Here is a 244,119-nt window from a genome sequence, read left to right as displayed (position 1 = left end):
AACCCGCAGGACTGGGCATTCTCCCTTGAGCCAGGAAATCCTGCATTGCTCAATATTGACGCATTTTTTCAAGCGCTCGGATTGCTGTATGACGAGCCTAATTCTGTGGATCAGGCAGAAAAAACTTTGCTGGCTCTGTGTCAGGGTCAGGAAGCAGCAGAAGTATACTGCCAGAAATTTTGAAAGTGGTCTGTGCTCACAAAATGGAATGAGTATGCCCTGGCAGCGATTTTCAGAAAGGGTCTTTCTGAAGCCCTTAAAGGGCACCTGTCACCTCGTTTTTTCAGTATGAGATAAAAATACTGTTAAATAGGGCCTGAGCTGTGCATTACAATAGTGTATTTTGTGGACCCCGATTCCCCACCTATTCTGCCGAAATACGTTACCAAAGTAGTCGTTTTCGCCTGTCAATCAGGCTGGTCTTGTCAAAAGGGCGTGGTGTCTTCCCCCAGATCTTGCTTAGTTTTCCGTTGGTGGCGTAGTGGTGTGCGCATGCCCAAGGTCCCAAATCCACGTCACAGGGAGTGAAAAGATCGCGATGTGCTGTATTTCATTGGTGATCGGTGGGCGCGGCCATCTTCCTTTGGCCGCGCGTGCGCAAAAGCGGCGCTCTGCTGGCCGCGGCTTCAGGAAAATGGCCGCGGGATGCCGCTCGTGCGCAGATGGAGATCGCGGCGGCCATTTTCCTGAAGCAGAGATGCGAACTCTGGTGCCCTTTAAAGATGTTATGGTGGGGTTTCCTACGCCTGCTGGTCTGAATGAGTCAATGTCTTTGGCCATTCAGATTGATCGGCGCTTGCGCGAGCGTAAGGTGGTGCACCATATGGCAGTGTCCTCTGAGCAGAGTCCTGAGCCTATGCAATGTGATAGGATTTTGACTAGAGCAGAAAGGCAGAAATTCAGACGTCAGAATGGCCTGTGTTTTTACTGTGGTGATTCTGCTCATGCTATTTCTGATTGCCCTAAGCGTACTAAGAGGGTCCCTAGGTCTGTTACTATTGGTACTGTACAGCCTAAATTTCTCTTGTCCGTTACCCTGATTTGCTCATTGTCGTCCTTTTCTGTTATGGCGTTTGTGGATTCTGGCGCTGCCCTGAACCTAATGGACTTAGAATTTGCCATGCGCTGTGGTTTTTCCTTGGAGCCTTTGCAGAGCCCTATTCCCTTAAGGGGGATTGACGCTACGCCATTGGCCAAGAATAAACCTCAGTACTGGACACAGTTAAAGGGAACCTATCACCCCGTTTTTTTCGGTATGAGATAAAAATACTGTTAAATATGGCCTGAGCTGTGCATTACAATAGTGTAGTTTGTGGACCCCGATTCCCCACCTATGCTGCCGAAATACGTTACCAAAGTAGTCATTTTCGCCTGTCAATCAGGCTGGTCAGGTCGGATGGGCGTGGCTTCTTCCCCCAGATATTGCGTAGTTTTCCGTTGGTGGCGTAGTGGTGTGCGCATGTCCAACGTCCCCAATCCTGCACGGGGGGGTGAAAATAGCAGCGATGTCCGTTATTCCATTGGTGGTCGGTGGGCGCGGCCATCTTGCTTTGGCCGCGCGTGCGCAGAAGCGGCGCTCTGCTGGCCGCGGCTTCAGGAAAATGGCCGCGGGATGCCGCGCGTGCGCAGATGGAGATCGCGGCGGCCATTTTCCTGAAGCCGCGGCCAGCAGAGCGCCGCTTCTGCGCACGCGCGGCCAAAGGAAGATGGCCGCGCCCACCGACCACCAATGGAATAACGGACATCGCTGCTATTTTCACCCCCCCGTGCAGGATTGGGGACCTTGGACATGCGCACACCACTACGCCACCAACGGAAAACTACGCAATATCTGGGGGAAGAAGCCACGCCCATCCGACCTGACCAGCCTGATTGACAGGCGAAAATGACTACTTTGGTAACGTATTTCGGCAGCATAGGTGGGGAATCGGGGTCCACAAACTACACTATTGTAATGCACAGCTCAGGCCATATTTAACAGTATTTTTATCTCATACCGAAAAAAACGGGGTGATAGGTTCCCTTTAACCATGTACATGGCTCCAGCACATCAGGAAAATATTCCCTTTTTGGTGTTGCATAATTTGCATGATGTTGTTGTGCTGGGTTTTCCATGGTTACAGGTACATAATCCAGTGCTGGATTGGAGATCTATGTCTGTAACTGGTTGGGGTTGTCAGGGGATACATAGTGATATTCCTTTGATGTCCATTTCCTCGTCCCCTTCTTCTGAAGTTCCTGAGTTTCTGTCGGATTTCCAGGATATATTTGATGAGCCCAAGTCCAGTTCCCTGCCTCCTCATAGGGACTGCGATTGTGCCATTAATTTGATTCCTGGCTGTAAGTTCCCTAAGGGCCGACTTTTCAATCTGTCTGTGCCAGAGCATGCCGCTATGCGGAGTTATGTAAAGGAGTCCTTGGAGAAGGGACATATTCGCCTGTCTTCGTCACCGTTGGGAGCTGGATTTTTTTTTGTTGCCAAGAAGGATGGCTCCTTGAGACCCTGTATAGATTATCGCCTTCTCAATAAGATCACTGTCAAATTCCAGTACCCTTTACCTTTACTTTCTGATTTGTTTGCTCGGATTAGGGGTGCCAGTTGGTTTACTAAAATCGACCTTCGAGGGGCGTATAATCTCGTGCGTATTAAACAAGGTGATGAATGGAAAACAGCATTTAATACGCCCGAAGGCAGGGCCGGACTGGGACTAAAATTCAGCCCTGGCATTTGAAGTCACACAGGCCCACTTGTCGCATGGTGACTGTATAATATCTTTGTACACTTGTAGGCTACAAGAAGTGAGGGGAGTGTAACACGACTATGTAACATATAATTACAGCTGTATCCAGCATTACAGCTCAGTCCCCATAGAATGTAATACAGCACAGCCCCCATAGACTATAATACAGCACAGCCCCCATAGACTATAATACAGCACAGCCCCCATAGAATGTAAAACAGCACAGCCCCCATAGAATGTAATACAGCACAGCCCCCATAGAATGTAATACAGCACAGCCCCCATAGAATGTAATACAGCACAGCCCCCATAGAATGTAATACAGCACAGCCCCCATAGAATGTAATACAGCACAGCCCCCATAGAATGTAATGCAGCCAGCCCCATAGAATGTAATACAGCACAGCCCCCATAGAATGTAATACAGCACAGCCCCCATAGAATGTAATGCAGCCAGCCCCATAGAATGTAATACAGAACAGCCCCATAGAATTTAATGCAGCACAGTCCCCATAGAATGTAATGCAGCACAGCCCCCATAGAATGTAATACAGCACAGCCCCCATAGAATGTAATACAGCACAGCCCCCATAGAATGTAATACAGCACAGCCCCCATAGAATGCAATACAGCACAGCCCCCATAGAATGTAATGCAGCCAGCCCCATAGAATGTAATACAGAACAGCCCCATAGAATTTAATGCAGCACAGTCCCCATAGAATGTAATGCAGCACAGCCCCCATAGAATGTAATGCAGCCAGCCCCATAGAATGTAATACAGCACAGCCCCATAGAATGTAATACAGCACAGCCCCATAGAATATAATGCAGCACAGCCCCATAGAATATAATGCAGCACAGCCCCATACAATATAATGCAGCACAGCCACCATACAATGTAATACAGCCAGCCCCATAGAATATAATGCAGCACAGGCCCATAGAATGGAATGCAGCCAGCCCCATAGAATATAATGCAGCACAGGCCCATGGAATGGAATGCAGCCAGCCCCATAGAATATAATGCAGCACAGGCCCATGGAATGGAATGCAGCCAGCCCCCATAGAATGTAATGCAGGCAGCCACCATACAATATAATGCAGCACAGCCCCCATAGAATGTAATGCAGGCAGCCCCCATAGAATGTAATGCAGGCAGCCCCCATAGAATGTAATGCAGCACAGCCCCCATAGAATGTAATGCAGCACAGCCCCATAGAATGTAATGCAGCACAGCCCCATAGAATGTAATGCAGCACAGCCCCATAGAATATAATGCAGCACAGGCCCATAGAATGGAATGCAGCCAGCCCCATAGAATATAATGCAGCACAGGCCCATGGAATGGAATGCAGCCAGCCCCATAGAATATAATGCAGCACAGGCCCATGGAATGGAATGCAGCCAGCCCCCATAGAATGTAATGCAGGCAGACACCATACAATATAATGCAGCACAGCCCCCATAGAATGTAATGCAGGCAGGCAGCCCCCATAGAATGTAATGCAGGCAGGCAGCCCCCATAGAATGTAATGCAGGCAGGCAGCCCCCATAGAATGTAATGAAGGCAGGCAGCCCCCATAGAATGTAATGCAGGCAGGCAGCCCCCATAGAATGTTATGCAGGCAGGCAGCCCCCATAGAATGTAATGCAGGCAGGCAGCCCCCATAGAATGTAATGCAGGCAGGCAGCCCCCATAGAATGTAATTCAGGCAGGCAGCCCCCATAGAATGTAATGCAGGCAGGCAGCCCCCATAGAATGTAATGCAGGCAGGCAGCCCCCATAGAATGTAATGCAGGCAGGCAGCCCCCATAGAATGTAATGCAGGCAGGCAGCCCCCATAGAATGTAATGCAGGCAGGCAGCCCCCATAGAATGTAATGCAGGCAGGCAGCCCCCATAGAAAGTAATGCAGGCAGGCAGTCCCCCCCAATAGCTCCACAATCCAGTCATCACTCATTGATAAAAAAAAACAAACACTCTACTCACCTCTCTCCTCGTGTCCCGCGCTGCTCTGGCTCTGGTCTCAGCAGGCGCAGTCTGCCCGCCCGGTCACACAGCAGGTGCGCGATGACATGACGTCATCGCGCACCCGCAGTGTCAGCGGCAGGCAGAGCGGGGAATGATGGGAGAGGGGGTGTCAGCAGACGCTCTCTCCTCCATCATTGCATTCAACTGTACCGGCGTCTATGACGCCGGTATAGTTGAATGCGGGGCCGGGAGTGTGCCGCGACAGCGTGGGGAGTGTGCCGACAGCGGCACATTCGAGCGGCCCACTACTGCCATCGGCCCTTCTGGCATTTGCCAGAACTGCCCTATGGCCAGTCCGGCCCTGCCCGAAGGCCATTTTGAATATCTTGTGATGCCATTCGGGCTCTCTAATGCTCCATCGGTATTTCAGTCTTTTATGCATGATATCTTCCGGAATTATCTGGATAAATTCATGATTGTGTATTTGGATGATATTTTGGTTTTCTCCGATGATTGGGAGTCTCATGTGAAGCAGGTTAGGATGGTATTTCAGGTCCTTCGTGCTAATGCGTTGTTTGTGAAGGGGTCTAAGTGCCTCTTTGGAGTTCAGAAGGTTTCTTTTTTGGGTTTCATTTTTTCTCCCTCTGCTATTGAAATGGACCCTGTTAAAGTCCAGGCCATTCATGATTGGACTCAACCTACATCTGTAAAGAGCCTTCAGAAATTTTTGGGCTTTGCCAATTTTTATCGCCGCTTTATTGCTAATTTTTCTAGTGTGGTGAAGCCTCTGACCGATTTGACGAGGAAGGGTGCTGATGTGATGAATTGGTCCTCTGCGGCTGTTGAGGCCTTTCAGGAGCTTAAACGTCGTTTTAATTCTGCCCTTGTGTTGCGTCAGCCAAATGTTTCTCTCCCTTTTCAGGTTGAGGTTGATGCTTCTGAGATTGGGGCAGGGGCCGTTTTGTCTCAGAGAAATTCTGATGGCTCTTTGATGAAACCATGTGCTTTCTTCTCCAGAAAGTTTTCGCCTGCTGAGCGTAATTATGATGTCGGCAATCGGGAGTTGTTGGCTATGAAGTGGGCATTTGAGGAGTGGTGACATTGGCTTGAGGGAGCCAAGCATCGCGTGGTGGTCTTGACTGATCATAATCTGATTTACCTCGAGTCTGCTAAGAGTTAAATCCTAGACAAGCTCGGTGGTCTCTGTTTTTCTCACGTTTTGATTTTGTGGTCTCGTATATTCCGGGATCTAAGAATGTGAAGGCTGATGCCCTTTCTAGGAGTTTTTTGCCTGATTCTCCGGGAGTTCTTGAGCCGGCTGGGATCCTCAAGGAGGGGGTGATTCTTTCTGCCATCTCCCCTGATTTGCGGTGGGTACTTCAGGAGTTTCAGGCTGATAAACCTGACCGCTGTCCTGTGGGGAAACTGTTTGTTCCTGATAGATGGACTAGCAGGGTAATTTCTGAGGTTCATTGTTCGGTGTTGGCTGGTCACCCTGGGATTTTCGGTACCAGAGATTTGGTGGCTAGGTCCTTTTGGTGGCATTCCTTGTCGCGAGATGTGCGTTCATTTGTGCAGTCCTGTGGGACTTGTGCTCGGGCTAAGCCTTGCTGTTCCCGTGCCAGTGGGTTGCTTTTGCCTTTGCCTATTCCTGAGAGGCCCTGGATGCATATTTCCATGGATTTTATTTCTGATCTTCCTGTTTCTCAGAAGATGTCTGTCATCTGGGTGGTTTGTGACCGGTTTTCTAAGATGGTCCATTTGGTACCGTTGCCTAAGTTGCCTTCCTCCTCTGATTTGGTTCCATTATTTTTTCAGCATGTGGTTCGTTTGCATGGTATTCCGGAGTATATTGTGTCTGACAGAGGTTCCCAGTTCGTTTCTAGGTTTTGGCGGTCCTTTTGTGCTAGAATGGGCATTGATTTGTCTTTTTCTTCAGCATTCCATCCTCAGACAAGTGGCCAGACGGAGCGAACCAATCAGACCTTGGAAACCTATTTCAGATGCTTCGTGTCTGCTGATCAGGATGATTGGGTGACCTTTTTGCTGTTGGCCGAGTTTGCCCTTAATAATCGGGCTAGTTCGGCTACCTTGGTTTCGCCTTTCTTTTGTAATTTTGGTTTTCATCCTCGTTTTTCTTCGGGGCAGCTTGAGCTTTCTGACTGTCCTGGTGTGGATTCTGTGGTGGACAGGTTGCAGCAAATTTGGACTCATGTGGTGGACAATTTGACGTTGTCTCAGGAAAAGGCTCAACGTTTTGCTAACCGTCGTCGGTGTGTTGGTCCCCGGCTTCGTGTTGGGGATTTGGTTTGGTTGTCTTCTCGTCATGTTCCTATGAAGGTTTCTTCCCCTAAGTTCAAGCCTCGCTTTATTGGGCCTTATAAGATTTCTGAAATTATCAATCCGGTGTCTTTTCGTTTGGCCCTTCCAGCTTCCTTTTCCATTCATAATGTGTTCCATAGATCCTTGTTGCGGAGATATGTGGTACCTATGGTTCCCTCCATTGATCCTCCTGCTCCGGTGTTGGTTGAGGGGGAATTGGAATATGTGGTGGAGAAGATTTTGGATTCTCGTTTTTCGAGGTGGAAGCTTCAGTATCTGGTCAAGTGGAGGGGTTATGGCCAGGAGGATAATTCTTGGGTTGTTGCCTCCGATGTTCATGCTGCCGATTTGGTTCGTGCTTTCCATTTGGCTCATCCTGATCGGCCTGGGAGCTCTGGTGAGGGTTCGGTGACCTCTCCTCAAGGGGGGGTACTGTTGTGAATTCAGTTCTGAAGCTCCCTCCTGTGGTTGCTAATGGTATTTTTGTGAGTTCTGCCCTTGGGCTCCCTCTGGTGGTTTCGAGTGGAACTGCTGCTCCTTTAGGTAGCTGTGGCAGCTGCCTTCACTAATCGCCTTGCGTGGGTTTGTTATTTAAACCTGCTCTGGGCTTTAGTTCATGCCAGCTGTCAATGTTCTTGGTTGGATTTGGTTCTCTCCTTGGATTTCTCATATGGCCTGTCCTTGTCAGCAAAAGATAAGTTTTTGCTAGTTTTTGTTTGTCCATTTTCCTGGACTCTATTGCTCTGCAAATATTTCTCTTTTTGTCCAGCTTGTCATTATGTCATATTCAGGCTAGCTGGAAGCTCTGGGAAGCAGATTTGCACCTCCACACCGTGAGTCGGTGTGGAGTTCATTTTTGTAAACTCTGCGTGGATTTTGTAGTTTTTAATACTGACCGCACAGTATCCTTTTCTCTCTGACTATCAAGTTTAGTATTGGCCTCCTTTGCTGAAATCTGATTTCATTTCTGTGTACATCATTTCTCTCTTCACTCACAGTCAATATTTGTGGGGGCTGTCTTTCCTTTTGGGGTTTTCTCTGAGGCAAGATAGCTTTCTATTTCCTTCTTTAGGGGTAGTTAGTTCTTAGGCTGTGAAGAGGTGTCTAGGGAGAGTCAGGAACATCCCACGGCTATTACTAGTGTTGTTGTTAGGATTAGGGACTGCGGTCAGTAGAGATACCACCTTCTCAGAGCTCGTCCCATGTTGCGTTTTAGCCACCAGGTCATATCAGTGTGGCCTCTTAACCACCAGGTCATAACAGCTCCCTTGGTTGCCCTCACCAAGAAGGGGGCAAATCCCAAGTTGTGGTCGGAGGAGGTCTCCAAGGCTTTTTTCTCGATGAAGTCACACTTCGCTAGCGCTCCTATCCTACATCGCCCTGATGTAGATAGGCCATTTATTATGGAGGTGGATGCCTCATCCGTTGGTGCTGGAGCAGTCCTCTTCCAAAAGGATGCTCAAGGTCGGAAGCATCCTTGCTTCTTCTTCTCTAAGACCTTTTCACCAGCGGAGTGGAATTATTCCATCGGGGACAGGGAGTTGCTAGCTATGAAGTTGGCTTTCTCAGAGTGGAGACATCTTCTGGAGGGAGCTCGCTTTCCCTTTCAGGTGTTCACAGACCACAAGAACTTGGTGTATTTACAGACAGCCCAGCGGCTAAATTCTCGTCAGGCTAGATGGTCCCTGTTCTTCTCCCGGTTCCATTTCACCCTCCATTTTCTTTCCGGGGAGAAGAACGTTCGTGCCGATGCTCTCTCTCGCTCTGTAGTGTCATCAGAGGAGGAGGATGAGCCTCGGCTTATTGTCCCTTCAGAGAGCCTGAGAACTGTGGGTCCAGTTTCGCTACAGTCTGTGCCCCAGGCAAGACTTTCTTTCCATCTAATCTGCGACCGGAGGTTCTCTCTTGGGCTCACTAGTCCAGGGTGGGTGGACATTTTGGGACCAAGAGGAAATCTGAGCTCTTGGCGAGGACGTACTGGTGGCCGCATATGGCTTGTGACGTCACAGACTATGTTCGGGCGTGTGTCTCCTGCGCCAAGAACAAGTCTCCTCGGCAACGACCAGCTGGGTTGCTTTACCCCCTGCCGGTGGCGGACAGGCCCTGGGAGATGGTTGGGATGGACTTTGTGGTGGGCTTACCCAAGTCTCGTAGCTGCACCATTATCTGGGTGATCACCAACCATTTCTCCAAAATAGTGCACTTGGTGCCTCTTCCACGGCTACCTTCTGCACGGGCTCTGGCTGCATTGTTCATCAAACATATCTTTCGCCTACACGGTATGCCGGACAAAATTGTCAGTGACCGGGGTCCCCAGTTTGCGTCTCGATTCTGGAGAGAGCTTTGTCGTCTACTCAGTATTGAGTTGAATCTCTCTTCGGCATATCATCCCGAGACGAATGGGTTGGTAGAGAGGGCCTACCAGACCCTGGTCACATATTTACGACATTTTGTTTTTGCCAGGCAGGATGACTGGGCATCCTTGCTACCGTGGGCAGAGTTTGCGCTTAACAACGCCATAGCCGACTCCACTGGTCAGACTCCATTCCTCCTAAATTACGGGCCAGCATCCGCGTGTCCCTGTGCCTATGTCTTCCGCTGACTCCAGGGTGGCAGACTGGGCTGTGGAGGCACGGGACATTTGGGACCGCACTCAGGATGCTACTCAGGCCTCCAAGGAGAGAATGAGGTCCTCCGCCGATGCTCATCGGCACCCCGCTCCGACCTTTGCTCCTAGCGACTTAGTGTGGCTCTCCGTCCATAACATCAGGCTGCGTGTTGAGTCCACTAAGTTTGCACCTCGCTACTTGGGTCCCTTCAAGGTCCTCGAACATGTGAACTCTGTGGTCTACCGTCTGGCCCTTCCTCCACGCCTGGGTATCACCGACACCTTTCATGTGTCCCTCTTGAAGCCCGTATATATGTCCCGGTTTTCCGAGTCATCTGCCGGGACATCGGGTTCGTCTACGGACGATTACGAGGTGAACGCTATTTTGGGGTGCAAGGTGGTACGTGGCAAAAAATTCTATTTGGTGGATTGGAAGGGTTATGGCCCAGAGGACAGGTCCTGGGAGCCTGCTGAACACATTCGAGCTCCACAGCTCATTGCTGCCTTCGAGCGTAGCGAGGTCCAAGGAGGGGGGGTAATGTTAGGTGTCGAGTTCCCGCCTCTGCACAGGGGGAATCTCGAACCATCTCCGCTGCGGTCTCTGTTGTGAATTTGGTTTCTGGGCTCCCCCGGTGGTTTCTGGTGGTACTGCACTTATGTGCTTCATCTCCTCTGTTCACCTGTTTCCATCAGGATGTGGGAGTTGTCTATTTAGCCTTGCTCCTCAGTCATTTCTATTCCGGCCAACAATGTTACCAGAAGCCTTTCTGTTGCATGTTCCTGCTCCTAGACTACTATCAGCTAAGTTGGACTTTGAGTCCTAAGTTTGTTTTGCATTTTTGTTCCAGTTCTCTGTGTTTGAATTTTTCTGAGGCTGGAAGCTCTTGTGAGCTGAAATTGCCACTCTGGTGTCATGAGTTGATATTAGAGTCTTAAAGTAATTTCAGGATGGTGTTTTGAAAGGGTTTTTCAGCTGACTGTGTAGTTCCCTTTTCTGTCTTCCTACTATCTAGTAAGCGGACCTCAATTTGCTAAACCTATCTTCATACTTCGTATGTCAATTTCCTCTAAAATCACCGACATTATATGTGGGGGCTACTGTCTGCCTTTTGGGGAAAATTTCTCTAGAGGTAAGCCAGGTCTGTATTTTCCTCTGCTAGGGTCAGTCAGTTCTCCGGCTGGCGCTGGGCGTCTAGGGATAAAACGTAGGCACGCTACCCGGCCACTGTTAGTTGTGCGGTAGGTTTAGCTCACAGTCAGCTCGAGTTCCCATCTTCCAAGAGCTAGTCCTTTGTATGCTTTACTACGGTCTCTTGCCATTGAGAACCATGACAGTTTGGCCGGCCAAGGGTTAAAATAATTGGCAGAAGAAAGGAGAGAAAAGAAGTCTGCAGAGAATTTTTTTTTTTTTTTTTCCCTGAGTTTGCTCATTAGTTGATTCACTAGCATCTCTGCTTACTGCAGCCTTCGTCTCTCTCTCCTTCTAATCCTTGAATGGTTCTGATTTCACCTGATTAATATGGATCTTCAGAGTTTAGCTACAGGTTTGGATAATCTCGCTGGGAAGGTTCAAAGTTTACAGGATTTTGTTATTCATGCTCCTATATCTGAACCTAGAATTCCTTTACCTGAATTTTTCTCCGGGGATAGATCTCGCTTCCAGAATTTCAAACATAATTGTAAATTATTTTTGTCTCTGAGATCTCGCTCCGCTGGAGATCCTGCACAGCAGGTCAGGATTGTAATTTCCTTACTCCGGGGCGACCCTCAGGACTGGGCATTTGCTTTGACACCAGGGGATCCTGCGTTGCTCAATGTGGATGCGTTTTTCCTGGCTTTGGGGCTGCTTTATGAGGAACCTCATTTAGAGATTCAGGCTGAAAAAGCCTTAATGGCCCTGTCTCAAGGGCAAGATGAGGCTGAAATATACTGCCAAAAATTTCGTAAGTGGTCTGTGCTTACTCAGTGGAATGAGTGCGCCCTGGCGGCGAATTTCAGAGAGGCTCTCTCTGATGCCATTAAGGATGTTATGGTGGGGTTCCCTGTGCCTACAGGTCTGAATGAGTCCATGACAATGGCCATTCAGATTGATCGGCGTTTGCGGGAGCGCAAACCTGTGCACCATTTGGCGGTGTCTACTGAGAAGGCGCCAGAGATTATGCAATGTGATAGAATTCTGTCCAGAAGCGAACGACAGAATTTTAGGCGAAAAAATGGGTTATGCTTCTATTGTGGTGATTCAACTCATGTTATATCAGCATGCTCTAAACGTACTAAGAAGGTTGATAAGTCTGTTTCAATTGGCACTTTACAGTCTAAGTTTATTCTGTCTGTGACCCTGATTTGCTCTTTATCGTCTATTACCGCGGACGCCTATGTCGACTCTGGCGCCGCTTTGAGTCTTATGGATTGGTCCTTTGCCAAACGCTGTGGGTTTGATTTAGAGCCTCTGGAAGTTTCTATACCTCTGAAGGGTATTGACTCCACGCCATTGGCTAGTAATAAACCACAATACTGGACACAAGTAACTATGCGTATTAATCCGGATCACCAGGAGATTATTCGCTTCCTTGTGTTGTATAATCTACATGATGTGTTGGTGCTTGGATTGCCATGGCTGCAATCTCATAACCCAGTCCTCGACTGGAAAGCAATGTCTGTGTTAAGCTGGGGATGTCAGGGGACTCATGGGGACGTACCTTTGGTTTCCATTTCGTCATCTATTCCCTCTGAGATTCCGGAATTTTTATCTGATTATCGTGACGTTTTTGAGGAGCCTAAAATTGGTTCACTACCTCCGCACAGAGAGTGCGATTGTACTATAGATCTGATTCCGGGCAGTAAGTTTCCAAAGGGTCGTTTATTTAATCTATCTGTGCCTGAACATGCTGCTATGCGGGAATATATTAAGGAGTCCTTGGAAAAGGGACATATTCGTCCTTCGTCATCTCCCTTAGGAGCCGATTTTTTCTTTGTATCTAAAAAAGATGGCTCTTTGAGGCCGTGTATTGATTATCGGCTTTTGAATAAAATCACGGTTAAATATCAGTATCCTTTGCCACTGCTTACTGATTTGTTTGCTCGAATAAAGGGGGCCAAGTGGTTCTCTAAGATTGATCTTCGTGGGGCGTATAATTTAGTGCGAATTAAGCAGGGGGATGAGTGGAAAACCGCATTTAATACGCCTGAGGGCCATTTTGAGTATTTAGTAATGCCTTTTGGTCTTTCAAATGCCCCTTCAGTCTTTCAGTCCTTTATGCATGACATTTTCCGTGAATATTTGGATAAATTTTTGATTGTGTATCTGGATGATATTTTGATTTTTTCGGATGACTGGGACTCTCATGTCCAACAGGTCAGGAGGGTTTTTCAGGTTTTGCGCTCTAATTCCTTGTGTGTAAAGGGTTCTAAGTGCGTTTTTGGGGTTCAAAAGATTTCGTTTTTGGGGTACATTTTTTCCCCCTCTTCCATTGAGATGGACCCTGTCAAGGTTCAGGCTATTTGTGATTGGACGCAACCCTCTTCTCTTAAGAGCCTTCAGAAGTTTTTGGGCTTTGCTAATTTTTATCGTCGATTTATAACTGGTTTTTCTGATGTCGCTAAACCGTTGATTGATTTGACTAAGAAGGGTGCTGATGTTGCTGAATGGTCCCCTGCGGCTGTGGAGGCCTTTCGGGAGCTTAAGCGCCGCTTTTCTTCCGCCCCTGTATTGCGTCAGCCTGATGTTACTCTTCCTTTTCAGGTTGAGGTCGACGCTTCAGAAATCGGAGCTGGGGCGGTTTTGTCGCAGAAAAGTTCCGACTGCTCCGTGATGAGGCCTTGTGCGTTCTTTTCTCGTAAGTTTTCGCCCGCTGAGCGAAATTATGATATTGGTAATCGGGAGCTCTTGGCTATGAAGTGGGCTTTTGAGGAGTGGCGTCATTGGCTTGAGGGGGCTAGACATCAGGTGGTGGTATTGACCGACCACAAGAATTTGATTTATCTTGAGTCCGCCAGGCGCCTGAATCCTAGACAGGCGCGCTGGTCGTTATTTTTCTCTCGGTTTAATTTTGTGGTTTCTTACCTACCGGGTTCTAAAAATGTGAAGGCGGATGCCCTTTCTAGGAGTTTTGAGCCTGATTCCCCTGGTAATTCTGAACCTACAGGTATCCTTAAGGATGGAGTGATATTATCTGCTGTTTCCCCAGATTTGCGACGGGTCTTGCAGGAGTTTCAGGCGGATAGACCTGATCGTTGCCCGCCTGGTAGATTGTTTGTTCCTGATGATTGGACCAGTAGAGTCATCTCGGAGGTCCATTCTTCTGCGTTAGCAGGTCATCCTGGAATCTTTGGTACCAGGGATTTGGTGGCTAGGTCCTTCTGGTGGCCTTCCCTGTCGCGAGATGTGCGAGGTTTTGTGCAGTCTTGTGATGTTTGTGCTCGGGCCAAGCCTTGTTGTTCTCGGGCTAGTGGATTGTTGTTATCCTTGCCTATTCCGAAGAGGCCTTGGACTCACATCTCCATGGATTTTATTTCTGATCTCCCTGTTTCTCAGAAGATGTCTGTCATCTGGGTGGTGTGTGACCGTTTTTCTAAGATGGTCCATTTGGTTCCCTTGCCTAAATTGCCTTCCTCATCCGAGCTGGTTCCTCTGTTTTTTCAAAATGTGGTGCGCTTGCATGGTATTCCGGAGAATATCGTTTCTGACAGAGGAACCCAATTTGTGTCTAGATTTTGGCGAGCGTTCTGTGCTAGGATGGGCATTGATTTGTCTTTTTCGTCTGCTTTCCACCCTCAGACTAATGGCCAGACCGAGTGAACTAATCAGACCTTGGAGACTTATTTGAGGTGTTTTGTGTCTGCGGATCAGGATGATTGGGTTGCCTTTTTGCCCTTGGCGGAGTTTGCCCTCAATAATCGGGCTAGTTCTGCCACCTTGGTTTCTCCTTTCTTCTGTAATTCGGGGTTTCATCCTCGTTTCTCTTCCGGTCAGGTAGAGTCTTCGGATTGTCCTGGAGTGAATGCTGTGGTGGAGAGGTTGCATCAGATTTGGGGGCATGTGGTGGACAATTTGAAGTTGTCCCAGGAGAAGACTCAGCATTTTGCCAACCGCCGTCGTCGTGTTGGTCCTCATCTTTGTGTTGGGGACTTGGTGTGGTTATCTTCTCGTTTTGTCCCTATGAAGGTTTCTTCTCCTAAGTTTAAGCCTCGGTTCATCGGCCCGTACAAGATATTGGAGATTCTTAACCCTGTGTCCTTTCGTTTGGACCTTCCTGCATCTTTTTCTATTCATAATGTCTTCCATCGGTCATTGTTGCGCAGGTATGAGGTACCGGTTGTGCCTTCCGTTGAGCCTCCTGCTCCGGTGTTGGTTGAGGGTGAGTTGGAGTACGTTGTCGAGAAGATCTTGGACTCCCGTGTTTCCAGACGGAGACTTCAGTATCTGGTCAAGTGGAAGGGCTACGGTCAGGAGGATAACTCTTGGGTGACAGCCTCTGATGTTCATGCCTCCGATTTGGTCCGTGCCTTTCATAGGGCTCATCCTGATCGCCCTGGTGGTTCTGGTGAGGGTTCGGTGCCCCCTCCTTGAGGGGGGGGTACTGTTGTGAATTTGGTTTCTGGGCTCCCCCGGTGGTTTCTGGTGGTACTGCACTTATGTGCTTCATCTCCTCTGTTCACCTGTTTCCATCAGGATGTGGGAGTTGTCTATTTAGCCTTGCTCCTCAGTCATTTCTATTCCGGCCAACAATGTTACCAGAAGCCTTTCTGTTGCATGTTCCTGCTCCTAGACTACTATCAGCTAAGTTGGACTTTGAGTCCTAAGTTTGTTTTGCATTTTTGTTCCAGTTCTCTGTGTTTGAATTTTTCTGAGGCTGGAAGCTCTTGTGAGCTGAAATTGCCACTCTGGTGTCATGAGTTGATATTAGAGTCTTAAAGTAATTTCAGGATGGTGTTTTGAAAGGGTTTTCAGCTGACTGTGTAGTTCCCTTTTCTGTCTTCCTACTATCTAGTAAGCGGACCTCAATTTGCTAAACCTATCTTCATACTTCGTATGTCAATTTCCTCTAAAATCACCGACATTATATGTGGGGGCTACTGTCTGCCTTTTGGGGAAAATTTCTCTAGAGGTAAGCCAGGTCTGTATTTTCCTCTGCTAGGGTCAGTCAGTTCTCCGGCTGGCGCTGGGCGTCTAGGGATAAAACGTAGGCACGCTACCCGGCCACTGTTAGTTGTGCGGTAGGTTTAGCTCACAGTCAGCTCGAGTTCCCATCTTCCAAGAGCTAGTCCTTTGTATGCTTTACTACGGTCTCTTGCCATTGAGAACCATGACAGGTCTCCCATTCTTCTCCAGCCGCAGTGGAGTCTGCTCAGCGGAGACGTCGGTCCCAGCGTCTTGCTCAGTCTCACTCTGTGCATAGGGTTACTGCTGCTTTTCCAGCTTCTGCCATTGAAGCCAGTGCTGGGCAGCGGCGAGCAAACGCTTTTGGGACTAAATCCTGCTTTTCCCCTTCTGAGCATGCCCAGGGCAAGATCTCCCATTGGAGATCGAGAGTCACATACTCAGATACTTAAGCAGATCCCATTGGTCCTCCAGGAAGGTCCTGAAGGTGCTCAACTTCTGTGGCAGCCTCCCATTGGTCCTTCTGGGAAAGTCCTGTACATGCTGCAGCTATAAAAAGTTTTAGAGAAATAGGAGAAAACTAGGAGTATATAGGTAACAAATACTTTATTAATACATATATAATTTACATGTTAATACATCAATGCAAGATATACAAAAGATACAATAAAATACCAGGATGGTAAAAAAGATGGGTGAGAATCCCCCGGTGTGCACGAACTATGGGGCCAGCATGCAAATATATAGTGGTAAAGGCCTACTGCTGTACATGCAGGTAAAGCTGTGTATAAAGAGAGCCAAGACGGCATAGAGTAACGGATAAATATAAGCTGCTCTTACCACTGCAAGGCACCAAGGAGGAGCACACCGGGTGGGATCCACAGGCACAGTGTTGTGAATTTGGATTCTGGGCTCCCCCGGTGGCCGCTTGTGGAATTGGACTTGTCATCCTCTTTCCTGTTTCACCTGGTTCCATCAGTAGTGGGTGTCGCTATTTAAGCTCATTTCTCTGGTGGTTTCTTGCCGGTCAACAATGTTATCTGATGCCTCTCAGTGCTTGTTCCTGCTTCTAGACTACTACTAGATAAGTTGGACTTTTGTCCATGTTTTGTTTTGCCTATTTGTTCCAGTTCACAGCTGAAGTTTTGTTACTGTGTCTGGAAAGCTCTCGTTGATCAGGGATTGCTACTCTGGCGTTATGAGTTAATGCCAGAGTTTAAGGTAATCTCTGGATGGTGTTTTGTTAGTGTTTTTCTGCTGACCATGAAAGTATACTATCTGTCTTCTGCTATCTAGTAAGCGGACCTCAAATTTGCTAAGACTATTTTCCTGCTGCGTTTGTTGTTTCATCTGAACTCACCGTCATTATATGTGGGGGGCTACTGTCTTCTTTGGAATATTTCTCTAGAGGTGAGCCAGGTCTTATATTTCCCTCTGCTAGCTATTTAGGTCTTAGGCCAGAGCTGGGCATCTAGCGATAAATAGGAAATGCTACCTGGCTATTTCTAGTTGCGCGGCAGGCTTAGTTCATGGTCAGTATAGTTCCATCTTCCGAGAGCTTGTCCCTCTATAGGCTTGCTATGATCTCTGCCTGCAGAGATCATGACAGTTTGACCGGCCAATAAAGTGTTAAAGACCCAGGTTGAGAAAGGAGAGTTATAAGAAGTCTGCTGGAATTTTTTTTTTTTTTTTTCCTCCAGTCTGCCTTGCTGCAGTCTTTTTTCTCTCTCTCCTCCTAATCTCTGTATGGCTCTGTGTGCACCTGACAATAATGGATCTCCAGAGTGTAACTGCGGGTTTGAATAATCTCATCACGAAAGTACAAAATTTACAAGATTTTGTGGTACATGCTCCGGTATCTGAGCCGAGAATTCCTTTGCCGGAGTTCTTCACAGGGAATAGAGCTAACTTCCAGAATTTCCGAAATAATTGTAAGCTTTATTTGTCCCTGAAGTCTCGTTCAGCTGGAGACCCTGCTCAGCAGGTTAGGATTGTGATTTCCTTGCTCAGGGGTGACCCTCAAGATTGGGCCTTCTCATTGCCAGCAGGGGATCCTGCGTTACGCGATGTGGATGCGTTTTTTCTGGCCTTGGGCTTGCTTTATGAGGAACCTCATTTGGAACTTCAGGCAGAAAAAACTTTGATGGCACTATCTCAGGGGCAAGACGAAGCTGAAGTTTTCTGCCAAAAATTCCGTAAATGGTCTGTGCTTACTCAGTGGAATGAGTGCGCCTTGGCGGCAACTTTCAGAGAAGGTCTCTCTGATGCCGTTAAGGATGTTATGGTGGGGTTCCCTGTGCCTGCAGGTCTGAATGAGTCCATGACAATGGCTATTCAGATTGATAGGCGTCTGCGGGAGCGCAAACCGGTGCACCATCTGGCGGTGTCTATGGAAAAGACGCCAGAAAGTATGCAGTGTGATAGAATTCTGTCCAGGAGCGAGCGACAGAATTTTAGACGGAAGAATGGATTGTGTTTCTATTGTGGGGATTCTACTCATGTTATATCAGCATGCTCTAGGCGTACAAAGAAGCTTGATAAGTCTGTTTCCATTGGCACCATTCAGTCTAAGTTTATTTTGTCTGTAACCCTGATTTGCTCTTTGTCATCCATTGCCACGGACGCCTATGTTGACTCTGGCGCCGCTCTGAGTCTTATGGATTGGTCCTTTGCCAATCGTTGTGGTTTTGATTTAGAGCCTTTGGAGACTCTTATTCCTCTGAAGGGGATTGACTCCACCCCATTGGCTAATAATAAACCACAATACTGGACACAAGTAACCATGCGTATCAATCCGGATCACCAGGAGATTATTCGTTTCCTGGTGCTGTATAATTTACATGACGATTTGGTACTGGGATTGCCATGGTTGCAGTCTCACAACCCAGTCTTGGACTGGAGAGCAATGTCTGTGTTGAGCTGGGGATGTAAGGGTATTCATGGGGACTTACCTTTGGTTTCTATTTCGTCGTCCATTCCCTCTGAAGTCCCTGAGTTCCTCTCTGATTATCAAGACGTCTTTGACGAACCCAAGCTTGGGTCGTTACCTCCGCACCGTGAGTGCGATTGTGCCATAGATTTGATACCGGGTTGTAAATATCCCAAGGGTCGTTTGTTTAATCTGTCTGTGCCGGAACATGCTGCTATGCGGGAATATATAAAGGAGTCTTTGGAAAAGGGACATATTCGTCCATCTTCTTCTCCCTTGGGAGCTGGGTTTTTCTTTGTCTCAAAAAAAGACGGCTCTTTGAGACCATGTATTGATTATCGGCTTCTGAATAAGATCACTGTTAAGTATCAATACCCATTGCCATTGCTTACTGATTTGTTTGCTCGTATAGAGGGTGCTAAGTGGTTCTCTAAAATTGATCTTCGTGGGGCGTATAATTTGGTGCGGATCAGGCAGGGGGATGAGTGGAAGACCGCATTTAATACGCCCGAGGGCCACTTTGAGTATTTGGTCATGCCTTTTGGTCTTTCTAATGCCCCTTCAGTTTTCCAGTCTTTTATGCATGATATTTTCCGCGATTTTCTGGATAGATTTATGATAATATATCTGGATGATATTCTGATTTTTTCTGATGACTGGGACTCTCATGTCCAGCAGGTCAGGAGAGTTTTTCAGGTTCTGCGGTCTAATTCTTTATGTGTGAAGGGGTCTAAGTGCGTTTTTGGGGTCCAGAAAATTTCCTTTTTGGGGTATATTTTTTCTCCCTCTTCCATTGAGATGGATCCCGTCAAGGTGCAAGCTATTTGTGACTGGACTCAGCCCTCCTCTCTTAAGGGTCTTCAGAGATTTTTGGGCTTTGCCAACTTTTACCGCCGATTTATTGCTGGTTTTTCGGATGTCGTTAAACCACTGACTGATTTGACCAGACAAGGCGCTGATGTTGCTAATTGGTCCCCTCATGCTGTAGAGGCCTTTCAGGAGCTTAAGCGCCGTTTTGCCTCTGCCCCTGTGTTGCGTCAGCCTGATGTGAATCTGCCTTTTCAGGTTGAGGTTGACGCTTCGGAGATCGGAGCTGGGGCAGTGTTGTCGCAGAAAGGTTCCGACTGCTCCGTCATTAGGCCTTGTGCCTTCTTTTCTCGCAAATTTTCGCCCGCAGAGCGGAATTATGATGTTGGGAATCGGGAGCTTTTGGCCATGAAGTGGGCGTTTGAGGAGTGGCGCCATTGGCTCGAGGGGGCTAGGCATCAGGTGGTGGTATTGACTGACCACAAAAATTTGATTTATCTTGAGACTGCCAGACGCCTGAATCCTAGACAGGCGCGCTGGTCTTTATTTTTTTTCTCGCTTTAATTTTGTGGTGTCATACCTACCGGGTTCTAAGAATGTTAAGGCAGATGCCCTTTCTAGGAGTTTTGACCCGGACTCTCCTGGTAATTCTGAACCCACAGGTATCCTTAGGGAGGGAGTAATTTTGTCGGCCGTTTCTCCTGATCTGCGGCGGTCCTTGCAAGAGTTTCAGGCGGATAGACCGGATCGTTGTCCGCCTGATAGACTGTTTGTTCCGGATGATTGGACCAGCAGAGTCATCTCTGAGGTACATTCTTCTGCATTGGCAGGTCATCCCGGAATTTTTGGTACCAGGGATTTGGTGGCAAGATCCTTCTGGTGGCCTTCCCTGTCACGAGATGTGCGAGTCTTTGTGCAGTCATGTGACGTTTGTGCTCGGGCCAAGTCTTGTAGTTCTCGGGCTAGCGGACTGCTGTTGCCCTTGCCTATTCCTAAGAGGCCTTGGACACACATCTCGATGGATTTTATTTCAGATCTGCCTGTTTCCCAGAAGATGTCTGTCATCTGGGTGGTCTGTGACCGTTTCTCTAAAATGGTCCATTTGGTTCCTCTGCCCAAGTTGCCTTCTTCTTCTGAGTTGGTTCCTCTGTTTTTTCAGAATGTTGTCCGATTGCACGGTATTCCTGAGAATATTGTTTCTGACAGAGGTACCCAATTTGTGTCTAGATTTTGGCGGGCATTCTGTGCTAGGATGGGCATAGATTTGTCTTTTTCATCTGCTTTTCACCCTCAGACTAATGGCCAGACCGAGCGGACTAATCAGACCCTGGAGACATATCTGAGGTGTTTTGTCTCTGCTGACCAGGATGATTGGGTTGCTTTTTTGCCATTGGCAGAGTTCGCCCTCAATAATCGGGCCAGCTCTTCCACCTTAGTGTCCCCGTTTTTCTGTAATTCGGGGTTTCACCCTCGATTTTCCTCCGGTCAGGTGGAATCCTCGGATTGTCCTGGAGTGGATGCGGTGGTGGAGAGATTGCATCACATCTGGGGGCAGGTTATGGACAATTTGAAGTTGTCCCAGGAGAAGACTCAGCGTTTTGCCAACCGTCATCGTCGTGTTGGTTCTCGGCTTTGTGTTGGAGATTTGGTGTGGTTGTCTTCTCGTTTTGTCCCTATGAGGGTCTCTTCTCCTAAGTTTAAACCTCGGTTCATCGGCCCTTATAGAATATTGGAGATTCTTAATCCTGTTTCTTTCCGTTTGGACCTCCCTGCGTCCTTTTCCATTCATAACGTTTTTCATCGGTCGTTATTGCGCAGGTATGAGGTACCTGTGGTACCTTCGGTTGAGCCTCCTGCTCCGGTGTTGGTTGAGGGTGAGTTGGAGTACGTTGTGGAGAAAATTTTGGACTCTCGTGTTTCCAGACGGAGACTCCAGTATCTGGTCAACTGGAAGGGTTACGGCCAGGAGGATAATTCGTGGGTCAATGCATCTGATGTTCATGCTTCTGATCTTGTTCGTGCCTTCCATAGGGCTCATCCTGGTCGCCCTGGTGGATCTGGTGAGGGTTCGGTGCCCCCTCCTTGAGGGGGGGGTACTGTTGTGAATTTGGATTCTGGGCTCCCCCGGTGGCCGCTTGTGGAATTGGACTTGTCATCCTCTTTCCTGTTTCACCTGGTTCCATCAGTAGTGGGTGTCGCTATTTAAGCTCATTTCTCTGGTGGTTTCTTGCCGGTCAACAATGTTATCTGATGCCTCTCAGTGCTTGTTCCTGCTTCTAGACTACTACTAGATAAGTTGGACTTTTGTCCATGTTTTGTTTTGCCTATTTGTTCCAGTTCACAGCTGAAGTTTTGTTACTGTGTCTGGAAAGCTCTCGTTGATCAGGGATTGCTACTCTGGCGTTATGAGTTAATGCCAGAGTTTAAGGTAATCTCTGGATGGTGTTTTGTTAGTGTTTTTCTGCTGACCATGAAAGTATACTATCTGTCTTCTGCTATCTAGTAAGCGGACCTCAAATTTGCTAAGACTATTTTCCTGCTGCGTTTGTTGTTTCATCTGAACTCACCGTCATTATATGTGGGGGGCTACTGTCTTCTTTGGAATATTTCTCTAGAGGTGAGCCAGGTCTTATATTTCCCTCTGCTAGCTATTTAGGTCTTAGGCCAGAGCTGGGCATCTAGCGATAAATAGGAAATGCTACCTGGCTATTTCTAGTTGCGCGGCAGGCTTAGTTCATGGTCAGTATAGTTCCATCTTCCGAGAGCTTGTCCCTCTATAGGCTTGCTATGATCTCTGCCTGCAGAGATCATGACAGCACAGTCTCCGACGCGCGTTTCGCCCACGGATTATGTTGCTTTTTCAAGGGGAGATGCCCCCGAGCGTGTCTACCATCTTTAAATAATGCCAGCCAATGGCCATGTGACCGGTCACCAGTCAGGCAACAGCCAATGAGCGCCGGGTATACCGGCGCATGCGCACGCTGCACGCCGAGCCCAATGCCGTAGAGGGCGTCATGCATCACGGGCGCGCCAGGGAGTGTAACCCAAGGCTCACGCGCGAGGCAGAGAAGATGCCGCCGCAGCAGAGGACGAGGAGGGAAGCGGCGCATGCGCACTCCCGCGGTCAGTAACCATGGTGCGAGAAACTTCACAGATAGAGTACCGCTATGAGGTGAATGGACACTCAATACCAATACAGCAAAAGAAAACCAATAATATGCAAGTCAGTGTCTCCCCAGCCCCAGCCAAAATGACAACAGTGTAAACTATCAAGAGTGCGGGAGTGCGCATGCGCCGCTTCCCTCCTCGTCCTCTGCTGCGGCGGCGTCTTCTCTGCCTCGCGCGTGCGCCTTGGGTTACACTCCCTGGCGCGCCCGTGATGCATGACGCCCTCTACGGCATTGGGCCCCCGCCATTTCAAGCTTTTCCACAATTGTGATGCGAGGACCCTTCAGGTCAGGGGTATCGAGAGCATCCACCTTGGAGTCAGAGGGGGCAACTATAAAAAGGTCCTTGCCCAGCGCGAGGCTGGTTGGATTGTCCGGGTGGACACCATGACACCTAAGGGATTGAATGAGTCCCTAAGTTTCTCCTCTTTCCTTTGAATAATACCCTAGGGGCATCAGGTATTTCATACACTGTAGTCCCCTATATATGTGTATATCATTCTAGATAATATGATGTTTCTCCTGTTTATATCATCTTTTGCCCTCCATATCATCTTCCCCCTTGGGTGGGTCTCCAGTTGGGGTCCTCTTATTGTCATTTTAATTGGTTTTAAATTTTTGTTACTAATGTCTATTTTTTGTGTTATATTTTCCTCAATTTTAACCTATTGATGTCCGAGCGTCTTGGCATCTCTTCATACTTACATCATCGCTGGCCATAGCAGAACTCCTCTCACTGTTCCGCAGCCTCCATCTACCTACAGCAAAGTGGATGATTCGATCCTCCAGCTCTTTAATCTTGATAGTTTACACTGTTGTCATTTTGGCTGGGGCTGGGGAGACACTGACTTGCATATTATTGGTTTTCTTTTGCTGTATTGGTATTGAGTGTCCATTCACCTCATAGCGGTACTCTATCTGTGAAGTTTCTCGCACCATGGTTACTGACCGCGGGAGTGCGCATGCGCCGCTTCCCTCCTCGTCCTCTGCTGCAGCGGCGTCTTCTCTGCCTCGCGCGTGCGCCTTGGGTTACACTCCCTGGCGCGCCCGTGATGCATGACGCCCTCTACGGCATTGGGCTCGGCGTGCAGCGTGCGCATGCGCCGGTATACCCGGCGCTCATTGGCTGTTGCCTGACTGGTGACCGGTCACATGGCCATTGGCTGGCATTATTTAAAGATGGTAGACACGCTCGGGGGCATCTCCCCTTGAAAAAGCAACATAATCCGTGGGCGAAACGCGCGTCGGGGACTGTGCCTGTGGATCCCACCCGGTGTGCTCCTCCTTGGTGCCTTGCAGTGGTAAGAGCAGCTTATATTTATCCGTTACTCTATGCCGTCTTGGCTCTCTATATACACAGCTTTACCTGCATGTACAGCAGTAGGCCTTTACCACTATATATTTGCATGCTGGCCCCATAGTTCGTGCACACCGGGGGATTCTCACCCATCTTTTTTACCATCCTGGTATTTTATTGTATCTTTTGTATATCTTGCATTGATGTATTAACATGTAAATTATATATGTATTAATAAAGTATTTGTTACCTATATACTCCTAGTTTTCTCCTATTTCTATGATTCTCATGGAGTTGGTTCTTTTTGGTGAGGGGTTATTTGGCACTATTTAGCGCTAGTATCTCCCCCTCAGTATCTAGTATGTTGCCTGGTTTTGGTATCAGCTATAAAAAGTTTGCATGACCGCACGGCCATGCGCTAGTGTAAACTTGGAAACGTGTGTGTTGATGTGTGAAAGTCGTTCATTAATTATCCCCTCCCTTGTGTATGATTGCTCACGTAAGGTGGATGATTGCTATCTAGCGCCCGACTTAGCCATCAGCACGTAACACACAAAATAGCGTCTATTGCTGTGACCGCCAGTGCGGCGCCGTGCGCTTTCACAGCGCTTTCCTGACCCAAGCCTGGGTGGTTAGTGGCATCCGCCAGTGCAGCACCGCACACACTCTCGTGCATCTTTATTAATATTATTTCTTTCACTCTGACACCCCAGTTGCGGTGTCGCGCGCAAGAGGTCTATATGAACTCAAATCCTGTGTCTTGGGATTGAGTTCTGAGACTCCTTGCTTGCGCTCTTGGTTGGGTACTGCGGCCCTGTGACGCAACAGGGTTCGCTTCCTTCACACAGGGTGAAGTTAACCCGTGTGTGTATCCACATTGTACCGCCATATAGTCCGTCATTACTTAGCAGCAGGTTCCATCTCTGCACGGTGGACCCCGGGCTGCGAACGCACCTTACTCTATCTCTCTAATTATTTGATGTTTTCCGTTAGCCCTAACAATATGCACACGGTGCGGATTTGGCTGCGGATTCGTAGCAGTTTTCCATCACGTTTACAGTACCATGTAAACCTATGGAAAACCAAATCCGCTGTGCCCATGGTGCAGAAAATACCGCGCGGAAACACTGCGTTGTATTTTCCGCAGCATGTCAATTCTTTGTGCAGATTCTTCAGCGTTTTATACCTGTTCCTCAATAGGAATCAGCAGGTGAAATCCGCACAAAAAACACTGGAAATCCACGGTAAATCCGCAGGTAAAACGCAGTGCCTTTTACCTGCGGATTTTTCAAAAACGGTTCGGAAAAATCCTCACACGAATCCGCAACGTAGGCTAGAGTTGGAATTAGAGTTAGGGTTGGAATTAGGGTTAGCGTTGGAAATAGGGTTAAGATTAGGGTTAGGGGTGTGTTGGGTTTAGGGTTAGGCTTGTGGTTAGAGTTATGGTTAGGGTTGGCATTAGGGTTAGGGGTGTGTTGGGGTTAGGGTTGTGGTTAGGGTTGGGATTAGAGTTACGGGTGTGTTGGGGTTAGGGTTGTGGTTAGGGGTGTGTTGGGGTTAGGGTTGTGATTAGGTTTATGGTTAGAGTTGGGATTAGGGTTAGGGGTGTGTTGGGGTTAGTGTTTGAGTTAGAATTGAGGAGTTTCCACTGTTTAGGCACATCAGGGGTCTCCAAACGCGACATGGCGCCACCATTGATTCCAGCCAATCTTGCTTTCAAAAAGTCAAATGGTGCTCCCTCCCTTCCGAGCCCCGAAGTGTGTCCAAACAGTGGTTTACCCAAACATATGGGGTATCAGCGTACTCAGAAAAAATTGCACAACAACTTTGGGGGTCTAATTTCTCCTGTTACTCTTGAGAAAATAAAAAAATGGGGGCTAAAAATTATTTTTTGTGGGAAAAAATTATTTTTTATTTTTACGGCTCTGCGTTATAAAATTCTGTGAAGCACTTGGGGGTTCAAAGTGCTCACCACACATCTAGATAAGTTCCTTGGGGGGTGTCTAGTTTCCAAAATGGGTCACTTGTGGGGCGTTTCTACTGTTTAGGTACATCAGGGGCTCTGCAAACGTAACATGACGCCCGCCAACCATTCCATTAAAGTCTGCATTCCAAAACGTCACTACGTCCCTTCTGAGCCCCGACGTATGCCCAAACAGTGGTTCCCCCCCACATATGGGATATCATCGCACTCAGGAAAAACTGGACAACAACTTTTGGGCTCCAATTTCTCCTGTTACCCTTGTGAAAATCAAAAATTGCAGGCTAAAGAATTATTTTTGAGGAAAGAAAAATGATTTTTTATTTTCATGGCTCTGCGTTATAAACTTCTGTGAAGCACTTGGGGGTTCAAGGTGCTCACCACACATCTAGATACGTTCCTTGGGGGGTCTAGTTTCCAAAATGGGGTCACTTGTGGGGGGTTTCTACTGTTTAGGCACATCAGGGGCTCTGCAAATGTAACATGACGCCCGCAGACCATTCCATTAAAGTCTGCATTCCAAAACGTCACTACTTCCCTTCTGAGCCCCGACATATGCCCAAACAGTGGTTCCTCCCACATATGGGGTATTAGCGTACTCAGGACAAACTGGACAACAACTTTTGGGGTCCAATTTCTCCTGTTACCCTTGTGAAAATAAAACATTGCGGGCTAAAAAATCATTTTGAGGAAGGAAAAATGATTTTTTATTTTCACTGGGTTTTAAGTGGTCACCGCACATCTAGATTAGTTCCTTGGGAGGTCTAGTCTCCAAAATGGGGTCACTTGTGGGGGAGCTCCAATATTTAGGCACACAGAGGCTCTCCAAACGCGACATGGTGTCCACTAACGATTGGAGCTAATTTTTCATTCAAAAAGTCAAATGGCGCTCCTTCCCTTTCCGAGCCCTGCAGTGTGCCCAAACAGTGGTTTACCCCCACATGTGAGGTATCGGTGTAGTCAGGAGAAATTGTCCAACAAATTTTAGAATCCATTTTATTCTGTTGCCCATGTGAAAATGAAAAAATTTAGGCTAAAATAAATTTTTTGTGAAAAAAAAGTACTTTTTCATTTTTACGGATCAATTTGTGAATCACCTGGGGGTTCAAAGTGCTCACTATGCATCTAGATAAGTTCCTTGGGGGGTCTAGTTTCCAAAATGGGGTCACTTGTGGGGGAGGTCCAATCTTTAGGCACACAGGGGCTCTCCAAACGCGACATGGTGTCCGCTAAAGATTGGAGCCAATTTTTCATTCAAAAAGTCAAATGGCGCTCCTTCCCTTCCGAGCCCTGTCGTGCGCCCAAACAGTGGTTCCCCCCACATATGGGGTATCGGCGTACTCAAGACAAATTGTACAATAACTTTCGGGGTCCAGTTTCTCCTTGGGAAAATAAAAAAATTGCTGCTAAAAGATCATTTTTGTGACTAAAAAGTTAAATGTTCATTTTTTCCCTCCATGTTGCTTCTGCTGCTGTGAAGCACCAGAAGGGTTAATAAACTTCTTGAATGTGGTTTTGAGCACCTTGAGGGGTGCAGTTTTTACAATGGTGTCACTTTTGGGTATTTTCAGCCATATAGACCCCTCAAATTGACTTCAAATGTGAGGTGGTCTCTAAAAAAAAAGGGTTTGTAAATTTTGTTGTAAAAATGAGAAATCGCTGGTCAAATTTTAACCCTTATAACTTCCTAGCAAAAAAAATTTTGTTTCCAAAATTGTGCTGATGTAAAGTAGACATGTGGGTAATGTTATTTATTAACTATTTTGTGTCACATAACTCTATGGTTTAACAGAATAAAAATTCAAAATTTGAAAATTGCGAATTTTTCTAAATTTTAGCCAAATATCCATTTTTTCACAAATAAACGCAAAAATTATCGACCTAAATTTACCACTAACATGAAGCCCAATATGTCACGAAAAAACAATCTCGGAACCGCTAGGATCCGTTGAAGCGTTCCTGAGTTATTACCTCATATAGGGACACTGGTCAGAATTGCAAACAAATGGCCAGGTCATTAAGGTCAAAATAGGCTGGGTCATGAAGGGGTTAAATTTTAAAAATGACAAAAAGGAAAATGGGCCGATTCAAAAGCTTAGCCATCCTGCATGGTTAGTACCGAGTAGCACCCCCCTTTTGAAGCTATCACAACTTGACAACTTGCTAATGCTTTTTCTAGCCAGACGAGAGTCTTTCAATTCTTGTTTGAGAGGTTTTAATCCATTCTTCCTTGGAAAATTCTTCCAGTTCTGTGAGATTCCTGGGTCGTTTTGCATGCACTGCTATTTTGAGGTCTAGCCACAAATTTCCGATGATGTTCAGATCAGGGGACTGTGAGGGCCATTGTAAAACCTTCAGCTTGCGCCATTTGAGGTAGTCTATTGTGGATTTTGACATGTGTTTAGGATCCTTATCCATTTGTAGAAGTCATTTTCTTTTCAACTTCAGCTTTTTTACAGATGGTGTTATGTTTGCATCAAGAATTTGTTGATATTTCATTGAATCCATTCTGCCCTCTACCTGTGAAATGTTCTCCTTACCTTTGGCTGCAACACAACCCCAAAGTATGATTGATCCACCGCCTTAATGGTTGGTGAGATGTTCTTTCCTGAAATCCTATGTCCTTTTTTCTCCACACATACCTTAATTGTGGCCAAAGAGTTCTATAAGAGTTCTATTTTAACCTCATTGGTCCACATGACTTGTTTACAAAATGCATCAGGCTTGTTTAGATGTTCTTTTGCATACTTCTGATGCTGATTTTTATGGTAGGGACGCAGGAGAGGTTTTCTTCTGATGATTCTTCCATGAAGGCCATATTTGTGCAGGTGTCTCTGAACTGTAGAACAATGTACCACAACTTCAGAATCTGCTAAATCTTTCAGAAGGTCTTATGCAGTCAATAGGGGTTCTAATTTGCTTCTCTAGCAATCCTACCAGCAGCTCTCACTGAAATTTTGCTTGGTCATCCAGACCTTATCTTGACCTTCACTGTTCCTGTTAATTGCCATTTCTTAATTACATTTCAAACTGAGGAAAGGCAGCTTGAAAACACTGCTTTTTTCTTATAGCTTTCTCCTGCTTTGTGGGCCTCAACCATTTCCATTATCAGAGTGCTAGGCAGTTGTTAGAGGATGCTGGGTTTTTATAGAGTTGGGAAATTTGCATCACCTGGCCTTTCCTAACAATGACAGTGAACAATCCATAACCCTAACAGGCCAATTAAGGTCTGAAACCTTGAGCAAAGTTATCTTGAGTAATCTCCAAAGGTGTTCAAACCTTTGCATCTGCCCATTTTCCTTTTTCTAATTTTCAAAATGTAAAAAATGGGAATATGTATTTTTTTGCCTAAAATACAATGTGTCATCTTTAACTTTAGGCCTTGTAGAGATCATTTAATCTTCAATTCGCTTAACTGTTTACAATAACAGTAATTTTGAGCAGGGTGCCCAAACTTTTCCATGCCACTGTATATATCACATTGGCTAAAGCTAATATCATCTACACCCACCATAAGGGTCTAGATGTGGTCATTACTTCTTTACTTTCATATGTGTTATCTTCAAGTTTTGTTTTTGTTAGGAGTCACAAGAAATGCTTGTGACTCCTAATCTAAATACGCAAAGTCAGACTCCATTTTGCAAGCAGGAGAATAGACATAGTCCCGACCAAAATGGAATTAAGATAGATAAATCCTGCTCTCACAATTCCTTTCTCTTGTAGGAGTGGGTGAATGTTCCAGCCGAAGTACATGCTTACAGACTCCCCCATATTTATTCTCCTCCTGTAATAGAAGAAGCCATATTTCCTACACCACGTTACCAGATTCTCCGGATCAACCTGCCTGTCACACCATCTTATGCACACGCAAGCCACAACAAGCAAGGATACTATACGGGTGCCACATTCATGTGCTGATCAGAGTTAGCATCCAACAGTTGGTCATAGCACTTGCCATCTTTATCACAGGGTGCAGTCCAGCAACAGGTCTTGTCTGTGTGGCTTATATTTTGAAACAATGCCCCGAACACCGGGTACAAGGCTGCAAACAAGTACCGCAATGGCCACCAGAACTATAATGTACACGCTATGTTACTAAGAAGGGATCCACATTTACCAAGCATGTGTTCTACCCACTTACTGAGGGGGTTACCAATACCTGAGTTTTCAGCTAATTTGTTGGACAGGGCATCGATTCCTCTCAGGGCTTTACTTATGCTACCATCGGGAGCAGTGTTGTTTGGAATAAAGGTACAGCATGACGCCCCAACCATCTTACAGACCCCTCCCCTCTCTGCTATGATGAAAGGTTATTGTTGAAGTGGCACCAACTGTTCAGCTATCCCCGGAATGCATCCCTACTAAAAATAACAAATCTCTGTTGGTTACAGTAGATATAATTTATCCAGTTCACATTTTTATTCACTATAACAATGGAGAATAGTGATTCAAATCTCACTGTTACTTGATTTCTGACTTTGAAACTGTTTTGTACTCCTCTTGGAGCTCCAATACAGTCAATGTACATGTGAGGGTCGAAAGAAGTAGGACTACTGGTGTCACGCTTGTGCCTCTGCTTTTCCATTGCACATTCATGGAGCCTGTCTGTATTAGCAGCCACAATCTAGAATGGCATCAGGAATTTAACAATAGCACATGTACCTTCACATGCCCCTGACAGCACTGGCTAAAGGTCACCATTTCCACACATCCACCACAAGTCAGCCCTAGTTACCATCTGATTCAGGAGGGCATGGCCTTGTACCAAGTTAGTAGTGGTGTTGTGACTGCAGTGTGAGGAACTTAATTGCTTTAGGTCAATGGCAACCATTAAACTCTGGAAACATGTAATTCCCGGGATAGGGGCTAACTCCATTGGCTTTTACATATTTAGGGTTTATGGGGGTGATATAACTGCCGGAGCAGATTACTCTCCAATGTATTTTCTCCCTCTGTAGCTGAAATAAGCAGGAGAAAGCAGCGGGGTTTGCATGGTTGCTTATAGGGAAGGACAACGTGCCTAGATGAGGTCTAGCTAAGGCGCAGACTATCTACTGTTATTCATTGCTAGTGTAGTGTATTTTATCCATTGTAACCAATGGTCTCAGAGTATCCCGCTTCCTTGAATAGTTTATCATAGGTTAGTCACACTAGGAATTAATCTTTGGAAGTACTGGGTTGCGAGGTCTCAGTTTTATTTAGGATAGGTCAGTCTCTGTATATATTTGTGGAGTGTCTGGATCCCCATATGAGCAAAGTGACATGAAATCACTTAGGCTACGTTCACATTTGCGTTGTGCGCCGCAGCGTCGGCGCCGCAGCGCACAACGCAAACAAAAACGCAGCAAAACGCATGCTAAAACGCTGCGTTTTGCGCCGCATGCGTCCTTTTTGGCCGAAAGTTGGACGCAAAAAAAATGCAACTTGAAGCGTTTCTTGCGTCCAACGCTTGCGGCCATGCGGCGCAAAACGCAGCACAACGCATGTCCATGCGCCCCCATGTTAAATATAGGGGCGCATGACGCATGCGGCGCCGCTGCGGCGCCCGACGCTGCGGCGCTGACCGCAAATGTGAACGTAGCCTTAGCAATACACTGAATGTTGAGGCAGGAATGGCAATAGGGGTTCCCAAAACTGGAAATATTTTTCAGATATTCACACTGCAGTAATATAGTTTGGAACCACTGCTGTAGTTTTCATATAGTAATAGTCACTGCTTATTAAAAGGCTGATAAATAGTTTTCTAGACATTGTATTTTCATCAGCCATACTCAACAACAATGAGCTATACATTTCCCGTTAGTGCATTTGCAGAGATTCCTTCACTACAGGTTTCTGTGGGAACACACTGCACAAGCTGGTTATCTGTGAGGCTCTGGTGACATCTAGATGTTCCCAAAGATCCCTTAGTCAATGGTGTTCTCTAAATGGCAGGTGGACGTATAAATATAGACTAAGAGAGAGCAAGATCAGCAGCTGCAGGCTGTTTTCGTGCTATGGAGCAGTCTGTGATGTAACACATAGTGTATGTTGGCACAAACAGGCTGCATGTGAAAAAGACTCCCTTCCCTGCTGTGCTCATCAGGCTTGTCTCAAGGGACTCTTCACTGCTTCTTGAGAAGACACCATTACAGCAACAAGCAGCTGGGACTGTACCAATTGTGGTCTTCACAATCCTTCATCAGACACGCTCATTGAGGACATATACCAGGTTGGTCACATCTCCATACCCATGAATATTTTAAGAACTTGCATATGATCTTATGTAATCATTTACCAGGAAATTATGTTTGTACTTCTTGAACTTTGTACTCATTGTATATTTTTATTTTTATTATTATCTGTAACATATTTATAGGACTTATTTAATGACGGCAATATTTTATACTACTTAGCATTACTAAATCTACTGGTAGTATAGCTTATCTTAAGACAAAGCTCTTATGTCAGTTGAAGGGCATTATGGAAGAACTTAGGTGAGTTTTAGGCTCTAAAACATCTGCAATAACTCAATATAATTTCCCAAATGTGTCTTGAACATAAATTAACTACAACTATAATAAGTATTTTACGCTAATGAGAAGACCATACACGTTGGTCTATGGTAAAAAGTAGATAATAATTCCTTTGTCAGACTATAACCTTCAAGGGGTCAACATGACCTTTCTACAGTAGGCACTTTTTTTTCAATTGCAATTTAATATCTGTAATACAAAAGACAAACAAATCAAGTAGAACTTTCCAGTTTTTCATGTATGTCTGGTGTGAGGAACCTCAGGCCCACCGGTTGTTTACAGCCCTTGATGACCTTTTATCCTACCCTCCTGGGCAGATTCCTGGGGGCCGACAGCTGTATTGTGACGGCCGCCATCCCTTTAATTTCTTCTTGCTCTGTGAGCACAAGCTCGCAATATTCGCTACTGAATGCTGAGGCACATGCAAGGAAAGATTATATATTGACACCAGTGCCACCATTAGGATGTACTTTGTGGGCGGAATTTGTTCGGCCCCCGAAGGATGGTATAAATGTCCAAATGTCCCTTGGCAGAAAACAGATTCCCCACTCCCGTGTGCCCGTTACTCGAGATTTCCGAGCATGCTTGGATGTTCTCCGAGTATCTTGGGCATCATCTTAGATTATGTTTGAGTCGCTGCAGCTGCATGATTTGTGGCTGCTAGACAGCCTGAATACATGTGGGGATTCCCTAGCAAACAGGCAATCCCTGCATGTGTTCAGGTTGTCTAACAGCCGCAAATCATGCAGCTGCGGCGACTCAAACATAATGCAGGATGCAGATACAGTTGAAAGTGCGATATCTGGCTGGGTAGGAGCCCGGTGCCGGAGCTAGCATCGGGCCCAATAGCGGCCAGCGGCCACATGATCTACCTCTATTAGCTGTATGAAACTGGTCATGATCCAGGGTCTACTATCCTAAGGTGTGCTAAATTCCTTAAGAGGCACATGTCAGTTTTCTGACATAAAGTGCTTGATGAATTTTCCCCATAGTCTTTCCTCTAGCCTCCACCCTAATTCCAGATATAACATGCCTACAACAATTGCACCAACTGCACAAAAACTCTTTACATTATTTTCTGCATAACTATAAAGTGTCTTAACTGCTAAACCAAAGTTAATTGTATTTTTCAGGAGGAAAGAAATTAGAAGATGACTGTCACCTACTCCAGTAAAGTGGCAAATGCCACATTCTTTGGGTTTCATCGACTTCTGCTTAAGTGGAGAGGTAGCATTTACAAGTTGCTCTACAGAGAATTCCTTCTCTTCATCAGTTTATATACAACATTGAGTGTCATATACAGGTATACATTGCTTCTTTCTTACAATTACTTGTGTACTGTACATATTGTATATACAGTATGTATGTATGTATATTTTTCAACCGGAATGAATTTTGCATTGTACTGAAAGAGCCTTTTATGGAAATTTGTTCTACCATTGTCATTTGCATGGTATTCTAGACAAGACACTACATGCCAATAGTCTTATTTCCTGCATGGACTCATTATTAAAATGATTATATTTCATTGATATACACAAACATTAGAGTTTTAGTCATGTATGTGTCCTATATGTGGTGAATTTGTGAATGCATTGGATTCTAAATGGAAATATTTTCAGATCTTCAAACACAAATTGCATCTGAGTTCTACATTTATTGTGTTCACCGTGAAATGCACCCAACATATATGTTAAATATACTGTAACAAAAACACTCCGGGATCGCCTTTGCTGGGGTCAAAGGTCACGTGGTTTGTGCATTAAACTCTGAGGCGACAGCAGGTTTCCAAGTAGACTGACCTCATGTCAGGTTTATTAAAGTGAAAGCAAATACAGAAAACAAAACATAAAAATAAATCCTTGCCTGTCCGGCGCTAACTATACAAATACGTTCCTATCTAACAACTGGGGGGGCTTCTCCCACCCAGCTAACATTACACAGGTCACGAGCACAGCTCTCACTCACGTTTGCCTCACACAGACAGGCATTCTGTGTGCCCCAGGCTGACGCCTGATTCCTCCAGCTGGTCATCTTTTAAACCTGCACTTATTAACCCATGAGTATGCTGAAGACACTGAGCAGCCTAACTCACATAGGACAGATATCTAGACGAGATATACCTGCCCCCAACTACCAGACCGACATGACTCTTACATATCCCCCCCCCCTGCTCAGACCACTCCGGTCGAGCAAGGACACCCCCGAAACAGTGCACTCGGGATAGGGCATCGGCGTTTCCCATCTGCGCCCCTGGGCGATGCTCTACTGTGAAAGAGTAAGCCTGCAGGGCAAGGAACCAGCGAGTTACCCTACTATTACGGTCCTTGTGGAGGTGCATCCACTTGAGAGGGGCATGGTCCGTGACCAGCTTAAACTTCCTACCTGCCAGGTAATACTTGAGGGAGTCGAGAGCCCATTTAATGGCTAGACACTCTTTTTCAACCACGGCATACCTCTGCTCATGTACATTTAATTTCCGGCTGAGGTAGAGGACCGGGTGTTCCACTCCGTCCTTCACCTGGGAAAGTACAGCTCCGATACCAGTATCAGAGGCATCAGTTTGCACCACAAACTCGCTGCTGAAATCGGGAGTCACTAGTACGGGCTGAGAGCACAAAGCCCGTTTCAGGCTGTGGAAGGCCTCTTCGGCCGCTGAAGTCCACTTTACCATGACGGAATCCTTCCCTTTGGTAAGATCCGTCAAGGGGGTGGCAATGGCTGCAAAGTTGGGTATGAACCGGCGATAATAGCCGGCAATCCCCAGGAACGCTTGAACTTGTTTCTTGTTCACTGGCTGCGGCCAGCTCTGAATAGCCTGTATTTTGTCGATCTGGGGCTTAATCACTCCTCTGCCTATCACGTAGCCCAAATATCGGGCTTCTTCAAGCCCGATGTGACATTTCTTGGGGTTTGCAGTTAAGCCTGCTTCTCGCAGGTCATCAATCACCGCCTGTACTTTCTGGAGGTGAGTCCCCCAGTCCATGCTGTAAATTACGATGTCATCGAGGTAGGCAGAAGCGTACTGCCTGTGGGGCCTCAAGACTCGATCCATCAGTCTCTGGAACGTTGCTGGTGCTCCGAGAAGTCCAAATGGCATGTAGATATACTGGAACAGACCTTCCGGTGTAGCAAATGCCGTCTTTTCACTGGCCGCCTCGGCCAGAGGGATCTGCCAGTACCCCTTTGTTAGATCCAGGGTCGTAATGTATCGGGCTTTACCAAGCCGGTCGATCAACTCATCGACCCGGGGCATAGGATACGCATCAAATTTAGAAGCCGCATTCAGTTTCCTAAAGTCATTACAAAATCTTATGGAGCCATCCGGCTTGGGTATCAACACGATTGGACTGGACCAAGTGCTGTGCGACTCCTCAATGACTCCTAAGTCCAACATTGCCCTCACTTCCCGGGAGACGGCTTCACGGCGGGCTTCCGGAATCCGGTAAGGCTTCACATGGACTGTGACCCCGGGTTCTGTGACGATCTCATGTTTCACCAGCTTAGTCTGGCCAGGTTTTTCCGCGAAAAACTGTTGGTTCTGTAACAAAAACTGCTTAACCTCAGATTTTTGTCGTTCAGAGAGAGTCTCGGCAATCTGCACCTCCGGTATGGTAGGTGAGCAAACCGGACGGGGCAGATCCGCTGTTAGGGCAGCGCGGTCTTTCCAGGGTTTTATCAGATTCACATGATAAATCTGCTCTGGTTTTCTCTTACCAGGCTGGTGCACTTTATAGTTCACTTCTCCAACTCGTTCCATGACCTCAAAGGGGCCCTGCCATTTTGCCAGAAATTTACTATCCACCGTAGGGATTAGGCTCAACACCCTATCCCCGGGTGCAAACGTACGGACCTTGGCGCCTCTATCATAACTTTGCCTCTGGGCTCCCTGGGCCTGTAACATATGTTCCCTAACAAGGGGCATGACAGCAGCAATCCGGTCCTGCATTTGCGTTACATGGTCTATCACCGTTTTAAAGAGAGTGACTTGACCTTCCCAGGTTTCTTTTGCGATGTCCAACAGTCCACGGGGACGACGGGCATATAATAGCTCGAAAGGCGAGAATCCTGTGGAAGACTGGGGAACTTCCCTAATGGCAAACAGCAAATAGGGTAACAAGTAATCCCAGTTCTTCCCATCTTTGTCTATCGCCTTCCGGAGCATCTGTTTTAAGTTTTTATTGAACCGCTCAACCAGGCCATCTGTTTGAGGGTGATAGACAGACGTACGCAACTGGTCTATTTGTAAGAGCCTGCAGAGCTCCTTCATCAACCTTGACATAAAGGGAGTCCCCTGGTCAGTGAGTATCTGTTTTGGAATTCCCACCCGACTAAACACTTGTACCAACTCTTTGGCGATCGTTTTGGTAGCAGTGTTACGCAAAGGGATGGCTTCGGGGTAACGAGTAGCATAGTCCATGATGACGAGGATATGTTGATGCCCACGTGCGGACCGGGGAAGGGGCCCAACCAAATCCATCCCAATTCTCTCAAACGGGACCCCAATAATAGGGAGGGGTACCAAAGGGCTACAGAACCGAGGTTTAGGTGCCGAGATGTGGCACTCTGGACAGGACTCACAATAGTTACGCACATCATTGTGTATTCCGGGCCACACAAAACAATGCAATATCCTTTCTGTGGTTTTTTGTACCCCCAGATGTCCCCCCATTATATGTCCGTGGGCCAGGTCCAGTACCTTCCGCCGATAAGGTTTGGGTATCACTAACTGTTGCACAGTGTCTTCCCCTTTTTTTTCTACCTGGTAGAGTAAATCATTCTCAAGAACCATGTACGGGTACGCTAGCCTAGTGTCAGGTTCTACGGGTACGCTATCTATCACTTTTACATTTTTCCTAGCCTGAGTCAGGGTAGGATCTTTCATTTGTTCGCTGTGAAAGTCATCCAACTGAACTCCCAAATCGGGTAGGCAGGGTGCTGGATGGCTGTCTGCCTCCGCCTCTCGCTGAGTTTCCTCAGTTTCCCCCGCCATAACTGAGAAGGGGAACTGAAGGTTAGATTCAATAACCTCCCCAGCAACATCTTCCTGTGGGGTCTCGTCTAGGAACTCGGGACCTCCAGATGGCATGGGGGAAGATTCACGGTTACAGCTACCGTGAAGGAGCAACTGATTCTCCCACAACTGCCAGAAATGAGGAAAATCCCTGCCCAGGATTATATCATGTAACAATGCGGGAACGAGTCCCACTTTGTGTTGCACAGACCCATAGGGAGTGGAGATACATATGACTGCTGTATGATATGAGCAGGTGTCACCATGCACACACGTTACAGAAAATTTATCAGACGGACCAGATGGAAGTGCCACCCGACTGGCTTTCACCAGAGTCACCACACTTCCAGAGTCTAGCAATGCCACAACATTTTTCCCATCTACAGACAATTCACGCAGGTGTTTCGCTGTATCATTTTGACCCGCATTCACACTTACTAGCCGTGTAACCAAAGACATGCGTTTCTTAGAGTCCGTAACGTCGCACTGCATGGGTTCAGTGGTAACAGGACAGTTTGCAGAAACATGGCCCTTCTCATGGCAACGGAAACACCTAACAGGTCCCCTATTGAAACCAGAGTCCGACACCCTTGATCTCGGGGTGCGAGCAGTCCCGTGTTCCTCCCCCACAATTTTTGGCAATTTTCCTTCCCCCGCAGTCCCTGGAACAGTCTTACCGGTTCCACGAGGAGGAGGTACAGTTCGGGTAGTAGCGGTATCATCAGGAAGTCCTTCCACCACGAAATAACGCTCCACCAAGTCCACCAATTGATCCGCTGTCGCGGGATTTCCTTGGCTCACCCACTTTTTCAGCGCCGGTGGTAGTACTCTCAGGTACTTGTCCAGAACGATCCGCTGGATTATCTCCGGAGTTGTCAGTACCTCGGGTTGCAGCCATTTCTTTATCAAGTAGATCAGGTCGAACATCTGCGATTGCGGCGGTTTATCTGGCTGATAGGTCCACTGATGTACCCTCTGTGCACGGACAGCCGTCGTCACACCCAGCCGGGCCAGGACCTCAACTTTCAGCCTCTCAAAGTCCTGAGCGACTTCCGGGTCCAGGTCATGGTAAGCTTTTTGGGCCTCACCGGAGAGAAACGGAGCAATTAGATCGGCCCATCGTTCCTTCGGCCACTTCTCTCTCAACGCTGTCCGCTCAAACGTTGTCAGGTACGCCTCGACGTCATCTTCTGCGGTCAGCTTTTGCCAGTACCGACTCACATGGATTCTCCTGGACTCTGCTTCCGGGTTAGCCTCAGGTATGCTCACCAAGCGCTGCGCCACCTGTTGGAGAAGCTGGCGGTCTGCAGTCGTCACGTCCACCAACTCCTTCAGCTGTGCGGCCATCAAGCGGTTAGCTTCCTGCTGTACGGCAGCGGACTGTACTAGGGCTTTCACCACGTCTTCCATACTGTCGCCTGTGCCACGGAGTGCCCGCGTTCTCCACCACAATGTAACAAAAACACTCCGGGATCGCCTTTGCTGGGGTCAAAGGTCACGTGGTTTGTGCATTAAACTCTGAGGCGACAGCAGGTTTCCAACTAGACTGACCTCAGGTCAGGTTTATTAAAGTGAAAGCAAATACAGAAAACAAAACATAAAAATAAATCCTTGCCTGTCCGGCGCTAACTATACAAATACGTTCCTATCTAACAACTGGGGGGCTTCTCCCACCCAGCTAACATTACACAGGTCACGAGCACAGCTCTCACTCACGTTTGCCTCACACAGACAGGCATTCTGTGTGCCCCAGGCTGACGCCTGATTCCTCCAGCTGGTCATCTTTTAAACCTGCACTTATTAACCCATGAGTATGCTGAAGACACTGAGCAGCCTAACTCACATAGGACAGATATCTAGGCGAGATATACCTGCCCCCAACTACCAGACCGACATGACTCTTACAATACCCATAGGGCATCATTTACCGGACAGAGGCCAAAGACCGTGATTGTGGATATTGGTTTTCAAATATATAGAATTTATGTCTTTATAGCAAGCAGACCTTAGTTGGTCTTATGCAGAGTTCCAAATCCGACCCCAACTTTAATGTCCAAGATTAAAAACAAATATGAGACCTATTCAACATCAGTTTGACACTGAATTCTGGTGTAAAATTGTCTAAAAATGTAACAATGTATGTCACAAAGGAAGCATAAATAATGAAGGAAATGTACTCCAGTCCTGAAAGTCCTTCCCCAATGAATTTGGCTCATCATACTGTAGCAGACCATTCATTAAGACTAATCTTGATGATTCGGCCCATATTAGTTTAGTGTTAAGTGATTTTTCTTTTTAATATATGTATTGCAATGACACATTCCCATAAAAGGCCAGGCCACACATTGCAGTTTAGCACAGCCTTTTCTTGCATTGGAAACTAAATCTTGGAGGGAGGACATATGTAGTTAGACTGGATTTGGGCCTGCCAGAGAAAGTGACTGTGACACCATTCTTGTATCCATACACAAAAAGTACTAATGTCTGATTTTTCAATAGCATCATTAATGTTGTTTTTATCATTACTTATGCGAACACATGACTAGTAAGATCAAATAGATTATTTCCTAATAATCTCATCATAAGAAATAATTCCTAGTAGCAACTTTAGCTGCAAAATCAGCTCCAAAAGGGGTTGTCTTCTACTGAATCATTCTTTCTCATCCCTTGGCCCACTGGACGATAATTCATGTACTTTGGCCAGTCTATCCTTGCATATGGCAAAAAGGAAAGTACCTTTTCTTTAATTTAATGCATCCCTGGTCCAACCAAGATAGACATAGTTAAAACTGCTCTGTGTCAATCAGGTCATAGAGGAATTTTATATATGTATCACTATTGTTCCAGAGAGCATTGCAGTACGGGAGGGCAGCTTAGCTAAGCCATTAGACATGTGCCAATCAACAACCTGGTGTCCGATTCACAAAGCCAATTGTAAATACAGTGTTGGATTTTTATATATATATTAGATGGTGGCCCGATTCTAACGCATCGGGTATTCTAGAATCTGTATGTAGTTTATTTATGAAGATTTAAGAATAATGCAATGAATACACCGGATTCGGCCGGCTGGGCATGACCAATCAGCGAACTGTGGTTCAAATCCCGTGCCAATTCGCGGCCAGACTGCACCTGTCGCTGATTGATTGGTCGCGCCCGGCCGGACAACAGACAAACAGACGGAAGTGGACCTTAGACGATTATATATATACTAGATGGTAGCCTGATTCTAACGCAACGGGTATTCTAGAATATGTATGAAATTTATTTATGAAGATTTTAGAATAATACATTGAATACACAGGATTCGGCTGGCCGCGACCAAATAGCGAAGCGTGATTCAAATCCTGCGCCAACTTGCAGCCGGACTGCGCCTGTCGCTGATTGTTCGCGGCCGGCCATGTAGTATATAACAGGCCACGTAGTATATTGCACAGCCACTTAGTATATTGCACAGCCATGTAGTATGTAGCACAGCCACATAGTATATAGCACAGCCCACGGAGTATATAGCACAGCCACGTAGTATATAAAACAGCCCACGGAGTGTATAGCGCAGCCACGTAGTATATAGCACAGCCCACGGAGTGTATAACAGCCCACATAGCATATAACACAGCCACGTAGTTTATAACAGCCCACGTAGCATATAACACAGCTCACGTAGTATATTACACAGCCCACGTAGTGTATAACACAGCCCACGTAGTGTATAACACAGCCCACATAGTGTATAACGCAGCCCACGTAGTGTATAACACAGGCCACGTAGTGTATAACACAGGTCACGTAGTATATAACACAGGCCACCTAGTGTATACCACAGGCCACGTAGTGTATAGCACAGCCCAAGTAGTATATTGCACAGCCCACGTAGTACATTGCACAGCCCATGTAGTATATTGCACAGCCCACATAGTATATTGCACAGCCCACGCAGTACATTGCACAGCCCACATAGTACATTGCACAGCCCACGTAGTATATTGCACAGACCACGTAGTATATAGCAGCCCACGTATTATATTGCACAGCCCACGTATTACATTGCACAGCCCACGTATTATATTGCACAGCCCACGTAGTATATTGCACAGCCCACGCAGTACATTGCACAGCCCACGTAGTATATTGCACAGCCCACGTAGTATATTGCACAGCCCACGTAGTATATTGCACAGCCCACGTATTATATTGCACAGCCCACGTATTATATTGCAGAGCCCACGTATTATATTGCAGAGCCCACTTAGTATATAGCACAGCCCATGCAGTATATAGCACAGCCCACGCAGTATATAGCACAGCCCACGTGGTATATAGCACAGCCCACGCAGTATATAGCACAGCCCACGTATTATATTGCACAGCCCACGTATTGTATTGCACAGCCCACATAGTATATAGCACAGCCCACGCAGTATATTGCACAGCCCACGCATTATATTGCACAGCCCACGTATTATATTGCACAGCCCACGTATTATATTGCACAGCCCACCTAGTATATTGCACAGCCCACATAGTATAAAGCACAGCCCACGCATTATATTGCAGAGCCCACGTATTATATTGCAGAGCCCACTTAGTATATAGCACAGCCCATGCAGTATATTGCACAGCCCATGTATTATATTGCACAGCCCACGTAGTATATTGCACAGCCCACGTATTATATTGCACAGCCCACGTATTATATTGCACAGCCCACGTATTGTATTGCACAGCCCACATAGTATATAGCACAGCCCACGCAGTATATTGCACAGCCCACGCATTATATTGCACAGCCCACGTATTATATTGCACAGCCCACGTATTATATTGCACAGCCCACCTAGTATATTGCACAGCCCACATAGTATAAAGCACAGCCCACGCATTATATAGCACAGCCCACGTAGTATATTGCACAGCCCACATAGTATATTGCACAGCCCACGTAGTATATTGCACAGCCCACATAGTATATTGCACAGCCCACGTATTATATTGCACAGCCCACGTATTATATTGCACAGCCCACGTAGTATATTGCACAGCCCACGTAGTATATTGCACAGCCCACGTAGTATATTGCACAGCCCACAGAGTATATTGCACAGCCCACGTATTATATTGCACAGCCCATGTAGTATATTGCACAGCCCACGTAGTATATGGCACAGCCAACGCAGTATTATAGCAATGTGGGCATCATATCCCTGTTAAAAAAAAAAAAAAAAAAGAATTAAAATAAAAAATAGTTAGATACTCACCTTCCGTTGGCCCCGCATCCAGGCGAAGCGGTTACCGACGCGCCGGTGACCGCTCCATGCATTGCGGTCTCGTGAGATGATGACGTAGCGGTCTCGCGAGACCGCTACGTCATCATCTCGCGAGACCGCAATGCATGGAGCGGTCACTGGAGCGTCGCGAGGAGCGGGGAAGGCCTGTTCCTGATCCGGGAGCCGACGGACGGTGAGTATATAACGATTTTTTATTTTTTTAAATTATTTTTAACATTAGATCTTTTAACTATTGATGCCGCATAGGCAGCATCAATAGTTAAAAGTTGGTCAAACAGAGCTAATAGCAGCGGTAACGGATTGCATTACACCACGGCATAACACGGTCCGTTACCGCTGCCATTAACCCTGTGTGAGCGCTGACTGGAGGGGATTATGGAGCGGGCACTGACTGCGGGGAGGAAGGAGAGGCCATATTGCCGCCGGACTGTGCCCGTCGCTGATTGGTCGTGGGAGTTTTGCTACGACCAATCAGCGACTTGGATTTCCATGACAGACAGAGGCCGCGACCAATGAATATCCGTGACAGAAAGACAGACAGACAGATGGAAGTGACCCTTAGACAATTATATAGTAGATTATTTTAACTGGTATGGACATCCATTAAGCAGTATGGCAGTGTGTAGGGAAACAAGTGGACGTCGGACGTTTCACGCTTGGATAGCGTTTCTACAGGTCCAATTGGATTTCCGTATTACTCACGGAAAAATACAATTCAGATGAACCGCCGACAGATACACTCACTATAATGAGGCAGATGGAGACACTTTGGACTCCGTTTGGCATCTTTTATGGTGGTATTCATCTTTTAAAATTTGTGGTGGTGCACACTTGTTAACTAATAAAACGCCTAAAATGATGGGACACCGTCGGAACGGAGACTGGGTGGAGTCGAAAGTGACAATATCTGCCCATTATTGTTAGTAGTTCCATCTGTGGTTTCGTCTGAATCGCGGTTTTGGGGAAATTACTTGGTACCCCCTACATGCTCAGCGTAGAGCACAGGATAAAGGTGAACCGATCCTTATTTTTATTTTTACACAGATCACCATGTGGTATAAGTTGTAAGACTGCTTTATTCTTCGGGACGGTGCAGGGCCGGCATCACCACCGGGTGCACCAGGGCACGTGCTGGGGCCCTGAGCAAGTGAGGGGCCCACTCACCATTGGGGAAACTAGCTCTGGGGCTTTTGAGTTGGGGGGGGCTGGCACCAGGGCCCTCCCCGTACTTTAACCTGTTTGAAATACTTATGGTATCTTTCGGACTATAACATGCACTGGACCGTGAGACACACCCCAAATTTTCAGAATGAAAATAGGGAAAAAAAATCAATGTGTCAAATGGGAGTCTGTCTTACAGTCCGAATTCAGCTTACCGGGGGGGATCGGCAATGCTGGTAAAGCGTGGTCCCAGGCTGGTGCCGTGGCCTCCAGGAAATCTCATCCGCGGCAGGTGCAGCGGTGGTGCTCTGTGGTCCGGGGGGCTCCGAAAGCATTTTTTGAAACCTCGTTGCCGAGATCTCAATCTGAGCATGCACCGCCCCCGGCGGTCATTTTCCCGAAGGATGTGCGGGGGTCTCCAGGCTTTCACAAAATGCCGGTGGAGCCCCCCCGCACCACAGAGCACAACCGCCGAACCTGCCGCACCAGCCTGGAAAGGGAGTGTGATCGTCGGATTGGGACCGCCGCAGAATTGTCTGACTCCTGCCGCCTCCTCAGTATTTGTAAGTAAATTGCGACTATAAATTGCACCCCCATTTTCCCCAAAAAAATTTTGGGAAAAAATGCGTCTTGTAGTCCGAAAAATTCGGTACCTCTCCTCGTTCCACGCTGGCCGCAGGTCCGATCTCTTCTGACTCTGACATCTCAGGGCAGATGGCGCGATGACGTCACTACAGTGCGTCCACTGTGCTGAACAGCTCAGAGCCAGAATAGGCTAAAGACACTGGAGCTGATGAGAACGGAGCTGCAGCCAACAGGGAACAAGGAGAGGTAAGCTTTTGATCATTTATTTTTTATGTATGGAGCCCATTCTGTGTGCAGTATTATATGTGGCCTTTTATTCTGTATGCAGCGTTATATGGGGTCCATAATTCTGTATGGAGCATTAAATGAGACCCAGTATTCTATACGGAACAGTATATGGGGCCCATTACTCTGTATAGAGCATCATATGGTGTTCATTATTCTGTATGGAGCATTATATGGGGCCAAGTATTATGTATGGAGCACTAGAATAGGACTGAAATTCAGCCCTGGCATTTGAAATCACTCAGACCCATATTGTCCTTTTTCCTAAGCACCAGATGGGGATAAATTACTAATATTACCCTGCCTGGAGGAAATCAAGATTTACTACAAGACTAATACTTGTAATAATACTAGTAATATTGCTATATAAGATTAAAGAATTTTAATATAAAAATTATAGCTTTGCAATATGACAGACATATACCAACAAACCATAACCAAATATTACCAGCATATACAATATTGATAATACCACCATACTGATCGTTAAAGGGGTTGAGGTTAAAGTCTATGTTAAAGTCTATGTCACTTCAGACTTCTGAATCCTCATAGTACACACTGTGACAATTCTCCAGTGTTGGCATTGGGAGCAGCCATCAGGTGAACACAAGTATGTTATTTTCACACCTCCGGCCATATTCTCACCAATTGTGCTCAGCTTTGCTAATTTCACCTGTATTGAGCAAGGTCGTGCACGTCTAGTTAGCACAGTGTTCCCCAACTCCGGTCCTCAAGAGCCACTAACAGGTCATGTTTTCAGTATTTCCTTAGTATTGCACAGGTGATTGAATGTTAGCCTGTCCAGGTGATGCAATTATCACCTGTGCAATACAAAGGAAATCCTGAAAACATGACCTGTTGGTGGCTCTTGAGGACTGGAGTTGGGGAACACTGAGTTAGCAAGTGACCGCTTGCATGCAAATCGTATACTTGCATTCACATGATCGGTGGCGTAAGTACAGTAGGTGCGAGGGTTGCAATCCCTCCAATGCCCTGGAGCCTAAGGGGCCCCCAAAGTCCTTTTGGCCTATATGAAAAGACCAATGCTATTAAACATTTGCAATAGTTGGGGCTCATGCTGTTCGAGTTACGCCACTGCACATGATTACCAACTCCCAGTGCCAGCACTGGACAATCTTTACAGCTTGCGAGCTGTGTGAGGATTCTGAAGTCTGCAGTCACATAGTCACTGCAGACTTTAACTTCAAGCTTGAATAACTGCTTAAACCAAAAACTCTGTACTGAGATTGATTTTACCACTATACAGTGACCATATAATATCCGTTTTACACCAGTGCTCTGCAGAGCATATATGCCTATATTGTGCAGGTTCTCACCAGTGACGTTCTCCCTGATTGTTGTCTTTCATTTTCCCTTTTCTTTTGCATTGGGTCCAGACCTCTTTTTCCATCCATAACTGCAAAATGTAACACAGACATCTTCATTTTTCTGAGTGGCATGCTTCAGTTTTCAAAAACCCAGGAGTTTTCCAATTCAGTCAAGAAAAAAAAACAATCTGTGTGCATGAGATTGCTAAAATCTCATAGCTTTTTCTGGTACTGCAAAAAATATCTTAAAATGTGCATAAAAAAGCAGCAAAAGCACAACATGTGAACATAGCCTTATTTAGATTTTTCAGACACCAAATGAACAAAAACCAGCAACTCAGTTATTGCTTCTATTTTTATTTTTTTGTGTGGTTCACCATATGGTAAAAGTGATAAGTCCGATTTATTATCGATTTATAATTATGCCAGATGTAAAAAAAATTTTATGCTGCTCTACTTTTACACATTAAAAACAATATTCTCGCCGTATTCTGAGATGTGTAGCTTTTCTGTTTTTTGATGAACCCATATTAAAGCTTATTGTTCGCTGGACGATTTGGTGTTTTCATTCGTACCATTTTATTTTAAATATGACTTTCTTATTGCTTTTCATTCAGTCAAGTCCTATCAGTTTAATTAAACACAGCTGGACTCCAATGAAGGAGTGGAACCATCTCAAGGAGGATCCGAAGGAAATGGACAATATGTGACTTAAATATGAGCGTCTGAGCAAAGGGTCTGAATACTTATGACCATGAGATATTTCAGTTTTTCTTTTTTTAATAAATATGCAAAAATTTCTACTTTCTGGGGTTTTTTCCCGTCAAGATGGGGAGCAGAGTGTACATTATTAATGAGAAAAAAATGAACTTTTTTGAATTTACCAAATGGCTGCAATGAAACAAAGAGTGAAAAATGTAAAGGGGTCTGAATACTTTCCGCACCCACTGTTTGTGTGTGATTTGTACACACAACACCCATTGCAGTAAAATCATATCTCCTCACCCCGTGAACATAATTGAAGGTAACTTTATCACATATATTTTTTTTTTATTAAAAAACAAACAAACATTTGAGTTACCTAGCTTCCTCACATCACTGCCCCTGCTGAGTGAACGTACACTTGATCAGTGCATTGGTACTCAGCTAAAATATAATGGCTTATCCAGAGGTTCCTTCATTTTTAACTAGGGCAGCCTGTCTTTGTGAATCATACAATGTTACAGGGTCATCTGGCTTTCTGTGCTGCAAGGTCACAATGGCCAGGTCAGAGCAGAAAAGAGGTTGGATCCCCTGTGTAGCATCATAGCGTGAGAGGTGAGGGAGGGAAGAGCACCATAGAGAGACTGTGAAACTGAATTGCTGTCTCCTGCGGCGTCTGCAGTCGTAAAATCACTGTGATTGGAGCTGAGACAAGAAGTGAAACCAACTCTTTCTTACTCCCTGCTGCGCCCCCGACTGAAGCATGGTGGCCGACTCCCTGTGCAACCGCACCAGTCGCACATTAGTAACTGGGCAAGTGAATGAATTATACAGTACATTCATGACTACACCCAAGGGTTCTGTCTGAATCTTTGAAAAAAGTATTAAAAAACAGTACTGTATGAGCCGTTGAGTTAAATAAGTCATCTTATTCCTCAATTGCTACAACAGGTACATCTCTTCATTTCTGTTGTTTTAGGATTCGGAAATAAATCCTGGAGATTACATGAACATGCTGATCTCTGCAGTATGAATAAGAGTGCTTTCACATTGAGTTTATGCACCTGTTCAGTAGCTCTCACCTGTGCTTACGCCTGAACCCTTCATACACCATGCACTCTGCTGTACATCATTTTTGGGAGTGTACGCCAACTGGAGGTGAACACGCAAACATAGTAGACTGCGTCGGGGTGTCCGCCTCCAGTAGGCTTATATGCCAGAAATTGAACAGCTGAATGCACATTCACTCTGTCAGCACCATTATAGTCTATGGCCCCTTCGGCACAATGCCATTTTGCAGGGGGTTAGGACATAAGCCCCAATGTGAGCAACTGAACGGGTGCCAGAACGCAATGGGAAAGCACCCTATGTTCTAACTAGCCTCAGTAGACCATGAATTAGCTTCTCATTCAATTGCCCAGTTACTAATGAGAGTGTCAAAATAGAAGAGCTATTTAAAAATATAAGAAAAAAAAATAATCAATGCGAGATTTAATTATATTTGACTTAAAGCTGACAGTCTTCTCTTCAATTGCATTTTGATGTACAGAGGGTGAACTATGAAAATTGTGTGATTGTCCAAACACCATACTTCTGAACTCATATGTATATACCAAAATAAAACCTTAGGAAAGGATTAGGCATACTGAATTTCAACATGTCCAATTCTTTTTCCCCCCTGAAATATGCTAAGGGAACATTGGTTTAACATTTCATTCTCTTTAGATAGTTAACTGTAATGGATTGGTTCAGACATGCATCTAATGTATACGCACACCTTTACAAAGGATAAGCACAAGAAAAGTCGTTTAATGTATTGTCATCTTATGCAGATTACATAGCTATGTAAAGGAAAAAAAACAACTACCGTATTCAGTTTGTTTAAAATGTTCTTTTTGTTCAGTGTGATTGCTTACATTATTTTTAGTTGGAATTTACATTCTTCATTGTTGGTGGTCTGGTATCCTTGTCTGGAAAATGATCAAGAACATGAAGTTTAGGAAAGAAAAAAGATTAGGAAATAAATTCTTGGAAGGTTTTTGTTTGTGCTTTTTACCCTGGCAGCTCTACCCATTATCATTTGCCTAATAGTTACTTCCGTTTATTTAATTTAACCTACTGTAGGTCATAATGAACTGCTAGCAGTGACAGTATAAGTTATGGTAACTGGGAATTGCACATATAATTAATACTTAGCAGCCAAGCTAAAACAGCTGTGTTGTGGTATAATAATACATTCTGGTGCTTCATCTACTTTGATCATTTCAACTTGGAATAACTTACTGAAAGGAACAGAAGCTGCTTTCTGCTGACCGATGTGTCTAATAGGGTATCAAGACTCTCCAGAGCTACAGACAACTACCCACACCTACAAATACACGTAGGAACAAATGACACAGCAAAAATGGACCTGGAAACTATAGACTTTGAAGACCTAGGCTGGAATGTCAAGGCACTGGGAGCGCAGTTCGTTTACTCATCCATCCTCCTAGTGGATGGACATGGACCAAGGAGATTGAACAGAATTCTACAAGTGAACAAATGGCTACGTCGATGGTGCCGTGAGCAACGTTTTGTGTTTCTGGGCCATGGAGTGAATTACCGCACCTATATGTTGAACTCCTTGCTAGAGATGGGTTGCATCTTACAAAAACAGGAAAACACAAATTTGGTAAATGCCTTGCTACACTCGCCAGGAGAGCTTTAAATTAAAGCAATATGGGATGGGAAACATCCAGCCAGGAAGAAATATGCAGCTAATTAATTCTTTTGAGAACGCTGCTATTAGAAGTGGAAATAAAGAACAAAAACAACAAATTCAGAATGAAAATAGAGGAGCAAGAGAAACCGACTACAGACTAAAATGTGTCTGTGCAAACGCACAGAGCATGGGAAACAAACAAGGAGAATCGGAGCTGTACAGATAGAGAGATATTATGTCATAGGCATCACTTACAGTTAGGTCCATATATATTTGGACAGAGACAACATTTTTCTAATTTTGGTTATGGACATTACCACAATGAATTTTAAACAAAACAATTCAGATGCAGTTGAAGTTCAGACTTTCAGCTTTCATTTGAGGGTATCCACATTAAAATTGGATTAAGGGTTAAGGAGTTTCAGCTACTTAACATGTGCCACCCTGTTTTTAAAGGGACCAAAAGTAATTGGACAATTGACTCCAAGGCTATTTCATGGACAGGTGTGGGCAATCCCTTCGTTATGTCATTCTTAATTAAGCAGATAAAAGGCCTGGAGCTGATTTGAGGTGTGGTGCTTGCATTTGGAAGGTTTTGCTGTGAAGTAAACATGCGGTCAAAGGAGCTCTCCATGCAGGTGAAGCAAACCATCCTTAAGCTGCGAAAACAGAAAAAACACATCCGAGAAATTGCTACAATATTAGGAGTGGCAAAATCTACAGTTTGGTACATCTTGAGAAAGAAAGAAAGCACTGGTGAACTCAACAATGCAAAAAGACCTGGGCGCCCACGGAAGACAACAGTGGTGGATGATCGCAGAATAATCTCCATGGTGAAGAGAAACCCCTTCACAACAGCCAACCAAGTGAAGAACACTCTCCAGGAGGTAGGCGCATCAATATCCAAATCTACCATAAAGAGAAGACTGCATGAAAGTAAATACAGAGGGTTCACTGCACGGTGCAAGCCACTCATAAGCATCAAGAATAAAAAGGCTAGACTGGACTTTGCTAAAAAACATCTAAAAAAGCCAGCACAGTTCTGGAATAACATTCTTTGGACAGATGAAACAAAGATCAACCTCTACCAGAATGATGGCAAGAGAAAAGTATGGCGAAGGCGTGGTACAGCTCATGATCCAAAGCATACCACATCATCTGTAAAACATGGTGGAGGCAGTGTGATGGCTTGGGCATGCATGGCTGCCAGTGGTACTGGGTCACTAGTGTTTATTGATGATGTGACACAGGACAGAAGCAGCCGAATGAATTCTGAGGTATTCAGAGACATACTGTGTGCTCAGATCCAGCCAAATGCAGCCAAACTGATTGGTCGTCGTTTCATACTACAGATGGACAATGACCCAAAACATAAAGCCAAAGCAACCCAGGAGTTAATTAAAGCAAAGAAGTGGAATATTCTTGAATGGCCAAGTCAGTCACCTGATCTCAACCCAATTGAGCATGCATTTCACTTGTTAAAGACTAAACTTCAGACAGAAAGGCCCACAAACAAACAGCAACTGAAAACCACCGCAGTGAAGGCCTGGCAGAGCATCAAAAAGGAGGAACCACAGCGTCTGGTGATGTCCATGAGTTCAAGACTTCAGGCAGTCATTGCCAACAAAGGGTTTTCAACCAAGTATTAAAAATGAACATTTCATTTAAAATTATTGAATCTGTCCAATTACTTTTGGTCCCTTTAAAAACAGGGTGGCACATGTTAAGTAGCTGAAACTCCTTAACCCTTCATCCAATTTTAATGTGGATACCCTCAAATGAAAGCTGAAAGTCTGAACTTCAACTGCATCTGAATTGTTTTGGTTAAAATTCATTGTGGTAATGTCTATAACCAAAATTAGAAAAATGTTGTCTCTGTCCAAATATATATGGACCTAACTGTATGTCATTATGATATTTATAGAGAAAGCACAGTAGTTTGACAATAAATGACTTCACCCAACCACTAACCATGAGTGGAGGCAAAGTTTTGTGTTATTATTCATATTCTGTGAAAAAAGGCCAGGAAAGCAAAAATTCTGACGGTGTATGTAAACTTTTGAGCACAATTGTACATGGCCAAGACAAAAAAGCATAAAACCAGATGCCAGAAAGTCACATACCAGTGGTTGCAGTAAGTATACTTATGGCTGAGATATGTAAAGGAAAATTAATCCTTAACCCCTTCATGACCAGTTTTATGTTTTCCTTTTTTTTTTTTCTTCTTTATTTTCCTACCCTTCTTCCCAGAGCCATAACATAAAAAGTGCACAATTGTTTTTTTTTTTTTTATTTACTGTGTTCACTATATGGTAAACTTGAAGTGGCAATATGATTCTCCAGGTCAGTATGATTACGCAGATACCAAACATGTATAGTTTTTTTTGTTTGTGATGAAAAAAATTAAGAAGTTTGTTAAAAAAAACATTGCTTGTGTCACCATTTTTCAAGGCCCGTAACATTTTCAATTTTCTGGATATGGGGGCTGTGTGAGGGCTGATGTTTTTACTGAAGCCTTTTTTGGTCGATACAATGTTTTGAATTCCTCTTATTGCATCTTGTTGCAGCGTCCAAAAAAACGCAATTCTAGCATTTTTTCTTTCATTTTTTTTCTCGTTACGCTATTTACCCAACAAATTAATTAATCTTATGTTTTGATAGATACATCTTATGAATGCAGCAATGCCAAATATGTTTATTTTTTATTTTTAAATAGTTTTATTTTTAATAAGGCAAAAGGGGGGTGATTTGAACTTTTGTGGTTTTTAATTTTTTATCTGTATTTAATAGTCCCCTTAGGGAATCGTCTCATCGTTTGTACTATTCATAACAGAGCATCATCACTGCTATGTATAGAGAAAATCACAATCTCTGTATGAATGTCAACCAAACGGTGGCTTTCATAGGAGAATCATCATGACAAACATGGACGTCTTCAGCAGAACTCCGACGGAATTCTTATCAGACCTCCGGCAACCATGGCAACCCATCAGCGCCCACGATTACATCACGGGCTCGCTGATAGGTGCATGGATTGATGCACCCCCCCGGCTCATGTTAAATGCCACTGTCAGAGATTGATGGCGGCATTTAACAGGTTAAGAACCATGAGCAAATGTTATGCTCCATGACAGCTGTTGAACACTTCATCTGCTGGGAAAGTTGCGGGCTTGCATGCCAAAGTCGGGGACACTACATATGACATAAATGTATGCCATATGTCATGAAGGAGTTAAAAGTGAAAAGGATGGCTTTCCCAATAAAAATACTGCGCCCGCCAGTTCATGTGGTTAATGTATATAATCTGTACTCATATACACTGCAATGATAAGCAAATGGTGAACAAGTTTTTCAAAACTTTTGAATTTATTGATTATTGAGGATGAACACCATGTAGAGAAATGCATGCACTTACATGCCTTGGCATGCTATGAGTGAGGTTTATTAAAGCGAATTTGTCAGTAATATCAACCCTCTTAAGCTGCCTGTATAAGCATGCAGACCACAGGTAGCTGAATAAAATGATACCTTGATATCAGTAATAGAAAGTCTTATTCTAGAGCATTGTTCCCCAACTCCGGTCCTCAAGAGCCACCAACAGGCCATGTTTTCAGAATTTCCTTAGTAGCCTGTTGGTGGCTCTTGAGGACTGGAGTTGGGGAAGACTGTTCTAGAGAAAACCATGTTTTTCTTATATGTAAATGAATTGTTCCAGGATATAGGCCAGACACTTATCTGCCTGAGAATCTGCCTCCAGAGATTATTATAAATAGAAGGGGGATCACCAATTTGAGACATGTAACTAACACAGAACAGTCAAACTGGACTTTGTCTCCTTATAAACACATTTGCTGCAGTTCCCACAGCTCTGCTGTATTGTAATATTACAACACTGGCTTTCTGTGAGATGGAAGATGAAGCACTGAGAGGAACCTGGAGATATATCAATTAAAATCACGCAATATGCTGAAAAAGAGAATGGACAGCACCTCCAAAAATTTTAATTGATTTTAATTAGCATGAGACTGCAAAGAAAGCGGTCTAGCCCATTCCTGCTCTCACTGGAGAGACTGAGGAAGGTGAGGTTCAATACTCCTTTCATTTAGTGGGGGTGCTGTGTGGCAGCCTTTGTTGCTGTGGTTTTGTGCTGGTGGGGCGGCGTGGTCTGGAGTCATGGGGACTTAGCCTTGCAGCATGGGTGCTGTGGGGCACCAGGCCTTCCGCCCTGCCAGTGCATTGTCACTGCGGAGGTGGTTGGAGCACGACTCCACTCCATTTGGGCGATAGGGACCCACTAAGAGGTTTGCCGTGACGTGGCAGCGGGCTTCATACGCTCTGATTAGAATGTTAAACTAAGACCCTCATGTTCAGTAATATATATTTTTGCCTAGCAGCATTAGATCAATGATTTTTGGAGGTGCTGTCCATTCTCTTTTTCAATTATAATCACACCAACGCCTCTGCAGTGACATCAGGAGAACAGAGAACATCCATTACATATATCGCACTGCTAACACCCCCTCTTATTAAAAATTAGCCCTGGAAGCATATTCTCATGCAGGTTAGTGTCCGACCCATAGGCTTGAACAGGTCATTTAAATAAAGAAAAATGTGGATTACTCTTGATTAAAACATTGGATTTCAGATAACATGGTATAATTTTATTTAGCTTGCTTTGACCTGCATGCCCATATAGACAGCTTAGGAGAGTTAATCCTACTGACAAATTCCCTTTAATGGTTTTCTGAAGAATGTTCTGCTACTCTGAAAGCACATGGGCACGCAAACCATCAACATCAACTGCTGGCAGCTCTGTTTGCAATTGCCAACCAACGATATCTCAAATGTCCTAAATAGGAGACAAGTCCTGAGACACTGGCAGTCTATGGCAGCACATTTAGGCCTTTTCACATTCTGGGTGGAGTTTTATATGATCACCCTTCACTGTGCTTCCTTGATGGCTATACCTCTTGGTGTATGTGTGTTCAGGAGTTCCAGCTAAGGGGTTTACCTTCTTGGGTAAATTCCAGTTGTATTTCTGCAGTAAGTCTACTTGATTTCCTACCCAGCACCTTTTCCTTTTACCACTGTTAGGTTTCTGAAAGGTTACTTGTTTCCTTTATTTTGGTTCTCCTTAGTTTTCCCTCTTTACCTTATATGAACATGTACACACACACACACATAACGGACAAAGGGAAGTTCAACCACAGTTAGATGTACAGGCTAGAAATGCCACATCTTAAAACACTACTTCAGACCTAACTCCCTAAAAGGATGTCGAGGGGTTTCTCATATCTCCTGAGGAACCAGAGGGGAGGATGCAACACACTGCCAACAAGAGGAGAGGAAAATGTGAAGAAAGATAAGAAAAAGTCAGGGTGAGAATATAAAACACATTCATTTTAGGTAGAGAGGGAAAGCTAAGGAGAAGCTTTCAATACCTCTCCATGCAATCTCCTCGGGCTCCATTTCTTCCTGTATTTGACACGTACATGCTGGCACAATGGCATCTTCGCGCTGGCTGAGGCACATCACAGTAAAGGTGATGGGAGTTCCCCTTGAGCTGCGCTGCCATTTTGTATTGCTGGCAACAGAGCTTTAGGACAGCTCCCTGCCCGGAGATGTGCGCCGCCAATGGTGGCACAGAAAACATTTTAATGGGCCCCCATGTGACTATCACTAGATATCAGGACCTTACTGCTGCCACAGGAATGATGGTGCTTGGGGGAAATCTCAGGTGGGAGAGCAGATAATTGAGAAAAGCTGTCACTGTTAATCAGTGACTGGAGGTTTGTAGCAGGCTGGAAAAGAGGGAGAGAGGACGGAGAGCTGTAAGCGCAGGGACATCCCCTTGCACTTTCAGTTAATTTGCATAAAAATTGGAAAAGGGATTTCTCAGAAATTGGAACACAGATTGCTAAAACAAAGGTGTGGGTATATTCAACATTACAGCAAGTTCACAAAAATTATACTAGTTTGAGATACAAAAACCTGATCGCAGGTTCCCCTTAAGGCTCTGAGGTGTGAATGTCAAAAAAGGTGTATATCAAACAGTTTTCCTTTAAGAGTGTCAATTCATCTTCATTGCCTCCTTTATTAATTTTGGGAAGCTGATGAATGCATTGTAGATTTCCTGGTGACTGACCGCATGCTTACATAGTTACAAAGGTTGTAAAAAGACATGCAGTAGGTCCAGGTCCATCAAGTTCAACCTTTCTTGATGACATATTCATTATCTATCGCTAGATAACCCACAGTTGTAACCCACAATAACATCTGCTGTAAGTAAAGCATCCAGCCCTTTTTTAAATGCTGATATAGTATCTGCCATTACTGCCTCTTCTAGAAGGACATTCCACAATCTGACTGCTCTAACTATAAAGAACTCTTCCCTATTTAGCTGCTGGAATCACCTTTCCTCTACATATAATAAATGTGCCCTGGTCCTTGGAACAAATAAATCATGTGCCAGTCCTTTGTATTGAGCACATACAGTATGTAAATGAGAGTTCATCTCATTGATGCAGTAATTGATGCCATAGGAGCCCCAACCAAGTATTGAGTGCATTTACTGAACATATATTTCAGTAGGCCAACATTTAGGATTTTAAAATCATTTTTTCAAGCTGGTGTTATAAAATATTCTAATTTTCTGAGATAATGACTTTTGGGTTTTTATTGGCTGTAAGCCATCATCATCAACATTAACAGAAATAAACTCTTGAAATAGATCACTCTATCTGTAATAACTCTATATAATATATGAGTTTTGCTTTTGTATTGAAGAACTGAAATAAATTAACTTTTTGACGATATTCTAATTTTGCGAGATGCACATGTATTATTCAGAAGGTTAAGGTTTATGCGACTGTAACCAACCTCCTTGGATGTGGCCGTAAAAGGAAGATTTATGACAAATTGAAGAGATGTGTAATACGAATGGTAACCAAAGAGCTCAGAACAACTTTCAAAGAGATTAGAGATGAACTCCAAGGTCAAGGTACATCAGTGTCAGATTGCACCATCTGTCTCTCTGTCTTGGCCAAAATTAACTTAATGGAAGAAAGATATATATCTTGGTACCGTGTTAGCCAGTAGATAGAAAAATATTTAGAATTGAGAGTCCTCAGTGGTTGATACCTTTTAATGGCTAACTGAAAAGAGGGTAACAAATTGCAAGCTTTCGAGACTACTCAGGCCTCTTCATTAGTCTCTGTATTAGTCTATGCCTGATGAAGAGGCCTGAGTAGTCTCGAAAGCTTGCAGTTTGTTACCATCTATTCAGTTAGCCATCAAAAGGTATCAACCACTGAGGGATTACTCCTGCTGTCTTGTTGGGTAACTAGAAACCAAATTACCGGTAAGTCTAATTCTATTTTCTCTAGTAACCCCCCACAACAGCACACCTGGAGCGGTACCCAAGAGTAATGTTTAGGGAGTGACTATAGCTCTAAGGCCGGCGTCACACATGCGTGTTTTACGGACGTAAGAGCGCAAAAACTACGTCCGTAAAACCCGCATTACATACGGCACAATGATTCTCAATGGGTCTAGTCCTATCAGCCGTATATTACCGATCCGTAATATACGGCGTTCTACGGCCGTACAAAATCGCAGCATGCTGCGTTTGTCAGCGTATTGCGCAAAACAATCGCCAATGAAAGTCTATGGGGCGAGAAAAATACGGATTCCACACGGACCAGCAGTGTGACTTGCGAGAAATACGCAGCGGTGTTAGTGAAAAGTCAGTAATTCAATTGCCGGCTTTTCATTTCTCCTGCCTAAACCCGACAGGATATGAGACATGGTTTACATACAGTAAACCATCTCATATCCCATTTTTTTTTTGCATATTCCACACTACTAATGTTAGTAGTGTGTATGTGCAAAATTTCAGCGCTGTAGCTGCTAAAATAAAGGGTTAAATGGCGGAAAAAAATGGCGTGGGCTCCCGCGCAATTTTCTCCGCCAGAGCGGTAAAGCCAGTGACTGAGGGCAGATATTAATAGCCTAGAGAGGGTCCATGGTTATTGGCCCCCCCGTGGCTACAAACATCTGCCCCCAGCCACCCCAGAAAAGGCACATCTGGAAGATGCGCCTATTCTGGCACTTGGCCTCTCTCTTCCCACTCCCTGTAGCGGTGGGATATGGGGTAATGAAGGGTTAATGCCACCTTGCTATTGTAAGGTGACATTAAGCCAGATTAATAATGGAGAGGCGTCAATTATGACACCTATCCATTATTAATCCATTTGTCTGAAAGGGTTAAAAAACACACACACACACATGATTTAAAAGTATTTTAATGTAAGAAACAAACAGGTTGTTTTAGTATTTTATTGTTATCTCAATCCATCAGGAACACCCTCGCTTGGCAAAATAATAAACACACAATATACATACCTTCTGATGTCCTATCACGTCCCACGAGGTAATCCATCTGAAGGGGTTAACTAATATTACAGGCATGAGCTGCGCAAAAGCACTCGCTCGTGCCTGTAATCCCCGGGTGCTGAAAGGAAAGCAGAGTGATCTATACTTACATTCAGTCGCGGTGATGCGCCCCTGCTGGATGTTCTCATGAACTGCAGCCTGGGAACTTTTTCCCACGCTCCAGGTCATATGAGGACATCCACCAGGGGGCGCATCACCGCGACTGAAGGAAATGTAGGTCAATGACCTACATTTCCTTCATTCGCCGGGGAATTACAAGCACGAGCACAGCTGCATTTGCAGGGCTCCTGCTTGTAATTTATTTTAACCCCTTCAGATGGATTACCTCGTGGGACGTGACGGTTCAACAGAGGGTATGTATCTTGTGCATTTATTGTTTTGCCAAGCGAGGGTCTGCAAATGGATTGAGAGAGCAATAAAATATTAAAACAACCGCTGTGTTTATTTCATTAAAATACTTTTAAATCATGTGTGTGTGTGTTTTTTAACCCTTTCAAACAATTGGATTAATAATGGATAGGTGTCATAATTGACGCCTCTCCATTATTAATCTGGCTTAATGTCACCTTACAATAGCAAGGTGGCATTAACCCTTCATTACCCCATATCCCACCGCTACACGGGAGTGGGAAGAGAGTGGCCAAGTGCCAGAATAGGCGCATCTTCCAGATGTGCCTTTTCTGGGGTGGCTGGGGGCAGATGTTTGTAGCCACGGGGGGGCCAATAACCATGGATCCTCTCCTGGCTATTAATATCTGCCGTCAGTCACTGGCTTTACCACTCTGGCGGAGAAAATTGCGCGGGAGCCCACGCCATTTTTTTCCGCAATTTAACCCTTTATTTTAGCAGCTACAGCGCCCAAATTTTGCATACACACACTACTAACATTAGTAGTGTGGAATATGCAAAAAAAATGGGGATATGAGATGGTTTACTGTATGTAAACCATGTCTCATATCCTGTCGGGTTTGGGAAGGAGAAATTAAAAGCCGGCAATTGAATTAACGGCTTTTCACAGATATCGCGCTGAAGTAAATATAAATACAGAATATATATATATATGTGTCTCAATGACATATATACAGTGGGGCAAAAAAGTATTTAGTCATTCAGCAATAGTGCAAGTTCCACCACTTAAAAAGATGAGAGGCGTCTGTAATTTACATCATAGGTAGGCCTCAACTATGGGAGACAAACTGAGAAATAAAAATCCACAAAATCACATTGTCTGTTTTTTTATCATTTTATTTGCATATTATGGTCGAAAATAAGTATTTGGTCAGAAACAAACAATCAAGATTTCTGGCTCTCACAGACCTGTAACTTCTTCTTTAAGAGTCTCCTCTTTCCTCCACTCATTACCTGTAGTAATGGCACCTGTTTAAACTTGTTATCAGTATAAAAAGACACCTGTGCACACCCTCAAACAGTCTGACTCCAAACTCCACTATGGTGAAGACCAAAGAGCTGTCAAAGGACACCAGAAACAAAATTGTAGCCCTGCACCAGGCTGGGAAGACTGAATCTGCAATAGCCAACCAGCTTGGAGTGAAGAAATCAACAGTGGGAGCAATAATTAGAAAATGGAAGACATTCAAGACCACTGATAATCTCCCTCGATCTTGGGCTCCACGCAAAATCCCACCCCGTGGGGTCAGAATGATCACAAGAATGGTGAGCAAAAATCCCAGAACCACGGGGGGGGACCTAGTGAATGAACTGCAGAGAGCTGGGACCAATGTAACAAGGCCTACCATAAGTAACACACTACGCCACCATGGACTCAGATCCTGCAGTGCCAGACGTGTCCCACTGCTTAAGCCAGTACATGTCCGGGCCCGTCTGAAGTTTGCTAGAGAGCATTTGGATGATCCAGAGGAGTTTTGGGAGAATGTCCTATGGTCTGATGAAACCAAACTGGAACTGTTTGGTAGAAACACAACTTGTCGTGTTTGGAGGAAAAAGAATACTGAGTTGCATCCATCAAACACCATACCTACTGTAAAGCATGGTGGTGGAAACATCATGCTTTGGGGCTGTTTCTCTGCAAAGGGGCCAGGACGACTGATCCGGGTACATGAAAGAATGAATGGGGCCATGTATCGTGAGATTTTGAGTGCAAACCTCCTTCCATCAGCAAGGGCATTGAAGATGAAACGTGGCTGGGTCTTTCAACATGACAATGATCCAAAGCACACCGCCAGGGCAACGAAGGAGTGGCTTCGTAAGAAGCATTTCAAGGTCCTGGAGTGGCCTAGCCAGTCTCCAGATCTCAACCCTATAGAAAACCTTTGGAGGGAGTTGAAAGTCCGTGTTGCCAAGCGAAAAGCCAAAAACATCACTGCTCTAGAGGAGATCTGCATGGAGGAATGGGCCAACATACCAACAACAGTGTGTGGCAACCTTGTGAAGACTTACAGAAAACGTTTGACCTCTGTCATTGCCAACAAAGGATATATTACAAAGTATTGAGATGAAATTTTGTTTCTGACCAAATACTTATTTTCCACCATAATATGCAAATAAAATGATAAAAAAACCAGACAATGTGATTTTCTGGATTTTTATTTCTCAGTTTGTCTCCCATATTTGAGGTCTACCTATGATGTAAATTACAGACGCCTCTCATCTTTTTAAGTGGTGGAACTTGCACTATTGCTGACTGACTAAATACTTTTTTGCCCCACTGTATATATACTGTATATATGTTTTCCCGAACATTTGAGCACATAAATCCATTAGATGTCGGTTTTGCAAGCCTGCGAGAAAATCTCGCAGTACGGATGCCATACGGATTACATACGGAGGATGCCATGCGCAAAATACGCTGACACACCCTGACTACGGATCAATATTTTGGGAACATTTCTCCGTATTATGGCCGTAGTACGGACGTATAATACGTTCCATATTGTCTTACGCCAAGTGTGACGCCGGCCTAAGGACTTTTTCTCCGAAGGCTAATTCCTCTTTTGACATCAGGTCTAGCCTGTAATGTTTGCAAAATGTATGGACTGAGGACCAGGTAGCAGTTCTGCATATTTGCTCGATGGAAGCACTAGCTTTCTCAGCCCAGGAGACAGCTGTTGCTCTGACAGAATGGGCTGTAAATGTTTCTGGCGGTGGAAGGTCCTGGATCTGATAAGCCTCCAAGATTGCTTTCTTGGTCCAGTTGGCGATTGTAGACTTGGAAGTCTTCTTCCCTTTATTCTGGCCTTGAAGATGAACAAACAGACTCTGGTCCTTCCTAATTTTTTCCATCACCTGGAGATAAGTACCATTCTCCGAAGATCCAGAGTGTGGAACTTGTCATGATTTTCAATGGCGAGAGAACATAGCCCAGCATATATGAGAACTAGCTCTTGGAAGATGGAAACTATACTGACCATGAACTAAACCTGCCGCACAACTAGAAGTGGCCGGGTAGCATGCCTACGTTTTTTAACCCTAGATGCCCAGCGCCAGCCGGAGAACTACCTAATCCTAGCAGAGGAAAAGACAGTCCTGGCTCACCTCTAGAGAAATTTTCCCAAAAGGCAGACAGAGGCCCCCACATATATTGGCGGTGATTTTAGATGAAATGACAAACGTAGTATGAAAATAGGTTTAGCAAAATCGAGGTCCGCTTTCTAGATAGCAGGAAGACAGAAAGGACACTTTCATGGTCAGCAGAAAACTCTATCAAAACACCATCCAGAAATTCCTTTAAGACTCTAGCATTAACTCATAACACCAGAGTGGCAATTTCCGATCACAAGAGCTTTCCAGACACAGTAACGAAACAGCAGCTGTGAACAGGAACAAAATGCAAAAACACACAAGGACAAAAGTCCAACTTAGCTGGGAGTTGTCTAGTAGCAGGAACAAGCACAGAAGGCTTCTGATTACATTGTTGACCGGCAAGAAACTGACAGAGGAGCAAGGTTATATAGCGACTCCCACATCCTGATAGGAGCAGGTGAACAGAGGGGATGATGCACACAAGTTCAATTCCACAAGTGGCCACCGGGGGAGCCCAGAATCCAATTTCACAACAGTACCCCCCCCTCAAGGAGGGGGCACCGAACCCTCACCAGAACCACCAGGGCGATCAGGATGAGCCCTATGAAAGGCACGGACAAGATCGGAGGCATGAACATCAGAGGCAGTGACCCAAGAATTATCCTCCTGACCGTATCCCTTCCATTTGACCAGATACTGGAGTCTCCGTCTGGAAACACGAGAGTCTAAGATCTTTTCCACAACGTACTCCAACTCACCCTCAACCAACACCGGAGCAGGAGGCTCAACGGAAGGCACAACCGGTACCTCATACCTGCGCAACAATGACCGATGAAAAACATTATGAATCGAAAAGGATGCAGGGAGGTCCAAACGGAAGGACACAGGGTTAAGAATCTCCAATATCTTGTACGGGCCGATGAACCGAGGCTTAAACTTAGGAGAAGAAACCCTCATAGGGACAAAACGAGAAGACAACCACACCAAGTCCCCAACACAAAGCCGAGGACCAACACGACGACGGCGGTTGGCAAAAAGCTGAGTCTTCTCCTGGGACAACTTCAAATTGTCCACCACCTGCCCCCAAATCTGATGCAACCTCTCCACCACAGCATCCACTCCAGGACAATCCGAAGATTCCACTTGACCGGAGGAAAATCGAGGATGAAACCCCAAATTACAGAAAAACGGGGACACCAAGGTGGCAGAGCTGGCCCGATTATTGAGGGCGAACTCCGCCAAAGGCAAAAAAGCAACCCAATCATCCTGATCCGCAGACACAAAACACCTCAAATATGTCTCCAAGGTCTGATTAGTCCGCTCGGTCTGGCCATTAGTCTGAGGATGGAAAGCAGACGAAAAAGACAAATCTATGCCCATCCTAGCACAGAATGCCCGCCAAAATCTAGACACGAATTGGGTCCCTCTGTCAGAAACGATATTCTCAGGAATACCATGCAAACGAACAACATTTTGAAAAAACAGAGGAACCAACTCGGAAGAAGAAGGCAACTTAGGCAAGGGAACCAGATGGACCATCTTAGAGAAACGGTCACACACCACCCAGATGACAGACATCTTCTGAGAAACAGGCAGATCCGAAATAAAATCCATCGAGATGTGCGTCCAAGGCCTCTTCGGGATAGGCAAGGGCAACAACAATCCACTAGCCCGAGAACAACAAGGCTTGGCCCGAGCACAAACGTCACAAGACTGCACAAAGCCTCGCACATCTCGTGACAGGGAAGGCCACCAGAAGGACCTTGCCACCAAATCCCTGGTACCAAAGATTCCAGGATGACCTGCCAACGCAGAAGAATGAACCTCAGAGATGACTCTACTGGTCCAATCATCAGGAACAAACAGTCTACCAGGTGGGCAACGATCAGGTCTATCCGCCTGAAACTCCTGCAAGGCCCGCCGCAGGTCTGGAGAAACGGCAGACAATATCACTCCATCTTTAAGGATACCTGTGGGCTCAGAATTACCAGGGGAGTCAGGCTCAAAACTCCTAGAAAGGGCATCCGCCTTAACATTCTTAGAACCCGGTAGGTACGACACCACAAAATTAAACCGAGAGAAAAACAACGACCAGCGCGCCTGTCTAGGATTCAGGCGCCTGGCAGACTCAAGGTAAATTAAATTTTTGTGGTCAGTCAATACCACCACCTGATGTCTGGCCCCCTCAAGCCAGTGACGCCACTCCTCAAAAGCCCACTTCATGGCCAAAAGCTCCCGATTCCCAATATCATAATTCCGCTCGGCGGGCGAAAATTTACGGGAAAAAAAAGCACAAGGTCTCATCACGGAGCAGTCGGAACTTCTCTGCGACAACACCGCCCCAGCTCCGATTTCAGAAGCGTCGACCTCAACCTGAAAAGGAAGAGCAACATCAGGCTGACGCAACACTGGGGCGGAAGAAAAGCGGCGCTTGAGCTCCCGAAAGGCCTCCACAGCATCAGGGGACCAATCAGCAACATCAGCACCCTTCTTAGTCAAATCAGTCAATGGTTTTACAACATCAGAAAAACCAGCAATAAATCGACGATAAAAGTTAGCAAAGCCCAAAAATTTCTGAAGACTCTTAAGAGAAGAGGGTTGCGTCCAATCACCAATAGCCTGAACCTTGACAGGATCCATCTCGATGGAAGAGGGGGAAAAAATGTATCCCAAGAAAGAAATCTTTTGAACCCCAAAAACACACTTAGAACCCTTCACACACAAGGAATTAGACCGCAAAACCTGAAAAACCCTCCTGACCTGCTGGACATGAGAGTCCCAGTCATCCGAAAAAATCAGAATATCATCCAGATACACAATCATAAATTTATCCAAATAATCGCGGAAAATGTCATGCATAAAGGACTGGAAGACTGAAGGGGCATTTGAAAGACCAAAAGGCATCACCAAATACTCAAAATGGCCCTCGGGCGTATTAAATGCGGTTTTCCACTCATCCCCCTGCTTGATTCGCACCAAATTATACGCCCCACGGAGATCAATCTTAGAGAACCACTTGGCCCCCTTTATACGAGCAAACAAATCAGTAAGCAGTGGTAACGGATATTGATATTTAACCGTGATTTTATTCAAAAGTCGATAATCAATACACGGCCTCAAAGAGCCGTCTTTCTTAGACACAAAGAAAAAACCGGCTCCTAAGGGAGATGACGAAGGACGAATATGTCCCTTTTCCAAGGACTCCTTTATATATTCTCGCATAGCAGCGTGTTCAGGCACAGACAGATTAAATAAACGACCCTTAGGGTATTTACTACCCGGAATCAAGTCTATGGCACAATCGCACTCCCGGTGCGGAGGTAGTGAACCAACCTTGGGTTCTTCAAAAACGTCACGAAAGTCAGACAAGAATTCAGGAATCTCAGAGGGAATAGATGATGAAATGGAAACCAAAGGTACGTCCCCATGAGTTCCTTTACATCCCCAGCTTAACACAGACATAGCTCTCCAGTCGAGGACTGGGTTATGAGATTGCAGCCATGGCAATCCCAGCACCAAAACATCATGTAGATTATACAGCACCAGAAAGCGAATAACCTCCTGGTGATCCGGATTAACACGCATAGTCACTTGTGTCCAGTATTGTGGTTTATTACTAGCCAATGGGGTGGAGTCAATCCCTTTCAGAGGTATCGGAGCCTCCAGTGGCTCCAAATCATACCCACAGCGTTTGGCAAAGGACCAATCCATAAGACTCAAAGCAGCGCCAGAGTCGACATAGGCGTCCGCGGTAATAGATGACAAAGAACAAATCAGGGTCACAGATAGAATAAACTTAGACTGTAAAGTGCTAATTGAAACAGACTTGTCAGGCTTCTTAGTACGCTTAAAGCATGCTGATATAACATGAGTTGAATCACCACAATAGAAGCACAACCCATTTTTTCGTCTAAAATTCTGCCGCTCGCTTCTGGACAGAATTCTATCACATTGCATATTTTCTGGCGTTTTCTCAGTAGACACCGCCAAATGGTGCACAGGTTTGCGCTCCCGCAGACGCCTATCGATCTGAATAGCCATCGTCATGGACTCATTCAGACTCGCAGGCACAGGGAACCCCACCATAACATCCTTAATGGCATCAGAGAGACCTTCTCTGAAAATCGCCGCCAGGGCGCACTCATTCCACTGAGAAAGCACAGACCATTTGCGGAATTTTTGGCAGTATATTTCAGCTTCATCTTGCCCCTGAGACAAGGACATCAAGGCCTTTTCCGCCTGAAGCTCTAAATGAGGTTCCTCATAAAGCAACCCCAAGGCCAGAAAAAACGCATCCACATTGAGCAACGCAGGATCCCCTGGTGCCAATGCAAAAGCCCAGTCTTGAGGGTCGCCCCGGAGCAAGGAAATTACAATCCTGACCTGCTGTGCAGGGTCTCCGGCAGAGCGAGACTTCAGGGACAAAAACAATTTGCAATTATTTTTAAAATTTTGAAAGTGAGATCTATTCCCCGAGAAGAATTCAGGCAAAGGAATTCTAGGTTCAGACATAGGTGCATGAACAACAAAATCTTGCAAATTTTGTACCTTTGTGGCGAGATTATTCAAACCTGTAGCTACACTCTGAAGATCCATTTGAAACAGGTGAACACAGAGCCATTCAAGGATTAGAAGGAGAGAAAGAGAGGAAGGCTGCAGTATAGGCAGACTAGCAAGTGATTCAATTAAGAGCACACTCAGAACTAGAGGAAAAAAAAAAAATTGTAGCAGACTTCTTTTTTCTCTCCTTTCTCAGCCAGTAATTTAACCCTTTTTTGGGCCGGTCAAACTGTCATGATTCTCAATGGCGAGAGAACATAGCCCAGCATATATGAGAACTAGCTCTTGGAAGATGGAAACTATACTGACCATGAACTAAACCTGCCGCACAACTAGAAGTGGCCGGGTAGCATGCCTACGTTTTTTAACCCTAGATGCCCAGCGCCAGCCGGAGAACTACCTAATCCTAGCAGAGGAAAAGACAGTCCTGGCTCACCTCTAGAGAAATTTTCCCAAAAGGCAGACAGAGGCCCCCACATATATTGGCGGTGATTTTAGATGAAATGACAAACGTAGTATGAAAATAGGTTTAGCAAAATCGAGGTCCGCTTTCTAGATAGCAGGAAGACAGAAAGGACACTTTCATGGTCAGCAGAAAACTCTATCAAAACACCATCCAGAAATTCCTTTAAGACTCTAGCATTAACTCATAACACCAGAGTGGCAATTTCCGATCACAAGAGCTTTCCAGACACAGTAACGAAACAGCAGCTGTGAACAGGAACAAAATGCAAAAACACACAAGGACAAAAGTCCAACTTAGCTGGGAGTTGTCTAGTAGCAGGAACAAGCACAGAAGGCTTCTGATTACATTGTTGACCGGCAAGAAACTGACAGAGGAGCAAGGTTATATAGCGACTCCCACATCCTGATAGGAGCAGGTGAACAGAGGGGATGATGCACACAAGTTCAATTCCACAAGTGGCCACCGGGGGAGCCCAGAATCCAATTTCACAACAGGAACTGTTCTTCCTTACTTCTTGGCTCTTGATAGAAGGAGGGGAGAATTATCTCCTGAGATCTGTGAAATTCAGAGACGACCTTTGGAAGAAAGGATGGATCCAACCGCAGAATAAGTCAGTCCTCTAAGACCTTCATGTAGGGCTCGTTGATCGAGACAGCCTGTAGTTCGCTCACTCTCCTGGCTGTAGTTATTGCTACCAGGAAGGTGGTTTTCCAGGCGAGTCTGTCCATGTCTATTGACGGCAAGGGCTCAAAGAGTGGTAGTGTGAGTCCTTTCAGGACCACATTGAGGTCCCAGGATGGAACTAGGTTCACAGCTCTTGGACATATGCAGGTTGCTGCTGTCATAAACCTTCTGATCCATCTGTGGTCGGCTAAAGACTGGTCAAAATAGGAGCTTAGGGCTGCCACCTGGACTTTGAGGGCGTTAGGTCTGAGACCCTTCTCTAGCCCTTCTTGCAAAAAATCCAAGATTCTGGCTTAGTTCGGCCGGTGTGGGTTAGGCCATTTGGGAGCACTCCATGTGATAGAGGTCTTCCATATCTTCTGGTAAATGGAGTTGGTCACTGCCTTTCAGCTTTTTTGTAGTGTCATAATGACCTTCTTGGACAGCCCTCTGGTCCTCAGGATTGAGAATTAAGAAGCCAGGCCTTCAGGTGTAATCTCTCAGGTTCCGGATGAAGTATTGGCCCTTGATAGAGAAGGTTCTTGACCAGAGGTAGTGCTATTGGTCCATCTACTCTTAGGTTGGCAAGGATTCTGAACCAGCTTCTTCTGGGTCAGAATGGAGCCACCAGGATTACCTTGACCCTTTCCCTCCTTATCTTTTGTAGGACTCTTGGTTAAATCGGTAATGAAGGGAAGACATAAGCCAGTTTGAATGTCTATGGTTGGGCTAACGCGTCTACACCTAAGCCGGGATCGTTTGGATTTAGTGAATAATATTGGTCCACCCTTGTGTTCTGACCACTTGCGAACAGGTCCACCTCTGGCTGACCCCACCTTCTGGTCAGTATCTGAAAGATTTTGGGGTCTAGACACCATTCTCCTGGATGGATCTTTGTTCTGCTCAGTAAATCGGTTTATGTATTTATCGCACCCTTTATGTGTAGAGCATACAGTGAGAGAAGGTGTTCTTCTGCCCACGAAAATATTTTGGCTGATATTGCTTTCAGATCGTTGTGCCTTGTACTTCCCTGATGGTGAAGGTGGGCAACTGTTGTCATGTTGTCCGAGTATATTTTGACATGGGAATCCTGGACAAGGGTTACTGCTACCCTGAGGACCTCCTCTATTCTTTTAGTTCCCTGAAGTTCGAGGATTGTTGGCTTATCTAATCTGACCATCATCCCTGTAGTATGTGTTGGGATACCATGGCTCCCCATCCTTTCTCGCTGGCGTCTACTCTTATAGTGACCGCTGGGTCTTGCATCCAGGGAACTCCTCTGGTTAAGTTCTCCTTTTGTAGCCACCATGTTAACGAGGACTTTACATGCTGTGGTATTCGGATCTTTTCTAAGGATTCTGGGGATCCATCCCAGTTTGCCAGGGTATGAGTCTGAAGTGTCCTGGTGTGAGCTTGTGCCGATGCTAACATTTGGATGCAGGATGCCATGGATCTGAGAACCGACATGGCCCATCTTAATGATATGATTTCTTTGCTCCACAACATCTTTATCTTTGCTTTTAGCAAAATCTGTTTTTGTCTGGGAAAAAAAGATATTTGGCTGTGTGAGTGTAATAGGACTCCTAAAAATGTTTTTGTTGTTACCGGACCATATCAGATTTCTTGTGGTTCACTATCCAGCCTAGGGATGATAAGATCTGGACTGTCATGTGAAAATGTTCTTGTAGCATGGGTACTGAAGGAGTCACTAACAAGAGGTCGTCGAGGTATGGGACTATACATATATGTTGACCTCTGATGTAGGCCATGACCTCTGACATGATCTTTGTGAAGATGCGTTGGGCTGAGGATAGTCCAAACGGGAGGACGTTGAACTGGTAATGGTCTATGCTTTTTCCCCTGGCAACTGCAAACCTTAGGAATATCCGATAAGTTGTATGGATTGGGACGTAATAATATGCGTCCTGTAGGTCTGTGGTCGCCATGACGAAATCTTGTCCAATCAGAGGTACTGTTGACCTGACGGATTCCATCTTGAATCTCCTGTATGTTGCATATCGATTCAGGGGTTTCAGGTTGATTATGAACCGATGAGACCCATTTGTTATTTTTATCAGGAATAGGTTTGAGTAATGTCCCCTGTTCCTTTCGTTTTCCGGGACTATGGAGATTACCTTGGTGGTTAATAGGTCTTCTACTCCTGCAATCAGGTTGGACTATAGCTCTGGCGTAGAGAGACATGTTGTTTTTAATGTTCTTTGAGGATATGAGACAAATTCTTATCTTTATCCCTTCTCTGACTGATCTTAGGGTCCATTGATCTGAGCAGATTTTTTGCCAGTACGGGAGGAAGTTTGAGATGCGACCTCCCACTGTTATGGCATCATTGCTTCTTTTGTTTCTGGGAGTGGGGAGAAAAAGATTCCTGTCTTTTCCCCTTTTGAATAGCTCCAGCCCCTCGACTTGCCCTTCCCTTTGTACTGAGGAGTATGCTCTTGTTGAGAGCGGAAGGGTCTTTTCCTAGGGTTTCTAGGCTCTGGTAAGGTTTTCTTCTTTTCTGAAGCCTTTTGTAATAGCTCGTCTAAGGCAGAACCAAAGATATATTTCCCTTTGAAGGGAATAGAGCACAACTTCACCTTTGAAGTCATATCCCCGGACCAAGATCTTAGCCAGGGTGCTCGCCTCACTGAGTTTGACAACCCTAATGACCTTGCTGCTACTCTCACTGATTCTGCAGAGGCATCCGCTAGAAAGCCTGTCGCCTTCTGGAAGAGAGGTAAGGAAGCTAGAATGTCTTCTTTGGGAGTACCTGAGGACAGGTGTTCCTCCAGTTGCCCCAGCCAACGGTACATTGATCTAGCCACACAGGTAGATACTGCAATGGTGTTCAATAAAGACTGTACCTCAATCTCCATGGTCCTCCTTACTTCCGTGAGGAGTTCCTCTATATCACCCGAGGAAAGTATTATCTCTCCTCCTGGGAAGCCTCTGGGTCTAGGAATAATTCACCCTCTTCCAGAGGCTCGTCTGGGATCAATGCTTCGTCCTGAGAGTCATCATACCCTTCTTCCTCTGGATTAAGCTTCCTCCTTTTAGCTTCAGGAGGGGCACTAAGAGAGAGTGTGGGCTGGGAAAGGGCGGTTTTAATTTCATGCTGGATTAGGCCCTTAATCTCTTCCATCAAGGATGGTTGCTCTTCCCTGATGACTTTCTGTGCACTCTGCATAATGTCTTCTTTTATGAAGAGGCCAATTTTTTTGTACAAACTGCGCATCTGCATGAAGTCTTAGATTTGCTTCCTGATGCAGGTTCCTTGTCCCCCTGCAATAAAGGCGAGAAGGAATCGTAAGATTGTAACCTGTATCAGGGAGTGGACACCCAGTGCCAGACTACTTACTGGGACTGGGATGGTGCTGGGATCTGCAGATGCAGAGCGCGAGGTAGTTGACATATCCATGCTGTTTTTTACCACACAGTGGTCCTACCTTAGATGTCTTCCTGTCCGTGGCTTTTATATAGGTGACCGGACTGCAACACCTGTCCTCTTGATTAGAGGACCTCCTCTTTCCGATGTCCAGGTGTGGGGGAGGAGAGCCCGCCGACACCATATGCGCTGTAAAACACTGTGCGTTCCAGCGTGGAACGCAAAAAATTCCTCTTGCATGCTGAAGCCGGCGGGCGTCTGACGTCACATCCTGCCACCGGCTTCAGACCGGAAGTCTCCGCGTGTGCCGCGCGACATGTTGGCCACAACGCCAGAGGAGGGGCTGGAGAGCTTCGAGAGGCCTCGAGCCGAAGACTGCCCCCAGACCTTGCCTGAAGGTGCAGACTGGAGAAGGGCGTCCCGAGTCCCAAGGAGACGGGAGCAGCACTCGGGGAAGAGAGATAAGTCTGCTCCCCAATTTACAAGTTTTTTCCCCCTCGGTGACCACTGCCGGCACAGTACACCTGGGATGACCTCTTCCTCCCTAGTAGAGACAGGAAAGAACACTGAGGGGAGGATGACGGAGGGGTTATTTAACCTCCTTGTCATTTCCTGTCCCTATTAGCAAAGGGGTAACATCCTCCAGGTGTGTTGTCGTGGGGGGTTACTAGAGAAAACTAAGCATGCAAAGAAAATAACTTTGCGTTATGCTCGCACCCAGACTGTATGGAGCGAAAATGGATTATGGTCCCACTGTGCTTGTGGACCAAGGAGAGCCTGGAGGGGCGTGACTAAGTGCCTCCACAAGACTGACCCCGGATGCATGGCAACTGATGGTGCCATGATCTGAGGAGAGCCCGGGGAGGCATGACCAGGTGCTACAGTAGGACTGACCTCGATCACCCAGCAGCTGAGCCCTCAATGAGATATGAAGGTGCTGGCGGACACGACTGCTATACAGGCAGGCAGGTGTAAGACCCAGTTAAGACAGGATGGAAGGAGTGGTTTTCAGGGAGAACTGGGTCTCTGTAAAGGGGGTACTCGACTGCAAGTGCAGACAGACAGTGAACCGCAGATGCAGACAGACAGGCAACTGCAGACACTGACAGGCAAAGCATGGCTCTGTTCACAAGGAGTAGGCAGTGCTCTGTTCACAAGGAGTAGACAGGGTCAGGTTCACACAGGATGCTTACAAGGATAGGTTCGGACAAAACAGACAGGAACAAGTTCACACCGGGTACTTACAAAGAAGTAGAAAGTGTATTCACTAAACACTAATGTTGCATAGAGACAATACGTTTTAGAGATAACAGGTTCAGACACTGCAGGTTTTAGGGATAAGAACAGGTTCAGGCACTGTAGGTTTTAGGGATAGGACAAGTACAGACACAGCGGGTTTAGGGAAAGATCCAGACTTAAGGCCCCGTCTCACTTAGCGACGCTAAAGTGATCCCGACAACGATACGACCTGTCAGGGATCGTTGCTGCGTCGCTATGTGGTCGCTGGTGAGATGTCAAACAGTGAGATCTTCCCAACGATCGCTGCTGCGATCTCACTGTTTGACATCTCACCAGCGACCTGTACAACGATGTCACATGGGAGCTATTATGACGATTCAGTGTCTGAGTCGTCAACGAGGTCGTTGGTAAGGTGTCAAACACAGCGATGTGTGCTACCCAGCGGGACCTCAACGATCAAAAAAAGGTCCAGGCCATTCCGACACGACCAGCGATCTCACAGCAGGGGCCTGGTCGCTGCTACGTGTCACACATAGCGAGATCGCTACTGAGGTCGCTGTTGCGTCACAAAACTTGTGACTCAGCAGCGATCTCGCTAGCGATCTCGCTTAGTGAGACGGGGGCTCTAGATACAAACAGGTTTAGGGATGGGTCCTAACTCAGGCAAGGATGGACACAGGTTCAGGGTTTGGGCCTGGGTACTCAGCCTCCAGGGAGACAGAGACAGGAAAGATCAAATACAGGTACAGATACAGGGTTTAAGCCTGGGTATTCAACTCCCAGAGTGGCAGAAACTGGAGAAAACCTGGCAACTTAGCAGTTGCACAAACACACTGTAGGAGAATGTTGCTTAGGGTGCCTCTTAGCAATAGGCTAAGGACACATTAGGAATATGCAGACTGTTTCTTTAAGAACTGATCTAAATCCTATTAAATATCTATGGAAGGAGGTGAAACATGCAGTCTGGAGAAGGCACCCTTCACACCTGAGAGTTAAAGGAGTATGCCACCGGTGAAATGTGGGTCCGTGCTCCAGGTACTGGGTATGCATCCACTTGGATTTTAATGCATAAATTATTCCTGATATGCTCCATATTTTATAAATTAATTTATCCATTCACATGACATATTGCCAATTTGATACATTTGTATGCAGGGACGGGCCAAAGTATTTTGGTGCCCTAGGCAGATAAAGCCCATGGCACCGCCATTCCAAAGCAAAAGAATGGCTCAGAGACTATGGTAACAGGACCCCTAATGCACATTCCCCTTTCCCTTCCAATGGGTTAGGTAGCAAACACTGATGACCACATCCACTAGAGTTGTTACCTTTTTCACAAAAAAGTTATCAAAAGTAGAAAAAAGTGATGTACTTTAGGGATGTGACTTAACAGAGAGTGCAATTTTAAAGCTAGATACAGAATCAGTTATTTTTTGTGGACTATTTACCCAATACAGGGGAAAAAATAGCGATATTCATCCCTGACATCCTATATTTTAAATGTAGAGCTCAAGGATAGTTATGGAAACTAATAAAGTGTAACTATAACTAGAGCTATTTGGTTTCAATTAAGGTGTTCAGCATTTGGAAAATACCCTCATGCAAAATATACAGACCCCCATTATAAATAAAGGGATACATCAAATGGTTTTTGCATCCTTCATGTGACAAATACAGCTTGCACAAAACTCGTGGTGGTTCTGGTGATGTATTCCGGTTTTGGTGACATTCATGTAGCGATGGTTGTTCTGAAACTGTATTCATGCATCAATGATGAATACGAAGCCAAAATCATCAGTACATATTTAGAGCACCAGAATCATCAATAGTACATGAATATGGCACCCGAAACATCATCAGTAAATAAATACTTCACCAGAGCCACCATTAGTACATGAATGCATCATTAGATCCACCATTAGTACATGAATACAGCAACAGACCCACCATCAGTACTTGACTATGTCACCAGAACCACATCAGTAAATTAATATGTCACCTGAAACTCCATCAGTACATGAATAGGTCATGAGAAACACCATAAGTACAAGAATACATGACCAGAACCACTAGTACTTGAATGCAAGAACCAAGCTTAGTGCAAGAATCAATTGTAATATCAAGTCAGCCCATAAACAATTGTATCGCATGAACCTACAATCCTACAACTCCCAGCATGTTCTTAACAATGGTAAGGAGATTCTGGGAGTTGTTATTAACAGCCATCATCAGACTGCGGACCATACTGGAACCACCGTACTGATGATTTAATATCATAGATGAATTAATCGGTATCACAAATAAACATTTCCATGCAGATACCTTATAGATTACATCTTTTCTGGAGTCGTCTCTTTCTTTTCATCTCCATCTTGTCTAGATGGCATGATGACTTTTTATATCCACAGCTGTTCCTTGCAGACGTCCCTCATGTCTTTTACAGCACATCCTTTTTCAAATAACTTTATTAAAATATTTAACACAGTATAGGTAAAGGGAAGGGGAACGGAATGAGGGTAAAAGTCAATGAAGTTTCGCTATACTGGGGAACAACACAGAAAAGTAGGGAAAGGGGGGAGGGAGGAAGGGAAATATATAAAAAAAACTAACAGTAGTGTGTTACAACTATGTAATGCGGTTAGGGTAACAATCGCTTGTGACATCTTCAATTTAAGTTAAATGAAAATAAGAAACAAAGAAGCAAATTAAGGGGGCAAAGTCAGACCACGATTTCCACCTCTTATAGTAGGTAGCGTAATAGTTATTTGCTATAGCGTGGCTTTTTTCTTATGAGTTATGTAGTGACATTTTATCAAAAATATCGCTAATTTTAGGAATAGATTCTTCTTTCCATAAGGTCGCTATAGAGTTTTTAGTAAGCAAACATAAATGAATTATTGTGGATTTATGAGAAGTGTGGATTGATACAGCACGTCCTGACACAGTGCCCTTAGAAATAAGAGTGTTATTAAAATGCCCTCTGCATAAAAATATCTGTCCATATTATGACCCTAAATAAGCCTCCTATGGTATATGACCTCCACACTGTCTTTCATTATCAGATATAACTGCCACACCACCCACCCTTATGAACCATGGCCAATACCATGGCTGTCCCCTCTCTAATTAGTTTTTCATTACACTATCTATATCTCCACATTGTCCCCCCACCATGCTAACTACTCTCCATATTGTGCCTCCATTTCATGCTTTCCCCACTCCATATCTATTCTGTGCCCCTTTTCACACTATGCCCTCATACTGCCCACCACGCTGCCCTCTTCAAACTCTAACCACTCCTCACACTGTTCCCATACACATTATGATGGTCACCACAGGCGCTCATATGGTATGATATCCACAACAACCCCCCCATCCCTCATTTTAATCCCCCCCTCCTGCACAGCCCCTCATTTTAATCCCCTCAATCAGGACAGCTCACCTCATTTCATTCTCCCCATGAGCACAGCCGCTCCTCTCATTTTATTCCCCCCGTCAGCACAGCCCATCATTTTATTCCCCCCATCAGCACATCCCCTCCCCTCATTTTATGCACCCCTGCACAGTAATATAAGAATTAAAAACAATATAATCCCGGCTTTCGCCCACTGTCTCCTCTTCTGTGAAGTGCAGCAGTGGATGCTGGACAGCATGATGACATCAATCCATCGCTTCACTCCATCGCGTCCCCTGCGTGCGCTTTCTCAAACAAGACGCAGGCCAGAAGTGGCCTGTGTCCCCTGCGTCTTGCTGGAGATCCCGGTGGAGCAGGGGAGATTACAACTCCTCTTCAGTCCTGTGCGCCACCCACAGCAATTGCATTCGCGTCTGACAGACTCGACTGCAATTGAGAGCAGGGAGAAAGCGATAGCAAAGGGCACGGGCAGAGAGAGAGGTGAGCGGTGTCAGTGACTGAGCGCTCACGTCCGTGCCTGCGCCCCGACCATCAAAGGGTAGACAAGGTAGAGCCCTAGGCAGATGCCTAACCCTCGTTCTGGCCCTGTATGCTACATCTCACCTCACAGAGTTGTAGTACTAATTGTTTAGATACCATGGCACAATACAATTACCGTAGGCACTTTCTATACATTACTGTACACCATGCACATGTCAAATTTTGAAGGTTTATTGCATTTTATCATCTACCTTCTGTTATATAATACCTTGATATATTTCTGTGTCATATGCAATTAGACGCTATTTTAGCTACAATTACTATTTTGAAAAATTGAGTCACCAGTACATATGCATATTAATGTTCACAGTTATTGGAACATTATGCAGCTGTTAGTTACCCTACCCTTCCCTCTATCTTGAATTTTTAATCTTACGTTGCAGTTGTTCCCCTAATTTACTCTTTTATGCTTGTATTATGATTTTTCAATAAATTCTGGTATTATTTATACCCAATTGGTCTTGTGGCATATCTATAGGAGCATATGTTTGTTTTGGACACATGACAACCTTATTGTTTATTCTGGCTATTTACAGACTATAATTAAAAAATAGAGGTACTTAGGGCATACGTTGGCCAATTTGTGACAGCCCTTTGTGACAGCCCTCTATCGGCAACAAGAAGTATCCCACTGTAGATGGGAACCTACACTCTCATACTTACTGCTCCTGGGCCAAAACCTACAAACTTAATGGTCATGTAGGATCCAGCATTAATTAAAAACAACCTCAGACAAATGAGAGGAGTGCTTAGCCAAATATAGAATAACACAATTTTGTATTGCTTTTAGGCTAAAAGTCCAATAGCATGACATTTTTAACTTTTCTGCTTCAATAAGAGTCCTGGAAACTACTCTGAACTAACTTGTGAAACTAGATGTTTCAGAAAAAAAATAATTTCCCTTATATTAACACTTTAAAGGTATATAGAAAAAGAGCCTTTCTCCAAAAGACAAGACTATCCTATAATAGAGTGCCTAACATTACACTAAGGCTATGTGCACACGTTGCAGAATTGCCGCGGAAATTCTGCAACTCCCTGCCGTGGGAAATACGCATGCAGAATTGGCATGCATATTCCCGCTTAACACTAGCGTTTTGCAAGCGTAATTAGCTTGCAGAATGCTAGCGTTTTCCAAGCGATCTGTAGCATCGCTTGGAAAACTGATTGACACGTTGGTCACACTTGTCAAACACAGTGTTTGACAAGTGTGACCAACTTTTTACTATTGATGCTGCCTATGCAGCATCAATAGTAAAAAGATATAATCGTGATATTCTCACCTTTCGACGGCCCCCGCAGCTTTCCCGCTCCTCGCGATGCTCCCGTTCCCAGTAATGCCTCGCGGCAATTACACCAGATGACCTAGCATCGCACGAGACCGCTACATCATCACAGGTCATTCTCGCAAGGCATTACTGGGAACGGGAGCATCGCGAAGAGCAGGAAGGCTGCGGGGGCTGCCGGAAGGTGAGAATATCACGATTTTTATTTTAATTCTTTTTTTTTACAGGTATATGGTGGGCATATCCCCATGCGGGAAGTTAGTGGATCAATGCATTCCTATGTGTGCGGAATCGCCATGATTCTGCACAAAGAATGAACATGCTGCGTTTTTTTTCCGGAATAAAAAACGCAACATGTGCATAAAAAACGCGGAATGCATTAAAAATTATGGGATGCTTATTTAAGCTTTTTTTTAGTGTTTTTTCGGCGGAAAACGGCTAAATGCTAAAAATCCTGAACGTATGCACCTAGCCTAACACTGCTCTTATGCAGCAAGACAGCTTTTAGGCTTGTTTTAGACGAATCGAGCCTCCATTCCCCTGGATTATGATGAATCTTCAGAGCTTCTTTTAAACTGTTGATGTTGCATGCCATAAGATCGCCCTCCATGAAGAAGTGAAACAAAGTTGTTTTGTGAAACAAAGATATCTGAATATCGCTCACTAGGAGATTCCATTGTTGCAGACTGTAACCTAAGGCTGCTTTCACGCATCAGTTTTTTGTCGTCAGGCTCAATCCGGCTAATTTTGAAAAAAATGGATCTGGCGAATGATGGCGCCGGATCCCTTTTTTTCCCATAGACTTGTATTAGCGACGGATTGCACCGGATGGCCTCGTGTTTCATCCGTTGTTCGCTGGATCCGGCGAAAATTGTTCATCCGACGGCAGGAAAAAAACATACAAAGTTATGGTTTTTGTCTCCGGCGAAAAACCGGACAGCGGCATCCAGCGTTTACTACAATGGAACCCTATGGCGCCAGATCCGTCAAATGACGGAATCCGGCGATGGATTCCATTTTTTTAAACTGAGCATGCTCCAATTTTTTGGGGACCCAATTGGCTGGATCAGCTAGTCGGATCCGTCGAAAAAAAGGATCCGTCGCATCAGTTTTTCACAATCTGCAAAGGATCCGTTTTTTTCAACATTCGACGGATTGTGCCTGATGGCAAAAAAAAAGTGATGTGTGAAAGCAGCCTAAGAGGAAGTAGCTTCATGACACTAAGCGCCCTCTTGCTCACTTGACTAGACTGAAAATGTTTCTGGTGCTTTGGGAACCGGTAGTTCTTCTGTATATGGTACTGGCTGTATTAAAGCTGCAATGTTTGGATACTGTAAAGTCCACTTTATCTTCCTTGAAACTCCTTTCCTAACGAGGGGCACCATGCAGAAATAGCAATTGGTAGTGTGATCGGTTGTCTCTCTCCAGGTCATTGGGACTGCAAAAGGCAAAGATTGCCTCTTCCCGTGCAATCACTGGGTAAGATGTGATGCACATTGCCATGGAGTACACCGTGGGGGGTCACGCAGAACCCACCGCGTTTACTAGTTTGTCATGGATAACACCAGGGAGATCACAAAGATTATATGGAGGCTGGTTGTGGGACATGCTAGGTCTGTTAGAATTTTATGAGATCCTTAATTTTCAGGATATCTTTGCCTTGAGGTCCCAGGTGGTAGATATTGTTGTCATGTTTCCTATTGCGATTATACCTTTCTATGGAGATGAAACATGAGATGAATAGCATCATCCATCTGAGCAATATTAAGTTAGAGGGGTTAGAATGGCCTTATGGTGGTTTGAGTGAAACCGTTATGTTCGTCCCTTCGATACGACAGCAAAATTATATCTCGCATAAATATTGGATTGATGCAAACCCCAATATTCATCACTGACCATTGGCTCCAAAGTGTCTCAGACAATCCATGTTGAGGGCAGAGCAAAGTATTGTAGTGTGCAGGCGCCGGAAAAGGTCAGAGAGGCTCATGCTGCTTTAACTGCTGTGCTGTTGAGCACATGCCAGAGGAGAGGCTATGGATCCTGAAACTGGAGGGGATATCCCAAGATGATAGTGGCAGATGGATGTGACATTTGAAGAATATTTGTTAAGTTTTAACTACTATGGGCAGATTTATTTTTTTCAAGTGGATTACCCCTTTATTGCTGTGAATACTTTTCTGCCCAATGATGACAGAAGTATTCTAGTAGTGATACCTTTATTGGCTAACCAGAAAATAATATGTTTGCAAGCTTTCAGAGCACAGTGGCTCCTTCTTCAGGCAAGATTACAAATAGATTAATAAGAAACAAGCACAACATTTAGAGAATACTACAGCAGTACATTTGTTCAGGGGGTGGGAAAGTGTGATGCCTCCTAAAGATAAGTCAAGGTAATCAAATTAGGCATTTTGTTACAAATGGAGAGGCAGTGAGTGGGAATGATGTTCTTAGTTATCCTGAGTCCATCTGGTGGAGGTGTGAATTGCTTCCATTTGTAATCACGCCTGAAGAAGGAGCCTCTGTGCTCTAAAAGCTTGCAAACATATTATTTTCTGGTTAGCCAATAAAGGTATCACTCCTAGAATACTTCTGTCATCATTGGGCAGAAAAGTATTCACATCGATTTTTCTGGCTAACACGTTACCACATTACAATTTGTTATTGTACTCCCTTTATTGCTAAAATTCCAGGATTATCCAGTTTATAAATCAATGAGGTAATGTTGCTGTTACCAAATACTTTGGAATAGGGCTACATTTCTTAACCATGCAGCATGAAATGCTGACAGTCTCCCTCATTACAATTAGATCTGTTTTTCTCTGAATAACATCTTCATTGTAAAGAAAATGTAGCTTTTAAAAGAGCTGGAAATGTGAAGAAATACATCTGTGTCGCTTCCCTCCATCTTATCCATATCCAGCTCAGCTTAAAGAGGTTGTCCACTTTTGTAGGACAATTTTTTTTTAGTTCATTAGAAATCTTACACCATTTTTGGCTTTTACAGACTCTATATTTCTATGGACATTCAATTTTGCTGTGTTTTGAGGTCATACATCAGCTGAGATGAACTGTAAGGCAAATGGTGCAAAGTTTGTAATGACACCCAATTGCAGAAATTATTTCTAGCCCCAATAACATCCATTTAAATTAAAAAAAAAGTCCCCTTTAACTTGTTTCTCCTATTTTTTTCATATGGCTCTCTTTAAAACAGAAAGTATTAGGCTATGTTCCAACAAAGAGCTTTTGATGCAATTTTGACACTGCATATTTTTGCTGCATCAAATACACACTGTGTTACAGTTCCATGAAAGTGGATGTGATTTATAGTAATCTCATGCCCATTGTGCTTTTTATTTATTTTTTTTAATCGTAAACTGAACTGCGGTACGTGTTTCAAATCCGCAGCATGTCAATTTCTCTTGGGATCTCTTGGCAGATTTGGCCAAGACTTGCAAAAACGCACACAAAAACTAATAGGTGCAAAAATGGTGCAGAAATTCTGCAGCGTCAAAAACTCATTGTGGGAATGTACAGTAGCCTTAGCCTCTCGTAGGGTTTAGTGGTCAATGTGAAAAAACTCAATTTGTCTCAGCTGTCCGGACCCCTTTCTGTGTCACATGGACTTGAGCAAGACAATTTGACATTTCTGCAACCACAACAAATTGTTTTGATTTTACTCAGTTAAAATACCAATAAGTCTGATCTTTACAAAGGTAAATCTATGAAGTGGATGGACATCATTTTAATCTAACACATATTTGTTTAAACTCCCGGATTGTACTGACATTTTATTAATATTTGAATAAAAAAGAGAAGCATCATATCAGAAGATGTAGTGTGCAAAAGAGACATATTGCAATTTTATATTCATTTTTGTAACTTTTTACATAAGAAAATGTAAATAAAATATCAAATTTCAGAAGTTGTACAATCTTCTCACATCTGCTGCAGATTTTTTCTTACAGATTCTCAAAAACGTTATTTTGAAAAGCTATCACTTTACTGTGATAAATATGCAGAACAAATCCCAGTTACCTTTGTGCTCGGTAAGTGGTTGCCACTGGTGGACTGATCCACAGCAGCTTCTGTTGTGAAGGTGTGGTGCACGCTGCATGCAGCTGACACTTTAGAGGACATGTTTAACAAATTGCGCTTAAAAACACATTTTCAACTATCAGGTACTTGGGTCCTAACTTTCACTTGTATTGTTAAAGGGAACCTGTCAGCAGGTTTTTCCCCTGTAACCTACGGTCACCACCTTTCAGCCCTGTGTTACAGCATTCTGGAATGCTGTATATAAGTCTCCAAGCTGCACTGCAAAACAAAAAAAGACCTTTTATTATACTCACCTACGGGACAGTCCGATCTAATGGGCATCGCTGGTCTTGCAGTCCTACTTTACTGCTTCATGTGGAAGACGCGTCTTACGTCATCCACATGGTGTTCCTCCATTGCACGCCTGCACAGGCGTACTTCTTTCTGCCCTGCTGAGACCAGAGCAAAGTATTGTTCTGCACATGCACGTAGAAAGGCCAAAGAGCGCCAGCGAAAACGCACTACAGTACTTGGCCGTGCCCTCAGCATGGCAGAGAGAAGTATGCCTCCATAGGAGCACAATGTGGGAACACCATGTGGATGATACAGGACATGCTATCCACAGGAAGCAGAGAAGAAGGGCGGTAATTGCAAGAAGAGTGGAGCCACTAGACCTAGACCAGTGACCCCCATCAGACCAGACCACCCCATAGGTGAGTATAATAAAAGGTCTTTTTTTGTTTTGCAGGGTGGCTTGGAGACTTATAAACAGCATTCCAGAATGCTGTAACGCAGGGCAGAAAGGTGGTGACCGTAGGTTACATAGGAAAAACCTGCTGACAGGTTCCCTTCAAATCAGATTGACTGCTTTGACAAGTGTTATTTACTAGCACCATGTATAATAGGTGGCTGATCCCTTCTTTAGGTCGGGGTCACACAAGCGATGAGTCTTTCCTGCGAGAGAATCGGACTGATGACACTCAGCTCGAACCCGGTCACAGTTTGAGCAAATTGTCAGTTTACTGTGATCCAATTTTTTTGCATGAGAGAATCACATCAGAGATGCGAGAGAGATGGAGAACTTAGTTTCTCCTTTGTCTCCATCCGTGCATGTCAGACTACACTCAGATAACATCCAGTGCAAGTCCAATGTTTCTCAAGCACCCATAGACTTGTATGGGTTGTATTATCTGACATCTGGAGCCGCTCGCAGCATGCTGCGATTTTTTTTTTCTCATGCCAAATTGGAAAGAGAAAAATATAGCAGACCTGCACTTCCCCATAATATGGTATTGGTCCAAGTGCTACCAGATAAGGCCATGTGCACACATTGAGTATTTGTTGAGTTTTTACCTCAGTATGTGTAAGCCAAAACCAGGAGTGGAACAATCAGCGGAAACCTAAAATAGCGACACGTCACCACTTCTTCATTTTCACCCACTCCTGATTTTGGCTTACAAATACTGCAGATTTTTTTTTTTTTTCAAATCTCCAAATACTGAACATGTGCAAGTGGCTGTGTTAAGCTACATGCACACATTGAATATTTGATGAGGTTTTTTTACCTCGGTATTTTTAAGCTAAAACAAGGAGTGGAACAGTCATAAGTAAAGTATAACAGAAACACGTCACCGCGACTGCATTTATCACCCACTCCTGGTTTTAACTTACAAATACTGAAGTAAAATACTGACCAAATACTCAATATCTGCACGTGGCCTTATATGCTCATGTGAGTGAGCTCTTATGCTACATTCCCACAATGAGCTTTTGGTGAGTTTTTGATGTTGCAAATTTCCTGCAGCATTTGTGCATCTCTTATGTAAAGCTCTGTGCCAACTTTGAGTTTTTGGTGAGTTTTTGACTCTTCATATTTTCGATGTGTCAAAAAAGCAGTGTCTTAGGCCACATTCACACGTTCAGTATTTGGTCAGTATGTTACATCAGTATGTGTAAGCCAAAACCAGGAGTGGGTGACAAATACAGAAGTGGTAATGTGTTTCTATTATACTTTTCCTCTTATTGTTCCTCTCCTGGTTTTGGCTTACGGATACTGATGTCAAATACTGAACAAATACTGAACGTGTGAACATGATGGATGGGATTTATGTCCACCGTGCTTTTGTTTTTACTCAGTGTAAACTGACCTGCAGTGCGTGTTCCAAATCCCCAGAATGTCAGTTTCTCTTGCGTGTACGCTGCGTTATCTGTGAGGATTTTACCCATAGACTTGCATGTTATCACAGTTGCCCATGGCTAAAATGCTTCAACTTACCATTTAATTAATAAATTAAGACAGACAACCAGAACTTTGAATGAAAAGGCTGCAGTGTTTATTTTTGGGTGACACAAAGCATTATAATTAATTAAACCAAATATTAACTAATATTTTAATCAACCATTTAATAAACCATCAATCCAACTATTATACCAATACATTAAAAATCCTGTGCACCCAGCGTTAGCTGTTGGACCCCCTCAAACTAACCACCGCGACGATAAGAAAAAATTATCATCAAGATGATGCTTCAGCATGGAGATCTTCAGTCAGACAGGTCTGGGTCCAGGAAGCCAGTGCTTATATAGAGACCTTCTTCCTGCCAAAATAGAAATCTACCAATCAGAGACCTGTTTCTCAAAACTGCCCTGACATGTGACCTGATAGCAGATCTTTCTAGAAGGTTGGCACCAACAAAAATTACCTGAGCACAGGAGGGGATGATTCGGAATAAAAGAACATGGAATGTACAATTATGAAGTAAACCAAAATCTGCTGCTTAATGGTGGGGGGAGCAACGTGATCCCAATTGCCCCTTCTGATGATTTATTCCAGGGGTTCACATTTGATGCGGTTAAAAAAAAAACGCACATGTGTTTTAAGTAATCTGCACATGACTCTATCAATAAAGTTTTGGCAAAGCCAAATACCAGAAAGTATCAAAAACAAAGTAGCTTTATTTATAACATGACGTTAACAAAAAACAAAAAAACACAGGGTTAAAAGACGCAATAAAACACACACTCAAAAATACAATGAAAAATACAAGTAACCTAATCTGAGTAAAAAAAAGCACAGTGGCCATGAGATTTCTATTAATCCCATTCACTTTTCTGGAAGTGTAAAATGTAGAGTCAAAAACTGATCTTGAGCGCACAGCCTTAGGCAAAGGCTTGTTTCACATTTCCGTCTTGTGACGGCCGTCATGCTGCGTCGGTGCGACGTATCGACGGACGTCACGAAAAGATTGGGAAACGGATGTAACGCATCCAGTAATCTGACGGATGCGTCTGATGTGGTAGGACCTGAATTTCAAATGTCGAAAATTCTGGAGAGAGAGAGCGAGAGAGAGAGAGATCTCTTCTGACTTGAAAATTCGTTCCGGGCATGCTCAGAATGAAAAAACGGGATACGTCGCTGGATTCCTGTGTTTGACGGTCAGCGACGGATTCTGTGTCCATAGGCTTCCATTATAGCCTACGACGGACAGCACAGGACCCGTCGCTGAGCGATTTTCCGACGTGCAGAAAATCCGTCGCTAATACAAGTCTATGGGAAAATACAGGATCCTGCAAAATAATTTGCAGGATCCTGTTTTTTCAAAACTCAACGGATTTTGACGGGAGAGAAAAGATGGAAGTGTGAAAGAGGCCTTATGCAATTTATTCCAAGTGAAGACAAAAAAAGGCAGATTGTCCACCATAAGTACAGAACATAAGATGCTGGTATGTACAGATATGCTGTGCGACGTTTCGGCACTCAAATGCCTTTTTCAAGCCAAACCAAATTTGGCGTGAAATAGCATTTGAGTGCCGAAACGTCACGCAGCATATCTGTACATACCAGCATCTTATGTTCTGTACTTATGGTGGACAATCTGCCTTATTTTTTCTTCACTTGGAATAAATTGCATAAACTGTCATTTATTGATTGCCGAAGATCTTTCTTTTTCTTGATTTTCTAATTTTCTTCTGAGCACCAAACTCTTTTTGCAGTGAGCACCCCTTGAGTTTCTATAATATTTTCCAAAAAACGTTTCATGGAACGTTTTTTGTCTGCAGTGGAAAAACGTTCCCCGACGCCTCCTGCGGCATACGTCGTTGCACGGAATGGGAGTCTCTCTCTCTCTCGTCCCTGGAAATTTCTCCATTGAAATTCAGGCAACAACATGTGTAACGCATCCGTCAAAACACTGGATGCGTTACACACTTTTTCACAATTTTCGTCACAACAACGCATTACGATGCCCGCCAGCAGACGGAAGTGTGAAAGAGGCCTAAGAAAAAAGCGCAGTGGCCATGAAAATCTCATCCACTTTGCTGTAACTGTAAGGCTACTTTCACACTAGCGTCGCTTGCTGTATGTCACAATGCGTCGTTTTGGAGAAAAAATGCATCCTGCAAAGTTGTCCGCAGGATGCGTTTTTTCTCCATAGGCTTTCATTAGCGACGCATTGCGACGTATTGGCCACACGTCGCATCCTTCGTGTGACGGATGCGTCGTGTTTTGGCGGACCATCGGCACAAAAAAGCGTTAAATGTTTTTTTGTGCGTCGTGTCCGCCATTTCCAACCGCGCATGCGCGGCCGGAACTCTGCCCCCTCCTCCCCGGACATTACAATGGGGCAGCGGATGCGTTGAAAAACTGCATCCGCTGCCCCCGTTGTGCTTTTATTTCACAGCATGCGTCAGTACGTTGGGCCGACACATGGCAACGGCCCCGTACCGACGCTAGTGTGAAAGTAGCTTAAGAAACTGATTTTTTTGCACATTAAAAAATATGTAGCATCAAAAACTCACCAGTAACTCATTGTGGGAACTTAATCTTGGGCTAAGTTCCCACATAGCAGAACTTTATGAGATTTCCCTATGCATATTTGCTTGCAGAAAAGCCACTGTCAGCATAGTTTCAAGAAATTTTAAGAAATATCTGCAGCGTAAATTGACAAGCACTGGGCATATGGGAGCCAAAGCTTGTGAATTTGTGCTGTGGATGTCATAGCTTACAATGCAAGGGGTGGAATGTGTAACAATCCTCAGATATCCTCAGTGATGATAACTAGTGATGAGCGAACATGGTCGGATAAGGTGTTATCCGAACATGCCCGGGTGCTAACCGAGTGTCTTTGGCGTGACTGAAAATTATGTTCAAGTCCCCGCACCTGCATGAATCGTATCGGTTAGAAAGCTGCAACACATGCAATGATTGCCTAACTAACATACACCTTATCCAAGCACATTCGCTCATTACTAGTAATGACTGCCAGAATTTTGCTGTGGGAAGTCCGAAATAATAAGTACTCTTCATATGTAGTCTTAGAGCAAGCAAAATTAGATTAAAAACAAATAATAATAATTGAAATCGTATGAGGATGTATTCAAGTTTCCTATTCTACAGTGCAGATACATTTGAAAGTTTTTACTTTTGTTATGTGAACTAACTGGCTGAACATTATTTATTTTTATTTTTTTATTTAATATTTGCATTAGGTTGTGTTTCATTCTTTTTAAGTCATGTGCAGTAGTGCATGAAACACCCCAGTAACATTAACCACTAACTGTTCGCAATCAACATCAAATTTGCATGAGTTTTCTCCTAGCAAAATAAGGGTATGTGCACACGTTGAGTATTTGCAGAATAAATTACTGCACCTAAAATGTGTCTTGTGGCAGGAACAGCGCTGCATAAAATACGTGCTTTTTAACGCGTTTCAGACACATTTTGCATGTGTTTTTCATGTGTTTTTTCCCCCATTCATTTGAGTGGGTAAAGAATTGACATGCTGCAAATTTGAAACTACTAAGGAATAAAAAAAGCAACGTGTCCATGAGACTTTAGAAATGTCATTCATTTTACTGTTATTGTAAACTGTAGCTTTTTGGTGGAGAATTTTCTGCTGAAAGTGTTTAACATGTGCACATGACCTAACACTTTTGCAAATGAATTGGTTCCATTCATTTCAAATTTAATAAGCAAATGCAAGTTGTCCAAATTTTTTTCATGCCAGTACCTAAAACTGTCGGGAAGAACCTGGAATACACTTTAAGGGTTCATTCACACTTCAGTTTTCCATGTACGAATGCAATCTATATTCTTCACAGATAGTACTCTTACCAGAGATAACCTATGGAACTGTTCACATGTCAGGTTTTTGGTTTTTTTTGCCCCAAATGGTTAATGCAAAATTGCAGAGACGTGTCCGATATTGATCAAACTCAGCAATGTAAGTGAATGGGTAGGTGAATAAATCAGACAGCACTCGGATGCCATCCGTATACTGTCTGTTTTTCACTAACGGATAGGTAGGAGAAGGTGGACAAACTTTTTTTTTTCTCATCAGTGAAAAAAAGTGATGACATTGCTGAAAATCTGTTCAAACTAATGAAAATTGCAGATGAAACTCAGATGGATTTTCTTATATGAGAAAATCACTGATATCTGTATGAGGCCTTAGGATATGTGCACATGTTAAGTATTGGCAGCATATTTTTCTGCAACAAAAACCAGATTGTTGGCAGGAAAAACACTGCTTAGCACACACACAGTGTTGACACGTTTACAACATATTTTGCATGTGTTTTTGATGCATTTTTTTCTTGCATTTGTTTCTCCTTTTATTTGAATTATTGAAAAATGCTGCAAAAAAGCTGAAAGAATTGACATCTGTATGGAAAAAATAAGCAGTATGAGCATTTTCAGAAATCTCATTTAGGGCTCATACCCAATATGTGTAAAAACACAGGACCGAAAAACGGACGAGTGTCATGCAAGTACAATGCGAATTTCGCACCTAGCGTCCAGTTTACATCCAAATGCTATCTGATTGGAATGAGATTTTAACATGAGCTTTTACATACAGGAATTCTCTGTCATTTACACATCGTTTTTAAAGGCAATATTCGTCAAAACACACACACACACACATATATATATATATATATATATATATATATATATATATATATATATATATATATATATTAGATGGATAGATAGATAGATAGAAAAAAAGCACGCAATTCATCTGCCGTGTTCTGTAAAATCACTGCAGGAGCCAACAGGATAGAAGAGATGGATTACATACAGTAAATACAAATAGAATAGGTAGATATATAGATGTCTGTGACAAATACAATTAGTACAGTGTGTGTGCAAATTACTGTGCATGTATTAAATTAATAAAAGATTATTTTTCGTAACAAAATGGCATGGGCTCACGCGCAATTTTCGTAATCAGCAGAGGGAAAGCCGATGGTAGGGGGCCAATGTTTATAGCTTGGGAAGGGGGTAATATTAATGGAGGTTCCCAGGCTATTAATATCAGCTCACAACTGTATACATAGCCTTTACTGGCTATTATAATGAGGGACCCTAAAACAAATTACGTAGGGTCCCCCTATAATTAATAACCAGCAAAGGCTATGCAGACAGCTGCGGGCTGATATTCATAGCCTAGGAAGGGGCCATGGATACTGCCCTCCCCCCAGGCTAAAACATCAGCTCTCAGCCGCCCCAGGAAAGGTGCATCTCTGAGATGCGCCAATTCTGGCACTTAGCCTCGCTCTTCCCACTTGCCCTGTAGCGGTGGCAAGCAGATTGATAGTTGGGGGGCTTGATGTCACCTTTGTATTGTCAGGTGGCATCAAGGCCAGAGGTTAGTAATGGAGAGGCATCAATAAGACGCCCCCATTACTAACCCCATAGTCACATTGTAAGAAATTACAGACACCCAGAAAAAATGTCCCTTAATTGAAAGAATGACACAGACTCCGGTAATATTCTTAATTAAACCATACTTACGACCTCGCCCATTCCCCCATTGCCCTCGTCATCTGCAAATGAGGTAAAAAAACAAACAACAATATTCCTCACCTTTCTGCAGAGATGCTCCTAATCCATTTGTCCCACGACGGGACCAGCCCTGCTACATCTAGATGGCAGGCCACATGGTTGCGTGATGTGACCATGGAGCCTGTCATCCAGAAGACACTGAGCACCGTGTGCTTAGTGTCTGTCTGTGAACTGCTATTCCCTTTCTGAGGGCACTGCCAGCATGAGAAAGTTCTCCTGCTCGTAGTGCCTTCAGACAGTCCCGGGAGTTCACAGCCAGTGAACTCACTTCACCTCTCTGACATCAGTGCGAACGGTGCTCGTGCCAATGTCACATTGGTGAAGTGAGTTCATTGGAATCTTTCAGCAATTTTTTTCTGCCATCCACGGAGATTAGCTAATGTGCTATAGGTTATAAACTTCTTATTTATTTGTACACTGTGGACAAAGGAACATCAAGATCTCTAGAGATGGACTTGTAATCTTGAGATTGTTGATATTTTTCTGCAATTTTGGTTCTCAAGTCCTCAGACAGTTCTCGTCTCCTCTTTCTGTTCTCCATCCTTAGTGTGGCACACACATGCAAGGATTGAGTCAACTTCTTTCCTTTTTATCTGTTTTCAGGTGGGATTTTCATATTGCCCACACCTGTTACTTGCTACAGGTGAGTTTGAATGAGCATCACATGCTTGAAACAAAGTTGTTTACCAGCAATATTGGAAAAGTGCCAATAACTTTATTCTGCTTAGTTTTGGGGTTTTGTGTGAAATTATGTCCAATTTGCCTTTTTTAGGCTATGTTTACACTTTGCGGATTCCAAAATCCGCAGTGAAAACCCGTCGCGTTTTTTACTGCGGATTTATCGTGGTTTTTACTGCGGATTCTTCTGCGGTTTTTCATCTGCATTTTCCTATTGGAGCAGGTGAAAATCCGCAGAAAAGAAGTGACATGCTGCGGAATGTAATCCGCTGCGTTTCACGCGCTGTTTTTTCCACAGCATGTGCACAGCGTTTTTTGTTTCCCATAGGTTTACATTGTACTGTAAACTCATGGGAAACTGCTGCGGATCCGCAGCGGTCAAATCTGCTGCGGATCCGCAGCAAACTCCGCAAAGTGTGCACATAGCCTCACTCTATTTTTTGTTGTTGTTCCAATACACACAAAGAAAATAAATGTGTATAACAGAACATGCATAATTTCAATAATTTTCTGAGAGAAATACTTCATGTTCTGGAACAATTTCAAGGGATAAAACACTTTGGCCATGGCTGTATATGATTCAGCGGGAAAAAATACCATGCCAGTCATATATACTCAGAGTTGATGTACAGCACTGTTCTTTCCTCCAGAATACCTATGGTATGAATTGCAATAGATTTGTCTATTTGGAAGTGCTAGAAAAGCGCAGGGTTACTTCTCGTTTTATGTCTCAAAAACCGCATTATTTAAAAGCTACTGTATAATACTTCAGCCAGCAGCTTTTGGGAGATTCTTTGTGTGAAATACTGCTACATTATGCATTCTATATTATGTATACATACCAGCAATGTCACATCGTATTTTTTGGACTATAAGGCTTATAAAATGCATTATGTTTTTGCATCATAGAAACTTACGCCCCCATTCATTAAGGTGTCTATGTCAGTACTATCATAAAACACCTTAAAAAGTTGCACAAAATCTTTTGCAACTTTGCCATTTTCACAACATTTTTGACCACCTCTGCTAAAGTGGGTAGCACAGTTGCACAGTCACTGTAGCTTTGCAGTGTGGGGTCCTGGGTTCAAATCCCATCAAGGACAACATCTGCAAGGAATTTGTTGTTCCCCCCGTATTTGCATGAGTTTCCTCCTGGTGCCCAAGTTGCCTCCCACACTCCAAATATATACTGAATTTAGATTTTGAGCCCCAATGGGGACAATGATGATGACTGTAGAAATCAATTGCGCTATACAAGTGAGTAAAATAAATAAATATGGTGGGGCAGGAAGGAGGTACGGAAACTTCCACTCATCTAATTCATGATCAGTTGTGGTGTACTTTGAACGTGTGATATTTTGATGACTTGTATTATATACTGCAATCCTGATCTCTTATGAAGCCTACCCACCCGCAGGTCTTCACAGGAGCTCCAAGATGATGCTTACAAAGATATTCACAACCCATTGGCTCCCTGCTGACTTGTTGCAGGGAAGTGAAGGTGATGGGCAATGGACTGACTGGAGTAATTTTTACCAGGTTCATTGGCTTTTGAGGATTAATAGTAAATAGCATAACTACTTTGGTCAGAAAACACCCAAAATAATACTTTCCTGTGAATGAGTTCATAGTTAGGCCTGATGATGTGAACAATGTCTAGCAGCAGTGACAATGCAGATTGATACTCACTGCTTACTTCTGAATGACCAGACTGAGAGACATAATTACTACTGGGGGGAATTATGTACTTGTACCATGTGATGACAAATACCAAGCTTTTAACCCCGTAACGACCAAAGTTATTTTCGTTTTTGTGTTCGTTCTTTGCTCCACTTCTTCCCAGAGCCATAACTTTTTTTTATTTTTCTGTCAAAATAGCCATGTGAGGGCTTGTTTTTTTACTTTTTTGTACTTTTGAACGACACGATTGGTTTTAACATACAGTGTACTGGAAAACAGGAAAAAATTCCAAGTGCGGTGAAATTGCAAAAAAAGTGCAATTCCACAGTTTGTTTTTGTTTTTTTTACCATGTTCACTAAATGCTAAAGCTGATCTGCCATTATGATTCTCCAGGTCATTACGAGTTTATGGACACCAAACATATCTAGATTGGTTTTTTATTTAAGTGGTGAAAAAAAAATCCAAACTTTGGTAACAAATGGCGCCATATTCCGAGACCTATAGCATCTCCATTTTTCGTGATTTGGGGCTGGGTGAGGGCTTATTTTTTTGCTTGCCGAGCTGACATTTTTATTGATACCATTTTGGTGTAGATATGATCTTTTGATCACCTGTTATTGCATTTTATTGCAATGTAGTAGCGACCATAAAAACGTAATTCTGGGGTTTTTAATTTTTTTCTCGTTACGCCATTTACCGATCGGGTTAATTATTATTTTATATTGATATATCAGGCGATTCTGAACGCGATGATACCAAATATGCGTATGTTTGTTTTTTTGTTGATGTTTTATTTTGAATGGAGCGAAAGGGGGGTGATTTCAACTTTTTATATTTTTTCATTTTTTTGATATTTTTAAAAACTTTTTTTTTTTACTTTTTGAATGCTTCAATAGTCTCCATGGGAGACTAGAAGCTACCATCGCCTTGGCTACTGATGATCATTGCCTGTGTGTAGCAGAAATACTCTCTTGCTATGAGCGCCAGCCACCAGTCGGCACTCATAGCAATCCGGCTATGACAACGATAGAGATGTGCTGGAGACCTCTGGTTGTCATGCCAACCTATCAGTGACCCACGATCATGTGATGGGGTCACTGGTGGGCGGTTCCGGTAAGCGCGAGTTAAATGCCGCTGTCTGAGATTGAAAGCGGCATTTAACAGGTTAACAGCCGCACGTGGATCGCAATTCCACCCGTGGCTGTTAGAGGCACATGTCAGCTGTTCAAAACAGCTGACATGTGCTGGGAAAGATGTGGGCTCAGGGCCGGATTATTACGCCCAACATCGGAAAGGGGTTAAGGCTACTTAAGCTTTAAGATGAGAACACAGTTGTAGTAGTAATAAATAGCAGTTTATAGATAAAGAAAGTTTTGGCCCCAATTCAGGTGCACCAAATTCATTAAGAGGTATTGGCTTCTTCATGAATTTTGCTGCATTTTTAGCCTGCCATGCACCGGCATAAGTATATGCAGTGGTGTCCTCACTGTGCAGAGATGAGGCAATGATTCAAGAAAGTTCAAAGTAAAGGTAGTTTTAATGTCCAAACTTACAAACAAAACCAAAGGTATCCTCCAGATCGCAGCCAGGAAACAAGACAGTCCGTAAATGCGTCCGGTTGCTGAGGGCGACTGCACCAGAGTATTATGCTGCAGGGTGCCAGGAGTTCGCTCTGCTTGGTTCTGTGTTCCCTCACACAGGCGGAGCTTTTGCAGAGCTGTCTTCTCTGCACCTTGCAAACTCCACACTGACACACCCAACCCTCTGCTTCAAGGGTTTTTACCAAAGAACCTGTGACCGCTGGCCACATGGAAAACCCAGGCCTGGAAGGAAACGGACCACCCTACTATCTTCCTGTAGTCAGTTTAAAAAAATAAAAGCCCATGGCAGGTTTTCCTAAATCTGCTTTGGACAACTAGCTTGCCCAAGACCAATACTCACTTTTATTCTGCATTGCAATCACAGCTATGCCACTTTTTTTACTTTTTTTAATTATGATACATGTGTTGGTCATGCTCCCTTCCCAATTAACTTTGTACACTTTTCAAAATATGCCAAAGCTGGCAACTGCGCAAGCATTTTATGACATTTCATACAGTTTTATTCCACATTTCTGTGAACCGGGACTTTGTTGTCCACTGATTGAGGTCTGGTCCTTGGTTTTGATGCCCCAAGACATGAAGGACAATTCTTTAATAGGGTTCTCCATCTTCAATTATTTTATGCTGATGGATTTTCTCTAGGTAAAAATAATAACCTGAGCTTTTCCTCAGATTGCCCCGCACCAACAATGCTTCTTACTTCTGCTTCTGTCAGGCTACAGTAGTGATTGTCATGACTACAACTCACGTGACCGCTGCATCCAATCACTAGGCTCATGGGTGATCCTGAGGTAGTTGGCACAAAAACTACATAGATAAATAGATATACCGTAGTTCCTACATAGAGATATTTGGAAAATATAATTAAGTAGACCACATTTGGTGCTGTGCTGATGAAGGTACCTATAATCTGTCCTTTAATAATAACCACAAACAATAAAAAGATTCCCAACATACACCAGGATTTCAAAACTCCGGGTCCCTTCAGGAGACCAGAGAATTGCCAAAATAAAGATCAAGCTTGTTATTCCTGATACAATGTAAACTTTCATGGCTCAGAGAATAACCCTACAGCTAGATATTAGATAAACCAATGTTAATTCCTCTAAGCCTAGGGCTGCACAGCGACTTTGGCCGTTATACCAGTCACACCTGGCATACATATCTTATTTTAGAGAGCACATTTTGTACAGACTCTAATCCAAACTGATACCAGTCATATAAGCGATTTATCATTCTTTGACGATGGGAGATGGCTATCTGTATACTAATATAAGAAGTGCGCTAGATCAGGGTAACTGGTTATAAAAAAATGTTAAAGGATCCGAATAACTTTAATGAGGACCTATCAAGAGGTCAAAAGTGGCCAGTATTTGCTCTTTTTATTTTATTCTCGTTGCTCCCGAGTTTTCAATTTTTTTGCTATATGATTCCAGAGATATCAGCCTTTTGTTTAGTCCTAATTTCATGATCTTTCCCAAAGGGGCATGGGTCACAGGATTCTCTGAAGGCATGTCGTTAGGCTGCTCTGCATTACTACCCTGTGATCCTTAGTATAGACCTGGGGTGGGCAACTGATTCCTGTGGTCCGCAGTGCAGTCTCATTTTGACATCTGTCTGACCTTTAATTTCTTCCTGCTCTGCGGAGCACATACACTTAGCACTCACTACTGAACGCTGGGGAACATGCAATGAAAGATTACGTCCTCACCCTGGCCAGTGCCAGCATCATGATGTACTTTGTGGGCGGAGTTAGCTCACAATTTTCTCCCATCCCATACTAGAAGACAACAGGGTCTCATATGATGTGTATACCACAGCTCCAGAGTTTCCAGAGATGACTATACTTCAGCCCCATGTCTCCTATGATGTCTATGCCTCAGCCCTATGCCTTTTGTGATGACTATACTGCAGCCCCAATCAGCTTGCGATGACTATACCACAGCCTGTGATTACTATACCGCAGCCCCATTCCTCCTGTGATGTCTACACTACAGCCCCATGTCTCCTGCGATGTATATATCGCAGCCCCATGCTTCCTGTGATGTATATACCGCAGCCACATGTCTCCTTTGATATGATATATAGAACCAGCCAAATTATAATACCAAAAATCACCAATATATTAACTCAAACATAATATTGGAAAAAATAGGAGAACTAGAGTTTTCGTATATTCAAAAGAACTATTATTTTTTTATATCAAAAACATGATAGAACACATGATACAAAAATGTATGTATGACTATATACAATGTAAATTACATATTATATTCATAGAGATTGATACTAAAAGGTGATGATATGGAATGGCTGCGAACCTGGACACATATAACACAGCGCTGAAAGTGATATCCATGTGAGCAGTGTGTCAGATACACTAAATTCTAGCTTATAAAAAGATCATAGGCTCACCGCCCTAATACAATAGGACAAAAGGTAATAGCAAAGTGCTAGTTGAGCCATGTGATTGAATCAGAGCCAGAAAGACACAATATGCTTTCCATAATACAGCGCTGTTTCAAACATAAAATGAATAAAGGGTTAATTACCCATGTAATGTCCGAGGTTCAATCCTGTCTAGGGGCGACCACTCACCCCGACGCACATTTCGCAAGCGTGATTGTCGCTTCCTCAAGGGTGTCTCCTTTGATGTATATACTGCAGTCTCGGTGTCTCCTAAGTGATGTATACTGCAGTCTCGGTGTCTCCAATGTTATGTATACTGCAAATCTCCCACCTCTTGAGTTATATAAATGTAATGTGAGCAGTGATAGATTTCCCACTGTGAAAGGACCTGTAGTGTAATATACATCTGTGTTCAGTATAACTTACTGCTGTGAGTTGTTTACAAAAGTTATCATTGCAAAGAGTTGCCCACATTCCAAACTGATAAAGATCTGGAAAAGCAGTTATGAGAAGAATATTTTTTTTTCCTGGGCGTCAAAGAACACTAGCAGAATGTGGGACATATGCCAGGATGGGAGATATATATACCAGGAAGGGGCTCGGGATAAGGAACATATATACTAGGATGCGGCCCAGGATAAAGGACATATGTACCAGGATGGGGCCCAGGATAAGGGACATATATACCAGGATAGGGCCCAGGATAAGTGACATATATAGCAAGATGGGGGATATATATATATACCAGGAATAGGGCCCAGGATAAGTGACATATATACCAGGATAGGGCATATATATACCAGGATAAGGGACAGATATACCAGGGAGAGTTATATCACACAAAATAGTTAGTTGATAAATAACATTTCCCACATGTCTACTTTACATTAGCACAATTTTGGAAACATAATTATTTTTTGTTAGGAAGTTAGAAGGGTTAAAAGTTGACCAGCAATTTCTAATTTTATTCAACAAATATTACAAAAACATTTTTTAGGGACTACATCACATTTGAAGTGACTTTGAGGGTCCTATATGACAGAAAATACCCACAAATGACACCATTCTAAAAGCTGCACCCCTCAAGGTGCTCAAAACCACATTCAAGAAGTTTATTAACCCTTCAGGTGCTTCACAGGTACTGAAGCAATGTGGAAGGAAAAAAATAACAGTTAATTTTTTTCACAGAGCCAAACTTTTTCATTTTCACAAGGGTAACAGGAGAAAATGGACCCCAAAATTTGTTGTCCAATTTCTCCTCAGTATGCCGATACCTTATTTGTGGGGGAAATCTACTGTTTAGGCGCACGGCAGAGCTCAGAAGGGAAGGAGCGCCATTTGACTTCTTGAATGTAAAATTTGCTGGAATAATTAGCGAACACCATGTTGCATTTCGAGAGACCTTGATGTGCCTAAACAGTGGAAACTCCCCACATGTGAACCAATTTTGGAAACCACACCCCTCAAGGATTTTATCCAGGGGTATAGTGAGTATCTTGAACCCACAGGTACGACACAGAATTTGATAACATTAGGTGGGTCGTATTGAATATAATATAGAATATTCCGAGGCACTACTGTGAAGGTGCTCAAGTAGGTTACCCGTCTCTCACTCACGATTATTTGGTATCATTGAATTGACTATTGTACTTCTGTGGTGTTGCATATATTTATTATTACACATTGGTGATTATGTTATTCGTTCTTCATTTAGTTCCACTGTATGCTGTAATATACAGTGACATGTATTTTATTTTTTGTTTATTGATCTCACATAGCAGACTGACGAAGGTCCATGACAGACCGAAACATTTATACAGACTGCTAAATAAAATTTTCTGAACATAGATCTATTAAGTTGAGTGCCAAGTTTTATTATTGTCATATTGAATATGTCATCATTAGTGTTGAGCTCAAGTGCTCGCTTCTCCAGTTTACATTGGGTGCTCGGATATGCACCGAATATCGCATGTGCTCGAGTTCCTGCGCTCATGTTTTGCGGCTGTTAGACACCCCAAAAAAAAAAACATGCAGGGACGTGCGATTCTCTGCACATATCAAAATATATATTTTATAATTTTTATCTATCTAATGGGGTGATAAAGGGGGGTTCGATTTTCTATTGTTTTATTTTGATCACTGTGATAGGGTCTATCACAGTGATCAAAAGGAACCAATTGGAAACATTTTATATTGCTGCCAGGTACCAGCTGGCAGGTCTCGGTGGGTGCACTACACATGCACCCGCCTTTTTTTCTTTTTCAGGAAGATGACGCAGGGTCGGGAGACTGATCAGGAGGGATCGGGGAATGGCGGAGGTATCGGGAAGTCGGGGGGCATCATTTCTTTCTCTTTTGACATGTATATCATGTCAGAAGAGAGAAATGATTGAAACAGCTGCACACTTTTTTTTGTTCATGATCACCGTTATTCGCTGAATAAAGGCGATCACATGATCGAAAACTGGAACATCCAGCCATGATCATGTTCTCTGGAGTTTCAGCGACCCTCCCCACAATTATGGGGAGCGCTTCAGCCTTCTTCCCGATCGCCCTTTTAAAATGGTAATGAGGGAATAAGTACCCTTAGCGGCCGCCGTTTTAATGCTTATCGGCAGTCGCTAAGAGGTTAAACATATCCAATTCTGGAAGTTATTATTATTACAAGAACTAATGATTAAAATTACCTTTTGTTTGTGGAAAACCCCTTTAAGGAATATTTTGTTGATTTTTCAGCGTGGGGATCTTTATGAAAAATAACAAATGGCTGAAAATGACTTTTGAGGCACAGTGCAAACCTCAGAAAGGAAGAAGCACCATATTGGAGTTCAGATATTTTTGGACTGGTTTGAGGGTGCCATGTAACATTGGTGGAGCCATTGAGGTACCAAAATAGCAGAATCCCCCATAAGTGACCCCATTTTGCAACCTACACCTCTCAATGAATCCATCTAGAGGTGCAGTGATCATATTAACACCACAGGTGTGGCACAGAATTTTATGCCATTGGACAGTAAAGAAAAAATAATTACATTTTTACCACCAAAATGTAGTTTTAGCCCAAGATTTTACATTTTTCACACTGGGAAATGGGTAAAAATGGCACCAAAATTTGTCCTACAATCTCTGTTGAATGTGGAAATACCCCATATGTGGCTGTACAGTATTGCTTAGCCATATCGCAAACCTCAGGAAGGACGGAGCAATATTTTCCTCCTGGAGCACAGATTTTGCTAGAATAGTTTGCAGACCCCAATACAGAGCACCTAAGTGCTAGAAGAGTAGAATCCTCCCTCAAGTGACCCCATTTTGGAAATTATACCCCTGTGGGAATTTATCTATAGATGAAGTGACGATTTTGACTCCATAGGCGTTTTCCAGAAACAAGCAGCAGCGCCTGTTGCTGAGTGAAAATTGCACACTACAATTGTGGTGCCCTTACGTTTCAGTCACATGTACATTGTAGTCACCAGTATGTGGTAGTCACCAGTACATGATAGTGACCAGCTTGTGCTTCTGGTGACCCACACCTGTAAATTAGGTGGGCTGTCATCGCTACAGAAATGCCAAACATGTGGACGCTAAAGGTGGTTTAAGCAGACTGGGGCTCAGAAGGGAGGGGGCATTTGGATTTGGGATGGCAGATTTTGCTGAATTTCTTTTGATAGTGAAGAGCCATTTCGCTTTTCCAGAACTTTTGTACTACCAGTAATGTAGAAGCCCCCTATATTTATGTTAACAGATGACTGAGCTGAGCGGGGGGGCTTTTTTTTTTTTTGATTGATTTAAAGCTTTTATTGGGAACATTTTACATAACATTTGGGAACACATTTATCCAGCACTCTATGCTGAGCACGTACATCGGGGTTTACATCTAAATCTCCTAGTGACGTGATTCAGATGAGACCCCTGAGGGATCCATTCACTATAATGCAGCAGCAGAATTATTCTGGACTTCATCTGTCCTCTATTCAACGATGTCCTTCTTTTCAAAGGTGCACAAAACTGAAGTCGACCGTGCTTTTATGCAATCCTAAAAAGACTAATACTCTCGGATCATAGGCAGCCACACGGCATCCACGGTGCCTCCATCTGCCTCATTATAGGGAATCTTCCGCCTGAGATTTCATCGGAATCACATTTTTCAGAGATTTACACGGAAACCCCGGTGTGAACGCAGAGCGCAGGATAAATGTGCGCTGGAGGAAGAATGAAAAAAATCAACAGCATGTGAAGAATCCATCTAAGTCTGCATTCCAAATGGCGCTCCTTCCCTTCGCTCCGCCATGCGCCCAAACAGTGGTTCCCCCCCACATATGGGGTATCAGCGTACTCAGGACAAATTGGACAACTTTTAGGGTCCAATTTATCCTGTTACCCTTGTGAAAATACAAAACTGGGGGCTAAAAAAAATCATTTTTGTGAAGAAAAAAAATAACTTTTATTTTCACGGCTCTGCGTTATAAACTGTAGTGAAACACTTGGGGGCTCAAAGCTCTCAAATCACATCTAGATCAGTTCCTTTGGGGGTCTACTTTCCAAAATGGTGTCACTTGTGTCACTTTTTAATGTTTAGGCACATCAGGGGCTCTCCAAACGCGACATGGTGTCCCATCTCAATTCCAGTCAATTTTGCATTGAAAAGTCAAACGGCGCTCCTTCCCTTCCGAGCTCTGCCATGCGCCCAAACAGTAGTTTACCCCCACATATGGGGTATCAGCGTATTCAGGACAAATTGCACAACAACTTTTAGGGTCCAATTTCGTCTATTACCCTTGGGAAAATAAAAAATTGGGGGTGAAAAGATCATTTTTGTGAATAAATATGATTTTTTATTTTTATGGCTCTGCATTATAAACTTCTGTGAAGCACTTGGTGGGTCAAAGTGCTCACCACACATCTAGATAAGTTCCTTAGGGGGTCTACTTTCCAAAATGGTGTCACTTGTGAGTGGTTTCAATGTTTAGGCACATCAGGGGCTCTCCAAACGCAACATGGCGTCCCATCTCAATTCCAGTCAATTTTGCATTGAAAAGTAAAATGGCGCTCCTTTCCTTCCGAGCTCTGCCATGCGCCCAAACAGTGGTTTACCCCCACATATGAGGTATCAGCGTACTCAGGACAAATTGTACAACAAGTTTTGGGGTCGATTTTCTCCTGTTACCCTTGGTAAAATAAAACAAATTGGAGCTTTTAAACATTTAAACATTCCAAAAATTCCTGTGAAACATCTGAAGGGTTAATAAACTTCTTGAATGTGGTTTTGAGCACCTTGAGGGGTGCAGTTTTTAGAATGGTGTCACACTTGGGTATTTTCTATCATATAGACCCCTCAAAATGACTTCAAATGAGATGTGGTCCCTAAAAAAAAAAAATGGTGTTGTAAAAATGAGAAATTTCTGGTCAACTTTTAACCCTTATAACTCCCTAACAAAAAAAAATGTTGGTTCCAAAATTGTGCTAATGTAAAGTAGACATGTGGGAAATGTTACTTATTAAGTATTTTGCGTGACATATCTCTGTGATTTAAGGGCATAAAAATTCAAAGTTGGAAAATTGCGAAATTTTCAAAATTTTCGCCAAATTTCCATTTTTTTCACAAATAAATGCAAGTTATATCGAATAAATTTTACCACTAACATGAAGTACAATATTTCATGAGAAAACAGTGTCAGAATCGCCAAGATCCGTTGAAGCGTTCCAGAGTTATAACCTCATAAAGGGACAGTGGTCAGAATTGTAAAAATTGGCCCGGTCATTAACGTGCAAACCACACTTGGGGGTAAAGGGGTTAATAATAAAAATAATAATAATAATAATAATAATAATAATAATAATAATAATAATAAATTGTGCACATTAAAATACAGAGTCCACATTGATTAGTCATATCCTGACTTACTATATAAGCCATACCAGGTGAATATAATTCCTCCTCTCACAGTGAAATTGTTGTTCCAATTTCCGCTGCCTGATGGCTATTACTTTAGGTGCAAGTATTATTCAATTCTTCCCCATTTTTTTTAATAAATTTGCTATTGATAGAGGATCTCATGTCGGTGGTAGGTATTATTCAATCCCTTCCCTTATGAGAACTATAGTGATCCATGTCACTGGCTAGTTAGCCTTGGGGGAGTAAGTATTTTTCAATGCTTCCCCATTTAAAGCCTATCAGCAACAGGACATTGATTGTTAATATAAATGGTATTCTAGCCTTGGTGACCATGGACCACCCTATGGCATTTATCGCTAATGTGGACTGACTGCTCAAAAAACAGCTGCCTCACCGACATGTTTCGCTATTGTTGGCTTCTTCAAGGAAATAAGGCTGCAAATTTATAATAATTCTCATAATGTGGACTGTATTTTTAAATTAGTACAATTTATTATTAGTAGTAGTAGTAGTAGTACTATTATTAGTATTATTTAATCATTAAAAGTTATTTTTTTAAATCTCAGAATCTTTAGTTAGGGTCTATTTGCCATTCAGCAATTTGAAAATGATATTGTTATACCCTACGCTGATTCTGGTTGAACAATTTTGGACACCCACACTCGATCACGGCGGCGCTCAGTGTGAGCCTGCGTGATCCCTGCGCCATATGTATACAACAGTGGCGCCTTGCATATACGGCACATGTTGGGGAGGGGTTAATGAGTGCCATCCTCAGCAATCAAGGACCTGCAAGACATAAAAAACAGTAATACAATGCATTCTTTAAGCAGAGACAATCTGGAACATCATCTTCTTTTTCAAGGTGTAATAGTCCTTGGTAAGGTAAGGATCCTGTCCTTCTTTGTAAGGACCCTGGAAAATTCCATAAAGTGGAATCAGTTTTGGATACTTCTCATTCCATAGCTGAAGGTGTAGGACCCTCCAGCCGCATAAACACCATTAACATCATTTATGGCTCCAGATGTACAAAAGGCAACAAACAAAGGAAAGAGTCCGCTATCTTTTTGGACTATTCAGAAGCTTCTGTATGGTTGGCAACCCCCAAATTCAGGGTCTATGCACATGTTGAAATTTTGTCACATATTTTCACAATTTTTTCTGTGCAGTTTTCTCACAAAACCTAAAGGATTTCCTAGTACCAGCAAAGTAAATGAGATGTTTGTAGTCTCATGCACACGACCTTGCTTGTTTTTTACTTGCAGATTTAAATCTGCAGCCGGTAAGTTCTTTCAGTGTTTTTGCTGCAAATTTCACCCCTTCTAATAGGACTGAGAGAGGGAGTGTTGAAGTGGTTTTTAAGTGCAAAAAGAGTTTTTTTTCCAATAAGATCAATTCCAATGTTTCCTATATTCTGTTGTACTATTAATGAGCAAAACCCACAACTGAAAGGCAAGTCCGTCCCGAAGTCCAATATGTCAGTGATTATGTATATAAACTATGTATATACGGTACATAGAATGTATATACTGGGAATTGTACAGGGGTATGCAGTAAATGCATCCAGAGCTTGTAATGAATTGAATTGAATGCCTCCTTAAAGGAGGTTTCCGGGCTGAAGTGAAAAGTCTGCAGTCACCCTATGTGCCATATCATGACAGCGTGCAATGCACACACTGCCATGATTCTCCATGCAGATCTGCGAGCACTTGATTGCATGTATGTGATTTGCACGGTGTCATTTACTGTACATGGTCTTCTGGCTTCTCTCAATTCTCTTCTATTGTAAGAAGCCAAAGGGGTCTAGGCCACATGTGCCTGCAAGAATTTAAATCACATACATATGTCACCGCCCACCACACGGAAAATACCGGGGAATCATGACATTGTACGAATAGCTCACTGCCACAACTTTCAGTCTACAGAGTAGACTGCAGACTTTTTGTTTCCTGGTCAACCCCTTTAACCAGTATGTATGAGTATACCTTTAATCTGACTGTCCACTATGCTCTCACATGAGTGCTTCAAAAAATGTTGCCGGCAAGGTATAAAGTAAATTAATAATTGCAATCAAGAGCAGATTTATGCAAGTGTATGCCATAAAGTCCTTCACATACTGTATATGAGATTTCTCCAGTGTATATGCCACTCCTATATACCAAGTGATGTTTGGCATATTTTGCTTTGCTTAGATAACATGAACTATGCACAAGCCGATCATATTACTTATTACCTGATTTATCTATAAGCATTTTGCATTAGGAATTAATAAATACTTGAATGTTGCAGATTATTTCAATTAGTGTTTTAATTAACATACACTAAGAACCTTTCCTTCCAAAAACATTCATCCTCAATTAAAAAAAACAAAGAGATAACATTACACTCACATAGAACATTATACAAATTCCATGACAATCTTCATTGTATTTCACCTGAATTGCAGCACCTACATCATCCCCTAGAGGGCGACACAGTTCACATCCTGGTCATGCATTGCATCATACCATATATCACATAACTTCTCAACAGATTTTGGAAAAAAAACACCTTTGAGGGACCTTTAGGCCATGTTCACACTTAGTGTAATTTCTGCGTCTTTTCTGCTACATTTTTTTTGCAGAGCAAATCTGCTTCATTTAACTATTCAAACGAATGTTAATATCATGAAATCTCCTGCACTTTGAGCGTCTAAACATGCTGTTGAACTGTACTTTTTATAGCATGTGTTTTTTCTCTATAGGTTTCTATGAGATGCCTGAAAAGTCACATGTAAACAAATGTCCTTGATTTTTAAACTGCGATATCAAAACTGTTCTGTACTGTAAAAAAAGCATTAAAACACTGTTTTAATCTACAGAAAAATTGCACTGCATAAAGGAGAAAATACAGCAAAAATGTAATAACCCAAGAAGACTGCCATTCCGTAATTAGTGCAGACACCTGCATATAAAAAGCAGCAGAAAAAACAGTGTGTAGCTGGCCTTAGATGAGTAAGGCTATGTTCCTACAATGAGCTTTTGGTGAGTTTTTGATACTGCAGAATTTCTTCTACTGTTAGGTAAATTGGGTTACTTTTTTACATTTTTTTCATTGCGGTTTTGACTGCGTTTTTACATGCGTTTTTGTCATGTTTTTGACTTCATTTTGTTCTCTTTATGATGTTTTAAATAAAGCTGCTTTGCTTTTGATACTTTCTGGTATTTGGCTTTGACAAAACTTTATTGATATAGTTATGTCCTGATTGCTTGTGTTTTTGATGCGGTTTTGCCGTGGAAATGCACAAAAAACTCATGTGCGTATTTTACCTGTGGATTTTCCACATCTAATGCAAGTCTATGGGAAAAATCTGCACATAACAATCAGCGTACACACAACAGAAATTTACATATTATGGATTTCCGCAGGTCAGTTTACACTGAGTGAAAAAAGCACAGTGGACATGAGATTAAATTAAATCCAATTCACTTTGCTGGAACTGAAAGGCGCAATGAAAATATGAGAAAGATTCACCAAAAACTCATTGTGGGTGCATAGCCTTTTTGTGTATTCAGTTCATGCTTTAAAGGGAACCTGGCAGGTCCCCCGTACCCTCCAACCCACCAGCATCTGTATACTGTATCTGTATTCATTCCCTGCCTAACAAGGTGTTTGTCCTGGAAGACGCATTACCAGATGTTTTAACCCCTTCTCGACCTGTGACACAGCGTATGCGTCATGAAAGTCGGTGCCCATCCGACCTGTGACGCATATGCTGCGTCACAGAATGATCGCGTTCCTGCAGATCAGGTGAAAGGGTTAACTCAAATTTCACCTGACCTGCAGGGACAGGGGGAGTGGTACTTCAGCCCGGGGGGGTGGCTTTGCCCCCACGTGGCTACAATCGCTCTGATTGGCTGTTTTATTTTCAACAGCCAATCAGAGCAATTTGCAATATTTCACCTATGAAGCTTGGTGAAATATTACAATCCAGCCATGGCCGATGCTGCAATATCATCGGCCACGGCTGGAGACCCCGATCTGCCCCCGCCACCGACTGACAACGGCGATCTGCTGCCTCCATCAGTCTTTCCTCCCCTCCATCCTGTCCTCCGCTGCCCTCCTCTCGTTCTATCACAGTGATCAAAATTAAAAAAATAGTAATTAAACCCTCCTTTATCACCCCCATAGGTAGGGAACATAATAAAATAAAGAAAATATATTTTTATTTTTTCACTAGGGTTAGGGTTAAAGTTAGGGTTAGAGTTAGAAATAGGGTTAGGGTTGCAATTAGGGTTAGAATTAGGGTTAGGGTTAGAGTTAGGGCTCATACCCATATGTGAGAAAAAAAAACGGTCCGATTTCTGGACCGAAAAAATGGAGGCAAAACATGCGACTGTCATGCGATGTCAATGCGATTTTTTATCGCAACATCTGTATGCAATCCGTGTGCAATTTGATTTTAACATGAGCTTTTACATACAGCTGTTCTCTGACATTTACACATCGTTTTACAATTAAATATTGTTCAAAACACGTATATATATGTGATAGATAGATAGATAGATAGATAGATAGATAGATAGATAGATAGATAGATAGATAGATAGATAGAAAAGCCGGTAATTCATGTGCGCTTACAGTAAAATCACACTAACAGGTTGCAATAAAATAGATAAAATAAATGTCTACACATAGTATAGGTATATATATACAGTATATATATATATATATATATATATATATATATATATATATATATACACTCACCGGCCACTTTATTAGGTACACCATGCTAGTAACGGGTTGGACCCCCTTTTGCCTTCAGAACTGCCTCAATTCTTCGTGGCATAGATTCAACAAGGTGCTGGAAGCATTCCTCAGAGATTTTGGTCCATATTGACATGATGGCATCACACAGTTGCCGCAGATTTGTCGGCTGCACATCCCAAAGATGCTCCATACAAGGCAGGATGGATCCATGCTTTCATGTTGTTTACGCCAAATTCTGACCCTACCATCCGAATGTCGCAGCAGAAATCGAGACTCATCAGACCAAGCAACGTTTTTCCAATCTTCTACTGTCCAATTTCGATGAGCTTGTACAAATTGTAGCCTCAGTTTCCTGTTCTTAGCTGAAAGGAGTGGTACCCGGTGTGGTCTTCTGCTGCTGTAGCCCATCTGCCTCAAAGTTCGACGCACTGTGCGTTCAGAGATGCTCTTAGGCCTACCTTGGTTGTAACGGGTGGCGATTTGAGTCACTGTTGCCTTTCTATCAGCTCGAACCAGTCTGCCCATTCTCCTCTGACCTCTGGCATCAACAAGGCATTTCCGCCCACAGAACTGCCGCTCACTGGATTTTTTTTCTTTTTCGGACCATTCTCTGTAAACCCTAGAGATGGTTGTGCGTGAAAATCCCAGTAGATCAGCAGTTTCTGAAATACTCAGACCAGCCCTTCTGGCACCAACAACCATGCCACGTTCAAAGGCACTCAAATCACCTTTCTTCCCCATACTGATGCTCGGTTTGAACTGCAGGAGATTGTCTTGACCATGCCTACATGCCTAAATGCACTGAGTTGCCGCCATGTGATTGGCTGATTAGAAATTAAGTGTTAACAAGAAGTTGGACAGGTGTACCTAATAAAGTGGCCAGTGAGTGTATATATATAATTGTCTAAGGGGTACTTCCGTCTTTCTGTCCGCAACTTTCGTAATGGAAATCCCGCGTCGCTGATTGGTCTCACCAGCTGCCTGTCATGGCAATTCCATCAAAGTCTGCATTTCAAAACGTCACTACTTCCCTTCCGAGCCCCGATGTGTGCCTAAACAGTTGTTTACCCCAGGACAAACTTTTGGGGTCCAATTTCTCCTGTTACCCTTGTAAAAATGAAAAATTGCGTGCTAAAAAATAGTTTTTGAAGAAAGAAAAATGATTTTTTATTTTCACGGCTCAGAGTTATAAATTTCTGTGAAGCACTTGGGGGTTCAAAGTGCTCACCACACATCTAGATAAGTTCCTTGGGGGGGTCTAGTTTCCAAAATGTGGGTCACTTGTGGGGGGTGTCTACTGTTTAGGCACATCAGGAGCTCTGCAAACGCAACCTGACGCCCGCAGACCATTCCATCAAAGTCTGCATTTCAAAACGTCACTACTTCCCTTCTGAGCCCCGGCGTGTGCCCAAACAGTGGTTTACCCCCACATATGGGGTATCAGCGTACTCAGGACAAACTGGACAACAACTTTTGGGGTCCAATTTCTCCTGTTACCCTTGTGAAAATAAAAAATTGTGGGCTAAAAATCATTTTTTGAGGAAAAAAATGATTTTTTATTTTAACAGCTCTGCGTTATAAACTTCTGTGAAGCACTTGGGGGTTCAAAGTGCTCACCACACATCTAGATTAGTTCCCTGGAAGGTCTAGTTTCCAAACTGGGGTCACTTGTGGGGGAGCTCCAATGTTTAGGCACACAGGGGCTCTCCAAACGCGACATGGTGTCCGCTAACAATTGGAGCTAATTTTCCATTCAAAAAGTCAAATGGCGCTCCTTCCCTTCCGAGCTCTGCCGTGCGCCCCAACAGTGGTTTACCCCCACATATGAGGTATCGGTGTACTCAAGAGAAATTGCCCAACAAATTTTAGGATCCATTTTATCCTGTTGCCCATGTGAAAATGAAATAATTGAGGCTAAAATAACTTTTTTGTGAAAAAAAAGTACTTTTTCATTTTTACGGATCAATTTGTGAAGCACCTGAGGGTTTAACACCTTAATGACCGCCAATACGTCTTTTAACTGACCTGAGATATAAGAGAATGGCATCCCCATACAGGTGACAATCCAGCAGCTGTCGGTTCTACACTATAGCTGACAACTTGCTGCATCAGCCATGATCAGTGTTTGCACCATCCAAATCTGTTTAACCCCTTAGATGCTGCTGTCAATAGTGACTACATAATATAAATGGTTAACAGAGTGTGGGGGCTTCCTCTTTATCCCAATTGGTGCCCTGGGATCATGATTTTGTGGTCCTGATGTTTGCCATGGCAATTCACGTCCAAATAGCGGCTTTATAGTCTGACGGCTGTTGTAACCTGTTGAGAAGTTAGAGGAATTTAGGTGGTAAAAATACACTTTTTCATTTCTGTCATACCACTTTGCATTAATTCCTAAAAAGCACCTGAAGGGTTAATAAACTACCTGACAGCAGTTTTCAATAAGTTAGGGGGTGCTGATTTTAAAATGGTATAACTTTTGGGGGATTCCCAATATATGGGACCACTAAAGGCACTTTAAACATGGATAGGTCCCTAAAAAAATAAATTTTGTAAATTTCCTTGAAAAAATTAAAAATTGCTGCTACATTTTTAAACCTCCTAGAATGCTAACAAAATAAAAGAGCATTTTACAAATGGTGCTGATGTAAAGCAGACATGTGGGAAATATTATTTATTAATGTTTTGCTGTGGTATGACTATCTGGATTAAAGGGATAATCATTCAAAGTTTGAAAATTGCTATTTTTTTTACATTTTTCTTAAATTTCTGATATTTTTTATAAATAAACACAAAACATATCGACCTAAATTTACCATTGTCATAAAGTATAATGTGTCACGAAAAAAAAAAATCACTGGGATTTGTTGAAGTATTCCAGAGTTATTACCACATAAAGTGACACTGGTCAGATTTCAAAAATTTGGCTCCGTCACTAAGGGGTTAAAGTGCTCACTATGCATGTAGATAAGTTCCTGGGGGGGTCTAGTTTCCAAAATGGGGTCACTTGTGGGGGAGCTCCAATGTTTAGGCACACAGGGGCTCTCCAAACGCGACATGGTGTCCTCTAACGATTGGAGCTAATTTTTCAATCAAAAAGTCAAACTGCGCTACTTCCCTTCCGAGCCTTGCTGTGTGCCAAAACAGTGGTTTACCCCCACATATGAGGTATCGGTGTGCTCAGGAGAAATTTCCCAAAAAAGTTTTGGATCCTTTTATCTTGTTGCCCATGTGAAAATGAAAAATTGAGGCTAAAATAATTTTTTGTGAAAAAAAAGTACTTTTTCATATTTACGGATCAATTTGTGAAGCACCTGGGGGTTTAAAGTGCTCACTATGCATCTAGATAAGTTCCTTGGGTGGTCTAGTTTCCAAAATGGGGTCACTTGTGGGGGTGCTCCAATCTTTAGGCACACAGGGGCTCTTCAAACGCGACATGGTGTCCGCTAACGATTGGAGCCAATTTTTCATTCAAAAAAGTCGAATGGCGCTCCTTACCTTCCGAGCCCTGTCGTGTGCCCAAACAGTGATTCCCTCCCACATATGGGGTATCTGCATACTCAGGACAAATTGGACAACAACTATTGGGGTCCAGTTTCTTCTTTTACCCTTGGGAAAATAAAAAAATTGTTGCTAAAAGATCATTTGTGGGACTAAAAAATTAAATTTTCATTTTTTCCTTCCATATTGCTTCTGCTGCTGTGAAGCATCTGAAGGGTTAATAAACTTCTTGAATGTGGTTCTGAGCACCTTGAGGGGTGCAGTGTTTAGAATGGTGTCACTTTTGGGTATTTTCAGCCATATAAACTCCTAAAACTGACTTAAAATGTGAAGTGGTCCCTAAAAAAAAATGTTTTTGTAAATTTTGTTGTAAAAATAAGAAATCGCTGGTCAAATTTTAACCCTTATAACTTCCTAGCAAAAAAAATGTTGTTTCCAAAATTGTGCTGATGTAAAGTAGTCCTGTGGGAAATGTTATTTATTAACTATTTTGTGTCACATAACTCTCTCGTTTAACAGAATAAAAATTCAAAATGTGAAAATTGCGAAATTTTCTAAATTTTAGCCAAATTTCCATTTTTTTCACAAATAAACGCAAAAATTAGTGACCTTTATTTACCACTAACATGAAGCTCAATATGTCACGAAAAAACAATCTCAGAATCGCTATTATCTGTTGAAGCGTTCCTGAGTTATTACCTCATAAAGGGACACTGGTCAGAATTGCAAAAAATGGCCAGGTCATTAAGGTTAAAATAGGCTGGGTCATGAAGGGGTTAAAAAAGTATTTTTAATACAAAACTAATCTTTTGACTAGTTGATGGGGCATTAGTTTCCCCAGATTAGTCATCCCACTCAGCATGTTATAACATCCCTGTGGGTGTGATAACCTTATTTACAAGAGCAGGCATGTGCGCAACTTTCTTTTCTACACATTATTGCGCCTCTGAAGCTGGGTGTGCTCTTCTCTTCTTCAGAGGCGTACTTCATATGTCCAGGAGCAAAGAAAATGGCTGACGTCCACGAAGGAGCAGAAGATCAGTCGCCAATTCGCTGTAAGCTCTATTCTTCTGATGTCATTCTTCTTCTTTGCTTCCAGACATAGATATAGAACAGATTACTTTCTCTAACGCTGGTGCCACTTCATTATACCGATTGGTGGAAGTCACCAGTTTTATTGTGGGGGCTATTGAGTATGACTGATGAGACAATGCCTGAGTGGTTTAACATTTTGACCATTTTTTACTCTGCCACGGTGGATTTACTTTGAAATATAGGATGAAAAGTATGCGCAGCAGCCAACAAAAATATCAGGTAAGCAGGTAACATTTGACACAACTGCTAACATTAAAACCGTACAAACATATCTGTCCATTATGGCCTCATTAGTGAAAAATATTACAGTTGTACCATTTTTATGGCTAAATTTGAATCAAATGTAACCACTAAAACATTTGCCAAACCAAGATAGACAGATGGCTTCCACCATGATTAGTGTGATTGGTGATCCTGATTTCTTATAAAAACACATATAATATAGGGACATTAACACTAATATTATTGTGACATTGCAGATGTCCATGTTCCCTTGCTTTACACTGATCATGGCAATACCCTGCTTAAACCACGAGTAGCAGTTTAAAATTATATTTGTCTCCCTACAGGTTTTTACGTCACTCTTGTAGTGAATCGATGGTGGAATCAGTTTGTTAATCTTCCTTGGCCTGACCGACTCATGTTACTCATCTCCAGCAATGTGCATGGAAGAGACGAATATGGACGGTTACTTCGCAGAACACTTATGCGATATGTGAATCTTACATCGTTGCTAATTTTCCGCTCTGTTAGCACTGCAGTTTACAAAAGATTCCCAACCATGGACCATGTTGTGGAAGCAGGTATAAAAATATCCAATGGCCATAAATCCTCCAAAGTAACGTCAAATAGATCACCTAATATATCATCTATTTTGTTATTTCATAATGTGATTATAAAAGATTATTTAAGAAATTAGGTACACATACTAGGTCATAGAAAGACAGTAAAGCCCCCCGATTCACATTAGACTAATGCCGTCCGAGTCCGGGTTCAGCCAACACTCTAATGTGTAAGGGGGCATAAGCCAACTAATAGTTGGGGGCAATGTTGGACTGGATTGCCTACCACGCACAAGTAGAATTGATTCTAAGGGCCCACACTACAGCTACAGTATATACAAATAACACTAGGCATGATACCGTTAGAGTGTAGACTGTAAAATACAGGAAGCTCCTGCACATCTACTGTGCTCAGACCATAATTGTGATTAATGTACTTATTGTAGTTTGCATTAAAGGATTCTTAAGTGAAAACAAGCTTGTATATACACAGTTATCACCATACCTATGTTATTGATCCTGTGGGTGTGCTCCATTCATGCTCTATGGGGCTGTCAGAAAAAGCCAGGTACGGTGTTTGGCAGCCATATAGGGAATGAATAGAGCAATGGTTGAATATAATGCTCTATTCTAACATTTTTTCCACTGGAGAGACCCTTTAAGTCACCTCTGCCACTGTGTAATAGTATGTCATAGGACAGGGAGGGATTAAACTTCCAAATATTGAAAGCTGACCTGATAACTTCCCCATGTCACGCAAACCAGCCCTTTATCCCATTTTTTCTACTGCTTCCAACAATCTCGTTTCTTTTGTTTTCTCTTTAAGTAAACTCATAAATTCAGTGGGCGACTACTAGAGGGGGCGTTTCTTCCTCAGACTAATCGTTCCACTAATCATGTTATTTAGCTCCTGTAGACGTCAGTAACATGATTTGCAAAAGTGGTGTCACCGTCAGCTCTTTGAAAATCTCTGCCTCCCTCAGAAAGCGCAGTAATCCGGGTGTATGCAGTTCGGTTTCATTCATACTTGGCTGAGTGAGCAGTTCCATTTATGGGAGAGACGGCCGAGATGGCTTTTAGCCTAATGATCCCCCGAAGAATCGTTTGGCAATATCCATCTAATGTATATAGACAGCTTAGAAAATAAGGGTAGCATAATTTTCTTCAAATAATGTAGATAATGAGGTATTCCTATTTTATACATGTATGGAATACTCACAGGGTATTGTAGATGTGGGTCCCACCAATGGGACTTGCATCTTTCTCCAGATCAGGTCCATGATGCCATGCCAATGTCAACAGAGATGTGATCGGGATTCCCACTCATATGTAATAATACTTATAATTGTATAAGATTTTATATAACTCACTCTCTGCACTAATAACCTATTCCTTGTCAATGTCCATAGACATGTATGATTCTTTCTGAACAGGATTTATGACTTCGGACGAAAGAAAACTATTTGACAATCTCAAATCTCCTCATCTTAAATACTGGGTACCAGTTGTTTGGTTTGGAAATTTAGCATCAAAGGCCAGGACTGAAGGGAGGATACGTGATAGCGTTGATCTGCAAATAATGTTAAATGTAAGTCCAGAATGTTCTTTACGCTTTGTTATAATGGGATCCATTCCTGTTTTTTTGGGGAAAAAATTCTACTAAAGTGTGAGCTGACAAGCAAATATTATCACACTTTGTTAAGATAAAAATCAAGGGTTTTGTTTATGGAATCAATAATTTCTCATTGACTTGATTTTGACTTAGGTAGTTTAAGCTGGCCATACATATTAGATGGCTGTTGGCTGAGCTATGCTTTGGCTGACAGCCTTTTCAGCCAACTCTTCCATATATAAGAGTGGCCAATTGCTCCTGTGCTCTCTGTGAGAAAGCTATCGATTGACATGTAGCCTTATCTCTGAGAGAACAATGAGATTGGCAGTTTGAAATCGGACACACACAATCGACAGATTCCCACACCATCAGTTCCAGTGTTTCTCAACTCCAGTCCTCAAGACCTCACAACAGGTCATGTTTTCAGGATTTCCTTAGTATTGCATAGGCGATGGAATTAATGCTAGAGCAGGTGATGAAATTATCACCTGTGCAATACTAAGGAAATCCTGAAAACATGACCTGTTGTGGGGTCTTGAGGACTGGAGTTGAGAAACACTGACATTGTTAGCCGATGCCCCTGCACACATTAAACTGTCAACTGACCCTGTAAATATTGGCGCGTCCGGCCGACATTAGTCTAATGTATTTGGGGGCCTTTCAGCATGTTGAATTATTCACACAGATTCATACAGATACATGCTTATTAACACAGTTCCACTTCACTTGGGGATTATAAATATGTTATTTATTTTAGGAGATGAACAGGTATAGGTCCTGGTGTGGTCTCCTCTTTGGTTATGACTGGGTTGGTATTCCACTGGTGTATACGCAGGTAATTATATGTTTTTAATAATTATATTTTTCATTAATTCAAATATTCGAATGTGTGAAAATTGACCAACAACCTACATATTATATTTTCCAGGTAGTAACACTGGCTGTGTATACGTTCTTTTTTGCTTGCATAATTGGACGTCAGTTCTTAGACCCTAAACAAGCCTACACAGGACATGATCTGGATCTTTACATTCCTGTATTCACTCTCCTGCAGTTCTTTTTCTATGCAGGCTGGTTAAAGGTAAAACTTCTTTCTAAATAAAGAGTCCCCACCAAAAATATTTATAGTGCATCGATTTGGGAAAACATAAGGATAGGTGCATAATTTACAGTGTTTGTGGTAAGAAATGTAGGTTTTACTAAGACAAGTCTATTTTGGTTGTTCCATACAGGTTGCTGAACAACTCATTAACCCATTTGGTGAAGATGATGATGATTTTGAGACTAACTGGTGCATAGATAGAAATCTACAGGTTAGTTGATTCAAATTGTATTTTTAGTAATAACTTGAGCAACAAAAATGTCCTCAAAGTTTTTGTCATGTCCATAAAATTCACTGCTGTTCTGGGGACCTATGTAAAACTATGGCACAGCAACTTCTTCAAGTAATTTGTGAGATTTTCCATTATTTTGGCATGATTTGACCAAGTACTGTCTTTTCCTTCTACTTAAAAAAATGTATTAGTCCTACATACTAGTGTGTATGTGTATGTATGTGACGTGGTGTTTGTGTGTCAGATACAGAGGATTAGGCCGGAGTCACACTACCGTAGAATACGGCCAAGTGCAATGCGAGAAAATATCGCATAGCACTCGGCCCAGTGTTAATCTATGGGACAGCTCACATCAGCGTTTTTTTTTTTCAGGCGCATTCGACGTTCTTGTAAAATCACAGCATGCTGCTATCACCAGTGAGTCTCAGCCAAGACTCGCCAATGCAAGCCTACAGGTGCGAGAAGAAAATCACACAGCACTCGGACCATGCGAGTTCTGTCCGATTTTTGCTAACCGATGTCCTTTGAAAAGCTGGCAATTCATCTGCCGCGTACAGTAAAATCACAGAGTGACAGGTTGGAATAGAAAAGATAGAATAGATATCTATACATAGATATGTATACATGTCAGTGACATACATATATATGTATATATATATATATATATATATATATATTACATAGAAGAAAAGCTGGCAATTCAGCAAACATGTACTGTAAAATCACAGCAGGAGCCGACAGGATAGAATATATGGATTACATACAGTAAATACACATAGAATAGATAGTTATACAGATGTAAGTGACAAATGCAATTAGTACAGTGTGTGTGCATCTTACTGTGCATGTACTTAATTAATAAAAGATTATTTTTCTGAAAAAAATGGCGTGGGCTCCCTCGTAATTTTCTTAACCAACAGAGAAAAAGCCAACGGCTGGGGACCAATGTTTATAGCTTGGGAAGGGGATAATGCCCATGGAACTTCCCAGACTATTAATATCAGCTCACAGCTGTATACTTAGCCTTTACTGGTTATTAAAATGGAAGACCCCCCAAAAAAATTATGTAGGGTCCCCCTATAATTAATAACCAGCAAAGACTAGGCAGACAGTTGCGGGCTGATGTTAATAGCCTAGGAAGGGGCTATGGATACTGGCCCCCCCAGGCTAAAAACATCAGCTCTCAGCCACCCCAAAAAAGGCGAATCTCTATAATGTGCCAATTCTGGGACTTAGCGTCGCTCTTCCCACTTGCCCTGCAGCGGTGGCAAGTGGGGTGATAGTTGGGGGGGTGTTGATGTCACCTTTGTATTAGGTGACATCAAGCCCTGAAGTTAGTAATGGAAAACTGTTAATAAAACACCCCCATTACAAACCTCATAGCATGTGCTCAGTGTCTCCCTGTGACCTCTTATTACCTGTCTGATGGCACCGCAAGTGTGAGAAAGTTCTCATGCTCGTAGTGCCGTCAGATAGGTCCTGGGAGTTCACAACCAATGAACTTACTACACCTTTCTAATGTCAGTGCGAATGCGGTGGAAAAATGTCCTACCGCGCTCGTGCTGACATCACATAGGTGAAGTGAGTTCACCTGTCTGACAGCAACGTGAGCAGGCGAACTTTCACACGCTCACGGTGCCATGAGAAATGTAATAGGAGCTCACAGTGAGACATTGAGCACACGCTGCTCGGTGTCTCTGCTGAATGACAGGCTGTATGGAGGCATCATGCAACCATGCAGCCTGCCATCTAGATGTAGCACAGCTAGACCCGTCATGGGACAAATGGATTATCATCTTTTCTGCGGAAAGTGAGGAATATTGTTGTTTTTTTTTTTTTACTCTTTTGCAGAAGACAATGGTGTCGGTGGAATGGGCAAGGTCATAAGTATGGTTTAATTAAGATTTTTTAAAGCAGTTTGTGTCATTATTTCAATTAAAGGGCTTTTTTCTGTGTGTGTGTTTTTATATGATATGACTATGGGGTTAGAAATGGGGGCGTCTTATTGACGCCTCTCCATTACTAACCTCAGGGCTTGAAGTCACTTGATAATACAAAGGTGACATCAACCCCCCCAACTATCATCTCACTTGCCACCGCTACAGGGCAAGTGGGAAGAGGGAGGCTAAGTGCCAGAATTGGCACATCATAGAAATGCGCCTTTTCTGGGGCTGCTGAAAGCTGATGTTTTTAGCCTTGGGGGCAGTATTCATGGCTCTTTCCTAGGCTATTAATATCAGCTCGCAGCTGCCTTTGATGGTTATTAATTACAGTGGGACCCTATGTCATTTTTTTAGGGTTCCCCAGTTTAATAGCCAGTAAAGGCTAAGAATACAGCTGTGAGCTAATATTAATAGCCTGCGAGGCATCATGGGTATTACCCACTTCCCAGGCTATAAACATCCCCAGCTGTCGGCTTTCTCACTGCTGGTTAAGAAAATTACACGGCAGTGCATGCCATTTTTTTCAGAAAAATAATCTTTTATTAATTAAATACATCTACAGTAAGCTGCACACACACACTGTACTATTTGTATATGTCACTGACAGATATATATATATATATATATATATATATATATATATATATATAATGTGTATTTGCTGTATGTAATACATCTATTCTATCCTGTCGGGTCACGCTGTGATTTTACAGTACATGGTTGCTGAATTGCTGGCTTTTTTTCTACCTATCTATGTTATATATATACATATATACATATGCATACAGTTAAGTCCATATATATTTGGACAGAGACAACATTTTTCTAATTTTGGTTATAGACATTACCACAATGAATTTTAAACAAAACAATTCAGATGCAGTTGAAGTTCAGACTTTCAGCTTTCATTTGAGGGTATCCACATTAAAATTGGATGAAGGGTTTAGGAGTTTCAGCTCCTTAACATGTGCCACCCTGTTTTTAAAGGGACCAAAAGTAATTGGATAATTGACTCCAAGGATATTTCATGGACAGGCGTGGGCAATCCCTTCGTTATGTAATTCTCAATTAAGCAAATAAAAGGTCTGGAGTTGATTTGAGGTGTGGTGCTTGCATTTGGAAGGTTTTGCTGTGAAGTAAACATGCGGTCAAAGGAGCTCTCCATGCAGGTGAAACAAGCCATCCTTTATCTGCGAAAACAGAAAAAAACCATCCGAGAAATGGCTACAATATTAGGAGTAGCAAAATCTGCAGTTTGGTACATCCTGAGAAAGAAAGAAAGCACTGGTGAACTCATCAATGCAAAAAGACCTGGGCGCCCACGGAAGACAACAGTGGTGGATGATCGCAGAATAATCTGTATAGTGAAGAGAAACCACTTCACAACAGCCAACCAAGTGAACAACAATCTCCAGGAGGTGGGTGTATGAATATCCAAATCTACCATAAAGAGAAGACTGCATGAAAGTAAATACAGAGGGTTCACTGCACGGTGCAAGCCACTCATAAGCATCAAGAATAAAAAGGCTAGACTGGACTTTGCTAAAAAAAAAAAACATCTAAAAAAGCCAGCACAGTTCTGGAAGAACATTCTTTGGACAGATGAAACCAAGATCAACCTCTACCAGAATGATGGAAAGAGAAAAGTATGGCGAAGGCGTGGTACAGCTCATGATCCAAAGCATCCCACATCATCTGTAAAACACGGCGGAGGCAGTGTGATGGCTTGGGCATGCATGGCTGCCAGTGGCACTGTCACTAGTGTTTATTGATGATGTGACACAGGACAGAAGCAGCCGAATGAATTCTGAGGTATTCAGAGCCGCCATACTGTGTGCTCAGATCCAGCCAAATGCAGCCAAACTGATTGGTCGTCGTTTCATACTACAGATGGACAATGACCCAAAACCTAAGGCAAAAGCAACCCAGGAGTTTATTAAAGCAAAGAAGTGGAATATTCTTGAATGGCCAAGTCAGTCACCTGATCTCATTTCACTTGTTAAAGACTAAACTTCAGACAGAAAGGCCCACAAGCAAACAGCAACTGAAAACCACCGCAGTGAAGGCCTGGCAGAGCATCAAAAAGGAGGAAACACAGCGTCTGGTGATGTCCATGAGTTCAAGACTTCAGGCAGTCATTGCCAACAAAGTGTTTTCAACCAAGTACTAGAAATGAACATTTTATTTAAAATTATTTAATCTGTCCAATTACTTTTGGTCCGTAGAAGCGCAAGCACAGCGTGAAACGGCCATCGTCTTCGTCTTCCCCTGCTCACACGAGCTTTGGCTCCTTCTCCCCCCGGCCATGAATTTTATCTGGATGTTTTTGCAATAAAGGATTAAAGTCGTGAAGATTGGTGAGTGCCCTCATTGTTTCTCATAAAACCAAATATATATGGACTTAACTGTATGCGTGTCATTGACATCTATATACAGTATATACATATATTCTGTGTGTATATATCTATTCTATTCTAACCTGTCACACTGTGATATTACTGTATGCGGCATATGAATTGCATGCTTTTATTCTGTCATCTATCTATTATCTTATGTATCTATTTATCTATTTATAAATATATGTGTGTATGTCTTGAAGAATATTTCCTTTGAAAATGATGTGTAAATGACATAGAGAATTGCTCTATGTAAAAGCTCAGGTTAAAATCGCGTTACAGTCGGATAGCAATCGCACTGCATTCGGATGTAAATTGGATGCTAGGTGTGAAAAAACAGATTGTACTCGCATGACACGTGCATTACGCTCGTGCTACTCTCGGCAGTGAGTATCGGACCGATTTTTTTTTATATGTTTAGCGTGACTCTGGCCTTAGTCAGTGAGTCCTACTGAGTACTGATATGTGGGATTATAGTGTAAGTACTGCATTGTTAAATACCGTAGGTTCGAGTTACATTGATAGTAACAAATACTAAAGTAGACCGGTATGTATGTATATCTTGTTCCTAGGTGTCCCTTATGGCTGTAGATGAAATGTATATGAGCTTACCTAAGCTGAACAGAGATATCTATTGGAATGACTCTGATGTACGGCCACCATACACACTTGCAGCTGCTGACTACTGTATTCCTTCATTTTTGGGATCAACAGTTCATATGGGGTAATTATCATTATCATGTCTTTAATGAGTCATATATTTGTCAAAATGTTATTCCTCCCAACTTGTTTATGAACTGAGGAGTTTCTCCGATGTTCAAGTATTAACACATTTCAATACTGTATGTTTCTTTTTATCATTTTCTATAAAAATGTATTTTGACATATGTACCATGTGTATGAGTTTCAATATAGTTTTGTCCCATGATACAAGAACAATCGACTGTGATAGTATGTAAATCTCAGCTGCTGATTTGTAGTGGAACCATCCTGTAAACCAGTAGCAGATACAGTCAGAAGAGCGCCCTTGTGAAAGAACAGTAAATGGGTCCTTAGTAGTTCAATAGCCCTCCTAAATGCACAATTCCATCTACTTTGGAGGTGGTTGTGGGCCCAATTACCCCTCGGGCCCCTGTGCAGCTGCATACATCGCACCAGTGGTATGTCCACCTGTGTTGTAAATCATTACAGCTTGAAATGAATGTGCCATGGTACAGAAACATAAAAACTCTATTCTAAGAACTATATCCTTATATGTCTAATTAGTGAGTTCCCAACAAATGACATTACAAAATCAATCCCCTAATATTTTATTGTATTAATTACGAAGGTTTGGCTACAGGGGGTGCAGTGGTGACAGTCGCAGCGGGGCCTTGGTGGCCTCTGCCTCTAGCACTTATGAGGACACCAGTATTACAAAAGGCACATAGTACATTAAGCAAGTGTTACATATTTTGCATCTTGGTCCTGGAACCTCAAGTTATCTTTTTGGTTGGATGTTATTACCTAAATAGGTTTTTATTTTTCATTTTGCAGATAAATTGATTACATGTTTCTTGCAGCTGTAATCTATGGGGATATAAGTGTTTATTTTTCTTGAAGCTCCATCAAAGCGTAAATTAATTAACATACAGTTCTATGTGTGCATCCTTCAGAGCCAGATACTCTGACTTTGGCTAATAGATGAGTGGAGTGTCCTGACTGGTGGACACTATTTCTTTCTTCAGCTCCTTTGCATCTGTATGTGTCTTGCTTTTTCATTGCTTACTGTAGTTTTGATAAATCCCTGTTTTATCTGCTGCAGATCTAGCAGTACTCTGAATGCTGAGCTCTGTGTAATCCCGCCCACACCACTGATTGGCAGCCTTCTGTGTACACTGTGAATAGGCAGAAAGCAGCCAATCAGTAGTGGGGGGTGGGGTTATGCAGAGCTAAAGAATATGGAGGACTAGATAGCAGCAGATTTCCTAGTCTTCTAGTGATAATCCCGTGCTGATAAAACATTGATTTGATCAAAATTACACCTATAAATTGATACATCACTGAATTTAGGGTCTCTGCCCCTACATCATGCGGCTCTAAGATTAGGTGGAAAAACCTGTTGACGGATTCTCTTTTTGACAACTTCTGTCTATATGCCCTATTATAGGATATGTCCCCCTCCCACTTGGGACCCATTACTATAAACCAGAACTAAGAGGCTTTAACAAGCAGCGGTTTTATTCTTGTGGATTCTAGGCTATGTTATGCATTTGAATGCTCTACTACCTTCTACAAGGGCCAGGCTGGCTGCAGGTTGTCCCGTCATAATCAGCTGTTTGCTCGGAGGTTAGGAACTATGGCTGCAATGGCTCCAAAGTGAAAAGGTTTGTAGTGATGTAAGAGGTGATCCAGGGCTTAGATTTGGTGCACCAGTGATCACAAGTAATACCGGTGAAATCTCAGGAATTGTCAGAGAAGGAGAAGGGTTTCCATAGTGAATGAGAAACATGCTACAATTATTTCTCTCTTTTTCTTGATGTAGACTTCCAGACTCTGTTTTTCTACGTGAAGACTGGCTCCTTGATGAAGAAAAACACAGAAGACAACATTCTGTTTTAAGAAGAGTGAAGCGGTTTTTAAGTGTACATGAGCATCCCGAGTCTCCCGTCAGAACTGCAGTCAGTAGACAGGGAAGTGATGCATCAACTATGTTTTTCCCGACTGAGCCAAGTTATATTGGCAGTTACCATGATGTTCCTCCTCGAAGATCAAACTTAACACATGTGAAAAGACGTGAATCTGCTGAGAAAAATGCAAGGGTGGGTATTCCTAGGGAAGATTTATCTGTTATCCGGGAATCTAGCAGATCAAATACATCAGAGAGGCAGCCGTCCGATGACAGCAGCCATACACCTACCTCACCTGTACAAGTACCTGAAGTTGTGGTTACCACCGCCGCTGAAACATCAGCAGTACAGAGTGACGCCAAGCTGCAGTCAACGCCACTCCTCGACATATATAAAGAAGAAAATGCCGAGCGCCGCCAGTATGAAGAAAAAAAAGATGAACAGAAGCCTATGGAGGATGAGATACAACATTCCAAACTGTTGCAAGTAAATGCAGAAAAAGAGAAATCAGGAAAGACGTCTAAAAAAAAGCAAGAATCTCCTTACAGGTGGAGTGAAACAGTGTCCCCTACGCAAAACATTTTAACAAGTGCCCAACCTCCAAGGACATCATTGCAAAACATCCCTTTTTCCTTGACTTTAGCAAATGAAGAAACTCGCTCTGTGGCAAGCACCCCCCAAGGTCCAGCTGAGGAAATTAGACATTTACTCGAACATATTAATGCCAAAGAAACTGATATAGTGGAATTTCATGACGAATAGAAAGTGTGCAGAATACTGTGGTTGTTGGACAATTTGGAGTCAGTTTTACAACGCACAAACATATTTTGGATATTAAATGATTCTTTATATCTTTTTCCTCTTCTTTGCTTTAATGATAGGTAAAGCCATACAATATAATATCATTTTCCAGAGAGATCATGAATGTTGTGAAGGGCCGAACCAATATGCTGAGATGAAATCTGTTCAATATTAATAGTAAAATATTATTATTTTTTCATTAATCTTATTGTTTAATATTTAGCAGATCAAAGCCATATAATTTACTGTTTTTATAAAGTTTATAAAAAAGCAGTACATCATACGGCTCCTGTCATTCGGCCATTGTATGATGATCAACCGCTTCCCAAAAAGTGTTATGTCCGCACAGCCTTTCCACACAGTATTATGTCCCCACCCAGTATGACACCACCACAGTCTCCAACACAGTATGATGCCTCCCTCACAATATGATCCCCCACAAGCCACCAAAAAGTATGAACCCACACAGTGTGATGGCACTTACACAGTATGATTCTCCAAATAAACCAACTACACAGTATGATCCCCCACAGCTGATTAACACAGTATGATGACTACCCTAAATCCTCACACTGTATTATCTCACACACAGTATGATGACTACCCTAAATCCTCACACTGTATTATCTCACACACAGTATGATGACTACCCTAAATCCTCACACTGTATTATCTCACACACAGTATGATGACTCGCACAGCCCCCTATACACAGTATGATGGCCCCACAGTTCCCAACACAATATGATCCACCCCATCTCCCCAACAAAGTATGATGACCCCCACACAGTATGATGGCCCCCACAGCCCTCATATTATAAGATGTCGCTACCACAGCACCCAAACAGTATTATCTCCAGCAGACCACCACACACAGTATGATGAAAAATCCCATCCCCCATCTTGTATGTTGTTGCCACCACAGCCCCCCAAGAGTATCATTTTCGCAGCCCACCACACACAGTATGACAGCCCCACAAAAAACACTACGCACCTTGCCCCATTTCCCCTTTACCCAGTGTGCTGCTCCGCTCTTTGCTCTGTGCAGACTGAGGCTCCACAGTAGGTGCGATCTAGTGACGTCAGATCTAGGATTGTTAGTCTGTTCAGTGCCTTTCATAGGTTACTACAGAATATAATCCAGCTCTGCAAGAATATGTGTGCATTACACCGTCCTGCTGGTCATAGCCATGGAAAATGTCATCTTCAGTTCAGCCCATTGGGAAGAAAAACATTCCATGTGAACTGATGCCACAACTTTTCCCTGTTGGTCCTAGATTTTTTGGAATTCGATCATTTCAGATCTCCTATTTCCCAAAGATGGTACTTAAACTCTGCTGTACACAGAACATAGTTCCAGACTATTTCACATATAATAATAATGTGCGGATCCATGGATTCTTTTTTATTCAGACAGGAGCAAAGGGTATATAGTAATTGGAAGTTGTTATATTCGCAGTCAGGATTTTGTGGATTTCTGATATGGATTTGTATACTGATTAACTCCTTTATGTCTTACTAAGCAAATCCACAGTGTAGCAGAGCGGATTTCATGTCATTAATGAATATCTTGTGGAGTTTAAAAATCTGCACTGATTTTTGTAGCCTGTGTATGTATAACATATATACTATTCAAGTGCATTTCAGGCAGAATGCTTGTCAATTCTGTCTCAATTTAGGCGCATAATCCACGTGTATGTGATAGATTACAAAACATGTAAGCATGTGACCTAACATAACCTAAAAAAAATCCCATCGTACCTGCATAACAACTTTATATAGTTCCTAGTGGACTTTTAACAGTAAACTTTTGCTCCATTGTTCTACACATAACTAAATGGATGTTCTATGATATATAGACTTTTAGCACTTTGGGTGTCTTTTCTTATTGATGTTTGGGCTATCAAATTTTGAGGTATGAGAGGTCTGCACACTCATAACCATTTTCAAAGTCTAACCTATATGGTTGCTACTTAAAGGAAACCTGTCACCATGAAAATGCAGTCCAATCTGCAGGCGCCATGTTATAGAGCAGGGGAAAATGAGCATTTTGTTATATAGTTTAGTGAGAAAAGATTCAGTATAACCTGTGTTTTAATCATTTAAACCTCTTCTTCTACTGTTCTTTTTGGTCCAGTGGATGGTCCTAGTAGTGACTGACAGCTTCATTTCTATAAGTGTGCATATAGAGATAGCTGTCAGTCACTGATAGGACCGCCCACTGGACTGAAAATCCCAGACAAAGCAGAGGGTTACATGATTAAAACACAGATTATACTGAATCTTTTTCTACAAAACTATATGAATCTACTCAGCTCCCCCGCTCTATATCAAGGTGCATGCAGATTGGACTGCATTTTCATGGCGACAGGTTCCCTTTAAATCCAATGGTGCTGGCCAGGGTTATTTTAGTCTATAGTGGCCTATATTAAAATGTTTGTCATAAAAACATACAAACAGCAAAATGTAATATGGTTCATATGTGGCTTGCATTCTTGGTAACATGTACAAATGTGAATTTTGGGAAAAAAAAATCGTTAAGGGGTGGTCAGAAGGGAAAGTAATTTTGCTTGTAACTCTATTTATTTGGTGCTATTATCTAAGCTATTTTCTGATATACTTGCTTTAAAAATTCCCTGTATTTTTTCCCTACTTCCTGTGTAATGATGAATCATTTGAGTATTTGCTGGGATACTCAAAAGAAGCATCCTCAGGAGTCAAAGACTGCGGTCACTGTCACAGCCTCTGCCCCCTCCCTAAAACGTAGTGTCATCAGTAATGCTCATTTCCTGGGGAGGTGCTGTCCTTGTTGTCTCCACTGTTCGCTGTCTACCCTGTGTGATATGAGCAGCGCACTGTCACCCTTGTTCCCCCTCTGTTGTTTGCTTAGATGAATAGTAATAAGCCGGTAATAGAGCGATGTCAGAATACCTGGCAGAGACCAGTGACGTAACCTATAGGGACGGTCCTATTCTCCTGCACAGCCGGGTATAGTGACACCGCTGTGTTCCAGGCTTATTAGTATTCATCTGATCCAGGGGTGGGGAACCTCAGGTGCCAGGGTCATCTACAGCCCTTGATGACCTTTTATCAGGCCCCCGAGCAGATTCTCAGGGACCACATTCTTGGGCAGGGAGGTGTATTTTGATTACAACCAGCTCATGAATTTCTTCTTGCTCTGTTAGCACACACACGCAGTGCTCACTACTGAACACTGAAGGGCATGCAATGAAAGATTACGTCCTGACACCAGTGCAAGAGTCAGGATGTACTTTGTGGGCTGAGTTTTTGCAGCCCCCAAAGGATGGTATAAATATCAAAATTGCCCTTGGCAGAAAAAAGATTCCCCACTCCTGATCTAAGCAGACAACAGAGCGCACACGGGGGAGACAGTGCACTGTGCACATCACACAAGGAAGACAGCACATGGGGGAGACAGCACACAGGGGAGACAGCACATGGAGACAGCACACAGGGGAGACAGTGCACTGTGCACATCATACAGGGAAGACAGCACATGGAGGAGACAGCACCAGGGGGGAGACAGCACACGGGGAGACAGCACACGGGGGAGACAGCACACGGGGGAGACAGCACACAGGGGAGACAGCACCCTGAAATGAGCGTCACTGTTGACGCTTTGTTTCAAAAAGGTGGCAGGGGCTGTGATCCTTAGTCTTCTGCTCTGATGACACTTCGTTTGAATATCCCAGCATGCACTGGGATACGCAAATGAATTGTCATCACACATGAAGTAGAGAAAGAAAATACAATAGCTATCAGACCATGTAGATAGGGAATAGTAGGGGATTTTTAAAGAAAGTATGTTAGAAAATAGCTTAGGTTATAGCATTGAATAGATAGTGAATTAGTGTTTCTAACTATAGTAGTGCACATGCAGTTTTCTGTACCAATTTACATTTACTTTCACACATAATATAGTATTGTCTGTAATATGTAACATTGGGATTCTTGATGCCTCTGGCTTAACCTGGATGACAATAACGTGGTTCCATATGTGAAGAAGAGAAAACCTCTGGTCTGTGTTACATCAAAATTACATGACTATGTAAAAACCATACCCGTTATAGAAATGACATGTTTGTGAATTTTGGTAAATTCCTAAAATGGTTCTCTATAAAGTACATAAAATTATTTTTTAAACAGTTTCTGGCAATTTAATTTATCTAAATCTGTCCTGTCTAATTATAATTATTGAACTACTGAATTCCCCGAAATGCATGCTCCAGTTGGTTGATTGGCCTTGACTTAGGGTACCGTCACACAGTGCAATTTTCATCGCTACGACGGTACGATTCGTGACGTTCTAGCGATATCGTTACGATATCGCAGTGTCTGACACGCAGCAGCGATCAGGGATCCTGCTGAGAATCGTACGTCGTAGCAGATCGTTTGGAACTTTCTTTCGTCGCTTGATCACCCGCTGACATCGCTGGATCGTTGTGTGTGACAGCGATCCAGCGATGTGTTCGCTTGTAACCAGGGTAAACATCGGGTAACTAAGCGCAGGGCCACGCTTAGTAACCCGATGTTTACTCTGGTTACAAGCGTAAACGTAAAAAAACCAAACAGTACATACTCACATTCCGGTGTCTGTCCTCCGGCGTCTCAGCTTCTCTGCACTGTGAGCGCCTGCCGGCCGGAAAGCGAGCACAGCGGTGACGCGGTGACGTCACCGCTCTGCTTTCTGGCCGCTGTGCTTACACAGTGGAGAGAAGCAGAACGCCGGGGGACAGACACCGGAATGTGAGTATGTACTGTTTGTTTTTTTTACGTTTACGCTGGTAACCAGGGTAAACATCGGGTTACTAAGCGCGGCCCTGCGCTTAGTAACCCGATGTTTACCCTGGTTACCCGGGGACTTCGGCATCGCTCCAGCGCCGTGATTGCAAAGTGTGACCGCAGTCTACGACGCTGGAGCGATAATCATACGACGCTGCGACGTCATGGATCGTGCCGTCGTAGCGATGAAAATGGTACTGTGTGACGGTACCCTAAAGCTTCTAGTAAATTATGTTTTTGTCAGTTTTTAAGGACAGAAGAACAATATCTAAGGATTTATGTCAGAAATGTTTGTAGAGGCCTCGGGCATATCTACATTCCTTAACAATGAAGTTGCAACAGCAAGGAAAGTTTGTGAACTAATGAAAATCAAATGAATGACAGACATGTCAATGATATGCAAATGATGGGAAAAAAATGTCAAAACATCTCAACTTTTACAGTATTGGTTATGAATGCCACACACAGAAATACACGCACTTCATACACCTGTTCACAGTAGCACAAGCAACATTTGAGCCAGCATTTTTATGTAGAAAAACGTCTCTTGGGACATTTTCACATTCTTTCGTGATAGGTGTTAAGAACAGTGAGCTGAACATCTGGCTCATAGACAGTCCACAGTTGTGCAAACACCTTCTGATGGTTTGAGTAGACTCTGTTTGATATGTTAGGCTTGGTATGTGATGTCTATTTTTACTTTGAGTACAGAATGGATCACTACATTAGATATAATGTAGCTGGACCCCTCTAGTCTTCATTCCAGGAAGTCTAACAGTTTGGTGTTATATTGATTTGGTTGTAGAACCATCGGTATTGCCAATCTCCCAAGTGTCCTAGGGGCCATTTTTAAACATGACAAGGTTAGGCTGCTTGTTGCTCGTTCTACTGTGCGCACCCTGCATGGCCTAAACTTGTCACTTTGGCCTACAGTGTATCCAGACTTGTCTCCCATGACATTCTTAGTCAACAATTGCAAAGGTAACTGCCAGCCGTGAATATTGATTATTTGCGTGTCCGACTGCAATTGAGTGTGGCAGAACATTCCCCAGACAAGCTGTTTTTCTGCGTGTGATGCTCATGCTCAATACTGAAGAAATCAAGATGTTTTGAACATTTTGTTTCATTTTTTCATCATTTGCATATCAATAACCTGTCTATGGATTCTGTGATTTTCATAATTCAGTGACCTTTTCTTCTTGGTGTTGCAATTTCAATGTTGAGAGTATAAAGAAGAATGGCACAATGGTTATCGATGTGCATCAACACATCCATCTAATGTCTATGGCCAGCTTCACATGCCTTGTCCCAATGAGTATTCCGTTACCAAGAATTTTAGATTACTGGACAGATGTAAAGTAAAATTAAAAAATATATGCACCTTGTTGAAAAGTATTTTATATTCCAAAATGAATATGCTAATATGTTTTAATGATAATATCTTCCTATTTAGTTATGTTTGTCACAAAAATTGAGGCATGACCTAATATGTAATATGTGTGGGTGTTATTTGTAACAAATCCAAACACATGATGAAGACTTTTATAAGGCCTGACTGCAATGATAAATCTAAAATTGTAGTAATGTTCATAAAAAAATAACATAATGGGAAAATATGGTTGTGAAATATGATATATGGTTTGTGGAAGGGGCATATTTTAAGAATGAGTTAAACATGGTTGTCGTAAAGTTCTGTGGCTCTTGCAAAGTGATAAAGGTATATTTAGTGTGAATTTGTGAAAAATTGATTACAGTATGAAAAGAAAAGTAAAAATAAAATTGGTAAACATGCAGTACTTAGGCCACATTTAGGCATCCCTGAGTCACATACATGCACCCCTTATAGTCTATGTGACTGTTCATATGTCAGTGGTTTTTTGTGGACTTGATCCACAACAAAAAATCAAGGATCAGAGCCATGGATCAAAATTATTAAAACATGTCTATGGGTCCGTGAGTATCACAGACCGCACAAAAATAGTAGGGAATGAGTGGTTTAACTTACCACTGCGGTGGCCATTTTGGAAGCTGGAGGATCCGAATGACAACTTGAGCAGAATCGGCAGCGGGAGGAAAATGGAGGACACCAGGTAGGATGACTTTACATGAGAAAAGTATATTGACTTTTCAGTCCCAGCGTGGAGAGTCGTTTTAATGTTGGGATATCTTCATTATTTACAACCTTATGTATGTTTTACTATACATGACACTAAGGCCGGATTCATATTGCATTTAGCTTCCTCAGTCAAAACTTTGTTGGGAATTGTATGGATTCAGACGAAACACCATTGAGTGCAAATGGCGATTTCAGTCTTTCTAGCCTAACACAACAAGAGCAATATACTTTGCCCTCAGTTTGTGTTATTGTACTTAATGGCTTTGTCAGTGGCTCTGTCTGAATCCCATCGTTTTGTATTTCAGACTGAATGGCAAACACAGTCATGGATGAGAGTTTAAACCCTGCCTCATCTATTTAACATGTACCTCTAACAATCACCTCACCATTCACTTCTGATTTACAGGTATGTCTCTCAAAATTAGAATATCATCAAAAAGTTAATTTAATTCAGTTCTTGAATACAAAAATTGAAACTCATATATTATATAGAGTCAATACAAACAGGGTTTTCTACTTCAAGTGTTTATTTCTGTTAATGTTGATGATCATGGCTTACAGCCAATGAAAACCCAAGAGTCATTATCTCAGTAAATTAGAATACTTTATAACACCACCTTGAAAAATGATTTTAAAATCCAAAATGTTGGCCTACTGAAATGTATGTTCAGTAAATTCACTCAATACTTGGTCGGGGCTCCTTTTGCATCAATTACTGCATCAATGCGGCGTGGCATGGAGGCGATGAGCCTGTGAGGCCCAGGTTGCTTTGATAGCAGCCTTCAGCTTGTCTGCATTGTTGGGTCTGGTGTCTCTAATCTTCTTAACAATACCCCATAGATTCTCTATGGAGTTAAGATCAGGTGAGTTTGCTGGCCAATCAAGCACAGTGATACTGTTGTTTTTAAACCAGGTATTGGTACTTTTGGCAGTGTGGACAGGAGCCAAGTCCTGCTGGGGAATGAAATTTCCATCTCCAAAAAGCTTGTCGGCAGTGGAAAGCTTGAAGTGCTCTAAAATGTCCTGTTAGACGGCTGCGCTGACTTTGGTCTTGATAAAACACAGTGGACCTACACCAGCAGATGACATGGCTCCCCAAACCATCACTGATTGTGGAAACTTATCACTAGACCTCAAGAAGCTTGGATTATGTGCCTTTCCACTCTTCCTCCAGACTCTGGGACCTTGATTTCCAAATTAAATGCAAAATTTACTTTCCTTGTAGACTGTGTCATTGACTGCCTTCTGGACATCTGTCAGGTCAGCAGTCTTCCCCATGATTGTGGAGCTTAGTGAAACAGATTAAGGGACCTTTTTAAATGCTTAAGAAGCCTTTGCAGGTGTTTTTTTGCAAATTTTTCTAATTTGCTGAGATAATGACTTTTGGGTTTTCATTGGCTGTAAGCCATAATCATCAACAATAACAGAAATAAACACTTGAAATAGATCACTTTGTTTGTAATGGCTCTATATAATATATGAGTTTCACTTTTCGTATTGAAGAACTGAAATAAATTGACTTTTTGATGATATTCTAATTTTGTGAGAAGCACTGTATATAGAAAGTTTTAGGATGACTCAGTAGGGGGATTTAAGTGGAACCTCTGCTTAAATGTTTTCATTTATCAAAGAACTTTTAGACAATGAAAGTGTTAAAGTCAATGGTTGGGATTGGGCAATGGGAAACTGCCTCACATTCCCATTGGCAAGTAATTCTCCTCCAGTGAATGCAAGTAAGCATTGCAACTCCATGACTAGAATTAACAAATATACAGATGTATTACAACGTGTCCTTGACTTTATAGCTCATTGAAGATCACATGATCAAAGGAATATAGTAGTTTCCCTGCAGATATCATACTGTATCTAATGATTTATGCTGGAATCTTACAAAACAGAAGATATTGTATCTTTGGTAATAGGTAATCTATGCTTCTTTTTGGAGGACTTTGCCAGTCCAACTCTGTCATTTTCACGGTCAAATACGCTGTAAAATTTTGACATGAAAATATCTCCAAGGATCCATAGTTGTCCAGATTTTGTAGTCAAGTCCATGGGTTGAAAGCCGGTCAGGCACTGTGATGATTTCTCTGTGCGCTCCTGAAACCATAAAGGTCATATTACTGCACATACTGTCTGTTACCTATAACATGGATCATTGACTGCGCACATACCTTCAGCACATACTGCTCCGGAGTTATGGTGTAGTCTCTGTTATTAATGGTGAATGTCACAGTTGGGAGTTTGGATGCTTCTCTGCAGTCTACTGTGAACTATGGCATACAATAAAGACATGAGTATTAGACATCACTGGGACAGCATTTCCCCATTGTCGTATCAATAAGTTTTTCTTCTCCAAGGGTATTACAAAATATCAGTTAGTCGTAAGAACAACTATTGCTCACTGAAGGATGTTGGAGTATGTTGTCCACTAACTAGTGTCAAGAGCTAAGTAAACCACAGCAATGCTGCTACTGAACATTAAATTTGTGTATATATACAGTACAGACCAAATGTTTGGACACACCTTCTCATTTAAAGATTTTTCTGTATTTTCATGACTATGAAAATTGTACATTCACACTGAAGGCATCAAAGCTATGAATTAACAAATGTGGAATTATATACTTAACAAAAATGTGTGAAACAACTGAAATTATGTCTTATATTCTAGATTCTTCAAAGTAGCCACCTTTTGCTTTGATGACTGCTTTGCACACTCTTGGCATTCTCTTGATGAGCTTCAAGAGGTAGTCACCGGGAATGGTCTTCCAAAAATCTTGAAGGAGTTCCCAGAGATGCTTAGCACTTGTTGGCCCTTTTGCCTTCACTCTGCGGTCCAGCTCACCCCAAGCCATCTCGATTGGGTTCAGGTCTGGTGATTGTGGACGCCAGGTCATCTGGCGTAGCACCCCATCACTCTCCTTCTTGGTCAAATAGCCCTTACACAGCCTGGAGGTGTGGGGTCATTGTCCTGTTGAAAAATAAATGATGGTCCAACTAAACGCAAAGCGGATGGAATAGCATGCCGCTGCACGATGCTGTGGTAGCCATGCTGGTTCAGTATGCCTTCAATTTTGGATAATTCCCCAACAGTGTCATCAGCAAAGCACCCCCACACCATCACACCTCCTCCTCCATGCTTCACGGTGGGAACCAGGCATGTAGAGTCCATCCGTTCACCTTTTCTGCATCGCACAAAGACACGGTGGTTGGAACCAAATATCTCAAATTTGGACCATCAGACAAAAGCACAGATTTCTGGCACTCAAAAAATTTAATAAAGAATTTATTTTGTCATTCCACAATCCAAAAAAAATGTAACGTTTCGGTCTCTTAAGATCTTCTTCAGACAGATTGTGTAGTTACTAAGGAACCCACCAAAGTACATTAAAGACTCATTAAGAGCATACAGTTATATGAAAAAGTTTGGGCACCCCTATTAATCTTAAGCTTAATGTTTTATAAAAATTGTTTTTTTTTGCAACAGCTATTTCAGTTTCATATATCTAATAACTGTTGGACACAGTAATGTTTCTGCCTTGAAATGAGGTTTATTGTACTAACAGAAAATATGCAATCTGCATTCAAACAAAATTTGAAAGGTGCATAAGTATGGGCACCCTTATCATTTTCTTGTTTTAAATACTCCTACCTACTTTTTACTGACTTACTAAAGCACTTTTTTTGGTTTTGTAACCTCATTGAGCTTTGAACTTCATAGCCAGGTGTATGCAATCATGAGAAAAGCTACTTAAAGTGGCCACTTGCAAGTTGTTCTCCTGTTTGAATCTCCTCTGAAGAGTGGCATCATGGGCTCCTCAAAACAACTGTCAAATGATCTGAAAACAAAGATTATTCAACATAGTTGTTCAGGGGAAGGATACAAAAAGCTGTCTCAGAGATGTAACCTGCCAATTTCCACTGTGAGGAACATAGTAAGGAAATGGAAGAACACAGGTACAGTTCTTGTTAAGGCCAGAAGTGGCAGGCCAAGAAAAACATCAGAAAGACAGAGAAGAAGAATGGTGAGATCAGTCAAGGACAATCCTCAGACCACCTCCAGAGAGCTGCAGCATCGACTTGCTGCAGATGGTGTCACTGTGCATCGGTCAACTATACAATGCACTTTGCACAAGGAGAAGCTGTATGGGAGAGTGATGCGAAAGAAGCCGTTTCTGCAAGCACGCCACAAACAGAGTCGGCTGAGGTATGCAAAAGCACATTTGGAGAAGCCAATTTCTTTTTGGAAGAAGGTCCTGTGGACTGATGAAACCAAGATTGAGTTGTTTGGTCATACAAAAAGGTGTTATGCATGGTGGCAAAAAAACACAGTGCGTTGTATAGTTGACCGATGCACAGTGACACCATCTGCAGCAAGTTGATGCTGCAGCTCTCTGGAGGTGGTCTGAGGATTGTCCTTGACTGATCTCACCATTCTTCTTCTCTGTCTTTCTGATGTTTTTCTTGGCCTGCCACTTCTGGCCTTAACAAGAACTGTACCTGTGTTCTTCCATTTCCTTACTATGTTCCTCACAGTGGAAATTGACAGGTTAAATCTCTGAGACAGCTTTTTGTATCCTTCCCCTGAACAACTATGTTGAATAATCTTTGTTTTCAGATCATTTGACAGTTGTTTTGAGGAGCCCATGATGCCACTCTTCAGAGGAGATTCAAACAGGAGAACAACTTGCAAGTGGCCACTTTAAGTAGCTTTTCTCATGATTGCATACACCTAGCTATGAAGTTCAAAGCTCAATGAGGTTACAAAACCAAAAAAAGTGCTTTAGTAAGTCAGTAAAAAGTACGTAGGAGTATTTAAAACAAGAAAATGATAAGGGTGCCCATACTTATGCACCTGTCAAATTTTGTTTGAATGCAGATTGCACATTTTCTGTTAGTACAATAAACCTCATTTCAAGGCAGAAACATTACTGTGTCCAACAGTTATTAGATATATGAAACTGAAATAGCTGTTGCAAAAAAACATTTTTTTTTTTAAACATTAAGCTTAAGATTAATAGGGGTGCCCAAACTTTTTCATATAACTGTATATACAGAACGTCCCCGGGTAGTGGCGAGGATAAAGACCACAAGTAGCGGCTTGTGGTAATGGGTCCCTTAATAACTAAACAATCTGTCTGAAGAAGGTCTTAAGAGACTGAAACGTTACATTTTTTTGGGATTGTGGATTTACTAAATAAATTATTTATTACATTTTTTGAGTGCCAGATTTTGTATTTGTTCTTGATATAGGGGTTGGTAACCCTTCTCTGAGCACCTCCTTCTGTAGGAGTGACATGTCAGATTATATAAAAGCACAGATTTCCACTGGCCTAATGTCCATTCCTTGTGCTCTTTAGCCCAAACAAGCCTCTTCTGCTTGTTGCCTATCCTTAGCAGTGGCTTCCTAGCAGCTATTTTACCATGAAGGCCTGCTGCACAAAGTCTCCTCTTAACAGTTGTTGTAGAGATGTGTCTGCTGCTAGAACTCTGTGTGGCATTGACCTGGTCTCTAATCTGAGCTGCTGTTAACCTTCGATTTCTGAGGCTGGTGACTCAGATAAACTTATCCTCAGAAGCAGAGGTGACTCTTGGTCTTCCTTTCCTGGGGTGGTCCTCGTGTGAGCCAGTTTCTTTGTAGTTCTTGATGGTTTTTGCCACTGCACTTGGGGATACTTTCAAAGTTTTCCCAATTTTTCGGACTGACTGACCGTCATTTCTTAAAGTAATGATGGCCACTCGTTTTTCTTTACTTAGCTGCTTTTTTCTTGCCATAATACAAATTCAAACAGTCTATTCAGTAGGACTATCAGCTGTGTATCCACCAGACTTTTCCAAAACACAACTGATGGTCCCAACACCATTTATAAGGCAAGAAATCCTACTTATTAAACCTGACAGGGCACAGCTGTGAAGTGAAAACCATTCCCGGTGACTACCTCTTCAAGCTCATCAAGAGAATGCCAAGAGTGTGCAAAGCAGTTATCAAAGCAAAAGGTGGCTACTTTGAACAACCTAGATTATAAGACATAATTTCAGTTGTTTCACACTTTTTTGTTAAGTATATAATTAAACGTGTTAATTTTATAGTTGTGATGCCTTCAGTGTGAATGTACAATTTTCATAGTAATGAAAATACAGAAAAATCTTTAAATGAGAAGGTGTGTCCAAACCTTTGGTCTGTACTGTATATATGTATATATATATATATACATACATACAAAGGGTGGGCCATGTATATGGATACACCTAAATAAAATGGGAAAGGTTGGTGATATCAACTTCCTGTTAGTAGCACATTAGTATATGGGAGGGGGAAAACTACAAGATGGGTAGTGACCATAGCGGCTATTTTGAAGTCGGCCATTTTAGATCCAACTTTATTTTTTCCAATGGGAAGAGGGTCATGTGACACATCAAACTTATTGAGAATTTTGCAAGAAAACAATGGTGTGCTTGGTTTTAACGTAACTTTATTCTTTCATGAGTTATTTACAAGTTTCTCTTTGTTTACAGCCATTGACATGTCGCAGAGGTTAACACGTGAGGAACGGCTAGAAATTATGTTGATGTCTGGTGAACGCAGTACCCGGGTCATTGCAGCAGATTTCAGTGCAAGACAAGACACCCTACGCAAGAAAACTGTCACCATTCCCATGTTATTTAGGTGTATACATATAATTGGCCCACCCAAAAAAGTTTGCCTCATCACTGAACATAATGTTCTGTGTAAACTGAGGGTCCTGTTCCAATTTTTGTTTTGCCCATTCTGCAAATTCAGCAAGCCGATCTGGGTCATCCTCATTGAGATGCTGCAGCATCTGGATTTTGTAAGGGTGCCATTTGTGAGTAGCTAATATCCGCAGAAGGGATGTTCAACTGATGCCAGATGGTCACACAATTGTTCTGAAGCCACTCCTTTGTTATTTTAGCTGTGTGCTCAGGGTCATTGTCTTGTTGGAAGGTGAACCTTCAGCCAAGTCTGAGGCCCAGAGCACTCTGGAAGATGTTTTCATGCAGGATATCTCTGTACTTGCTTACATTCATGTTTCCTTCAATGACAACCAGTCATCCTGTCCCTGCCGCTGAAAACATTCCCATAGCATGATGCTGCCACCTCCATGTTTCACTGTTGGGATTGTATTGAACAGGTGCCCGGTTTTCTCCACACATACCGCTTAGAATTATCACCAAAAAGGTCTATCTTTGTCTCATCAGACCAGAGAATCTTATTTCTCATAGTCTGGGAGTCCTTCATGTTTTTTTTTGCAAACTCTATGCGAGCTTTCATATGTCTTGCACTGAGGAGAGGCTTCCGTCGGGCCTCTTTGCCATAAAGACGCAACTGGTGGAGGGCTGCAGTGATAGTTGACTTTGTGGAACTTTCTCCCATCTGCCTACTGCATCTCTGGAGCTCAGCTACAGTGATCTTGGGGTTCTTCTTTACCTCTCTCACCAAGGCTTTTCTCTGCACAATTGCCACCTCCAGCAGCCCACGACTTCAGGAAAGTGGCCGCCGGGAAAGCAATGATGCACTCTTCTCTGCTCACCGCCGTCACCGGACCAGGAACATCACTACACTTCTACCACCACCAGCTTTCTGAGGAAGGGACCCTGTTCTCCCTCACCACCCGCAGCATTGCACCGCTGGTATACCTCCACCCATCCAGCGCCCCACTTCTGCCGCCGACGGCTTCCTGAGGTAGGGACCATGCCTCCTGTGACCCCGCTCCTCCACCACAGGCCCCCAGGTAAGAGACCCTAAATTCGGACTATAAGACAGTCCTCCATCTTATAAAAATCTTGTTTTCCTATTTTCAACCACAAAAATTGTGGAGCATCTTAAGGTCCGGTACGTCTTATAGTCAGAAAAAACACGGTATGTAAAAAAAGAGAAAGACGGCATGTCATGGTTCCCAATGGCAAGGGAACGTAAAAAACACATAAGTAACGAACGAGCTCTCGGGTGATGGAAACTCGAGTTGACCGTGAGCTAAATCTACCACACAACTAACAGTAGCCAGGGAGCATACCTACGGCTTCCTATATGCCACGCGCCAGCCGGAGGACTAACTACACCTGGTAGAGGAAGAAACAGACCTGGCTTACCTCTAGGGAAATACCCCAAAAGATGATAGCAGCCCCCCACATGTAATAACGGTGAATTAAGAGGAAAAGACATACACAGTATGAAAGTAGATTTAGCAAAGAGAGGTCCACTTACTAGATAGCAGAAGGATACAAAAGAGGACTTCACGGTCAACTGAAAACCCTTTCAAAAACCATCCTGAAATTACTTTAAGACTCCTGTGTCAACTCATGACACAGGAGTGGCAATTTCAGCCCGCAAGAGCTTCCAGCTACAGAGAATTACAAAAACTGCAAACTGGACAAAAGGTACAAAACAAAAGGACAAAGTCCACTTAGCTGATCAGCAGACTAGTAGCAGGAACATGCAACCGAAGGCTCTGGTTACAATGATGACCGGCAAGGAAATGACTGGAGAGCAAGGCTAAATAGGAAACTCCCAAACACTGATGGAAGCAGGTGAACAGAAGAAGCAAAGTGCAAACAAGTCACCAGTACCACCAGCAACCACCAGGGGAGCCCAAAAAGCGGATACACAACAGTACCCTCCCCTTAAGGAGGGGGCACCGAACCCTCACAAGAACCGCCAGGGCGATCTGGATGAGCCCTATGAAAGGCACGAACCAAATCCGAGGCATGAACATCAGAGGCAGTTACCCAAGAATTATCTTCCTGACCATAGCCTTTCCATTTAACCAGATATTGAAGTCTCCGTCTGGAAATACGGGAGTCCAAGATCTTCTCCACGACGTACTCCAATTCACCCTCCACCAGCACAGGAGCAGGAGGTTCAGTAGAAGGAACCACCGGTACCTCATATCTCCACAACAACGACCGATGGAACACATTATGGATAGCGAAAGATGCCGGGAGGTCCAAACGAAAGGAAACAGGATTAAGAATCTCCAAAATCCTATAAGGACCGATGAACCGAGGCTTAAATTTGGGAGAAGAAACCCTCATAGGGACAAAACGGGAAGACAACCACACCAAGTCCCCAACGCGAAGGTGGGGACCAACACGACGACGACGGTTAGCAAACTGCTGAGTCCTCTCCTGGGACAATTCCAAATTATCCACCACTTGTCCCCAAATCCGATGCAACCGATCCACCACCGCATCCACTCCAGGACAATCCGAAGATTCAACCTGACCAGATGAAAAACGCGGATGAAACCCTGAATTGCAAAAGAAAGGAGAAACCAAAGTGGCAGAACTAGCCTGATTATTAAGAGCAAACTCCGCCAACGGCAGAAAGGCAACCCAATCATCCTGATCCGCAGACACAAAACACCTCAAATAAGTCTCCAAAGTTTGATTAGTTCGCTCCGTCTGGCCATTGGTCTGAGGATGGAATGCAGACGAAAAGGACAAATCAATGCCCAACCTGGCACAGACTGCCCGCCAAAATCTAGACACGAACTGGGTACCCCTGTCAGAAACGATGTTTTCCGGAATACCATGCAAGTGAACCACATTTTGAAAAAACAGAGGGACCAACTCAGATGAGGAAGGCAACTTAGGCAATGGCACCAAATGAACCATTTTAGAAAAACGGTCACACACCACCCAGATGACAGACATCTTCTGAGAAACAGGGAGATCCGAGATAAAGTCCATAGAGATGTGCGTCCAAGGCCTCTTCGGAATAGGCAAGGGCAACAACAACCCACTAGCCCTAGAACAACAAGGCTTGGCCCGAGCACACACATCGCAAGACTGCACAAAAACACGCACATCTCGAGACAGGGAAGGCCACCAGAAGGATCTAGCCACCAAATCTCTGGTGCCAAAAATTCCCGGATGACCTGCCAGAGTAGAAGAATGAACTTCCGAGATGACTCTAGTGGTCCACTCGTCAGGAACAAACAGTCTACCAGACGGACAACGATCAGGTCTATCCGCCTGAAATTCTTGCAAAGCACGTCGCAAATCTGGAGAGACAGCAGACAAAACCACTCCATCCTTAAGGACACCAGCAGGTTCAGAATTCCCAGGAGAGTCAGGCTCAAAACTCCTAGAAAGAGCATCTGCTTTCACATTCCTAGAACCCGGTAAGTACGAGACCACAAAATTAAACCGGGAAAAGAACAACGACCAACGTGCCTGTCTAGGATTCAGGCGCCTGGCAGACTCCAAATAAATTAAATTCTTGTGATCAGTCAAAACTACCACCTGATGTCTGGCACCCTCAAGCCAATGACGCCACTCCTCAAATGCCCACTTCATGGCCAAAAGCTCCCGATTACCAACATCATAGTTTCGCTCGGTGGCCGAAAATTTTCGCGAAAAGAACGCACAAGGTCTCATCACTGAGCAGTCGGAACTTTTCTGCGACAAAACCGCCCCCGCTCCGATCTCGGAAGCATCGACCTCAACCTGAAAGGGAAGAGAAACATCAGGCTGGCGCAACACAGGGGCAGACAAAAAGCGGCGCTTAAGCTCCCGAAAGGCCTCCACAGCAGCAGGGGACCAATTGGCAACATCAGCACCCTTTTTAGTCAAATCCGTCAGAGGTTTAGCAACGCCAGAAAAACCAGCTATAAATCGACGATAAAAATTAGCAAAGCCCAAGAATTTCTGGAGACTCTTCAAAGAAGTAGGCTGCGTCCAGTCGTAAATAGCCCGAACCTTGACAGGGTCCATCTCAATAGAAGAAGGGGAAAAAATATACCCCAAAAATGAAATTTTTTGAACCCCAAAAACACACTTTGAACCCTTTACACACAAAGAATTCTCCCGCAAAACCTGAAAAACCCTCCTGACCTGCTGAACATGAGACTCCCAGTCATCAGAAAAAATCAAAATATCATCCAAGTACACAATCATAAATTTATCCAAATATTCCCGGAAAATATCATGCATTAAGGACTGAAAGACAGAAGGTGCATTAGAAAGGCCGAAAGGCATTACCAAATACTCAAAATGGCCCTCAGGCGTATTAAATGCGGTCTTCCACTCATCCCCCTGCTTAATTCGCACCAAATTATACGCCCCACGAAGATCAATCTTAGAGAACCACTTAGCCCCCCTTATGCGAGCAAACAAATCAGTCAGCAAAGGCAACGGATACTGATATTTGACTGTAATTTTATTCAGGAGACGATAATCAATACAAGGCCTCAGAGAGCCATCCTTTTTAGAGACAAAGAAAAAACCGGCTCCTAAAGGTGATGAAGAAGGACGAATATGTCCCTTTTCCAGGGACTCCTTAATATACTCGCGCATAGCAGCATGTTCAGGTACAGATAGGTTAAACAAACGACCCTTTGGAAATTTACTGCCAGGAATCAGATCTATGGCGCAATCACAATCCCTGTGAGGAGGGAGTGAACCAATCTTAGGCTCTTCAAAAATATCACGATAATCAGACAAAAATGCCGGAATCTCAGATGGAATAGATGACGAAATGGACACCATAGGAGTGTCCCCATGAGCCCCCCGACATCCCCAGCTTAACACAGACATAGCCTTCCAGTCAAGGACTGGGTTATGAGACTGTAACCATGGTAATCCAAGCACCAAAACATCATGTAAATTGTACAACACAAGGAAGCGAATCACCTCCTGATGGTCTGGAGTCATACGCATAGTCACTTGCGTCCAGAACTGTGGTTTATTACAAGCCAAAGGTGTAGAATCAATACCCTTCAGAGGTATAGGGACTTCCAGAGGCTCTAAATCAAACCCACAGCGCCTGGCAAAGGACCAGTCCATAAGACTCAGAGCGGCGCCCGAGTCCACATAGGCATCCACGGTAATAACTGATAATGAACAAATCAAGGTTACAGACAAAATAAATTTGGACTGTAAAGTGCCAATTGAAATGGACTTGTCAACCTTCCTAGTACGCTTAGAGCATGCCGATATAACATGAGCAGAATCACCACAATAGAAGCATAACCCATTTTTACGCCTATAATTCTGCCGCTCGCTTCTGGACATAACTCTGTCACATTGCATTTTCTCTGGCGGCTCTTCAGAAGATACCGCCAAATGGTGCACGGGTTTGCGCTCCCGCAAACGCCGATCAATCTGAATTGCCATTGTCATGGACTCATTCAGACCTGTAGGCGCAGGGAACCCGACCATAACATCTTTAACGGCATCAGAAAGGCCCTCTCTGAAATTTGCCGCTAAGGCGCACTCATTCCACTGAGTAAGCACAGACCACCTACGAAATTTTTGGCAGTATATCTCCGCTTCATCTTGCCCTTGAGATAGGGCTATCAAAGCTTTTTCAGCTTGAATCTCCAAATTAGGTTCCTCATAAAGCAACCCTAAAGCCAGGAAAAACGCATCCACATTGAGCAACGCAGGATCCCCTGGTGCCAATGAAAATGCCCAATTTTGAGGGTCACCTCGCAGCAAAGAGATTACAATCTTAACCTGCTGGACAGGATCTCCTGAGGAGTGAGGTCTGAGAGAAAGGAATAATTTACAATTATATTTGAAATTCAAAAACCGAGATCTATCTCCGGAAAACACCTCTGGTGTAGGGATTTTAGGTTCAGAAATAGGAGCATGTATAACAAAATCTTGTAAATTTTGAACCTTCGTAGCAAGATTATTTAAACCTGCAGCCAAACTCTGGACATCCATGTTAAACAGCTAAGGTCAGAGCCATTCAAGGGTTAAGAGGAGGTAAGAAGCAGCTAGACAGCAATTAAGGGCTAGGCAGCAAAACTCTGAGGGAAAGAAAAAAAAAAAAAATTCCCTTCAACACTTCTTTTTCTCCTGCTTCAGCCCAAACAATTAACACTTTGTAGGCCGGTCATACTGTCATGGTTCCCAATGGCAAGGGAACGTAAAAAACACATAAGTAACGAACGAGCTCTCGGGTGATGGAAACTCGAGTTGACCGTGAGCTAAATCTACCACACAACTAACAGTAGCCAGGGAGCATACCTACGGCTTCCTATATGCCACGCGCCAGCCGGAGGACTAACTACGCCTGGTAGAGGAAGAAACAGACCTGGCTTACCTCTAGGGAAATACCCCAAAAGATGATAGCAGCCCCCCACATGTAATAACGGTGAATTAAGAGGAAAAGACATACACAGTATGAAAGTAGATTTAGCAAAGAGAGGTCCACTTACTAGATAGCAGAAGGATACAAAAGAGGACTTCACGGTCAACTGAAAACCCTTTCAAAAACCATCCTGAAATTACTTTAAGACTCCTGTGTCAACTCATGACACAGGAGTGGCAATTTCAGCCCGCAAGAGCTTCCAGCTACAGAGAATTACAAAAACTGCAAACTGGACAAAAGGTACAAAACAAAAGGACAAAGTCCACTTAGCTGATCAGCAGACTAGTAGCAGGAACATGCAACCGAAGGCTCTGGTTACAATGATGACCGGCAAGGAAATGACTGGAGAGCAAGGCTAAATAGGAAACTCCCAAACACTGATGGAAGCAGGTTAACAGAAGAAGCAAAGTGCAAACAAGTCACCAGTACCACCAGCAACCACCAAGGGAGCCCAAAAAGCGGATACACAACAACGGCAGCACTCACCAATCTTCTGTGCAGGTTTCTTTATTGTTACAACATCTTCACGGCACAGGGGTGTATTTTGTTGTGAATTCTGTTTGTGGGCTCCCCCGGTGGTGTTTTATGGTAGTGCCACTTATTTGCCTTCTTCTATCCTTGATCACCTGTTGACACCCATTAGGGGAGTTTCCTATTTAAGGCTGCTTGGCTGCTGGTCTGATGCCGGCCAACAATGTATCAGTAGCATTCTGTTGCATTCTCCTGCCTCAAGATCCTGTTCAGCTAAGTTGAATTTTGTTTCTAGTTTATGCTATTTTTGTCCAGCTATTTGCAATGTGACTCTCTGTAGCTGGAAGCTCTCGTGGACTGAAATTGCCACTCCAGTGGCATGAGTTGTCACTGGAGTTTTAAAGTAATTTCAGGATGGTATTTTTGAGTAGTGTTTTGAAGTTGAACCGTGAAGTGACTCTTTCCTGTACTTCTGCTATCTAGTAAGCGGACCTCACTGTGCTAAATCTGCTGTTCATCCTACGTATGTCTTTTCCTCTTGACTCACCGTCAGTATCTGTGGGGGGCTGCTATCTCCTTTTGGGGTTCATCTCTGGAGGTAAGGCAGGCCTGTATATTCCTCTGATAGGGGTAGTTAGATCTCCGGCTGGCGCGTGGTGTCTAGGGCATCTGTTGTGAATTTGGATTCTGGGCTCCCCCGGTGGCTACTGGTGGAATTGAACTGGTGTTGTCATCTTCTCTGTTCACCTGTTCCCATCAAGATGTGGGAGTCGCTATATAACCTTGCTGCTCTGTTAGTTGCTTGCCGGTCAACAATGTTATCAGAAGCCTCTCTGTGCTTGTTCCTGCTCCTAGACAACTACTAGATAAGTTGGACTCTTGTCCATGTTTGTTTTTGCATTTTTGTTCCAGTTCACAGCTGAAGTTTCGTTACTGTGTCTGGAAAGCTCTTGTGAACAGGAATTGCCACTCTGGTGTTATGAGTTAATGCCAGAGTTTTAAAGTAATTTCTGGATGGTGTTTTGATAGGGTTTTCAGCTGACCATGAAAGTGTCCTTTCTGTCTTCTGCTATGTAGTAAGTGGACCTCAAATTTGCTAAACCTATTTTCATACTACGTTTGTTATTTCATCTTAATTCACCGCCAATACATGTGGGGGGCCTCTGTCTCCTTTCGGGGTATTTCTCTAGAGGTGAGCTAGGACTAATATTTTCCTCTGCTAGCATTATTTAGTCCTCCGGCTGGTGCTGGGCATCTAGAATCAACGTAGGCATGCTACCCGGCCACTGCTAGTTGTGTGTTAGGTTTAGTTCATGGTCAGCTCAGTTCCCATCTTCCAAGAGCTAGTTCCTATATATGCTTATGCTATGTTCTCTTGCCATTGAGAACATGACAGTTTGACCGGCCCACTAAAGGGTTAAAATCCTTGGCTGAGAAAGGAGAGAAATAAGAAGTCTGCTGAGAATTTTTTTTTTTTTTTTTTTTTTCTCCTTCTAATCTTTGAATGGCTCTGTGTCCACCTGTTTGTAATGGATCTTCAGAGTGTAACTGCAGGTTTGAATAATCTCGCCACGAAGGTACAAAATTTGCAAGACTTTGTTTGTCATGCACCTGTATCTGAGCCGAGAATTCCTTTGCCGGAATTTTTCTCGGGGAATAGATCTGGGTTTCAGAATTTTCGAAATAATTGCAAATTATTTTTGTCCCTGAAATTTCGCTCTGCCGGAGACCCTGCACAGCAGGTCAGGATTGTGATTTCCTTGCTCCGGGGCGACCCTCAAGACTGGGCTTTTTCATTGACACCAGGGGATCCTGCGTTGCTCAATGTGGATGCGTTTTTTCTGGCCTTGGGGTTGCTTTATGACGAACCTCATTTGGAGCTTCAGGCAGAAAAAACTTTGATGTCCCTATCTCAGGGGCAAGATGAAGCGGAAATTTACTGTCAAAGATTCCGTAAATGGTCTGTGCTTACTCAGTGGAATGAGTGCGCCCTGGCGGCGACTTTCAGAGAGGGTCTCTCTGATGCCATTAAGGATGTTATGGTGGGGTTCCCTGTGCCTGCGGGTCTGAATGAGTCCATGACAATGGCTATTCAGATCGATAGGCGTTTGCGGGAGCGCAAACCAGTGCACCATCTGGCGGTGTCCACTGAGAAGTCGCCAGAGAGTATGCAGTGTGATAGAATTCTGTCCCGAAGCGAGCGGCAGAATTTTAGACGGAAAAATGGGTTGTGTTTCTATTGTGGTGATTCTTCTCATGTTATATCAGCATGCTCTAAGCGCACTAAAAAGCTTGATAAATCTGTTTCCATTTGCACCTTACCGTCTAAGTTTATTCTATCTGTGACCCTGATTTGCTCTTTGTCATCTATTACCACGGACGCCTATGTCGACTCTGGCGCCGCTTTGAGTCTTATGGATTGGTCCTTTGCCAAACGCTGTGGGTATGATTTAGAGCCTTTGGAGACTCTTATTCCTCTGAAGTGGATTGACTCCACCCCATTGGCTAATAATAAACCACAATACTGGACACAAGTAACTATGCGTATTAATCCGGATCACCAGGAGATTATTCGCTTTCTGGTGCTGCATAATCTACATGATGATTTGGTGCTAGGATTGCCTTGGCTGCAATCTCACAACCCAGTCCTCGACTGGAAAGCTATGTCTGTGTTGAGCTGGGGATGTAAGGGGGCTCATGGGGATGTACCTGTGGTTTCCATTTCATCATCTATTCCCTCTGAAATTCCTGAGTTCCTGTCTGACTATCGTGACGTCTTTGAAGAATCCAAGCTTGGTTCATTACCTCCGCACCGAGAGTGCGATTGTGCCATAGATTTAATTCCGGGTAGTAAATACCCAAAGGGTCGTTTATTTAATCTGTCTGTGCCTGAACATGCTGCTATGCGAGAATATATAAAGGAGTCCTTGGAAAAGGGACATATTCGTCCATCGTCATCTCCCTTAGGAGCCGGTTTTTTCTTTGTGTCAAAAAAGGACGGCTCTTTGAGACCATGTATCGATTATCGGCTTTTGAATAAAATCACTGTAAAATATCAATACCCATTGCCGTTGCTGACTGATTTGTTTGCTCGCATAAAGGGGGCCAAGTGGTTCTCTAAGATTGACCTTCGTGGGGCGTATAATTTGGTGCGTATCAGGCAGGGGGATGAGTGGAAAACCGCATTTAATACGCCCGAGGGCCACTTTGAGTATTTAGTGATGCCTTTTGGTCTTTCAAATGCTCCGTCAGTTTTCCAGTCCTTTATGCATGATATTTTTCGCGATTATTTGGATAAATTTATGATTGTGTATCTGGATGATATTCTGATTTTTTCGGATGACTGGGACTTTCATGTCCGGCAAGTCAGGAGGGTTTTCCAGGTTTTGCGGTCTAATTCTTTGTGTGTGAAGGGTTCTAAGTGTGTTTTTGGGGTACAGAGGATTTCCTTTTTGGGATATATTTTTTCTCCCTCTTCCATTGAAATGGATCCTGTCAAGGTTCAAGCTATTTGTGATTGGACGCAGCCCTCTTCTCTTAAGAGTCTTCAGAAATTTTTGGGCTTTGCTAACTTTTATCGTCGATTTATTGCTGGTTTTTCGGATATTGCTAAACCATTGACCGATTTGACTAAGAAGGGTGCTGATGTTGCTGATTGGTCCCCTGACGCTGTGGAGGCCTTTCGGGAGCTTAAGCGCCGTTTTTCCTCTGCCCCTGTGTTGCGTCAGCCTGATGTTGCTCTACCTTTTCAGGTTGAGGTCGACGCTTCTGAGATCGGAGCTGGGGCAGTGTTGTCGCAGAAAAGTTCTGACTGCTCCGTGATGAGGCCTTGTGCCTTCTTTTCCCGTAAATTTTCGCCCGCTGAGCGGAATTATGATGTTGGGAATCGGGAGCTTTTGGCCATGAAGTGGGCTTTTGAGGAGTGGCGCCATTGGCTTGAGGGGGCCAGACATCAGGTGGTGGTATTGACTGACCACAAAAACTTGATTTATCTTGAGACCGCCAGGCGCCTGAATCCTAGACAGGCGCGCTGGTCATTATTTTTCTCTCGGTTTAATTTTGTGGTGTCATACCTACCGGGTTCTAAGAATGTTAAGGCGGATGCCCTTTCTAGGAGTTTTGAGCCTGACTCGCCTGGTAACTCTGAGCCCACAGGTATCCTTAAGGATGGAGTGGTATTGTCAGCCGTTTCTCCAGACCTGCGGCGGGTCTTGCAGGAGTTTCAGGCGGATAGACCGGATCGTTGCCCACCTGATAAACTGTTTGTTCCTGATGATTGGACCAGTAGAGTCATCTCTGAGGTTCATTCTTCTGCGTTGGCAGGTCATCCTGGCATTTTTGGTACCAGGGATTTGGTGGCAAGGTCCTTCTGGTGGCCTTCCCTGTCACGAGATGTGCGAGGCTTTGTGCAGTCTTGTGACGTTTGTGCTCGGGCCAAGCCTTGTTGCTCTCGGGCTAGTGGATTATTGTTGCCCTTGCCTATTCCTAAGAGGCCTTGGACGCACATCTCGATGGATTTTATTTCAGATCTGCCTGTTTCTCAGAAGATGTCTGTCATCTGGGTGGTGTGTGACCGTTTCTCTAAGATGGTCCATTTGGTTCCTCTGCCCAAGTTGCCTTCTTCTTCCGAGTTGGTTCCTCTGTTTTTTCAAAATGTTGTTCGTTTGCATGGTATTCCTGAGAATATCATTTCTGACAGAGGGACCCAATTCGTGTCTAGATTTTGGCGGGCATTCTGTGCTAGGATGGGCATAGATTTATCTTTTTCGTCCGCTTTCCATCCTCAGACGAATGGCCAGACCGAGCGGACTAATCAGACCCTGGAGACATATCTGAGGTGTTTTGTGTCTGCTGACCAGGATGATTGGGTTGCTTTTTTGCCATTGGCGGAGTTCGCTCTCAATAATCGGGCCAGCTCTGCCACTTTGGTGTCCCCGTTTTTCTGTAATTCGGGGTTTCATCCTCGATTTTCCTCTGGTCAGGTGGAAACTTCGGATTGTCCTGGAGTGGATGCTGTGGTGGAGAGATTGCATCAGATCTGGGGACAGGTGGTGGACAATTTGAGGTTGTCCCAGGAGAAGACTCAGCTTTTTGCCAACCGCCACCGTCGTGTTGGTCCTCGGCTTTGTGTTGGGGATTTGGTGTGGTTGTCTTCTCGTTTTGTCCCTATGAGGGTCTCTTCTCCTAAGTTTAAGCCTCGGTTCATCGGCCCGTATAAGATATTGGAGATTCTTAACCCTGTTTCCTTCCGTTTGGACCTCCCTGCATCCTTTTCTATTCATAACGTTTTTCATCGGTCATTATTGCGCAGGTATGAGGTACCGGTTGTGCCTTCCGTTGAGCCTCCTGCTCCGGTGTTGGTTGAGGGTGAGTTGGAGTACGTTGTGGAGAAAATCTTGGACTCTCGTGTTTCCAGACGGAGACTCCAGTATCTGGTCAAGTGGAAGGGATACGGCCAGGAGGATAATTCTTGGGTGAATGCATCTGATGTTCATGCCTCTGATCTGGTTCGTGCCTTTCATAGGGCCCATCCTGATCGCCCTGGTGGTTCTGGTGAGGGTTCGGTGCCCCCTCCTTGAGGGGGGGGTACTGTTGTGAATTTGGATTCTGGGCTCCCCCGGTGGCTACTGGTGGAATTGAACTGGTGTTGTCATCTTCTCTGTTCACCTGTTCCCATCAAGATGTGGGAGTCGCTATATAACCTTGCTGCTCTGTTAGTTGCTTGCCGGTCAACAATGTTATCAGAAGCCTCTCTGTGCTTGTTCCTGCTCCTAGACAACTACTAGATAAGTTGGACTCTTGTCCATGTTTGTTTTTGCATTTTTGTTCCAGTTCACAGCTGAAGTTTCGTTACTGTGTCTGGAAAGCTCTTGTGAACAGGAATTGCCACTCTGGTGTTATGAGTTAATGCCAGAGTTTTAAAGTAATTTCTGGATGGTGTTTTGATAGGGTTTTCAGCTGACCATGAAAGTGTCCTTTCTGTCTTCTGCTATGTAGTAAGTGGACCTCAAATTTGCTAAACCTATTTTCATACTACGTTTGTTATTTCATCTTAATTCACCGCCAATACATGTGGGGGGCCTCTGTCTCCTTTCGGGGTATTTCTCTAGAGGTGAGCTAGGACTAATATTTTCCTCTGCTAGCATTATTTAGTCCTCCGGCTGGTGCTGGGCATCTAGAATCAACGTAGGCATGCTACCCGGCCACTGCTAGTTGTGTGTTAGGTTTAGTTCATGGTCAGCTCAGTTCCCATCTTCCAAGAGCTAGTTCCTATATATGCTTATGCTATGTTCTCTTGCCATTGAGAACATGACAGGCATCGTAGGAAACACTCCCCGGCTACTTCCAGTGTCGTGTCAGGTTCAGGTCATGGTCACTTTAGTTCCCATCACCTGAGAGCTAGTCCGTTGTTATTTTGATTTCCCTGCCATTGGGAAAATCATAACAGTTTGGCCGGCCAACATGTGTTTAAACTATGCACTAAAGCAGGAAAGGATATGAAAAGGTTTTTTTTTTTCCTTCTGTGTTTGGAAAGTGCACCTTAGTGCTTATTTGTACTCCTTGCTTAAACTGCAGTCTTCAGCCTTTTTTTTTTTTCTCCTCTCCTCTTAATCTCTGAATGGCTTTGGTTACACCTGTTTGAATCATGGATCCACAGAGTTTGGTTACAGGTCTGAATAACCTGGCTACAAAGGTCCAGAACTTACAAGATTTTGTTATACGTGCTCCAATGTCTGAACCTAAGATCCCTATGCCTGAATTTTTTACCGGAGACAGATCCCGTTTTTTGAATTTCAGAGAGAATTGTAAATTGTTTTTGTCTCTGAAATCTCACTCTGCTGGTGATCCTGCGCAACAGGTTAAAATTGTTATTTCTCTATTGCGGGGTGACCCACAAAGTTGGGCATTTGCATTGTCGCCAGGGGATCCTGCGTTATTAAATGTAGATGCATTTTTTCTGGCTTTGGGGTTGCTTTATGAAGAACCTAATTTAGAGATTTTGGCTGAGAAAGCCTTGATAGCTCTTTCCCAAGGGCAAGATGAAGCTGAGATATACTGCCAAAAATTTCGTAAATGGTCGGTGCTTACTAAATGGAATGAGTGCGCTCTAGCAGCTAATTTCAGAGAAGGTCTCTCTGATGCCGTGAAGGATGTCATGGTGGGGTTCCCTGTGCCTACAGGTCTGAATGATGCCATGAAATTGGCTATCCAGATTGATCGGCGTTTACGGGAGCGCAAATCTGTGCACCATATGGCGGTATCTTCTGAGCAAAAATCTGTGCACCATATGGCGGTATCTTTTGAGCAAAAACCTGTGCACCATATGGCGGTATCTTCTGAGCAAAAACCTGTGCACCATATGGCGGTATCTTCTGAGCAAAAACCTGTGCATCATTTGGCGGTGACCTCTGAAAAGGCACCAGAGCATATGCAATGCGATAGTGTATTGTCTAGAGGCGAACGACAGAATTACAGGCGCAAAAATGGGTTGTGCTTCTATTGTGGAGATCCAGCTCATGTTATATCAGCATGCTCTAAACGCATAAAGAAGGTTGATAAAAAGGTTGATAAATCTTTTTCTATGGGTACCTTGCAGTCTAAATTTCTTTTGTCCGTGACATTGATTTGTACTTTATCATCTGTTACTGTGGATGCTTATGTGGATTCTGGCGCCGCTCTGAGTCTCATGGATTGGTCCTTTGCCAAGCGTTGTGGGTTTGATTTAGAGCCTCTGGAGGTTTCTATTCCCTTAAAGGGTATTGATTCTACACCTTTGGCTAGCAATAAACCACAATATTGGACACAAGTGACTATGCATCTTTCCCCAGACCATCAGGAGATTATTCGTTTCCTTGTGTTATATAATCTACATGACGTATTAGTACTTGGATTACCATGGTTACAAATTCATAATCCAGTCTTGGACTGGAGATCAATGTCTGTGCTGAGCTGGGGATGTCAGGGGATTCATGGGGATGCACCTTTGGTTCCCATTTCTTCATCTACTCCCTCTGAGATCCCAGCATTTCTGTCAGATTTTTATGATGTCTTTCAGGAGCCTAAAACTGATTCTCTCCCCCCTCACAGAGAGTGTGACTGCGCTATTGAGTTGATTCCCGGTAGTAAATTTCCTAAGGGTCGCTTGTTTAATTTGTCTGTACCTGAACATACTGCTATGCGGGAGTATATCAGAGAATCTTTGGAAAAGGGTCATATTCGCCCCTCTTTGTCTCCACTGGGGGCAGGGTTTTTCTTTGTGGGTAAAAAGGATGGTTCATTGAGACCTTGTATCGACTATCGACTTCTGAATAAGATTACAGTTAAATACCAGTACCCGTTACCTTTACTGACTGATCTTTTTGCTCGCATAAAGGGGGCGAAGTGGTTCACTAAGATCGATCTACGTGGTGCGTATAATTTGGTGCGGATTAAGCAGGGGGATGAGTGGAAGACCGCATTTAATACGCCTGAAGGCCATTTTGAGTATTTGGTAATGCCTTTCGGTCTCGCGAATGTCCCTTCCGTTTTTCAGTCCTTTATGCACGATATTTTCCGTGAATATCTGGATAAATTTATGATTGTGTATTTGGATGATATTTTGATTTTTTCGGAGGACTGGGAATCTCATGTTCAACAGGTCAGGAGAGTTTTTCAGGTTTTACGAGCTAATTCTCTATTTGTGAAGGGCTCAAAGTGTATTTTTGGGGTTCAGAGAATTTCCTTTTTGGGATATATTTTTTCCCCTTCATCTATGGAGATGGACCCTGTTAAGGTTCAGGCTATTTGTGATTGGATACAACCTACTTCTCTAAAGAGTCTTCAGAAATTCTTGGGATTTGCTAATTTCTATCGCCGATTCATAGCGGGTTTTTCTGCCATTGCTAAACCTTTGACTGATTTGACCAAGAAGGGTGCTGATGTTGCTAATTGGTCCTCTGCGGCTGTGGAGGCCTTTCGGGAGCTTAAGCGCCGCTTTTCTTCTGCTCCTGTGTTGCGCCAGCCTGATGTTTCGCTCCCGTTCCAGGTTGAAGTAGATGCTTCCGAGATCGGAGCAGGTGCAGTTTTGTCGCAGAAAGGTCCTGACTGCTCAGTGATGAGACCATGTGCGTTTTTCTCTCGAAAGTTTTCGCCCGCTGAGCGAAATTATGATGTTGGAAATCGGGAGCTCTTGGCCATGAAGTGGGCATTTGAGGAGTGGCGTCATTGGCTTGAGGGTGCTAGACACCAGGTGGTGGTCTTGACTGACCACAAAAATCTAATTTATCTTGAGTCAGCCAGGCGTCTGAATCCTAGACAGGCGCGCTGGTCGTTGTTTTTCTCTCGATTTAACTTTGTGGTTTCATATCTGCCTGGGTCTAAGAATGTGAGGGCGGATGCCCTCTCTAGGAGTTTTGAGCCTGACTCGCCTGGTGATTCCGAACCTACTGGCATCCTGAAGGATGGGGTGATGTTGTCAGCTGTCTCCCCAGACCTGCGGCGCTCTTTGCAGGAGTTTCAGGTGGATAGGCCTGATCGCTGTCCGCCTGGTAGACTGTTTGTCCCTGATGACTGGACCAGTAGAGTTATTTCGGAGGTTCACTCTTCCGCGTTGGCAGGTCATCCTGGAATTTTTGGCACCAGGGATCTGGTGTCTAGGTCCTTCTGGTGGCCTTCCTTGTCTCGAGATGTACGTATTTTTGTGCAGTCTTGTGATGTTTGTGCTCGGGCTAAGCCCTGCTATTCCCGGGCCAGCGGGTTGTTGTTGCCCTTGCCTATTCCTAAGAGGCCTTGGACGCACATCTCTATGGACTTTATTTCTGACCTTCCTGTTTCTCGTAGGATGTCCGTCATCTGGGTGGTGTGTGACCGTTTTTCCAAGATGGTTCACTTGGTACCTTTGCCCAAATTGCCCTCCTCCTCTGAGCTGGTCCCTCTATTTTTTCAGAATGTTGTGCGTTTGCATGGTATTCCTGAGAATATAGTGTCTGACAGGGGTACTCAGTTTGTGTCTAGATTTTGGCGGGCGTTCTGTGCCAGGATGTGCATCGACTTGTCTTTTTCGTCTGCATTCCATCCTCAGACTAATGGCCAGACTGAGCGTACTAATCAGACCTTGGAGACTTACTTGAGGTGTTTTGTGTCCGCTGATCAGGACGATTGGCTTGATTTTTTGCCATTGGCAGAGTTTGCCCTTAACAATCGGGCCAGTTCTGCCACTTTGGTTTCTCCATTTTTTTGTAATTCAGGGTTTCACCCTCGCTTTTCGTCCGGTCAATTGGAGTCTTCGGATTGTCCTGGAGTAGATGCTGTGGTTGATAGAATGCATCAGATTTGGGGACAGGTTGTGGACAATCTGAAGTTGTCCCAGGAGAAGACTCAACAGTTCACTAATCGTCATCGGCGTGTCGGTCCTCGTCTTTGTGTTGGGGACCTGGTTTGGTTGTCTTCTCGATTTGTTCCTATGAAGGTCTCGTCTCCTAAGTTTAAGCCTCGGTTTATCGGCCCTTATAGGATTCTGGAGGTTCTCAATCCTGTGTCCTTTCGTTTGGACCTCCCAGCATCTTTTACTATTCATAATGTTTTTCATCGGTCATTGTTGCGGAGGTATGAGGTGCCGGTTGTTCCGTCTGCTGATCCTCCTGCTCCTGTGCTGGTTGAGGGTGAGTTGGAGTATGTGGTGGAAAAGATCTTGGACTCCCGTGTTTCCAGACGGAAACTTCAGTATCTGGTTAAGTGGAAAGGCTATGGTCAGGAGGATAATTCTTGGGTGACAGCATCTGATGTTCATGCTCCTGATTTGGTTCATGCATTTCATAGTGCTCATCCAGATCGCCCTGGTGGTTCTGGTGAGGGTTCGGTGCCCCCTCCTTAAGGGGGGGTACTGTTGTGAATTCTGTTTGTGGGCTCCCCCGGTGGTGTTTTATGGTAGTGCCACTTATTTGCCTTCTTCTATCCTTGATCACCTGTTGACACCCATTAGGGGAGTTTCCTATTTAAGGCTGCTTGGCTGCTGGTCTGATGCCGGCCAACAATGTATCAGTAGCATTCTGTTGCATTCTCCTGCCTCAAGATCCTGTTCAGCTAAGTTGAATTTTGTTTCTAGTTTATGCTATTTTTGTCCAGCTATTTGCAATGTGACTCTCTGTAGCTGGAAGCTCTCGTGGACTGAAATTGCCACTCCAGTGGCATGAGTTGTCACTGGAGTTTTAAAGTAATTTCAGGATGGTATTTTTGAGTAGTGTTTTGAAGTTGAACTGTGAAGTGACTCTTTCCTGTACTTCTGCTATCTAGTAAGCGGACCTCACTGTGCTAAATCTGCTGTTCATCCTACGTATGTCTTTTCCTCTTGACTCACCGTCAGTATCTGTGGGGGGCTGCTATCTCCTTTTGGGGTTCATCTCTGGAGGTAAGGCAGGCCTGTATATTCCTCTGATAGGGGTAGTTAGATCTCCGGCTGGCGCGTGGTGTCTAGGGCATCGTAGGAAACACTCCCCGGCTACTTCCAGTGTCGTGTCAGGTTCAGGTCACGGTCACTTTAGTTCCCATCACCTGAGAGCTAGTCCGTTGTTATTTTGATTTCCCTGCCATTGGGAAAATCATAACAGTATTTACAAAGAAATGTGGAAGCTAAACGACGGCAGTAGTGTATCAGAGCTATTACTCGTCAAACTCAATTTGACAGGTGGACACGCCCCTATCAAGATGTATCAAAGTGTGTAACCCCTCCCCTCCCCCCTGTCTTCTAGCAGCAGCTGTGTGGCAGCTCCCCCCTCCCTTTTTTATATAGTTTAATATTATCACTGTATTTGATACGGTGAATATTATCCCAGTAATTGTTTTATATTAGATGTTTATATGATATATTAAGATTAGTCATGTTTGATAATCCTGTGATAGGGAGTGTGCGGGTGTGTTTCTACAGTATTATTCTGTTGTGAGCTTGAAGTCTGGGCACTATAACTGCTAACAGCTGCTAAGATTTTCTGTGGTGCAGATACAAGCACTCAACTTGCTAGCAGCTGTTAAAATGTATCTGTACTGACCACTAACTAGATGTCAGGTTGTGTGATATAGTTTAATTTGTTAATACAGCGAATATTATCCCAGTAATTGTTTTATATTAGATGTTTATATAATATATTAAGATTAGTCTTGTTTGATAAGCCAGTGTTCTGACATTTTCATAAACCTATAGCCCCAATAATATTTATTTGGACTGCAGATAATTAATTAAAAACGCATAAAGCGTGTTAAATAGACACTACACCAAAATCATAGCGAATCAAAAATAATATCAAAAGTGTATAAAACCGCATAAAGCGTGTTAAATAGACATTACACCAAAATCATAGCGAATCAAAATGTATTAAATTGATTACTGATACGCTTCCAACAAGTTGATAATAATATCAAAAGTGTATAAAATCGCATAAAGCGTGTTAAATAGACACTACGCCAAAGGCATAGCGAATCAAAAAGTATTAAATTGATTACTGATACGCGCCCAACAAGTTGATAATAATATCAAAAGTGTATAAAATCGCATAAAGCGTGTTAAATAGACACTACACCAAAAACACTACACCAAAATCATAGCGAATCAAAATGTATTAAATTGATTACTGATACGCTCCCAACAAGTTGATAATAATATCAAAAGTGTATAAAAGCGCATAAAGCGTGTTAAATAGACACTACACCAAAATCATAGCGAATCAAAAATAATATCAAAAGTGTATAAAACCGCATAAAGCGTGTTAAATAGACATTACACCAAAATCATAGCGAATCAAAATGTATTAAATTGATTACTGATACGCTTCCAACAAGTTGATAATAATATCAAAAGTGTATAAAATCGCATAAAGCGTGTTAAATAGACACTACGCCAAAGGCATAGCGAATCAAAAAGTATTAAATTGATTACTGATACGCGCCCAACAAGTTGATAATAATATCAAAAGTGTATAAAATCGCATAAAGAGTGTTAAATAGACACTACACCAAAATCATAGCGAATCAAAAATAATATCAAAAGTGTATAAAACCGCATAAAGCGTGTTAAATAGACATTACACCAAAATCATAGCGAATCAAAATGTATTAAATTGATTACTGATACGCTTCCAACAAGTTGATAATAATATCAAAAGTGTATAAAATCGCATAAAGCGTGTTAAATAGACACTACGCCAAAGGCATAGCGAATCAAAAAGTATTAAATTGATTACTGATACGCGCCCAACAAGTTGATAATAATATCAAAAGTGTATAAAATCGCATAAAGCGTGTTAAATAGACACTACGCCAAAGGCATAGCGAATCAAAAAGTATTAAATTGATTACTGATACGCGCCCAACAAGTTGATAATAATATCAAAAGTGTATAAAATCGCATAAAGCGTGTTAAATAGACACTACGCCAAAGGCATAGCAAATCAAAAATAATATCAAAAGTGTATAAAACCGCATAAAGCGTGTTAAATAGACATTACACCAAAATCATAGCGAATCAAAATGTATTAAATTGATTACTGATACGCTTCCAACAAGTTGATAATAATATAAAAAGTGTATAAAATAGCATAAAGCGTGTTAAATAGACACTACACCAAAATCATAGCGAATCAAAATGTATTAAATTGATTACTGATATGCTCCCAACAAGTTGATAATAATATCAAAAGTGTATAAAAGCGCATAAAGCGTGTTAAATAGACACTACACCAAAATCATAGCGAATCAAAAATAATATCAAAAGTGTATAAAACCGCATAAAGCGTGTTAAATAGACATTACACCAAAATCATAGCGAATCAAAATGTATTAAATTGATTACTGATACGCTTCCAACAAGTTGATAATAATATCAAAAGTGTATAAAATCGCATAAAGCGTGTTAAATAGACACTACGCCAAAGGCATAGCGAATCAAAAAGTATTAAATTGATTACTGATACGCGCCCAACAAGTTGATAATAATATCAAAAGTGTATAAAATCGCATAAAGCGTGTTAAATAGACACTACACCAAAATCATAGCGAATCAAAAATAATATCAAAAGTGTATAAAACCGCATAAAGCGTGTTAAATAGACATTACACCAAAATCATAGCGAATCAAAATGTATTAAATTGATTACTGATACGCTTCCAACAAGTTGATAATAATATCAAAAGTGTATAAAATCGCATAAAGCGTGTTAAATAGACACTACGCCAAAGGCATAGCGAATCAAAAAGTATTAAATTGATTACTGATACGCGCCCAACAAGTTGATAATAATATCAAAAGTGTATAAAATCGCATAAAGCGTGTTAAATAGACACTATGCCAAAGGCATAGCGAATCAAAAAGTATTAAATTGATTACTGATACGCTTCCAGCAAGTTGATAATAATATCAAAAGTGTATAAAAACGCATAAAGCGTGTTAAATAGACACTACACCAAAATCATAGCGAATCAAAAATAGTATCAAAAGTGTATAAAACCGCATAAAGCGTGTTAAATAGACATTACGCCAAAATCATAGCGAATCAAAATGTATTAAATTGATTACTGATACGCTTCCAACAAGTTGATAATAATATCAAAAGTGTATAAAATCGCATAAAGCGTGTTAAATAGACACTACGCCAAAGGCATAGCGAATCAAAAAGTATTAAATTGATTACTGATACGCTTCCAACAAGTTGATAATAATATCAAAAGTGTATAAAAGCGCATAAAGCGTGTTAAATAGACACTACGCCAAAGGCATAGCGAATCAAAAAGTATTAAATTGATTACTGATACGCGCCCAACAAGTTGATAATAATATCAAAAGTGTATAAAATCGCATAAAGCGTGTTAAATAGACACTACACCAAAAACACTACACCAAAATCATAGCGAATCAAAATGTATTAAATTGATTACTGATACGCTCCCAACAAGTTGATAATAATATCAAAAGTGTATAAAAGCGCATAAAGCGTGTTAAATAGACACTACACCAAAATCATAGCGAATCAAAAATAATATCAAAAGTGTATAAAACCGCATAAAGCGTGTTAAATAGACATTACACCAAAATCATAGCGAATCAAAATGTATTAAATTGATTACTGATACGCTTCCAACAAGTTGATAATAATATCAAAAGTGTATAAAACCGCATAAAGCGTGTTAAATAGACATTACACCAAAATCATAGCGAATCAAAATGTATTAAATTGATTACTGATACGCTTCCAACAAGTTGATAATAATATCAAAAGTGTATAAAAACGCATAAAGCGTGTTAAATAGACACTACACCAAAATCATAGCGAATCAAAAATAATATCAAAAGTGTATAAAACCGCATAAAGCGTGTTAAATAGACATTACGCCAAAATCATAGCGAATCAAAATGTATTAAATTGATTACTGATACGCTTCTAACAAGTTGATAATAATATCAAAAGTGTATAAAATCGCATAAAGCGTGTTAAATAGACACTACGCCAAAGGCATAGCGAATCAAAAAGTATTAAATTGATTACTGATACGCTTCCAACAAGTTGATAATAATATCAAAAGTGTATAAAAGCGCATAAAGCGTGTTAAATAGACACTACGCCAAAGGCATAGCGAATCAAAAAGTATTAAATTGATTACTGATACGCTTCCAGCAAGTTGATAATAATATCAAAAGTGTATAAAAACGCATAAAGCGTGTTAAATAGACACTACACCAAAATCATAGCGAATCAAAAATAATATCAAAAGTGTATAAAAACGCATAAAGCGTGTTAAATAGACACTACACCAAAATCATAGCGAATCAAAAATAATATCAAAAGTGTATAAAAACGCATAAAGCGTGTTAAATAGACACTACACCAAAATCATAGCGAATCAAAAATAATATCAAAAGTGTATAAAACCGCATAAAGCGTGTTAAATAGACATTACACCAAAATCATAGCGAATCAAAATGTATTAAATTGATTACTGATACGCTTCCAACAAGCTGACAATAATATCAAAAGCGTATAAAAAACGCATAAAGCGTGTTAAATAGACACTACAGCAAAATCATAGCGAATCAAAAATAATATCAAAAGTGTATAAAACCGCATAAAGCGTGTTAAATAGACATTACACCAAAATCATAGCGAATCAAAATGTATTAAATTGATTACTGATACGCTTCCAACAAGTTGATAATAATATCAAAAGTGTACCAACAATATTTATTTTCTTTTTATTGACATCGGTTATCGTAGTGGCTGTGAATCTGCACACAACCATTTGAATCCCTGTTTTGCTGACCTTAAACATTTTGTATAACAGATGTGTTTCTCCTGATTTTTCTAGCGCAGCTCGCTGAGCGTTACCACTGCACTCATTTCTCTTTGCTGCTTCTGAATGTACACTATTCCCAACCATGGACAGTTTTCCTTTAAAAAATATGCGTATTATTGAATATAATGTTTTACACATGTTACAGTATTTTATTTTATTAATAGTTACTTTTAACTATTCTTTTAGAGTGTCTAGTAGATTTATATTCTATGCCTGATATATTTCTACACAAAGCTTCAAACTATTTTGTAATTTATAATGTATCACAGTAGTTTCATACGAAGTTACATCTTAGGCCCCATTCAGACTATTGTAATATCTGTAGCTTAAAATAGAGCCAAATAGCTACTTTCAAATCCGGACATACAACACTGATTTTAATGGGGTCTAAGGGGGTTCTATCAAGGTTTCCACATAATAGTTATGGAAAGAATAATGCTACAGAATTGGCCGCTCCAGTTATAAAACAAAAATGATGAAAATTATCCATGATGTTAATGTGAAAAAGGCTTATGCAGTGGGTTTATGGATCTCTACAATAAACACCATGTGTAGAAATTTGGTTCTAGAACTTGTTGGATTAGTGAATATAATAACGTTTGTCATATTTTATAACATGCAGCTAATGATTCTTGCTTTCAACTTGTATGTAACTGGGTTAAAATAAAGAATAATGACCTAGCTGATTTGGGTGATATTGTAAAACCATTTATTGTTTCTACTACATGGCAATTGTTACATTCAGTTATTTTTATTTATTTATTTATTTTTATTTTTATTTATTTATTTATTTATTTATTTATTTTTCCATGGAATTTGTTAGTCATTACAATTATTTTTTGCTCCCAAGATAGGCTATTAGAGCCACCAAGCTACATAAATGTGCAGGCTCCTGAATATTACAATTACAAAACATTAAAAGTTTGTTTCTCCACTTTTTGCAGATAATAAATCTTAATTTCTTTATAATCTGACTTTTAGTTATAGTCTGTCGCAGTTCTTTGGCGCTCTATGTATACCGTAAATTTTGCTTCCTTTCAGTGAATAATATAAGACAGATTATTTTTATTCAATAAACATCTAACTTATGTATACTTTTAAAGCTTTGTTACATTTCTAGCCAGTCTACACCATGCTGTGTAACATAAATACATGCGGTCTTGTAGTGATTTAATATAGTGCACCAAACATGATATGGTTTTTGGTTTCTCTGAACTGACGCAAACAAAACATATAAGGTAGTACGGCACAAGACGTGAGCGTGCCCGCAGCTCAATCTTTATAGAAATAATACTTCTGCACTCATGGCCGCTTCTCCTCTACCTTTGCCTCCTGAACTCATCATACACTGTGAAATAATGCAAAAATCCAGCACACAACACACAGAACACACGCACAACAAACACACAGAACACACGCACACATAACATGCAGAACACACACAACGCATACAACACAAACAACAAACATACACACACACACAACATACAGAACACACACAACACATGCAACACACACACACACACAACAAACACACACAACACATACAACACACACACAACAAACATACACACACACAACATACAGAACACACACATCACATGCAACACACACACAACAAACACACACAACACATACAGCACACACAACAAACATACACACACACAACAAACACACACACAACACATACAGCACACACAACACATGCAACACACACACAACAAACACCCACAACAAACACACACACACACAATATACAGAACACGCACAACACATGCAACACACACACAACAAACACACACAACACATACAGCACAAAGCTGGATTTTTGCATTATTTCACAGTGTATGATGAGTTCAGGAGGCAAAGGTAGAGGAGAAGCGGCCATGAGTGCAGAAGTATTATTTCTATAAAGATTGAGCTGCGGGCACGCTCACGTCTTGTGCCGTACTACCTTATATGTTTTGTTTGCGTCAGTTCAGAGAAACCAAAAACCATATCATGTTTGGTGCACTATATTAAATCACTACAAGACCGCATGTATTTATGTTACACAGCATGGTGTAGACTGGCTAGAAATGTAACAAAGCTTTAAAAGTATACATAAGTTAGATGTTTATTGAATAAAAATAATCTGTCTTATATTATTCACTGAAAGGAAGCAAAATTTACGGTATACATAGAGCGCCAAAGAACTGCGACAGACTATAACTAAAAGTCAGATTATAAAGAAATTAAGATTTATTATCTGCAAAAAGTGGAGAAACAAACTTTGAATGTTTTGTAATTGTAATATTCAGGAGCCTGCACATTTATGTAGCTTGGTGGCTCTAATAGCCTATCTTGGGAGCAAAAAATAATTGTAATGACTAACAAATTCCATGGAAAAATAAATAAATAAATAAATAAAAATAAAAATAAATAAATAAATAAAAATAACTGAATGTAACAATTGCCATGTAGTAGAAACAATAAATGGTTTTACAATATCACCCAAATCAGCTAGGTCATTATTCTTTATTTTAACCCAGTTACATACAAGTTGAAAGCAAGAATCATTAGCTGCATGTTATAAAATATGACAAACGTTATTATATTCACTAATCCAACAAGTTCTAGAACCAAATTTCTACACATGGTGTTTATTGTAGAGATCCATAAACCCACTGCATAAGCCTTTTTCACATTAACATCATGGATAATTTTCATCATTTTTGTTTTATAACTGGAGCGGCCAATTCTGTAGCATTATTCTTTCCATAACTATTATGTGGAAACCTTGATAGAACCCCCTTAGACCCCATTAAAATCAGTGTTGTATGTCCGGATTTGAAAGTAGCTATTTGGCTCTATTTTAAGCTACAGATATTACAATAGTCTGAATGGGGCCTAAGATGTAACTTCGTATGAAACTACTGTGATACATTATAAATTACAAAATAGTTTGAAGCTTTGTGTAGAAATATATCAGGCATAGAATATAAATCTACTAGACACTCTAAAAGAATAGTTAAAAGTAACTATTAATAAAATAAAATACTGTAACATGTGTAAAACATTATATTCAATAATACGCATATTTTTTAAAGGAAAACTGTCCATGGTTGGGAATAGTGTACATTCAGAAGCAGCAAAGAGAAATGAGTGCAGTGGTAACGCTCAGCGAGCTGCGCTAGAAAAATCAGGAGAAACACATCTGTTATACAAAATGTTTAAGGTCAGCAAAACAGGGATTCAAATGGTTGTGTGCAGATTCACAGGCACTACGATAACCGATGTCAATAAAAAGAAAATAAATATTGTTGGTACACTTTTGATATTATTATCAACTTGTTGGAAGCGTATCAGTAATCAATTTAATACATTTTGATTCGCTATGATTTTGGTGTAATGTCTATTTAACACGCTTTATGCGGTTTTATACACTTTTGATATTATTTTTGATTCGCTATGATTTTGCTGTAGTGTCTATTTAACACGCTTTATGCGTTTTTTATACGCTTTTGATATTATTGTCAGCTTGTTGGAAGCGTATCAGTAATCAATTTAATACATTTTGATTCGCTATGATTTTGGTGTAGTGTCTATTTAACACGCTTTATGCGGTTTTATACACTTTTGATATTATTATCAAGTTGTTGGCCGCGTATCAGTAATCAATTTAATACATTTTGATTCGCTGTGATTTTGGTGTAATGTCTATTTAACACGCTTTATGCGCTTTTATACACTTTTGATATTATTATCAACTTGTTGGGAGCGTATCAGTAATCAATTTAATACATTTTGATTCGCTATGATATTGGTGTAGTGTCTATTTAACACGCTTTATGCAATTTTATACACTTTTGATATTATTATCAACTTGTTGGAAGCGTATCAGTAATCAATTTAATACATTTTGATTCGCTATGATTTTGGTGTAGTGTCTATTTAACACGCTTTTATGCGATTTTATACACTTTTGATATTATTATCAACTTGTTGGGCGCGTATCAGTAATCAATTTAATACTTTTTGATTCGCTATGATTTTGGCGTAGTGTCTATTTAACACGCTTTATGCGATTTTATACACTTTTGATATTATTATCAACTTGTTGGAAGCGTATCAGTAATCAATTTAATCAAAACTGCACTTGTCTTCACTGGTCTAACTAATTGTTTAAATTCTTAGAGGGCGTTCAAGGCCGACAGCTGCTAGCAAATTCTGTGTTTGGTCAGCTAGTGAGAATTCTACCATGCCTTACTTCACACAGTAAACTATTTTTAGCCAGCCTCTGCTTGCGCCAACTTGTTGGAAGCGTATCAGTAATCAATTTAATACATTTTGATTTGCTATGATTTTGGTGTAATGTCTATTTAACACGCTTTATGCGGTTTTATACACTTTTGATATTATTTTTGATTCGCTATGATTTTGGTGTAGTGTCTATTTAACACGCTTTATGCGTTTTCATACACTTTTGATATTATTTTTGATTCGCTATGATTTTGGTGTAGTGTCTATTTAACACGCTTTATGCGTTTTTATACACTTTTGATATTATTTTTGATTCGCTATGATTTTGGTGTAGTGTCTATTTAACACGCTTTATGCGTTTTTATACACTTTTGATATTATTATCAACTTGCTGGAAGCGTATCAGTAATCAATTTAATACTTTTTGATTCGCTATGCCTTTGGCGTAGTGTCTATTTAACACGCTTTATGCGCTTTTATACACTTTTGATATTATTATCAACTTGTTGGAAGCGTATCAGTGATCAATTTAATACTTTTTGATTCGCTATGCCTTTGGCGTAGTGTCTATTTAACACGCTTTATGCGATTTTATACACTTTTGATATTATTATCAACTTGTTGGAAGCGTATCAGTAATCAATTTAATACATTTTGATTCGCTATGATTTTGGCGTAATGTCTATTTAACACGCTTTATGCGGTTTTATACACTTTTGATATTATTTTTGATTCGCTATGATTTTGGTGTAGTGTCTATTTAACACGCTTTATGCGTTTTTATACACTTTTGATATTATTATCAACTTGCTGGAAGCGTATCAGTAATCAATTTAATACTTTTTGATTCGCTATGCCTTTGGCGTAGTGTCTATTTAACACGCTTTATGCGATTTTATACACTTTTGATATTATTATCAACTTGTTGGAAGCGTATCAGTAATCAATTTAATACATTTTGATTCGCTATGATTTTGGTGTAATGTCTATTTAACACGCTTTATGCGGTTTTATACACTTTTGATATTATTATCAACTTGTTGGAAGCGTATCAGTAATCAATTTAATACATTTTGATTCGCTATGATTTTGGTGTAATGTCTATTTAACACGCTTTATGCGGTTTTATACACTTTTGATATTATTTTTGATTCGCTATGATTTTGGTGTAGTGTCTATTTAACACGCTTTATGCGATTTTATACACTTTTGATATTATTATCAACTTGCTGGAAGCGTATCAGTAATCAATTTAATACTTTTTGATTCGCTATGCCTTTGGCGTAGTGTCTATTTAACACGCTTTATGCGCTTTTATACACTTTTGATATTATTATCAACTTGTTGGAAGCGTATCAGTAATCAATTTAATACTTTTTGATTCGCTATGCCTTTGGCGTAGTGTCTATTTAACACGCTTTATGCGATTTTATACACTTTTGATATTATTATCAACTTGTTGGAAGCGTATCAGTAATCAATTTAATACATTTTGATTCGCTATGATTTTGGTGTAGTGTCTATTTAACACGCTTTATGCGATTTTATACACTTTTGATATTATTATCAACTTGCTGGAAGCGTATCAGTAATCAATTTAATACTTTTTGATTCGCTATGCCTTTGGCGTAGTGTCTATTTAACACGCTTTATGCGCTTTTATACACTTTTGATATTATTATCAACTTGTTGGAAGCGTATCAGTAATCAATTTAATACTTTTTGATTCGCTATGCCTTTGGCGTAGTGTCTATTTAACACGCTTTATGCGATTTTATACACTTTTGATATTATTATCAACTTGTTGGAAGCGTATCAGTAATCAATTTAATACATTTTGATTCGCTATGATTTTGGCGTAATGTCTATTTAACACGCTTTATGCGGTTTTATACACTTTTGATATTATTTTTGATTCGCTATGATTTTGGTGTAGTGTCTATTTAACACGCTTTATGCGTTTTTATACACTTTTGATATTATTATCAACTTGCTGGAAGCGTATCAGTAATCAATTTAATACTTTTTGATTCGCTATGCCTTTGGCGTAGTGTCTATTTAACACGCTTTATGCGATTTTATACACTTTTGATATTATTATCAACTTGTTGGGCGCGTATCAGTAATCAATTTAATACTTTTTGATTCGCTATGCCTTTGGCGTAGTGTCTATTTAACACGCTTAATGCGATTTTATACACTTTTGATATTATTATCAACTTGTTGGAAGCGTATCAGTAATCAATTTAATACATTTTGATTCGCTATGATTTTGGTGTAATGTCTATTTAACACGCTTTATGCGGTTTTATACACTTTTGATATTATTTTTGATTCGCTATGATTTTGGTGTAGTGTCTATTTAACACGCTTTATGCGATTTTATACACTTTTGATATTATTATCAACTTGTTGGGCGCGTATCAGTAATCAATTTAATACTTTTTGATTCGCTATGCCTTTGGCGTAGTGTCTATTTAACACGCTTTATGCGATTTTATACACTTTTGATATTATTATCAACTTGTTGGAAGCGTATCAGTAATCAATTTAATACATTTTGATTCGCTATGATTTTGGTGTAATGTCTATTTAACACGCTTTATGCGGTTTTATACACTTTTGATATTATTTTTGATTCGCTATGATTTTGGTGTAGTGTCTATTTAACACGCTTTATGCGCTTTTATACACTTTTGATATTATTATCAACTTGTTGGGAGCGTATCAGTAATCAATTTAATACATTTTGATTCGCTATGATTTTGGTGTAGTGTCTATTTAACACGCTTTATGCAATTTTATACACTTTTGATATTATTATCAACTTGTTGGAAGCGTATCAGTAATCAATTTAATACATTTTGATTCGCTATGATTTTGGTGTAATGTCTATTTAACACGCTTTATGCGGTTTTATACACTTTTGATATTATTTTTGATTCGCTATGCCTTTGGCGTAGTGTCTATTTAACACGCTTTATGCGATTTTATACACTTTTGATATTATTATCAACTTGTTGGGCGCGTATCAGTAATCAATTTAATACTTTTTGATTCGCTATGCCTTTGGCGTAGTGTCTATTTAACACGCTTTATGCGATTTTATACACTTTTGATATTATTATCAACTTGTTGGGCGCGTATCAGTAATCAATTTAATACTTTTTGATTCGCTATGCCTTTGGCGTAGTGTCTATTTAACACGCTTTATGCGATTTTATACACTTTTGATATTATTATCAACTTGTTGGAAGCGTATCAGTAATCAATTTAATACATTTTGATTCGCTATGATTTTGGTGTAATGTCTATTTAACACGCTTTATGCGGTTTTATACACTTTTGATATTATTTTTGATTCGCTATGATTTTGGTGTAGTGTCTATTTAACACGCTTTATGCGATTTTATACACTTTTGATATTATTATCAACTTGTTGGGCGCGTATCAGTAATCAATTTAATACTTTTTGATTCGCTATGCCTTTGGCGTAGTGTCTATTTAACACGCTTTATGCGATTTTATACACTTTTGATATTATTATCAACTTGTTGGAAGCGTATCAGTAATCAATTTAATACATTTTGATTCGCTATGATTTTGGTGTAATGTCTATTTAACACGCTTTATGCGGTTTTATACACTTTTGATATTATTTTTGATTCGCTATGATTTTGGTGTAGTGTCTATTTAACACGCTTTATGCGCTTTTATACACTTTTGATATTATTATCAACTTGTTGGGAGCGTATCAGTAATCAATTTAATACATTTTGATTCGCTATGATTTTGGTGTAGTGTTTTTGGTGTAGTGTCTATTTAACACGCTTTATGCTATTTTATACACTTTTGATATTATTATCAACTTGTTGGGCGCGTATCAGTAATCAATTTAATACTTTTTGATTCGCTATGCCTTTGGCGTAGTGTCTATTTAACACGCTTTATGCGATTTTATACACTTTTGATATTATTATCAACTTGTTGGAAGCGTATCAGTAATCAATTTAATACATTTTGATTCGCTATGATTTTGGTGTAATGTCTATTTAACACGCTTTATGCGGTTTTATACACTTTTGATATTATTTTTGATTCGCTATGATTTTGGTGTAGTGTCTATTTAACACGCTTTATGCGTTTTTAATTAATTATCTGCAGTCCAAATAAATATTATTGGGGCTATAGGTTTATGAAAATGTCAGAACACTGGCTTATCAAACAAGACTAATCTTAATATATTATATAAACATCTAATATAAAACAATTACTGGGATAATATTCACTGTATTAACAAATTAAACTATATCACACAACCTGACATCTAGTTAGTGGTCAGTACAGATACATTTTAACAGCTGCTAGCAAGTTGAGTGCTTGTATCTGCACCACAGAAAATCTTAGCAGCTGTTAGCAGTTATAGTGCCCAGACTTCAAGCTCACAACAGAATAATACTGTAGAAACACACCCGCACACTCCCTATCACAGGATTATCAAACATGACTAATCTTAATATATCATTTAAACATCTAATATAAAACAATTACTGGGATAATATTCACCGTATCAAATACAGTGATAATATTAAACTATATAAAAAAGGGAGGGGGGAGCTGCCACACAGCTGCTGCTAGAAGACAGGGGGGAGGGGAGGGGTTACACACTTTGATACATCTTGATAGGGGCGTGTCCACCTGTCAAATTGAGTTTGACGAGTAATAGCTCTGATACACTACTGACGGCCGTTTCGTGCCTGCCTGGCGCTTCAACGGGTTCAGTGGGTGAGCGGACGTGACGCCTAAAGTAGTATGCACATACAGCGCCCCTCCTTACAGCTTCACTCAGCCCGCCCACGGTACAAAACATTAAAATTGTCTTGCCTATGTAATATCGCCTGCACGGGTAAAATATGACATAGACAACATATTCTGTTTGACACGTGATAAACTGCATTACTTTGTGTGTGACAGGTCCGATGGATAGAATCCTATCAGTAATGTGATATCTGCAATATGTACAGTGTCCGCACCGATAATTCCCCTTAGGGGTGTTTTGCTCAAGCCAATTTCTTGTTCTATTCTCTGTTATGCGATTTTGTACCAGTATGTCCCTTATCCTGGTACTCCTTCTATTAGAAATTAGAGGACCCCTAGCCACCACTTCAGTCAGGTCTCTGTCCCTATCCAATAAATGCCAGTTATTCCTAATTGCAGCTCTAATTTGTTGGTCCATAGGGCCATACTGGAAACAGAACATAATTTTTTTACCTACGGAACTATAGGTGCTGTTCGCCCCACTACTATTTCTTTTATTTATTTTTCTCCGCGCCTCCTGCCAAACTTGGTCCGGGTATCCTCTATATTTTAATCGCTGTTCCAGCTCACATGACTGAATGTCAAACCCTTCTTGTGTGTTGTTGGCCCTTCTAGTTCGTATCAGCTGGCCATAAGGTAGCGAACGCTTAGTGTGGCTTGGATGGTAACTGTCGAAATGCATAAGTGCATTGGTGGATACCGATTTCCGATGTAGTGAGGTATGAATTTCATCATCCACTATATTAACTGACACATCCAAGAAGTCTAAGTGTGATCCCCCAAAAGCTGATGTAAAAGACATGCCCATCGTGTTGTCATTCAAATAGGTAACAAAATGCCCAAAGGTTTCTTCCGATCCGTCCCACACAATGAACATATCATCGACGTATCGTAGATACATCCTGATATGTTTTAAGAAAACATTCCTGGCCGAGTATAGATGTAACTCCTCAAAATGGCCTAAAAACAAATTCGCGAACGTACAAGCTGCCGGAGTCCCCATAGCAGTGCCAATAATCTGTAGGTACCAGAGGTCCATAAACGTAAATGCGTTGTGTGTCAAGATAAACTTGAGACTATCACAAATAAATTCTATTGCATTACTCTCTTTATGTGTTGTATTCAAAATCTGGTGTATAGATTCTACTCCTTGTTCTTGTGGAATACGCGTGTATAAGTTTACAACGTCCACCGACGCCAAATTAAAACCAGGTTGCCATGTAAATTGTTGAATATGTGTCAAAAACGCACTAGTATCTTTAATATACGATGGAATATGTGCCAACAGTGGGCACAGTAAACACTCTATGTATTTAGAAAGTGGTTCCGTGAGTGACCCCACCCCTGACACAATTGGTCGGCCTGGTGGGTCAATAATGTCTTTATGAATTTTAGGGACATGGTACCAGTGCGGCTTAATGGGGAACTCCGGCAGCAATTTTTCCGCTTTGTTACGTGTCAGAACATTAGTCTCCACCGCTTTTTTCAGCAGCGATCTCAATTCGCTTTTATATTTATTTGTAGGATCACACAATAGTCTCTTATAAGTGTTCTCATCAGCCAACTGTCTATATGCTTCCCTAACATAGGTTTCCCTTGGGATCAATACGGCTTTTCCCCCCCTTATCAGCAGGTCGAATTATAGTGTCCCTCCATCCCGTTATCTCTTCCAAAGCTTTCCTTTCTTCTAATGTAAGGTTTGAAGGGGCTTTGGGGTAAACCAGGGCTTCTACGTCTCTGGTTACTTGTGTCTCGAATAAATCGATAACATTCCCGGGAGACACTGGGGGCATGTACCTAGATGCTACCCCCCCCTATAAATGGTGTTATGGGTGCTACACGAAATACTGGGGCATGTGGTTCATCTTCTGCAAGACTCAGCAGTAGTTCTGCCTCGCTATAGGTATCTGCTAATGTCTGTAATCCCACCCCTGCCATAAAGCCTAGGGGTCCTATTGCGCATGGTTGTTCCCCCTCCCATGTATTCTGGGCTACCGGGCTATTAAGAAATTGTTTATATACAGTGGGGCAAAAAAGTATTTAGTCAGTCAGCAATAGTGCAAGTTCCACCACTTAAAAAGATGAGAGGCGTCTGTAATTTACATCATAGGTAGACCTCAACTATGGGAGACAAACTGAGAAAAAAAAATCCAGAAAATCACATTGTCTGTTTTTTTATCATTTTATTTGCATATTCTGGTGGAAAATAAGTATTTGGTCAGAAACTAAATTTCATCTCAATACTTTGTAATACATCCTTTGTTGGCAATGACAGAGGTCAAACGTTTTCTGTAAGTCTTCACAAGGTTGCCACACACTGTTGTTGGTATGTTGGCCCATTCCTCCATGCAGATCTCCTCTAGAGCAGTGATGTTTTTGGCTTTTCGCTTGGCAACACGGACTTTCAACTCCCTCCAAAGGTTTTCTATAGGGTTGAGATCTGGAGACTGGCTAGGCCACTCCAGGACCTTGAAATGCTTCTTACGAAGCCACTCCTTCGTTGCCCTGGCGGTGTGCTTTGGATCATTGTCATGTTGAAAGACCCAGCCACGTTTCATCTTCAATGCCCTTGCTGATGGAAGGAGGTTTGCACTCAAAATCTCACGATACATGGCCCCATTCATTCTTTCATGTACCCGGATCAGTCGTCCTGGCCCCTTTGCAGAGAAACAGCCCCAAAGCATGATGTTTCCACCACCATGCTTTACAGTAGGTATGGTGTTTGATGGATGCAACTCAGTATTCTTTTTCCTCCAAACACGACAAGTTGTGTTTCTACCAAACAGTTCCAGTTTGGTTTCATCAGACCATAGGACATTCTCCCAAAACTCCTCTGGATCATCCAAATGCTCTCTAGCAAACTTCAGACGGGCCCGGACATGTACTGGCTTAAGCAGTGGGACACGTCAGGCACTGCAGGATCTGAGTCCATGGTGGCGTAGTGTGTTACTTATGGTAGACCTTGTTACATTGGTCCCAGCTCTCTGCAGTTCATTCACTAGGTCCCCCCGCGTGGTTCTGGGATTTTTGCTCACCGTTCTTGTGATCATTCTGACCCCACGGGGTGGGATTTTGCGTGGAGCCCCAGATCGAGGGAGATTATCAGTGGTCTTGAATGTCTTCCATTTTCTAATTATTGCTCCCACTGTTGATTTCTTCACTCCAAGCTGGTTGGCTATTGCAGATTCAGTCTTCCCAGCCTGGTGCAGGGCTACAATTTTGTTTCTGGTGTCCTTTGACAGCTCTTTGGTCTTCACCATAGTGGAGTTTGGAGTCAGACTGTTTGAGGGTGTGCACAGGTGTCTTTTTATACTGATAACAAGTTTAAACAGGTGCCATTACTACAGGTAATGAGTGGAGGAAAGAGGAGACTCTTAAAGAAGAAGTTACAGGTCTGTGAGAGCCAGAAATCTTGATTGTTTGTTTCTGACCAAATACTTATTTTCCACCAGAATATGCAAATAAAATGATAAAAAAACAGACAATGTGATTTTCTGGATTTTTTTTTCTCAGTTTGTCTCCCATAGTTGAGGTCTACCTATGATGTAAATTACAGACGCCTCTCATCTTTTTAAGTGGTGGAACTTGCACTATTGCTGACTGACTAAATACTTTTTTGCCCCACTGTAAGTGAATCTTCCGGACGGATTTGAATAAATCAATTTTGAATTCTGTGAGGTTAAAGTCGTTAGGGATGCAGTAATTCAAACCCTTCGCCAACAGCGAAAGGTGCGCAGTATTTAACGTATGTCCAGTTAAATTCACCACATGTTGCTCTTGGGATTCTTTCATCGCTTCTGTCTCCACGACACATATTTTCTCTTGCGCTCTTGCATGAATCTGCCTCCTCTTGCCTCCTCGGCGCGTCCTTCTCCTCCTAAAGGGAGATCCATTTCGGAGGCTCCTGCTGTTATACGACCTTCCACCGAACTCTCTGAGGCTACCGCTCCCTCACTCTGACTGGAGTCAGACTCGGTGGTTACATAGTCTCTCCTCTGGAAGGTATTGCGTCTTCCCGATCTCCTTTTATAGCGCCCAAATTTTTCAAAATCATTATTACGTTTCCCATCAGCTTTCTGTTGTTTATTCCAAGTAAATACCTGTCCCAATTCAAAGTCTTTCTTATCACGTATAAATTTGTCACGCTTCTTCTGCTTTATGTCTGCTTGTATAGGAATAAGTTTCATCTCCATTTTTTTATTTAGCTGTGCCCACTGGTTCTCCGTAAGTCTTGTCTGTAATTCTGTCTGTGTTTTTATTATATCAGCTTCGATTGACTCATAGTTTTGTATGTTCAACTTAAGCACCAATTGCAGCAACTCCTGTGAACACTTGAGCATTATCTGCTCCCATTGTGTCTGGAAATTGGGGTCATTTGAAAAATGAGATATGTCCTTCCAGAGCCTCAATCCCCGTGGGACTCTCCCACTTTCGACATACGAGGTTAAGGAGTTGTTAGTCCAGAAAAGTTTCACTTCTCTTTCAGACAAATTCAGCAATTTATATTCCAATGCCTTTGTGCTTAGTGTCTGTACCTCATCGGCTTGCTCACATTCCTTAAAGTAATTACTCACATCCACCCGGCCGGCTTGTTCTCACGAGTCCAGCTTCTGCCTCCATGTTTATCACGGATCTTACCCAGATAATCACGCTGGGTGTGCGTTTGCCGTGGTTCTACAGTCTATCGGTGTGCAGGGTCAGTATAAAGTCCATGTAAATAGTAAGTATAAAGAAAAATAGTAGACCGCACTACCAATCCAACACGCTGTGAACACTCTGGCTGATGAGTTAAAGCTGGCTCGTAGATATCGGGTGCTTGCCGAGAAAAAATACTGTCGAAGATATGTAAAAAAAGAGAAAGACAAAAAAAGAGAAATGCCAGTTATTCCTAATTGCAGCTCTAATTTGTTGGTCCATAGGGCCATACTGGAAACAGAACGTAAATCTTTTACCTACGGAACTATAGGTGCTGTTCGCCCCACTACTATTTCTTTTATTTATTTAAACGGCCGTCGTTTAGCTTCCACATTTCCTTGTAAATACACCCCCGTGCCGTGAAGATGTTGTAACAATAAAGAAACCTGCACAGAAGATTGGTGAGTGCTGCCGTCTTTCTCTTTTTTTACATATCTTCAACAGTATTTTTTCTCGGCAAGCACCCGATATCTACGAGCCAGCTGTAACTCATCAGCCAGAGTGTTCACAGCGTGTTGGATTGGTAGTGCGGTCTACTATTTTTCTTTATAGTTACTAAAAACACGGTATGTCTTACAGGCCAATCTCCAGACCTGAACCCCATTGAAAACCTCTGAAATGTAGTCAAGAGGATGATGGATAGTCACAAGCCATCAAACAAAGAAAAACTGCTTACATTTTTGCGCCAGAAGCAGTGTGAAAGACTGGTGGAAAGCATGCCAAGACGCATTAAAGCTGTGATGAAAAATCATGGTTATTCCACAAAATATTGATTTCTGAACTATTCCTGAGTTAAAACATTAGTATTGTTGTTTCTAAATGATTATGAACTTGTTTTCTTTGCATTATTTGAGGTCTGAAAGCATTGATTTTTTTTTAATTTTGACCATTTCTACTTTTCTGAAAAAAATACAAAATGTATTGCTTGGAAATTCGGAGACATGTTGTCAGAAGTTTATAGAATAAAAGAACTTTTTACATTTTACTTAAAAATAGACCTATAAAGAGAAAAATCAGACAAACTGAACATTTTGCAGTAGTCTCTTAATTTTTGCCAGAGCTGTATATATATATATATATATATATATATATATATATATATATATATATATATATAATTATTTATTTTTAAACTAGATGGAGGGCATCGGGAGGGCGGCAATGTCGTGATGGGGGCAGGCTTTGCAGCGTTGAGAATCTCTTACCCCCCATGTGCTCACCTACCTATCCACTCTCTCTTTACCTTTTGTGAGGTAAAATATTGTTTAAAAACAGTCAGTGAAATATTTTACCTGACAAAATGAATCCTCTGTGATCCCCTGCTGAAATGTCAGTATTGTCTTTTGCTTCCTTCCCTGCCAAGGAGATGTGGTATGCTCAGTACACGGTCAGACACAGACATTTTTTAAAATGAACTTTTGTTGGTGGGAAAACCCCTTTAATGTGACGACTTCCTCTGCCTGTAGACACGTCACGCATCTGCCACCGGGATCAGCTGAATGATTCACTGCACCTGCGCAGAATTCGCGCAGGCGCAGTAAATCAGACCGCCGCCATCTTTGTGCAGACAGATAGCGGCGGTCACATTAAAACTGTGCATGCACTTCCACTCCTCCTGTACAAAGATGGCGGCAGTCAGTGAATCATTCGGCTGATCCCGGCGGCGGCATGTTCGCAACGGTGTTCCGCTGGTGGTACCGTGCAAGAGGCTGCGTACGGCGTATACAGTGTATGTGTGTTGCGTATGGTGCATACAGTGTGTGTGTGTGTGTGTGTGTGTGTGTGGTGTGTACGGCATATACAGTGTGTGTGTGTGTGTGGTGCGAACGACATATACAGTGTGTGGTGCAACAGTGTTACGCTGGTGGTACCATGCAAGAGGCTGGTACCACCAGCAGTTTCCATATTGAGACACCCATCACTTGGGTGTCCCAATATGGCAGACGGTGAACTTCCGCCGCTTGGAATTCTGGGATCCAGACACATCTGGATGGAACAGGATATGAAGACATTACAAGGTAAGTATATATTAAGATATGAAAACTGTAATCCTGTTTGGGTATCAGCTCTTAAAATACTATTTATTGATTGTTATAAATCATTTTATAACACCAAAGTATTCCACAAGTCTAAGCATGTGCTCATTTGGTCTTTACAGCAGTATAATTTCCTATGTACTGGATGGATGCTAAGTGAAATAATTTACAGTTTATTTCTATGGGCTAGGAAAGATATATATATGGTGGTACCGTGTTAGCCAGTAGATAGAAAGCCCCCAAATCCAAGAAGCATCATTGTCAAGAGCTCCCTATCCTCTCCAACAGCTGCAGGTACCTTTCCTTGCAATCAGAAAAAATGTAAAACCTGTCCATTTATAATGACCACGGACAAGATAAAGATACCCAATTCACATCAGGTCTACAAAATACCAGGTACTTTCAGCTGCATCACTTCTAATGTGGTGTAACTAATTATTTGTACTAAATGTCCAACTGGGGGTCTGTATGTTGGGGAGTCAGGGCAAAAACTTAGAACAAGAATGAATTCTCACCGCCACACAATAAGAGAAAAAAGAATGGATCTACCTGTGGCAATACATTTTTGTCTCCCAAATCATAACATTATGGACATGAAATTACTTGTTTGAAAAGGTAACTTCAAATCTAAGAGAGACAGAAGAGTATGGGAATATAAACTGATGACGACCTTTGACAGTCTTAGTGCAGGAATGAATGTGTCGCATGGATTTATGTATTTTTACATCAAATAAGGAACTTGCCCCTCAGACCATGTGGGGTCATCACAACAGAACCAGAACCCAATCAGAGGACAATAAAACATTCCTTATCTAAGAACTGGTCCAATATTTATGGACATAACGGTTTATCACTCACGGTAATTCTGCCTCATGTCACCTGTCTTATCCATGTTTTGTTTTTGTTTTTGTTTTTCTGTGCTATGTTGTGCATAAATATGTGATTCTTCAGAATTTCTTTTAGTCTTTGCCTGATGAAGAGACCTGTGTAGTCTCGAAAGCTTGCAATTTGTTACCATCTTTTCAGTTAGCCATTAAAAGGTATCAACCACTGAGGACTCTCCTTTCTATGGGCTGGCATTTGTCACATAGTGCCATGCTTTTTAGGGTAAGTGACACAATTCTGAAACTCAATGTATCCACAATACAGATACCACTGAGGTTGCAACAAAAGTCACAAAGCAGACCAATGGAAGTGCATGTAACTCGATGCTCCCTGCCTCGGCATAACCCTGGACTCTGATCTCTCCTTCAAAGCCCTTTCCATTTACTGCAGACACCAACTCAAAAATATTTCACGGATCCGTACATTCCATAATCAAGAATCTGCAAAAACCCTAGTCCATGCTCTCATCATCTCCCGCCTCAACTACTGCAATCTCCTGCTATGTGCTCTCCCCTCTAACACTCTCGCACTCCTCTAATCTATCTTAAACTCTGCTGGACGATTGATCCACCTGTCACCCCACTATTCCCCGCCTCTCCTCTCGGTCAATCCCTGCACTGGCTCCTCATTACCCAGAGACTCTAGTTCAAAACCCTAACCATGGCATACAAAGCCATCCAAAGCCTGTCTCCTACATACACCTGTGACCTAGTCTCTTGGTATTTTCCTGCATGCAACCTCCGATCATCACAGGATCTCCTTCTCTATTCCCCTCTGATCTCCTCTTCCCACAATCATATACAAGATTTCTCCCTTGCATCCCCCCTACTGTGGAACTCTCTAGCCCAACATAGCAGACTCTCGCCTACCTTGGAAACCTTCAAAATGAACCTGAAGGCATACCTCTTCCAACAAGCCTACAACTTGCAGCAACCACCGATCCACCAAACTACTGCACGACCAGCTCTGCCCTCACCTATTGTATCCTCACCCATCCCTTGTAGATTGTGAGCCCACGCGAGCAGGATCCTTTCTCCTCCTGTACCAGTTGCTGACTTGTATTGTTTAAAATTATTGTACTTATTTTTATTATGTATACCCCTTTTCACATGTAAAGCACCATGGAATAAATGGCACTATAACAATAAATTTTAATAATAATAACTGCAACAATGGAAGATAGGGAAAAAAGGGTGGGTTGTGTCTTCATGACAATCTTCAAGTAGGCGTCTTGGCCACAATCCATAAGGTAGTTTCATGGGACACATAATTTGCCAGTGTATTTTGCTTATGACACACAAGCTATTAAGACACATTCGTACAGATGAAAAACAACAGTTCAATGCCTGTATCATCATAACACCCAATACAATTTCAACATGTAATGTTTTTACCTCTCCAAATAACAAAGGTGTAGCCCCAATGAGCTGCTGCAACCTTTTAACATCAACAGTTGGTCCGGTAATAAGGGAAGTGCCAGAATCAACTATAGCCTCACATCCATCAGGACAAAATGCCACTTTCCCATGAACTTTGATACTGCATGAAAATGAGACATGTTGAGATAAGATCATTAAGATATAGCTATATAGAAGCTATCATCATAAAATGGCCTATTGTTTAAATTGGAGTCATGTGCTAAATGTATTTTTGGGTGGTCAATATTTTTTTTTCTACATCATAATTGTGTATTAACATGGTTACATACAAGTGCTTCTCACAAAATTAGAATATGACGCAAATGCAAATTTATTTCAGTTTTTCAATACAAAAAGTGAAACTCATATAGCGTCATTACAAACAGAGTAACCTATTTCAAGTGTTTATTTCTGTTAATGTTGAGGATTATGTCTTACAGCCAATGAAAACCTAAAAGTCATTTTCTTAGTAAATTAGAATAATTAACAAAAACACCTCCAAAGGCCTCCTAAGCATTTAAAAAGGTTCTTTATGCTGTATCCAAGCATATTAATTGAAAGTTGAGTGGAAGGAAAAAGTGTAGTAGAAAAAGGTGCACAATCAACCGGGATAACCACAGCCTTGACAGGATTGTTAAGAAAAGGCCATTCAAAAATTTTGGGGAAATTCACAAGAAGTGGACTGCTGCTGGAGTTATTGCTTCAAGAGCCACCTCACCCATATGTATCCAGGACATGGGCTTCAAGTGTCGCATTCCTTGTGTCAAGCCACTCATGACCAATAGATAACGCCAGAAACATCTTACCTGGGCCAAGGAGAAAAAGAACTGGACTTTTGCTCAGTGGTCCAAGGTGTTGTTTTCAGATGAAAGTAAATTTTGCATTTCATTTGGAAATCAAGGACCCAGAGTCTGGAGGAAGAGTGGAGAGGCGAAAAAACAAAGCTGCTTGAGGTCTAGTGCAGGGGTGTCAAACTGCATTCCTCGAGGGCCTCAAACCATGCGTGTTTTCAAGATTTCCTTAGCACTGCACAAGGTGCAGGAATCATTATCTGTGCAGGTGGTTAAATTATCACCTGTGCAATACAAGGAAATCCTGAAAACATGACCTGGTTGCGGCCCTCGAGGAATGCAGTTTGACACCCCTGGTCTAGTGTGAAGTTTCCACAATCAGTGAGGATTTAGTGAGCCATGTCATCTGCTGGTGTAGGTCCACTGTGTTTTATCAAGACCGAAGCCGGCGCAACCTAGGCTTCCATAACACCTCAGCAGTGCCACAGTCTGATCACCTCCATGCCACGCCGCATTGCAGTAATTGGTGCAAAAGGAGCCCTGGCCAAGTATTGAGTGCATTTACTGAACATACATTTCAGTGGAACAACATTTCGGATTTTAACCCCTTTCCGACATCGTACGTAATAATAAACCGATGTCGGACACCCTCCCTTTGATGTGCGCCCTGGCGCTGAGCCCACATCTTCTCCGGCACGTCAGCTGTTTTGAACAGCTGACAGGTGCCTCTAACAGTCGTGGGTGGAATCGCGGGTGGATCCACCCATCTAGCTAAATGCTGCTGTCAAACTCTGACAGCGAAATTTAACACGGACTTTTGGCAAGCGCGCCAGAAATCCCACCAATCGGCGCCCGTGTCACATGACTGCAGGTCGCTGATGGGTTGGCATGACAACCAGAGGTCTCCAGCAGACCTCTATGGTTGTCACTGCCGGATTGCTATGAGCACCGCCCGGTGGTCGGCACTCATAGCAAGTAATTCTCCTACATACAGACGATCTTACCATCGCCTGTATGTAGCAGAGCCGATCAGGTTATGGCAGCTTCTAGTCTCCCATGGAAACTATTGAAGCATGCCAAAAGTAAAAAAAAAAATTTTTTTTAAATATTTTAAAAAATATAAAAGTGCAAATCACCCCGCTTTTGCTCCATTCAAAATAAAACAATAAAAAAAATCAAACATACACATTTTTGGTATCACCGCGTTCAGAATAGCTCGATCAATCAAAAAACAAAGGATTAACCTGATCGCTAAATGGCGTAGCGAGAAAAAAAGTCAAAACACCAGAAGTATGTTTTTTTGGTCGCTGCAACATTTTATTGAAATGCAATAATGGGCGATCAGAAGATTGTATCTGCAACAAAATGGTATCATTTAAAATGTCAGCTTAGAGCCTCAACCAACCCTAGATCATGAAAAGTGGAGATACTATGTGTATCGGAAAATGGCACAATTTTTTTTTTATTTTTTAACAAAGTTTGGAATTTTTTTTCACCACTTAAATAAAAAAGAACCTAAACATGTTTGGTGTCTATGAACTCATAATGACCTGGAGAATCATAATGGCAGGTCAATTTTAGCATTTAGTGAACCTAGTGAAAAAGCAAAACAAAAACACATCTGTGGGATTGCACTTTTTTTGCAATTTCACCGCACTTGGAATTTTTTTCCCCTTTTTCCAGTACACAATATGTTTAAACCAATGGTGTTGTTCAAAAGTACAACTCGTCCTGCAAAAACAAGCCCTCACATGGCCATTTTGACTTAAAAACAAAAACGTTATGGCTCTGAGAAGGAGGGTAGAAAAAACGCAAAAGCGAAAATACCTCCGGTCATAAAGGGGTTAAAATCATTTCTCAAGCTAGTGTTATAAAGTATTCTAATTTACTGAGATAATGACTTTTGGGTTTTCATTGGATGTAAGCCATAATCATCAACTTTAACAGAAATAAACACTTGAAATAGATCACTCTGTTTGTAATGACTGTATAATATATCAGTTTCACTTTTTCCATTGAAGAACTGAAATAAATTAACTTTTTGATGATATTCTTATTTTGTGAGAAGCACCTCTATTTATATAGGTTGAAAAAAGACATAGGTCCACTCATTTCTCCACCAGTTATACATTCTCTAGCTCTACATTATTTATAACCCACAATGCCATTTGTTATGAAAAAGGCCTTTTTTAAATGCTGATATAGTGTCTGCCATTACTACCTTGCAATAGGGCATTCCATAATCTGACTGCTGTACCTGTAAAGAATATTTTCCTATTTAGATGACAAAATCACTATTCCTCTACACTTCACGAATGTCCCCTGGTCTTTTGTAAGAAATTTGATTTGTGGAGAATTATTTTTATTCTGTACAATTTTAGTGTCTCTTACTATGCTCTTGGGTCTTTTTACATAAGAGGTAAAAGTGAAAATAAATAATCTTTATACTCTTAGCATTCAACTCTCCAGCCCCGCTGTTCCTCCTCGCAACCAGTCTGGTCCTCGCCACATCTTCAGATCGCTGCAGCTTGTACTGAAAACGCCACATGTGCATGCAAGGTCACGGCGCACCCCGTGATGTCATGACACTATGACCTTTCCTGTTCCACATTAAAACCAGAACTCCTGGCTCAGTGTGAGGGGCCCAAGGATATTAGCGCAAGCGGCAATGATCTGCTGATGCGGCAAGAACCACATAGGTGACACAGAAAGGCCGGCAAGGTGAGCGGTAAGGTGAGTGTAAAGATTTTTTTTTTTACAATTTGATGGCCTTTTATGGTTCAGAAAACTGACGGACAGGAAGCAGGTTACAAAAAAGCAGTAGTTTGTAAAATGTGGATTTTTGTAAAATTCAATTCCCTTCAAATTTATTTACTCATCTCTAGTAATAATATATTTCTCTAGTCACCTTCCACGACAGCAGTATCGGAGGTTGTCTCCCCACCCTAATGGGGGACAGGAAACACAAAGAGGATAAATAACCCTCCTCTTCCTGCCACCACCAGTGCTTTTCCTGTCCCATTTCACTTCCTGTGCGTTCCACGGTGGAACGCACGCGCTCCCGGCATGTGCTGGGATGGCTCCAGATCTGCTGCCATGTTTGGGCGTTCCCTTCTAGGTTCCCCCCGATCAACCTGGAGGAGGAGGAGCACAAGTCTGCAAACGCTGGGACCTTGGTTATTTAATCCTGGTCGGGGGATGCCTCCAGGTAAGGCCCATTGTCTGTGTTTCTGTGTGACCACTGACAGACTGACCATGGATGGCGACAAGACCTCTCTTTCTGCTTCTGCAGAGCCCAACGTTCACCCTCCTACTGTAAGTAGTGGATGAAAATCCCTTGCTACCTGGGTTATGGCCTTATGGGTGACTTAGTCCACCTTTCTCTCTCTCTTAGGGAGACAAAGTCCCTGCCCCTAAGAAAGATAAAGTGCCCAGCCGCAAGTATGGTGTATGTGCTACCATGTTTCCCTCAGCATATAAGAAGAAGCTTTGCCAACCCTGCACTGACGACGTGTTGTGTGCAGAACAGCCCTCCCTGTTGGACAGCATCAAAACACTCATTAAACAATAGGTTCAAACCTCTATGTTCGAAAAGGAGAATGGCATTTGTGCAGTCTGATTCAGACTCAGGTGAGGTCCGTACCTCGAGTTCAGAGGATGTTTGGGAGAATGAAGGTTCCACTTCCACCCCCAAGTCCAATAATAAAAAGTATTATTTTTCCTCCGAGGATGTGGAGGAATTGATTGGTATGGTGAGGAGCACCATGGGGGTTGAGGAGGAGGAAGTGAAGCAGTCGGTGCAGGATGAAATGTTTTGGGGGCTAAAACCTAGAAAACACAAAGGTTTCCCCATACATGAAAACTTCCAGAGCCTTATCCTTCAGGAATGGGACCTTCCTGAGAAAGGGCTTAGCGTCCCATCTGATTTAAAGAATCGGTTCCCCTAGACAGAGATAATTCTCTTTGGGAGACTCCCAAAGTAGATGTGCAGGTATACAGGGAAGCAAAAAAGATGGCTCTCCCGTTCTAAGATTCTTCTCAGCTCAAAGATCCCATGGATCGTAAGATCAAGAGCTTGCTAAGGAAATCCTGGGATACCTCCACTAATCTGCTGAAAGCAAATTTAGCTTCCACCTGTGTCGCCAGATCTCTATTCCACTGGCTGCGTACATTAGAAGATCACCTCACTCAGGGAACTTCTAGGGAGGAGATTCTAGACTCCCTTCCCCTCCTTCAGAAAGCAACAGGGTTCCTGGCCGATGCTTCTGTGGAATCTGTACGTGTAGCAGCTAAGTCCACTATCCTCTCCAACTCAGCTAGTAGGGCTCTGTGGCTGAAATCATGGAGTGGTGATGTTACCTCTAAAGCTAAGCTTTGCGTCATTCCCTTTCAGGGACACTACATTTTTGGACTGGCTCTCAACTAAATCTTGGAGAAAGCTACGGACAAAAAGAAAGCGCTCCCTGAACAGAAGAACTCTAGAAAACTTTTTTTTTGTCCCTCCCGGGATTAGTCTTCCCAGAGCGAATATAGGGAAAGGCAAATCAGGCCTTTGGAGCTATCCAAAAGGTGGTAAGAGCAAAAATATCCTTGTTCCCCACCACCAGCAAGCTCCTGACAAACAACGACTGTTCCCCTGTCCGGGTCGACTTTGGGCTTCCTCACTCAGTGGCAGTCCATCTTAATGAACCAGTGGGTCCTCCGTACCATTCGCGAAGGATAGAAGCAAGAGTTTGAGAGTTTTCCCCCTCAATGTCTGAGGATTTCCTCACTACAAAACCTACACCTTCAAGACTCCTTACTGTTAGGTCTTCAAGGTTTACTACAAGCAAAGGTGATCTCTCGAGTACCCCTACAAGAGATAGGCAGGGGCCACTATTCTTGCCTTTTACTAGTCGAAAAGTCTTCAGGAATTATCATCAATCTGAAACCCCTGAATCAAGTGATCACATACAGATGGTTGAAGATGGAATCAATCAAATCGACAATCCCACTTATTGGACAGAGTTGGGTAATGGCTACAATAGATCTGAAGGATGCCTATTACCATTTTCCCAGAGGATCCGAAGTTCCTCAGATTCGCAGTTTCCCATGGTCACCAGGTCAGCCATTACTAATTCAATTTCTTCCCATTTGACATTTCATCAGCACCACGGGTATTCACCAAGATTATGATGGAAGCAGTAATCTTCATCCGACATCAGGGGTTTGCATCATTCCATATTTGGATGACTTCCTCAACTTCGCACCTTCTATTCCCCATCTAAATCTAGATGTGGCGAAAACTTTGGAAATTCTGGAATCCCTGGGCTGGATCCCAAATCTGGAGAAGTCGGATCTTCATCCTTCACCAAGGAAGAAGTTCCTGGTGATCCTCCTGGATTCGGAAAGAAGAGCATCCTTCCTGCCCAGAGATTGTCAACTCAATCTTTTTCAGAGGAACTCAAAGAGGGCTCCTACACTAAGGGACACGATGTCCATCCTTGGGTCTCTGACATCATGCATCCAGGCAGTGTCCTGGACCCTAGCCCATACATGAGTCCTCCAGACTCATGTCCTCTCATTTTGGGACAGGCATCAAGATTCTCTGACCAGGAGTGTTCATCTTCCGGGTCATGTGAAGTCTTCCCTTGCCTGGTGGCTAAACTACTGGAACCTCCAGTGGTGGGTAAGCTGGGATCAGCTTCCCCTGAAGATACTCACTTCAGACACCAGACAGTGGGGCTGGGGTGCTGTGGTCGAGAAAACCCACTTCCAGGATTTATGGTCCTGAGACATCACATCCAGTTCCTCAAACCTCAGAGAACTGAAGGCGGTAGAGGAAGTGTTGAAAACTGCGTCTGCCCTTGTCCAAGGTCATCATGTACGTGTCTATTCTGACAATATGACCACAGTGGCATACCTCCGTCAGCAGTGGGGCACGAAGTAACTCAAAATGAAATTGCTCGCTGCAAGAATTTTTCCCTGGGCAGAGAGACGTCTTCTGTCCATTACAGTAGTCCATCTGAAGGGGTCCGTCAATGCTCAGGCGGACTTCCTCAACAAAAAGGATGTGCATCCGGGGGGAGTGGTGCCTCGACCAAGCAGTCTTTCCAACACTAGTGACAAGATGGGGAATTCCGCATGTGGATCTATTTGCCAATGGCCCAAACACAAAGGAGAAGGCATTCCTCTCTGTGAATCCAGCAGATGAGGCATTGGGCATAGATGCCTTTTCTCACCTCTGGAGGTTTGACCTGGCCTATGCCTTCCCACTGATCCCGATTCTGGCAAAGGCATTACAGAAGATTCGGTCTGAACAGGTCACCACGATTCTAATCGCTCCCATGTGGCCGGGAAGAAGCTCGTACAGCGCTCTGATGGACATGGCCCAGGAAGGTCCACTACCGCTATCCCAGAAAGATGACCTCCTTCACCAGGGTCCCCTGTTACATCCGGACCTTCACAAATTGAACCTTGCGGCCTGACTACTGAAGCCAGAATCCTAAGAGCAAAGAGGCTTTGGGATGAAGTTATACAAACTCTCCAGAAGAGCAGGAAACCAGTGACTAACGCCATTTATGGCAAGGTTTGGAAGAAATTCTCGTCCTGGTGTTCTCCGAACATCCCTGATCCTTTCCATCTGAACATTACTCAGATTTTGGACTTTCTTCAAAAGGGGTTTGATCTGGGTCTTACACCTAGTACCTTGAAGGTGCAGGTGTCAGCTCTTAGTTCATTCTTTGACCAGAACTTAGCTAGTCATCACTGGATTAAGCGTTTTATGACCTTAGCACCTAGAGTTTTGCCTAGACTTCGTAGCCGTATTCCGCCTTGGGATTTAAATATTGTGCTTAATAGCTTAACCAGAGACCCATTTCAACCGTTCTCATCTATCAGTTTGAAAAACCTCCCCCTTAAGGCTGTCTTTCTGTTAGCAATTACTTATGCTAGATGTGTAGGAGAGCTGCAGGCCCTATCAATGCAAGAGCCCTATTTAGCAGTTACTACAGATAGCATTATCCTCCACTTAGATCCCTCCTTTATGCCTAAGGTGGTCTCGGATTTTCATAGAGGTCAGGAAATTGTGCTACCCTCATTCTGCCTAAATCCTTCCAATACAAAAGAAGAGGCCTTTCACACCCTCAATGTTCGTAGGGTGGTTCTCTACTATCTCCAACAAACCGATGGTTGGAGGATCAACCAGAACTTATTTATCCAGCCCTCAGGACGGAATAAGGGCAAGAAGGCAGCTAAGAATACAATAGCCATTTGGATCAAACATGCTATCTGTGTTGCTTACTCGTCACAGAATTTATCTTCTCCTGCGTCACTGAAGGCTCAGTCTACACGTGCAATATCAGAATCGTGGGCAGAGAGAGGGGATGCATCTACTGAGCAGATATGCAGAGCCGCCACCTGGTCTTCTGTCCATATGTTTACCAGACACTACAGACTAGATTTTAATAGGGATTTAACATTCGGCAGATGAGTTTTGCAGGCTGTGGTCCCTCCCTAAGAAATTGGTTGTTGATATTACTCCGATACTGCTATAGTGGAAGGTGACTTGAGAAAATAGAATTAGTCTTACCGGTAATTTGGCTTCTAGGAACCTTCCGCGACAGCACTAATTTCCCTCCCTATCTGACTTTCTTATTGGATGATTCCTGCACTTTGGTGGTAACTATTCATGCTAGTGTGTCCAGAAAAAATACTGGTGGTGGCAGGAAGGGGAGGGGTATTTAACTTCTTTGTGTTTCCTGTCCCCTATTAGGGCGGGGAGACAACCTCCGATACTGCTGTCGTGGAAGGTTCCTAGAAACTGAATTACCAGTAAGAGTAATTCTATTTTCATAACAGAAATCTTGCAATTTTCAATCCATAACATTTTTTTTTGCATCCATGGAGGTCATTGTGAAGGAAGGGTCACCATTTTTCTGAGACCCATGACTTTTTTTGTTTGCATCCATGGAGATGGGTGAGGTCTTTTTTTAAGTGTGCTGAACTAACATTTTTATTGACATCTTAGGGATATTTATTGCATTTTGATTGCTTTTTATTGTATTTTTTGAGGCAGCGTGATGACCAAAAAGCTGCAATTCTGGCGTTTAAATTTTTTTTTATTTTCAGTGTTAAAAGTATGATCTCAATAATTTTATATTTTGATTGAATGGAATTTTTTGGACATGGAAATTTCAAATATGTTTGTCTTATCTATTTATTTTTTATAGGGAAAAGAAGGTGATGATTCAAATTTTAATCTTTTTATAGCTTTTTTTTTATTTTTACTTTATTTTTAACATGCGATCGTTCGATCACTTATACTACATACTGCAATACCAACATATTGCAGTATATAGAATAATCTTAGTTCTCCTTTGGAGCTCAGCCTGTGGCTTAGTGTTACAGTAGCACTAACAGCATGGGCACGGGGGCCTCCAGCAGGCCCCCAACCGCCATGGTAACCCATAGGTTCTCCGCAATACCGGTTGATTGAAGACAGTGCGTGGGCACCAGGATTGACTTTATTTAAATGCCACTCTGAGAGATTGAACAGCAGTGATCAGAGTAAGATCTGGCCGCTGTTACACGCAGGTGCCAGCTATGTAACACTGCCAGCCACTGACTTCATAAACTTCTTATTGACCTATGATAAAAACTTACATCATTAAGGGATTAAAATAAAATTTTATCAAACATTTTGTAGCGTGCTCATGCAAATTTTTACTTGGAAAGTTTCATGTACATGAAGTCGTGATAAACCAAAATTAAAGAGATTTTAAAAAATTGAAGACATTTTACCACCACTCATCAGAGGCTTCCCCAGTTCAATTTCCTTGTTTAGGGTCAAGTGCTGGAAGAATTTTATCAAACAGTCGTACAAACTAATTTATCACTACTAGACATCTTGTAGCTGAACAAGATAATTATCGAGAGTTATTTCATATCCATTCAGCATGATAACTAGATTATGTACAAAATTACTTACTTATCAAGTCGTATTTGCCAATATCCCTTATCAGTAAGGGGAATCCAGTGAATTGGTCCTTTGTACAGAGAGTGATCTATCCCCCCAAATATAAGTTCCCCTCCATATTCAAAATTGTCATCTCTGTAAAACAATTCATAGTAGGGTGAAAATATTGAAATAATTAATCACTGTGTTTTTAATGTAATAGTTTTATACCTACTTATTTAAATGGAAGGAAAATATTGGCTTCTCCACTAGATGTTGCTTCATTATCTGGTCAAATACTGGAACTGCATTACCAACAGCAAGTGAAGGGTATCCAAGACCCAATACTCCATCAAACTGGGCCAGTACAAAAGTCCTGCCTGGCTCCATGACTGACTGGCCAAAATCCTGCCCAAAAATTGTCAGGTTACTGATCTGCATGAGAACAGAGAATAAATAATTATGTATACGTTCTCACTACATCATGGTATTAATTACAAGACCATGGTGGAGCATTTGCTGTTATTAAATAAATGAATTCCACTGTCACTATGCACCTTAAAATGTGAGCGTCTTAGTCTACATTTTGCTCAAGGTGTGTATGCCAATTGCCAACTACAAGGCGACCTTTTTCAGATGTGAATCTAAATTAAAGACTCGTGGCTATTTTTGCCTAATTCTTAAATGATCTGTAGAAGAAAAGGCTCTAGCTATAACTTTGCTCTCTAAACTATAGCTCTCTTCAGATGGGCACACACAAATTGATCAAAATATGGACTCAGAACTTCGCGTTTTTACGTGTGCAGCAATAGAGGAATTCATGTATTCAATAATTGCAGAGTTCTGCTGCATAGAGCCTGTGTATATACATTGGTATCAATGGTGCTCTAAAAATAAATACTACAAATTGTACTTGCCCCAGCATATTCATGCAATGTTATAGGTAATGCTAGACAATTTCTAGGTTACACTGCATTGTGAAGCATCACTGAAATTGCTTTGGTTTTACTGTAACAATTGTGACTAGAGGTTGATTGTTAGCAAACAGCTGAGAGAGAATAGGCCAGGAGGACCCACTTTTTTCTTCAAAATTCTATTTAGAAATGTAGGTATTGCGCCTCTGATGTTGCAGCATTGTTATGCCACAAAATTGTTATATTTACAGCAACAAGGGAGTACGCAGGAAAGGAATAACCATTTGTCTGAGATTTCGGTACAGTCCAAAAGCCAATTGTTAGATTTGAGGGAGAGAAGGGAGGTAGAGATGTAGGGATGTTATGATCTGGTGGCCTAAGAGCAGCATGAGACGTACTCTGGAGAAGGTGTACCTGTACTGACCGCAGACCCTGAACTTAACACCGCAACTAGAAGTAGCTGTGGAATGTACCTATCACTCCCTAGACATCTCGACACAGCCGGAGGACTAATTACCCCTAGAGATAGAAAAGGGAAAACTATCTTGCCTCAGAGAAAATTCCCAAAGGATAGCCAGCCCCCCACAAATATTGACTGTGAGAGGAGAGGGAAAAAACATACACAGACTGAAATCAGAATTTAGCAAAGGAGGCCACTTCTAGCTAAATAGAAAGGATAGGACAGAGTACTATGCGGTCAGTATTAAAACACTAGAAAATATCCACCACAGAAAATACAAAAGTCTCCACAGCTAACTAAAGATATGGAGGGTATATCTGCATCTCCAGAGATACCAGCTTGGCTAAACAAATCCTTATTCAGACCAAGCTGGACAAGACAAAAACATGGAAAAGAACTGAACAATAAGGCCACAGCATGTGGACAGCAGAAATCAAGGCCAGAACTTATCTTTGTTGAAAGGAACAGCCAAGCAGGAGAGAGCAGGCAAGGATGTGTGTCATGATCTCTGCAGGCAGAGATCATAGCAAGCCTATAGAGGGACAAGCTCTCGGAGGATGGAACTATACTGACCATGAACTAAGCCTGCCGCGCAACTAGAAATAGCCAGGTAGCATTTCCTATTTATCGCTAGATGCCCAGCTCTGGCCTAAGACCTAAATAGCTAGCAGAGGGAAATATAAGACCTGGCTCACCTCTAGAGAAATATTCCAAAGAAGACAGTAGCCCCCCACATATAATGACGGTGAGTTCAGATGAAACAACAAACGCAGCAGGAAAATAGTCTTAGCAAATTTGAGGTCCGCTTACTAGATAGCAGAAGACAGATAGTATACTTTCATGGTCAGCAGAAAAACACTAACAAAACACCATCCAGAGATTACCTTAAACTCTGGCATTAACTCATAACGCCAGAGTGGCAATCCCTGATCAACGAGAGCTTTCCAGACACAGTAACAAAACTTCAGCTGTGAACTGGAACAAATAGGCAAAACAAAACATGGACAAAAGTCCAACTTATCTAGTAGTAGTCTAGAAGCAGGAACAAGCACTGAGAGGCATCAGATAACATTGTTGACCGGCAAGAAACCACCAGAGAAATGAGCTTAAATAGCGACACCCACTACTGATGGAACCAGGTGAAACAGGAAAGAGGATGACAAGTCCAATTCCACAAGCGGCCACCGGGGGAGCCCAGAATCCAAATTCACAACAGTACCCCCCCCTCAAGGAGGGGGCACCGAACCCTCACCAGATCCACCAGGGCGACCAGGATGAGCCCTATGGAAGGCACGAACAAGATCAGAAGCATGAACATCAGATGCATTGACCCACGAATTATCCTCCTGGCCGTAACCCTTCCAGTTGACCAGATACTGGAGTCTCCGTCTGGAAACACGAGAGTCCAAAATTTTCTCCACAACGTACTCCAACTCACCCTCAACCAACACCGGAGCAGGAGGCTCAACTGAAGGTACCACAGGTACCTCATACCTGCGCAATAACGACCGATGAAAAACGTTATGAATGGAAAAGGACGCAGGGAGGTCCAAACGGAAAGAAACAGGATTAAGAATCTCCAATATTCTATAAGGGCCGATGAACCGAGGTTTAAACTTAGGAGAAGAGACCCTCATAGGGACAAAACGAGAAGACAACCACACCAAATCTCCAACACAAAGCCGAGAACCAACACGACGATGACGGTTGGCAAAACGCTGAGTCTTCTCCTGGGACAACTTCAAATTGTCCATAACCTGCCCCCAGATGTGATGCAATCTCTCCACCACCGCATCCACTCCAGGACAATCCGAGGATTCCACCTGACCGGAGGAAAATCGAGGGTGAAACCCCGAATTACAGAAAAACGGGGACACTAAGGTGGAAGAGCTGGCCCGATTATTGAGGGCGAACTCTGCCAATGGCAAAAAAGCAACCCAATCATCCTGGTCAGCAGAGACAAAACACCTCAGATATGTCTCCAGGGTCTGATTAGTCCGCTCGGTCTGGCCATTAGTCTGAGGGTGAAAAGCAGACGAAAAAGACAAATCTATGCCCATCCTAGCACAGAATGCCCGCCAAAATCTAGACACAAATTGGGTACCTCTGTCAGAAACAATATTCTCAGGAATACCGTGCAATCGGACAACATTCTGAAAAAACAGAGGAACCAACTCAGAAGAAGAAGGCAACTTGGGCAGAGGAACCAAATGGACCATTTTAGAGAAACGGTCACAGACCACCCAGATGACAGACATCTTCTGGGAAACAGGCAGATCTGAAATAAAATCCATCGAGATGTGTGTCCAAGGCCTCTTAGGAATAGGCAAGGGCAACAGCAGTCCGCTAGCCCGAGAACTACAAGACTTGGCCCGAGCACAAACGTCACATGACTGCACAAAGACTCGCACATCTCGTGACAGGGAAGGCCACCAGAAGGATCTTGCCACCAAATCCCTGGTACCAAAAATTCCGGGATGACCTGCCAATGCAGAAGAATGTACCTCAGAGATGACTCTGCTGGTCCAATCATCCGGAACAAACAGTCTATCAGGCGGACAACGATCCGGTCTATCCGCCTGAAACTCTTGCAAGGACCGCCGCAGATCAGGAGAAACGGCCGACAAAATTACTCCCTCCCTAAGGATACCTGTGGGTTCAGAATTACCAGGAGAGTCCGGGTCAAAACTCCTAGAAAGGGCATCTGCCTTAACATTCTTAGAACCCGGTAGGTATGACACCACAAAATTAAAGCGAGAAAAAAATAAAGACCAGCGCGCCTGTCTAGGATTCAGGCGTCTGGCAGTCTCAAGATAAATCAAATTTTTGTGGTCAGTCAATACCACCACCCGATGCCTAGCCCCCTCGAGCCAATGGCGCCACTCCTCAAACGCCCACTTCATGGCCAAAAGCTCCCGATTCCCAACATCATAATTCCGCTCTGCGGGCGAAAATTTGCGAGAAAAGAAGGCACAAGGCCTAATGACGGAGCAGTCGGAACCTTTCTGCGACAACACTGCCCCAGCTCCGATCTCCGAAGCGTCAACCTCAACCTGAAAAGGCAGATTCACATCAGGCTGACGCAACACAGGGGCAGAGGCAAAACGGCGCTTAAGCTCCTGAAAGGCCTCTACAGCATGAGGGGACCAATTAGCAACATCAGCGCCTTGTCTGGTCAAATCAGTCAGTGGTTTAACGACATCCGAAAAACCAGCAATAAATCGGCGGTAAAAGTTGGCAAAGCCCAAAAATCTCTGAAGACCCTTAAGAGAGGAGGGCTGAGTCCAGTCACAAATAGCTTGCACCTTGACGGGATCCATCTCAATGGAAGAGGGAGAAAAAATATACCCCAAAAAGGAAATTTTCTGGACCCCAAAAACGCACTTAGACCCCTTCACACATAAAGAATTAGACCGCAGAACCTGAAAAACTCTCCTGACCTGCTGGACATGAGAGTCCCAGTCATCAGAAAAAATCAGAATATCATCCAGATATATTATCATAAATTTATCCAGAAAATCGCGGAAAATATCATGCATAAAAGACTGGAAAACTGAAGGGGCATTAGAAAGACCAAAAGGCATGACCAAATACTCAAAGTGGCCCTCGGGCGTATTAAATGCGGTCTTCCACTCATCCCCCTGCCTGATCCGCACCAAATTATACGCCCCACGAAGATCAATTTTAGAGAACCACTTAGCACCCTCTATACGAGCAAACAAATCAGTAAGCAATGGCAATGGGTATTGATACTTAACAGTGATCTTATTCAGAAGCCGATAATCAATACATGGTCTCAAAGAGCCGTCTTTTTTTGAGACAAAGAAAAACCCAGCTCCCAAGGGAGAAGAAGATGGACGAATATGTCCCTTTTCCAAAGACTCCTTTATATATTCCCGCATAGCAGCATGTTCCGGCACAGACAGATTAAACAAACGACCCTTGGGATATTTACAACCCGGTATCAAATCTATGGCACAATCGCACTCACGGTGCGGAGGTAACGACCCAAGCTTGGGTTCGTCAAAGACGTCTTGATAATCAGAGAGGAACTCAGGGACTTCAGAGGGAATGGACGACGAAATAGAAACCAAAGGTAAGTCCCCATGAATACCCTTACATCCCCAGCTCAACACAGACATTGCTCTCCAGTCCAAGACTGGGTTGTGAGACTGCAACCATGGCAATCCCAGTACCAAATCGTCATGTAAATTATACAGCACCAGGAAACGAATAATCTCCTGGTGATCCGGATTGATACGCATGGTTACTTGTGTCCAGTATTGTGGTTTATTATTAGCCAATGGGGTGGAGTCAATCCCCTTCAGAGGAATAAGAGTCTCCAAAGGCTCTAAATCAAAACCACAACGATTGGCAAAGGACCAATCCATAAGACTCAGAGCGGCGCCAGAGTCAACATAGGCGTCCGTGGCAATGGATGACAAAGAGCAAATCAGGGTTACAGACAAAATAAACTTAGACTGAATGGTGCCAATGGAAACAGACTTATCAAGCTTCTTTGTACGCCTAGAGCATGCTGATATAACATGAGTAGAATCCCCACAATAGAAACACAATCCATTCTTCCGTCTAAAATTCTGTCGCTCGCTCCTGGACAGAATTCTATCACACTGCATACTTTCTGGCGTCTTTTCCATAGACACCGCCAGATGGTGCACCGGTTTGCGCTCCCGCAGACGCCTATCAATCTGAATAGCCATTGTCATGGACTCATTCAGACCTGCAGGCACAGGGAACCCCACCATAACATCCTTAACGGCATCAGAGAGACCTTCTCTGAAAGTTGCCGCCAAGGCGCACTCATTCCACTGAGTAAGCACAGACCATTTACGGAATTTTTGGCAGAAAACTTCAGCTTCGTCTTGCCCCTGAGATAGTGCCATCAAAGTTTTTTCTGCCTGAAGTTCCAAATGAGGTTCCTCATAAAGCAAGCCCAAGGCCAGAAAAAACGCATCCACATCGCGTAACGCAGGATCCCCTGCTGGCAATGAGAAGGCCCAATCTTGAGGGTCACCCCTGAGCAAGGAAATCACAATCCTAACCTGCTGAGCAGGGTCTCCAGCTAAACGAGACTTCAGGGACAAATAAAGCTTACAATTATTTCGGAAATTCTGGAAGCTAGCTCTATTCCCTGTGAAGAACTCCGGCAAAGGAATTCTCGGCTCAGATACCGGAGCATGTACCACAAAATCTTGTAAATTTTGTACTTTCGTGATGAGATTATTCAAACCCGCAGTTACACTCTGGAGATCCATTATTGTCAGGTGCACACAGAGCCATACAGAGATTAGGAGGAGAGAGAGAAAAAAGACTGCAGCAAGGCAGACTGGAGGAAAAAAAAAAAAAAAAAAAAAAAATTCCAGCAGACTTCTTATAACTCTCCTTTCTCAACCTGGGTCTTTAACACTTTATTGGCCGGTCAAACAGTCATGATCTCTGCAGGCAGAGATCATAGCAAGCCTATAGAGGGACAAGCTCTCGGAGGATGGAACTATACTGACCATGAACTAAGCCTGCCGCGCAACTAGAAATAGCCAGGTAGCATTTCCTATTTATCGCTAGATGCCCAGCTCTGGCCTAAGACCTAAATAGCTAGCAGAGGGAAATATAAGACCTGGCTCACCTCTAGAGAAATATTCCAAAGAAGACAGTAGCCCCCCACATATAATGACGGTGAGTTCAGATGAAACAACAAACGCAGCAGGAAAATAGTCTTAGCAAATTTGAGGTCCGCTTACTAGATAGCAGAAGACAGATAGTATACTTTCATGGTCAGCAGAAAAACACTAACAAAACACCATCCAGAGATTACCTTAAACTCTGGCATTAACTCATAACGCCAGAGTGGCAATCCCTGATCAACGAGAGCTTTCCAGACACAGTAACAAAACTTCAGCTGTGAACTGGAACAAATAGGCAAAACAAAACATGGACAAAAGTCCAACTTATCTAGTAGTAGTCTAGAAGCAGGAACAAGCACTGAGAGGCATCAGATAACATTGTTGACCGGCAAGAAACCACCAGAGAAATGAGCTTAAATAGCGACACCCACTACTGATGGAACCAGGTGAAACAGGAAAGAGGATGACAAGTCCAATTCCACAAGCGGCCACCGGGGGAGCCCAGAATCCAAATTCACAACAGATGTGAATCCTCCAGGAACAATGGACAACTGGCACTGACTAAAGGGTCAAGCAAGGCTAAATAGCCCAGTCAGGATTGCAAAAACTTGACACACCTGATGAATGCTGCGATCCAGAGACAGCAGCACTACCACTTATAACCACCGGAGGGAGCCCAAAAGCAGAATTCACAACAGTACCCCCCCCCCTTGAGGAGGGGTCACCGAACCCTCACCAGAGCCCCCAGGCCGATCCGGACGAGCCAAATGAAAGGCACGAACCAAATCCTCAGCATGAACATCAGAGGCAACAACCCAAGAATTATCCTCCTGGCCATAACCCTTCCATTTGACAAGATACTGAAGCTTCCGCCTCGAAAAACGAGAATCCAAAATCTTCTCAACCACATACTCCAACTCCCCATCAATCAACACCGGGGCAGGAGGATCAACAGAGGGAACAACGGGCACCACATATTTCCGCAACAAAGATCTATGAAAAACATTATGGATGGAAAAAGAGGCTGGAAGGGCCAAACGAAAAGACACTGGATTGATAATCTCAGAAATCCTATAAGGGCCAATAAACCGAGGCTTAAACTTAGGGGAAGAAACCTTCATAGGAACATGACGGGAAGACAACCAGACCAAATCCCCAACCCGAAGCCGGGAACCAACACACCGACGACGGTTAGCAAAACGCTGAGCCCCCTTCTGAGACAACACCAAATTGTCAACAACATGAGCCCAAATTTGATGCAACCTGTCAACCACAGAGTCCACCCCAGGACAATCAGAAGGCTCAACCTGCCCCGAAGAAAAAGGAGGATGAAAACCAGAGTTACAAAAGAAGGGTGAAACCAAGGTAGCAGAACTAGAATTATTAAGGGCAAACTCGGCCAATGGCAAGAAAGCCACCCAATCATCCTGATCAGCAGACACAAAGCATCTCAAATAAGTTTCCAAAGTCTGATTAGTTCGCTCGGTTTGGCCATTTGTCTGAGGATGAAACGCGGAAGAAAAAGACAAATCAATGCCCAGCCTAGCACAAAAGGCCCGCCAAAACCTAGAAACAAACTGGGAACCTCTATCGGACACAATATTCTCCGGAATGCCATGCAAACGAACCACATGCTGAAAAAACAACGGAACCAAATCAGAAGAGGAAGGCAACTTAGGCAAAGGTACCAAATGAACCATCTTAGAAAACCGGTCACAAACCACCCAGATAACCGACATCCTCTGGGAAACCGGAAGATCCGAAATAAAATCCATAGAAATATGCGTCCAAGGCCTCTCAGGGACCAGCAAAGGCAAAAGCAACCCACTAGCGCGGGAACAGCAAGGCTTGGCCCGCGCACAAGTCCCACAGGACTGCACAAAAGAACGCACATCCCGTGACAAAGAAGGCCACCAAAAGGACCTACCAACCAAATCTCTGGTACCAAAAATCCCAGGATGATCAGCCAACACAGAACAATGAACCTCCGAAATCACTTTACTAGTCCATCTGTCAGGAACAAACAGTTTCCCCACTGGACAGCGGTCAGGTTTATCAGCCTGAAATTCCTGAAGAACCCGTCGTAAATCAGGGGAGATGGCAGAAAGAATCACCCCTTCCTCCAGAATGCCAACCGGCTCAAGGACCCCAGGAGAATCAGGCAAAAAGCTCCTAGAGAGGGCATCAGCCTTAACATTCTTAGAACCCGGAAGATACGAGACCACAAAATCAAAACGGGAGAAAAACAGGGACCATCGGGCCTGTCTAGGATTCAGCCGTTTGGCAGACTCGAGGTAAATCAGATTCTTATGATCGGTCAAGACCACAATACGGTGCTTGGCCCCCTCAAGCCAATGTCGCCACTCCTCAAATGCCCACTTCATAGCCAACAACTCACGATTGCCGACATCATAATTGCTTTCCGCAGGCGAAAACTTTCGAGAAAAGAAGGCACACGGTTTCATCAAGGAACCATCAGAATTCCTCTGAGACAAAACGGCCCCTGCCCCAATCTCAGAAGCGTCAACCTCAACCTGAAAAGGAAGAGAAACATCCGGCTGACGCAACACAGGGGCAGAAGTAAATCGGCGTTTAAGCTCCTGAAAGGCAGAAACAGCCGCAGAGGGCCAATTCGTCACATCAGCGCCTTTCTTCGTCAAATCGGTCAGGGGTTTAACCACACTGGAGAAGTTAGCAATGAAACGGCGATAAAAATTAGCAAAGCCCAAAAATTTCTGAAGGCTCTTCACGGATGTGGGCTGGATCCAATCATGAATAGCCTGAACCTTAACCGGATCCATTTCGATAGATGAGGGAGAAAAAATGAAGCCCAAAAAATAAATCTTATGTACTCCAAAGAGGCACTTAGACCCCTTCACAAACAAGGCATTATCACGAAGGATCTGAAATACCATCCTGACTTGTTTCACATGAGACTCACAATCATCTGAAAAAATCAAAATATCATCCAAATATACAATCATGAATTTATCAAAATAATTCCGAAATATATCATGCATGAAGGACTGAAACACAGATGGAGCATTAGAGAGTCCGAATGGCATCACAAGGTATTCAAAATGACCTTCGGGCGTATTAAACGCAGTTTTCCATTCGCCACCCTGCTTAATACGAACAAGATTATATTCCCCTCGAAGGTCAATCTTAGTAAACCAACTAGCCCCCTTAATCCTAGCAAACAGATCAGAAAGCAAAGGCAAAGGGTATTGGAATTTGACCGTGATCTTATTCAAGAGGCGATAATCAATACAGGGTCTCAAGGAGCCATCTTTATTGGCAACAAAAAAAAAACCTGCTCCCAATGGTGAAGAAGATGGCCGAATATGCCCCTTCTCCAAGGACTCCTTAACATAGCTCCGCATGGCGGTATGTTCTGGCACAGACAGGTTGAAAAGTCGGCCCTTAGGGAACTTACAGCCTGGAATCAAGTCAATAGCACAATCACAGTCCCTATGCGGTGGAAGGGAACTGGACTTGGGCTCATTGAATACATCCTGGAAATCTGACAAAAACTCAGGAATTTCAGAAGAGGGGGAGGAGGCAATTGACATCAAAGGAACGTCACCATGAACCCCCTGACACCCCAACTAGTCACAGACATAGATTTCCAATCTAACACCGGATTATGCACCTGTAACCATGGGAAACCCAGCACAATAGCATCATGCAAATTATGCAACACCAGAAAACGACAATCTTCCTGATGGGCTGGCGCCATGCACATGGTCAGCTGTGTCCAAAACTGAGGTTTATTTTTAGCCAACGGTGTAGCATCAATGCCCCTCAAAGGAATAGGACTCTGCAAAGGCTGCAAGGGGAAACCACAACGTCTGGCAAATTCTAAGTCCATTAAGTTTAGAGCGGCGCCTGAATCCACAAATGCCATGACAGAAAATGACGATAATGAGCAGATCAGGGTCACAGATAACAGAAATTTAGGTTGTACAGTACTGATGGTAACAGAACTAGCGATTCTCTTGGTACGCTTAGGGCAATCAGAAATAACATGAGCAGAATCGCCGCAGTAAAAACACAACCTATTCTGACATCTGAATCCTTGTCGTTCAGCTCTAGACACAATCCTATCACACTGCATAGGCTCGGAAGACAATGCCATAGTGTGCACAACTCTGCGCTCGCGCAAGCGCCGATCAATCTGAATGGCCAGAGACATAGAATCACTCAGACCAGCAGGAGTGGGGAACCCCACCATAACATCTTTAACGGATTCAGAAAGACCCTTTCTGAAAATTGCCGCCAAGGCATCCTCATTCCATTTAGTCAGTACAGACCATTTTCTAAATTTCTGGCAATATGATTCTGCCGCTTCTTGACCCTGACACAGGGCCAACAAGGTCTTCTCAGCATGATCCACTGAATTAGGTTCATCATACAATAACCCAAGCACCTGAAAAAAGGTGTCTACATTAAGCAACGCCGGATTCCCAGGTTCCAGGGCAAATGCCCAATCCTGGGGGTCACCACGCAGCAGAGATATAACAATTTTAACCTGCTGGATGGGATCACCAGAGGAACGGGGTTTCAGAGCAAAAAACAGTTTACAGTTATTTTTAAAGCTCAAAAATTTGGACCTGTCCCTAAAAAACAAATCAGGAGTTGGAATTCTAGGCTCTAAAACCGGAGTCTGAACGATATAATCGGAAATACCCTGTACTCTAGCAGCAAGTTGATCCACACGAGAAGCCAATCCCTGAACATCCATACCAGCGCCGAACTCCTGAGCCACCCAGAGGTAAAGAGGGGAAAAAAAAAAACACAACAGACTACAGAAAAAAAAATGGCTCAGCACTTTCCTTCTTCTGAGATGCGGTTAACTCATTGTGGGCCAGTTGTACTGTTATGATCTGTGGCCTAAGAGCAGCATGAGACGTACTCTGGAGAAGGTGGTACCTGTACTGACCGCAGACCCTGAACTTAACACCGCAACTAGAAGTAGCCGTGGAATGTACCTATCACTCCCTAGACATCTCGACACAGCCGGAGGACTAATTACCCCTAGAGATAGAAAAGGGAAAACTATCTTGCCTCAGATAAAATTCCCAAAGGATAGCCAGCCCCCCACAAATATTGACTGTGAGAGGAGAGGGAAAAAACATACACAGACTGAAATCAGAATTTAGCAAAGGAGGCCACTTCTAGCTAAATAGAAAGGATAGGACAGAGTACTATGCGGTCAGTATTAAAACACTAGAAAATATCCACCACAGAAAATACAAAAATCTCCACAGCTAACTAAAGATATGGAGGGTATATCTGCATCTCCAGAGATACCAGCTTGGCTAAACAAATCCTTATTCAGACCAAGCTGGACAAGACAAAAACATGGAAAAGAACTGAACAATAAGGCCACAGCATGTGGACAGCAAAAATCAAGGCCAGAACTTATCTTTGTTGAAAGGAACAGCCAAGCAGGAGAGAGCAGGCAAGGATGTGAATCCTCCAGGAACAATGGACAACTGGCACTGACTAAAGGGTCAAGCAAGGCTAAATAGCCCAGTCAGGATTGCAAAAACTTGACACACCTGATGAATGCTGTGATCCAGAGACAGCAGCACTACCACTTATAACCACCGGAGGGAGCCCAAGAGCAGAATTCACAACATAGGGAGTACTCTCTGTCCACCCATCCATGTCTTCGATTGACCAATTAAGTGCATTGTGTGCCAGTATGGGAAGCTTAATAAGCTTTTCCCACAGTGCTCCTGGCCTGTTCCAAGCCGTTGGGAGTCATAACTATGAGGAATGGTATGAACTATGATGTTTTGTTACAGATCCTGTGAAGTAGAATCTGTGTCAGTGAGGAACACTGTTGTTACAAGCAAAATGGCAGTCTGGCAGTCAGTCAATGCCAGAAAACCACAGAATACGTTCTCAATGACATTTCTCTAACTTAAAACGAATCTATCACTCCCTTGGACGTATGTAACATATTAATATGGGCATGCAGGTAATAGAATGGTTAAAATAGTCATATATGTAGGCCTCATATCTGTGGTCTTGTGGTGGAGAAATCCTCTTTTTTTCATTTATGGTAATGAGTTCTTCCAGGCTCTTGGGCTCACAGGCTTCAATAGCATACCAGCCCCCTCCCATCAATGTCACAGTGCCATGTGACGTGAACTGGTGACCCCAGAATCTCGCATCTGTGCCCTGCAATAGCACGATTGCACTTGACATTTCTGCTGTTCTATGGGCATTGGCTTCTTTTTCTTCTGCGCAGGTGCCGGTGAGTCACTGTACGTGGGGAGAGAACCTTTTCACCGTGCACACTGGAGGTCACTAGAGCGGAAGTAGCAGTGACTTGCCTGCGCAGAAGGAAAAAGGAGCCAATGCCCATAGAACGGCGGAAAGGTCAAGTGTAATCGCGGTATGAGAGGAGGATGATACGCTAATGAAGACCAGAGGCAAAGTTTTCATCCAGACTCCGCAAGCCACAGAGGTTGGAAGACCTCATTACCATAAATGAATAAAAGAGGATTTCTCCACAACAAGACCACAGATATGAGGCACACAGGTATGACTATTTAACCATTCTATGATATATGCTCATATTAATAGGTTAAATACGTCCAAGGGGATGACAGATTCCCATTAAGGAAACTGTCACTTTGTACATGCAGTCACATCTGTGGACACCATGGCATAGAGAAGGAGAAGCTGAGCAGAATGATATATAGATTTATTAGAAAAGATTCCGTACAACTTGTATTTTATTGCGGCAGCACAGTGGCTCAGTGGTTAGCACTACAGCGCTGGGGTCCTGGGTTCAAATCCCATCGAGAACAACATCTGCAAGGAGCCCCATTGGGGACAGCGATGCGAATGTATGTAAAGTGCTGCGGAATAAGATAGCGCTATATAAGCAAAGCATGATAATAATTTTATTCATTGAAATCCCTGGTGTTTGTATATGAGTCCAGTGGACGGTCGTACTCTATATCTTTGCAGGCACAATGATACAGGGAAGACTGTCAATCACTGAATGGGACAAATTGCAAGATTTCCTGGAAATGTAAGGAACCAGCTCCTCCTGCTCTATAACATCCTGCCAGTACATCAGATAGCAGATTTAACTTGACTGGCTCACTCTAAATAAACATACTGATTTGTAATGAAAGCAGAAGTTTTCATGACCTAGATATTAGATCTTGTACCTTAGGTATCTACAGTAAGTATGGTCTAGCCACATGCATTTTTATAATAAATGTGATATGATAATTGAACAAAATCATTTGTAAATTGTGGCACAGACCCAGTGCTTAGGAAATATATTGAAAAAGAGAATAATTTCTCTTACTCGGAGGGTATCTTTACCCGATACACCAACAAGTTCTCCAGTGCCATAGTGTATTGAAAAGGTTCTCCCACCATGATGATAGGAATTGGATAGAAAAGAGTGGAACTTCTCGTGCACACCTGAGGATACATGATGACACATGATTTGGTTTTATCTTATACAAGTAAAATGATAAAAATACATGTATATGCTCTACTTGTAAATGGACATGTCATGATAGCAGCACAGTGTAGGTAATATTGTATCTGTCTTAGGTGCATACATAAGACATAAATAAATTAGCGGCTATAAGTAAATAATGAGAGATTGTGCTCGCTTCAGTGACAATTCACAGCACACATTGGCTTTGTGCAGAAAGAAAATCTACTCCACAGGGCCCAGTTTACGTTGCAGATTATTTATGCAACGTATGGAGAAGTTTTGCTAACATCTTATGCACTCTGGATTGTCTGATCATTAATCTCTAGTGGAAAATCTACAGAATATTTGCAGTGTGGGAACATACACAGAGGTTGGACCACCAAACTTAGGATCAATGTTTTAATCCCAAACAACCTCTTTAATATTACATGCTGAATATTTTGGTTGGGAGTTTGGATGCCATCATCCTCAATCCTTATTTTTTCTAATTGCCTATTGGAAGGAGTTGTCCGGGACTCACATACTGATGACCTATCCTCTGGATAGGTCATCAATATGAGGTCAATGAAGGTTCGACTCCCGTGAACCTCATCTATAAGCAGGTTATTTGCTCTGGCAGTTGTCAGATCGAAGGAATATACAGGGTGGAACACAGCTTTCCCACGCACTGTTTAGTGGCCATTGCAGTTACTGCATCTTAAAGGGGTTGTCCACTACTAGTACAACTCCTTCTTGATTTAAATATTTGGCCCCATAAAATAAAAAAATGCTTATACTCACCTCCCATGCTGGCGCCGTTCTAGCTGTGTTGGCACTCACGGTCCTGGGGCTCTCATGCAATTGTTGTGACACATGAGTCCAGCGCCCAATCTTTGCTGGCATCACGGTCCCTGCCTTCCCACAAATTGAATATGAAGAATTTGTATGAAGGCGGAGACAGTGACGCCAGCACTGATTGGGCGCTGGAGTCACGTGTCACAACAACCGCATGGAAGCCCTGGGACCGCTCGTGGCAACAAGTACTGGAACAACACCAGTTCATAAGGTCAATATAAAATTTTTATTTTATCGGGGCCAAACATTTAGATTAAAAAGGGGTTGTCCTAGTGGACAACCTCTTTAATTACAATTTAAGCAAATAGGAGACAAGACACAACATTTGGCAGCTGACACTAAACGATGTACAGCTGTATTCCACCCCGTATATTGCTGATATCCGAGGAGGTTTCTTAAATAGTAGCGAGTATTCGCTGATAGGTCAAAGCAAATAGTATAATTACCCAGCAGCAGTTTAAACAGGAAGTCGCACATCAGAGAACATGAAATGTTGATGATGAGGTGATCACATGTGTTATGTGATGATAGGCAGCACCGAAAAATGAAGCAAGTTTGCAAGGAAGGCGCCATATTAAGGAACGGAAAAATGCACATAGAAGATAGTTAATCAAGGAAAAGGGACTAAGACAACTGGTATATATAGGGGAAGTAAGGAGGTGTCAGGACTCTGAACATTTTTTACTTTTTGTGCATTACTGCCCTTTTCCAAGATGGCATCTTTGGTCTCATGTGCACTGTGTCTTCCTGCTATAAAACTCCACCCCAGCCTTCAGTCTGTGCTAGAGTATTCTGCCTTGCATCCAGCTCCTGTCCCTGATTACTCCCTGGCTATATACCTGCTCCTGTGAACCTGTGTGGTGATCCTGCTACTCTGCTCTGAGTTCCTGCTGCATACACCAGTTTCCAGTAATCCTCCTTCATCTGCTGCTCGTGTTTACTTCCATCTCATTTGCTGGACATGTGAGCTGTTTCTGCTCTGCAAAAACCTGAGACTATTAACCAGGCCTCCCTGGTTGAGCTAAGATATGATTTGAACTGCCTTATAAGCATATCTATCTGTGTTTGGACTAAGACAAGGACTTATTCGTGTCAAGTATCCTCAAGAATAACTGTGCTTCATAGACTTTCTGTGTGATTGCATTTTCCTCTGAAGTTTCCTATACACTGCTAAGCTGCGTTTAATATTTACACCAAGTGTTGTGGACTTGAGTTTCTCTCTGCACCTGTTTGAATCACCGTGTGATAATATAGACTTTACCACTTATAAAACTGTGTCCTGTAGTTGTCTTGTTCCACGCAAAGAGTCTCCTGAGTTATCCCCTATAATTATTACAAGAGGAGACAAATAAAATGGTAGAAGAAGAGATGAAAGTAAAAGAAAAATAATGTACAGGGTGGGCCATTTATATGGATACATGACACCCAAGATGGTGCTCCACCACATTATGGGTGTCATGTCTGAGCATTCCTACATGAACAGCTTCCTGGAAAGTGGATTGGTCGTCGTGGGCCAGTTGAAGGGCTTCCAAGGTCTCCCGATCTGACCCCCTTAGACTTTTATCTTTGAGGTCATCTGAAGGCAATTGTCTATGCTGTGAAGATATGAGATGTGCAGCATCTGAAACAACGGATACTGGAAGCCTGTGCTAGCATTTCTTCTGCAGTCTTGCTATCAGTGTGTCAAGAGTGGGAGAAGAGGGTTGCATTGACAATCCAACACAATGGACAGCACTTTGAACGCATTTTATAAGTAGTCATAAACTTGTAAATAACTCATGAAAGAATAAAGTTACGTTAAAACCAAGCACACCATTGTTTTTCTTGTGAAACTCTCAATAAGTTTGATGTATCACATGACCATCTTTCCATTGAAAAAAATAAAGTTGGATCCAAAATGGCCGCCATGGTCACCACCCATCTTGAAAAGTTTTCCCCCTCCCATATACTAATGTACCACAAACCGGAAGTTGATATCACCAACCATTCCCATTTTATTTAGGTGTATCTGTATAAATGGCCCACCCTGTAGAAACAAAATGTTAATAAGGAAGAATACAATCTAAAATAAAATATTTTTTTTGTTTATATAAAATATGTAAACATATATATAGTAAGAACAAATATAGGTAAAAACAAAAATATATGTTGATAATTTGACATGAAGAGTGAACGGAAGACAACATATATAATTAGCTTTCTTGCCGCCTTTTAACTTTATTTTTAACCTTTTAGCTTGTTCTGGTGCCCCTAATGTTCTTCTACTGTGTAGAGGTGATTATTTATACCATAACCTTATATTTTACAATGTATACTTTGCTCTACACTGCAAATATTATTTTCTAGTATCATGAATAAATAATTTTTTACTTCACCAATTATTTAAAGAATGCCAGAAAGCATGGGATGTATCCCTTGGGTAACACAATGACCTTTTCTTCAATTCTTGATGTGTGCAGATCTATGCAGTGTAAGTACAAGAACATTGTGTATGTGTAGGGTTAGGCTTCTTTCACACTTCAGTTTTTTGGCGTCAGTCACTTCCGACATAATGACGGATCGACGGATCCGTCACAATAGTTGAAAAAATGGATGTAACGGATCCGTTTTTTTGACGGATCCATTACTCGGGGGTTGTATATACTTTTTGGAGCATGCGCAATTGAAAAAAATTGAAAAAACGGATTGGGGCGACGGATCCGCCGAAATGATGGTCGCGACGGATCCGTCGCCCATAGGGGGCCATTCTATGAAATGACGGACGCGACGGATCCGTCGCGATCCGCCATTTCAACGCAGACAAAAAACGTTGCAATGACCGTCAATGTCTAGATGACGTCCGCTAAATTTTGACGGATCCGTCGCATGACGGATGGAACGGACGACCATCCGTCACAATCCATCGCTAATGCAAGTCTATGGGGAAAAAACGGATCCGTCGAAAAAAAAAAACAGATCCGTTTTTTGAGGAAAATGGCGGATTTAGACTGACGCCAAACAACTGAAGTGTAAAAGAGGCCTTAGCAGTTGTGAGGAGCTGCTTGTCCTTTATTCTACTATAATGTATGTTTAACACAACTTACGGCACGCTTCACTGACACAGAAAGAGGATGGGATCCAGAAATTGGAAGATCCAGTGTCGAACACCACACTGAAGTTCTGTGGAGGAGTCCCAAGACTAATCTGTCCAAAGTACTGAGCCTGCAAGGATAAAATGCATGGTTGGTCGGGATGTAACAACAGTCATTCTCTGGGACAACACTAGTCAGTGACGGAGAACTAGTCAGTCTTGCTTCATTCTTCAGTCACAACTCCTCGGTATAAAGGTATTGTCAGAATCACAGTCTTTACCAGTAAAACCAATCTGTAGGTCTCGCTAATGTCATAAAGAGCCTTTTTAGATATCGAACTTGTGCATTTACTGTAGTCTGTTTTCTACTCATAACTTCATCGCTATTTTTACTTTGTTCGCTGAGAAATAGAAGGTGATTTACAAAATGGTTAATAAAACATGAAATATACTCTATAAAATGGCTTCAAGCAGAATCTTCCCTTGAATTCATACTGCAAGATGTATCTAGGAAACATTTGTTTATCCTTTTAAACCTCTTTTTGTCAAGGAAATGGCACTAGACGTGTCAATGATTTGTGCTTGATATCGCGCTTCAGTTTCCTTGAAGTGAATAGGGCTGGGCTGCAACGCCGACATAACCTTTGGACTGGTTCGTTGCTGTTTTTTGAAAATAGTGGTCATATTTTTCTGTTTGTGTACAACCCTTTCAAGGAACACCTCTGCCCTCCATAGCTTGCTGCAGTCCAAGTTTTCCAAAAATAAAGCATTATCTCTTAACATTTCAAGCAGATTTTTTCTAGCGTATTATCTGAATCTCATTTGCAACTGTATCAGGTGACTAAAATAGAATGTGACATGCCAACCTCAAGTGTGACATTCCAGTGCTGTATTACCAGTAGGTTACAGATCTAGTGCTTATTTGTAGCTAGCTCCCTTCAGAGAGGAATATGAAAAATATCACAATATGAAAAGTCATAAAATACACAAAAAATAGAAACTTCAAGAATAATCCTAAATGAATATGGAGACAAACTCAGAGTACAATCATACCAGCATAAATTATGATATTTTTCTCACATTTAACTGAAAGGAAGAAGGATAAGAAAAATCTATACCATCAAATCTTACAGGCTCTTTTTGGCATACAGGGTTTAAGCCATAAATGGAACATATGACCACCTTCTACCAAATTAGAAAGCCACTCTGCCTTCATGCTCCATCTAGATGGCGGCTTCACCTGGTGGAACCGTGGGTCATTTGATCCTCACCTTCCCAATAGGTGAAATTCCCAAAGGTGGTATACCAACCTGTTAGACATGTTTGCTATATCCAAATCTGAAATCCAAGACTTCACCCTCAACCGGTCAAGCACCACCATCTCCTGCTTGACTGAGTCAAAAAGAAAGATGTGGCACTGGGTAGAGAATAGAGCTGGAGTGACAGAGACTTCAGTTCTACAGTCGTTCTTTGGCCTTATTTGCATTATCAGTTCAAATGCTAATTTGTCAGCAAGGGAGGAGCAGACTGACCACGTAAAGATATTGCTGGCCTTGTCTTTGAAAGAGCAACATGCAAATATCAATAGTTTTAACACAGCTTTAACACACACGTTAACTTTGAGAGAAAATCCATGCCAAAACTGAGAGCAAGGATTTTCTTGATCTAATGAATCATATTGTTTTCCAAGGTAGTGTCCTAATTATTAACCCCTTAATAACCAAGCCTGAATGGGCCCTATGGACTAGCCACAATTTTTTTTCTCCTTTTTGCAGCTGTCATAATTTTGTTACATTTTTAACTGATGTGGTTATGTGAAGTGTTGTTACATGCAGCATAAATTGTCAATTTTTTTAACTTAATTTTTTTTGCAATGCAAATATAGAAAAACGCTATGTTTTTTCGTTATTTTACTGATTACGTTTCACACCTAATTACCTTTTGAATAAATGAATCAATAAATTAATGAAATCCCAAGGGTTTTACTGTTGTGTGGGCACTTAATATGTGTAGTTTTGGGGTTTTTTTATGTTTAATGTGTGTACTAAAATTATATCTTAATGAAAAAAAAAGTTTTTTTTTATTTTTGTGGTCTGTGCTTTTTTATTTTATCACTTTTTTAAAACATTTCTGCAGGCTTCTAATATATATCTATGTATTACCTTATTTTTGTAATTTGCCCCCCAAGAGATTGTAAAAGATCTTAGGAACATATTTTTATTTCTTGATGGGTTATTTATTTTCCCCTGTAACTGGGGCATCAATAGGAACCCTGGTCGCATGGGAAAACCACCCACTGCAGAGCTGATCTGGGTCTGCTGGGAAGCAGAAGCTCTGCTATACCAATATTCAGAGACCCTGTGATCATATTAACACTAAGTCATATAGCATAGAATTCATTGAGTGCTATGTCTCTGACAAAGAAGACAGTAGTGGTAATAACTGGTTCAGTCTTCTCCGCAGGGTTCCTGGCTGTGTTTGGCTGTGTACAGCTGGAGACCGAACCTACTCCTGCTTAATTGCAGGAGCTTAAGCTACGTGACATAAATTTACAATGGCGCCAGGCTGAAGCCTCTGACCAAACGCGATAAATTTGAGACACTTGGTCGTTTTTTGGGTTAAATTACGTCTACAATTTGGAAGTCTCTTTGGACAGATGAATAAAATATTGTACAATGATAAGATAATGTACTAATGATGTATATGAGAGATTTATACTGCCCAATACAGGATTTGTACTTTGCAACATTAAAGGACTCAAATGCTGCATAGACATACGGTAATTGTCTTTTAGTAGGTTAAGTATCAAATAATGTAGAGCGTACTCAGAAACACAACATAGGGTCTGGTTTCCATCACCCTGTACCTCCTTCACAGCTGAGATTAGATATTTATGTTGAGCGATTCCTGTTTATAATAGGAGTTATTACTTATAGAAGAGCATGTTCTCATTCATAATATGTCATAATAATCATGTAACATCCTGATCCCCCCACTCGTCTCTTGACAGATGGAAAACAACATCAGAACATGACACAATGTAATTGGCAGCTCAAGGATGATTCCGTTGATCCACTAACAAGTATATCCAGCTTGTCTGACTACTTATGGGGATATAGGACATTTTAAATATTGGCATTATCATACTCACAAAAATCAGTAACAAAAGGTGCTAATGTCTGTTCTAAATCTCATATTTCTATTTCTATCACAGTTTTCTACTGCACGATCATGTAAAATCAAAATGAGACATATCATATCATCATATGTAGTAACTGGTACTGATTTTTACTTTTAGAAATGTTTATCTTTATATGATAATGGAGGAATTAACATCTGTGTATCATTAAAGGCACAGCTAAACACTTTAATGGCCGGCCCGTTTTGTACAATTCTGTACTCTATCTTTGTACATAGGGCTAGAAAAAATATAAAGCCTATGTGCATTATTCCTTAGCTTAAATTGCACAGTTGTAAAGTTTTCCAAACTTACAATTAATTGCTAGATTACGCAGAATTGCCTTTATGCAATAAATGATATACCATTTTTGGCTAACACACATTTTGATTAAAAATTAAATTCCCAGTGTCCCACGATATTAATTTTGTGCATTCTAACCCAATGGTCCAGTTTGTTAGACATGGATGCCACAATCCAGGAACATTATTGTTACGGTTACACTTACATTCATGTAGTCAAACAGATATTCTGCTGTCGATCCAGCTGTCAATGAGAGAGAATCCGGGAAGCATTGAGAATACTTCTGAGCAAAGACATGGGATTGATGATGTAGCCAAAATTCCTCCATCTCATTTCTTTGCCGTAGCTGCTGACGGATTGTTTGGACTTTTACCAGTGGGATTCTGAAAGAAATAATTAGAAATATCATCTAACTGCTTTTATCATCAGTGCAGTTTTATAATACCCATTGACATTTTGAGACTCGGTTTAACACTTGTTGAACTCCATATAATTATCCATGATCCTTGGAGCCCTACCCTTCAGCATCATTTTGACCTGCCAATATTTTTTATAAAAACAAGCCCTATTTCTTTCACAACCTGTGTGTCCTCAATAATTAAATTTCTAACAATTTATCCATCACGCAAAGTTATTTTCTATATATGGTATCCTTAGTTCACCACAACTTTCTGTAAGCTCATAGAACATTTTGGTTAACTATGCCACTTAGATAGCCACTCGATATATACAACATGCATATGTGGTGAGAGTTCTGAAATATTCTTACCTATGTAATGCTGTGCTAATATGAATGCAGACTACAAGTATAATTGCGAGCTTCATGGCTAATCACTGGTCAGATAAAACTTTGCCTGGTCTTTTGTATATTTCCTAAGGTCATAATGAACTCCTGTTCAGGTCAATCAATTACTACAGGACAGTCACTTGCTCAGCGATTGTGCAATAATCAGAGAATAGGAGAGGCTGATGTAAAGCTTGTTTCCTGCTAGTTATAAACAAAATGATCCATTTCTAGTTATGTTTGAGGCTAGATATTGATCGGGAACCCAAACTCTTTTTTATTGACGATCATCACTGAGCTTTATATATGAATGAGATCAGGAAATCACAATGGTAGCATAATGCCTATTCAAAAATTAAAAGTAAAATAGAACCAAATATGTCATAAATAATGACAATACACTAATATTTTGGATAAATAGGCTGTAATGTTTATTAAAGGGTTAAATGAACAAGAATGAAGTGATTAACCAGAGTCAGCATGGGTTTGTAAGTAATAAGTCATGTCACACTACTTAATTTCCTTCAATGACAGAATCACTGACTGGGTGGATCAGGGAAATGCTGTAAATATAGCATAGCTTGACTTCATCAAAGCATTTGACAAAGTATCTCACACCATCCTTATTGAAAAAATGACTAAGTATGGAATGGACAAGGCAACTGTTAGGTGGATTCATAACTGGCTTAGTGATCGGACCCAAAGAGTGGTCGTAAATGGCTGCACATTCAGTTGGAAGAATGTCTCACGTGGGGTACCACAGGGCTCTGTCCTGGGCCCTGCATTGTTCAACATCTTTATCAATGATTTAGATGAAGGAAATGAGGGTAAACTGATTAAATTTGCTGATGACGCAAAGCTAGGAGGGATAGCTAATACTAGAAAAGAGAGAGAGAGAATTCAAAAAGATATAAATAAACTGGAGCAGTGGGCAGCAACTAACAGAATGGTCTTTAACAAGGAAAAATGCAAAGTACTACATCTGGGCTATAAAAATGAAAAAACATATACAGAATGGGAGGAATAGGGTTAAGCAACAGCACATGTGAAAAAGACTTGGGTATACTAATAGATCATAAACTGAACATGAGTCAACAGTGTGATGCAACAGCAAAAAAGGCAAATGCAATTCTGGGATGTATTAACAGAAGCATACAGTCTAGATCACGTTAAGTCATTATTGCCCTCTACTCCTCTTTGGTCAGACCTCATCTGGAAAACTGTGTCCAATTTTGGGCACCACATTTCAAAAAAAGACATCAACAAACTGGAGCAAGTTCAGAGAAGAGTTACCAGAATGGTGACCGGTCGGCAAACCATGTCCTATGAGGAACGGTTACAGGATTTGAGTATGTTTAGCTCGCAAAAAAGAAGACTGATAGGAGACTTAATAGCTATCTACAAGTATCTCAAAGGTTGTCACATTGTAGAAGGGTCATCTTTTATTTTCATTTGGACAAGGAAAGACTAGAAGCAATGGGATGAAACTGAATGGGAGGAGACACAGATTAGATATTAGAAAAAACTTTTTGACAGTTAGAGTGATCAATGAGTGGAACAGGCTGCCACGAGAGGTGGTGAGTTCTCCTTCAATGGAAGTCATCAGAGGCTGGACAAACATCTGTATGGGATAATTCTATAAATTAAAATTTAAGACCATGCATTTAAATGACTTTAAAAACAATAAACACATGCCATAAGTTTATTAATACTTAAAGAAGTTGTCCACTACTATAACTTTTTTTTTTTTTTTTTAGAAATCTTGCTCTTATGTGCCACTGAAAACATCTACTGTGTTTATTTTAGCAATATTACCTTTTATCATGCTGTAGCAGCACATCTTTAGTGCTGGATCCAGCTCTCATGGGGTTAATCGACAACTTCCTTTCTCCTGACTTACTGTGCTCTAATACTACAAGTTCCATGATGCATTGCACTTGCCTGTAACTCTGCACCTGGCACACCCACTCCAAAACACACCCCAACCCCTCCCTCCTCTCCCTCCTCTAGCTTCAAAAAGATTTGTGATGTCATTTCTGTCCAACCTCCTCTTTTACATTTGTCCAACCCACACTCCATTACACACAGATAGATAGATAGATAGATAGATACATACATACATACATACATACCGATATATCTATATATCTATGTCTATTTCCATAGATATGTCCACCATATCCATGTTTCTAAACCCCTTCACCCCTGGAGCTTTTTTCGTTTATCGCTCCCCTTCTTTCCAGAGCCATAATTTTTCCGTCAATATGGCCATGTGAGGGCTTATTTTTTGTGGGACAAGTTCTACTTTTGAACGACACCATTGGTTTTACCATGTCGTGTAACAGAAAATGTGAAAAAAATTCAAAGTGCAATGAAATTGCAAAAAAAGTGCAAATCCCACACTTGTTTTTTGCTTGGCTTTTTTGCTAGGTTCACTAAATGCTAAGGCTGTGTGCACACGTTGCGGATTTGATTCCAGATCGGCAGTGTTTTTTGCCGCACAGAATTGCATCAAATCCGCAGTGTAGTGCACAACCAATGTAAGTCTATGGGAGCCGCAGACTTGTTGTGCACATGCTGCGGAAAAAAACGCACCGAAACGCAGCTTTTTTTTCACGCAGCATGTCACTTCTTTTGTGTGGATCTGCAGCGTTTCTGCACCTTTAGACTTTCATTGAGTTGGGCACATCTGCAGCAAAACCGCAGATGTAAAAAAGATCTGCAGTTTTGCTGTGGATGTGGGTCCGAGAAACGCTGCAGTTCGGGAGGAGGAAAGTGTGTGGGCGGTGACTGTGTGCGTGTATGTGTGTGCTGGGTCTGCGGGCTGTTCGGATGTGTGCGGGGCTGTTCGGGTGTGTGTGGGGCTGTTCGGGTGTGTGTGGGGCTTTTCGGGTGGGTGCCTGGCTGTTCGGGTGTGTGCGGGACTGTTCGGGTGTGTGCGGGGCTGTGCGGGGGTCTTTTGGGGTGTGTGTGCAGGCATCATCCGATGGGACTACAAGTACGCAGCATCAAATCTGCAGCTAATTCGGATGTAATCTGGACAGTGGACACACACCCTACGCTATCCATACATCTATCAATAGATATATCTATCCAGATATATCTATAGATAGATGTATGCATCTATAGATCTATCTATATGTAGATCTGTCTATCCATTTCATCTATCATCTATCTCTCTATCTGTGTGTGTAATGGAGTGTGGGTTGGACAAATGTAAAGGAGGAGGTTGGACAATAATTACATCACAAATCTTTTTTTTGTTCAGTAATACATCATTATTTAGCTTTCAAAAACGCACCAAAACGCATAAAAACTGCGCAAAAGCGAATTAAAAAATGCATCAAAACCATGCAAAAAACTGCATAAAAACACATCAAAACTGCACAAAAAACGCATCAAAACTGCACTAAAAACTGCATAAAAACCGTACCAAAATTGCATCAACACTGCACCAAAACCGCACCAAAAAACTGCATCAAAACTGCACCAAAAACTCCATCAAAACCGCTCCAAAACTGCAACAAAACTGCTCCAAGAACTGCATCAAAACTGCACCAAAAACTCCATCAAAACCGCTCCAAAACTGCACCAAAAACTACATTAAAACTGTACCAAAAACTGCATCACAACTGCACCAAAAACTGCATCAAAACGGCACCAAAACTGCAAAACTGCACCAGGTTTTGATGCAGTTTTTGGTGCAGTTTTGATGCTGTTTTTGCGCAGTTTTGATGCAGTTTTTGGAAATAAATAAATGGAAAATGTGCATGATTTGAAAGGAAACATGCATGAAAAAACGGGTTCAGAGGCCGGATTCATCATTTCACATCTCAGTTTCATACGTTTTTTGCTGGATCCGTCGCTGTGCGTTTTTTCGCAGGACAGAAAAACGTTCCTCTGTATGTGTTTTCCGTCCGGCGGAAACAGCTTTTTTGACGGATCCGGCAAAAAACGGATGAAACGTGTGGCCATCAGGCGCAATCCGGCGCTAATACAACTCTATGAGAAAAAAAACGGATCCGGCGGAAAAAAATGATCCGTTTTTTTCAAAACTCCCCGGATTGTGCCTCACGGCAAAAACCTGATGTGTGAAAGCAGCCAAATATATGGATAGATACATCTATGTATCTAGAGATATATCTATCTATAAATATATCTATAGATAGATATATCCATAGCTATATAATAGAAAGGCCGATGTTTCTAAGGCTACTTTCACACTAGCGTCGTGCACTGCACGTCGCAATGCGTCGTTGTGGAGAAAAAACGCATCCTGCAAAGTTGCCCGCAGGATGCGTTTTTTCTCCATAGACTTTTATTAGCGACGCATTGCGACGCAGTGCCACACGTCGCAACCGTCATGCGATGGTTGCGCCGTGATTTGGCGCACCGCAGGCACAAAAAAATTGCATGTAACTTTTTTTGTGCGTCTAGTCCGCCATTTTCATCCGCGCATGCGCTGCCAAAACTACGCCCCCTCCTCCCCAGACTTCAGAATGGGCAGCGGATGCGTTGAAAAACTGCATCCGCTGCCCACGACGTGCACAAATTTCACAACGTGCGTCAGTACGTAGGCCCGACGCATAGCGACGGACCCGTACCGATGCAAGGGTGAAAGAGGCCTTTATGATCGTTTAATTTAATTAAAAAACAAAAAAAACGGCGTTTTCTGCACCAGAGGGGGGAAGCCGACGGCCGGGGGCCAATATTTGTAGCCTGCTATGAATATCAGCCCGCAGCTGTCTGCGTAGCCTTTACTGGCTATTAAAATAGGGGGACCCCCCCAAAAAATGACGTGGGGTCCCCCTATATTTTATAGCCAGAAAGGCTAGGCAGGCAGCTGTAGGCTGATATTCATAGCCTAGAGAGGGGCCATGGATATTGCCCCCCCCCCCCGGCTACAAATACCAGTCCGCAGCCGCCCCGGAAATGGCGCATCTGTAAGATGCGCCAATTCCGTCACTTAGCCCCTCTCTTCCCACTCCTGTGTAGCCGTGGGATATGGGGTAATAAGGGGTTTAATGTCACCTTGCTATTGTAAGGTGACATTGAGCCGGGTTAATACCGGAGAGGCGTCAATAAGACGCCTATCCATTATTAATCCAATAGTAAGAAAGGGTTAATAAAACACGCACACATTAGGAAAAAGTATTTTAATATTCTTCATTTAACCATACTTACCATACTTCAGCGCCTGCAAAAAAACGTAAAATAATAAACCATATACTCCCTGTCCGCCGTAGTCCAATTAATAACGAGTGTCCCACGACGATCTCCCCTATAGAACAGTGACATCGGGTGATGTCACTGCTCTATAGGACCCTCAGTGACACACTGACAGGAGACAATGGCTCCTGCAGTGCATCACTGAGAGGTTACCTCAGGACAAAGTCTCACTTTATGGCAATTGCTGCCTGGGAAAATTTCTCAACAGCAATGGCATAAAGTGAGACTAGGGACTATTTTCTCACAGGGGCGTAGGAATACATTGTGAGGAATACATTGTGGAAGGATACCTTCCATCATTGTATTCCTGGAGCCCCTGGAGAGTGGTCGCATCAGCAGATGCTCCTGCTCTCCACGGGAGATCGTCGAGGGACACTCGTTTTAATTGGATTTCTGCGGATCAGGGAGTATATTGGTTGTTTATTATTTTAATATTTTTGACAGATGACAATGGCTTCGGGGATCAAGGTGACAAGTGATGGTGAGTATGTACTCTATGTTATATGTACTGTATGTCTGTATGTATGTTGTATGTATGTACGTACTGTATGTGGCATGTTGCATGTCGCATGTCACATGTTGCATGTCGTCGCATGTCATTGCATGTAGCATGACGCATGCCATCGCATGTCATTGCATGGTGCATGTCGCATGTCGTCACATGGTGCATGTCGTCGCATGGTGCATGTCGCATGTTGTCGCATGGTGCATGTCATCGCATGGTGCATGTCGCATGTCGTCGCATGGTGCATGTCGTCGCATGGTGCATGTCGCATGTTGTCGCATGGTGCATGTCGTCGCATGGTGCATGTCGTATGTTGTCGCATGGTGCATGTCACAAGTCGTCGCAAGGTGCATGTCGTATGTTGCATGTCATCACATGGTGCATGTCGCATGTTGTCGCATGGCGCATGTCGCCGCATGGTGCATGTCATCGCTTGGTGCATGTCGTCGCATAGTGCATGTTGTTGCATGTCGCATGTCGTATGTTGCATGTCGTCGCATGGTGCATGTCGCATGTCATTGCATGGTGCATGTCGCATGTCGTCGCATGGTGCAAGTCGTCGCATGGTGCATGTCGTATATTGACGCATGGTGCATGTCGTCACATGGTACATGTCGTATGTTGCATGTCGCATGTTGTCGCATGGCGCATGTCTCCGCATGGTGCATGTCATCGCATGGTGCATGTCGTCGCATGGTGCATGTCGCATGTTGTCGCATGTCGTCGCATGGTGCATGTCGTCGCATGGTGCATGTCGTATGTTGCATGTCGTCGCATGGTGCATGTCGTATGTTGCATGTCGTCGCATGGTGCATGTTGCATGTCGTCGCATGGTGCAAGTCGCATGGTGCATGTCATCGCATATCGCATGGTGCATGTCGCATGTCATTGCATGTCGTATGTTGCATGTTGTCACATGTCGTTACATGTCACATGGTGTGTGTTGTATGTATGTATGTATGTATGTACTGTATATGTGTATTTTTTTTTTTTACATTCAACACATTAGCCGGAGGATGGGACTACTACTGTCCCATCATTGGCTAATGTGTCACTCACTGTCACTCTAGCAGGCAGAGCCCGATGGGACTTGTAGTCCCATCGGACGATGCCTGCACACAGAGAGACACAGACACACACACCCCAAAGACCACCCCCCCGCAGCAGACCCAGCCGATACCGGCGCCGGCCTGCACATACCGGCGCCGGCACGCAGAGCCCCGGCGCCGGCACGCACATACCGGCGCTCGCACAATCATCCCTGCCTAGCCCTGCCTGCACATCCCTGCCTAGCCCCGCCCACCCCCAGTAAAGCCCTGCAGCCACCAGCCCCGCCCACAGCCCAGTCACTCTTGATGAGTGACTGCTGACTGTGAGGCTGGCTCACGCCTGCTGCTGACGTCACGTCAATTTCCAGAGCCTGGAAATTGACGTGACGTCGGCGGAAATAAGCGGCGGCTGCAGCCTGGGGGTCACGTGACCCAGACTCAGCCGCCGGCATAGCGCCGCTCACAGGCGAAAACGGCAATGGAAGGTATTTACACAATTCATTAGGGGCCCCGGGGGGATACATTGGGGGGGTTAATTGAAAGTAGTGGACAACCCCTTTAAAGAAAACCAACTCCACCCAGAATTATCTGGGTGACTATGACCACAAGCCATTTGTCCCCCCAAAAAAACACTGCAGCTATTTTTCCAAAGCATTCTATATTGCAAATGTCTATACCTATTTCAGATAAATGAACCCCATCAGATCTATGAATGCTCTCTGTAAAACCCTCTAAATCTATGTGTCTGTAACTAAAACCATCTACGTATTACCGATAAAAAAATTTCCATAGCTCTATTAATTCTCTTACATATTTTTTCAACAAAATCCAGCTCCTTGCTAGCCACAAACCCGTCTTGGAGCTATTTAAAAAAAAAACTAACTAAAAAATCAGAAAGCAGGAATTAAATTAAGTCTAAAGTCTTTATTTTACCAATGTTGTTCCCGCCTGCATGCATAACCAAAATATCTTGTTTTGCCCAAATTTTGTTAAGCCTTTTTAATTCAGTAATGATTTGTCTCCCCTATAAAGCCCTTCCACCTATGCCACCCAAAAATATTTAAAACCTCTGAATCAAATGATACATTTTCTGAATGCATTTTCTCTGTTGTCTCCCTGTGGCCAATAAGATAAATGAGTGTCTCACTATCCAGATTACCAATTTTCAACCTAGAGAAAAAGAATAGAGATTAACTCTTTAACGACCACCAATACACCTTTAAATGGCAGCAGATAAGGGTACTTATTCCTCAGCACTGCTTCTTAACAGTGCTGGAAATAAGTGTATAACGTCTACAGCATCGGAATTTCTCTGGGGTCTCAGCTACCAGGGGAAGCTGAGACACCAGAGAACATGATTCGGGTCGGTTTTTACAGACCCCAGTGTTGCGATCGCCGATATTAATGGAATAATGGCGACCACAAAAAAAGTCCCATTTCCCATTTAATTTCTCTCTCCTCTGATGTGATCGCACATCAAAGGAGAGAGAAATTTTATCACCCCCTTAGTTAGGTAAAAATAAAATAAAAACAAATTATTTATTTCCATTTTTCTATTAGGGTTAGGGTTGGGCTAAAGTTAGGCTTGGGCTAAACGTAGGGTTAATTTTGGGCTAGGGTTAGGGTCGGGCTAGGGTTGGGGCTAGGGCTAGGGTTAGGGTTGGGCTAAAGTTTGGGTTGGACTAGGGTTAGGGTTGGGCAAGGCTTAGGGTTGGGCTAAAGTTAGGGTTGGGCTAAAGTTTGGGATTATGGTTAGGGTTGGGATTAGGGTTAGGGGTGTGTTCGGGTTAGGTTTGTGGTTAGGTTTATGGTTAGGTTTGGGATTAATGTTAGGGGTGTGTTGGGATTAGAGTTGTGGCTAGGGTTGCAGTTAGGGTTGGGATTATGGATAGAGGTGTGTTAGGGTTAGAATTTGGGGGTTTCACTGTTTAGGTATATCAGGGAGTCTCCAAATACGACATGGCGCCACGATTGATTCCAGCCATTTTGCATTCAAAAAGTCAAACAGTGCTTCCTCCCTTCTGAGCCCTGCCATGTGATCAAAAAGTGGCTTTCCCCCACAAACGGGGTATTGGCATACTCAGGAGAAATTGCACAACAAATTTTGTGGTCCATTTTCTCCTGATACCCTCGTGAAAATGGAAAAAAAAATTGTTCCAAAGTAATTTTTTTGTGAAAAAAGTAAAATGTTCATTTTTTCCTTCCACATTGCTTTAGTTCTCGTGAAGCACCTGAAGGGTTAATAAACTTCTTGAATGTGGTTTTGCACACCTTGAGGGGTGCAGTTTTTAGAATCGTATGACGTTTGGGTATTTTCTTCAAATGTGAGGTGGTCCCTAAAAAAAAATAGTTTTGTTAATTTTGTTGGAAAATTGAGAAATCGCTGGTCAACGTTTAACCCTTGTAACGTCCTCACAATAAAAAATGATGTTTCCTAAATTGTGCTGATGTAAAGTTGACATGTGGGAAATGTTATTTATTAACTATTTTGTGTGACACCACTCTCTGATTTAAGGGTACAAAAATTAAAAGTTTGAAAATGGCAAAATTTCCGTTTTTTTCATAATTAAATGCAAGTTATATCAAAGAAATTTTACCACTAACATGAAGTACAATATGTGACGAAAAACAATCTGAGAATCAGTGGGATATGTTGAAGCGTTCTAGAGTTATAATTTCATAAAGTGACTGGTCAGAATTACAAAAATTGGCTTGGTCACTAAGTACCAAGTTGGCTCTGTCACTAAGGGGTTAAATGTCAAATAGTGAATTTGGTCTTACTAATAAGTTAAACCTACTTGATTCCCATCTACCGGACTCGTTTATAATGGCCTTATCTAAACCTAGTCTGGCTGCTTCTATTGCCGCACCAATTCTAAAGGAATGCGATAAAATTTTGAAATCAATTAAACCTAAGTGGGATAAATATTTCTTTAGTACTGCGTTAAACTGATACATAGTTAACGGTGACAAGTTTCTATGAGTTAATAAGGACCCTTGAACAACAGGACTAATTTCTAACCATTTCAGAACATTAGTGGCAGGACAGATTGATGAATTTGGGAAGACATTCAATCTAACAGCACAACCATGGCCAAGTTGATCCGTCTTTAATTTCTGAAAGACTGATCTACAGCCAAATCTTTTTCATCTAATCCCGAGTTAACGGATTTACTTGCTGTTAGGGCTGGCGGAACGCACCGAGTAAGTATAGAGATGTTATTTGGTGCGTTCGCAGCCCGGGGTCCACCGTGCAGGAAAAGAACCTGCTGCTGGCAAACGGCGGCACTATATGGCGGTAGAAGCGAACTCTGTTGCTTCACAGAGTCGCTATAAAGAAAGGACTGTGTCCTGTTAAACTCCACAGGAATACACAGTAACTGCTGAGCAGATAGTAGCTTGTGGTCACGCTGTCAAGGAGGCAATCATACAATCTCCTTACCGGAGGAGTCGGTATTCTAAGTGGCTTATTTCAGCCGGGGCCCTGAAACCATACACACAATCTCCTCACCGGAGGTGCCGGTATTCTAAGTGGCTTATTTCAGCCGGGTCCCTGAATACACACAAGCGTGACCACATTGTCGCAAAACTCATGACATGCATTGATACTAGCGCATGGCCGTGCGGCCATGCGAGCCTTTTATAGCTGCAGCAAGTACAAGACCTTCCTAGAAGGACCAATGAGAGGCTGCCACAGAAGTTGAGCACCTTCAGGACCTTCCTGAAGAACCAATAGGCTTTGCTGCAGTATCTCTCCAATGAGAGATCTTACCCTGGACATGCTCAGAAGGAGAAAAGCAGGACTTAGTCCCAAAAGCCTCTGCTCGCCGCTGCCCAGCACTGGCTTTAATGGCAGAAGCTGGAAAAGCAGCAGTAACCCTTTGCATAGAGTCAGACTGAGCGAGATGCTGGGACCGACATCTCCGCTGAGCAGGCTCCACTGCAGCAGGAGAAGAATGGGAGACCGCAGCGGAGATGGCCCGAGATTCCCCCTGTGCAGAGGTGGGAACTCGACCCCTAACACTTGCTGCCACCAATTCTCCGACCCTCAAAGTTGCAAAAATGCTAAAAAAAAAAAAAGCTGTTTGGAATAAATTTGTTTCAAAATCATCAGTACAAATTTCACATAGGGCTGACCACAGCCTTCATGATAATTCAATAGAAATAGGCCTCCTATTATCAACACCAGTACATTTTCTTTTATAATCTTTTAACATTTGCATAACTGGAAATAGGCTTGAAAATGGTTGACCACCTTCCAACTTAAGAAAACATTGAATTCCTGCTATAGTCTTAGAGACAGAGAAGTAAGATCATTTCCTTTCAATTAAACTACAGACAAAAGACAACATTGTATGAACAACATACTGTAAGTAATGGAACAACTGATCCATTCTTTCCATTCAGCTGAGTAACCTGCCCATGTTCACAGAGCAACTGAATTTTTAATATTGTCTGTAATTATTCCAAAATCACTTCCTATAGATGCTTGGGACAAGGAACTCCATGTTGGTCTGCCAATGGGGCCAATACCTGAAACCTCTTTCAGTGGAAGTGAGAAAGAGAATCCACTATTTTATTCTCATAACCAGGCCTGATGTAGTTGTCATTCGCCGGCGAGTCTGCACTGAACTGTCTGGGATGGACGTCGGCGCTGGAGCGTGGCCAGGTAAGGAGAAAGTGTTTTTTTTACTTTTACTGAATGCGGCAAGCCCGGGGAAGTTTGTGAGATGCAGGGGGCAGGATGTGAGATGCAGGGGGCAGAATGTGAGACACGGGGGGGGGGGGAGAATGTGAGATACAGGGGGCAGGATGTGAGACACAGGGGGCAGAATGTTAGATACAGGGGGCAGGATGTGAGACAGAGGACAGAATGTGCGACACAGGGGGCAGAATGTGAGACACGGGGGGCAGAATGTGAGACACGGGGGGCAGGATGTGAGACACGGGGGGCAGGATGTGAGACACAGGGGCAGAATGGAGACACAGGGGTAGAATGTGAGACACGGGGGCAGGATGGGAGACACTGGGGCTGGATTGGAGACACTGGGGCAGGATTGGAGACACTGGGGCAGAATGGAGACACAGTGGCAGAATTTGAGATGCAGGGGACAGAATGTGAGACACGGGGAGCAGAATGTGAGACACAAGGGGCAGGATGTGAGACACAGGGGGCAGAATGTGAGACATGGGGCAGGATTGGAGACACTGAGGCAGAATGGAGGCAAGGGGCAGAATGGAGACAAGGGGCAGAATTGGAGACAAGGGGCAGAATTGGAGACAAGGGGCAGAATTGGAGACACTGGGGGCAGGATTGGAGACACAGGGGGTATGATAGAGACATGGTGCTGGATGAAGACAAATGGGGCAGGATGGAGACAGATGGTGCAGAATCATGGGGCAGGATGGAGACAGATGGGGCAGGATCATGGTGCAGGATGGAGACAGTTGGGGCAGGCTCATGGGACAGGATGGAGACACATGGTGCAAGAATATGGGCATGATGGAGACAGATGGTGCAGAATCATGGGGCAGGATGGATACCTTGGAGACAGATGAGGCAGGATCATGGGGCAGATGGGGCAGGATCATGGGGCAGATGGGGCATGATCATGGGGCAGATGGGGCAGGATCATGGGACAGACGGGGCAGGATCATGGGACAGATGAGGCAGGATCATGGGACAGATGAGGCAGGATCATGGGACAGATGGGGCAGGATAACGGGACAGATGGGGCAGGATGGGGAGATCAGATGGGGCAGGATGGGACATCACATGGAGGCAGGATGGGAGAACATATGGCTGGAGCCAGGAATGAGACACACGGGTGCCAGGATGGGGGATATTATTACTGCAGTGAGGTATTTATTTTATTTTTTGAGGATAGTGTTTTAAATGGGGGAGGCGGTCCTGTTACTGTGCAGAGCAACACTGTCATCTTTTTTTCTTCATCTGGTGTAGTTTAGAGTTTTTGGGGAAAAAAAGTAATGTGTTCTGGAAGCGAAGCTCTAGATAGCTGTGTTATTTCCTGCAGAGACGAGCCCTGGCTGGAAGAAGCGACGGCGGTCTGTGCTGGATGAAGATGAAAAGCAAAGATGAAGGACTTCACCTAGAGATGTCACTGGTGAGTCAGTGTGTTACCTGTACACTGACACTATACACTGTATACTATATACAACGGTCCTGTGTACAATGTCACCAGTGATCACTGTATTACCTTTACACTATACACTATACAGAGCTCCTGTGTATAATGTCACCAGTGATCACTGTATTACCTGTACACAGACACTGCATACTAAGTACAGATCCCCTGTGTATAATGGCACTTATGGTGATATTAGTATTGTGTTTTTTTATTACTGATCAGTATTTGTAGTATTCAGTCACAAAGTGGTGGTAATATGTGGCCTGGTCATGACATGGTGTGGTGGTATTTGTTCCTTGTATGTGGTATTCTTGGTCATCAGGTGGTGGTAATATGTGGTCTGGACATGGTGCGGTTGTATTTGTCCCTTGTATGTGATATTATTCAATCACTGTGGTGGTAATATGTGGTCTGGACATGGTGTGGCGGTATTTGTTCCTTGTCTGTGGTATTATAGGTCTCTATGTGGTGGTAATATGGTGTCTGGTCACGGTGCAGTGGTATTTGTCCCCTGTATGTGATATTATTTGTTATTTTAAAAAACTGAAAAATGCAAATATGCCTAAATTGTATTGGATATTTTAACAAATGATTAATAGGATAGAGTAGAGTAGGGCCCGGCTAAAAGAGTCTACCTTGTCGTGGTGGCAGCTTAAGAAATCTTTTGACTATGGACAGTTCGAGGGGTGGAGGTGGGGCTGGGGTGGAGCCTGGGCGGAGTCACAAGGGGAAAATTTTGCAGGTATGGGGCCCCAAAGTTCCTAGTGGCAGCCCTGATTATAACCCTCCATATACAGTCATATGAAAAAGTTTGGGCACCCCTATTAATCTTAAGCTTAATGTTTTATAAAAATTGTTTTTTTTGCAACAGCTATTTCAGTTTCATATGTCTAATAACTGTTGGACACAGTAATGTTTCTGCCTTGAAATGAGGTTTATTGTACTAACAGAAAATGTGCAATATGCATTCAAACAAAATTTGACAAGTGCATAAGTATGGGCACCCTTATCATTTTCTTGTTTTAAATACTCCTACCTACTTTTTACTGACTTACTAAAGCACTTTTTTTGGTTTTGTAACCTCATTGAGCTTTGAACTTCATAGCCAGGTGTATGCAATCATGAGAAAAGCTACTTAAATTGGCCACTTGCAAGTTGTTCTCCTGTTTGAATCTCCTCCGAAGAGTGGCATCATGGGCTCCTCAAAACAACTGTCAAATGATCTGAAAACAAAGATTATTCAACATAGTTGTTCAGGGGAAGGATACAAAAAGCTGTCTAAGAGATTTAACCTGTCAATTTCCACTGTGAGGAACATAGTAAGGAAATGGAAGAACACAGGTACAGTTCTTGTTAAGGCCAGAAGTGGCAGGCCAAGAAAAACATCAGAAAGGCAGAGAAGAAGAATAGTGAGATCAGTCAAGGACAATCCTCAGACCATCTCCAGAGAGCTGCAGCATCAACTTGCTGCAGATGGTGTCACTGTGCACCGGTCAACTATACAACGCACTGTGTTTTTTTGCCGCCATGCATAACGCCTTTTTGTATTACCAAACAACTCAATCTTGGTTTCATGAGTCCACAGGACCTTCTTCCAAAAAGAAATTGGCTTCTCCAAATGTGCTTTTGCATACCTCAGCCGACTCTGTTTGTGGCGTGCTTGCAGAAACGGCTTCTTTCGCATCACTCTCCCATACAGCTTCTCCTTGTGCAAAGTGCGTTGTATAGTTGAGCGATGCACAGTGACACCATCTGCAGCAAGTTGATGCTGCAGCTCTCTGGAGGTGGCCTGAGGATTGTCCTTGACTGATCTCACCATTCTTCTCTGCCTTTCTGATGTCTTTCTTGGCCTGCCCCTTCTGGCCTTAACAAGAACTGTACCTGTGTTCTTCCATTTCCTTACTATGTTCCTCACAGTGGAAATTGACAGGTTAAACCTCTGAGACAGCTTTTTGTATCCTTCCCCTGAACAACTATGTTGAATAATCTTTGTTTTCAGATCATTTGACAGTTGTTTTGAGGAGCCCATGATGCCACTCTTCGGAGGAGATTCAAACAGGAGAACAACTTGCAAGTGGCCACTTTAAGTAGCTTTCTCATGATTGCATACACCTAGCTATGAAGTTCAAAGCTCAATGAGGTTAGGCTACGTTCACATTTGCGTTGTGCGCCGCTGCGTCGGCGACGCAACGCACAACGCAAACAAAAACACAACAAAACGCACGCTAAAACGCTGCGTTTTGCGACGCATGCGTCCTTTTTCGCCGAAAGTTGGACGCAAAAAAAATGCAACTTGTTGCGTTCTCTGCGCCCAACGCTTGCGGCCAAAAAAACGCATGCGTCGCAAAACGCAGCACAACGCATGTCCATGCGCGCCCATGTTAAATATAGGGGCGCATGACGCATGCGGCGACGCTGCGGCGCCGAACGCTAATGTGAACGTAGACTTACAAAACCAAAAAAGTGCTTTAGTAAGTCAGTAAAAAGTAGGTAGGAGTATTTAAAACAAGAAAATGATAAGGGTGCCCATACTTATGCACTTGTCAAATTTTGTTTGAATGCAGATTGCACATTTTCTGTTAGTACAATAAACCTCATTTCAAGGCAGAAACATTACTGTGTCCAACAGTTATTAGATATATGAAACTGAAATAGCTGTTGCAAAATAAACCATTTTTATAAAACATTAAGCTTAAGATTAATAGGGGTGCCCAAACTTTTTCATAGGACTGTATTTTGCCATTAACCATATATTTCATTTATGGCAATATAAAAATATTTCTCTCAGTACCTTAACACATTTAGATGGTGAAAATAACTCCCTTCTTATCTGAATGTACAAGAATTCTCCCATCTCTCAGTTCCACACTCCAAGTATATAAAGATACTAAAATTGGGAAAAGTTACAAAACCGCTATATTATTGATCACTTCTATACCTAACCAAGCAACATGCCAACACTCAGCTAACCATTTACCATTTTAATATGTGCCCCAATCTGAAGAACTACCACATGTAAACCACTGAATAAAACCTGCTGAACCCCTTAATGACCGCCAATACGTCTTTTTAGTAACCTGAGATATAAGAGAATAACCTCCCCATACAGGTGACAATCCAGCAGCTGCTGGCTGTACACTATAGCTGACAACATGCTGCATCAACCACAATCAGTGTTGTCACAGTCCATATCTGTTTAACCCCTTAGATGCTGCTGTCAATAGTAACTACATCATATAAGTGGTTAACATAGTGTGGGAGCTTCCTCTTTAACACTATCTGCACCCTGAGATCATGACTGTTTGGTCTTGATATTTGCCATGGCAATTCAAGGCCAAATAGCAACCTTAGAGCCTTCCGGCTATAGTAGCCTGTTCAGAAGTCAGCAACATTTAGGTGGTAAAAATACACTTTTTCATTCATGTAATGCCACTTTGCAGTCATTCCTGAAAAGCACCTGAACAGCTAATGAACTACATGAACACAATTTTTAATATGTTGAGGGGTGCGGTTTTTAAAATGGTCTCATTTTTTTGGGTTTTCTACTATATAGGACCTGCTCACCGTGAATCAAATAAATAGGCACCAAAGAATATAGGGTTCATTGAATAGCACCAATTAAAACATAACTTTTAATATATTAATAAAAAATAATATCAAATATCAATATATAGTTTTATTACCCCTTATGATCTGGGTCTGTACAAAAGCAGGTAATACAACAGATGGGAGGAAAAGATCACCCTATTAAATCACTATGGATTCTCTTCCTACCAGCAGAGGTTGGCACCCTTCATCCTGCGCAGTGGCGCCCCCGCTCACCGATGCTATCTTTTGCTACTGAGCATGACCTTTTAACCCCATTTTGGATATTATGGGACTTTACTTGCTACATATATACCTGGATCTTTATTTAAAAAACTTAAGTGATGGTTCATGGTGCATGTGATGAGACACCATCTAATATATAATTGCCTAGAATACTACTTCCTGCAATTTGTGCCAACTTCCGTGGCTTTGTCCGGAGCTAATGTCCGGAGATAATGTCCGGAGCTAATGTCCGGAGCTAATGTCCGGAGATAAGTGACGTCACCAGTGTCCTACACCCAGGCAGAGCACAGTGGCCCCAGGCAGCATATGGGGCCCAAGGCAGAGCACAGGGGCCCCAGGCAGCATATGGGGCCCCAGGCAGAGCACAGTGGCCCCAGGCAGAGCACAGGGGCCCCAGGCAGCATATGGGGCCCCAGGCAGAGCACAGTGGCCCCAGGCAGAACATGGGGCCCCAGGCAGAGCACAGGGGCTCCAGGCAGAGCACAGGGGCCCCAGGCAGCATATGGGGCCCCAGGCAGAGCACAGGGGCCCCAGGCAGAGCACAGGGGCCCCAGGCAGCATATGGGGCCCCAGGCAGAGCACAGGGGCCCCAGGCAGCATATGGGGCCCCAGGCAGAGCACAGTGGCCCCAGGCAGAGCACAGGGGCCCCAGGCAGCATATGGGGCCCCAGTTAGAGCACAGTGGCCCCAGGCAGAGCACAGGGGCCCCAGGCAGCATATGGGGCCCCAGTTAGAGCACAGTGGCCCAGGCAGAACATGGGGCCCCAGGCAGAGCACAGGGGCCCCAGGCAGCACACGGGGCCCCAGGCAGAGCACAGTGGCCCCAGGCAGAGCACAGGGGCCCCAGGCAGAGCACAGGGGCCCCAGGCAGCATATGGGGCCCCAGTTAGAGCACAGTGGCCCAGGCAGCACACGGGGCCCCAGGCAGAGCACAGGGGCCCCAGGCAGCATATGTGGCCCCAGGCAGAGCACAGGGGCCCCAGGCAGCATATGGGGCCCCAGTTAGAGCACAGTGGCCCAGGCAGAACATGGGGCCCCAGGCAGAGCACAGGGGCCCCAGGCAGCATATGGGGCCCCAGGCAGAGCACAGTGGCCCCAGGCAGAGCACAGGGGCCCCAGGCAGCATATGGGGCCCCAGGCAGAGCACAGTGGCCCCAGGCAGAGCACAGGGGCCCCAGGCAGCATAAGGGGCCCCAGGCAGAGCACAGTGGTCCCAGGCAGAGCACAAGGGCCCCAGGCAGCATATGGGGCCCCAGGCAGAGCACAGTGGCCCCAGGCAGAACATGGGGCCCCAGGCAGAGCACAGGGGCTCCGTGTGCCCCAGGCAGAACATGGGGCCCCAGGCAGAGCACAGGGGCCCCAGGCAGCATATGGGGCCCCAGTTAGAGCACAGTGGCCCCAGGCAGAGCACAGGGGCCCCAGGCAGCATATGGGGCCACCAGTTAGAGCACAGTGGCCCAGGCAGAACATGGGGCCCCAGGCAGAGCACAGGGGCCCCAGGCAGCATATGGGGCCCCAGTTAGAGCACAGTGGCCCCAGGCAGAGCACAGGGGCCCCAGGCAGCATATGGGGCCACCAGTTAGAGCACAGTGGCCCAGGCAGAACATGGGGCCCCAGGCAGAGCACCGGGGCCCCAGGCAGAGCACAGGGGCCCCAGGCAGCATATGGGGCCCCAGGCAGAGCACAGTGGCCCCAGGCAGAGCACAGGGGCCCCAGGCAGCATATGGGGCCCCAGGCAGAGCACAGTGGTCCCAGGCAGAGCACAGGGGCCCCAGGCAGCATATGGGGCCCCAGGCAGAGCACAGTGGCCCCAGGCAGAACATGGGGCCCCAGGCAGAGCACAGGGGCTCCGTGTGCCCCAGGCAGAACATGGGGCCCCAGGCAGAGCACAGGGGCTCCGTGTGCCCCAGGCAGAACATGGGGCCCCAGGCAGAGCACGGGGCCCCAGGCAGAGCACAGGGGCCCCAGGCAGCATATGGGGCCCCAGGCAGAGCACAGGGGCCCCAGGCAGCATATGGGTTCCCAGGCAGAGCACAGTGGCCCCAGGCAGAGCACAGGGGCCCCAGGCAGCATATGGGGCCCCAGTTAGAGCACAGTGGCCCAGGCAGAACATGGGGCCCCAGGCAGAGCACAGGGGCCCCAGGCAGCACACGGGGCCCCAGGCAGAGCACAGGGGCCCCAGGCAGCATATGGGGCCCCAGGCAGAGCACAGTGGCCCCAGGCAGAGCACAGGGGCCCCAGGCAGCATATGGGGCCCCAGGCAGAGCACAATGGCCCCAGGCAGAGCACAGGGGCCCCAGGCAGCATATGGGGCCCCAGTTAGAGCACAGTGGACCCAGGCAGAGCACAGGGGCCCCAGGCAGCATATGGGGCCCCAGTTAGAGCACAGTGGCCCAGGCAGAACATGGGGCCCCAGGCAGAGCACAGGGGCCCCAGGCAGCACACGGGGCCCCAGGCAGAGCACAGGGGCCCCAGGCAGCATATGTGGCCCCAGGCAGAGCACAGGGGCCCCAGGCAGCATATGGGGCCCCAGGCAGAGCACAGTGGCCCCAGGCATAGCACAGGGGCCCCAGGCAGCATATGGGGCCCCAGGCAGAGCACAGGGGCCCCAGGCAGCATATGGGGCCCCAGGCAGAGCACAGTGGCCCCAGGCAGAGCACAGGGGCCCCAGGCAGCATATGGGGCCCCAGGCAGAGCACAGTGGTCCCAGGCAGAGCACAGTGGCCCCAGGCAGAACATGGGGCCCCAGGCAGAGCACAGGGGCTCCGTGTGCCCCAGGCAGAACATGGGGCCCCAGGCAGAGCACAGGGGCCCCAGGCAGCATATGGGGCCCCAGGCAGAGCACAGGGGCCCCAGGCAGCATATGGGGCCCCAGGCAGAGCACAGTGGCCCCAGGCAGAGCACAGGGGCCCCAGGCAGCATATGGGGCCCCAGTTAGAGCACAGTGGCCCCAGGCAGAACATGGGGCCCCAGGCAGAGCACAGGGGCTCTGTGTGCCCCAGGCAGAACATGGGACCCCAGGCAGAGCACAGGGGCCCCAGGCAGAGCACAGGGGCCCCAGGCAGCATATGGGGCCCCAGTTAGAGCACAGTGGCCCAGGCAGAACATGGGGCCCCAGGCAGAGCACAGGGGCCCCAGGCAGCACACGGGGCCCCAGGCAGAGCACAGGGGCCCCAGGCAGCATATGGGGCCCCAGGCAGAGCACAGGGGCCCCAGGCAGCATATGGGGCCCCAGGCAGAGCACAGGGGCCCCAGGCAGAGCACAGGGGCCCCAGGCAGAGCACAGGGGCCCCCGGCAGCATATGGGGCCCCAGGCAGAGCACAGGGGCCCCAGGCAGCATATGGGGCCCCAGGCAGAGCACAGTGGTCCCAGGCAGAGCACAGGGGCCCCAGGCAGCATATGGGGCCCCAGGCAGAGCACAGTGGCCCCAGGCAGAACATGGGGCCCCAGGCAGAGCACAGGGGCTCCGTGTGCCCCAGGCAGAACATGGGGCCCCAGGCAGAGCACAGGGGCCCCAGGCAGCATATGGGGCCCCAGGCAGAGCACAGTGGCCCCAGGCAGAGCACAGGGGCCCCAGGCAGCATATGGGGCCCCAGGCAGAGCACAGTGGTCCCAGGCAGAGCACAGGGGCCCCAGGCAGCATATGGGGCCCCAGGCAGAGCACAGTGGCCCCAGGCAGAACATGGGGCCCCAGGCAGAGCACAGGGGCTCCGTGTGCCCCAGGCAGAACATGGGGCCCCAGGCAGAGCACAGGGGCCCCAGGCAGAGCACAGGGGCCCCAGGCAGCATATGGGGCCCCAGGCAGAGCACAGGGGCCCCAGGCAGCATATGGGGCCCCAGGCAGAGCACAGGGGCCCCAGGCAGCATATGGGGCCCCAGGCAGAGCACAGTGGCCCCAGGCAGAGCACAGGGGCCCCAGGCAGCATATGGGGCCCCAGGCAGAGCACAGTGGTCCCAGGCAGAGCACAGGGGCCCCAGGCAGCATATGGGGCCCCAGGCAGAGCACAGTGGCCCCAGGCAGAATATGGGGCCCCAGGCAGAGCACAGGGGCCCCAGGCAGAGCATAGGGGCCCCAGGCAGCATATGGGGCCCCAGGCAGAGCACAGGGGCCCCAGGCAGCATATGGGGCCCCAGGCAGAGCACAGTGGCCCCAGGCAAAGCACAGGGGCCCCAGGCAGCATGTGGGGCCCCAGGCAGAGCACAGTGGCCCCAGGCAGAGCACAGGGGCCCCAGGCAGCATATGGGGCCCCAGGCAGAGCACAGGGGCCCCAGGCAGCATATGGGGCCCCAGGCAGAGCACAGTGGCCCCAGGCAAAGCACAGGGGCCCCAGGCAGCATGTGGGGCCCCAGGCAGAGCACAGTGGCCCCAGGCAGAGCACAGGGGCCCCAGGCAGCATATGGGGCCCCAGGCAGAGCACAGGGGCCCCAGGCAGCATATGGGGCCCCAGGCAGAGCACAGCGATATTTTGGACCACTGTGCGGTGTTTCAGACCCCCTGTGTGATGTCTGGGGCCCCGTTCTTAAGTATATTAAAGATTAAAGTAACGTATATTAAAGTATATTATAGATCAAATTTGACACGTTTATGAGCACCATTGAGTGATATACTCAAGAATGACATAATTTTTCAACATTTTATGGTTTCAAACTGTAAACACTCAGAGTTTTTTTTACTTCAACCAGAAAACCTTAACGGGTCATAAAAAACTTGACTGTTCAGGATATGATAAAAGTCATAGTATTCTGAATCTTTAACTTATAAAGATACCTTTACATGGGGTGATTATTGGTTCCAGAGAGGCTTTCGGCCGATAATTGTACACATGGCTGGTGACAGGACAATACAATATAAACGTTCAAAGGTAAACACTGATAACATTAAAATCTAATATATAATTGCCTAGAATACTACTTCCGGCAATTTGTGCCAACTTCCGTGGCTTTGTCCGGAGATAATGTCCGGAGATAAGTGACGTCACCAGCGTCCTACACCTGCTCAGGGTGGACAAAGATATATGCCTTCGTGGTGCGCGGCACTTTTCTGATTGGTTGCCGCCTGCCGCGAGCGACCAATCAGAAACGTGCCGTACTGTGACACACTCCGCCCGCCATCTTGGTGTGATTTTTGAATTTTTACCTCACAGCAAGTTTGTACTGCGTGGAGGCGGTCCCAGTGACGTCGCTCTTCAAGCTCCTGCCGAATTTCGTCAAAAAAATGATAATACCATTTACCAAAACTATATATATTTAGTTGTGAAGTGGTTCAGTGACATTTTCACACCAATTTTGAACTTTTGTTTGGTGTTTTCTCCATATACTGCCTATTATTCACTGACTGTTATACTGAGAGACTGCCGTTTATTAACCTCTTCTTTGCCACACTGGGTATATTGTTCTATTATTTGCCACATAAGGACATTGTCCATTATTGCCCAGCAATTTCTCTGCAATATAAACTGCCTATTTATTAATATCTGCATTCCTGCAAAGAACTATTGCCTATCATTAACTGGCTATTTTCCTACTACCTGACACTGCCTCTTATTAACCTGTTGTTTGCCACCACCACGTTTAAAGCTGTTTAGCTTAGCCAACATGAGCTCTAATAGTAAGGATACTAATGACATACAGCCCAAAGCTGCTGATGGCGCACGCAAGATTAGGTCTGATATAAAGTATACTAATAATGCAGAGCAAAAAGACGCCGATGCCGCACGTAAGCGCAAACAGCGTGCTAACAAGAGTACAGAGGATAGATGCAAGCGCCTGGACACTGTTAAGTATACTAATGACACAGAGTCCAAAGCTGCTGATGGCGCACGTAAGATCAGGTCTGATATAAAGTATGGTAATGATGCAGAGCGAAAAGCCGCCGATGCCGCACGTAAGCATAAACAGCGTGTTAACAAGAGTACAGAGGATAGATGCAAGCGCCTGGATACTGTTAAGTATACTAATGACACAGAGTCCAAAGCTGCTGATGGCGCACGTAAGATCAGGTCTGATATAAAGTATGGTAATGATGCAGAGCGAAAAGCCGCCGATGCCGCACGTAAGCGCAAACAGCGTGCTAACAAGAGTACAGAGGAGAGATGCAAGCGCCTGGACACTGTTAAGTATACTAATGACACAGAGCCCAAAGCTGCTGATGGCGCACGTAACATCAGGTCTGATAATAAGTATACCAATGACGCAGAGCGAAAAGCCGTTGATGCTGCACGTAAGCGTAAACAGCGTGCTAACAAGAGTACAGAGGATAGATGCAAGCACCTGGACACTGTTAAGTATACTAATGACACAGAGCCCAAAGCTGCTGATGGCGCACGTAACATCAGGTCTGATAATAAGTATACCAATGACGCACAGCGAAAAGACACCGATGCCGCACGTAAGCGCAAACAGCGTGCTAACAAGAGTACAGAGGAGAGATGCAAGCGCCTGGACACTGTTAAGTATACTAATAACACAGAGCCCAAAGCTGCTGATGGCGCACGTAACATCAGGTCTGATAATAAGTATACCAATGACGCAGAGCGAAAAGCCGCAGATGCCACACGTAAGCGCAAACAGCGTGCTAACGAGACTACAGAGGACAGACACAAGCGCCTGGACACTGTTAATGCTGCTTGCAATAAACGCATTACTAATGAGTCTTTTGAGGACAAAACTAATCGATTAAGTAATAAAGCTGCTGCTGCACGCTCTCAACGTTGCAAACATAATATTTCCACGTCCTCAGTTATAGATTCTGCCCACAATACAGCTTCTTTGTCTCCATTCATAGAATGTGTGCAGCCTGAAGCTCCTTTAACCGTTGGTAAATCTGCACGAAAGCGTAAACACTGTCCTACTTACACTCCAAATGATAAACGCCGTCGCCTGCACACCGTTAAGTCTGCTTATAAGACATGCTTCACACCTGACTCTTCTAAGGCAACAAACAAACCATTACCAAATGCAGCTGGTGCACGCCGTGAACGGCGCAAAAAAACCGCTTGCACCTCCATATTAATAAACCCTGACCACGATACACCTTCCAACTCCTCAGTGATTGAATCTGTGGACAGTGAAGATCCTCTACCAGGTCCACGTTTTATATATGTTGGCTTACAGAAACATTCCAATGCTCCGTTACCACAACCTGTACCTCAACATCCTACAGGTTTTACTAATGATGACAGTACCATAGTAGAACACTCCTGTGGTCCTATGAACTATTTATGTGAACATTGTCAAGCATTACATTTTAATGCTGAGATACCAGCAGATAAAAATTTTACTCTGTGTTGTCACAAGAGTAAAGTGCATATACCTATACCCCAATATCCCGAGGTCTTTAAACGATTGCTGACAGGGGAGAGTGAGTTCAGTAAGAATCTCATGGAAAATATTCGTAGTATTAACAGCTCATTTGCTTTCGCCTCCATGGGTGCCAATATATCCCCTCCACCTGGACATGGCCCTTACTGTTTCCGTATACATGGACAAATATATCATCGTACTGGAACCCTACATCCCAGTGATGATCAAGTTCCAGCTTATGCCCAACTGTATATTTTGGATACCGCTACCGCGAATGAACAACGTTTAAACTGTGAACAAAATCAAAAATGTCATCCCACTTTGATGAGTATAATTGCTCTTCAGTTAGACAATGTGAATCCCATTGTTGCTGCCTACAAAATGTTACGAGATGTGGAACATGAAGAACATCTTAAAGCTGAAGCTAATGGCACTCTTATGCCAAATATCATCATGGCCCTTAAACAAGATCGGAATCAAGACCCTCGCCGATATAATAATCCAACTGTCAATGAAGTTGCTGTCGTATTTGAAAATGACAATGGAGAGCCACCATTTAATCGTGATATTTTAATACATTTACAACCGGACCCCAAAAATCCTTTGGCGCCAAGAACACAACAGGTCAGCATTCTACACAGTAATTTAGATGCTTTACTCTATCCTTTATTTTTCCCTTACGGAGACCAGGGCTGGCATGATGGCCTCAAGCAACAAGGGCAAAGTCCACGCAGAGTTACACAACTGCAATATTACTGCTATGTGCTGTCTGTCCGTAATCAGTTTATTCCACTCCTGAATGGTGGCAAACTCACTCAGCAGTACTTAGTGGATGCTTATGTGAAAATCGAGGCAAATCGCCTAAATTATATCCGTCAACACCAAAAGGATTTGAAAGTAGAGGATTATTGTGTACTCCAGGAACATCTCCAGAAAAAATCCATTGAGAAGGGCATCCCCATTGGAAAAACGGTCATTTTACCATCTTCGTTTGAAGGCAGTCCCAGGAATATGCAGCAGCGGTACCAGGATGCCATGGCTATTGTGACTAAATATGGTCGTCCTGATCTATTCATCACTATGACCTGTAATCCGAAATGGAATGAGATTACTGAGAATTTGGAACCTTGGCAGCGTGTGGAACATAGACCTGATTTGGTGGCACGTGTTTTCAAAATAAAACTGGAAGCACTCTTAAAAGACATTAACAACGGATTATTTGGGAAAGTTTGCGCTATGGTTCATGTAATTGAATTTCAAAAACGTGGCCTTCCACACGCTCACATTTTGATTATTATGGACAGCAACTCCAAATTAAGGACTGAGGAGGACATAGACAATACAGTGTGGGCTGAAATTCCCAATCCTACCCACTACCCTCACCTCCATAAAATTGTTCTCCAACATATGATTCATGGTCCGTGTGGAGAACACAACCCAAATTCTCCCTGTATGGATCTGGGGAAGCATACAAAAGGTTTCCCTAAAGATTTGCAACCAAGAACCATCATAGCTAAGGACGCCTATCCTACTTATCGCAGACACTTTGGCCCATCTTTTCAACACCATTCTAACATGATTGACAATTCGTGGGTGGTTCCATATAATCCGTTCCTGCTATTAAAATACAAGTGTCATATAAATGTCGAAGTTTGTGGTTCCATTCAGGCTGTGAAATATTTATTTAAATACGTCTACAAAGGACATGATAAAGCCAATCTTGAAATCTGCCAGACTAACATCCAACATGATGAAACACCAATTCATGGATTCAAGATATGTCAGTGCACCAGAGGCAGCTTGGCGAATATTCTCATATCCAATGCATAAACAATCTCATAGCATCATTCGCCTTGCTGTACATCTACCGCATTCTCAGCCACTCTATTTTCATGAGGATGACTCTATTGGAAACATCAAACAAAAGCTCCATCAAAATTCTACACTTATGGCCTACTTCAAGCTTAATCAGAACGACCATCATGCTCATATTTATTTATACCGTGAAATTCCCGAAAACTATGTTTGGAAAGAAGGTTCTTGGGAAGTTAGAAAGCGAGCAGGTGGTTCTGTGATTGGACGAATGTATACTGTCAGTGTGAAAGACCAAGAACGCTACTATTTAAGATTGTTATTGTTACATGTGAAAGGTGCAACCAGTTTTGACAGCATAAAAACTGTACACGGAGTCACACATGAAACCTTTAAAGATGCGGCATTAGCTCTTGGCTTACTATTTGATGATAGGCTGTGGAGAAATACATTACTTGATGCCAGTATTCTCAACATGCCAGCACAGCTACGTGACATGTTTGCCTACATTTGTATTTTTGGTCCTCCAGCTAAACCTCGGGACTTATGGGATGAATTTAAGGAACACTTTGTAGAAGACTACTGCCATGCATACCACTCCGACACTCTGGAGTGTGTCAATTGTGAAGGCTATGCTATGACAGATGTCCAACATGTTCTTAAAGCTCATGGCAAAACTTATACTGATTTTAATTTGCCACGTCCAGTCAAGAAACAACACCTCCTCCCACAGTATGATAAAGATTATGAGTTATCAGCAGCTGCTGAAATGAAAGCTACTCTAAATGAGGACCAACTTTTTGCTTTTGATGCTATCACTCAAGCTTTAGAAGACACTAATTCTACAGCAAAGTGTTTTTTCCTTGATGGTCCTGGTGGCAGCGGAAAAACGTACCTATATCATCTACTCCTACATCAGCTAAGAGGACAAGGAGACATTGTGTCACCTGCTGCCACTACTGGAATTGCCGCCAACTTGCTACAAGGTGGACGAACCATTCATTCTCTTTATGGGATTCCAATTCCTGTGAATGAAACATCTGTTTCCAGGATTAAGAATGATACCGATGCAGCAAAAGATTTGCACAGCACTAAACTTTTTATTATTGATGAGTGCACAATGCTATCCAAATATGCATTGCATGTCATTGATAGAGTTTTACGTGATGTCATGACAACAAATGTAGCTCACAAAGAAAAAACACCGTTTGGAGGTAAAGTGATTGTTTTTGGAGGCGACTTTAGACAATGTCTTCCTGTCATCCCTCATGGGACAAGAACTGATGTTGTAGAGAGCTGTATAAAATATTCACAACACTGGCAACATTTTACTCGCCTGCCACTTATTAACAACATGCGCTCCATTGATCCTCACTACAGCAGTTGGTTGCTTCAACTGGGAAATGGTGAACTATCTAATGAACATAATCTTGGAGATGATGTAATTGAAATTCCTCCAGACATGGTATGCACTGGCTGTTTAATAATTGAAATTTTTGGAGATAATCTTTGTATTGATGTGAATGACACCGAAAGCATAAATACAGCTGCATCTCATGCAATTTTATGTCCAAAAAATGAGGACATTGAGAAAGTCAATTCCCAAGTCATGGATTTATTGATAGGTGACTATACTGAATATATCAGTGATGATTCCATCGATCCTGATGAAGCTGATGACCTCGATCAATACCCACTTGAGTTTTTGAATTCACTAACACCAACTGGAATGCCTTCACATCGGCTGAAAGTTAAAATTGGCACCATTGTCATGTTATTACGTAATCTGAACACGAACAAAGGTCTCTGCAATGGTACGCGGCTCATTGTCACTGCCTTACATGCCAATATCATACTGGCTAAAGTAATTAGTGGGTCAGCAGCAGGAAATGTGGTATTCATTCCACGAATTGATTTGTGTCCATCAGAGACTGGATTACCTCTTAAATTAAGACGGAGACAATTTCCCATCAAGCCCGCATTTGCAATGACCATAAATAAATCTCAAGGCCAGACCCTCCATCGAGTTGGCATTTATCTACCAGAACCTGCTTTTGCCCATGGTCAATTGTATGTTGCTTTTTCCAGGGTGAAGCAATGTTGCAATGTGAGGGTTAAAGTGGTTAATACACCACTTCAAGGACAATTATTGGCTGATAGTACTAAAGTCTTCACACGTAATATTGTGTACAAAAATATTTTAGTTTAAAGTTACTTTTCCTTTTTTTCATTATTCAGTTTTTCTAATAACATAGACAGCAATAGGTAAATTCTATGTATAGAGATAAGGAAAAAAAACAAAAACAAAAAAAAATTAGTGTAGCCATAGACATATAGATTTTAAGTACTTATGTAGGAAATACGTATATAACATACGTACTCATTAGCATATAGGGTTAATAACTCTATATCATATCTACATAAATTTAGAAATATAATATATCAATACATATTTTTATAGGTAAGTAGAACACACATTAAGTACAAGATGTAAGATGTGTATCATCCAAATGCCTGTATTTGGTGATAGGAACCTGTATTTGAAGCTCCAGCAGTATAGCTGCTGAGAGATTTCATTTTGTTTTTAAAAAGGGTGAGGTTTTTGTGAACAGGTAAGAGACGGGTGGGATGGCTGTTCACACACATCTCTATCTCCAGGTGTGTTCTGTACATAGAAATAGATATATAGATAGGTACATATTTAGATAGATAGGGAAAGAATAGAGATTTTGCTTTCACATCAACATTTTTCTGCTATTTGGAGAATTTATGGTGGAAAAAAGGCTATTTCTGCACTTCCTGCCTAAGGGCTGACCCACGCCACTCTTGCTGTAAGTTGCATGCAATGTATACGGAATTTGTACTTCACTTGCGGCAGGTGCGGCACATGTGGTTTCTGCAGTTTTCGCCACAAAATCTCCACTTACCAGTGTTTTTGTTGTGGCTGCATTTAATGCAATTGCCGAAGCCGCGTTTGCCGCATTTACTGCAAGTTAACTCCAAGCTTCATCTACATTGCATGGCACTTGCTGAAAGTGTGTTGTAGGTCAGTTCTTTGGTGCCAAGTGTGGAAGTTGTATTGTTTTTAACATTACTTCTGCAAATATCAGAAACATGCAGATGTGAAAGAGGTCTGAGTATTAAGAAATAGGAATCAGTTAGTTAGGACCCATCAGTTCAAAGGCTACCGTGACGTGGTTGATGGGCATGTTTATATTAGCCCATCGGTGTACTATGAACGTTGATTTCTTAAATTTTACACTTCTGTAAAAATAAACACAAAAAATTTGGGTACACAAAACGGCTTTTATTTCTGTTGTACCTATTAGAATTATTTAAAATGAAGGCTTAGCTAAGCCCAAGAGATGATTAAAAACGTTTCATACCAACCCATCAGATGTAAAATTACTGTGAAAATACCTCATGGGCACACAAGTATGCGCCAGTATGGGTACTAAGAGCCCTTCCATATAATAATGAAATATTTTAAAATGTCATAGAACATACCAATATACATAGTTATTGATACATATTATTTATTATTTACATTATTGTTCTTAAGCAAAGAACCGTTGTTGTGGCATTTGCCACAACACGCAAAGTTGTCGTCTGATGTCTTTCATCCCTCTCCTCATAAGCATGTTCATGGATCCTGTGTAACTGTACCTTAAATAACAAGAATTGTCAAGAGCTGGTGAGTGCAGCCATTTTTTGTTCTTTCTTACTATTATTTATTAATTGTATTATTCTTACATTTGAATAAATAAAGTATATATGGATTCTAGACTCCCGATTCTTTAGAATTGGGCTGCCATCTAGTGATATATAATGAGATACCATTAATACTACTGTACATGGTGATGATATATGGTATACGCACTAAGATACCATTGAATCTGGCACATTTAAATTCTGCACCTATCTTTTTGCCTCATTTGATATACCTTTACATCTGGGAATATATGTGGAGCGCCCCCACGTAAGGGCAATGGGGTACTCAGTACCGGGTCCTTCGGTTTGGGGGATCTCACGGTGGCTGACCCGGTCCGTGGCCCTAGGGGAACGTCCGTTTAAAATGGGGGAAAGGTCTTTAAAGGGATAATGTTAGTGACGCCACCTGTGGTATTCGGTCAGGGTGACCGACGCTGCTTAGGGGTCCACTGGGGTGATGTTATGGCAGCTAGATGGTATACCTTCCCACAGGTGAAGTGTATCCCCAGGGCTTCCCAGAGTGTAGTTGGTGAATGGTGTGAGGCGTAGTGAATAAAGAGGACACAAGATTGCAGTCTCTTTACCTTTACTGAAGGCTTCGGTGTCCACAGTCCAGGGTACAGACCACAGGGCAGGCAGGGTCCGGCCGGTCCGAAGGCAAATCCAGAGTCCCCTTATCCAGGTGGAAATCAGTAGCCTTCCTCTAGCATCTAGGTGTTGTAGTACCTCCCTGCTGAGCTTCTCGGTAAGGTCCTCACAACTATTCTGGATGTTACGTCTCTTTCTCTCTGTCTCCTGATGGATAGGATAGGACAAACCCATATGACTGGTGGCTTGAGGCTTTTTACAGGGACTCTATCACGCCCCGGCCCCCATAAGTTGCCACCGTGCCTCCTGGGTATAAGGTCGGGCAGCTAACGTACAATTAACTGTCCTGCCAGTCTCTGAAGTAAAGCGTAGAGATCCTTACTCCCTCGGTGTTCTGGCTACCGGATTACTGCGCCTCAGAAGGAGGCAGCCTTTTACAGGGCAGAACTCCTTCTGGTTTCCTCTCCTATTTGCTATGACTTCGTTTCTCACTCACTGCAATGCAAATCCCTTCAATGTCTCTTTCTTTGGATGCTGCCACACGTGGGGCAGGCGCAGCTCCGTGGACCCTTGTCCTCCTCAGACCGCAGTCCGGATCTGACTGGAGCTCACTCCAGCCAGCTTCTCTCTGCTTCTGACTTCTGACTCTGACTAACTTCCTATCCAAACCACCAGTTTTACCCAACTGTGAAGAGTGCCCTAATAGATAGGAGCATAGCTCCCCCTGGTGGCCTGGAGTGTGAAGTGTGTTGTGTGGTTTGTGATACCTGGTAAAGAGATCTCCTTTATTTCCTTCAGACGTAATATCACTCCCCCTGGTGGAAGAACGACATTACTGCAACGACCAGGATTCTGGGGCGCTGCATATGCAATTTATATCTGCCTAATTTTCTCTATATATGATTTTGGTGTTTGTATTTAGCCTCCCTCTCTGATAGATTGCACATGCCATATGGTAAATCAGAGGTAGAGTATTAGGCTTGCCTTAACACATATGGTACAATATTGCTGTCTTTTTGCATTCTATCTTTGATAGGGCTTGTTAGGGATAGGGAGGGAGAGCCATCGGTGAGCGGGGGCGCCACTGCGCAGGTTGAAGGGTGCCAACCTCTGCTGGTAGGAAGGGAATCCATAGTGATTTAATAGGGTGATCTTTACCTCCCTTCTGTTGTATTACCTGCTTTTGTACAGACCCGGATCATAAGGAGTAATAGAACTATATATTGATATTTGATATTTTTTTATAATAATATATTAAAAGTTATGTTTTAATTGGTGGTAATATATATGACCCCCAAAGTCACCTAAAACCTGGATAAGTCCCCCAAAAAATACATTTTTTAAATTTCCTTGAAAAAATGAGAAATTGCTGCTACATTTTTAAACCTCTTAAAATGCTAACAAAATAAAAGTACATTTTACAAAAGGTGCTGATGTAAAGTAGACATGTGGGAAATGTTATTTATTAATGTTTTCCTGCAGTCTGACTATCTGGATTAAAGGGATAATCATTCATAGTTTGAAAATAGTTATTTTTTTTACATTTTTGTCAAATTTCTGATAGTTTTATAAATAAACCCAAAACATATAAACCTAAATTTACCATTATCATAAAGTATGATGTGCAATGAAAAACACATTCTTAGAATCACTGGGATCCGTTGAAGCGTTCCTGAGGTATTAACACATAAAGTGACAATGGGCAGATTTAAAAATTTGGCCCGGTCACCGGGTTTTACATGCAAATCTCTGAAATACGTGATTCAGACGGAACCACTGATGTTATATTCCCTATAATGAGGCCGATGAGGACACAGTGGACGCAGTCTGGCCATTGATCCGATGGTGTTTATCTTTTTAGGCATGCATAAAAGCTCAGTCCGCCACAGTTTTGTGCACCTCTGACACCTCTGAAAAGACAGACACCTCTGAACAGAAGCCACATGGAGTCCAGAGTAACTTTGCTGCCTCATTCTAGTGAATGGATCCCTCAGCTGTTTCATCTAAATCACGCCATTTGGAGATTTAGATAGAAACTCTGATATAAGTGCTCAGCGTAGAGCGCAGGATAAATGTGATCCCAAATGTTATGCAAAATGTTCCCAATAAAACCTTCATTTCAATCCACAAAAAAATAAAATCCCCACTCAGGTCCGTCCTCTGTCAATGGAAATATAGCGGCTTCCACGGTACTGGTAGTACAAAGGCTTCGGAAAAGCACTATGACGCCTCACCCCCCAAAAGAAATCCAAGTAATTCTGTACTCCAAATCCAAATGACATTTCTGTAGCGATGAGAACCCACCGAGTTTACCGATGCATGTCTCCAGAAGAATGAGCTGGGCACTACAACATACTGTGCACTACAACGTACTAAGCACTATAATGTACTTGCACTACAATAGCATATTTTAAATTTTTACTCAGCAATATCCACTGCTATTTGTTTCTGGAAAACACCTATGAAGTCAAATCATTAGTACACCTGTAGATAAATTAAATTCCCAAAAGGGGTATGATTTCCAAACTGGGGTCACTTGTAGCGGGGTATTCTGCTCTTCTAGCAGTTATGGGTTCTGCTTATAGAGTCTGCCAACTATTGTAGGGAACCTGTGCTCCAGGTAGCAAATATCGTTCCCTCCTTCCAAAATGTATTTTTTCCTATTAGCCCTTATAAAAATAAAAAATTTGGGGCCAAACTAACATTTTAGTAGTAAAAATGTAATTATTAGTTCTTCACCGCCCAATGGTATACATTTCTGTGAGGCACATGTTGTGTCAACATACTCACTGCACCCATAGGTGAATTCATTGAGAGGTGTAGATTGTAAAATGACCTCACTTATGTGGGGGTTTCTGATGTTCTGGTTCTGCCAATGGGACATGGCATCCACAAACCATTCCTTCAAAATCTGAACTCCAATATGATGTTTCTTCCCTTCTCAGCTTTGCATTGTGCCTCAAAAGTAGTTTTTGACCACATATGGGTTATCGGCGTGCTGATGGGAAATTGAACAACAAATTTTGCTCCTGTTAGCCTTGTGAAAATTAAACATTTAGGGCAAAACCAATATTTTTGTGGCAAAAAAATATATTTTTTAATTTTCACAGTTCAACGTTATAAATGTCTGTGAAGCCCCTGGGGTTCAAGGTGTTAGGTGTTCACCATACATCTAAATAAATTTCTTGAGGGGTCTAGTCTCCAAAATGGCATCACTTGTGGGGAAATCCATTGTTAGGCACATTAGGGGCTCTCCAAGCCCGTCATGATGTCCACTAACGATTCCAGCCAATTTTGTGTTCAAAACGTCAAATGATGCTCCTCCCTTTCGAGCCCTTCTGTTCACCCAAAAACAGAAGTTTGCCAACACGTATCGGGCATCGGTAAAGATAATTGGAGTCCTGACTTCAAAAATTAAACATAATTTTATTGATACAACATACATAATCTTATACACAAAAATTATTGAGGAAGGAAAAGATAGGATCCACAATAGAAGCCCTAGGAATAAGGGGTTAGGGAAGGCTATGTGCGCATGTTAGGGATTTTTAGCATTTTTTTTAGTTTTTTCGGCCGTTTTCCTCTGAAAAAAACGCTAAGAAACACTTACTTAAGCACCCCATCATTTTTAATGCATTCCGCATTTTTTGTGCACATGCTGCATTTTTTCCCGAGGCGGAATTGCATTCCGGAAAAAAACACAGCATGTTCATTCTTTGTGCGGAATCGTGGGGATTCCGCACATATAGGAATGCATTGATCTGCTTACTTCCCACATGGGGCTATGCCCACCATGCGGGAAGTAATCGGAACATGTGCAGTTGGTACCCAGTGTGGAGGAGAGGAGACTCTCGCCCAGGCCCTGGGAACCATATACCTATAAAAAAAAGAATTAAAATAAAAAATTGTGATATTCTCACCTTCCGGTGGCCCCTGCAGCCTTCCCGCTCCTCGCGATGCTCCCGTTCCCAGTAATGTCGTGCGACAATGACCTGTGATGATGTAGCGGTCTCGTGAGACCGCTACATCATTTGGGGTCATTGCCGTGAGGCATTACTGGGAATGGAAGCTGCCGGGAGCATCGCCAGGAGCAGGAAGGGTGCGGGGGACGCCGGAAGGTGAGAATATCACGATTTTTAATTTTTTAAATTATTTTTAACATTCTATCTTTTTACTATTGATTCTGCGTAGGCAGCATCAAGAGTAAAAAGTTGGTCACACTTGTCAAACAGTATGTTTGACAAGTGTGACCAACCTGTCAATCAGTTTTCCAAGCGATGCTACAGATCGCTTGGAAAACGCTAGCATTCTGCAAGCTGATTACGCTTGGAAAACGCTAGTGTTTAGCGGGAATACGCATGCCAATTCTGCATGCATTATACCCGCAGCAGGGAGTTGCAGAATTGCAGCGGAAATTTCCGGGGCAATTCTGCAACGTGTGCACATAGCCTAAGAAGCAGTTCCACAACTTACATAAGTGTAGAGTATTGGAAGATCATGTAAACATATACTCTCCTAGTGCAAATGTAGTAATATTGCAACAATCATAAAGTGCTTTTGCTGTGAGGATCTACCATTAATTATAAACTGATAATGTGGAAAGTAGGGGCATAAAGTAAATGTACTTCCTGTACCCAAGGGTTGCAT

The 244,119-nt window shown here is 43.0% G+C and overlaps 2 protein-coding genes and 1 long non-coding RNA gene across 4 annotated transcripts; 1 reads left to right on the top strand and 2 right to left on the bottom strand.

The window, feature by feature from the left end:
• The first annotated feature begins 31,526 nt into the window (after positions 1–31,526).
• BEST3 (bestrophin 3) lies at positions 31,527–121,944 on the top strand. Of its 2 annotated transcripts, XM_077265267.1 has the most exons (10): positions 31,527–32,136; positions 33,574–33,743; positions 80,965–81,059; positions 111,076–111,309; positions 112,722–112,876; positions 113,658–113,735; positions 113,829–113,981; positions 114,133–114,213; positions 119,146–119,297; positions 121,098–121,944. In XM_077265267.1, the coding sequence occupies exons 2-10, from the start codon at positions 33,592–33,594 to the stop codon at positions 121,942–121,944; spliced, it is 1,947 nt and encodes a 648-aa protein (XP_077121382.1). In that variant the 5' UTR covers positions 31,527–32,136; positions 33,574–33,591. The 2 variants fall into 2 exon arrangements, with proteins under 2 accessions (XP_077121382.1, XP_077121383.1); XM_077265268.1 differs by lacking the exons at positions 31,527–32,136; positions 33,574–33,743 and adding an exon at positions 79,075–79,117.
• LOC143776180 (uncharacterized) lies at positions 46,091–78,958 on the bottom strand. Its single transcript, XR_013215785.1, has 3 exons — positions 78,910–78,958; positions 48,720–48,773; positions 46,091–46,190 (listed from the first exon to the last, which is right to left on the bottom strand). It is a non-coding gene; the product is annotated as an uncharacterized LOC143776180 (long non-coding RNA).
• A 6,222-nt stretch (positions 121,945–128,166) lies between the features above and the next one.
• Positions 128,167–209,511, bottom strand: LOC143776178 (cathepsin E-like). Its single transcript, XM_077265266.1, has 9 exons — positions 209,281–209,511; positions 208,717–208,894; positions 205,044–205,161; positions 200,986–201,104; positions 186,866–187,065; positions 186,664–186,786; positions 176,881–177,025; positions 131,077–131,175; positions 128,167–131,002 (listed from the first exon to the last, which is right to left on the bottom strand). Exons 1-9 carry the CDS (start codon positions 209,334–209,336, stop codon positions 130,790–130,792), a joined length of 1,251 nt encoding a protein of 416 aa, XP_077121381.1. The 5' UTR covers positions 209,337–209,511; the 3' UTR covers positions 128,167–130,789.
• Positions 209,512–244,119: the final 34,608 nt, after the last annotated feature.

Source organism: Ranitomeya variabilis, chromosome 5 (genome assembly GCF_051348905.1).
Source record: "Ranitomeya variabilis isolate aRanVar5 chromosome 5, aRanVar5.hap1, whole genome shotgun sequence".
Taxonomy (NCBI): domain Eukaryota; kingdom Metazoa; phylum Chordata; class Amphibia; order Anura; family Dendrobatidae; genus Ranitomeya; species Ranitomeya variabilis.
This window is presented reverse-complemented; position numbering and strand designations above follow the sequence as displayed.

Excerpts from the sequence above, each read along its gene's own strand:
- BEST3 (XM_077265267.1), top strand. The coding sequence starts at position 33,592 with ATGACTGTCACCTACTCCAGTAAAGTGGCAAATGCCACATTCTTTGGG. Across the intron at positions 112,877-113,657 it reads ATCTGCAAATAATGTTAAAT|GAGATGAACAGGTATAGGTC; the intron begins GTAAGTCCAGAA and ends TATTTATTTTAG. Across the intron at positions 114,214-119,145 it reads GCATAGATAGAAATCTACAG|GTGTCCCTTATGGCTGTAGA; the intron begins GTTAGTTGATTC and ends TCTTGTTCCTAG.
- LOC143776178 (XM_077265266.1), bottom strand. The coding sequence starts at position 209,336 with ATGAAGCTCGCAATTATACTTGTAGTCTGCATTCATATTAGCACAGCA. Across the intron at positions 187,066-200,985 it reads CGGGTAAAGATACCCTCCGA|ATCAGTAACCTGACAATTTT; the intron begins GTAAGAGAAATT and ends GTTCTCATGCAG. Across the intron at positions 186,787-186,865 it reads TTTTCCTTCCATTTAAATAA|AGATGACAATTTTGAATATG; the intron begins GTAGGTATAAAA and ends ATTGTTTTACAG.